The 254,370-nt window shown below is 39.7% G+C and overlaps 3 protein-coding genes and 1 long non-coding RNA gene across 9 annotated transcripts; 2 read left to right on the forward strand and 2 right to left on the reverse strand.

Moving 5' to 3' along the window:
* Nucleotides 1–359: 359 nt before the first annotated feature.
* LARS1 (leucyl-tRNA synthetase 1) lies at nucleotides 360–75,531 on the reverse strand. 3 transcript variants are annotated; one of them, XM_072826353.1, is made up of 33 exons: nucleotides 75,347–75,489; nucleotides 68,784–68,939; nucleotides 66,702–66,820; nucleotides 63,732–63,819; nucleotides 63,261–63,341; nucleotides 60,827–60,964; nucleotides 57,231–57,392; nucleotides 56,564–56,676; nucleotides 55,674–55,737; nucleotides 53,243–53,310; nucleotides 52,916–53,141; nucleotides 49,877–49,964; nucleotides 49,718–49,794; nucleotides 46,932–46,985; nucleotides 45,847–45,987; nucleotides 43,991–44,068; nucleotides 40,986–41,071; nucleotides 40,819–40,884; nucleotides 40,635–40,717; nucleotides 40,084–40,222; nucleotides 39,533–39,745; nucleotides 37,535–37,592; nucleotides 34,605–34,668; nucleotides 24,905–25,088; nucleotides 23,796–23,886; nucleotides 22,685–22,825; nucleotides 21,476–21,616; nucleotides 21,102–21,212; nucleotides 13,357–13,467; nucleotides 10,996–11,100; nucleotides 9,369–9,464; nucleotides 5,291–5,423; nucleotides 360–753 (listed from the first exon to the last, which is right to left on the reverse strand). In XM_072826353.1, exons 2-33 carry the CDS (start codon nucleotides 68,784–68,786, stop codon nucleotides 548–550), a joined length of 3,528 nt encoding a protein of 1,175 aa, XP_072682454.1. In that variant the 5' UTR covers nucleotides 68,787–68,939; nucleotides 75,347–75,489; the 3' UTR covers nucleotides 360–547. The 3 variants fall into 3 exon arrangements, with proteins under 3 accessions (XP_072682454.1, XP_072682453.1, XP_072682455.1); XM_072826352.1 differs by lacking the exon at nucleotides 68,784–68,939 and having other exon boundaries at nucleotides 75,347–75,531; XM_072826354.1 differs by lacking the exons at nucleotides 21,102–21,212; nucleotides 68,784–68,939 and having other exon boundaries at nucleotides 75,347–75,531.
* A 15,044-nt stretch (nucleotides 75,532–90,575) lies between these two features.
* On the forward strand, nucleotides 90,576–164,627 carry RBM27 (RNA binding motif protein 27). 4 transcript variants are annotated; one of them, XM_072826355.1, is made up of 21 exons: nucleotides 90,576–90,852; nucleotides 103,015–103,133; nucleotides 104,719–104,843; nucleotides 112,785–112,876; nucleotides 113,538–113,731; nucleotides 114,453–114,716; nucleotides 116,677–116,970; nucleotides 119,182–119,316; nucleotides 127,389–127,553; nucleotides 129,212–129,361; nucleotides 132,472–132,616; nucleotides 133,436–133,589; nucleotides 136,292–136,588; nucleotides 138,112–138,252; nucleotides 144,224–144,343; nucleotides 145,216–145,290; nucleotides 145,432–145,596; nucleotides 146,830–146,934; nucleotides 147,063–147,254; nucleotides 159,802–159,912; nucleotides 161,324–164,627. In XM_072826355.1, exons 1-21 carry the CDS (start codon nucleotides 90,794–90,796, stop codon nucleotides 161,405–161,407), a joined length of 3,186 nt encoding a protein of 1,061 aa, XP_072682456.1. In that variant the 5' UTR covers nucleotides 90,576–90,793; the 3' UTR covers nucleotides 161,408–164,627. The 4 variants fall into 4 exon arrangements, with proteins under 4 accessions (XP_072682456.1, XP_072682457.1, XP_072682458.1 ...); XM_072826356.1 differs by having other exon boundaries at nucleotides 114,456–114,716; XM_072826357.1 differs by lacking the exon at nucleotides 127,389–127,553.
* On the reverse strand, nucleotides 136,266–141,813 carry LOC140633598 (uncharacterized). Its single transcript, XR_012031178.1, has 3 exons — nucleotides 141,674–141,813; nucleotides 138,218–138,286; nucleotides 136,266–136,405 (listed from the first exon to the last, which is right to left on the reverse strand). It is a non-coding gene; the product is annotated as an uncharacterized lncRNA (long non-coding RNA).
* Nucleotides 164,628–211,334: 46,707 nt separating the features above from the next.
* On the forward strand, nucleotides 211,335–212,668 carry POU4F3 (POU class 4 homeobox 3). Its single transcript, XM_072826360.1, has 2 exons — nucleotides 211,335–211,454; nucleotides 211,772–212,668. The coding sequence occupies exons 1-2, from the start codon at nucleotides 211,335–211,337 to the stop codon at nucleotides 212,666–212,668; spliced, it is 1,017 nt and encodes a 338-aa protein (XP_072682461.1).
* Nucleotides 212,669–254,370: the final 41,702 nt, after the last annotated feature.

Raw genomic sequence — 254,370 nt, forward strand, 5'->3', positions numbered from 1 at the left:
ATACATTAAAGCTAAAAGAATTCTTTAAATATAAGACCTATTTGTTCTTTATACAAAATACTTAAGTCAAAATATTCTCATGTGTTTTTTTAAATCATGAGTTATGTTCTTTAAAAATTAAAACTAGCTGTCTAATTTAGTTTTTATTTTAAAAAAAGAAATACAGCTAACTCCATAATGATATAATATAAAAAATTAGATAATCCTTAGCCTTAGTATAAAGTACACCTCAAAAGAAACATACTGTCATTTTTGTGTTAATCTGAAAGACCAGAAGCTTCTGGGAAATAGCAATAATTTGTAAAAAGACCAAAAAAAAAAAAAAGTATGGTACAAACTACTTCTCTTAGAGAACCCAAGAAGGAAAAAAAAAAAATTTATTAGGTTCAGGAATCCAAGATGACTTGGTGTAAATATGATTACAGGCAGAATTTGATGGTTGGAAATGAAGTCTATTAAGGTCCAGTCTAAGGTTCTCACACCTAATCTGAAGACACAGAATAGTTATGTCCCTAGAAACCAGGATGTATCTCCAATTTGCATGAGTTTAATGAACCAAATAGATAATTGTATCACCAATATCTGCCCCTAGCCCATTTTCAGTGAGATGAATTTTCTTGCTCATGAGGTCCACGTGGAAAACAGCATGCTCAGAAATGGGAGTCTTCCCAGTGTGCTCTTTTCCCAGGACAGGAACTCGCCGAGGTCCCAACAGTGGATCATCAAATCTCATCAGCTTCACTTTAGAAAGGTCTACAGAAAAAAAGATGACCAATATGAGCATTTACCTATAACCACTGACTCAAACCCATGCCTAAGCCTGACAATTCAAGTTTAAAAAACACTGGTTGTTTATCTAAAAGATATTTTCACGAGGTTATTAAATAACACTCAATCTCAGAAAGCAAAGCTAAATCTGACAAATCTTCCTGCTGTCAGCTTCTACACAGATCAAAGATTCAGAGATAGAGATTCTATGTAACACCTGGAATTATAAACCAAGAGGAAGGATTGAGTATATTTTTGAGCATTATCCTAAATGATTTCTCTCTTTTTTTTTTAAAGATTTTATTTATTCATGAGAGACATAGAGAGGGGGGTGGGGGGCAGAGACCCAGGCAGAGGGAGAAGCAGGCTTCATGCAGGGAGCCTGACATGGGACTCGATCCCAGGTCTCCAGGATCAGGCCCTGCGCTGAAGGCGGCGCTAAACCGCTGAGCCACCCGGGCTGCCCTAAATGGTTTCTCAAATCACTTTCTATATGCTTCAATTAACCATCAATAAGTCTAAAACTCTTTCCTCTTTCTTGTCTTGGTTCCTGGGATACATTAAAACTGTGAGAGTTGTAGCTTTTTTTTGAAAGATACTTCTAGAAAAACAATTACTACTCTAAGAAATAGCATTGCCAGTTTCTTGTTTTGCTCAAAGGATGAAAAGTTATTTGTATTACCAAGCTGATGAGATACAAGGAGAGATGAAGAAGGACAGGGGGAAAGGGCACAGCTTTCAGACTTTTGAGCTTCTGGATGAGCTCCAACTCTGCCCTGCTTGAGATTTTCCTGATCTGCTCTTGTGCAAGCTGATAAGATGGCTCCTGGCAAAGAAAGCATTTGCCCCTTGAACAAATTTATGATCAACAATCCTGCCAACAACTGAGCCTGAAAAAAATTTATTTATTTCAGCAATTTTGAGATATCCCGACATCAAGTGCTTTTATTTTATACAGTAGAAAAACATCATAAATGACTACAAATGCTGATTCTGGGCTTATATCTCATTCTAAGTGTAGCATGGCTAGTTATACTTAACCCAATCTACAGAAATAGTAGGTATTTTCTGAATTAGCTCCCACCCCTTCCTAAAGCAGACTGCTAGGTGGTCCGTGAGCTACACTCCCTCATGCTGCCTTGAGTATGAAGCTTAGCATGAGAGGGATAAGACATAAAAGCAGACATTAATGCAGCTGGTGGCTATGCCAGGAGTACAAGTTATCCAGGCATTATATTCTCTTTGGGAAACAAAGACTGAAAGACTTCAAGTTTAATGTAGGGATATTGAAGCTTACAGAATAATTACCTAAGACTACCATGAAGGCAAACCCTGCCAGAGAGTCTTATTTGGGAGCAAGAATACAATTCATTTTAATAGCTATTACAATTCAACATGCACACTGGTGATACTAAATATTTTGCTATGGAAGCAGTGAGAAGTTCAGCCAGCGGATTTTATGCATGAGGCCTTTTACTGCAGATCTGCACCCTTCCCACGCCTCCCTCCGTCTCCCTCTCCTTCTTTATCCTCCTCTCTTTCTCCCTTCTTCTCTGAAACAGACCTCCCTCATCATTCCCAGCAATTCTGAATCAAACTATTTCAAAGAAGCCTTAATACTCAATCAGGCATCTAAGTGACAAAACATATTTGCTTTGATGTTGCACCATGTAGCTCATTACTGCCAATAATTCTTGGAGCTTTCTTAGTGGTTTTATTCTCTTTTCTTATCGCAGACCTCTCTCATCATTGAAAATGTAGAAGTTTAAGTCTGCGACTACACAAGAATTGAGGCACTTAGAGAAAAGATGAGAGTGACTTTAAGTCCCTAGGGATTGATAATGTGCAATGCAGCCTTTCACCTCCATGTTATCAGTTCACATGCGGCATGGGCTGGGAGTGATTTAAAGTCATTATCATCAAATAGTTGCTCAGTGGCCTTTGTGGAGAGAAATGGTTTCACTCCAGTTCCTCCTGGACCTAGATCATAATCACCCTCCATGCAATTGGCACTAATTGGACGACTAACTGGCTTTTGCAGCAAACAGACTAAGAAATATGTTATTGAATTTCACTCCCTTCCCGTCTCATACACTCGATACACTTAGCCCCCTTAGATATCAAAGCATCCTGAGGGCTTCTGGAGAAGTCTCAAGGTTAGAGCTCTTCTGAAGATACTTGAAGGAATATCAATTTCAAACTCCACCCTAACATTTCTATCCACTCTAAAAAATTCATAGCAGCTACGAATGTCAAACTTAAAGCACTTATGATAATATTATTCACAGCTAGTATGACAAAGGATGTAAGAATTATGCCGGAGGCTCAGAGAGAAAAGACGAGATACAGAAAATACATTCCAGTACAATCCTGAAGAACCTTGTCAGTCCTGTATCTGAGAGTATTTAAAAGGGAGGCACTTGTAACATTACAAATTACAGTTTTCGATATAGGAAAACATCCTCTCACATGCTACAACTTCATAATAATCCTACCTAGTGGTTCCACAGAACTATCTATTTTCTTTAAAAGCCACCATATTGTTCTTTAAATATCAGTATTCTTCCTATTACAAAATCTTCTCATGACCAAATATATGCAGTAGAAAACAAGCCAAAAGGAAGGTCACAGAATGGCTTCCTGTATGTTCATATTTCAAAGTTTTCAAGTTCTGCTTTCTGTGGCCTCTAAGTTCTAAGGATGGCACTACATGGTTTACCAAGGAAACGGATAAATGTCTTTAACAACATGGATGAACCTGGACATTTTGCTAAGCAAAATAAGACACTTATTCACCATTTTGTGATTCCACTTACACAAGGTACCCAGAATAGTCAAATATAAAGAGACAGCAAGGAGAATAGTGGTTACCAGGGACTATAGGGATGGAGACTGGGGAGGTACTGTTTAATGGGTACTGGGTCTCAGTGTGGAATGATGAAACAGTTCTGGAGGTGAATAATATTGATGGTTGCACAACAATGCAAATGTACTTGATGCCACTGAACTATACACTTAAAAAGGGCCAAAATGGTTAATTTTATATGTATTTTACCACAATTTTAAAAAATGTTTACAAATGAAAAATCCCTAACCCTAATGTACTGCTGCTAGACAGTGAAACACGAGAGATCCACCCTGCTGACATCCCCTCCTGGGTATAATTTCCAAGGTCCCATCCAAACAGTTATTTTCTCTGTAAATACATCCCTGATCGCCATAGCTGTAAATAATCTCACCTTTTTCTGTGCTATAAACTTTATCTACATCTCCCTTACTGTACACAGCAGTTCCTCCTTAGATTATGATCATGTATTTGAATAGCTTAGTGCCCTGCTCCTTCAAGAGATGTAGCATCTCATAATGAACAGTACTTTGTGGGCCCCCCAAAACCACTCATACATACAGAAGAGTCTCTCCATATACACTACATACACTATACTGAGAGTGTCCGAAGAAATGCCCACACAAGATGCATAAATAGCCTCAAGAGAACAAAAAATACCTGTAGAACGAATTCCAAAAGGCTATTTTAAGTCTTCTATGTTAATGTAATATTGCTGACCTGAATACAGTTCCATAAATTAGGTCTTGGATTTCTAAACCTTTTCAGAAAATTTCTATACTGATAGAATGTGACCCAATCAACTCTTGATTGCCATCAAGAAGAGAAAGAGAGAGAATGCACAACAGGGAATCTCAAGACTAATTTGTCTTTATAATTTGGAAGAAAAATAATACAGAGATACATTAACTCCCTTCACACCCTGCTTAGCCTCAGACCTGGCTGAGTGATTAAAAAAAAAAAAAAAAAAAACTATAAATAATTATATTAAGTCTAATTGTGGAAGATCTAGACTTAATCTTGATAATAAATTAAGATTATTTACATATTTTAGCTGGAAACACATTGTTTAGAAGAAAGAATATGATCTTGGAGTCAAACAGACCTGAGTTTGAATTCCAGCTCTAGCATTTACCACCTGAATGAAATCTGCTAGTCATGTAGCCTTTCTGTGCAACATGTCATCATCTGTAAAAGGGGAATGGTAATACCCTCTCCATTCTCGGGCAATTAAAAGATTAAATGGCAAATACATGGCAGACACTCAACAAGTTTTACCCTGTTTCTCTTCTGTCCCCAGGAACAGACCTAGCAGGCAGGTTAGTTTAACATACTAAGTATACCATGTGCCTTCAATCTCAAAACCTCCAAGAGATAGAAATTGCTTGTTACAATTTTAAAGCTAGATGCAGTCTTAGAAAAATATCTAATCCAGTAGCCTCATTTTACTAAAAGAGAGATCAGTTTAGAGTCTAAGTGACATGGCCAAGTCACTGAGCTACACAGCTACAATGTCCCAAAGAGAGCATAGGCCTTCTGATTCTGAGTCCAATACTGTTTGGACAACATGACACTGCTGTCCCTAAGCAGGCCAGTTACTCTTCCTTCTGCCCTCTGCTTAGAACTCATCATATCCACAAACTACTGTCAAATGTGCATTTCTGGGAAACCATTTACCTTTGATGCCTCGGTCCATTTTCATTAAACGCCTGATTATAGAATCGCGGTTATCCCCTTGCCTGATTTCAATTTTGGTTGTGAAGTGGCCATTTGATGGCTGGGGATTCACTAGGGAGACTGACACACCAGGCTAGGAAAATAAAGAGAAAATGACTGTTACATGAAATCAAATCTGAATACTGCTGAGGGAGAGAAAAATCTCTGCTAAATTTTAATGTCCAACCAAAAATTTAAATCTGGTATTCTAAAATCAAGACCAAGGGATACTGAAATATGAAAGAAAAAATGTACAAAAGCTCATGCTTACAACCAAATGCCTACATAAAAATGACTGAGTAATATATTAATATTGATGATAAAAAATATGATGGATAATAACAATAATTATATTTTCTCTTCTTCAACTCTCATCATTTATTGAATTTCTACTATGTACCAGGCACTGTACTAAGCATTTTGTAGACATTATTCCTATTTCCTGAAAAGTAGCTCTTTAAAACCCCTTTTCACAGATGAGAAGCTGAAAACCAGAAATATTTAAATAGTAGCTCAAGGCCACACAGCCAATAAAAGGCAGGGGCAGGATTAACCTCAGTCATATGCCATACTACATCCTACATTATAAAAGCTATATATAGTCAAAGACGTTGCTCATTATTTTAAGTGGAAAACGTCAACTAAGTCTTATGAAAAACGTAAAGACATAATAGGTTAATAGAATGTCTGAAAGTAGTTCAAGTCAAAAGAGGGCAGCTGGGTGGCTCAGTGGTTGAGCTTCTGCCTTTGGCTTGGTTGTGATCCTGGGGTCCTGGGATCAAGTCCCACATCAGGCTCCCCATGAGGAGCCTGCATCTCCCTCTGTCTATGTCTATGTTTCTATCTTTGTGTCCCTCATGAATAAATAAATAAAATATTTAAAAAGAAAGAAAGGAAGGAAGGAAGGAAGGAAGGAAGGAAGGAACAAACAAACAAACATATTTATGGCGCACCTAGGTGGTTCAGTCAGTTAAGTGCCCAACTCTTGATTTTGGCTCAGGTCCTGATCTCAGGGTTGTGAGATGGAGCTGCAGGATGGGCTCTGCACTCAGTAGGGAGTCTGCTTCTCTCCCTTTGCCCCCCCCCCCCAACTTGCTCTCGCTCTAAAATAAATAAATCTTAAAAAAACAAACAAATATCTATATAGGGAACTCTATTTTATGTACCTATCCATGGGCCCAAGGACCGCACTTTAAAAAGCTACCATATTTTAATGTAATGAGAGTATGCATAACACAATGATAAATTCAGGGAGTATTCATGATTGTGATTACCTTATTCTTTCAAAATAGGCTTTTCCTCTTTGTTACATTTTCAATTAAACATGGTAAAAGTAACGGGATACTTATTAGTCTTCCGCTTCTCAAGAAAAACAGGGCACTTTATAGACTCACAATTGCACTCCACTGGGCAATGGATTCTTTGAGATTAAATAAACAGAATCTCCCAAAACTCCAAAATCTGCTTATCTTCACCAATACTGGCCAAAAAATAAGGGGGAAAAAGCAGTTCTAGTATAAAGTAAGATGATTCATCAATCTGGTTTATGCCAAAAGCCAAAAAGCCTTGAATAACAATATCAAACCAAGACTCATCTGAAGTATGAAAGCTCCTCTTCACTTTAAAAAAAAAATTACATTTCAATTTCCATTCTATTTTTTTTTAAGATTTTATTTATTTATTCATGAGGGACATAAAGAGAGAGACACAGACATAGGCAGAGGGAGAAGCAGGCTCCTCACGGGGAGCATGATGCGGAACTCAATCCCAGGACCCCGGGATCACAACCTACGCCGAAGGCAGATGGCTCAACGACTGAGCCACTCAGGTGTCCCTCCATTCTATTTTTTAATAAAAGTCAGGTTTTGACACAAAAATAAACTCAAAATGGATTAAAGACCTAAATGTGAGACCTGAAACCATAAAAATCCTTGAAGAGGGCAGAGGCAGTAATTTCTCTGACATCAGCTGTAACAATATTTTTCTAGATATGTCTCCTGAGGCAAGGGAAACAAAAGCAAAAATAAACTATTGAGACTACATCAAAATAAAAAGCTTCTGCACAGAGAAGGAAACAATCAGCCAAACTAAAAGGCAGCCTACAAAATGGGAGAAGATATTTGCAAATGACATATCAGCTAAAGGGTTAGTACCTAAAATACATAAAGAACTGATACAACTCAACACCAATAATAACCACAATTAAAAATACAAATAATCCAATTGAAAATAGGCAAAAGACAAAAACATTTTTCCAAAGAAGACATCCAGATGGCAAAGAGGCACATGAAAAGATGGTAGCCTGGGTGGCTAAGCAGTTTAGCACCACCTTCAGCCCAGGGCGTGATCCTGGAGAACCTGGAGAACCAGGATCAAGTCCCATGTCGGGCTCCCCACATGGGGCCTGCTTTTCCCTCTGCCTGTGTCTCTGCCTCTCTGCTCCTCTGCCTCTCTCTGTGTTTCTCATGAATAAATAAATAAAATCTTAAAAAAAAAAGACACATGAAAAGATGCTCAACATCACTCATCAAATCAAAATGACAATGAAAAAAAATGAAAAACAAAAAACAAAAAACGTCAATGAGATACCATCTCACACCTGTCAGAATGGCTAAAATCAACAACACAAGGAACAATAGGTGTTGGTGAGAATGTGGAGAAAAAGGAACCACTGTGCACTGTTGGTGAGAATGCAAACTGTTGCCTCCACTTTAGAAAACAGTATGGAGGGGGATCCCTGGGTGGCTCAACAGTTTAGTGCCTGCCTTTGGCCCAGGGTGTGATCCTGGAGTCCCGGGATCAAGTCCCACATCAGGCTCCCTGCATGGAGCCTGCTTCTCCCTCTGCCTGTGTCTCTGCCTCTCTCTTTCTCTCTCTCTCTCTCAATATGTCTCTCATTAATAAACAAATAAAATCTTAAAAAAGAAAGCAAGCAAGCAAGCAAGCAAGCAGTGTAGAGGTTCCTCAAAAAGTTAGAAGTTGAACTACCATATGATCCAGTAATTCCTCTACTGGGTATTTATGCAAAGAATACAAAAACAGTTATTCAAAAAGATATATGTACCCCTACATTTATTCAGCATTATTTACAATAGCCAAATTATGGAAATAGCCCAAATGTCCATCAACTGATGAATGAATAAAGACAACATGGTGTGGACACACACACACACTTGAATATTACGCAGCCATAAAAAAGAATAAAATCTTCCAATTTGCAACATGGATGGATCTAGAGTACAATGCTAAGTGAAATAAATCAGTCAGAGAAAGATAAATACAATAGGATTTCACTCATGTGTGGAATATTTAAGAAACAAAACAAACAAAGCAGAAAAGAGACAAACCAAAAAACAGACTCTTAGCTATAGAGAACAAACTGATGGTTACCATAGAGGAGGTGGTTGAGGGTTGGAGGAAAGAGGTGACAGTGACTAAGAGTACAATTATCATGATGAGCCCTGACTAATGTATAGCATTGCTGAATCACCATATTATATACCTGAAACTCACACAACACAATTCCGGTATGTTAACTATACTGGAATTAAAATTTTAAAAAAAGAAAAAAATAGGTTAAAAAAAATCAGGTTTTGAAAATTCTATTTTAACATCCGATGTTACCCACAAGAGCAAGGGAAAGTGAACATAGCACCAACCAGGGAATTAGAAGAGTTCAAACCCAGCTTCATTTTTTTTTTTTTTTAAATTTATGATAGTCACACAGAGAGAGAGAGAGAGAGAGAGGCAGAGACACAGGCAGAGGGAGAAGCAGGCTCCATGCACCGGGAGCCCGACATGGGATTCGATCCCGGGTCTCCAGGATCGCGCCCTAGGCCAAAGGCAGGCGCCAAACCGCTGTGCCACCCAGGGATCCCTCAGCTTCATTTCTAACAAACTACGTAGCCTACACCAAAACAATCACTTCACGTCTCTGCACCTCACTTCTTTCCATCTTTAAATGATGGGTGTGGATGTAATATCTAAGGTCTCTTCTAGCTCTAAAATGCAATGATTCCGTGAGATCTTTTCAACTTACTTCTGTCCTGAAAACATTAAGTGGTTTCCCAGGACAGCAGTCTTCCCTGACTTTATCTTCTGCTTCGGAGGCAAACTTGACTTCTATGTGTTCTAGCTAAAGAGAAGGAGGGAAAATGAAAGTCATCAGTATCACTTAATATGATTAAAATTAACCATCACCTCATTTCCTCATTTCCCCAAAGAGCAAAGCTAGGTTCTCCACTTAACACAAAATGGTCTGTGCGTTCCTCAAAAAGCCAGCCAAGCACAGGACAGGACTGAGAGAGCTCTATGAAATTCAGGATCGAATGCTCCCACAGCACAACATTGTTTGAAGAGCAAAAGACTAAATAATTTAAATGTCCATTAAAAAAAATCATTAATTAAAAGTCTTAGGAAAATGGTCTGTGTGATTTTATTATTTTCCACATAAAATTAAATGAAATGTACAATTATTTCACACTCATCTTAAATGTCTCATAGTATTATTATTTACATAGTCACGTTTACCACTTTCTGTAATGAAATCTGGCATCTATCTGCTGTATAAGAGAAACTGAAAAGCAGCATAAAAGACCTCCACTTGAATGAAAAAAGTTCAGAAACTTAGCATTTGAGAATAAGACTTTACTCAATTTTGATTTTTTTATAAAGACTTTCACTTAAATAAATAGAAAAACTCAAAAATGTAGCATATTGTATATGCCTCAATATAAGATGACCCTCAATATAAGGGGTCCCCATTGTCCCAGTGAAAAAATTCAAAAACTTTTTTTGACCTCCATGAGTATATATGAACATTTAGAAATTATACATAAAATAAATACCTACCAATATTTAGTAATTGAATTATTTAACTCATTTATAATTATAGGACATAAAATGTTTATTTAGAAATAACTTCCATTCCTGTATTTCATGGAACAATTTTATTCAAAATCTAAACCTGCATTTTTTTAAGTCAAGTGTCTTCATTATTATGAGAATCACTTTTCTGAGTCATCTAACACAATTTCCTAGAGCAAATTATCTTTCATTCTGCCTAAGTTATCTGAGAGACAGCATTTTTAGGATCTATATATGAAGTGATTGAGGTAGAAAAATAGAATGGGGAAAAACTCCCCAGATAAGTGAAAGCTATTGGTAACGTTTTAGTTCTTGAGTTTAGTAATACATTCACGGGTGTTCATTACATTATTAACTTTGAAACAACACAAAACAGGGTCAGGCAGGGACCTATGATAACACCTCAGGAACAAAGGAATCCAATTAAGTTGATCCTGTACATCTGAGGCTTAAATGGGAAGAAGGAAAAAAAGAAGCAATTCTTCCATAAATGAGAGATTTCTAAAGTATCTGAATATAATATCTCCTCTCATTTTGTTTTTAAAGAGAATTTGCGGGGGGAGGGATCCAGGCACATACAGTTAGTATTTTATGTATAAAATAACTGATACACTGAGTAAGATCACATTATTTTTTTCTTCCTGCAACTTCTGTACCCACCATTCTATTTCCCTCCAAAAATATTTTTGACAGTTATATTTGGTAAAGGTACTAAAGACAGAGATGTTTACAAAAAGGTTTATCATAAAACAAAACAACTGGATTATGTTTACTATAGTTAACTCATTGGCCTGTCTTACCTCAAGGGAATTGGTCAGGTAAACTAAATTCTCCATCAGCACCGCCTGTTCATCAAATTCTAGCTGCAAATCCAGAACACGAGGTCCCATCTTCTCCAGATTTTCCTAAAAGCCAAAAAAGTTTTGAAAAACAAAAATCACATTAAGGATACGTTGAAAAGAATACATTTCCTCCAAAGCAATCACTCTTCCCTCAACTGATAAAATCTTCAAATTTGAACAGCTAAAGGAAAGGCCTTGGACTCATGGTTTCCCTTATCTATGTTTGCTTGTTAATGAAATTATTAGTTCAGAATAATTATCACTTGAAGTATGATAAGATTAAGGCAACACTGAAAAGACTGGAAGGACAGAGTTTTCATTTATAAAAGAAATATGATTTTATCATTGTTTATTTAGAATGAACTAATATGCAAACCCAAAGAATTCACTTTGACAAGGAATCAAACAAATGTGCAGAAATATCCCTGCAGGTAACCCAAAAGAAAAAAAAATTTAATTTTCTAAGATAACACATCTTTAAAGCTAGTTCAGAGAATGGTGAATTAATAATAAACAAACAATTTCTACAAATTAAAAAAAAATTAAGTCATATGGGTACTGAGATAATCCTGTGGCATATAAAAACAATTTCTTAATTTTCTTGAAAATGAAACAAAATATTTGCCACATTAAATGTGATCCTCGAGATCCAAATTCATATAAACAAGTATAGCTAACTGCCTAGAACATGCTATACTTACATGAAAGTGACCTGACATGATTCCTAATATACACTATTCTTATTTTCTGTCCAAGTTGTTTCTTTTCCTATGAAAAAGCGCTAGAAGCTATTTTCTTATTCTCAGATTTACAAAACAACTTTGCGAAGTTTCAAACCACTAATATGCGTGGCACATCCCTAATATTACTGAAGAAAATATATTACTTAAAAAAGCCTAATACTGGTTTTCTAAAAAGCCAACTCTTGAAGCTAGTAAGATTCATCTAACTACAGAAGTTTTCAAATCAGTTTCACTGGATTCTGTAAAGTACATCATCAAACTTTGCAATCAATGATGAAATATTTGGTTGGATCCAGATATTGACAATGGATCTGGCATTCTGACCAATGGCAATAGCCAAAGTAGGGAATCAATGAATTACAAGCATATCAGCAGATATAACTTGATTGGTGAAGGTCAATCCAAGATTCTAAATTATTTCTGAAACGTGAAAGACCGTAAGGCTCTGAGAGTTGATTCTGGTCTAGAACAAAAAGGCTTTTCTAAGAATACCATCTACTCCAATATAGGACAAACTAAAAGTCTTAGTTGCCTTCAGGCAGGCATGTGTAGCCTAGAAGATTCAAGAATTAATCTAAACTCCAAGAATAACCACTACATTCCTAGCAGCCTGAAAGACACTAATTTACATTTTTAAAAAAACATTTACCGAGTCTACTTTTTGACAGAAAGCATTAAAGTGTGTTAAGTATATTATTTCATTTACTCCTCACAACACTCCTAAAATATAGGTTCTATTAACTTCCTCACTTAATAGATGAAAAAACATGTGACCCAGAGAATTTAAGGGACTTGTCTAAGGTCTCAAAACTAAGAACTGGCAGACAAAAAGGATTTGAACCAAGATCTGTCTGACCCCAAAGCCTGAGCTCTAGCAACATACAACCTTCTTTCTGTTTCTCTGTAAGAAATACAAGAAATCTGTTATTTCTATGAAGAAAGCTGAGCCTACTGCAATGTTTCTCAAATGACAGAGGTGGGAGGTAGCAACAGATTATGTCCCCAAGACACATTTAGCAATGACCAGAGAATTTCTGGTTGTCACAACTGGAGGGGGTGAAGAGGATATTCTACAGGCACCTAACTGGTAGAAGACAAAGATACTGCTAAAGATCCTATAATGCATAGGATTGCCTCCCACAAAAGAGAACTATCAGCCCACAATATCAATAGAACCATTGTTGAGAAACTCTAGTCTAACCACTATAAACAATGTTTATCCTGTTAAAGCAAACCTATACAAATATAATATCTTGGTTCCAGTAACAGGATCTAATAAAAACACTATAATGTAAGCCAAAAGAATAGGCCTCCCTGCCAAAAAGAAAAGGTAGAACATGAACAGAATCATTTAGTGAGCAATTCTAAACCAATTTTTCTTCCATAATGCATATTTCCAAATACTCAGCAATTTTACAAATAAATCCCAAAAATGATCACTCATTTCTCACAATCACTGATTGAGAAGAACTATTTTAGCAGATTTCCTGGGAGAGACTATACGCAAAGTTTTCCCCTTCCTTCCACTCATCTAACCATTACTCACAGTCACAGCTGCACGAGGTCCACAGCTTACCTTAATCATGGCAACAAACGGCATCACTTTCTTCATATATTTCTTCAATTCTGGCAGATTGCCCAGTTCACTAGCAATGACTTTGTTATCAGGCAATTTTCCACTGTTGGCCTAAAAAAACATTGAGGAAGAATGTGGAGAAAAATATTTTAAAGATAACGCAAAATAGTAGAGTGCCCATAGGAAGCTGGCCAGACACAGAATAGTGGCCTCTACCAGTCTGCTAGAAAACAGGAGAAAAATGAGCAGCCCCACATGTCCTGGAGATGTGAAAGGTGACTTAGAGGGAGTCTCCTATTCCCTCTAAAGTTAAAAGATAACATGATTTTTAGGGTAAAGGAGAAAAGAGGTTCGTCCTGTCGAATATTTAATTTTTCCTTACACTAAGAACTCTAGGATTGTAACATTAGATCTTACCAGGTGAGAAAACAAAAGAGTCTTATAGAGATCTTGTTTGTCTCCAAACTTGTAAAAACACTTCACTAGTCATTTGAAAACTGCAAAACTATTATACAAGATTTATATAATGTCTGCTTTTGAACACTGTTCCTTATAAACTGTTACCATAAATGTGAAAAAAAAAATAATCTCTAGCCATCCACTTGTTAAAAATAGTATCACTTCTATCTAAACACAAATAAATACCTATATCATGTATCATTAATATGCAGAGTCCCAAATGTGCTGCCTGATTTTAAATTCATTTCTGTAAACACAACTGTCCCCTTCTACAGAGTGAAAAATGAAACAAGTGGCCTTTTCAGAATTTTGGGTGACTTATTTTCTCCTTATTGTAAAAGCATGGTATCAAAGCCAAAGGTTGGGAATGAATCTAAATGAAAAGTAATGTATACTAAGACTTCTGATCATGTGTTTACTTTCAATTCTAACCTTTACTAAAGTACAGGGAAAAAATATTTTCTCCACTTATCAATGTGCTGCTTTGAAATATATATGAAAGAGAAAAAAGAGTAGGAAACACTCCTTTCCATTAGATCACTAAAAAGGTGCCACATACAATGTAAGAATATCTTCCTTGATCATAAACTAACATTCTTTTAGTTCTTTTGGATGAAAACAAAAATTTAAAAGAAAGCTGATCATTCCAAATAGTGCCAAAACACGATATCATTTTGAAACCATTTATCTAGTCAGTAATTACTAAATAAACTATAACTTCTAAAAGAATAGCAATTTTTAATAAAAGTAGCATTTTTAAATATCTAGGACATTACATTTTATATTTGGTTCTTCGACTGCTTCCTTGAAAATGCTGTTATGGGGAGGAGGGGCAAGACAGCGGAAGAGTAGGGTCTCCAAATCACCTGTCCCCACCAAATTACCTAGCTAACCTTCAAATTATCCTGAAAATCCATGAATTCGGCCTGAGATTTAAAGAGAGAACAGCTGGAATGTTACAGTGAGAAGAGTTCGTGCTTCTATCAAGGTAGGAAGAAACAAAAGCCATCCAAGGGGGAGGGGCCCCGCGAGGAGCCGGGCTGAGGCCGGGGCGAGTGTCCCCAGGACAGGAGAGCCCCGTCCCGGAGAATCAGGAGCTGCACCAATCTTCCCGGGCGGAAAGGCACCCACGGGAGTTAGAGCAGGACCCCAGGAGGGCGGGGATGCCCTCAGGATCCCAGGGACACTAACAGACACCTGCGCCCCGGGGAGAGTGCACTGAGCTCCCTGAAGGGCTGCAGCGCACGGTGGGACCCGGGAGCAGCTCGGAGGGGCTTGGGCGGTGGCTCCGCAGGGAGGGGGCTGCGCAGGTGGATGGCAAAGAGGGAAACTGAGGAAAAAAGAGACAAACAATTAAAAGACCATGAAGATAGATTAAGGGAAATAAACAACAGCCTGAGGAAGAAAAACCTACGTTTAATTGGGGTTCCCGAGGGCGCCGAAAGGGACAGAGGTCCAGAATATGTATTTAAACAAATCATAGCTGAAAACTTTCCTAATCTGGGAAGGGAAACAGGCATTCAGATCCAGGAAATAGAGAGATCCCCCCCTAAAATCAATAAAAACTGTTCAACACCTCGACATTTAATAGTTAAGCTTGCAAATTCCAAAGATAAAGAGAAGATCCTTAAAGCAGCAAGAGACAAGAAATCCCTGACTTTTATGGAGAGGAGTATTAGAGTAACAGCAGACCTCTCCACAGAGACCTGGCAGGCCAGAAAGGGCTGGCAGGATATATTCAGGGTCCTAAATGAGAAGAACATGCAACCAAGTATACTTTATCCAGCAAGGCTCTCATTCAAAATGGAAGGAGAGATAAAGAGCTTCCAAGACAGGCAGCAACTGAAAGAATATGTGACCTCCAAACCAGCTCTGCAAGAAATTTTAAAGGGGACTCTTAAAATTCCCCTTTAAGAAGAAGTTCAGTGGAACAATCCACAAAAATAAGGACTGAATAGATATCATGGTGACACTAAACTCATATCTCTCAATAGTAACTCTGAATGTGAACGGGCTTAATGACCCCATCAAAAGGGGCAGGGTGTCAGACAGGATAAAAAAGCAGGACCCATCTATTTGCTGTCTACAAGAGACTCATTTTAGACAGAAGGACACCTACAGCCTGAAAATAAAAAGTTGGAGAACCATATACCATTCAAATGGTCCTCAAAAGAAAGCAGGGGTAGCCATCCTTATATCAGATAAACTAAAATTTACCCCGAAGACTGTAGTGAGAGATGAGAGGGACACTATATCATACTTAAAGGATCTATCCAACAAGAGGACTTAACAATCCTCAATATATATGCCCCGAATGTGGGAGCTGCCAAATATATAAATCAATTAATAACCAAAGTGAAGAAATACTTAGATAATAATACACTATACTTGGTGACTTCAATCTAGTTCTTTCTATACTCGATAGGTCTTCTAAGCACAACATCTCCAAAGAAACGAGAGCTTTCAATGATACACTGGACCAGATGGATTTCACAGATGTCTACAGAACTTTACATCCAAACTCAACTGAATACACATTCTTCTCAAGTGCACATGGAACTTTCTCCAGAATAGACCACATACTGGGTCACAAATAGGGTCTGAACCGATACCAAAAGATTCAGATCGTCCCCTGCATATTCTCAGACCATAATGCCTTGAAATTAGAACTAAATCAGAACAAGAAGTTTGGAAGGACCTCAAACACGTGGAGGTTAAGCACCATCCTGCAAAAAGATGAAAGGGTCAACCAGGAAATTAAGGAAGAATTAAAAAGATTCATGGAAACTAATGAGAATGAAGATACAACCGTTCAAAATCTTTGGGATGCAGCAAAAGCAGTCCTAAGGGGGAAATACATCGCAATACAAGCATCCATTCAAAAACTGGAAAGAACTCAAATACAAAAGCTAACCTTACACATAAAGGAGCTAGAGAAAAAACAGCAAATAGATCCTATACCCAGGAGAAGAAGAGAGTTAATAAAGATTAGAGCAGAACTCAATGAAATCGAGACCAGAAGAACTGTGGAACAGATCAACAGAACCAGGAGTTGGTTCTTTGAAAGAATTAATAAGATAGATAAACCATTAGCCAGCCTTATTAAAAAGAAGAGAGAGAAGACTCAAATTAATAAAATCATGAATGAGAAAGGAGAGATCACTACCAACACCAAGGAGATACAAACGATTTTAAAAACATATTATGAACAGCTATACGCCAATAAATTAGGCAATCTAGAAGAAATGGACGCATTCCTGGAAAGCCACAAACTACCAAAACTGGAACAGGAAGAAATAGAAAACCTGAACAGGCCAATAACCAGGGAGGAAATTGAAGCAGTCATCAAAAACCTCCCAAGACAGAAAAGTCCAGGGCCAGATGGCTTCCCAGGGGAATTCTATCAAATGTTTAAAGAAGAAACCATACCTATTCTACTAAAGCTGTTTGGAAAGATAGGAAGAGATGGAGTACTTCCAAATTCGTTCTATGAGGCCAGCATCACCTTAATTCCAAAACCAGACAAAGACCCCACCAAAAAGGAGAATTACAGACCAATATCCCTGATGAACATGGATGCAAAAATTCTCAACAAGATACTAGCCAATAGGATCCAACAGTACATTAAGAAAATTACTCACCATGACCAAGTAGGATTTATCCCCGGGACACAAGGCTGGTTCAACACCCGTAAAACAATCAATGTGATTCATCATACCAGCAAGAGAAAAACCAAGAACCATATGATCCTCTCATTAGATGCAGAGAAAGCATTTGACAAAATACAGCATCCATTCCTGATCAAAACTCTTCAGAGTGTAGGGATAGAGGGAACTTTCCTTGACATGTTAAAAGCCATCTACGAAAAGCCCACAGCAAATATCATTCTCAATGGGGAAGCACTGGGAGCCTTTCCCCTAAGATCAGGAACAAGACAGGGATGTCTACTCTCACCACTGCTATTCAACATAGTACTGGAAGTCCTAGCCTCAGCAATCAGACAACAAAGAGGCATTCAAATCGGCAAAGAAGAAGTCAAACTCTCCCTCTTCACTGATGACATGATACTCTACATAGAAAACCCAAAAGTCTCCACCCCAAGATTGCTAGAACTCATACAGCAATTCGGTAGCGTGGCAGGATACAAAATCAATGCCCAGAAATCAGTGGCATTTCTATACACTAACAATGAGACTGAAGAAAGAGAAATTAAGGAGTCAATCCCATTTACAATTGCAGCCAAAAGCATAAGATACCTAGGAATAAACCTAACCAAAGAGGTAAAGGATCTATACCCTAAAAACTATAGAATACTTCTGAAAGAAATTGAGGAAGACACAAAGAGATGGAAAAATATTCCATGTTCATGGATTGGCAGAATTAATATTGTGAAAATGTCAATGTTACCCAGGGCAATTTACACGTTTAATGCAATCCCTATCAAAATACCATGGACTTTCTTCAGAGAGTGAGAACAAATTATTTTAAGATTTGTGTGGAATCAGAAAAGACCCCGAATAGCCAGGGGAATTTTAAAAAAGAAAACCATATCTGGGGGCATCACAATGCCAGATTTCAGGTTGTACTACAAAGCTGTGGTCATCAAGACAGTGTGGTACTGGCACAAAAACAGACACATAGATCAATGGAACAGAATAGAGAACCCAGAAGTGGACCCTCAACTTTATGGTCAACTAATATTCGATAAAGGAGGAAAGACTATCCATTGGAAGAAAGACAGTCTCTTCAATAAATGGTGCTGGGAAAATTGGACATCCACATGCAGAAGAATGAAACTAGACCACTCTCTTTCACCATACACAAAGATAAACTCAAAATGGATGAAAGATCTAAATGTGAGACAAGATTCAATGAAAATCCTAGAGGAGAACACAGGCAACACCCTTTTTGAACTCGGCCACAGTAACTTCTTGCAAGATACATCCACGAAGGCAAAAGAATCAAAAGCAAAAATGAACTATAGGGACTTCATCAAGATAAGAAGCTTTTGCACAGCAAAGGATACAGTCAACAAAACTAAAAGACTACCTACAGAATGGGAGAAGATATTTGCAAATGACATATCAGATAAAGGCCTAGTTTCCAAGATCTATAAAGAACTTCTTAAACTCAACACCAAAGAAACAAACAATCCAATCATGAAATGGGCAAAAGACATGAACAGAAATCTCACAGAGGAAGACATAGACATGGCCAACAAGCACATGAGAAAATGCTCTGCATCACTTGCCATCAGGGAAATACAAATCAAAACCACAATGAGATACCACCTCACACCAGTGAGAATGGGGAAAATTAACAAGGCAGGAAACCACAAATGTTGGAGAGGATGCAGAGAAAAGGGAACCCTCTTACCCTGTTGGTGGGAATGTGAACTGGTGCAGCCACTCTGGAAAACTGTGTGGAGGTTCCTCAAAGAGTTAAAAATAGACCTTCCCTACGACCCAGCAATTGCACTGTTGGGGATTTACCCCAAAGATACAGATGCAATGAAACGCCGGGACACCTGCACCCCAATGTTTATAGCAGCAATGGCCACAATAGCCAAACTGTGGAAGGAGCCTCGGTGTCCATCGAAAGATGAGTGGATAAAGAAGATGTGGTCTATGTATACAATGGAATATTACTCAGCCATTAGAAATGACAAATACCCACCATTTGCTTCAACGTGGATGGAACTGGAAGATATTATGCTGAGTGAAGTAAGTCAATCGGAGAAGGACAAACAATATATGCTCTCATTCATTTGGGGAATATAAATAATAGTGAAAGGGAATATAAGGGAAGGGAGAAGAAATGTGTGGGAAATATCAGAAAGGGAGACAGAACATAAAGACTCCTAACTCTGGGAAATGAACTAGGGGTGGTAGAAGGGGAGGAAGGCGGGGGGGTGGGGGGGGTGAATGGGTGACGGGCACTGGGGGGGGGTCACTTGACGGGATGAGCACTGGGTGTTATTCTGTATGTTGGTAAATTGAACACCAATAAAAAATAAATTTATTAAAAATAATAATAATAAAAATTAAAAAAAGAAAAAAAAAGAAAATGCTATTATGAATATGCAACCCACTAAGGCACAATATCATTTTTCTACCTACCAAAGTGGCTTTTACTTTTTTACTTGCCATACATCAAAATCTGCAAGCAATTCTATAGAATATGTTCTATTTCTATTATATACAATCAAATGAGGAAGTGGCTCTCCATAAAGATAGGCTCACAAAAATCACTTGCTCTTCTCTTTCCATCAAATTTCCAAACGTAAATGTTTTTCTGAGTATTTTTTAAGTAACTACAAAAATTTCTGAAATAAAATCTCAGTTAAGTTCTCAAAACTCAAAGCTAAGGATTTTCCCTTCAGTTATCACTTTATGCTTTGCCCATAATCACCGTTTTGTCTCTCTCTCTTCTTTAAGTGCACCTTAACAATTTGTGTCTACCAGTAACTCTTCTTAATAACCTAAGCAAAGGGATCCCTGGGTGGCGCAGCGGTTTAGCGCCTGCCTTTGGCCCAGGGCGCGATCCTGGAGACCTGGGATCGAATCCCACATCGGGCTCCCGGTGCATGGAGCCTGCTTCTCCCTCTGCCTGTGTCTCTGCCTCTCTCTCTCTCACTGTGTGCCTATCATAAAAAAAAAAAAAAAAAAAAAAAAATAACCTAAGCAAAAATTCCACAACATATACTTTGTTTCCATATTTTGAATGTGAAAGAAAAAGGTAGATGGACTTTTTCCTTCAGGAAAACTTAGAACTATGTTGAAGTATTGTTTCCTTCAAACACAATAATCATATTTAACAGCTCTTTACCTGATGTAGCCAAAAACATCCAGCTCTCCATTTCTATGGATAACTATCAAATAGACATTTTGTTTTAAATTACTCAATAGGCAAACTTCAAATTTTTTTTAAACATAATGAGGTTAAGGCTTCATGAACTCCAGCGTTCAAGTCCTAACAAACCCAAAAGGCAAACTCAGTCCTTTTGCTTCATAATTTTAACCACATATGAGAAAATCCCACACCTTTTAATTACATATGACCAGAGCCACTATATTTTTGTATGAAAGCATCAGAAATGATAAAAAAGATGGCAACTTTTCCCTCGGTATCCATTTAAGAGCCAGCACAGCTAACAAAAAACACTCTGTGCCTAGGGGTAATTACACAAAGCTGCCAGTCTCCCTTCTCCCAGACATTGCCAACATCCTAAAAACAGGCACAGGCACACACAACAACACTGGGAGAACGTCTGCTGAGAGCATCACCTCAAAGTGATTACGCAGCACTGACAGGGTGGTATGTTGCCAAGAAGGATAGTTCTTCGCCACATAGATGGTGCAATGTGAAGGTTTCTGAGGTGGTTGCTTGTCAGTCTTCTACAGGGCAAAAGAAAGGGAGAAAACATTTGATCACTCTTGTATACACCAAAAATGAAATATCCCCCTCCTGGTATACACTGCTACTGCCTCTAACAGTAAGAAGCATACGCATACTACAAAATTGAATTAGCAGTAAAAAGAGTCTGACACATTGGAACGATAGTTGTCTTAATTTTCATTACTAGTAAAGGTTACTTGACTAATAACTTTACAAGAACAGCCCTTTTTAAAAAAAATAAAATAAAATAAAAAGCCTTCACCTTCCCCTTAGCTGGCATCATATAGTTCTTGAGTCGCAATCTAAGGTCATGTGCTACTTCCATGAGATACTGTGAGGAACGTATCAAGGCTTCATCCACAGGACCAGCCAGAGGCCATGAAGCATTCATAATGGAGTCAGGCTTTAAGAAAGAAAGAAAAAAAAGTTCAGTGGGATTAAAGCACACAACTATTTTATGGTTCTTGATTACAGTTCCATACAAAGGCTACCATCTAAAAAAAAAAACAAAACAAAACAAAACCCAAAGGCTACCATCTGTAATTGCATGCTCAGAGTTCAAACCTGACTACCCATAACACACTTCCACAGTCCCTGATCTAATGTTCCCTAGAATTCAAGCTGTGAAGTCTGACTCTACATTCTTAATTAGCATCCATTTGTACAAGCGTATTAATACCCACACACATATGCTCACTTTCAAAGAAAATTATGTAATGCTAATTTGCCTAAATTTAATCATTATTACATAAATTATACGCACTCTTGGTTTTTATCCTATTAATACATTTAGTCTTGAAAATATAGCTATTCAGTATATGTATCATGAGTACATTTTTTGCATTGTTCATGCTTTAAAAAATACAAAAGAACCTGGCTAATAAAGATGAAAAGAAATTATTAAACCAGCCAATCTGTTTATCTGCAAGCCTAGGAGAAATAATTGAATCTATCCTCACAGTAAGGATGCTAATATAATAACCCTGAATATTCAGCCCTACATATGCCAGAAATTTTATATAAAACAAAAATATTTATGCAAATATACACTTCTATCTTTGTTTATGAGCTGCTCTAACAGTCGTTTATATCTTTCTCAATATTTTCACCTTTTTTAACAGTTGGAAAAACAGTATTAGTTACACATGAATTCTAATTAAATGTATTTTTAAAATATATTTAAATGTATTTTAACATTTCCTAACAAGAATTAGGTGATAAAAAAAAAGAACTAGGTGATAAAGAAAATGCACAGTCACATGTTTTTAAAATACATTCACTGTGTGTACATAAATAAAGGCACACACACAATGTATTTGTCTAAACAGAAGGTAGCTTCATGAAATGATGAATCCAACATTATTCTTGAAATATTTTTTTCAGTCTTTTCCTCTTAAGTAGCATTATTACTGTATTTATTTAATAAGGCCAAATCAAAACTGCCCACAACATCTGAACCACAGACAGGTACCTTTCCCAGGAGTGTCCAGATGTGTTCACATAGGTGTGGACAGAATGGAGCCAAGAGAAGTGTTTGAACTTCAATAAAGCGGAACACAAGGTCTCTGTGCATACCTTCTATGGCCAATTCACGGTATTTATCTTTCGCAGCCTGTAAGATTTGAAATTATTTACCATTTTTCTCCCCATACTTTTTAAAAATAAAATGAAAAGAAAAAAATTCAGTACCTTAATGTTAATGCATTTTTAAGCTTTTAGTCTTTCAAAATTCCATAAGGAATTTTCATAAAGGTTTTACGTCATTTTATTTTAAGTAATCTCTATACCGGATGTGGAGCTCCAACCCACAATCTGCAGATCAAGAATCTAAAGCTCTACCAACTGAGCCAACCAGGCACCCCCCAGTTTTACTACATTTTTAACAACTTGCAATTAAATGTATACCAATCCTTGTCAAAGGATATCATGGTTTTATAGTACTGATTCTCAAGAAAAATTTTTCAGAAAGACATTTTGTAGCATATAAAAGTTGCACAATTTAAACTCTGTGTTAAGGGCTGATGATACTCTGAACAGCCTATAAGATATTAAGTATCAAAAAAGGCTATAAATAGGACACATTGCTATGTTCAGCACTTATCCTTATTTAACCACATCTATGAAAACCAAGTTACATAAATCCCAATGTGATATTTTACAAAACTGATTGAGGAAACCTACATTTTCACTTTAAGCCCCTGAACTGCCAAATTTGAGGAAACACTGACACCTTGTGGGCAACATCAGAAAATGCTTATTTTCAAACTAAGCAAATTATTTTATCTTTATATTTTATCAATTTAAAAATGTTCTCCTAGAAAATGTGGCTGATTTTTAGATTTAACCTTTACTAACTCATAGCTCAACTAGAGACAGAAATACTTATATCAAACACAAAAGAAAGAGTATCAAAGAAAGTTATTTAAAACTACAATTTACTAAAGAATTTAAAAATTGCCTGGCAACATTTTAGAGGAGTCCCCATCTTAGAGGAGTTATTTTGTCATCGCAGGAAGGGAAAAAGAGCAAAATACATCATATTCACACTAACAAATTTTATAGCTACTAAAAGAATAGCCTACCTGAAACTCAAAAAACCCTGTTTTCAGGGCTTCTTTAAACATCATCTTTTCATAATTTTGATCTGTTTTTATAATTCCTGCATTCATCTCACTATAGAATAGGAGGAAAAAAAGATTACTGAGTTCACATGCAAGTACATGAAGATATATAAAACTGCCGTATATACTAGTAAACAGTAAAATCAGATCAATGCCTGAAACACTGAAGACCACTCAACCACAAAACCAGTTAACCACAACACAGTTAATGATATCCTTGTCTAAAAATTTCTAGATGAAACTTTATTAGGAAGTCTAAGACATGGAAACAGCTTGACAAAGGTGGTCAGATTCACCTGCTGCATTTTAAACAAATGACGTTGGATATTAAAAAAATTTGTTCATGCCACCAAAGGCCCTTCATAATTTGGCCCCAGCGTGTTTGATGTGCTACTCTGCCCTCCAAATACTATACCTCAAATAAATATCACTCTTTCCATGGCTTCCTTATCTCCCTGTAAGAATCGTTTATTTTTCAAGAAACCCAGAACACACATGCCATCTCCCTCTATCCCTATAACTATACTTGTAATGAGTTCAGTAATGAGTGTTTTCTTCTCCTGCTAAACTATAGTGAAGGATCAAGTCCTATCCATCTTTGTAACACCAGTTCTTAAGATGGCTCCTGATACAAAGATGATGATAAATGTTTTTTAAAAGGAAAAAATTGATATTTCTCTTTTTCTTCTAATCTACTTTTCATTTAGCCATTCTGTCCTATTCTAACACAAGCCAGCATGGTAAAATAGTCATGAGAACGGCTTTGAAGAAGCAAATTTGTAAACCCCAAAACAAAGTACTAGCTTTGAGAAATTTAATATTTAATTTTTCTAAGCTTCACTTTCTTTAACTATAAAATGGAGCATTAATATCTTTATCATATAAGCTGTGAAGCTAAAATCAAATAATGGGTGCAAAGTGCTTGGCAGAGTACCCAGAACAAGTAAGCCTGCAACGAACAGTAGCTATTATTGACATCTAATTTATTTTAGGAGGGAAAAAACAAAAACTTAAAAATGCACAAGGACTGAGCAACTGTAAAGTAGCGAGGGCTGGAGTCCACAGATTACCTGGCAAAAACTCTATCATTGAAGGTGCTGGCAGGCCCACTTCTTAGGCTGTCCCAGTTGGCAACCATTTCTTTCACCCACTCCACCCAGGTGTACAGACGGAGAATACCTGCATCTGCCATGGCTTCCACAAAGTTTGCATCTTCAACAGTGTCGCCAGCATCAGCCAGAGCCAAACGCATTCCTGGATGAAGAGGAGGGGGATGAACAAGAAGATCGAGTGATGATTTTAAAATGTAGTTAGTAACTATCAATGATGTGTCCATTTGGGTATTACTGCAAAAGCTACACAGAAATTAAGAAATAGCGGAGGCTTTAAAGGACTGCCATGGACCATCAAACTACCACCAAAAGTGGGATCCACAGTGTTGTTCAAATATTTGAATCACCTATATCGCTTTGCATATGCTTAGCATCAGTGTGTTTCTTTCCAGGCATATTGAGTTAATGAGATAAAGTGGTCTTGAATGAAAGACAGGAAGAAAATGGTAAATTAGAAATACAGATCCTATCAACATTTCGGCCTCACTTAGTGGCAGCATAACTAGATTTTAATGCATGATAGCACACATCAGTGCCTTACACGTACAAAAATATATTTAATTTCTTCTTTCTAAAAGCAGATGCTTCTATGTTTTCTAACAAAATTTTACTTTTCAACCAAAATCTTCCATTCTAGGACACCTGGGTGGCTCAGTCAGTTAGATCTGCCTTCAGCTCGGGTCATGGTCCTGGTGTCCTGGGATTGAGCCCCATGTTGGGCTCCATGCTCAGTGGGGAATCTGCTTCTCCCTCTGCCTTTCCCCCTGCTTGTATTCTAGCTCTCTCTCCCTCTCAAATAAATAAAATCTTTAAAAAAATTAATAAGAGCCTAATTAAATTATAGGACATCCTTGCAATGGAACACTATATTTCTGCAAGAGTGAGGAAAACTTTTTTATGTATCAATATGGAGCAATCTCAAATATGAAGTGTTAAGTGAAAAAGGAAAAGTTCAGAAGAATGTGTATTATTTTTCTACCATCTGTGCCTAAAATGGGTGAGATGAGAACATGTAACATTGTTATGGATCATTAAATATACTTTATAATACATAAGAAGCTCAAAACACTTTTTATCTGAAATAATTTTACACTTAAAGAAAAGGTGCAAAGACAGCAAGAGAATAGACATAAACCATTTAACAGGCTTCTCTAATGTTAACTTACATAACCATAGTTTCAAAACCAGGAAGTTAACATTAGGTATAATACTATTAATTAAACTGTAGACCTTATTCAAATTTCACCAGTTTTTCTTCCAATATCCTATTTCTGTTGCAGGATCCAATCCAAAAAACTACATTGCATTTAATCATTTTATCTCGCTGGTCTCCTCTCATATCTGTGACAGCTCCTCAGTCTTTGTCTTTCATGACCTTGACATTTTTGATGAGTACTAGAGACAGTTATTTAATAGAATTTCCCCAAACTTGGTTTGTCTGATGTTTTCTCACGATTAGACTGAGCTTATGAACCTCTGGCAAGAAAATCACAAAGGTGATGCTTTGGGTCTTCTCAGTGCATCACTATCAGGGAGGCACAGGATATTGATGGCTTATTACTGGTGTTGCAAGCTTTTATCACTTAGGTAGTGTGTCAAGTTTTCTCGACTGTAAACTGTTTTTCCATTTGTGATTAGCAAAGTATCTTGGTAGAAATACTCTGAGAATATACAAATATCTTGTTTCTTCTGAAATGTACACTCATTGGGATCCCTGGGTGGCGCAGCGGTTTGGTGCCTGCCTTTGGCCCAGGGCGCGATCCTGGAGACCCAGGATCGAATCCCACATTGGGCTCCCGGTGCATGGGGCCTGCTTCTCCCTCTGCCTATGTCTCTGCCTCTCTCTCTCTGTGACTATCATAAATTAAAAAAAAAAAAAAAAATTATGAAATGTACACTCATTGATTTTGGCAATCATTGGTAGATCTTGTCTGTAACAATTATTACTGTGATTTTTGCCTAATGGTGATTTTATATTTCATTCAACCTTCATACATTTATTAATATGAATTCTTCTGAAAGGAAAAAGCTGTCCCTACTCACCCACTTATTCTTTTATTTGACTATTACTTTATCAGTATGGACTCACAAATATTCAACTTATTCACTGGGTTATAATCCAACACTATCATTTATTTCTTAAATTGTCCTAGCTTGCATAATTGGGCGCTCCTTCCACTTGGTTCCTGTACCCTTTTCTTTTATATATATGTATAAATATATATATACATAAATTTTAATTTAATCACTTGAACTCATCACAACAAGCAGACTCCTTAATCTGCATCATCTATTTTGGCCATCTCCCACCTCCTCCCTCTGGTAATCATCAGTTTGTTCTCTATCGTAAGAGTCTCTTATGGCTTGTTTCCCTGTCTTTTTCCTGATTCATCTGTTTTGTTTCTTAAATTACACATGAGTGAAATCCTATGGTATTTGTCTTTCTCTGACTTATTTCTATTAGTATTATACTCTCTAGCTCCATCCATGTGGTTCCAAGTGGCAAGATTTCATTCTTTTCATGGCTGAATAATATCCCTGTGTGTGTGTGAGATGTGTGTGTGTGTGTGTGCGCACGTTCTTTATCCATTCATCAATTTATGGACACTTGGGACTGCTTCCATATCTTAGCTATTGTAAGTAATGCTGCTATAAATAGACAGGTGAGCATACCCCTTCAAGTTTAGTGTTTTTATATTTTGGGGGGTAGATACCCAGTAATGTGATCATATGGTAGTTTGATTTTTAACTTTTTGAGGAACCTCCATACTGTTTTTTACAGTGGCTGCTGTGCCAGTTTGCATTCCCACCAACAATGCACAAGGGTTCCTTTTTTTCACATCCTCACCAACACTTGTTGTTGTATTGTTGATTTTAGCCATTCTGATACGTGTGCGGTGATATCTCATTGTGATTTTGAGTTGCATTTCCCTGGTGATGAGTGATGGTATCTTTTCAAGTGTCTGTTGGCCATCTGGATGTCTTCTTTGGAAAAATGTCTGTGTCTTCTGCCCATTTTCTAATTAGATTATTTGTTTCTTGGTGTTGTATAAGTTCTTTGTATATTTTGAATACTAACCCTTTATTAGGTATGTCATTTGCAAATATGCTCTCCCATTCTGTAGGTTGTCTTTTAGTTTTGCCAACTGATCCTTCTCTGTGCAATTTTTATTTTGATGTAGTTCCAATATTTTATTTTTGCTCATTTCCCTTGCATTAGGGGATCTATCTAGAAAAATACTTGCTATGGCCAATGTCAGAGTAATTACTGCCTATACTCTTTCATAAGATTTTTATGGTTCAAGATCTCACACTTAGGTCTTTAATGTATTTTGAATTTATTGTGTATGTTTTAACAAAGTGGTCCAGTTTCATTCTTTTGCATGTTACTGGCCAGTTTTTCCAACATTGTTTGTTGAAGAGACTATCTTTTTCCCATTAGACATTCTTTCCTGCCTTGTGAAAAATTAAATGACCATATAATGTTGAGTTCATTTCTGGATTTTCTATTCTTTTTCATTGATCTATGTACCTATTTTTGTGCCAGTGCCATACTCTTTTAATTACTAGAGCTTTGTAATATAACTTGAAGTCCAGAACTGTGATGTCTCCAGCTTTGCTTTTTTCAAGGTCACTTTGGCTCTTAAGGTTCTTTTGTGGTTCCATACAAATTTTGGGATTGTTTGTTCTAGCTCTGTGAAAACTGCTGTTGGTATTTTTGCTAGGGATTGCATTAAATGTGTAGATTTCTTTGGGTAGCAGAGGTATTTTAACATTTGTTCCTCCAATCCATGAGCATGGAATATCTTTCCATTTCTTTGTGAGAGCTTCAATTTCCTTCATCAGTATTTTAAAGCATTCAGAGTACAGGTCTTCTACCTCTTTGGTTAGGTTTATTACTAGGTATCTTATTATTTTCAGTGCAATTATAAATGGGATTGTTTTCTTAATTTCTTTCTGCTGGTCCATCATTAGTATATACAAACACAACACATTTCTGTAGATTCACTTTGTATCCTGAGACTTCACCAAATTCGTGTATCAATTCTAGCAGTTTTTTGGAGGAGTCTCTCAGGTTGTCTATATACAATATCATGTCATCTGCAAGTTTTTCTTTTTGGTGTCTTATTGCTGTGGCTAGGACTTCCAGTATTAAGTTGAATAAAAGTGGTGCCTTGCCTTGTTTCTGACGTTAGGGGAAAGGCTCTCAGCTTTTCACCATTAAGAATGTTACCTTGGGGTTTTCATTTAAGGTCTTTATTATGTTGAGGTATGTTCCCTCTAACCATACTTTGTTGAGGGTTTTTATCATGAGTGGATGTTGTACTTTGTCAAATGCTTGTTCTCCATCTATTGAAATGATCATATGGCTCTTACCTCTTATTGATATGATGTATCATGTTGATTGACTTGAGAATACTGACCCATCAGGAATAAATCCCACTTGACCGTGGTGAATGATTTATTTTAATGTATTGTTGGGGTTGGTTTGCTAGTATTTTGGTGAGGATTTTTGCATCTACATTCATCAGAGATACTGCCCTGTCGTTCTCTTTTTTTGTAGTGTCTTTACCTGGTTTTGTTATCAGGCTAATTTTGGCCTCATAGAATAAATTTGGAAGTTTTCCTGCCTTTCTATTTTTCAGAATAGTATAAGAAGAATTGGTATTAACTCTTCTTTAAATGTTTCATGGAGGGGCACCTGGCTGGCTCAGTTGGTGGAATATAAGCCTCTTGATCTCAAGGTTCTGAGTTCAAGCCCCACAATGGGTGTGTGTATGTGTGTGTGTGTGTGTGTGTATAATAAAATAAAATAAAAGTCAATCCATATTTGGAAGAATTCACTCATGAAGATATCCAGTCCCAGACTTATGCTTCTTGGGAATTTTTTGATTACTGATTCAATTTCTTTGCTGGTAATCAGTCTATTCAAATTTTCTATTTCTTCCTGTTTTACTTTTGGGAAGTTAAATATTTTTAGGAATTGATCCATGTCTTTTAAGCTGTCCAATTTGTTGGCATATAGTTTTTCAAAATCTAATTGTTTGTTGTGTTTGTTGTTATTTCTCCTCTCTCATTTGTAATTTTATTAATTTAGGTCCTTTCTCACTTTTTTTTTTTTTTTAAGATTTTATTTATTTATTTGAGAAAGAGAGAGCGAGACAGAGCCAGCACAGCAGGGGAAAAGGACTGAGAGGGAGAAGAAGGCTCCCCGCTGAGTAGGAAGCCCAACACAGAGCTCACTCCCAGGACCTTGGGATTTTCTTGATGAATCTGACTAGAGGTTTATCAATTTTATTAATTTTTTTCAAAGAACTAGCTCCTGGGTTTCATTGATCTGTTCTACTGGTTATTTAGGTTCTATATCACTTTTTTCTGCTCTAATCTTTATTATTTCCTTTCTTCTGCTGGTTTTAGGTTTTGTTTGTTATTCTTTTTCTAGCTCCTGTAGGTATTAGGTTGTTTATGTGAGACTTTTATTTCTTCTTGAAGTAGGCCTATATTGCTATAATCTTCCCTCTTAGAACTGCTTTGGCTATGTCCCAAAGATTTTTAAACCATTCTGTTTTCCATGTATTTTTTTATTTATTCTTTTATTTCCTAGTTGACACATTTGTTGTTTAACCTCCATATATGTTATTTAACCTCCATATATCTCTGGTCTTTCCAGATTTTTTCTTGTAGTTGACTTCTAGTTTCATAGATAGCATTGTTGTCAGAAAAGATACATGGTATGATTTTGATCTTTTTAAATTCGTTGAGGCTTGTTTTGTGGCCTAATGTGTGATCCATGTGCACTTGAAAAGAATGTGTATCATGCTGCTTTAGGATGGAATGTTGTGTATGTATCCGTTAAATCCATCCGTTCCAGTGTGTCATTCAGAGCCATTGTTGCCTTGATAATCTGCTGTTTAGATGGTCTGTCCATTGATGTCAGAGGATGTGAAAGTCCCTTACTATTATAGCATTATTATCAATTAGTTCCTTTATGTTTGTTATTAGCTGTTTTATATATTTGGGTGCATAAATATTTAAAATTCTTATATTTTCTTGTTGAACTGTCTCCTTTACTATTATATACTATCTTTCTTTAAATCTTGTTACAGTCTTTATTTTTAAAATCTATTTTATCCGATATAAGAATTGCTACTTTGGCTTTCTTTTTTTTTTTTAATTTTTATTTATTTATGATAGTCACAGAGAGAGAGAGAGAGAGAGGCAGAGACACAGGCAGAGGGAGAAGCAGGCTCCATGCACCGGGAGCCCGACGCGGGACTCGATCCTGAGTCTCCAGGATCGCGCCCTGGGCCAAAGGCAGGCGCTAATCCGCTGCGCCACCCAGGGATCCCCTTTGGCTTTCTTTTGATATCCATTTGCATGATACATGTTCCTCCATCCTCTCACTTTCAATCTGCAGGTGTCTTTAGGTCTAAAATGAGTCTCTTGGGATGTGTGGGTGGCTCAGTGGTTGAGCATCTGCCTTCAGCTCAGGGCCTGACCTTGGGCTGCACTGGGCTCCCTGCGGGGATCCTGCTTCTCCCTTTGCCTGTGTCTTTCATGAATAAATAAATAAAAATCTTAAAATAAAATGAGTCTTTTGAAAATAAATAAAAAAATAAATAAATAAATAAAATGAGTCTTTTGTAGGAATGTGTGGCTGGTTCTATTGGTGGAGCATACAACTTTTGATCTCAGGGTTGTGAGTTCAAGTCCCATGTGGGGCGTTGAGATTATTTAAAAATACGAATGTTAAAAAAAAAAAACGAATGTTATTATGTTTGATGGAGTCCCTGAGTTTCCCTAAGTCTATTCTCATTGTGCATTATTCTTTTTTCTCTCTTTTGTTCAGTTTGATTACTTTCCATTACTCTTTTAGGTCATTAATTTATTCCTCTGCTTCTTCCGGCCTGCTATTCATTCCATCAAGCATGTTTCTCATTTTGTTTATTGAGCTCTTTTTCTCTCTTATGTTTTATTCCGAACCTCTGTGTTAACGGTCTCAAATGTCCTCCACTCTTTTCTCAAGTTCAGTGAGTATCCTTATGATCTCGGCTTTAAATTCTCTATTAGGCATGTTACTTACATCTATTTCACTTGTATCTCCAGCTATGGCTTTGTCCTGTTTTTATTTGGGACAAATTTCTGTCTTCTCATTTTGTCTAAGTCTCTCTGCCTATTTCTGTGTGTATGAAAAGTCAGCTATATCTCCTATTCTTAAGGGTGATGGCCTTCTGAAGAAGTACTGTAGCACCCAGAAGTGTAGTATCCCCTGTTCCTCAGGGCCCAGTGCTCCCAGCCAGGAGTGTCTCCAATGAGTGCTGCATGTGCTGTTGTGTCCTGGTCACTTTATCCTTCAGCCCAGTCATCTGCAGAAACTCTCTTTACTTGTGGGCAGTGTCTGGACCCTGGCCTAAATGTGGTACTTTTAATTAGGTGTGCTCTGGTCTGTTTGTGAAATGAGATCTGTCACTGACAGAAACAAGGCACATAAAACTCTTAGACTGAGAGACACACTGTGGGCAGGGGTTTGAGCTGGTCTTCTGGGGAGGGTGACTCTGCCACACTGAAACTGAGACAAGCATGACTGGAAGGGGTGGTTTTACCAGAGCATGGAGGGGTGGAGCTTGGTAAAAGCAAGTTAGGTGGCAAGTGTCAGCACTGTGCTACTTCCCACAGGTGGCATTATGCATATGCTAAGGGGTGGGGAGGGAAATGGCGCCTGCCAATTCCTTAGTTCCTGGAGGGGTCTCTCTGAATGCTGCCTCTCTGTGACATACTATGAGATGAGCAACTAACCTGCCCGCTGTGTGCCCCAGGGACTCTTCAGATCACTGTTTCCATGCTGTACATCAACACCATGTTTGCCAGCCAGCCTTCTCTCCAAGAGCAGCACCAATGTCCTCTGAGCTCTTCCAGAGCCAAGCACAGTGATCTTTAAAATTCCAGGCTTTAAGCTCCACTGGTCTCAAGAACTCATGAAATTCAGGCTTTCTCACTTTCCAAGCCAATTGCTAAGGGGATTGGTTTTCCTCGTGTACTCCCCTGTGTACTAGTTTGTCTCTTGCCCTTCTCCACAATGGTGGCTACTGGCCATCAGCGGCCATGACCTGTTTCCCAAAATACACCTCTGCATTGGCTACCTTCTCCATTATAGCCTCTACTCTATCTCTAGTTGCAGAGTTTGTTCTGCCAATGGTCAGACAGATTTCTAGGGTATTTAGGATGATTTGATAGTTACCTACTTGTATGGATGAGACAAGGCAAGCCTAGGGTCCTCCCACTCTGCTGCGATCTTCTGTCTTAAATGAATCTGTGTCCTTTCAAATATCCCCATCCTTACTAAAACACTGCCTTCTTTACTGGCACCATAAGATGTTCCATGCTCATCTTGTATTTTCTCTACTCCAGACTGCAAATCAATCACTTCTCTCAAGAACTCTAGTTCCATGTATTGGAGAATGGTATTTAGAAACCAAGATCTAAATGTCAGGTGTATCCCTGCTACCAGTGTGTCACTGCTCATATGCCCTCTCAGCAGACACAGCTAGGGAAATATATACACATATACTAACCTACCACATACATTGACATTTACTTTTATATCAATTTGTCTGTACATAAAATTAAACACTGGAAATTGCCAATTGCAATCCAATACCACAGGGTATATTTTAGCATTCCCCCTTTATTTGTATCTTTTTTTTTTTTTAACAGTGAGTTCTCGTCTATAATAAATTTATTTGTTCAATCCCAGTACACACATAAAATTAGTTTTAGAAATGCTAACCTAGACCTCATGTAAGAAATAGTCTTACTAATTACAGTATTTGTGTGCAGTCCTTTTGGCTTACAGCATCTGGTCAAAACATTGTTTCTCAAAGCCAGTTAGGTTAGTTGTTTTTGTTTTTGTTTTGTAAAGATTTTATTTATTTACTCACGAGAGACACATGGAGAGGAGAGAGGCAGAGACACAGGCAGAGGGAGAAGCAGGCTCCCTACAGGGAGCCTGATGAAGGACTCAATCCCAGGACCCCAGGATCATGACCTGAACCAAAGGCAGACGTTCAACCACTGAGCCACCCAGGCATCCCAATGAGGTTAGCTCTTTCCCAATCCCTTCAGCATCGCCTCAAACTGTACTAGTCATGATCAGTAGAAAGACATGCCATGATGGCCAAAGAAATGAATGGTTCCTGCGGGTTAGACAGCGCATTTCTTCCCTTGACAAAAGAATGATGAAATGGAACAGTACTGAGGCCAAGGAGAAAATAGTTCTCTAAAAAATGAATGCTCCCAGGTTCAAGTCACTTATGTTTATATCAAGTATGAAGGAAATACTTTGGAAAAACTTCAAAGTCATATCTCTATAAACCAACTCTTTAAGAAGTAGTAAGAAATTAAAAATAAGCCAGATAGAAATTACAATGAGTTTCTTTTTAAAAAGACTAATATTAGCTTCAATTTGTTCCTAAGCAGATCACATCTTATGTTTTAAGTATTCTTATGTTTTAAGTATTACACAAAAGAAAATGTGAATATTTTAAAGTACTGATAAAAGTGAAAGAAAAAAGCAGTAAAACAATCAGTTTAACTTGCCTTCCATAATCTGAAGAGAATCAAACCCTATACAACAGCAATAAGAAAAAAGTATACTCACCATCAGCTGAAAATTTGTCGATAGCTTGGGTCAAAGTGAGGAAGTTGCCTGTGGACTTTGACATCTGAAATGGAAAGTCAATGATCAGGCATTATTATGAACATATATAAAAAATAAACCAAATCAAAGTAGGTTAGCCATAATCAGATAAAGACAAAAAAAAAATTAAAGAGGGAAAGGGGTACCTAGGTGGCTCAGTCAGTTAAGTGTTTGCCTTTGGCTCAAAACATGATACCCCCCTCCAAAAAAGAAAGAACATGATCCTGGGGATCCCTGGGTGGCTCAGCGGTTTAGCGCCTGTCTTCGGCCCAGGGTGTGATCCTAGAGTCCCGGGATCGAGTCCCACATAGGGCTCCCTGCAAGGAGCCTGCTGCTCTCTGTGCTCTGTGCCTCTGCCTTTCTCTCTCTCTGTCTCTCATGAATAAGTAAATAAAAATCTTAAAAAAAAAAAAAAAAAAAAAAAAAACATGATCCTAGGGTCCTGGGATCAAGTCTCAAGTCAGGCTCCCTATAGCAGGGAGTCTGCTTCTCCCTCTCCCTTTACCCTTCCCCCGCTTGTGTGCTCACACACACTCTCTCTCACTTGCTCTCTCAAAGAGGTAGAAACTTAAATCCAGTTAATATAGTGACTTGTCTGGGTCACTCTGCTAGGCAATGACAGAGCTAGGACAGGGTCTCTAGTCTGATACTCAGGCACTATTCTTTCCAGTAGGCTATACTGCCCCCTAGGAATCTGTAGACATATATAATGATTCCATTATAACTGGAACATGTCAGCTGGTCATGAAGAAGAGCTTTATAGGAGCACCTGCGTCGCTCAGTTGCTTAAGCATCCGACTCTGGCTCAGGTCATGATCCCAGGGTCCTGGGATCGAGCCCCACATTGGGCTCTCTGCTCAACGGAGAAGCCTGCTTCTCCCTCTCTCTGTCTGCCTGCCACTCTGCCTATTTTGCACGAGTGTGCTCTCTCTGTCAAATAAATAAAATCTAAAAAAAAAAAAGAAGAAGAGCTTTATAGTAATTAGAATCATTCAAAAACAAATGGACGACCATATGTTCTCAGAGTTAGGGTTTTAGGGAACTTCACTGGCATCACAATATTTGGTTGTTCAAGTTGTGCTCTACATGGGGGCACCACATCTAAGGAGGCACTGTGCACAGCCTACCAATTTTTCCAACTTAAGAATTTGTCATCTTGATCATAACTTTGCTGATACCAAAGAGGTGATAATCCAGTTTTCTATCACATGGCAATAAAATACCTAGTTCTAATAAAATCAGTACAGTGTATAGTACAACACTGAAACCAAAGAAAATGTCATAACACAATTTACATACATGTATACACATATATACACTATATATATATAGCAGTATACAGTAATATATAAATATATATAAATATATTTTTTTTACATATATATATAGTGCCACTTTGCCTTACAAAGTAAAAAGTGAGTTCAATAATCAAAAGTCCTTGTTGATCTAACAAAATCTATATATATAGCCTATGCTTCTAATCAAAGAGCTGTTTTTCAGTCTAATATAGAGACTACGGGGATCCCTGGGTGGCTCAGTGGTTTAGCGCCTGCCTTTGGCCCAGGGCGTGATCCTGGAGACCCAGGATCAAGTCCCACATCGGACTCCCTGCATGGGGCCTGCTTCTCCCTCTGCCTGTGTCTCTGCCTCTCTTTCTCTGTGTCTCTCATGAATGAATAAATAAATAAAATCTTTAAAAAATAATAATAATAATAAAAATAATAATAATAATAATAATAATATAGAGATTTTTTTTTTTTAATTTTTATTTATTTTATGATAGTCACAGAGAGAGAGAGAGAGAGGCAGAGACACAGGCAGAGGGAGAAGCAGGCTCCATGCACCGGGAGCCTGATGTGGGATTTGATCCTGGGTCTCCAGGATCGCGCCCTGGGCCAAAGGCAGGCGCCAAACCGCTGCGCCACCCAGGGATCCCTAGAGATTATTTTCAATGAACTTTTTTATTTCCTTTCAATATTAGGGCACCAGTTAAAAGTGATGTTTCATTTTGCAATTCATACCAGCTGCTATTTGTTTAAATATACACCTATTTTCATTATGACAGATATTTATGCAAAGAATACTCTTTTCCAATTAATATTCTATCATTTGTGGCAAAATTCACTGATTGCAACAAAATCAACTTGCTACAAATATTATTACTAAGAAATAAATAACATGGCAACTTAATTTTCCATTTAAGTGAGGAGGGGTACCCTTTTCACAAAAGCGTAACAGGGGCAAAGCAAGGGCTTTGTCATGAGGTTTGCGTAATATCACCTCCCCTCAGTTAACCTATCTTCCTATTGAAGATAGTGACTAATGAGATAAAGTCTTATATAGCTATAAAAAATCATATATATAATATACTACTATATATAAGTGTGTGTGTGTGTGTGTGTATATATATATATATTAGTAATTTTAACAATACTGGAAGCAGGGGTAATATAGAGAAATATATTATACTGCCTGGGAAGAAGCATTAAATAACAGTTATGAATCCTACACATTCCAAAATTCTATCACTTTAATTCAGTGGCTGATCACAGTTTGGAACAAATCCCACCAAATTATTTTCTCAACTTAATGAGAAAGATATTCTAGGATCACAATGCTATGATTCTCATGTTTTTTTATCATGTCTGCCTCTCTCTCCCCCAGTCAATTAGTGTCACCTTCTGTCATTTTAAATACAAATGTTAAAAAATAAGTAGATTTTCTCAGTCCCTCCCCCCAGTTAATACTATGTACTTTATTCACTCCTTAATTTATGCTGGTAGTCTTAACCATTTCTAATGGAAGATTAACACTGATTTTTATACTCTTTATTTAAAAAATACAACTTCCTACATTTGAATAGTTTTCTGCAGAATTTTAAACTTTCTTACCTTCTCAGAGTTGAGGAGGAGATGTCCATTTGCTCTCACAGCAGCAGGCCATTTGTCACTTTATAGGTAAACATTTAAGACAGAAAACAAAATGTAAGTTTCCAGTTTAAGCTTAAAAAGTTGAGGTAAATGCTAACGATTTGTAAAAGTTTACTAAGACAAATGTACAAATGTATTGAGTCCTGTTCATAACAGGAAACAAATGAAAACAAGAATTGCCCATTAGCAAAGGACTGGTTACATAAATTATGGCCCAGGTATACACTAAAATACTATGTAATGGCTATTTTAAAAACACAGGCAGGGCTAGATGTGTGGATATAAACAGATTTTTAAAACTTTACTATTACATGGGGAAGTGCTCGCTTCGGCAGCACATATATTAAAATATTACATGGGGAAGAAAAGTGTCTACAATGTGGCATCTTTGATAAATTAAAAAATAAATAAGTATGGGGCACCTGGCTGGCTCAATCTCAAGAGCAAGCAACTCTTGGTCTTGGGTCCATGAGTTTAAGCACCACGCTGGGTAGAGAGATTACTTAAATAAAGATATCTGATGCTCGTTTATTCATAAACATGTTATCCAAAAGAAATCATAAGAAAGCAGTAGGAGGGATTACCTACGGGAAGTAGAGTGATGTGGTGGCAAGGGTAAAAGTTCGCCTTTTACATTTTTCTTTTATGAACTGTTTGAATTTCTGAACTATGTACATGACCACTTATCATTCTAGCAATGAGATTATGTGAGGACAGTCATTGAGAGCAACTCAGGGTGAATTATCTGAGCTCTCTATGCCTCAGTAAGTTTCGTTGTCTGTAAAACGAGGACATCAGAGACCTTCCTTGAAAAGTTGTAGTGCAAATTAAATGAGTCGCTATAAGTGATTAAAACTGTGCGTGATGTTATTGATAATTATTACTTACAAGTATTTCTTTTTTTTTTTTTACTTACAAGTATTTCATGTTATTAGTTACTTATAAGTAAAACCTAAATGAAAACCTAATACATGTCAAACCTTGATGCAAAAAAAAAAAAAAAAAAACCCTTGATGCAAAGGGATGAAGACTTAACTATATCACCAACAAGTATTTCTGCGATATCCAACTCCTCCGAAATAGATTTTCAACAACAACAAAATAAATGGATAACAAGAACCACATCAGATTCATTTTATTCCTCTACTTCAAAACTTTCCTTTCATTCTTGAGAAAGAAAATGCAATCTCATTCTAAGTATAAGAAGTCACATGAGATTGTTTTGGTGATATGAAATAAAATTTGAACAGACGGAGGGGTCTGTTTTATCAGCTATTTGAGAGGCTGGAAGAAAAGGCACAGAGACATATCTGGATCAAGAGGGAAGATGATAGGAGGATTGTTTTTGAGCACACAGGATTAAAAATGCCTCTTAGATTTAGACTCTAGGCAGAATACCACCACCAGGGGCACCTGGGTGGCTCAATCACTTAAGCATCTGACTCTTGGTTTTGGCTCAGGCCATGATCTCAGAGTCATGGGATGGAGCCCTGTGTCAGGCTCTGTGCTGGGTTTGCAGCTGGCTTAATATTCTCTCACTACTCACTCTGTCCCTGCATCCTATGCTCACTCTCTCAAAAAAAAAGGAATACAGGTACCAAGTAATGCTGTAACCTTGGGGCTCTCAGCTCTAGAAGGATGTTTCCTTCCAATTCTAATGTTCTAGGCTCTGTCTTAAATCACCTTTATTTCTGCACCTAAGAGGTCAAATGAGTCACAAAATAGGTCAAGTAAAGTACTGAAAGGCTGTCAAGGTACCTGAAATGTGCTTCGGCGAGCCTAAGGTAAGTATGAGGATTTCTGGATATAACTGATAGAAGGTGTGCTTTCTGTTTCAATATACATTTAACAGAGGAAAAAGAAGGCAACTGCCAAACCTAACTATACCTTGCACAATAACTTTTTAAATATTTGAAGCCATAAGCCATAAATTTAGTCTATATCTTTTTAGGTACTCACCTTTGTTCTGGCCACATTGCCACATGATTATAAAGGTAATATGAGAGATGATTTGGAACAAGATCCTTTCCAGAGACTCGGAGATCCACAGGATACCAGAACTCAAATTCCTGCTTTAACTGATCTAATTTTTCCTTTGGGATCTGAGTCTTAGGAAATGGAGCCTCCTTGAAGAAAACATAATCCCAAACCTCCCTGGTCATCTGTTGCGGTCTGTGTTAAAAATAAAACAAACAACAAAATATAGAGATAATTTCTTTGAAAGAGAATATTTTCATCTAATCATGAAGTGGGAATCTCTTTCTTAACATAGTTACGGTAACAAATAACAATAGACTCCAAAAAGAATATGGGATGGTAACAATAACAGAGGGGGTATTTATTACTTTTTCTCAGTTCGGCAGCAAAAAAGTAAAACATCCTAACAAAATTCTGCTAAATGAATTCTTACGAAAACTAAACAATTAAAAAAATTTTTTTCAATGTGTAAATCAAAAGAGCACATCTCTTGCTAACCAACTACACTTTTTTTGCCTTATCCATTTACCAACCTGATACCAAGTGGAGACTCTGTCTGTCCACGCAAGTTACCCCCCTGCAGGAGGTGTGCAACTGTGTAAAATGCCATGTAAATAGTGGAATCAGAGAGCGATTCAATCAGCCACTGCTCATCCCACGGCAGACGAGTACCTGCAAGATAAAATGAAGAAATTTAATGCATGAGAAACTTAAGAGACAGTTCATCTAGAGAATCCACATTTTCAAGGTATATAGTATTTACAAAGCTACTTATTTAAGAAAGTCTCAAATTGGCTTGAATAATTAATAAAATAAACCGGTAATAAAAAATCAAATGGCTAAAGTACTAGAAACTTTCTATTAAAAAAAAATCCATAAAAGCTATGGGTTTAATTACTCAAGCACACGTCTATCACCAGGTAGGTAGTAGAGCACCACATGCCAGTTCCCCTCCCCCTCTAACTGAAACCTCTCACTTCCAATTCAGAAAAATACTAGAAAAGAGGGGAAAAAAGGTAAAGGTGTTAATTTGCCCTGTAATTGACAAAGTCATTCAAACTGAAGAATTTGAAGTAGGTGTTACCTAAACCGTAAGTTCTTGAGCAGGCATGCTCTTGTAGCCAACCTAAGGTAGCTTCAAAATTCCTCCTGGTCTCCTCACAGAATCTAGAGAGAGTAAAAGATAAAGAGTCTTTCTTTCTTTGCCTTCACTATCTTCCATGTTTCTCATCTCCTCTCCCTCCCCTCATCCCTTTTTCCCTTCTTACGTTTCCAGGCCTTTCAAGCACTGGGATGTCTGTTTTTTCCAATTTTCTTCTCCATAATCCAAGTACCTTGGGAGTGGACAGATTGATGTAAAAAAATAATAGTGAGTAAAAGTCCAAAGGATAAGTAAAGCGACTGAAAGAAATTTCTTGTTGTAATACAGACTAACCACTGGTCGCACAGCGCCACAACACATTCATCTGAAGATCTGGACATAACTTGTTTCTCTGGTTCCATGTAAGTAAATGCATCTCCCTACATAAAAGCAAACAAATATATATCAGATATTATGTTGAGTCAGTCTCTATTCCTCGGGGATAATAAAAACAACTTTAACTCCACATTTTCTTTTTTTTTTTTAACTTAACATTTTCATTGTTTTCCCTCTTTCCAATAGAAGACATCTATCTGCCTTTCTTTCTACACAACATTTACTTTTGAAAAGGTGAATATCTTTGTCAATGGATCATCTTTCCTAAGTATAGATTATTCCTTTTCAGTGGAATGTGAAAGATGTTCAATAGTTTCTAATTCAATGGTTTGAGGTCAGACTGCTTGTGGAAGCATTTTATCCTTGTTAGAATAAAAATATTTAGGGGATCCCTGGGTGGCGCAGCGGTTTCGCGCCTGCCTTTGGCCCACGGCGCGATCCTGGAGACCCGGGATCGAATCCCACGTCGGGCTCCCGGTGCATGGAGCCTGCTTCTCCCTCTGCCTATGTCTCTGCCCCTCTCTCTCTTTCTGTGTGTGTGACTATTATAAATAAATAAAAATTTTAAAAAATATATTTAAAAAGATGAAATTAGGGGATCCCTGGGTGGCTCAGCGGTTTAGCGCCTGCCTTTGGCCCAGGGCGCGATCCTCGAGTCCCGGGATCGAGTCCCACGTAGGGCTCCCTGCATGGAGCCTGCTTCTCCCTCTGCCTGTGTCTGCCTGTCTCTCTCATGAATAAAAAAAAAAAAAAAAAAAAAAAAAAAAAGATGAAATTAAAACCATGGAACCACTGCTTAAAAAAAAAAAAAAACCAGAAGCACAAAAATTCAACGTAGAAAATGTCACTGCTACAGATTTATAGTGTCATGAAAAGTGCCCACTAGAAAACTAACCATGAATTTAGTCATCTACCAAATATAACTATCTCTTATCGTATTATGGTTCCAAACTTATCAGGCTATTTTTAAAAATAAATCCAACGTTATTATTTATAAAATTATTTCTTTTTCTGTGTTTTTAATGTAATTCTTCATACTGTTAAATAGCCAGGACTTTGGTTTAAAAATGGTAAATTAAAAACAGACATTTAACTCTACTGCCTCTCAAAATTCCAATGAAATGACAACAAAGAGTTTTTCTTTTTTCCAATGGCATGAACTTACGGATACAAAAGAATAGAAGAAGAAATACTATCAATCAAATTTTGGAAACTAAAAAACAGGATAAATAACAAGTGCATTAACAGGTTGAAGAAAACTAGCTGAATCATAAACCAGCAGGAGAGAAAGGTGAAAAGTAATCCAATTTGCATTACAGAACCTCCAAAAAACTCAACAGTTTGTGGTACAAGATGGTTCCGGAAGTGGAAGCAACATGAGGCTGAAGAGAGAAGAACTAACTGAAGTTTTTAAAGAAGAGGTTAGAACCCCAGATAACCTAATCCCACACTACACAGACACGCAACTGCCCCTCCGTATGCCAGCAGAACAATGAAAGTTTATTCTCTGGAAAGGATGACAGAATTACTCAACCAAAACCAAAGTTGAGGGTATGAGTATCACATTGAAAATAGATGAATTAACTGGAAAGTCAGCACACTGGGAATTAGTATTTCCCTTAGCAATCTTTTCAACTCCCAGAATGCTCAGTTAGCTTAGAATTTTTAAGCCAGAAACTAGAAGAATCTTTTGAGAGGAATCTAACAAATCCAAGAAGCTCTTACTAACATCAAGGCTAACATAAAGGCTTTCCCAAGGCCCAAATAGCCCTTCTAATTTTTTTTTCCAAACAGCCCTTTTAGATTTCCCCCAGCGAAGCCCTACTCACATGCAAAAAGATTCTTATCACCTCTTTGTATTCACTCTTAAATATCAGCAACCTCAGAAAAATAAGAGATTAAGATTTCACATCCATGAAACAATGAATAGAATCCTAAAAAAGGATCAATCAGATAGCAAAAATAAGCTCTTAAAACTGGCCCTGAGTTGATAATTTCAAAGGTAGATAATATATACACAGGAATTCATCATATTACTTTCCACTTTTTATAAATCTGCGATTTTCCATAGCAAGAAAAAAAATTTTCCCACATGCTCACAAATAGCAGATATAAAAAACACACAGTTAACAAACAAAAATTTATAGGAAGAAAAAGTTGAGTGAATAATAAAGCAGCAGCCATGGGATCAAGGAAGCAAGAGCTCCAACTCAAGAGAAACAAAGGAAATTCTTAGGAATACTGGAGGAAGATCCAAAGTGGCATTTGTGCACCAGGACAGTAAGCAACTAGTCCAGACTAAAACAGGCCAGAAGGTTCTGAGGGAACTTTCTCCAAGATGGAACCAATAGCATATTGATGTGTGAAAGTATTAAGAGAAGAAGAAATAAACAATTAGGGTAGAGTTTGAGGATGGAATATTAATAATTACATTTTAAAGGAAAGAAATTTTTACTAACGCCAGGGGTAAAAGCTGGGGAAGAAAAATTCTCATTGTACACTTCACTGTAGACAGGTGACGTCTCAGAAATATACACAATGACTACTGCTCTCAGAAAAGTTATCATATACCTTTGCTAGGAAGATGGGAAGTAGAGAAGTATACACAAATGCAGTGAGGTTAGAAAGAAAGACACAAGATAGAAGGAAGGATGAAAGTGAAAAAGCAAAGCACTACACAAAGAGAGCTGTAACTACCAGTATCTCAAATGGCCACTGCCAGGAAACATCATTAAAGTTCTCTGGCTTTGATATGCCAACTTTACAGCACTACGTTCAACATTACAGGTGGGATGTTCAAGTTAAATGAATTGCTAAATAAGTCTAGTTTCTGCCACAAAATTATTTATCTTTAACACAGCTCCAGGTTCTATTACAGAACTCACTACTAATTAACACTGTGAAGTCTATTAAATAAGAGATTTTCTTCTAAACCAGCCATCAGAGGACAACCTATCACTTACAGTGTCAATCATCTTTTTCTGAATAGTCTTCTTTACATCTTGGACCTTCTGTCCTTTAAATCCATCCACCAACATTATCTAAAAAGATGAGAAACAGGGAGAAAAAACACAGACAAAACAATTAAAATTTACTTGATGTTCCCTCCAAACTTTTTCCTAACTAAATTTATTTACATCCACAACTGAGATATTTTTAGTGTAAATTTATCATGTCTATAATCTTAAGTTTTTATTTTGCCATAGCTTAGACAACTAATTTTCATAACACACTTGTTTTTCTTTTGGTGTAACGAGGATAGCTATCATGAACATGATTAGGAAGGAACTCTCACTTCCTTCCCACTTCTCAGATTTCCATGTGGAGAGAATTTCAATATGCTCACTCACCTTTCCTGAAGGCTTTGGGAAAATGAACTGAGTGCATGCAGCTCAGCCTCATTTAGACTCTGCCTGTTGCCAGCGAGCATTTTCCTCTGCTTGGCCATATGATAAACCTGGCCCTTACAGGAAGGCCTGTTTTTCAACTCTGCCTTTTACATAGTGAGGAAATTTAATTCTAGGGCTAAGTATTAGCTTGCTTGTTGTTGTCACAGATCTAAGCCACACAATCCCCTTCTAGCTGACATTCTTATCTCCAGCTATGTGGCTCCTGTTTCTCTCTGGAATAGCTTCTATCTTTTTTGATCTCCCAATCCTTTAACAAGCCAAAATGCTTTATAACCTACTTAATTCACCATTATGAAATTATACTTATTGATCGTTATGGTACAGTTGTTAAGAGCACAAACTCCAGGGGCATCTGGGTGGCTAAGTCAGTTGAGTGTCTGACTCTTGATTTCAGCTCTGGTCATGATCTCAAGGTTGTAAGATCGAGCCCGGCCTCTGGCATGGAGCCTTCTTAAGATTCCCTCTCTCCTTCTTCCTCTGCTCCTCCCTCTAACCCAGTCACACCACACCTATGTGCACACACACACTCTCTCTCTCTCTCAAATAAATAAACAAGCAAACAGGCAGACACAAATCTTAGAACCACACTGCCCAATGTGAGTACCAGTTCTGCTACTGGCTACCTAGTTGGCTAATCTTGAGTAAATTACTTAATACCTTAGTGCCTCAATTTCCTTATCTGTAAAATGGAATAGTGTCTATTCCACAAGGTTATTTTGAGATTTAAAAAAGTTAATGTGCTATTTAAGTGGTGGCTTTTATTATCACCCAAAATGTTTAAGTCACTTCAAAAAAGACATATAACCACTTGTTGATTATCTAGAAAAATGAGAGTAAAGGTAAAAATAACGAATTCTCATTCATAGCCTTAAAAATTTTCATTTCAACCTCAAGTCACAAGCAACTTGGTTGGATTTTTTACTTTCTCTAGCCTGGTCTTCTTTCCATGGAAAAGTAAGCCATATTAACATATGCACAGTTAAGGAGAAAAGAGAGGTTCTAAACATGTTTTTTGTGCTCACCTGGCTTTTAGTAGGCATTAAGGAGTAAATTAATGAACTGAATAAAACTGCTTATTTAAAATATGAACTCCTAGATTAAAAGAGCAAAAGAAGGAACAAGAAATTATACATGCAATAAACCTGTGGAATTTACTGCAAAATAATATGAACTAACTTTCAATAATCTTCTCAGGAAACTCATTTCTTAGATATTCCTAGAGGGCATAAAAATATAATTTCTGTAAATGCTCTTGGACAAAAAATGATTAAAAAAGAAATCTGGAAACAGAAGAACACAGTCTCATATTAATCTCTCTCAAATCAGTATATAGCTGAAACTATATTGGATTTTCATATTTTTTTCTAAATTATTGAAAAAATCATGGAGCAAAACTAAAAAATCCTTACACCATCATAAAACCCTTTTAAATATAACTTCTCCTTTGCTTCTGCAAGTTTTTCTCGGTCATTCTGGCTTTGAACTTTCAAATCATCACAAATGGTTACAGCAGAAAGATTTCCAAAACCTGGGATTTCGATGATTGGCACCTGCAAAGAACAGCAATGTTGGGAACTTATTCACACTGAATGAACATAAAAACAGCCCTATGGGGCATAATCATTTTGCCTCTACTGTCCAGTCAAGTCATTTCAGATTTTATATATCATCACAGAAGCACCACACATCAAGTAATCACAGTGACTAACATCCAGATGTGAATTTGTCTTCCTACTCCCCCCACAGGAACTATCCAAATTCTCTGCACCAACCTCCAAATTGTCCATCCTTCACTACAGAACACACCTTCTCCAACTCACTGCCCTATACTGGCATATAATTAACTAAATAATAAATTTTGAAACTAGGAAAATGATGTAAACAACTAAATTTATGAATGGTCTTATTTCTGGTTTATGATAAGTCTTCTAGATTCTTCATGAAAGTTATTTGTTAGTGATCAAATTTTTTTCTTCTCCAGGTACTAATATGAAAGCATAACCATTCATAACTAATATGGCAAAATTTTGTCTTTAGAAGCTTGGAAACCGGGCACTTGGGTGGTTCAGTGAGTTAAATGTCTACCTTAACTGGGGTCCTGGAATCAAATTCCATGTCAGGCTCCCTGCTCAGCAGGAAGTCTGCCTCTCCCTCAGCCCCTGCTCCTGTGTTCTGTCTCTCAAATAAATAAATTACTAAAAAAAGAAGTTTGGAAATTGGCCATACTAGCAAAATAAGCAACTATAGAATTGCTGATGCTAAGAAAGTTGTTTGTTGCAGAATTACAGGTGCTAGGTGCTAAGAAAAAGCTTATTATTGGTCTTTCTCTCACTTTTAACTGCTATCACAGGTACCAAATTAAAGGAAGCAACTCTTATGGAAACTCTCCCTTATTTTTATATTCCCCAATTGATTTTGTTACAAGGAAAATGTAACTCTTTTTTTCACTGATAAAGAGATGGGTATGAATATTCTGAGTCATCTATGTACTCACCGGCTCAAATGGCAAGACCATGTCATCTCTAATTCCATACTTTGCTCGTAAGGCCTACAAAACAATTTTGCAAATTAACACTAATGATCAGCACTTTACTGGCATAATCATTGAGAGAGCCAACTCCAAAACTTCTTTAAATTATTTATTCTCCCCTCCATACAGAAAATTTTTTTTTCAGAGAATTTTTTTTTAATTTTTATTTATTTATTTATGATAGAGAGAGAGAGAGAGAGAGAGAGAGAGGGGCAGAGACACAGGCAGAGGGAGAAGTAGGCTCCATGCACTGGGAGCCCAACGTGGGATTTGATCCCAAGTCTCCAGGATCGCGCCCTGGGCCAAAGGCAGGCGCTAAACCGCTGCGCCACCCAGGGTTCCCCAGAGAATTTTTTTAAATTTTACTAAATATCTCAAGTATATCTATGACTTTTAAAAACTCAATAGTTGGGACGCCTGGGTGGCTCAGTGGTTGGGCACTTACCATCAACTCAGGTCGTGATCCCGGGATCTGGGATCAAGTCCCACATCTGACTCCCTGTGAGGAGCCTGTTTCTCTCTCTGCCTGTGTCTCTGCCTCTCTCTCTCAGTCTGTGTCTCTCATGCATAAATAAATAAATCTTTAAAAAATAATAAAAATAAAACTCAACAGTTTAAGTTAGAGTAAATGGCTTAAGTGATGAAATAATAAGCCAAAAGCAAAATTTACACACACGCGCGCGCACACACACACACACACATACACACACACAACCCAATGAAAATGAGGTTCATATTCTGGGTTGCAATGAAAATGTGAACATCAGAAAACTTTTTTTTTAAGTTTTATGAAACCCATCAAACAGATTAGAACAGAAAAATCACATGATCCTATCAACAGACACACGAAAAGTATTTGAAAAAACCCAATACCCATTCATGATAAAAACTCCTAATAAACAGGAACAGATGCAGACCTTCTAAACTTGTTAAAGACTATCTACAAAATATCTACAGCTAACATTATACTTAATGATGAGAAACTTGAAGCTTTTCCACTAAGATCAGATATGAGACAAGGATGTCTCCTTTCATCACTTCTTTTCAATACCGTTCTGAATGTCCTTGCTAACTCAATAAGGGAAGAAAATAAAATAAGAGATATACAGATGGGAAGGAAGGCATAAAATTATCTTTGTTCAAAGATGGACTGAACATCTATGTAGAAAATCCAAAGGAATCAAGGGAAAAAAACTCCTGGAACTAAGAGACAATTATAGCGAGATTGCAGGATACACAGTTAATTATACAAAAGTTAGTTGCATTTCTATGTATTAGGAATGAATAAGTGGAATTCAAAATTAAAAGCACAATACCATTTATATTAGCACCCCCCAAAACCAAATACTTAGGTACAAAGGTAATAATACATACAGAAGATCCATATGAGAAAAACCACACAACTCTGTGAACAGAATCAAAGAACTAAATAAATGGACTGAGACATCAGTTCGTGGACTAGAAGACTCAGTATTGTCAAGATATCAATTCTTGACTTACCTACAGATTCAATGTAATCTCAATCAAAGTCCTATCAAACTATTTTATGAATATCAACAAACTGACTGCAGGGCAGCCCGGGTGGCACAACGGTTTAGCGCCTGCCTTCAGCCCAGGGCGTAACCCTGGGAGACCCGGGATCGAGTCCCATGTCAGGCTCCCTGCATGGAGCCTGCTTCTCCCTCTGCCTGTGTCTCTGCCTCTCTCTCTCTCTCTCTCTCTCTCTATCATAAATAAATTTAAAAAAAAAATTTTTTTTAACTGACTGCAAAGTGTATACAGAGAGGCAAAAGACCCAAAATAGTCAACTCAATATTGAAGAGGAAAGCTGGCTTCTGACTTGAAGATTTACTTATACAGTTACATAATCAACACAGTGTAGTACTGGCAAAGGAAGAGACAAATAGTTGAGTGAAACAACACAGACCAGAAATAGACCCCACATACGGATGTATATAGCAGTTTTACTCAAAATTACCAGTGCTTATTAGCAACCCAGAGGTCCTTCAGGAGATGAATGGATAAACTGTAGTATATCCAGATAACAGAATATTATTCAGCGCTAAAAAGAAATGAGCAATCAAGCTATTAAAAAGACACAGAGAAACCTTAAATGAATATGACTAGTTCAAAGAAGCCAATCTGAGAAGGCTACACACTGTATGACTCCAACTACATGACTTTTCAGAAAAGGTAAAACTGTGGAGGCAGTAAAACAATCAATGAGCCAGGGTCACAAGGGAGAGAGATGAACAGAAAGCACTATGGGATATTTAGGGCAATGAAAATACTCTATGATATTACAATGATGAATCTGTGTCATTATACAGTTGTCCAAACCCAAAGAACATTAGACCACCAAGAGTGAACTCTAAGGTAAACTATGGAGTCTGGAGGATTATGACATATCAATGCAGGTTCATCTTGGTAACAAATGTATCCTTCTGCTGGGGATTTTGATAATGGAGGAGGCAGTGCATGTGTGGGGGCAGGGAGTAATCGGGGAATCTCTGTACCTCCCTCTCAATTTTACTGTAAACTTAAAATGCTCTAGAAGTCTTTAAAGAAAAAGGTTCTGTGAAATACTCTACTTAATATTCAAAACAAAGGAAAACATAAACATCAAGAATCAAAGCAGAGATAATAGTTCAAAGATCCATGATAGCTTTTTAGCCTAATTTCATAGTTAGTTCAGCAGTATCTAATTAGATGATGAAGAAGAAATAAGAACATGAAACTCAGATACTCACTTGCTTTTTCTTCAGATCTCTGAGGGCAGCAAAATCATCGGGGGAGTCAGAAGGAACACTTGTGACCACGCCAGTACCTTATAAAAGAAAGTGTGGAATGAATTAATACAACCAGAATGCAATTACCAAAGTATTTCTAGAAAGAAAGAAACTCTTTACCTTTATCCTCCTTAATGGTGAGCATTGGAAGAACATAGACCACCGTATAAGATGTTAAAGGTGCAGAAAGTGATGCACCAAGAATTTCCTGTGCAACAAAAAGATCAGCAAAAAGGTGAAAAAACTTGCTTTAACCATTAAAATCGAAAAGTAATACTTTTAAGCCCCTGAGAAGCTAGTATTCAAAAATACAGGAATCAAAACAAAACTCCTTCCTTTATACATACTAAACTATATAAATAGTCGCAAAAAATTACGATACCCAAATGTGATGTAGTGAGGTTGTGAGGAAATTAGTATACAAATGCATTGCTTGTGACATTGTACAACTTGAGGAAAACAATATAGGAATGATAGCGAAAGATACAAAAATGTTTACATCACTTGGAGCCAGCAATCCAATCCTAGGAATTTACCTCAAAGGAAAAAATAACTTTTTTTCTTTGAGAAGTCTGTCCAAGTGCAGTGTTAACTACAATGGCAAAACCTGATGATAGGTAAATCTTTAAATGATAAAAAAAATCACTTAACAAAATATGAGATATCAACAAAATACTGTATGTTTAAAACAATGATTAGGAAGATGAAATGAATGAAAAGGATATAACCACTTTCTCTTAAAAAAAAATTTTTTTTTCAAAGATTCAACAATACTGAAGCCATACTTTCAGAATGGCAACAAAGAGCTTGCAGTGCTTGTTGGTCCATGGAATGTACTTTTCAATTCCACACAGTTCCCACCCATCTGCTTTATTCATAAAGAAGCTGCTTTTATGGAACTTACAGTCACACAGGTGAAGGCTAATGATCAGAACAATCTTAAGGGCTGCAAGCTATTTTTTAATTTATACCAGCCACTCCAGAATCTGCTTACATTTACATGGAAAAAAAATGCATTAGGAACAGAAAAAGTTTGTGTTATTCACACTATTCCTAAAAACATCTCAGACACAACTCCATCATCAGGAACTAATGGGATGTAGCAGCACTGCTTATCAAAGAAAAAGACAGGAAACTACTCAAATATTCATTATAGAGAATGGTTAAATAAGCTATGGTAGTGCCAAACAACGGAATACTACATGGCTAGAAAACATAAGATACAAGGAAGTTCTGTGCTGATAAGGCAAATACCAAGAATTAACTAAGTAAAAAAGAAAGCAAGATACAGAACAATGTGATAATGTACACGCCATTTGTATGTTAAAAAGAGAGAGGGGCACCTGGGCGGCTCAGTTATGCATCTGACTCTTGATTTTGACTCAGATCATGATGTCGGGGTGGTAGGGCTGAGCCTGAGTCAGCCTCTGTGCTCAGTGGTATGTCTGCTTGAGATTCTCTCTCCCCCTCTGCCTTTACCCTGCTTCCCCTCAAATAAATAAATCTTTTAAAAATAAATAAAAATAAAAAGAGGGAGAAATAATATATACACAGACATTTCCTCATAGGTATGTGAAATATTTCTGGAAGGATATATAAAACAGTAATTTTAGTGAATGCCTATGGAAGGGGAAACTGAGTGACTAGGGATATATTTTATATATTTTTGTCTTTCTAATTTTGAGTCCTACGAATGTGTAACAATCTAGTCCAAAAGTAAGTTTACAAAATAAGCAAGAAATAAAAGTTCAATTCAAAAGAACTGAGATAATATTCTACTCATCTTTTTTTTTTGGAATGTTATTTATTGGGGCACCTGGGTGGCTCAGTCAGTTAAAAGTCTGACTCTTGGGCAGCCCTGGTGGCTCAGCGGTTTAGTGCTGCCTTCAGCCTGGGGTGTGATCCTGGAGACCTGGGATCGAGTCCCATGTCAGGCTCCCTGCATGGAGCCTGCTTCTCCCTCTGCCTGTGTCTCTATCTGTGTGTGTGTGTGTGTGTGTGTGTGTTGTGTGTGTATGTCTCATGAATAAATAAATAAAATCTTAAAGAAGTCTGACTCTTGGGCAGCCCGGGTGGTTCAGCGGTTTAGTGCCGCCTTCAGCCCAGGGTAGGATCCTGGAGACCCAGGATCAAGTCCCACGTCCAGCTCCCTGCATGGAGCCTGCTTCTCCCTCTGCCTGTGTCTCTCCCTCTCTCTCTCCTTGTGTCTCATGAAAAAATAAATAAAAAAACTCTGACTCTTGGTTTTGGGTCAGGTTGTGATCTCAAGGTCCACATCAGGCTCCGCTCAGTAAAGAGCCTACTCAAGACTCTCCCTCTCCCCTTCTCCCTCTGCCTCTCATGCTCATGCTTGCTCTCTGTCTCAAATAAATAAATAAAATATTTTTTAAAAATAAATAAGTATTTTTAAAGATAAATAAATAAAATGTTATTTATTAAGATACCTAAGGTCAGCATTCACTAAAGGGAATAAAATAAACTCTGAATTACTGATAAATAAATAAACTGTAAGGATAAAAGCTGTGTAATTATCCAGATTTAGTTACCATCAACCAAGATTCTTCAGAAAAAAATGGTTGCAATTCTATACCAGGAATGCAGGTAATTATATTCTACTGCAGCTATTAAATCTCTTAGGGAGAACTGTCTATATTTTTCAACCAGAAGTTACTGAACTAAAACATAAGATTCAAAAATGCTATGATATAGTTACACAATGAATACTCCACAGCAAAAAGAAAGAACAAAACCACACAACATGCATGAATCTCAAAGATATAATCTGAGCAAAAGAAGCCAGGCACAAAAGAGTACAGATTATATAATTCTACTACCAAAAGTTCAAGAAAGCAACTCATCTTTAGTGACTAAAATCAGAGCCGGGGTTACTTTTGCAGGAGAGGGGTGAGTACTGACAATAAGATAGAAAAGGAAGCACTTTCTGGACTACTGGAACTGTTCTATATCTTGATTTGGGTGGTGCCTGAATGAGTGTACACATGTATAAAAATGCACCAAAATACAAAACTTAGGATTTACACATTGCATTATATGTATACCTCCATTAAAAAGATTTATTCAATATTCTTTCCTTAAGTCATAGTTGAAATTTTCCTCTAAATTTAAGCACTAAAATAAAAAATGTGCTACTCGACTCACCTCTCCCATTAATTCCTTAACAACAGGCACCACTCCATTGTGTTTGGTAAAGCCCTGGTATGACATATTCCTGGCAGCTCTTTGGGTGCAAATGAATATATCACCATTCACTGTCTCAAACCCAATGTATTTCATATCAGGGCGAACCCAACAGTTGGTCTGTCCAAACATGGTCTCAGGTCTGAGAGTAGCAGCTACCAAGAAGATGTTTTTCCCTTTCAGGCCACTAAGAAGAAAAAAATATATGTTTATGCAAAAAAAAAAAAAGTGGATTCTATCACATCTGTTATTTCAAAAAGATAAAGCATTAACTCTTTGGCAACCTACCTTAATTTGGATGGGTACGGCTCAAGCACTTTCAACTTGATTAAAGTATATTCCTGAGGTCCCACACCCTAAACAAATCAACAAAAAAAATTTTGAGAGGAAAAAAAGACTTGGATTAAACCCACTAATCTATGTGAGAGATCCGATTCAAATTTTTTAGATGGATTCTTGCACTGTTAGAATAATTCTTTCTCCTAATGAGGAGATTGCTGGCAGGGAGCTGACTATATTCACATAAAAGTCGAATATGGAAGCGCGTGGGTGACTCAGATGGTTAAACGTGTGCCTTTGGCTCAGGTCATGATCTCGGAGTCCTGGGATCAAGCCCCAACTCAGGCTCCTGGTCAATGGGGAATCCCTCTCTCTCTCTCTCTAATGAATAAATAAAATATTTTTTAAAAAATAAAAGTCTGGGACCCCTGGGTGGCGCAGCGGTTTGGCGCCTGCCTTTGGCCCAGGGCACGATCCTGGGGACCCGGGATCGAATCCCACGTCGGGCTCCGGGTGCATGGAGCCTGCTTCTCCCTCTGCCTGTGTCTCTGCCTCTCTCTCTCTCACTGTGTGCCTATCATAAATAAATAAAAGTTAAAAAAATAAAATAAAAAAAAAATAAATAAAAGTCTAATGTATAAGAAGTGACTTGAAAGAGGTGCCTAGGTAGCTCAGTCGATTAAGTGGCTACCTTCGGCTCAGGCCATGTCATGATCCCTCTACTTCTCCCTCTCACTCTGCCCCCCTACCCCTGCCCCATGCACTCGTGCTCTCTCAAATTAATTAATTAAAAAAAAAAAAAAGAAGTGACTTGAAAGACCACCCTCACACCTCACATGACATCAGAACTGGTAAAGGAGGCCCAGACACTACTTAAGAAAAAACAGATTGCTAAGAGGACAGGGGGGGAAAAATGACTTAGAGTAATCACCCAAAACAATGTTTACCAAAAATGGGAGTCAGAATATGTAATTGAACAATCCCACAGAACAGGCATCAAAGAAATACAATGGACTAAGGGTCAGATGATGTGCATTCAAAACCTAGCCTAGGAGCGTCTGGATGGCTCAGTCGGTTAAGCCTCTGCCTCTGGCTCAGGTCACGACTTCAGGGTCCTGGGATGGAGCCCTGTGTTGAGCTCCCTACTCAGTGGGGAGTCTGCTTCTCCCCATTTATCTGCTGCTCCCTCTGCTTGTGCTCTCTCTGTCAAATAAATAAATAAAATCTTAAAAAAAATTTTTTAAAACCTACTCTAGGCCATTACTAATGGCTTGACCCGAGGGAATCACAATCTCTCTAAGCCTTCATTTCTTCATCTGTAAAATAATTGTACTGTGACTCACACAGGATATCCCGAGGAGCACATAAGACAATGAACAAGAAAATGCTTTGAAAAACTATGACAGGGCAGCCCCAGTGGCGCAGCGGTTTAGTGCCGCCTGCAGCCCAGGGTGTGATCCTGGAGACCCTGGATCAAATCCCACGTCAGGCTCTCTGCATGGTGCCTGCTTCTCCCTCTGCCTGTGTCTCTGCCTCTCTCTCTCTATCTTTCTCTGTCTCTATGAATAAATAAATAAATAAATCTTAAAAAAAAAAAAAGAAAAACTATGTCATACTATTGTGTCATATTTAGGATACTGCTGTGGTGTTGACTACATTAAAACTTAATAGAGTCAATAAAATGGGTCTTCTGAATTCAAAATTTTGATCAACTCTCACTTCTATTAGGTAAGTTACATCATAATTGAAAGCTGACTTTGAAAAGTAGTCACTAGACTACAAATACATTCAGATATGGTAATAAAGGAAGATGCACTCATAGGGAATTCTAAGGTCAGATTTTGGCACTGTTGCTGATTCACTGTGCCACGGATTTAGGCAAATCACTAAGTATTACAAGGAAAAATGCTACTAATGTGTCTTACAGGAACGAAGAATGAAATGATGTCATGCATGACTAGAAGTACTTTGGAAATAAGCAAGTAGGCACATGATCCAAACAAGTATAAATGGAATTTGTTTGCGTCTATCAGTTAGCCACACATCTCATTATCTTCCCCATGCTCTCATTTTAGAGCAGTATATACTTCAGGCAGTGCTTCTCAAACATTAGCCTGCAAGTGAATCATACTGAGAGCTTATAAGAGATAGATTTGTGACTCTACCCCAGAGATACTGATTTAGCAATCTGGGGGTAAAGCTCAAGAATGTACTTTTCTATCACAAGCATATACAGCTGGTCCTAGCACGGCTCTTGGAGTCTTGTCCTAGACAAGACACAGACACCTAAGGGGACATTTTGCCTCCCTCTTCACAGCCCCTGGAATACACTTCAGCACTAGAATAAAATTATTTTTAGGTTCCTGATCTATTCTATAAACTCTATGGCCATATTAAGAATTATTATAATTCACAGCTGCTCTATGTCACAGATAATTACCTCTCCAGTTTGCCTGTCATGATCCATGCAAGGCTGTCCATCTTTTGGAGAATAAATGGTATACCTAAAAATAAATAGTAAGTGACAAATATTATTTATCCTAACATATTTGCCTTTGTTGCTAATATCTTACAATATTTCTTCTAACTAAAACTTCTAACTGAACAAATGTCTGCATCGATTATATATGCTTTTTGAGTAGTTGCCAGCCTAGATATTTAATGAAAGCTTCCTACCTTCATCAAAGGTCATACCCCTGAAAAATATATACCAATCTTGGTGTTGTGGTATGAAACAAAAAATTATAAAATATAATTTCAATTATGAAATACCAGTCCCTTTTAATTAATCCACAGAATCAAGGAAGAATCTTAATTTATAGGAAAAAAAAGATAAACCAACACATAAATAAAATTATTTTTGTGCTTGACTGGAAATGCTGAACAGAATCTTTAGGAAGATCATAAAACCAACACTCCTGGGCAGGCTGGGAGGCTCAGCGGTTTAGCGCCTGCCTTCAGCCCAGGGTGTGATCCTGGAGACTCATGATCAAATCCCACATTAGGATCCCTGAATGGAGTCTCCTTCTCCCTCTGCCTGTGTCTCTGCCTCTCTCTCTGTGTCTCTCATGAATAAATAAATAAAATCTTAAAAAAAAAAAAAAAAAACACTCCTATTATCCCTGTCTTTATTTGTCATAAATACTAAGCAGCTCAGAAACATTAAAACATTGGTAAGACAAAAGGGAAAACAAAGAAGACAAGAGAACAAAAAGGAAAAATAAAAAGAGAAAGGATAATGGGAAAAAGAAAGCTATCGAACAAGCACTGAATTACAATCCAAGAATTATATGATTTTTGCTGTATTACACCAAAGGACAACAAACGTACCGCTTCCCAAATTTTATTTTGTTTCTTTCTCTTAACGTTAAAAACTGCCACCTGACAAACGAATCATAGTAAGGATTAACATCAGTGGTGATGAAGGAACGACGCCAGTCTACCTATAGGAGAGAAAATAAAAGGTATTTTTGAGAAACGTGTATATCTCTATGAATAAGAATTCCCACTGACCCAATTATTTACTTTTCGACTCTTCTTTTTTCCAGCCTACATTTATATCAGATATTAAAAGGAAAACAATTTTCAGGTTCCACCTATTAAATATAGATTACAACTATATTAACTTGTGTTTAATTTGTCAGTTTTTAAACATACATATTCATATAACAAGTATAGGAATTATAATAAATTAAGAAAGAACACTTAAATAATACCTTTATATAGTCCTAATATACAAGCTAAACTTTGGCTACTTCATATTCTTTGAACAGAATTCCCTTCTACCAATAGCTAATATATTAAAACATATTCCAATGCAACAAATAATAAAGTACTTTACTATTTACATCAGGCCCATAACAAGAACAATACTAATTCATTAGTGCAACAGAGGTGGAACACATTATTCTAAATTAAGAGGTGGTCCAAATCTAATATAATCATAAACACAAATGTGTCTTCATATTTTATTAAACTATGGGGATGATGGACATACCTTCAAACCCATTCTCTTCAAATCCTGAATAGCCAGTGGTGGGAAATAATCAAGCCAATGTTCTGCTTCAGAAAATTTAACTATCTCTTCATCAGACAGACCAAGGGATTTCATAATGCCCCACTGATATTTAGAAGATCCAGCTTTAGCAGCAGCCTTACTCTGAAAATAACCAGTAAAAACAAACTTCCATCAAGGACCAACCAACAACTAGTTAGCAAATTCCAGGACCACAATAATTTTAAGTGAATAATTCCATTTGGTAATTTTTAAATTCTAAAACATGCTGTTGGTATGTCAGAATACTAAAGGATTCAGATGTACTATTTTGTCTGCCAAACCATATAATATGATACTAAGACTCTGACATGAGAAATAACTAAGCCATTGGAACCATAAGGAATTATCATCAAACATAAGATGTCAGCACCAATCTCCATTTTCTTTTTCCTAACACCACTTGTACCTTTTTTTAGTTATGAATAAGCTACTAACAAGAGTATTGTTCTTTTCAACTATTTACCAATATCAAAAAGGCAACCAAATGTAGGGGATGCAGGTAGGTAAAAGAGTTGAACTATAAAACTATAAAAACCATTAAAAAAATATGAAACTACAAAAATGGTTGGCTCAGCTAGTTAAGCGACCAACTCTTGGCTTTGGTTTTGGCTAGGTTCATGATCTTGGGGTTGTGGGATGGAGCCCTGCATTGGGTTCTGAGCTCAGTGTGAAGAGTCTTCCTGTCCCTCTCCCTCTGCTCCTCCCCTTGTTCATGTTCAGTCTCTCTCTCTCTAAAATAAATAGACAAAATCTTTAAAAAAAAAAAAAAAAAAAAAGGAGGGGCACCTGAGTGGCTCAGTTAAGCATCCAACTCTTGATTTCAGCTCAGGTCATGGTCTCAGAGTTGTAGGATCAAGCCCTATACCCAGCTTTGTGTTCAGCAAGGAGTCAGCTTAAGATTTTTTTCTCTCCCTCTGTCCATCCCACCCTTACCCCCCTGCATGCACACTCTCTCTTTCTCTCTCTCTAAAATAAATAAATAAATCTTTAAAAAAAAAACAAAACTATAAAAAAGCAGGGCAAGGAATTTTGGAGGTGATAGAACTGCTGTGTATGGTATTGCGGTGCTACAAACAGGACTGTGTCAAACCAACACAGCTATCTACTATAAAGAGTGAATTTTACTGTATATACACTTGTTTAAAAAAATCAGCCAGGATGTTGGAGGAATCAAAGATAAATTGCAGACTGTGACAAATGTCTAACAGTATTATAAATATATGCTACAACTATACTTTGAAGTGGGTAAAAAAGAAAGGAGCTTGAAAAATAACTATGGGGGGTGTCTGGCTGGGTTAGTTGGTAAAACATGCAACTCTGGATCTCAGGACCATGACTTTGAGCCCCATGCTGGATGGAAAGCTTACTCAAAAAAAAAAAAAAAAAAAAAGAAAGAAAGAAGTAACTTTGGAAAAGAATGTGTTGACTAGATTCTAAGGACAAAAAGTAGACAAAAAGTATATATGAACATTACTTTCATTGGTAAAACTATTTCTCTCAGGAGTATGGGTTAGCAATTCGGAAACTACTAGTAGACTAGGATTGAACAAATTACGTACTATAAATAATGACAGCCAGGTTTCTCACTGTTGGAGAAAGAAGTCACAAATAAGCAAAGGTTGAAAGCTAAAATGAGCCCCATGGTGCTAACATGGAGCCAGCGTTATATCAGTATAAAAAAAAATTTTAAGGTAAACTTTACTCCCACTGAGGGGCTCAAACTCACCACCCCAACATCAAGAATCACATGTTCTACCAAATGAGCCAGCCAGGCACCTTGTAGTATCAACTTTTTAAATGTACATAGAGATAGGTAAAGAAATATAGGCAGGTGCATATATGTGGGTTATCAGGATTATTATATTATTTTATATAGATATAGATATAGATATAGATAGATAGATATTCCCTTGCTCCTTCTATTGAGAGGGACTACAGACAATGAGTGTATTTAGTATTTGGAACTTATTTCTAAGTATCATTTCTCAATAAGAGGAAACCAGATTCCATGGATAAATGGTTGATTCCAGGACTGTCACAGGGAAAACACAAGATAAACATGGAGTATGTTGGGTACAGGAAATTATAAAGTACTTAAAAAAGAAAAGAAAAAAGATGAGAGCATGTCAGATGGACATAAGAACCTACCTAAAAGACTCTCAATGGCCAAAACCAGAGCAAATTGAGCACTAACAATAACAATCCCCGGGATCCCTGGGTGGCGCAGCGGTTTAGCGCCTGTCTTTGGCCCAGGGCGCGATCCTGGAGACCCGGGATCGAATCCCACGTCGGGCTCCCGGTGCATGGAGCCTGCTTCTCCCTCTGCCTATGTCTCTGCCTCTTTCTCTCTCTCTCTCTGTGACTACCATAAATAAATTAAAAAATTTAAAAAAAAAAACAATAACAATCCCCCAAAACACCAGATAATACTAGAGTATATCTCAAAGAATAAAATAAATATGCATGATTCCATGCAGATAGTAAAAAGAAGACTGAATAAATAAGTAAGTTGGGGAAGAAAGGATAACTATTCCTTTCAGAAGAATTCTAGAGAATATAGAAGGAATGAGGGAAATGGAAAATCACCATTAGAGCAATACAGTTATAACTGTTGCAGGCAAGATCCACTGAGGAATGCTAAATTAATGAGAAAATATTTAAAAAGAAGATATTATTTCCAGGGGCACCTGGCTGGCTCAGTCAGTTAAGCATCTGACTCTTGATTTTGGCTCAGTCATGGTCTCAGGGTCATAAGACTGAACCTAGCAGTGGGCTCTGTGCTCAGCAGGGAGTCTGCTTGGGATTCTCTCTCTTCCTCCCTCTGTCCCTCTCCCCTCCCCTACTTTCACTCACTTCCTCTCCAAAATAAATAAAATCTTTAAAAAAAAAAAAAGATATTATTCCCATAGCCTCTAAGTATCTCTCTCAAAATATACATGAATCAAAGGGAAAAATGGAATCCTTAGAACAGAAAAATCTGACAGACAATACCTAAACCCAATGATCAAGTTAACATCACCCATAGTAAGATATCAACACCGTATACTCACTGATATGATACACTGAAGAGGATACATCACCTCTAAATCTACTCATGAGAAAGTATTAGACAAACCCAAATTGAGGGACATTCTATAAATTATCTGACCAGTAGTTTCCAAAAGTGTCAGTCATAGAAGACAGAAATGGAAGAGACTAGGGGATCGCTGGGTGGCTCAACGGTTTAGCACCTGCCTTAGGCCTGGGGCATGGTCCTGGAGTCTTGGGATCGAGTCCCACATCAGGCTCCCTGCATGGAGCCTGCTTTTCCCTCTGCCTGTGTCTCTGCCTCTCTCTCTCTCTCTCTCTCTCTCTCTCTCTGTGTGTCTCTCATGAATAAACAAAATCTTTTTTAAAAAAAATCAAGAGGATAATATTTGGCTTTTTTACTTTTTAAAATTAGAGTACTTTTTACGTGCCAAGTATTGGGAAGACAAATATAAATTAGACATATATATATATAAAATTTTAACCAAAATAAATATTAACCACCAAACCTTTTTCCCTTTAGCTTTATCTTTAATTATTACTTCTTCTGTTTTAACAGGGATTTCTTCCTCTTCCTCTTCTTCATCTGGAAAATCAGGAGGGCAACCATAAAGCTCTATTTCTCTTTTCAACTTATCAGCACATGCCTATAACAAATACAACATTAGCGTGAGATTCAAAATTCAAGGTAGAAACAATATGAATTTTTTTGGCATTTCTAGAGCAAACTAAAACTTTGAAATTTTCTATAATACATCAATACACATGTGGATCATTACAGAAAACTCATATGATACAATTCACGTATATCAAAATTCACTAATTTATCAATTAGTTTTTTACTTCATTTATTCAACAAGTATTTATTCAACATTCAAAGTACTCAATGTAGTATACTATATGTTAGACATTAAAAGTAGCAAGATACATCAGATACAGTGTTATCATTTTGAATACCAACACGAATAATAGCATTTCTCAATTTAAAGATTACTGTCTTACATCTTCTATCATCATCTCAAGCCTGCCAGGCAGAGAAGACACGCATTTAGTTAGAGAACACACATGAGAGATGAAGAGGTTTACCCAGTTATAAAGCTAGTAAGCTGCAGAACTAACACATGAACTTGGGCTTTCCACCCCAACTCTCCTCAATTATATCATAATGAGTCCACTGTCAAAAATAAAGATGATACCAAATAAATAAATAAGATACCAAGTAGTGCTAACGTTATGAGAAAAATACAAATGCAGAATTATTTATGAATTTTAGGGATGCCTGGGTGGTTCAGCTGGTTAAGCGTCCAACTCTTGATTTCAGCTCAGGTAACCATGTCAGGGTCGTGAGACTGAGTCACGTTGGGGCTCCATGCCAGACATGGAACCTGCTTAAAGATTTCTCTCTGCCCCCTATGTTCCACCCCCAGAGCCAAACCACTGAGCCACCCAGGGATCCCCTAGGGGCACTCTTTCATGCAGAAGAATTTCAGTAAATTAATGAGGAAAGAATGACACAACTAGAAAGTCGCCATTTTACAACCACTTATCCAATAACTGAAATAGACAAGGATCTTAAAACCCATGGGTTACTGAGTGACCAAATATTCAGAGGCTCTCAAAGTATCACCCACAGGTTACTTTCACCCTCAGGGGGGATTCCTGGGTGGCTCAGTGGTTTAGTGCCTGACTTCGGCCCAGGGCGTGATCCTGGAGTCCCAGGATCAAGTCCCACATTGGGCTTCCTGCGTGGAGCCTGCTTCTCCCTCTGCCTGTGTCTCTGCCCACCCCCTCTCTCTCTCTCATGAATAAATAAATAAAACCTTAAAAAAAAAAGTCACCCTCAGAACGAAGAAATCTTGAGTTGTTAACTTACTATCACTAAACTGGGACAAACTGACAATATATGCCTTTCCATGATACAACAGCAGGTTTACACCTCACCAATATAATATTCTTGTCAAAATATTTCACCCAAATCTAATCAAAAGGACATTTTGGGACAACTAGAGACATATGACTAGAGATTAGATGACAATAATATATCAACGTTAAATTTCTTGGAAGTGACAATGAGACTGACGATGCAGAATGCCCTTGTTCTCAAAAGATACATGCTAAAGTAGTTAGAGATGGCACAACATGAGGGGTGCAACTTACTTTCAATGAGTTCATAGAAAAAGAGAGAACATATTCCATGTGTGTGAACTAAAGCAATTATGGAAAATGTTAATACTTGGTAACTACGCTGAAAGGCTTATTATGGGTGTTCATTCTACTATCCTTTTTTTTTACCTCTTCGACAGGTTTGACATTTTTCAAGATAAAATGTTGGATAAGCAAAAGAAATGGGAGTTAATTTTCCCAACTCTCTTATATTTAGGGAATCCTTTCAACCCTAATTGTCTGGCCCCTTCTTTTCTGAGAATTATTCCTAATACCTATTTATGACAGATGAAGACTTTTGCAAACATGACCAAAATATTATACAACTTAAAAAAAGCTATTATACATTAAAAAAAAACTGTTTATTTCTTGATGCCGATATCCTATATGTCATGAGTGCAAAAAATTTCATGTTATTTTACTTGTTAATAGTTATTACCAAAAAAAAAAAAAAAAAGTTATTACCTAACTTGAAAGCAGGAATGTCCATATGTATGGTCATCAATAAAGATATCAAAATTACTTAGAGGTCACTGAGACTTTAATGTGTGCCCTTTATGTACTTTTTTCTTTATGCACTTCTTAAAGTGTCTTCTAAAAATTAATTTTCACTATAATAAATTCAACTCATTTCAAAAAACACTGCAATAGAAGTATCTGAAAACCAAAAAAAAAAAAAAAAAAAGAAGTATCTGAAAACCCTATTCCAAATTCCTAAATTGGATATTACATTTGCTTTAAGCTAAAATAAGTAGAAGCCAATCCCAAAAGCAATCCTACCTTGATAGGCATTCCAGTACAGTGTAAACCAAAGGGAAACAGACAAGTTTTTCCTTTCAGTCTCTGGTATCCTACTGCAAACTACAGAAAGCAAACTAAATTTAAATTACAAATTCAAATGTTAGATAAATACAAAATGTTGACTTTTCACAAAGATCGACAGTTTAGTTTTCCTCCACCTCCCTTCCTTTAGAAGTCATTCCAAAATTCTGCCCACTGTTCCTTTTTTCTCTTTTCACCAGCCGAGAAATTACTTATGACTACACATCATACTTAGATTGCTGCACACATATATACACAGCATATGCCAGTTAAATATAAGAAAATTTAAGAGAAGTATTAAAATTATGCTTAAAATTAAGGAATTCTAAGTTCCCTTAACAGGAAATAAATTCTATATATGCCATTTTCTTCAAAATAGTATTTATCAAAGACCCTCCATCCCATTATATTAAGCACAGGAAACTTTACCTCACATTTGGATAAAGAAAATGTGTGTCCCAAATGAAGGCGCCCATTCATATACGGATATGGGAAGGTTACAAAGTACTTGCCCTTGCTGAAAAAAAATCATGTAAAAAAATAAAGTACAGAGAAGAAAATGTTAAGTTTCTTTTAGAGTAGGGAGGTGGAGTGAACGTAATGTGTACTACAAACAACTTGCTTAAATTTTATTACTTAAAAAAATGACATTTAAAATTGAATTTATAGATCTGGAAATTAAAAGCCCTCTGAAATTGAAACTTACTTTTGATTTAGAAAGAATAAGATATTTATAGGTAGATATTAAAGAAATAAATATCCTTGTAGCAAATACTAGAGGTTTAATAAGCTAAAATGCTGAGTAAAGATAATTTACTAAAAATAATTTTAATACTCTTAGGATACTGGATTAATTTAATGTTTTAGTAATTAAATGAGATCTGCCTTCATTAGATACATATAAAGCAATTCAAGTCTGTCAGGTAAAATAAAATATCCTCAGTATTATAAGATACATGGTAAAATAAGTTTAAAAGCACTTTTTTAAAGCTGTTCAATTTATTATATCCTCTTTTCTTGTGAATCAAATGTGTAACATACATACCTGTTATGAAGCACAATAAAATGAACACCTGTAGGCACACTATCCAACTGATGAATCCACTGAAGCTATTCATGTGCTCCTCAACCCTCTCCTACCAGAGATAAGGATCTTAAAATTTACTTTTGTCATATTCTTGATTTTGAATCACTTATACATGTATCTGTGCCCTTAAACAGTGTATCATTTAGTTCTGCTCACTTGTCAGCTTTATTAAAAAATTATATACTGGGGTACCTGGGTGGCGCAGTCAGTGAAACAAGGGACTCTTGATCCTAGGGTTGTAATTTCGAGCCCCACAATAGGTACAGAGATTACTTAGCACTCTATGTTACATTTCTAAGTTTTTTCAGTTCATTTTCTTTCACTGTACAAAGACGCTTTTTCAGTTCATTCTTGATAACTTTAAATTACCTATAATTGGCTAAAATTCTAGAACAAACAAAAGCTTCAAACTACAAAGTATAATATCAGACTTTATATTACAACAACACTTTTACTTTCTTTGAAAAAAGAAAAAGAAAAGAGAAAGAAAAAAAAAACCATTAGAATGTTGCTGAAAAGGAGGACACACTTTTGAAATCAGAAAGTCCTGACAAGTAGTCCAGAGTCTGTTGATTCCTACCTATATAACCCTGCACTGGTTAGTCTCCCTGTACCTCAGTCTCCTCATCTATAGCACAGGGATAAAAATATTGCTAATCTTGGGGTACCTGAGTGGCTCAGTGTTTAAGGATCTGCCTTTGGATCAAATCGGGGTCCTGGGATTGAGTTCTGCATCAGGCTCCCTATAGGGAGCCTGCTTCTCTCTCTGCCAATGTCTCTGACTTTCTCTCTGTGTCTCTCATGAATAAGTAAAATCTTAAAAAAAAAAAATAAAAATTTAAAAATGTTGGTAATCTTAAAGGGTTATTAGGAAGATTAAATGATAATATTCATGCTAAAAATGGCATATTTTCTAATTTCTTTGCATACTGAACAAAAACTTTTCAAGATTAGCTACTACTATAATTGTTGTCAATCTATTTCTTCATTGTAGGAAGACATTTTTCTACATTTCAACATATCTGAAATCGAAACGCATCTTATAATTGACCCATATATTTATTACAGTACTGTTTGGGGGGAGTTATTTTAGTTTTTCCCAGTATCATAATCATTATCTGTAGACTGTCTTATAACTGATGCTTAACATCAAGACAATACAGTACTTATGAAATAAGACCTTCAAATACAGAAACCCTTTAAAATTTATATTTTGTGTCACTATAATATGAATCTCTAATACAATGATTTCATCAGTCAGCAAAGACAAAACTTCAAAACATTCTCCTTTGTCTAAATACAAAAAAAAAAAAAAAAAACTAGTTAAAAAAAAAAAAAACACCTTATGTAGAAAAAGTCCTTTAGGGAACCCTGGGTGGCGCAGCGGTTTAGCGCCTGCCTTTGGCCCAGGGCCCGATCCTGGAGACCCGGGATCGAATCCCACGTCGGGCTCCCGGTGCATGGAGCCTGCTTCTCCCTCTGCCTGTGTCTCTGCCTCTCTCTCTCTCTCTCTGTGTGACTATCATAAATAAATAAAAATTTAAAAAAGAAAAAAAAAAAAAGAAAAAGTCCTTTAAGAATTCTATAGGAGGGAAAAAAAAAAAAAAAGAATTCTCTAGGAGGGGCACCGCTGGCTCAGGCAGTAGAGCTCATCACTCTTGAATCCAGAGTTGTGAGTTCAGGCCCCACAATCAGCAGAGCTCACCTTATTTATTTAAAGATTTTATTTATTGGGGATCCCTGGGTGGCTCAGCAGTTGAGTGCCTCCCTTTGGCCCAGGGCTTGATCCTGGAGTCCTGGGATCAATTCCCACAATGGGCTCCCTGTATGGAGGCTGCTTCTCCCTCTGCCTGTGCCTCTGCCTCTCTCTCTGTGTGTCTCTCATTAATAAATAAATGAAATCTAAGATTTCATTTATTTATTAATTTATTTGAGGGAGAGAGAGAGAAAACACAACACAGAGGGAGGGGTAGGAGGAGAGAGAGAAACAGAACCGTAAGCAAACTCTAAGCTGAGTGTAGAGACCAATTTACAACCCTGAATCATGACCTGAGCCAAAATCAAGAGTTAGACAATCAAGTGAACCACTCAGCCACTCAGGTGCCCCGTGCCTACTAAAAAAAAAAAAAAAAAAAAAAAAGGAATTCCAAAAGGAAACAGGATCCTAATTTCAAAAGCAGAAAGTAGAAGTTACTCCTTCAGCCTGTTTCAGACATTATAAATACAATCTGTCTTATCCTTTCCATAAAGTGGTTTCTGTAGCCAACAGTTTCGGAAACACAAAGTGTTGAACTTCACAAAGTATTACTTACCCAGTCTGGTTCTCTAAATTAGATGCATCAACCTCAAATACTTTCTCAGTAGCCCATTTCTGTTGGATTTCCTTCTCAATCTTCTTCAAAAAGTCTACTTTGGCTGTTCCTTTTCTTTCCTATTAGACACAAAAGAGAATAATCTATACAGGCTTGTTTTATTTTTTTTTTAAGTTTTATTTATTTATGATAGTCACACAGAGAGAGAGAGAGAGAGGCAGAGACACAGGCAGAGGGAGAAGCAGGCTCCATGCACCGGGAGCCCGACATGGGATTCGATCCCCGGTCTCCAGGATCGCACCCTGGGTGAAAGGCAGGCGCCAAACCGCTGCACCACCCAGGGATCCCTACAGGCTTGTTTTAAAAAAATATTTTTTAAACTGGGTTCAAACAAAACCGAGCTGTTTACTGATAGGCAATTTTTCTGTGGTTATCTCAAATTTTAAACAAACATGATTAAAGATCAGGGCTATCATGATCTGTCTACTTTAAACCTAAAAGGATAGTTAATGAATTATTTAAATATATAAATACGTTTTAAAGTCAGACTAAAACAGATACTTCTGTCAAACAGATACTGTTCTCATTTAGTTAAAATGTATTAATTCTTAGAAAAGTACAGGATGGAGCAGTAACCTGCTGGCCAGGCTGCAATTATCCCCACCAAAGATGGATGTTAACACCTAGTTGGAAGATGCTGAAGGAGGATTAGTCGTCTATTTTTTTTTTCAAGGAAACTGATGAACTTCTCTCCAAAATAATTAATAGACTATTAATATGAAATTAAAATGAAACACAGAATAGCAAGCATGTCTCTAGTAATATCCGATCTACATGGCAACATTGCCATCATCCTGTAAGCTACTCATGACTGAAAGTGAAAGCAAAGAATACCCATGATCATTCTATCTTTCTGAATAAAAGAATTAGCACTTCTTTCTCAGTCTGTGGCTCTGTGAAAAAGAAAACAAACAAACAAAAAAATTAGCTTATAAGAGCAAGTGTACCAAAGCTAGAGTGGAATGGAATGCTAATAGAAAAGGCAACTGTGAAAGCTAGATACCAAATAATATACAAATCCAATTCTGTTTTTAAATTTACTTTTAGTTTCTAAAACTTTATTTTCTGGTATAAAGTTATTTGAACTGAAATTAGATTTTCTTCCTCTTCCTACATGCTAACATTTCCAGATTCTGCAGCATTTTCAAATGAGGAAATACCTGGGTTCTACTCATACTTTTTTTTTAAAGATTTTTTTAAAAGAAATCTCTACACCCAACATGGGGCTCAGACTTACAACCCTGAGACTAAGAGTTGCATACTCCACTCACTGGGCTAGCCAGGAGCCCCTGCTAAGTACCCTAACACCTGCAATTCAGTCTCCTTTAATCATGCCTCCTCCTCTTTTCACCCAATAAGTTAAAAAATGCTTTTCAATGGAGTCCCTGGCTGGCTCAATTGGTAGAGCATACACTTTTGATCATGGGGTCGTGAGTTCAAGTCCCACATTGGACAGAGCTTAAATATATATTTACACATATATTTTATATTACTTTTTTAAAAAATTGGGGCATCTGGCTGACTTAGTCAGTAGAACAAACTCACGACCCTGAGACTCTTCATCTCAGGGTCATGAGATCAAGCCCTATAATGGGCATAGGGTTTACAGAAAAATAAAATAAAATAAAAAATTTTTAAAGCTTTCTATTCATATCACAGATACGTTGGATTCTTTGCTATTTTTTAAATGGTTACACAAATTTGAGCACTTTGCAAAGAGGAATTCTGTGCAGTCAAAAATATCCCAACCTTAACTCTATTGCTCCAATAACTATCCTAAATATACTTTATGTATTATGCAATAAAAATAACTATTAGTATTAAGATTAAGATTTAGTGCCTTGTTGGCTCAGTGGTTGAGTTCCTAATCTGTCATTTTTTTTGTGGCCACAATATGCAAAAGTGGGCAATATATTATTCACTTCTCTTTTAAAATCTTTAAATATTCAACAGGCATTTTTTGAGAACCTGCTATAAGCTATATCTTGAGGATATAATGAAAAGCAAGTTACCAGTCCCTACCATGAACAAACTTCAGTAGTCCTGTGAGAAAGACAGGCAGATATTGACACCACTCTGTGTTTAGTGCTGGCATAGAGGTAATATTGGTGGGTAGGAACATATTAAAGATGGCATAGCATAACCTGTTGATGACCAATGCAGGTGATTAGCTGAGACCTGAAAGATGAGAGAGCAAGGCAGAGATTGGGGAGACATGAGGACAGAGAAATTACATTGAACAGAGGCTCAGGTGAGACAGGGAGCTTAGCACATTTGGAAAAATGCAGAACTACATTCATATTTGAATCAAGGTACTAAGCAATTTGGACTCTTTCCCAAGAATTTTCATAAAAGTATGGTTACATAAGGTAGTTCCTCTTCCAGAGAAGAATAAGGGCTTTCATCTATTCACTCCTTTCCATTTTTGCTGCTAACCACCTTCATTCAGTCCCTCAGCTCCTGTGCTCCTTCTTACTACCAAACCCTCCTCTTAACAGGTAACCTTTAAGTTACAAGTCTATTTCTATACACGTGAACCAGTTTTCAATACTAATACACAAACACTACCATCTAAAGACAAGCTATGGCAGAGACAGCGGGTTGCCTACACAATACCTGTTCCTTCTTTTTCTTTCTCAACAACAAAAGCCCAGTCTTATTTAAAGTAGTGCATCGGAGCTGGTTAAATGTACTCTTTCATGCTTCTAGATGAAGTCCCAGTTAGATTGGAGCTGTGTTCTAGCAAAGGAGTTTGGGGCAGAAAATCCTACCCAGCCCTTGAAACAGCCTGCACCACGCCAGGGCGCCTGGCTGGCTCAGCCAGCAGAGCATGCTACTTTTGATCTCAGGGTTGGGAATTAAAGTCCTACATTGGGTAAAGAGATTACTTAAAAATAAAATCTTAAAATTAAAAAATTAAAAAACCCAGCCTGTACAATACCTAACAGATGACTTAATCGGTAAATAGAGTAGGCACGGTGCCTGGACCCACAATACTTATTGGAGCTCACAAAAATAATTTTAATGTATTCTAAAATCAGAAATAAAAAACAAATTTGAAGGCTGAAGAAAAAAGTTTAATATATTGTAAATACATCTAATAAAGTGTTACATTAATTTACTTGTCTTCATACCAATACAGCCTAGCTCATGAAGCCTAGTTGTACTTCCTACCCTTGGGTCATGAGTCATATGAAATCACACTGTATCGTTATTAAATTCCTCATTAATCAACTTGAGCTGGCTTCCATTGCATACAACCAAATGATCCCTAAGACATTTACCCAGTTGAGCTGTGAACTCCTGGCAGACAGCAGATTTTACATCTCTCATAGTCATCTCACCACCAAATACCAATGCCATAGACACAGAAGTTACAGTAAAAATATTTTTGGCTTAAAAATGACCATGTCACCCACTTCAAAGAACATGAAAGCAAAGTCTTCACAAATTACTTAGAACTATATGTTTCTTTTCATTGTTTTTGAGCACACTAAATACACAAAAACTCTTCTTTGATGTTTCTGTTTCTCAAAAAACTCATTCCTCAAAACATCAAAGATCAATTGTTTTTGTTTTTCTTTTTTTAAAAGATTGTATTTATTTATTCATGAGAGACACAGAGAGAGAGGCAAAGACATTGGCAGAGGGAGAAGCAGGCTCTCTGTGGGGAACCCAATGTGGGACTCAATCCCAGGACCCCGGGATCACAACCTGAGCCTAAGGCAGATGCTCAACCACTGAGCCACCCAGGTGCCCCTATCAAAGGTCAATTATAATAAAATCTGAGGGAAGCCCCGGTGGCGCAGCGGTTTGGCACTGCCTGCAGCCCGGGGTGTGATCCTGAAGCCCCAGGATCGAGTCCCACGTCGAGCTCCCTGCATGGAACCTGCTTCTCCCTCTGCCTCTCTCTCTATGAATAAATAAATAAAACCTTAAAAAGAAATGAAATCTGATTTTGGCCCCCGCATCAACTTGTTATATAACAAGTTGGGAAGTAACCTGATCAATGTAAGCCTTAATTTTTGTACTGGGTATTTAACTAGACAATTGGTTATAATAATTAGTTAAAAGGCTATTATTAGCCAAAATCAGAGTTTCTAAACTTTGGCAGTTACTGATGGTTTAGGCTAAATAATTTTTTGTTTCATCTTGTCCATTATAAGAGGCTTAGAAGCATCTCTGACTCCTAGCCACTAGATGCCAGCAGCACATCCTCTAGCTATGACAATCCCAACACTCTCCAAATCAAATGGTCTCAGGGGTACAAAATCATCATGAGTCAAGAACCATTAAACTAGATAACAAACTCTTTCATATACTCGTAGTATCCTGCAGCTAAAAACTTTTACGATCAAGAACTTTTTTGATCTTAACAACAACCCTAAGAAGTGGGCAGACCAACAGCTATCATTTCAAAGATGATAAATCTGAAACTCAGAGATTGTTGTGCCACCAAAGGGTTGAATTGGACAAAACCCTCATCTTCTGACTTCTTTTTCTGCTTTCTCTTGGGATTCTGGCCATCTCCTAGCTCCAGCACTTACTAGCTGTAAAACCCTGGACAAATTCCTTAAACTGTCTAAGCCTCCATTTTTCTACCTATCTGTAAAATGAGGATAAAAATTATGCCTACCTTGTAGTATTCACATGAGGATTAAAAAAGTTAATACACATGAAGGACTTAGCATAGTGCTAGACCCATGGTAAATGCACAATGTCAACCAATACCACAAACAGACATCCTGACATCACGTGATTTTAATTAAGTGTGAAAATGGCATTGGGGCTGTTTTAAGAGAAATTATCATTATACTAAAAAAAAACTTACTAAACTATGTATTGATGTAAAAACTTTATATTAAAATATATCAAACAGGGGGATCCCTGAGTGGCTCAGCGGTTTAGCGCCTGCCTTTGGCCCAGGGCGCGATCCTGGAGACCCGGGATCGAATCCCACGTCGGGCTCCCGGTGCATGGAGTCTGCTTCTCCCTCTGTCTATGTCTCTGCCTCTCTCTCTCTCTCTCTCTCTCTCTGTGACTATCATAAATAAATTAAAAATCAATCAATCAATCAATCAATCAAACAAACATGTACGGTACCTGGAACTTGCCTAAAATGAATCCTGAGGAGCGGAGGGACAAGGTACAAGGGAGGGATACATGAAACAAAACAAGATGGCCCTGAACTATCAATTACTGAAGTTGAGTGATGGAAGTACCTAATACTATTACTATCTCTGTTTTGTTCACTATTTAAATTTTCCAAATGAAAGTTTAAAAACAATAATTTTCTAAGTTGGCTATTATGTTTATTATATCACATCCCCAGATCCCCTCTAAAAGTCTGATATATAACTAGAAGAGATTAAAACTTTCAAAAGCTCTAAAAAATAAATACTACTTTGATATGAAAAAAATTAGTTTGGTGTTTATAAATCTAATTATAAAATAAAACTAATATTATATTCAAGCTATCACATGTTCATTGTCTTACACACTTCAGTATTTTTAAGATTTCCTTTGGAAAGAGAAAAGTTTCCTTATGGGAGGTGTTTGCAAAAGAAATTTCCTAATTAGCTTACACCGGGGGATAGCACGATGATTAAGAGAATGGGCTCCAGAATGGGACCAAATGAATTCTAATTCCTCCTCTGGCTAGATGTGATGCCTTATTTTCCACATCAGTAAAATGGGGATAATAATAGCACCTATTTTTATAGGGTTATTTTGATAAAAATTATATAAAACATTAATGCATGGCACAGATAATCAGTACATTTTATTTGTATTGTTACTTGTTCTTTCTAAAGAGAGTTCTTATTGGATTCTTCCAATAAAACTAACTTTAATGTCAGTCCAGTATCACAACAGTGTAAAACATGAACATTTTCAGAAGCCAAGAAGCGAATAAAGTAAAACAATTGTATCTACCAGAAATGTTGCCACTTTCCTTATATAAAACTTAAAAAGATGGAAAAAATGTATTAAAATCTTCCAAACAGGGCAGCCTGGGTGGCTCAGCGGTTTAGCACTGTCTTCAGCCCAGGGTGTGATCCTGGGGACCTGGGATCAGGATTGAGTCCCACGTTGGTCTCCTTGCATGGAGCCTGCTTCTCCTTGCATGGAGCCTGCTTCTCCCTCTGCCTGTGTCTCTGCCTCTCTTTCTGTGTGTCTCTCATAAATAAATAAATAAAATTAAAAAAAAAAAAAAAAGAGAGAGAGAGAGAGAATTAAAATCTTCCAAACTGAAAAGCCCATTCCCATGAACACCAAAGGGGGGGGGGGGGGTGGGAGGAGGGAGGGAGGGGGAGGGAGGGAGAGAGAGAGAGAGAGATCTGCAAATGCTACATCAGATAAGGATATCACCATGGGAGAGTGGGGTTGATGGGGAGGCACTGAGCAACTGGGAACAGAAGAAAAAGCCCTGGACCAGGACACAGAAGGCAAGTCTTTTCCTGGAAAGTAGGATGGCACAGTGACTGAGAAATGAGTCAATCTCTTTGAGTTCTAATCCACTTTCATCCTGTCCTAGTTATGAGAAGTCGGACCTGTTAGTTAAGCGCTATGCCTAACTCAAATAGATTAGTGTGAAGACTCAATGAGAAAATTCAAATAAAATGCTAAACATAAAGCATGACACACAAGAAATGTTAGTTATTGATATTATTGGTCTTTACTAGAATTCCAGCTCCAGTAATTCTTCAACCCCAGCAGGACCTACTGATCAGGACCTATTCTCACTAATCCTTAGGCCCCTCCTACCCCAAGTCCTTATTTCCATTCCTTAAATCCATCCTCCTTCACTTTTCTCTTCACCATCCCTGCCTGCCAAAACTCCAACCCTCCTATGCACCGGCTCTGTTCCCTCCACCAGGCAGCTGAAAGTGGCGGGAGATAACCATTCACGTTGACTGGCCTCAATTTAAATTCACGTCCACTAAGTTCAAGAGATGCATAGCAATACTAATTTCTGAAATCCACTCAGTTAACTTACTCCTTCTAGACTAGTGCTTCTCAAACTTTAATGTGTATACTGCCCAGTACAGTAGCCACGAGCTAGACACATGTGACTTTTTAAATTTTAAAGTTATTGTAAAATTCAGTCCTTTCATTGCACCAGCCACATTTCAAGTGCCCAATAGCCGCCAAGTGGCGAGTGGCACCAAATTGGTGCAAATACAGAACATCTTCATCACAGGAAGTTCTACTGACAGCAATGTCCTAAACAAGCCTCTCTCCTCAAGCCTCCAACATTTCCTCTCCCGTCCTTATTCTTAGCTGACAATCTTGGCTCTTAATTCAATGAGAAAACAGAAATGAACAGAAAATGTTTACAACCTCCCTCATCATGTCTGCCTACCCACATGCATGTGTACAATAGTCTGTCTTCAGTTTCCTGTTACTTGGACGAGTGTGATTCTGCTTGACCCTCCTCCACTGATGCACCTGATCTTATCTCCTCTACTCTCTTCAGTAACAGGACATCAATTTTTCCTCTCTATGGGGTAATTCCCGTAGACATACAAGCATTGTGTAATTTCGATCTTTCAAAAAAGAAAAAAGTCTCTTTTGACCTTCCCATCACCCCATTCCTTTGCTCTCCTTTATAAAATCCCTCAAGAATTGTCCATCCTGGAGGCTCAGTCTGGTAAGCTCATTGTTGCTTCTGCCTGCAAGTCTTTTGGTCCATTTGGCTGCCTGGCTTGCTTCTCTTTACCACAACACCAACTTCTTAGCAAAGCCTTTCTTTTTCCTTTTTTTTTTTTTTATTTAGAGTCACTTAGCCAACATCATTAGTTTCAGATGCAGAGTTTAAGAATTCATCAGTTGCATATAACACCCAAGGCTCATCCCATCCCGAGGAAAGCCTTTCTTGATCGCCCTTTTATTTATTTATTTATTTATTTATTTTTATTTATGTTAGTCACAGAGAGAGAGAGGCAGAGACACAGGCAGAGGGAGAAGCAGGCTCCATGCACCGGGAGCCCGACGTGGGATTCGATCCCGGGTCTCCAGGATCGCGCCCTGGGCCAAAGGCAGGCGCCAAACCGCTGCGCCACCCAGGGATCCCTTGATCGCCCTTTTAAAACTGCAACCCTATCAGTAGTCTCCCGTTCCTGCTCTATTTTTTTTTTCCATAGCACTCGCTGGCAACTGACATATTTACCAAATATTTTAGTCTGTAACTCTCTCACACACACATGTAAACACCATGAGTGTAGAGATTTGTGAGTGTTTTTACCGGGAAGTGCTCATAATTGTTCAAGAGGAGGAACAAGGTTTACCCACCCCCTTCTCTCCAAATAGGTTTTGGACACTTGCGTGAAACTAAGACACGTTACATTAAGTAGGGTGTAAAGTTAAAGATACCCGTTCCTAGCTCAACAGCTGGCGAGAAAAAGCACATCCTCACAACACCCACACCTTTAGCGTGGGAGTCAAGGCAGTCCCTTCCTTTGAAATAGGGTTTTTCCCTTCAGGACAACGACTACCACATGGAGCCCCTGGATTCTGGCAAAAGCCGACAGTTCAGCCGGGTTCTAGGGCCGGGCTGAGCGGACTCTCCTCCCGCCAGAACTCACCGCCATGGCACCGCGTCTGCAAACCACGACAGTGACCTCGGCTATCCTCTCAAAGTAGTGGTCACCACCTCTCCCTTCCGTCCGGGGGGCAGACAGGCCTCCCACGACACTAGGGCACACACGCGACACCTGATGAGGCAATCGCCCACTCCCTGCTAACTACTGCCTTGTGCATCTCGTAGCCCGCCGGGAATTGTAGTTTCCAGACTGCTAGAGCCCAAGGCCAGCAGGCACCCATTGACTACAATTCCCAGAGAGCAACAGGCCACCGGAAGCTGACCCAATGGGTCACGCTGTGGTGACACACAGGTAGTGATGTCACGGGAAGGTTGAACTACAAAGTCCGTGAGGCTGTTCGGGATATCAGGCTGCCGCGTGCGCGCCCCTGCCGAGGTGGGGTTTCCCGACCTTCAACCTTTTCACCCCGCGGCGCTGGGTTGGGTGTCGGTCGGCGTGCGGGGATGCAAGGTTTATTAGCCTTCGGTGACCGAGGTGCTAATTATGGCTTGCGACTGTGCACAGATTTTTAGTGCTGTCGGTGGCATTCAACAGCCCAGAATCCAGACATTTTATAGCCATTTATTAACAATCTGTTTTTAAGGAAACCTACGGGGTTGCAGTGCCACGCTCACCCTATTTCAACTGTACCAGCACCCTAGGCTGAACTCTCCCATAGGAAGTCACGAATCACGTGTGGCTATTTACGTTTAAATTAAAATTTCAGTAAAATTTAAAATTGAGTTCCTGAATTGCACTAGCCACCTTCCAAGCGCTCGGTGGTCCGTGTGCCTGGTGGTTACGGTATCATCGGACAGTGCACATGTAGGACACTTACGTCATAGGAAGAAAGATGTATTGACAAGCAACGATCCGGGCTTTTACTTTCTGAGGTCGGATTAGGTGCTCTCACCTGCATTTGTTTATTAATTCAGTGGATATTTACAAAGCATCCACAACGCATTTTCCGGGTGGGGTACCCAGCCCAGAAATGTGTCTTCCTAAAGGACTGAGGGGAGAAAAAATAATTTTTAAATAAAAAGTTTAATAAATTTAATGAATTTAAAATCATATATGTATATGTATACATTTTCAACAACTAGTTTTGAGATAAAAATTTAATAATATCCTAATGAGGGGATCCCTGGGTGGCTCCATGATTAGGGCCCTGCCTTGGGCCCAGGGCGTGATCCTGGAGTCCCAGGACTGAGTCCCACGTCGGGCTCCCTGCATGGAGCCTGCTTCTCCCTCTGCCTGTGTCTCTGCCTCTCTCTCTCTCTGTGTCTCTCATGAATAAATGAATAAAATCTTTAAAAATAATAATAACAATAATATCCAAATGATGCCTAGCACATGGTATAGACTCAATAAAATGTATTGCATGAAAGATGTGAACAAGGAAACTTGGGCTATGGAGAACCTACCAGTGACTCTCCTGCCTCTGGGCTCTTTACACATGCAAATACTCTCCATCACTTTCCATGCATTCTTACGTTAGCTACAAACAGTTTAGACATATACTTCCTGACAGCCCACGTCTGGGTTAAATGTCCCCTCCTAAGGTGAAGCACACCCTTACTGCCTTCCCTTGGGAAATTCCTCTCTCTGAATTTTTTTAAAGATTGATTGATTGATTTATCTATCTGAGAGACAGAAAGAGAGCACCTGCACCCATAGGGGGAGAGAAAGAATCTCAAGCACCCTGCTGAGCTTGGGGCTGAGGTGGGGCTTGGTCTCAACACCCTGAATTCTTGACCTGAGGCAAAATCAAGAGTCAGACACTCAGTCCACCAAGCCACCCAGACACCCCTCATTGAATTTTAGTTGCCTATTTATTTATCACTAGACTGGAAGCTACATGATAGCAGAGAGGTTGCCTAGCAGAGTCTGGCACATAAAGGGGCCTTACAAACATTTATTGAATGAATAAAAGAATCCTCATCCTCCACAGCTCCCATAACTATGATTATAGTTTCCTGTTCCAATTCTGCCCTTATCAGTGCTATTTGTCACCTTTGATTCATCAGCTTCCAATTCACATTGGTAATTGAAATTATTCATGCAATAGATATTCCTTGGTTACCTCCTGTGAACTTAACATAGAGCTAGGATATAGTAAGGAACAAGACAGACGTGGTTCCTGCCCTTATGGAGCCTACAAGCTAAAGGGCATGAGACATCAAAGAAAATAAACAAGTTACTACGTGATTACAAATTGTGAAAAACCTATCCCCTATTTAAATGTCCCCATCCCCTATCCCCTACTAACCTATTTCCTATAAGTGAGTGATATTCTTTTTTTTTAATATTTTATTTATTTATTCATGAGAGACACAGAGAGAGAGAGAGGCAGAGACACAGGCAGAGGGAGAAGAAGCAGGCTCCATGCAGGGAGCCCAATGTGGGACTTGATCCCGGGTCTCCAGGATCATGCCCTGGGCCGAAGGCAGCGCTAAACCACTGAGCCACCCAGGCTGCCCGAGTAATATTCCTTTTTTTAAAGGATCCTTTGGATTCCATTCATTCAACAAAAATTAAGTTAGCTTCTACTACATACAAGGCACTATGCTACACGCTGGAGAAGCAACACTATTTTGTTTAAGTAATCTCTATATCCAACATGGGGCTTCAAACCACTACCTTGAGATCAAGAGTCGCTTGCTCCTCCAACTGAGCCAGCCAGGCACTCCTGGAGATACAACATTTGAACAAGACTGGCGCAGTCACCACCTACATAGAGCTTGCAGTCTAGTGGAAGAGGCAAACATTGAAGCAAATGGAGAGACAGAAACCTGTGGAAGTGTTTTAAGCAAGGAAGAGACATGGTCCAATTTGTGTAATAGAAAATTCATCCTGAAGAAGGATTGAAAGAAAGCAAAAGTGGAAGAAGAAGGTTATTGCAATTGTCCAGGTAAGAGGTGAGGACAGTTTAGATTATGGTGATGGCAGTCAATGTAGAGAAAGATAAACAGATTCAAGAGATATTTAGAGGGATCCCCGGGTGGCGCAGCGGTTTGGCGCCTGCCTTTGGCCCAGGGCGCGATCCTGGAGACCCAGGATGGAATCCCACGTCGGGCTCCCGGTGCATGAAGCCTGCTTCTCCCTCTGCCTGTGTCTCTGCCTCTCTCTCTCTCTCTCTGTGACTATCATAAATAAATAAAAATTTTTAAAAAAGAGATATTTAGAAAGTGAAATTTATTGCATCTTAGTAATATGGCTTTGTAATTGAGAATTGTCAATTCTTTGCTATGCCATATGGAATAGCCTTTCTAGATAAATGAAATTAGAAAGGTAGCACAGTGGATGAGAATTCAAGCACTGAATCAGACAGACCGAGTTCATCATTTTACTAGCTGGGTGACCTCAGGCAATTCAATTAACCACTTTGTAAAATAAGGGTCATAAAAGTAAGTACCTCATAGGATCACTATGAGGATTAAAGAAATAATATGTATATTATATATATACATAGAAGAATATGTGTGTAAGTCATGTATACATATATATGTATAAGCCTGGCATAGAGTAAGAACTTTAAGATGTCAGCTATTTTTATTATTATGTTAGGGAAATTAGTCTATAAACATTAGTCTGAATAAAAATAGAAAAGCTGGGGCACCTGGGTGGCTCAGTTGGTTAAGCGTCTGCCTTCAGCTCAGGTCATGATCCTGGAGTCTCAGGATGGAGCCTTGCATTGGGCTCCCTGCTCAGTGAAGAGCCTGCTTCTGCTTCTGCCCCTCCCCGTGCTTATGCTCCCTCTCTCTCCTCTCAAATAAATAAATAAAATATTTTTTAAAAAACTTAAAAAATAAGCAATAATATAAAAGCTTACTTGTGCCTCGTATTAATGCCTTCCCTAACTTGAGCTACTTCTTACCATATAATTGTGATACACCTTCTCAAAGTATCAGGCCATACTGCTCACTCTTCAAAACTCCACAACAGAACTCACTTCCTCTTGTTTTTTTTTCCTCCAAACTCACCCCACCAGTCACTCTACTAAATTCAACTGAATCACCACTTCTCCATTTAGATACATAAAGTTATAATTAGCTTTGGCTTGTCTCTGAGTCCCTTTGTGTTTGTTTTTCATGCATATTTACCTAACTTCCCTATCTTAAGATGACGGAATCAGAGGAAAGAATTGTGGGCACCTCATTTGATACTTCTGTTCCACAGGTGTGCAGCACTCAATGAATATGGTTGTCACTTCCCTACCCTATTAGACACCTTTTGTTTTTTTTGTTTTGGGGTTGGGTTTTTTTTTTTTTTTTCTTTTTTTGAGATTTAAAAAAATTTATTTGACAAAGAGAGGGCACAACCAGGGGGAGCTGCAGAGGGAGAGGGCAAAGCAGGCTCCCTGCCCAGCAGGCACCCTGATCTGGGGCTCAATCCCAAGACCCCGAGATCATGACCTGATTCGAAGGCAGATGCTTAACCAACTGAGCCACCCAGGTGCCCTGACACCTTTTGTTTTTAAATTGTCTGGTGTTGGGCAGCCCTGGTGGCCCAGCGGTTTAGCGCCGCCTACAACCAGGGTGTGATCCTGGAGACCCTGGATGGAGTCCCACGTCAGGCTCTCTGCATGGAGCCTGCTTCTCCCTCTGCCTGTGTCTCTGCATCTGTGTGTGTGTGTGTGTGTGTGTCTATGAATAAATAAATAAAATCTTTAAAAACATAAAAAAATAATAAATTGGTGTTTTTGTTCTTGCTGCATTAGTATTCTATATTTACTTTTATTCTTTCTAAATGGGGAACAGATTTTTTTTTTTTTTTGTAATGATACAAACAATGAGTATAAAGAAAAGAAGGAAGGATCCTTCTAGGACTTCTGAGCTTAGCTGACCCTGAGGTTGCTCTGTGTGCAGCCTTTGACAATGAATGGGCAGCAGAGGAAGAATCTGTGATGGTTGTGCTCAAAGGCTTTGGAGTATGATGCCTGGGTCTAAACTGAGGCTCTGTCCCATACTAGCTCTGTTCCTTCAACCTTGGGCCCCTGGATCCTCGTGTGTAAAATGTGGATAATGACAATACCTACCTCTTCAGCTTTCTGTGAGAATAAAAGGAGCTACACCAAGCAAGGCAATTAGACCAGTCCCTGGTTCATAGTAAGTGAATGTTCAAGAAATATTAAGCTAAAGAGAAAGAAGGAAGGAAGAAAAGTGGGGAATACTAGAAGCCAGTTTGATCAGTATTGGGGTCTGAATGTTTGTGTTCCCCCCTCCACCACCAAATTTATATGTTGAAATCCCAATGGCCAATCTGAAGGTATTAAGAGGTGGAGCCTTTGGGAAGTGCTTAGGTCAGGAGGATGGAGCCCTTCCAAATGGGATTAGTGCTCTTTTAAGAGAGAATCCAGGGGCACCTGGTGGCTCAGTTGGTTGAGCATCTGACTCATGGTTTCTGCTCAGGTCATGGTCTTGGGGTCTTGGGATCAAGCCCTACTTGAGGCTCTAAGCTTGGCAGGCAGTCTGCTTGAGATTCCCTCTTTCTCTGCCCCTCTCCACACTCTCTCTCTAAAATAAATAAATAAAATCTTAAAAAATAAAAGAACCTAAACAAAAAACAACCAAACAAACAAAAAGAGAATTTATAAGCTCAGCACCCCCTTCTACCTTGTGAAACAAAGAGATATGTGGCACCCAGAAGACTGCCCTCACCCAGTATGAGATGGCACCCTGATCTCATACTTCTAGTTTCCAAAACTATGAGAAATAAATTTCTGTTCTTTATAAGCCACCCAGCTGTGGTATTTTGTTAGAGAAGCCCAAAAGGAAATAATAAATGGACATTCTAAATCTGACTGACGTGAACTAGGAACAAGTAACCATATTAATTAGGGACACTTTGATATTAAGACAATTGTAACCAAATTTGAGAAGTTGCACTTCATAGGTACTAAAATTTTAAGAAAACTCTGTTGCCTAGATTTCTCCTACAGCAGTGATACTCATAATTCTCAGGAATAACAATCACTCACTCGTGCTATGTGACTCCAGAGTCAGGAACCACACAAGCTTCAGCCTGCCATCTTGTCAGCATTCCACAGAGCATTGCCAGCCATGTCATGGGCTCATATAGGAAACGTGACTCCTGAGTCATCAAAACACTGCTTGTAGTTCCTAAATAGCCTATCTGTTCCAAATTGTCACCACCATTACCATCAGCATCATGAAGCAGTCCTCGGGCTCCTTAGGGAATGAAAGGAAGGAAGGGGAAAAGAAGAAAGGGAGGAGAAAAAGCAAAGGAACAGCCAAAGACAACCAATTACAAGTTACTAAGATTCCAATTTTGAGGAATTTATTTATTTAAAGAGAGAGAAGGAGCACATGAGTGAGTTGGGGAATGCGAGGAGGGGCCGAGGGAGAGGGAAAGAGAATCTCAAGCAGTCTCCATGCCTAGCACTAACCTAATGCAGGGCTTGATCTCATGACCCCGAGATCATGACCTGAACCAAAATCGAGAGTCAGACAGTTAACCAACTGAGTCGCCCAGGTGTCCCTCAAGAAGTACATTTTTAAAATTTATTTTGTGCATTTACAACATTTAAGATTCCTATTTTTATAGTATCAGTAAAATGAGACTGTTCTAAACTATAAAAATTGGGGGCACAATAGTCCTGCTTTTTTAATTGGCCGGACTCTCAAAATCTTAATAGCCAGAAATCAGTATCTTTTTCTAGATGGTCTTCCATACAGTATCTGAGAATGTGGGTTCTAGCATTAGATTGCCTGGATCTGAATCATGGATACCCTCCACCCTTTCTATTCCAAACTTGTATGACCCTGAGCAAATCATTTAACCCCTTTGTGACAGTAACATGGTGATAAAAGTACTTATTTGGTAATATTGTTGTAATGTTATATTAGTCATTCGTTAATATTTATTGAGCATCTATTACCTACCAGGTTTTGTTTTCAGGGCTAAGGAACAAGGAGGACAAAAATCTTGACCTCATGAAAATTTATATTCTGGTTAGGAAGAGATAGAGAAAACAAATTAAAAAATTCATACCATGAAAAATGCTCTAAGGAAGATAAAACAGAATTATCTAACAGAGGGATGCCTGGGTGACTCAGTGGTTGAGCATCTGCCTTCGGCTCAGGGTGTGATCCTGGAGTCCCAGGATCAAGTCCCACATCGAGCTCCCTGCATGGAGCCTGCTTCTCTCTCTGCCTATGTCTCTGCCGCTCTCTGTGTGTGTCTTTCATGAGTAAATAAATAAAATCTGTAAAAAAGAAGAAATATGTAATAGGAAATAACCAGAGAAGGGAAGTGAGGTGTTAATTTAAATGTGATGGTCCAGGAAGGCCTTCCTAAGGAGGTGGTATTTGAGCTGACAAGAAAAACTCAACCATGAAGATATGTATGGAAAAGAGTTCCAGGGAAAAGTACCAGCAAGGCTCTGAGGTGAGAAGATCCTTGAAATGGTTGAGAAATCAAAGATGCTTTGTCCTCACTTCCCTCTCCCCAAACATCCAGCAGCCCTTCCCCACATTCAACTGATGACTTCTTCTTAATTCACTAAAAATATAGAAGCAATCAGTAAATAACGTCCATGAATTACATTTATTACCTCTATCAACATGTATCATGAACAATCAGAACTCCAATTAAGACCTACATGACATTTGCACACTAAATCCCATCTTTTTTCCCACTAGGAGATTTTATTGTTGCAGTTGCTCACCTTGCCTTTCACATCATCAGATCATCAGATTTTCTTTCTCCATTACATACTCATCTGAATTCATGTATATCATCTCACCTAATGCAAGCAAGCAGACCAAGAAGTAAAAAAGAAAAACAGAACCGAATGCAAGCTAACCCTATCTTCTCTATCCCACAATGCCTTCTAGTATCCTCATTGCTCTACTCCCTTTTGCAGTAAAACTCTTTAAGAGAACTATCCTTCTGTCTCTAATTCCTCTCCTGAACCTGTTCCAATCAGGTGTTTATTCCCTCCACTCCATGGAACTATCCAGGTCATCAATGATTTCCATGTTGCCAAATTCAATGGTCAATTCCTTATCTTCATTTTACTTGATCCGAGAACTATATATAATGACACAGTTGAAAACTCCATCTTTTTTTTTTTTAAGATTTTATTTATTTATTCATGAGAGATACAGAGAGAGAGAGAAGCAGAGACACAGGCAGAGGGAGAAGCAGGCTCCATGCAGGGAGCCTGATGTGGGACTCGATCCCGGGAATCCAGGATCACACCCTGGGCCAAAGGCAGGCGCTAAACGCTAAAGGTGGTTTTGTTTTCAGGGTTTAGTGCCTGCCTTTGGCCCAGGGCGTGATCCTGGAGACCCGGGATTGAATCCCACGTTGGGCTCCCGGTGAGTGGAGCCTGCTTCTCCCTCTGCCTATGTCTCTGCCTCTCTCTCTCTCTCTGTGACTATCATAAATAAAAATAAATAAATAAATAAAAATAAATCTGCTTCTTACTTGTTTTCCCCACCTCAGGCCAGTTACTCAGGCCAAACCCCTTGGTGTCATTCTTGACTCATCTCTGTGTTTCATACCAACAATTAATCTCTCAGTAGAACTCATTGACTCTATCTTCAAAATATATCCAGAATCCAATTTCTTACCATCTCTTTCACTGCTATTCTAGTCAAGCCACCAACATCCCACGTTTGGACCATTACTTCCTCACTGGTTTTCCTACCTCCACTTTTATCCCTTCCAGCCTGATTACCATAAGGCAGCCATAGCAATCCTGTTTTTAAAAATTAAAAGCTAGAGCAGATAATTTTATTCGTCTGCGTAAAGCCTTCAGTGTCTTCCAGTCTCACTCAGAGTAAGAACCTGAAGTCCTGGTACCCCTGGGTGGCTCAGTGGTTGAGCATCTGCATTCGGCCCAGGACATGATCCTGTACTCCCAGTATTGAGTCCTACATCTGGTTCCCTGCATGGAGCCTGCTTCTCCCTCTGTCTCTGCCTCTCCCTGTGTCTCTCATGAATAAATAAATAAAATCTTAAGAAAAAAAAAAAGAACCTGAAGTCCTTACCATGACCAACAAAGTCCTCTGTGACCTGGCCTCTCATGACTTTTATAACCTCTTCTACCATTATTTTTCTCCTGGCTCACTCCACTGCTGCCCCATTGCTTCCTTAAATGTGGAAACTAGTTCCTGCCTCAAGGCCTTTGCATTTCCCTGGAAAGCTCTTCTCCCAGATATCCATGTGACTAACACCCTTCCTGCTTCCTGACCACTGCTCAGAGAGTGCTTTTAAGTTCTCTATCACTCTCTATCCTCACACTTGATCCTTTTTTTTCTTATAGGATGTCTCCCACCTGACATATTATATGGCTGTTGTCATCGTTCTCCTCCCTATAAAATAGATCTCCAAAAGAATACACCTATTTTCTTCACTGCTATATCCCCAGGAACTTTAACAGTGCTTTGCATATTATAGGTTTTTCAATAAGTTTTTTTTTTTTTTTTAAGTAGGATCCATGCCCAAAGGGGCTTGAACTCACCATCCTGAGATCAAGAGTCACACAGTCTATGAAGTGAGCCAGCCGGGTGCCCCCAGTATTGCTTGAAAGAAAGAAAGGCTAGTGGTGCCTGCTTGGCTCAGCTAGAAGAGCATGTGACTCTTGGTTTTGGGGTCATGAGTTTGAGTCCCATGATTGCTGTAGAGATTACTAAAAAATAAATAAACTTAAAAAAAAAAAACTAAACGCAGAATGGAGGGCACCTGGGTGGCTTAGTCAGTTAAGCATCTGTTGATTTTGTCTTAGGTTATGATCTCAACATCAGGAGGTCAAGCACCACATCAGGCTATGCACTAGGCTTGGAGCCTGCTTGAGATTCTCTCTCTCCCTCAGTATCTCCCCACCTCAATCAATCAATCAATCAATCAATCAATCAATGCAGGAACTTAAAGAAGCTAATCCATGGAAAGTTGCTTGGCAGAGTTCCTGGCACAAGAGTATGAGTTATTATTATTTGAGGTGTCCAAATCCCAAGGGGCTTATTCTAGCTAAAGAAAAGAGGGCAGTTCACTTCTAATATAACCGGGATAACCAGAGGGAACCAAAGTCTAGTCAGTTCGTTGTTGCTGTTTCTTGCTTTTTAAAAAAAGTCTCTATGGCAGTAGAGCTTTGAACACCTCCTCTAGATGCCCTTCTAATCTGCAAGGATGTTAGACCTGGGTCCTTAACACAGGTCCAGTGGGAACCCATGAAGCTCTCAGAGAATGGGGTGAAGACTATTTCTGGTATGTGTATACCCAGATATGGTACTTTCAACCTTTTCTCCCTACTGACACTGGCCTCAATGTGGGAAGTAACTTTTTATTTTTAATTGAGGTATTTGTATAGTCATATGCAGCTGTAAGAAATAATGCAGGGGGAACTTTTGCACACTTCCCAATTTGCCCCAATGGTAGTATTTGCAAAACCATAGTATAACATCGGTCAGAATACTGACATCAGTATGAGTTTGGTTTTACGCTTATTCGTTTTATATATATATATACATATAAATTAGATTCTATATGATGTTATCACCTCTGTAATTCTTTTTTTCTTTTTCACCTCTGTAATTCTTATGTCTACCCCCATAGTCAAGATATAGAACATTTCTGGGGCGCCTGGGTGGCATCTGCCCTCAGCTCAAGTCATGATCCCAGTGTCCTGGGATGGAGCCCTGTGTTGGACTCCTTGCCCAGTGAAGAGTCTGCTTCTCACTCTCCCTCTGCTCCTCTCCACCACTTGTGTATATGCTCGCTTGCTCTCTCTCACTCTCTCTCTCTCTCTCTCGTTCTCTCAAATAAATAAAATCTTTTAAAAAAGATACAGAACACTTCCAACATCACAAGGATCCATCATGCTGCCTTTAATAACCACATCAACTTTCCCTCCACATCCCCATCTCTGTCCTCTACTCCTAAAATTGTGTCATTTTCAAAATGTTATGTAAAAGGAGCCATACAACATGTAACCTTTGAGGATTGGCTTCTTTTCTCACTCAATTTAATTCATCCAAATTGGTGCATGTATCAATAGCTCCTTCTTTTCTGTTGCTGAGTAGCATTCCAGGGTATGATGGTATCTAAGTCTTATAGTTTGTTTAACCACTCACGTGTTTAAGGTCATCTGGGATGATTCCAGTTTGGGGCTGTGATAAACAAAACTACTATAAATACTTGTATGCAAGTTTTTGTCCATGAACATGTTTTCATTTCTCTGGGATAAATTCTCAGGAGTGTAATTGTTGGGTCATATGATAGCTGCCCTTGTTTTTATTTTTATTTTTTTTTAATTTATTTTTTATTGGTGTTCAATTTACTAACATACAGAATAACACCCAGTGCCCGTCACCCATTCACTCCCACCCCCCTGCCCTTGTTTTTAGAGAGAAGATACCAAACTGTTCTTTCAGAGTGGCTGTATCATTTTACCATTTATACTAGTCATTCTATTTTTTTTAATACTAGTCATTCTTATAGGTATGTAGTGTGACAGAATTTTGTAAAAAACTCCTCATAACATAGTTCTCCTAAGAAAACAAATCTACATTTCCATAAGGAAGAGAGACAGTTCCAACTGATATCCTATTTATCTGCTAACTCACCTTGCTTTTGCATAGCCAAGATTCAAGTGACTTTTATTTATTTTTATTTTATTTTTTTATTTTTCTAACTCTTAGAATTGTTTTATTATTTCTCTCTATTTTTATTTTTTTTTAACTAGGCTCTATGCCCAATGTGGGACTTGAACTCACGACCCAAAGATCAAGCATCACATGCTCCACTGACTGAGCCAGCCGGGTGCCCCTAAGTGACTTTTCTCTGAGTCAAATGGGTTACTACTGGGATCCCTGGGTGGCGCAGTGGTTTAGCGCCTGCCTTTGGCCCAGGGCGCGATCCTGGAGACCCGGGATTGAATCCCACGTCAGGCTCCCGGTGCATGGAGCCTGCTTCTCCCTCTGCCTGTGTCTCTGCCTCTCTCTCTCTCTGTATGACTATCATAAATAAATAAAAATTAAAAAAAAACATTTAAAAAAAAAAAAAGGGAACCCTAGGTGGTGCAGCGGTTTAGCCTTTGGCCCAGGGCATGATCCTGGAGACCCGGGATCGAGTCCCATATCAGGCTTCCGGTGCATGGAGCCTGGTTTTCCCTCTGCCTATGTCTCTGCCTCTCTCTCTCTCTCTGTGTGACTATCATAAATAAATAAAAATCAAAAATTAAAAAAAAAAAAGATGGGTTACTACTGGTGACCCAGACTCAACAGAGACTATATTTTGATGTATGTGTTGTTTAAATAGATGATCATCTATAAATGCAGAGACGTAAGAGGGTCTGTTGGTAACTATGAAGTTCCTGGTTTGAAATTCTACCAAAGTTTTGTCTAATTGCATTTAATGGAGACATATTGTGATTATAAATTACACAGAAATATAACTCTGAAAAATTACTCTCAACCTTTTTTATCATACATCTGGGATTGCTCTTGGTCACCGGTTAGAGAACAGGACAAAAAAACTGTGGGCAAATACACTGTGAGGATGGAAGGCCTATCCACCTTTGTCAACACTTGTGTGAAATTGCAGAGTTAACAGTTCTTCCTGGTTGAGGCCTAGTTACTTTCAAGCCAAGAAAGGGAATTTGGTTTGAACGAGGATTGTTTAGATGTATATTCTTGTAGTCACTCTCTCTTTTCAGTGCCTTATATTAATAATCTCTCTTGGGCAGCATGGGTGGCTCAGTGGTTTAGTGCCGTCTTCGGCCCAGGGAGTGATCCTGGAGACCCGGGATCGAGTCCCACGTCAGGCTCCCTGCATTGAGCCTGCTTCTCCCTTTGCCTGTGTCTCTGCCTCTCTCTGTATCTCATGAATAAATCAATAAAATTAAAAAAATAATAATCTTTCTTAAGTAGATTGACACCTCTTTCTCCTCTTATGAAGATAAAACTGAGAGAAAAGCCAATCTTTGTTAAGTACCCATTTTAACATCCACCTTAACTAAGGAAAGAACATTTATTTAATACTAGCCTTACTCTCTGCTATCCCAAGAACAGTGTCTAATAGATGGTAATGAGCTCAATACATATTTGTTGGATGAATTTTGAATGAACCACATGGTTAATATTTCAAGGTTTGCTAGCAAGATATTTCAGTGAAGGTTATAGGTGTGGACTTTGTGGTCAAACACACATGGTCAAGGCTGGGTCTTTCCACTGATTAGTTTCATGATCTCTTTGGAATGCAATTTTCTCATCTGTGAATATTGTTTACTGTACAGGGGGACTGCGAAGAGGAGAAGCAACAATACATTGAAATATTTAGCACAGGGCCAGCACAGAGTATGTACTCAACAACCGAGGCTAGGATTATTATTTACAATGCCTGACAGTTAGGCTACTGGAATCTGAGCTCCCAAAAGGCTGGATCGATATAAATGGATATAACTTTTCAAACTTTTGTGATAAAAGCAATTCCTGTTCCATTTCTATCACACTACCATCAAGTTCTTTCCTAGCCTTAGGCCCAATCACATCACTTACATTTCTCTTTTTTTAATTTGTTATTTTTGGGTAACACTTCATCTATATAGTAGGAAGAAGTGGAGGAAATATGGATAAGCATAAAAGGGAGGAGGAGAAAGAGAAGAGGCAACTGTTGGATATGAGAAAGCTCTGGGCTTGCTAAGAACTAGATGTAAATTCTGCTCCATCTTCAGATATGTGTTTCTGGGTAAACCACTCAGTCTCTGGCCTCCTTCTTTCATTTGCAAAGTTGGGGAGAAGGTATCACTGAAGGGGGCTCGTTAGATGATTTCTAAGTGCATTTTGCGTATATTACTCTATCTAAGGGGTCTACATACTGCAGCCAGCAAGCCAAACCCTGTTGGCACCTGCTTCTGTTCATCTTCAAGGTAACAATGGCTTTTACATTTTTAAATGGTTTTTAAAAAATCAAGAAAATATGTTGTGACATTTGAAAATTTTCTAAAATTGGAAATTTTATATGTTTTATGTGGACACAGCCTTAATCATTTGTTTACATATTCCCTATAGCCAGTTTCATGCCAAGAGAGCAGAGTTGAGTGGGTGCCAGAGACCTCACAGTCCACAAAACCAAAGGTATTTACTATTTAGCCCTTTTTAGAAAGTTTGCTTTTTCCTGCTCTATGTATAGATAGCATACCTGATTATTTTAGGATGATCCATCTCTTTTATAGGATGGGTGTGCTTATCAGGTATTTTTCAAAATGTTATTGTAATGCATAATCCCATAAACTGTTCAACTCTCTGGGAGAGACTGTTTTGCTCACCTTTGGAATCCAAGGGTTAGTTCCTCACCTAGTGCTGGCATAGAGCAGGTGCTCAGTATTCGTTGTTGAATAAGCATTGTAAGACCAGTTGCAAGCTAGCAATTTCAAAACTTTAAAAGGAATTTCTCATCCAGTACAAACAAAGTTGCCTATTTTGGTAATTTCGAGTGAAAAAAAATATTTTTAAAAACTTTTTTGCTGACCAAATTCTCCCTGCAAAAAAAAATTAAAAAACAAAAAAACAAACCTTACTGAATTTTAGATATCAGGTGAGAAGGTGAAAACAGAATTTAAAAAAATATTAGAGTCGTTTTTCTTCGTAAGTAAAGCATGTATTAAAAATACTGGTAAAATTGAAATGGCCTCAGCCTTTTACAACTGTGCGCCACGTTTTAAAAATGACGATTATTGGGAGTCGGAGGCATGGTTGTCAGAAACCTTCTGCGTAACTTAAGCACAGCGGCGAAAAATGCAAGCATGTGTGCTGAGCAAAATGATTGTGTAAGGGGGGGGGAAAGTAAAATTTTGCATTCTGTGCAATGTGTCGAACGTGAACGTATTGCACGTTGTGTTGCAGATTTACTACAGCTGAGTCATTTCGGGACACAAGTGTGTTTCCAGGAAAAAAAAAAAAAAACGAGAGGAAGGAAGCAGGCTGAGGGGCTCGCCGGGTTCCCCCAGGCACTCCCAGTCTCAGGCACCGGTGTTCCGCGGCGGGCGGCGGCGTGGTCAAAAAACGTGCTGCGGCCCCTTTAAGAGGCACAGCACCTTCTCCAAGATACCATCTTGCACCAGGAGTTCACGTAAGCTCTCCACCTACCTTGCTGCATCCCTCCTCCCTAACTGGGTACGGCCGGCCGGCGGGGCGAGCGAGCCTTGTCATTGGCTCTGCGCGCACGGCCCTCTTGCTTCTATTGGTTCTTGCGCCCGCCACTCGGCGCTATCTCCCGCCCGCCTGAGCCGTCGGGCTAGGTTGAGTGAGGGCTCTTGGGTTAGTTCCTGTTAGGCCCCGGCCGGGGGAGTAGGTTGAAGTCTCCTAAGATGCCCGGTGGGCTGGGGCACCGGGAGCTGTGAAGAGGGCGTGAGGAGGCGGCGAGGGGGCACCCGCGGCAGGCCCGAGTAAGAGCGGCGGCCGAGCCCGCCTTCCCCGCACCATGCTCATAGAGGATGTGGATGCCCTCAAGTCCTGGCTGGCCAAGTTACTGGAGCCGATGTGAGTGAGCCAGGCTGGGCCGGGGCCGGCGAACGTGGGCGTTGGGGGCCGCGGGGGCGTGGGGGGAGGGGAGGCGGCGTGGGGGAGGGCGGGGCGGAGGGGCCGCGGCCGGGAGGTCCCGGCGACGTCTTCGCGGTAGTACTAGCACCGTCGTGGGGGGGGGGGGGGGCGGCGGGGGGAGGAGAGCCAGGGGCGTAGCGGCGGTGTGGCTTGTGGGACCGGGCGGGGGGGGGGGGCGGCAAGGACGGCGAGGGCTTTTTAAATATAGATTGTGGGGTGCTGGAAGGGGTAGCAGGCGCTCAGAGGGAATTCACAATTTTGCTATTTGAGAACTGCGAGAGATCTCCAGGCTATCGAGGGATTTTTAAATGTGAATATTGGGCTCTCCAAGGGTGTAGCAGGGTGTCGAGGGCTTTATTAAACAATATTCGTACGGGACTAAACGATCCAGGAGCAGAGTACTGAGGGCCTCTTAGAAACGTGAGGGCAGAAAGGAATAGTAGGGACCTTGGGGGCTTTATAGCGATTATTGATGAGCTCTAAGGATTCAGGAATTTTGAAGGATTTGAGAAACATGGGGCTAGTTCAAAGGGCTATGTGGGCATTGAGGTGTTTTGGGGAATTACTGGAAAGCTGTTAGGTATGATAGCAAGGATATTGAGGGGATTTTAAAATACTATCCTAGAGTTGTTAATGCTGGGAGAACTAATAACTTCTAAATACCATTAGGGGTTGGAAAAAAACCGAGGTTTTAAATTTGAAGGGCTGAAAGGGCTACCCTGGAATTTAGTAGTATTGGAGGAGTATTTGAAAGGGGTTTTCCCATAGCATGTAAGCAATTTTAGTTCCAGCTCCTGGAGGAATAAAAGGGGTGGCAGGAAGACTTAAGAGCTCTGTAAATACTGTTGCAGGGTTGTGTGGGCCACTGAGGCTGCTGAGGTGTAGGATTTTTGTTGAGGAACTGAAAAGAGAGAGAAGGGCTGGTTGTTAAAATATATATATATATATATATATATATATATATATATATATATATGTTGGGTAGTAGTTGTAGAAATATTGGGACAGTTTAATGGGATAGCAGAGGTATGAGCTTTTTTCGTTTTATAACCATTTTTGGAGGGTCGGATTGTGGCGTGTTTATTTGGGATACTGGGGTATAGCTGGTTTCTGAAACATCCCATACAGGGAAGAGAGGGAATGCTGAAGGGAGGGTTGGAGAGAGACGATATCTAACTCCCTTGGGAAAGAAGGCATGGAAAGGGAAGGGAAGGGATCATTTCCTGTGCTCTCCTATTTTCTACTCCTTAGTTATCCTATTAGAGATGAGGTACTGGCCCAAGGTAAAGGGGTGATGAGGAAGAGATGGGTAGGCCATGATTCATTAGATAAGATCGTTTTAGTGAAAAAAAAAAAAAAAAAGTTTTTCAGAGGTGGAAATGAGGGCTAGTTTGGGACACATGGAGCTATCGGTAAAGTTGGGGCTCTTGGGAGACAGCTACTTCCCCCCATTATCTATTTCCTGATCCTCTGGAGAAATGTTGTTAACTAACCTGGTTTGTTGTTTTGCTAGTTGATTTCTTGGATGTAAACACCTAGGAAGAGAGTCATCTGTAGTCCGATGTGTCAGCCTTGTGCAGGTAGGATGGTTAAAGGAGGCAGCATTAGGAGAATTTTGATGTCTGAGGTGCTATTTACATTCTTAAGATGAGGAGTATGTGATGAGAGTACAGGTACCAGGTACGAATGAAAGTACACTAAGGACTTTTGGGTTTTATGTTAGTGATGATTTCCTTAAAAGTTTTGTGGAAGAATATGGGCCTCTTGAGTGTGCATCATACTTTTTCTACAGTAAAGTTTTGGAACACAAAGAAGGAGATGGATTGTGACCAAGGTGGGAAATAAATGAAATAGGTTTAGTGAAATTGACCATATATGGAACAGGCTGAAAAAAAGAAAAAAGTCTGTGTTTAAAATATTCTTTACCTTCATGTTCTTTAACATAAACCCTTGTGTGTGTGTGACAGTTTTGCATAAGGGCTCCGAGTTTGTTGGTAAAGATCCTTCTAAAAGGATTAAATGTGTGTGTCTTCGGTAGAAGGTGACAAGTTTTGGTGTTAAAGTTAGTTGCCCTTCTTTATTAAGCTCCCTAAAATGTTTTCTTCTGGGTAGTGGTCTTGGTTTTTTCTTTTTTTTTTCCTTTTTGAAGATTATTTATTTATTTATTTGAGAGAGTGTGCACATGAGTGAGGGGAGGGGCAGAGGGAGAGGTCGTAGAGGTCGTACCCCACGTAGAGGTCGTACCCCACGAGAGCAGAGCCTGGGGCCCAGTCTCAGGAGCCTGGGATCCTGACCTGAGCCAAAGACAGATGTTGACTGCTAACTGAGCCAGACAGGCGCCCCTGTTTTTTTTTTTTTTTTTTTCTAAATATTTAATTTATTTATTCATGAGAAACAGAGAGAGAGAGAGAGAGAGAGAGAGAGGCAGAAACACAGGCAGAGGGAGAATCAGGCTCCATGCAGGAAGTCTGATGTGGGACTCGATTCCGGGTCTCCAGGATCACACCCTGGGCTGAATGAAGGCGGCGCTAAACCGCTGAGCCACCCGGGCTGCCCTGTTTTTTTTTTTTTTTTTATTAATATGAAAATTTAGTTTGGATAGGAACTTAAACCTCTCAATAGTGTTTTCTCTTGGGTTTTGTTTTTACTTTTTATTTATTTATTTTTATTTGGCTATAGAGATAAGTTTATAGATATTCTGTAATTTTCATGGGTAAAATTCTCTTTAAAGTGATTATTTGATTTTGGTTTTCCCATTTGTTTTGAGTTTCGTGTTCAACTGAAAACACATCATGCTTGTTTTCTTTAAAATAAATTCATTTCTTCTTTAGGGTTAAAAAGAGCTAAAATCAGTGCTTAGACTTTGATAATATGGTTGGCTTTCCTAGAAGTACAAAATAAAAGTACTCATTTTTAACTCATAGTAGTAATGGCTTTGGATGGAATTGGTAATAAGAAATAGCAAATGTAAAAAAAAAAGAAATAGCAAATACAGATGTACGTATTTTCATTCTTAGTATGTTGTTGTGGGAGATTATTTTTTGTTTGTTTAGATACCCTAAAATGTAATAAATGACATGCTAAAATGGATTATATTTGTAAATTTACTTTTTGCATATTCCAGACTGAAGAAGATTTTCATGGCAGATTGGCATGTTAAAACATAGCATTTCAGAGCAGTTGTTAGGTTTTCAGATAATGGAGTTGCATGGATATGTTGGATTCATACTATCCCTGTGCATGATCCACTGTTGCATTTTTAACTAAATTTATAAAATATTTTTAAGCATGTTGTGTCTTGTCACTGGTGAAACAAAGGCATGCATTGGGGTATTTCTAAACCAAGCCAGTTTATGTGTAATTATTCCCTATAGACAAAATAAAAATATCATATGCTGTTAGAGCTTATCTGTTACTTCCTGCTCCTATTGTAGATGTGGGACCTACTTACTACTTTTACTAGAGGAAAGACAGAAGGAGGGTACATGGAAGAAATGACTCCTTTAACTGGCTAGAACAAAACCTAGCACCATTCTCGTTGGCAGTGCAGTCAAGGGGAAAAAAAACATCTTACTCAAGAATTTTATATCTCTTTTCTAACTGCTACATTCACAGACTGAACTCAGAAGTCTTGTTTGAGGTCTTTATCTTTCCTCACTTCCAGATATCCTAGATATCTTAGACTACGTAGGGATTATGCACAATTGGGAGATGTCATGGTTTCTTTCCGTTAGAAATAACTTCTCATTTTCAGTATGTGAGCCCTTTAAGAGTAAAGTCTTAAGTAAATCTAGGGAATATATTAATCACTGAAGATTAAAAGTTTAGGAAAAGTACAGGCGAGCATTTTTTCAATAACATGGATTTCTACCCAACTACGTTTTTAAGGAAATGTTTTAGGTTATTTATACTAGATATATTAAGTATATATAAGCATATATATAATTCAAGGCTGCTTGTTTGGCTTATTATAAAAATTTGTCTTGGTATATGTTTTAAAAAGAGTGATAGTATCTGTCTATTGTAGTAAAATATCATTATGTGAATCAGAGCATTTAGTTTCTAGTTCTCTATCTCTGATTCACTGTGTGACTTAGGAGAAATTCTCTGAATTTTCTCTAAACAGTTAATCATATTAGCCTTCTACCTACCTCACAGATATGATATGAATATTAATGTGCAGTCTATAAAAAAGGCCTGTGTATCTTAGAATCATTAAATATAAATGAAATTTTATGGTTTTTGAAATAGGAAAATATATTAAACTGTTTTTGCAAAAATATTTTACTTATTAATGTTAAGCTCTACTGCCACTTACAAAGTACCAGACTAGTGCATGCCAGAGCTAGTCTCACCACGGGCCCTGTAGGTAGGACTGGGAATTGCTAGTGAAAGCTATGGCTTTGATGTGCAGATTCTGTGAGTTCAGTCCTTATCAAGGTCTTTTTAAGTGCACTAGGAGATTGAATGTGTTGTCATCTCTGAGTATGATGGATAAGGCAGCAATAAGTTTCACAGACTGAGATCATTTTATTGGTTCACTGGTCACAGAGGGGTTATACTTCGGACAAACTAGAGTTTACATGCTGCCATAGATTTGCAATCCTTATCACATTAGACTCTAATGTCTGGGGCTGCTCAAATGGGACAAAAAATAGTCACCTAGCGACTCTGAGACCTCACATCTCAGATAACTGCAAAGGTGAAATGAGTATTTTGGAGGTATGTTCTTAAGACTGAGAAGTTCTGATAATGTGCTTTGTGGCTTCAAGAATCAAGGTGCTTCCAAAGTGCTGTGAGACTTGTTTAAGGAGACCATTAACTATTTCACAGTAAAGGACTTATTTTGACCAGAAGACTTCTTGGCATGCTTTAGTATACTAAGTTAAGGACATATTTGCTCTTGTGTCCTTTGGTCTGCCTCCTAAATATGTCTGACTTCATTCTTCCTGGCCCAATTGCTGTAGGCTAAAAGCCAGAAGTTGCTTTTATAGCCCTGTTTCCTATCACTGCCTTGTCTCATCCCCTCACAGGGTTATTACTTACTTTGCTGTTAATATTTTTTAATCATTTGTTATTTTGTACTGTAATTATTTGTTTTTATTTTAATTTCTTGGCCACTATACTGCAGGGCAAGGTCTGTCTTGCTCAGAGTAATTCCATTACCAAGCAATATGCTTGGCATTTAGTGAACATTCAATAAATGTTTAAATGAATCAGTGTCCTTATATGTACATATAGGTTGGTTGACAATTAAAAAGGAAGATTTTTCTTATAGTCTAATTTTCAGGGTGTACTTAGGTGGTAACTACTGCTCTGTGAGCCATAGTGAACATATCAAAGTGGTATTTGCAACTGACAGATGTATGTTTAAATATATTTTTTTACCCAAAATAAATCTAGGGGTATTGTTTTCTGTTCATGAAAGCCTCTAATTAATTAAGGGGAAGATGAAAGCTTTCATTTGAAAAGAAGTAGAAGTGCCATTATTTCCTTCTCTTTAGTGTGTGTTAACAGATTTTTAGAACTTAATAGTTATTCACATGAACAATTTGAAAATGTCACCTCAGATTTTATTTATTTTTCTCCTTTTTTTTCCTGTTTTTTTTTTTTTTTTTTTTTTAAAGATTTTATTTATTCATGAGAGAGAGAGAGAGAGAGAGAGGCAGGCAGAGACACAGGGTGAGGGAGAAACAGGCTCTGTGCAGGGAGCCTAACGTGGGACTCAATCCCGGGTCTCCAGGATCGCACCCTGGGCTGAAGGCTGAAGGTGGTGCTAAACTACTGAGCCACCCGGGCTGCCCTAAAATTTTGTTTTAAGTAACCCCAATACCCAACATGGGCTTTGAACTTACAACCCTGAGATTGAGAATTGCATGCTCTACCAACTGAATCAGCCAGGTGTCCCCTTCTTTACTTGTTTGTCCAGTTTTGTTTTACCAAAGAAATAACAAAAGCAGACTTTTTGGTTTTTTACTTTTTTTCTTATAAAGTAAAAATAAAATTACTGTTTATTATATTACAGAAAATGCAGAAAGAAAAATAATACAATTACTTGCGTGTATTTATTTCTAGTTTCTCTTGTGTATATATAAACTTCCAGGTAGCTGTTATCACAATCAAAGGTAAAATTTTTTATCTGGATTTCTCCATTTGACTTTACATCAGAAACATTTTTCAGGGATCCCTGGGTGGCGCAGTGGTTTGGCACCTGCCTTTGGCCCAGGGCGCAATCCTGGAGACCCGGGATCGAATCCCATATTGGGCTCCCGGTGCATGGAGCCTGCTTCTCCCTCTGCCTGTGTCTCTGCCTCTCTCTCTCTCTGTGACTATCATAAATAAATTAATTAATTAATTAAAAAAAAGGAAACATTTTTCATATTTGTGTGTTATTTTTATAACCTTCACTTTGGATGTCTAATGTTTCATAAACATTTAACAGTGAAATGGTTATGTTGACTTTACTTTTTCTGTTAAAAATAATGCTGTTTTTATACCATATATATTTAATTATATATATTTAGTGTTAATTAGGTATCAGTATTTTCTATATTTGGCTTTATTTCCTGAGGCTGATTTCCCATAACTACAACTACTGATTAGAGAATATGAACCTTTTTTTTTTTTTTATAAGATTTATTTTAGAGAGGGAACGTGTGTAACTGTGCGTGCCTGTGTGAAGGGAGAGAGGGAAGCTCAAGGAGTGGGACCCCTGGGTGGCTCAGCGGTTGAGTGTCTGTGCCTTTGGGTCAGAGCATGATCTGGAGTCCCGGGATCGGGATTGAGTCCCACATCAGGCTCCCTGCATGGAACCTGCTTCTCTCTCTGCCTATGTTTCTGCCTCTCTCTCTCTGTGTCCCATGAATAAATAAAAAAAACTTAAAAAAAAAAAAAAAAAAAACTCAAGGAGCCTCCCCACTGAATTCAGAGCCCTACTTGGGCCTCCATCTCAGGACCCTGAAATCACAAGAGCTGAAACAAAGAATCGGATGCTTGACCAACTGAGCCACGCAGGCACCCCAAGAATATGAACATTTTTAGTGGCTTTTGATGCACATTAAGATCAGGAGGTTTTTTTCCTCTCTGGCTCAGTAGCATATTCATGAATAGTGTCACTTCTGAAACAAGTGTCACACTAAGGTAGAACTTAAAAATGAGCCTGTATTCAGAAACCTGTAGATTTTCCTGAAAGTGGAAAAGGTTTAAGTAGTGTTGGTGTTTTCCTAAAACAAATAGACTCTGATAACTTTTAAGTAGTGTTTCTTGGCTTAGGGCCTAAGGTAAGACCTTTACTCTTTGGTCTTGGGATTGGATATATGTCTAAAATCTGTAAAGCTGATGTTCCGGGATAACAGATGTGTCATATACCTGCAGTGGATATTTCATTAAGGAGGAAAAAGACAAATTTGAGATTTTTATGGATAAGAAATTTTTTAAGGCAATATTTCTATTAACTTGCCCTGATAAAAATTCATTCTAGTTCATTTTTATTTTTTATTTATTTTTTTTTAACTTTTTTTTTTTTTTTTTTTTTTTTATTTACGATAGTCACAGAGAGAGAGAGAGAGGCAGAGACACAGGCAGAGACAGAAGCAGGCTCCATGCACCAGGGAGCCCGATGTGGGATTCGATCCCGGGTCTCCAGGATCACGCCCTGGGCCAAAGGCAGGCGCCAAACCGCTACGCCACCCAGGGATCCCTCATTTTTATTTTTTAAATTAAAAAATTGAAATATTTTCTTAGAATATTATAATGCAAGATGTAGATTATAAGGAGTCCTCATATTTCTAATTTCCATTATTTTATTTTTATTATTATTTTTAAAGATTTTATTTATTCATGAGAGACACAGAAAGAGAGAGAGAGAGAGAGAGAGGCAGAGAGAGAGAGAGAGACAGAGAGACAGAGACACAGGCAGAGGGAGAAGCAGGCTGCATGCAGGGAGCCTGATGTGGGACTCGATCACGCCCTGGGCTGAAGGCGGCGCTAAACCGCTGAGCCACCGGGGTTGCCCTAATTTCCATTAAACTTACAAAAATTTCTTTTGTTCATTCTTTATTTTAATTGGAAGGTAACTACTGGTTGAGCCGTAGAATGTATTCTCATGCAGATTTACAAAACTAGTAAAGTATATGTAGTGTAAAATAGATTTTACTCTGTGGAATTGCAGCTGGGTGTTCCACAGGTGTGCTTTCTTATCTTGAGTGGATCTCTTCATTTGTCTTTACATATTTACAAATTTATATATAAGTTTTATAGATATCTATAAAATAAATAGTTCATTGTACTGTTAAGGCCTTTTAAAGTCTATAGTAGAATAGTAATTTTAGATAGGTATTATTCTGTTTTCTAATCTCATTGTTATAATAGAAGCCTCTTTCTATCTAGAAATGTGTGTAACATAGCCATGGGTCCAAAATTTTAAAACCCTTTTCATTCCCAAATAGACTTGTCCCTGTAGTTAAGCCAGAATGAATTTCCATAAGCTTTGATTACAAATAAATAGCTAAAAGATTTTAAATACTCCGGGGTAAGAGAAGTAAGAAGTGGTCTTGAATTTGTCTTGTAAATTATCAAGGATCTTAGTCATGCTCAGATTTTTGTGACACACTTCTGGAAGTCTAGTTGGGCTACTGTTAGCCTCAGTGCCATAGCTACTGCAGTATTGTAATTGTCAGTTTTTAAAGATTATATAGTTGGGGTGATGAAAGAATAAATAAGAACAATCATAAAGGTACAGAAAATTACAGCATAAAACTCCCTGGTGTATTTAAGTTTCACCATTGAATTGGTGTGACTTATTATTTCAGACCAGCAATTTCCTTCATAGTACACTTTATGGGTACACATTAGGAGCTGTTAAATTTAAATGGTCCCATTCTTTTGGCTATAAACCTGCTTTTGTATTTGGTATGGAATTTTAACTATCTGTTATTATTAACAATACCTTGTTCACTCATATTGCACAGATATTTAAAATCTGTGATCACTCTCTTGGTGTCTAGTTTTTTTCTGCTCTTTTACCTTGTAACTGTTCCTCTTAAGGCTTAACACCATCACATCAAAATGTATTTCATCAGAAGCAACCTCACTCTGCATTTGTTTTTCAGAATCTGAATGCTAGATAAATGTGTAAGATACCTGGGTTTGTTTAACTCCCCTCATTTATCCAATAATCTGAAAATTTTGCCTGCTTCTCACTAGAAACCTCATACCCTTACCCACCTTTCTATCTGTTGGGGTTCCTGAGTCTCCTTAAAAGGTTCTCATAGCAGCAGAAAAAATGACATTGCCTCTTTCTACCATTCTTTTTTTTTTTTTAATTTTTAAAGATTTTAATTATTTATTAGAGCGTGAGAGAAGGAATGAGTGAGCAAGCATGGTGGGGGGGGCAGGGGGTAAGGCAGAGGGAAAGAGAGAAGCAGACTCTCCATGGAGGCTTTATCCCAGGACCTGGGGATCATGACCTGAGCCTAAGGCAGACGCTTAAGCTTAACTGACTGCTCCACCCAGATGCCCCCTGCCATTCTTAACTTTTTTAAAAAACCTTTTCTTTCTGTGTTTAGAATATCTTCTTTATCTAGGATCTGAACTTTCTAAGTAAAGGTAAAAATGTGATAGATTCTTTTTTTTACAGTCTCTTTTCCATTTGAATGTTGATTAGAAATATATTGATCAAATATCTTAACTGTTTTCAGGAGTGAGTTTAAATCTATCTATGTATTTCTGTTTTAAGGTGTTTATAGATAAGCCAAGGTGGGCATGGCCTGTGTAACATTTTTGAAGGTATAAATGCTATATATTCATTTTATTATTTATATTACTAATTTTTAGATTGAGTAATTTACATACAATGTTATCTTTAGTTTCATATATATAACGTGGTGATTTGATTTATACACTGTGGAGTGCTCACCACAATAAGTCAAATTACAGTCTGTCACCATAAAAAGTTATTATTGACTATATTCCCTGTGCTATACATCCCCATGTCTTTCTTTCTTTATAACTGGAAGATTATGTCTCTTAATCCCCCTCACCTGTTTTATCCATCCCACCCAACTCCCTTTCCCTCTGGCAACCATCAGTTTGTTTCCTGTATCTATGAGTGTTTCTGTTTTGTTTTGTTTTTTTAGATTCCACATGTAAGTGAAATCATATGGTATTTGTCTTCCTCTGACTTAGCACACTTAGCATATACCTTCTAGGTTCATCCATGTCGTTGCAGATGGCAAGATTTCATTCTTTTTTTACGGCTGAGTAATATTAATACATTGTATGTATGTATTCCATGTTGTCTTCTTCATTCATCTATCAGTGAACTTTTTGGTTGTTTCCATATCTTGGCTATTGTAAATTATGCTGTGATGAACATGGAGTACATATGTCTATCTGAATTAGTGTTTTCATTTTCCTCAGGTAAATACCTAAAAGTGGAATTATTGCATCATGTGATAGTTCTGTTTTTAATTTTTTGAAGAACCTTCATACGGTTTTCCATAGGAGCTGCACCAGTTTACATTCCTATCAACCAGTGCATGAAGGTTCCCTTTTCCCCACATCCTTACCAACAATTGTTTTTTTTTTTTTTTAGAGATTTTTTTTTTTTTTTAAGTAACCTCTTTACCCAAAATGGGGCTTGAACTCAAAACCCCGAGATCGAGTCACATGCTGTACTGACTGAGCCCACCAGGCACCCCTCTTGTCTTTGTGATAATAGCCATTCTGACAGGTGTGAGTTGATATCTCAGTGTGGTTTTGATTGGCATTTTCCTGATGGCTAGGAATGTTGAACATCTTTTTAAATGCCTCTTGGCCATTTGCATGTCTTTTTTGGAAAAATGTGTATTGAGGTCATCTGCCAGTTTTTTTCTTTTTTTATTTTTTCTTTGTTTAATTAAAGTGCAGTTGACAGGTGTTTTGTTTTTTGGGTTTTTTTGGCCCTCTGCTCATTTTTTAAATCAGATCGTTTGTTTTTCTATTATTGATCTGTATATCCATTTTAGAATTTAGCAGTTGGATTTACCAAGGTAATCTGAAAATGTAATTTACATTTTTTACTTAAGAAATTCTGGTTTTCTTTTAAATTGCATGTTTTTATTGTGTAGCTCCTCATCTTGGACACTTACACTCTTTCCTTTGCACTTTGACTCTTGCTCACAATTCATTTTATTAGGTCTGAGTTTTATAAAATTGAGTCATTGAGATTTGCTCTCCTAGATTTGATTCATAAATGTGCATTGATGTTCAGAGAATTAGCTTTATTAAAAAATATTTTTCCCATATATATATATATATATATATATATATTTACAGCACAAAAACTTTTCATTTTTTTGTAGTATAGATAAAACGTTAGGTCTGAAAATTGCTACAGAGTTTGACAACTCAGGGAACATATGCTACCCTGTCATAGATGATTTTGAATGTCAAAAGACAGTTACTACTGACCAGAGGGAAAAAAAAAAAAAAAGAGAGAGAGACATAGATGGAGGTTGTCCCTGCTGCCCTTCTATTGTTTCTCTTTCTGTTGTAGGTCCCAGATCTTTTCTTTCTGGCTTATAGCTGCTAGGGTGTTTGCCCGTAATGTTTAAGGTGTCAGCCTTCCTATATTATTTTTTAAAGAGATCCTTAAGATACTAAGATTATTAGTGGACTCGATCACTGTTTTAGGTTGCTGGTGTCTGGGGTTATAGGGATTGGGGAAAGATGTCTCATCACTTGGCATGGTTCTTCATCAGTGGTCACATGGAACAACAGGTAGTTCTTGAGGATATCAACAGTGCTTCTACAGCACTACAACTCAGGGGTTGATTGCCACCCTTTCCCTGTTACCATTGAGAAAGCAAATAAATGTAGAATTGGTCCAAAATTCTGGGTCTACTTAAAACATTGAAAATAGGAGACACAATTTTATAAAAATAAGCAGAAAAGGACAATCTTGTTTGCAGTCTGTACATGCTATTTGTTAAAGTTGCCTTTGTTTGCAGTCACTTTAAAGACCTTTAGCTTTCTAAAAGGGGTGACTTCATTTATGACATCGCTATTTGAAAAAAAAAGAAAAAAGGTTTAAAAATTTTTGTTTTCTCTTTTTGTAACTAGATGTGATGCTGACCCTTCAGCCTTAGCCAACTATGTTGTAGCACTGGTCAAGAAGGACAAACCTGAGAAAGAATTGAAAGCCTTTTGTGCTGATCAACTTGACGTCTTTTTACAAAAAGGTAATTATTATGGGCTTTCAGCCACATATTTAAGATTTTAAATTTAAAACTTTATGAAATCTTGGAAATAAAAGCTTGGAAGGAAAGAATTCAGTCAGCATCCTTTAACATTAGACTATATCTATTCCTATTAATTATTTATCATGTATTTTTTTAATAAAGATTTTATTTATTTACTCATGAGAGACAGAGAGAGAGAGAGAGAGAGAGAGAGAGAGAGAGGCAGAGACACAGGCAGAGGGAGAAGCAGGCTCCATGCAGAAGCCCGATGTGGGACTTGATCCCGGGACTCCAGGATCACACCCTAGGCCAAAGGCAGGCACTAAACCCCTGAGCCACCCAGGGATCCCCCTTATCATGTATTTTGGAAGACTTTTTCCCCCCCTTTCCTTTCCTTCTCTGCTGTTTTCCTGTGTTGAAGCAGTTGTAATTCTAATGCTTTTTTGGTGAATGGGCCCTCTATAGCTTGTGGCAGAGTCCAGTTGCTGGTTGGGGGTAACAGTTTGAGGAGAATGTAGCTGCTTAGGCTTACTGTTCATTAGGACAATGAAGCTATCCGCCACCCCCCCATCCCCCGCCCCGCCCCGCCCTGGCTGGAGCTTCTTGCTATACAGGAAGAGATGGGCATAATCCTCTTCTCTTTGGGCCTTCCCATCTTCTTACCAAAGTACTTTCCATGACCTGCAGAGCTTCCTGGAGGCCTCCCCTGCTGAATCTCTGCAGAGGGAAAGAGAGGTGGTCTCTTACCACCCTCCCTCACTTGTTCCATTCTAGCCATTGTGACCCCATTGCCTTTTTTTCAGCATGTTAAACATGTTCCGAACTCAGGGCTTTTGAACTCATTTTACTCTTGCTTGAAATGGTTTCTTCTCTTACAGTTTCTGGTCTTTTCTCAAATGTTACCTTCTCTGAGTAGTTTCCCCCAAGTGCACTATGTACGCTATATTATACCTCATGCCCCCAATCATCCTCTCCTCCTCCCAGTCTTGTTTCGTTTTGGTTTTCATGGCATTTGTCACTTCTTGCCATGTTATATGTTTATCTCTTTATGTGTGTTGCTCTCCCTCCCCCTCCTGTTTGTTTTTCCCTTTGTTGAGAGTGCTGACTTGGAACCTAGAGTGCTTGGCACATAGAAGGTATTCAGTAAATATTGTTGAATATATGAAAGGAATATGGATAATAATGCACACTTACTGATCATGATCCATCTGTTAGTGTGAGAAGATATCCTTTAATTCAAATTCTCCTGAGAAGGGAAAGAAGTGAGATAGTAAATATGACTTATCACTTGAAAAGATAGGATTACATATTTTTTGGTGAATTTCAAGGCTTTTATTTAACACACAAAAAATCTAATACTTTCTTCAGTATTAGATGAATATTTTCTTTCCTAAAAATATTAATTTGTATTACTTGGTTTATAGTAGTTTCAAGACCCAGAAATGAGATTCTCCCTCATAAGGGTTAGGCTCATTTTTAGTTCCACCACTGGTATTTGAGATGTCCTGGTTTTCACCTTTGCTGTAGAATGTATTTTCAAACATCTGTGTTTGTGCAACACTTATATACTATTTCTTTTCCTTAGAAACTTCAGGTTTTGTGGATAAACTGTTTGAAAGTCTCTATACTAAGAACTATCTTCCACCTTTGGAACCAGTGAAGCCTGAGCCAAAACCATCAGTCCAAGAAAAAGAAGAAATTAAAGAAGAGGTAATGCAAAGTTTTCTTTTGCTTGTGGGGGCTTCTTAGATCCTATTACTAGTGTCATTCTTAGTTGGAGATTGACCTCTTTAAAAGTAATTATCCTTTGATTGAAGTTTCTGTGTTTGGCACATGATACTAATTCTTTATCAGGGCTTTTAAGTTCTTTGGACTTGAAATGTTGGAAGAATTTCAGATTGTTTAGTGTTCCAAGAAGTATTTTAGTAATATTGAGGAATTCAGAGAAGTCTTATTCAGTGACTTTAGAAAAAGAAAACTTGGGGATCCCTGGGTGGCGCAGCGGTTTGGCGCCTGCCTTTGGCCCAGGGCGCGATCCTGGAGACCCGGGATCGAATCCCACATCGGGCTCCCGGTGCATGGAGCCTGCTTCTCCCTCTGCCTGTGTCTCTGCCTCTCTCTCTCTCTCTCTATGATGACTATCATAAATAAATAAAATTTAAAAAAAAAAAAAAAAAAAAAAAAAAAAAAAAGAAAAAGAAAACTTAGTTAAATGTAGAGGTTTGAGTAAAAGTAAAATATTGATGAAACTTTAAGAGAAATCATTAATAACATGTTTTCATATAATAGACAAACCATTTTCTCTTTTTTAACCAGAGAGTATTTTTTATAGTTAATGTATGTTAACTATACATTATACTCCATTTCAAGCAAGAGTAAAAGGAGTTCAAAATATCATTGTTAATGAAAGAAAAAGAAAAAAAGTGTTTTTACAATGTTGAAGTATAAAAACCTGATTATATATGGTAATCTAATTGTTTGAACCAAGGAGAAAATTTTTCAGTTTATTTGTAATACTTTTTATGTATAGACAGTAGTGTTGGATGATGAATATGGGTTCTAAAACCAGGCTGCATGGGACGCCTGGGTGGCTCAGAGGTTGAGCATCTGCCTTAGGCTCAGGGTGTGATCCCGGGGTCCTGGGATCGAGTCCCACATCGGGTTCCCTGCGAGGATCCTGCTTCCCCTCTACCTATGTCTCTGCTTCTCTCTGTGTGTCTCTCATGAATAAATAAGTAAAATCTTAAAAAAAAAAAAAATCAGGCTGCATAAGTTAAAATTATAGCTCTAAAATAAGTTACTTGTCTGCTTCATTTTCACATCAGGAAAATGATGATCATAGTAGTACTTATCTCACTGAAGTTTATTTTATTTATTTATTTATTTATTTATTTATTTATTTATTTATTTATTTATTTATTTATTTTTAAAGATTTTATCTATTCATTCATGACAGAGAGAGAGAGAGGCGCAGAGACACAGGCATAGGGAGGAGCAGGCTCCATGCAGGGAGCCCGATGTGGGACTCGATCCTGGGTCTCCAGGATCACACCTTGGGCTGAAGGTGGCGCTGCCCTCATTGAAGTTTATTTTTTATTTTTTTATTTTTTTTAAAATTTGAGTATTTTATTTTTATTTTTATTTATTTTTATTTATTTTTAAAGATTTATTTATTTATTCATTCAGAGAGAGCGAGAGAGAGGTAGAGACACAGGCAGAGGGAGAAGCAGGCTCCACGCAGGAAGCCCGATGCAGGACTCGATCCCGGGTCTTCAGGATCACACCCCGGGCTGCAGGCGGCGCCAAACCGCTGCGCCACTGGGGCTGCCCTTATTTTATTTTAAGATTTTATTTACTTATTCATAAGCACACAGAGAGAGGGGCAGAGACACAGGCAGAGGGAGAAGCAGGCTCCATGCAGGGAGCCCGACGTGGGACTCAATCCCGGGTATCCAGGATCAGGCCCCTGGGCTGAAGGCGGCGCTAAACCGCTGAGCCACCCGGGCTGCCCCTCATTGAAGTTTAAATGGGATTTTATGTACACACACATCCTAATCAATTGCCTGGCATATAAAAATTGGTTATTATTGAGAAATACTTATCAGCTTTTATTTTATTATGATTATTTAAGTAAGCTTTTTATTTGGCAGTAATTTTAAGCTTACATAGAAATGATAAGAATAGTACCTAAAACCAGATCCATGCACTGTCTTTTTTCACCTATTGAAAATCTGCCCCATTTCTTCTCTTTATATATCTATACCCAAGACTATCCTGCTCTGAATCTGGGAGCAAGTTAGATACATTGTGACCTGATGATACTCTGCGTTTCATTAGAATAAGGTGGTTCTCTTGCCTTTTTTTTTTTTTTTTTTAAGTAGGCTCCACTCCCAGTGTGGAGCCCATTGTGGGGCTTGAACTCACATTACTGAAATTAAGAGTCAGATGCTTAACTGACCAAGGCACCCAGGCACCCCAAGGATGTTCTCGTAGATGGCTATATAGCATCATTATTAGTTTCAGTAAATTTAATTTTCATAAAATACTTTACTATCTGTATTTCAGTTTTATCAGTTGACCCAATAGTGCCTTCCCTGCCTCTCCCCCTGCTTACTTCCCCCCCCGCCCCTCCAAAAAGTCCCTTTTTTTTAATAGCTTTTTTTTTTTCTCCTCCAGTACAGATTCAATCCAAGGATCATGTATTGCATTTAGCTGTCATTTCTGCTCCATCTTAAAATGCTAGGCTAATTGAATTGATCAATCATTAAAAGAAAATAAAATATCATTATACTTCAGATCAATCAAAACCACTGTCACATTTTTGTTTTTGGCTCATGCCCTGTGATTCTTTCATTAAATCTTACTAAAATAGAGGCTCTCAGTATGTTACTTCAAGTAATGGAAGTAAGAGGAAACTTTTCTTTCTTTTTATTTTTTTATTTTTTATTTATTTATTTTCTTAAAGATTTTATTTATTTATTCATGAGAGACACAGAGAGAGAGAGAGAGAGAGGGGCAGAGACACAGGCAGAGGAAGAAGCAGGCTCCATATTGGGAGCCTGACATGGGACTCAATCCCAGGTCTCCAAGATCACACCCTAGGCCGAAGGCGGTGCTAAACTGCTGAGCCACCTGGGCTTCCCTTTTTTTTTTTTTTTAAATAAATTTTTGTTTATATATATTTTTTGAAGAGTTTATTTATTTATTCATGAGAGACACAGGGACATAGGCAGAGGGAGAAGCAGGCTCCACGGAGGGATCCCGATGTGGGACTCAATCCTGGGACTCTAGGATCACACCCTGGGCCAAAGGCAGATGCTCAACCACTGAGCCACCCAGGTGTCCCAAGAGGAAACTTTTCTACCATACTTCATAGTGTATAATTTTTGGTCTATGTGTATAGGCCAAATCTTTTATTGTATTTAATTTTTTTGTTTAAGATTTTATTTAGTTATTAATGAGAGACACACAGAGAGAGGCAGAGATATAGGCGGAGAGGCAGAGGGAGAAGCAGGTTCCCTGCGGAATGCCTGATGCGGGACTCAATCCCGGGACCATGACCTGAGCCAAAGGCAGATGCTCAACCACTGAGCCACCCACGCATCCCCTAGGCCAGATCTTTAAAAGTTAAATTTTTTTGTGCCATATGTTCTTTTCTAAAGTCCTTGAAGTTCAGTGGACTAGAAGTACATTTGAAAGATAGCTGATTTGAACATAAGAGAAAAATTGCATTATTTTGAGTTTTGAAAGGACAGTTTAAAAAAACCCGAATTCTTGCATTATGTCATTTTGTATCCTTGTAGTAGTTCCTGATTTTGAAAATTGTGAAAAGTGGGTATCAGCTTCTGTGTGCAAATACTCCAAATGACACTCTCTGGCATTTCTCTTGTTTTCTAATATTTTTATACACAACTTAATTGTCATCACTGACATAAGTAATATCTCACATGATAGTGTATAAACAAAGTATAGTAATTCTTTTAGATAATGTGGAATGAAAGGGGTTTGAGGTAACACATACCTTTGGCTAATTGGCTCTGTTTCTGGTCTGTGCTAAATTGATGTAGTTGCTCAGGACAGTGTACAGAGATGCAAATCCATCTAAGGACTTAGCCATTATAACTTTCTTCCTTGATCCCCAGTTACACTGTACCATCAGTTGTTTAACAGATTACTGGTCACATGGAGAATCAGGTAAGAATTTGAATCATTGGCACAACTCATTCTGATGCAGGAAAAACCCTTGATATATATGTGCCATGATTTATGAAGCACAATGTATTTTACTCGTAGTTGGAAAGTTACTTGTTAATTTGCTGTAGTTACAATTGGCTGTTATAATAAACCTTTATCTTAAGTTCATGAACAAGCAAAAGAATCCTCCATTATGATAATAGATCTTTGATACTGTAACTCCTGATTTACACAATGCCATGATCATCTGAAATGTTAAAGGCAATTTTTCTTACATTTGAATTTATGACTAGACTGTGAGAACATGTAGCAGTTTTTCCTTCCTTTGGTTTGTCTGAAAATATCTTTATTTCATTTTAATTAAAAATACTGAAAAAAATAATGTAGAGAATTTGCAGCATACATCAAAAGGGAATAGTAGTATAATGAATTCTTATGTATTTGTCACTTAGCCCTAGCAAACCATCAGTCCATGGCTAGTCCTTCCCCAACCAAATACCAAATGTTTAGTATATATATATTTTTTACAGTAGGCTTCATGCGCAGCATGGAGCCCAACTTGGGACTTGAACTCAGGACCCTAAGGTCAAGACCTGAGCTGAGATTAAGAGTTAGTGCTCAACTGACTGAACCACCCACATATCCCCTGTTTTTTTGGTATACTTTATCAAAGATGGCACAGTGGAATAGAGGCTCTCAGACTTGTGTAGTTATGATAGACCAAGATAATGAATAATTAAAACTACTTAGATATGTGTGTAATGATCAGATTTCTCATAGAGGATATGAAGTAGAAGCTTTAAGTCAGATGAACAACATAGAGGAAAAACTAAAAATTACCGTGCCTGGTTATAACATGATTCTATAAAGAAGTCTACTTATCATATTCTTAGAATAGTAAGATTGAAATCTTAATGAAGTCTTAAGATTATTTTTTTAGTTATCTCTACACCCAGCATGGGGCTCGAACTAATGACCCTGAGATCAAGAGTCACATATTCTTCCTGACTGAGCCAGCCAGGTGCTCTGAAGTCTTCATATATAATATGAACTCAATATGTAGACCATTAAAATGCCAAGTAACTCATTTTAGATTAGGTTAGAAATAATTATGGAAAAACACATCCTTACCACCAGGGAGTTTTAGGAAATTTAGTTTTTATTCTGGAGTTTGCGTGCGATTCTTTCTATCTCTGCCCTTCACCCCCACACATTCATGGTCTTTCTCTCTTAAATAAATTTCTAATTGTTCATAAATGTCCATTTTCCCCCATTTGTTTTAGCTGAGATCTAAATAACCAGTTTGAAATATCTTTTTTTCCTAAGATCTTTATTTATTTGAGAGAGAGAGTGCATGCGCATACACGCGTGTAAGAGATGTAAGGAGTAGAAGGGGAAGGAGAGGGACAGACAGACTGTGCTGGAGTGTGGAGCCTGCAACAGGCTCCATCTTAGGACACTGTGATCATGACCTGAACTGAAACCTAGAGTCAAATGCTCAACCGACTGAGCTAGCCAGGCGCCCTGAAAAAAAAAATTTTTTTTAATATCCTCTTTCTATTCACTCTCATTTTCCTCTCTCCAGTGTAACCAGTACTCTCTCCTCTAATACCGTGTACTAGTTTCTCCTGTTTTTTCCATTTTATGTAAAAGGAATCCCTTCAGTTTTTGCCTTTTTTCCTTTTTTTAAATATTTTTTTTTAAAGTAATCCCTACACCCAACGTGGGGCTTGAACTCACAACCCCAAGATAAAGAGTTGCATGCTCCACCAACTGAGCTGCTTACATACCCCGTTAACTCTTTATGTGAGTTTTAGCCATGTTGTGTATGCTCTCTGACTTAGTATTCTATATGTAGAAAAATGTGGGGTTTATTTTCTTAAAGATTTAATGTATCTATTCATGAGAGACACAGAGAGAAGAGCAGAGACATAAGCAGATGAAGAAGCAGGCTCCCTGCTGGGAGCCTGATGCAGGATGCCATCCTAGGACCCTGGGGCCACGACCTGAGCCAGACAGATGCTCAATCACTGAGCCACACAGGCATCCCTAGAAAAAATGTGTTTAACTGAATTCTTTATTAATGGTCTTTTCGGGTGTTTCTAATATTTTGTTAAAAATAGTGCTGTTATGAATAACCTAGAAAATAATGTACATTTGAATGTACATTTGAGTATTTTCAATAGCTTTATTGAAATACAATTTCTTTACCACTCCTCTATTTACAGTGTACAAATGTGATTTTTTTTTGTTTTTATTGTATTCAGAGTTGTACAACCATTACTATGATCCATTTGAGATCATTTTCATCATCCAAAATAAAAAAAAAAAAACACTGTACCCATTAACCTATCACCCTCCAACCCTTCTCCTCCAGCCCCTCCCCCCCCCCCCCCCCCCCCCCGCTTTTTTAGGCAACCACTAATCTACTTTATTTCTCTATGGATTTGCCTGTTCTGGATATTTCATATAAATAGAGTTCTACAATTCATAGCCTTTTGTGACTGGCACCTTTCTTTAATTTATCATAATGCTTTTAAGGTTCATTTGGTTGTACCAAGTGTTCGCCTTTTTTTTTTTTTAATATTTTATTTATTTATTTATTTATTTGAGAGAGAGAATGCAGACCTCAATCCCATGACCCTGAGATAGTGACCTGAACGGAAATCAAGAGTGGGATACTCAACTGACTGAACCACCTAGGCACCTTGGATCCTTTAACTTTTTGAAAATATTTTTTTCCATTAGAAGTTAAAAAAAAAATCCTTGCAAAGATTTAGAAAACAGATTTCTAAGCTAATGTCTTTTAAGTTTCTTTTAATTTAAAAAAAAAAGTTTCTTTTAATCTTTAAATCACTCTTTAAATCTACCCATATCTTTCTCTTGGTCTTCTTTTCCTCACCCCTTTATTTTCCTTAAATTTTATTTTATTGAAGGAACTCAGTGTTTTGTCCTATAGAGATTTTTACTGTGTAGATTTGTTGATTGCATCCCAGAGGAGTAATATATGCTCTGCATTTCCTGCAAATAGGTAAAGGGAATGATTTTTAAATATAGTCTTAACAAATGTATAGTGTTTTAGCTAGTGCCATATGCTTGCCATATCGTGGCTACCATTTTACGTTGCCCAAATTTTACTAAATTGTTATCTGTTCTTTGCACTGACTCCTGTTTGTTAAGTGAGCTTCTCCATTAGAGGGATAGTTGTTTAGCTCTTACAAATGACTTTATTTTGCCTTTCTCTAGTAGAGGCTATATATGTTTTGAGATTAACTTTTGTTTAAAAAAATAAGACTGCAGGTTATTTCTGTTCAGTATTAACTGTTATGACATTAATTCCAGTACCATTTTTCTGTAAATCTTGTGAAATCTGAGTTCATGGTGCTTGTTAACTGTACCATTTGTTCTTAAATCTATAGTCTTCAAATTATGTTTTATGATTAGGAAAACATAAATCATCATCTCTAAATCAGAGACTTGTTCTTTCTATGGTTTCATTATAAGGGATGAATTGCTGTTTTCTTCCTGCATTGCTGTTCTTACCTTACATTAACATTTGGGGTGCCTCGGTGGTGCAGTCAGTTGAGTGTCCAACTCTTGTTTTCAGCTCAGCTGTAATCTTAGAGTCGTGAGATAGAGCCCAATGTCAGACTCCATGCTCAGCATGGTTTCTGCTTGAGATTCTCTCCCTCTATCCCTCCTGTTTATGTGTTCTCTCTCTTTCTCAAATAAATAAATCTTAAAGAAAAATTAACATTTAAAAATTAGCATATTACTATTGAAATGATTTCCACATCTTTTTTATTCCTCCCTATGGCTTACCTTTTTTTGGATGTAATTTGACTTCAGTATTTCAGTATATTTGTGCCCTCTCTTGCACTAAAAAGATTATCAGATAGATGTGTCTCATAATTAATAGAAGGGCTGATCTTGTTCCTAATGAATGCTTTCATATAGGTATTTCAGGAGCCAGCGGAAGAAGAACGAGATGGTAGAAAAAAGAAGTATCCTAGTCCCCAGAAGACTCGTTCAGAATCTAGTGAACGAAGGTGTGTGTGTATATTTAATTAGACTCTGATAAGTCACTTTTTAGTTACTTTAAGGGCATTATGGGATTTTTAACATGTACTGATGCCTCTCTCTAAACTGATTAAAGAAAGAGAAGGTTATCTTCCTCCATTCTGTGTTTTTTGTCTTTGTCATACTTTCTCTTCCTTTTATAAACAATCATCATTATGTGCTTTCCCAAGAGCAAAGGGGTGGGAGTAGTCTCCTTAGAGGATATTAATGAAATGTTCCATTTGGTTAGGGGTGCTCACTATTAAAATCATGTATAGTATTTTATACTACAAATAGTTCAGTTTATATATTGATTCATCAGGCTGCCATTAAAAAATTAGTTTTTTGTTTAGGAAACCTTGTTTCTGCCTTTTTTCTTTTCTAGTTTTAAATTTTTGTTTTTGTCCTACCCCTCTTCATACTTTGGATTCACCTTCTTTTTTCATTTCTCCCCACCCAGTGTACTTGAAGGGAATGTTTTTTTCTTTTTATATAATGGATCAGAGAAATTATGTTGTGGTTATATGGCTTTCTGAAAAAGCACAGACATTATGAATTTTGCTGAATCAAGGAGGGTATTTCATACTCCTGATTTATTTGCATACTTTGTTTCTGTAGCATACGTATGGCTTTTATATCTGTGTATTATAGGACACGTGAGAAAAAAAGAGAGGATGGCAAGTGGAGAGACTATGACCGGTACTATGAGCGGAATGAACTGTACCGTGAGAAATATGACTGGAGAAGAGGCAGGAGTAAGAGTCGGAGTAAGAGCCGAGGCCTGAGTCGAAGTCGAAGCCGAAGTAGAGGGCGCAGCAAAGACCGGGATCCAAATAGGAATGTTGGTGAGTAGATGAGGCTTCCTCCTAAAAACTCCATATTGCTTATCTTCCTTTGTCATAAGGGTACCAGAACTTCCCTTAAACACCACGTGTGCCTTTAACATGTCTGAGCAACGTAAAATCTAGAATTGTCTAAAAAACCTAATGCTAATTTGTTACAAAGACAGGGCTCTGTTCTTAGGATGAAGTCAAATGAGTTTGGCGAAAAAGAAGCTGTATGTATTTCATAGTACATGTCTAGATTTAAAGTCATTTTTGTACAATCGAAACTAAGGTCTTTTAATCAAGAAAGCTATCATTGGAGAAGGAGGACTATCTGTTCCCTCCCTCCGTCACACCCTCACTAAAAATAGTGGACTTGCCTTAAGGTTGACTAGAGTTTAGTTAGGTGGATAACTGGGATCCCAACCACTGATGTATCAGGATATCTGTTTGGAAGTCAGTTCTTGGATAGCTTTCTTACCAAGTATCAGTGGAGAAGCTGGGCTCTCTTCATTATATATTGATGTTGATGTTACAGAAATTATTTTCCACAAGTTACTGGTCAAGATATGTCACGTTGATGTTCCTGCTTTTAGGGTATATTAATAATGAGAGCACTTTGAAATATGGACAGCTCAGTGAGTTTACTGCAATAGTCTCTTCCCTTTTCTGTGAGAAGATAAACATAGTTGGAGAACAGAAATGTCTAATCTTGTTTCTTGTTTTTATTTTGCCTCTGAAGCAGAGCACAGGGAAAGATCAAAGTTTAAGAGTGAAAGGAATGACTTGGAGAGTTCTTATGTGCCTGTGTCTGCACCACCTCCGAGCTCTTCTGAGCAGTACTCCTCTGGGGCACAGTCTATTCCCAGCACTGTTACTGTGATTGCACCTGCGCACCACTCAGAAAACACAACAGAGAGTTGGTCTAATTACTATAACAATCATAGCTCTTCCAATTCTTTTGGTCGAAACCCACCACCAAAGAGGCGATGCAGAGATTATGATGGTAAAAATCCTCTTTTATATTGTATTCAAAAGTATTAGTAAGCACATGTTAATATTGCATGCCTTTTCATTATAGTACAGATTTTTTAAAAGGAATGAGTGAGAGGAAAATCTCCTTTGGCTTATGCTTATTTACTTTCTTGATTTAGTAGATTGGCTCTGGTTAAGAGAATGTTCAAATTTGACCCACTCATTTGTTTTTTGTTGTTCTTGTTTCTTTAGACACTATACCACAAAATTTGGTAGACGCTAGGAATTATATTTTTTTTTGTGTAGTGTTTGGTGCAAGGAATTTGTTAAGCATTATAATAACCTATTTAAAATTTTAATATGCTGATATTCCACTTAATCTGTGTGTGTTTTAATTTTTTATTACGGAAATATTTAAATATTAATAAAAGTTGACAAAACAATATAATTAACCCTAGTGTATCCATGGTCTTGCATCAGTAGTTAGGAGCTCATGGTCAGTTTTGTTTTCATCTGTACTTCTCTGCTGCTTCTCCTGGACCTATATTATTTGAAGTAAATTGCAGACATTGTAAAGTTTTCTTTATAAGTGTAGAATATATATTTTTTGCATTTTGTGTATTTTTAAGTAGGAAATACAATCAAATCATAATTCAAGCATTATCTCTTTCTTACCCTGGTCTCCTGGTTACAGAGTTCTCGTTTCCAAGGCCAATTTAATGTTATTAATTTCTTGTGTATCCTTCCAAATGCAGTCTGTGTATATGTTATGGAAACAAATATGTATAGTCTCCCCTATTTTGTATTCTGTGGAAATGCTACTATACTCTTCATACTCCTGGATGTTGTTTTTCACTTAGTAATATTTTCTAGCAGTTATCCTATATTAATACATGAGGGTTTCCTTAATACTTTTTTTTAGGTTTCTTAATATTCTGTATGAAGAAAAATGTGTTTAACTGAACTCTATTGCTCTTTTGGGGTGTTTCTTATATTTTGTTATAAACAGTGATGCCATGAATAACCTAGTAAATAATGTGCACTTGGATATTTTCTTTCTTTTTTTAAAATTTTATTTATAAGTAATCTCTATACACAATGTGGGGCTTGAACTTAAAACCTCGAGATTAAGGGTTGCCTGCTCCACCAACTCAACTAGCCAGGCACCCCTTCCCACTTGAATATTTTATTTATTTTTAAGTGGGGAGGGACAGAGGGAGATGGGTGTGGAACCGAATGTGGGACTTGATCCCACAACCCTGAGATCACGACCCGTGTTGAGATCAAGCTCTGCTTCAGGCTCCATGCTCAGTGCAGAGTTGGCTTGGGATTCTCTCTGTCTCTCTCTCTCTGCCTCTCTGCCTGCCGCTCCCTTGCTCTCAAATAAATAAATCTTAAAAAAAAAAAAAGTCAAAAGCTTAACCCACAGAACCACCCTGCCACCCCCCCACTTGAATATTTTAAACTAGAGTTTCTAATTGCAGATATAGCAAGAATGTGGAATTTAGAACAATACCATGAAAATAGTTAACTGAAATTAGATTGTCTAGTTAAGTCCCTTACTCCCGTACCCTGTCTTTGCTGAATTGAAGCTGAATTTTTTTTTAATTTCCTTAATCTCTGTGACCAATGTAAGACTTGAACTCATGATCCCAAGATCAAGAGTCACATGTTCTACCAACTGAGCCAGCCAGGTCCCCTGAATCTGAATTTTTAATATGAGAATGTATGGCAAATAGGTTAATAGTGGTTAATAGCCTATTTTGGAACTGTTACTTGCTACCTCAACAAAGCATAGTCTCAAAAAGTAAAGAGTATTTCCATCTCTCCTTACCTCAGGGATATGTGACGATTAACAGAATAATACTGAGAAGGCTTTTAAATTCTTTGGAGAAAAATTACTTTATAAATCAGATTGGTAGACTTTTCAGGGTTTTGTTTTATTTGTTTTCTGAACTCTAGATCATAATAAGATTCTTGTATTCTTACAGAAAGAGGATTTTGTGTACTTGGTGACCTTTGTCAGTTTGATCATGGAAATGATCCCCTGGTTGTTGATGAAGTTGCTCTGCCAAGCATGATTCCTTTCCCTCCACCTCCTCCTGGGCTTCCTCCTCCACCACCTCCTGGAATGTTAATGCCTCCAATGCCAGGTCCAGGCCCAGGCCCAGGCCCTGGCCCAGGCCCAGGCCCAGGTCCAGGTCCAGGTCCTGGCCACAGTATGAGACTTCCTGTTCCCCAGGGACATGGCCAGCCTCCGCCTTCTGTTGTGCTTCCCATACCAAGTAAGTATATGTTCATTAAGTATTTCATTCTTTAGCAAAGAATTTTATTTAGAAGAACCTACTTCTTCACTAACTTGATAATAGATTTAAAGTTTTTGAAAGATAAATTAATATAGAATTTAGAATATATTCTTACAATTAAAATGTTGCTCTTTTTATTCTATCCATTGTTGCACTGCATTATTTATAGTACCTTTAAGAAATTTTGGGAGTCATGTCTTGCTAGTTGATGACATCTTAAGAAATCCAGTGTTTTGAAGATGTCAGAAAAAGGAACATGCCAGTAGTTTAATGAAATTTCCTAGTCTTTAAAATCTCTTTGAGGCATCTGGGTGGCTCACTCAGTTAAGCCTTCGACTCTTGATTTCAGCTTAGGTCATGATCTGAGGGTTTTGATATTGAGCCCTACAGCGGGCTCCACACTCAGGGCAGTCTGCTTGAAATTCTCTCTCAGCCCCTCTTGTGCTCTCTCTCAAATAAATAACTCTTTTTAAAAGCTATTCAGGAATATTAAAGTAATTTTTTTAAAGTCTTTTATTATGGAAAATTTCAGATATAGACAGTAGAATAATATGTGTGTACCATATGTACTGTCACTCAACTTCAGTGATTATCAGTATTCTTCTGTTCTTGTCTTACTTATTTCTTCCGACCTTCCCTATCATATCTGCATGTGCACACAGATACCTTGAGTTTGTTTTTGCTGTAGTAAATTCCAGAAGCCGTATCATTTCACCAGCTTAGCAGAAAAAGTAAGACTATATTTTTCTCGTAATTAGAAAAAAATTGGTGAATAGTTCACTTGTGTGCAAAGATAGAAGAAAATATCTACTTGAAAACATTTAACAGGGATGCCTGGGTGGCTCAGCGGTTGAGTGTCTGCCTTTGGCTCAGGGCGTGATCCTAGAGTCCCGGGATTGAGTCCCCCATCGGGCTTCCTGCATGGAGCCTGTTTCTCCCTCTGCCTATGTCACTGCCTCTGTCTCTCTGTGTCTCTCACGAATAAGTAAAGGAAATCTTAAAAAAAAAGAAAACATTTAACATTGTTAAGAGATGGCAACTCATTATTTTTAAAATGATTGCTATTCAATTTACTAAGTGATACTTTTTCAGTTTTTTTATTTTAAACTTTTTGTTTTTGAAATTATTGTAGACTCACAACTTTGCAGAAATATTTTAAGATGAACCCATGTACCTAATCACCTAGCTTTCCTGCATTAATGTTCTTTATAGACAACATTAAAGTTGATAAAAGTTTGGAGACATTGGATACATAGATTTAGTAGTCATGTAGATAGTATAACTGCGAAGCTCAACTTGAGGTTTTATTCCCCAAATAAAGAAGCATCTTCATATATAGAAATTTCCACTATAAAAGATGTGATATGTGGGAACATTTCTGTTTAAAAGTGAAATCCAAGAATGTCATTTTCTCCCAACATTTTGCAATGAAAAATTTCAAGCATACTGAAAAGTTGAAATAATTGTACACCAAACTCCCATATATTCACCATCTAGATTCTATGATTAATATTTTACCATATTTCTATTATCACGTGTCTTTCTCTCTCTAAGACTTTATTTGACAGAACAAGCACACAAGCGGGAGGGGAGGGGCTGAGGAAGAGGGAGAAGCAGACTCCCTGCTCAGCGGGGCTCGATCCTAGGACCCTGGGATCACGACCTGGGCCAAAGGCAGACACTTACCTGACTGAGCCAGCCAGGCACCCCTCATTATTATTTTTGATGCATTTCCTAGCATGTTGCAGACATCACAACATCTAAACATGTTCATAATGCAGAACTTAAGAGTTCTATTATCCCGAGGGCACCCCCCCACCGCTCTTGTTTTTTTTTTTTTCTCTTTCAAATAAATAAATACATGAATCTTTTTTTTTTTTTTTTTAAAGGAGCTTACCTTTATCCCAGAAAGTTTGCTCAAGTTCCTTCTCAGCCATTTTTACTCCCATTCCCCAGAACTAAGCATCCTGCCTTTTTTTCACCCTGGAATTGTTTTTTCTGTTCTAGGACTAAAATGTCATCCTAATTAATTATGCATCTCATAGTGTTGAAACCTGCATATATCAAATTTCTTAATTCTGTTCTATGCCAAAGTAGATACTTTATGACTATCCAAATTAGTTCTAGTATAGTATTTTTATTAGTTAGGAAACATAAACCTTTTTCTTCTTCTTTATTTAAAAATTTTAGGACCACCCATAACACAGTCAAGCTTGATAAACAACCGTGACCAGCCTGGGACAAGTGCAGTGCCCAATCTTGCACCAGTGGGAGCAAGACTACCTCCTCCTTTACCCCAGAACCTCCTTTATGCAGTATCAGAGCGTAAGTAAATATTGCTTGACTTTTAAAATTGCTGGAGTATAGAAAAGCTAAGTTTCAGTGTCATAATTTTAAAAACTATAATTTTTCTTCTTAGGCACTGTGCCGTATAAAAATATGTGTATTCACAAGACAACTTGCTGTGTGATTATGCTAAATGGCTGTAGTTTAAGTTGTGTGCTAGTGAAAGTGAAAGAGAAGGGTAGGGCTTTCTATGCTGAAGGCTCGTCTGCTATAGATGAAGTAGCAGCATTTCGTATCTTCCAAAGGGAATTTATTTTGAAACATTAGTCTCTTTTTAAGGAAATTTTGAAGCTTTTGTCTCTCCAAAGGGAATTTATTTTGAAGCTTCTGTTCAAAATTGTTCTTCTGATTGAATTTCCAAAACATAAGGTTATCTTCTAAGAATATATAAAAGGTTGGATAAAGCAAGCCAAATAATTATTTAGCTTGTATACTGGAGTGATGATAGCATCATTTAAACCATAATATTTAGTGGCTGTGTTATTTACAGCATTTGTGTTTATAATAATTTGTTCTTAAATCCTACTTCTCTCTGATTTCTTAGGTGTGTTTGTTATTTTTGCTTATTTAAGGCTTTTAAAAATATTCCTTTCTCCAAAAACATAAAAATAAGATAATTGGTTGTTAAAAATGTCAAATTATGAGTTTTTTATAGAGCTATGTAGCTTTATAGATAAAATCATCTTTTATGCAGTGTATTTATCATAAACACTTCTTCATCTTTATCATGTCACGATAAGGCAGTTCAGTAATATAATGAAGCCCAGGTTTAAATCCTTATTTCATTACTTATGTCATTGTGATTTTAAACAAGTTACTTAACCTCCTTGTATCTCAGTTTTCTCTTCTATAAAATGGGAATAATAATGTTGCTCACCTCAAAAGCGTATTTGAGGAGTTAATGCATTAATACATCTATCTAAGGCATCTAGAATAGAACCTGGCATGGTAAGCTAAATATAAAGGTTAGTTTTCTATAATACTGTAGTTATTCTTATCTCCTTAAATTTCAGCTTTTCTGAAATCAATTACCTTCTCTTTAAGTATCTACCTCCACTATCCCTGGCTTTATTAAATTGAAATAACCTCCATCTAATCACCTAGAATTGAAACCTTGACATGATTGAATCATTGCTTTGCTTAATTTATATCTAGTTAATCAAAAAATCCTCTCTTTGAAATATCCCTTTCTATTGCTACTGTGGTTTCTGCCCTTTCTGTTGCTACTGTGACACTTCAGTCATTTCACATTTGGGTTATTGCTGTAATCTTCTTGACTCTGTTATGTTTCATTGCACCTAAGTCACACCATATAATGCTGCTGAGCTAATTTTCCTGACAAAACGAATCACAGCAGTACCTCAGAACTTTGCAATGGCCACAATTTCCTCCTAAATTATAAATATATAATTTTTTATGAAGTAGGCTCCACACCCAACATGAAGCCCAACACAGAGGTGAACTCATTAACATGAAATTAAGACCTGAGCTGAGATCAAGAGTCTGAAGCTCAATGATTGAACCACCCAGTTGTCCCTCCTAAACTATCGATGAATCCCTCCCTATAGCTTTTCTTTCTATAATCTACCCTGCCTTTCTTGGTCATCTCTTCACTATACTCCCACATATATCTCCTCTGGTTAGGCCAATTATACCTTGTCGGTTCCCCTGTTGTGACTCAACTTTATTTTCCTGTCTTCCCTTCTAATAGTTTGCTCTCTCTCTTCTCTTCTTTCAAGGTCCAAATCTTCTGAGTACATGGGGAACATTATTGCTCTGTTATAAACTCTTACAGGACCAAAAAGCATTTATTACATAATGACATATAATTGTACATAAGCCTACTGTTAGATTTCTTTTCATGTTTGTTAATTTTGTGTTCTCTGAGCCTCTTCAAAACAGAAACCACATCTTAGTATCTCAGTCTTCTAACTACTATAGTGTCTTTACAGCATGTTTGTTTTACTGCTTCTTTCATTTTTTTTATGAATTAGAGAAATTTTAAACATAAAAATAAAGAATACAGTATAATGCATTCCCATATACCTATTACTCAGGTTCAACATTTATCAATCCTGTGTCACTTATTTCCCCTAGTTCATTTCTTAACATTATTTCTTAATGTCTTTGGACTTTTAAGTACAAAAAATGGATTATTTATCTGAGACTATTGCAGATGGCACATTTTCTTACCGTCAAATTTAGCGTTGTAACTCATGATAAAAATTCTATTTTGTTTTTAATTTTTTAAAAAGTCTGGCAATTACCATTTATTTTAATATTGTTAAATTTAACATCGTGACTCACTCTATAAAAATTACATTTTGATTTTAATTTGTAAAAACCTGGCAGTTGCCATTTATTTTAGTGTCTTAGCTCCATATTCGTTAATGGAGCAAATATTTATTGAATGCCTGATATGTGCCAGGCATTGTGCTACATGCTTGAGAGCCAAGATGAAAAAGGTAATCTTCGTTTTACTTGAAAATCATTTTTCTCTTCTTAAAAGCAAAAATATCTTGTGATATATTAGTAAAGACCTTTTAAAACACCAGTTCCAAATTTCTTTTTCAGAAGGTGGTAACATTTTTAAGAAAATTTGGGGGAACAGTACAGTTAGCAACTTTTTATTTGCCACATTAAGGAATTGTATATGAAAGTATATAGGGTCATTTCAATTTAAAAAATATATTTTTACTTTAAAAAAAGACAGCACTATCCTTTTATATTTAGTTTTATGAAATATTAATTACATTACATTTTTTCCCTCTGTTTGTCTCAGACCAGTGACAGATGATAGATGATAACGTCCTTTTGGCATTTGTGAATTCCTGCTTTAGAGGATAGTTTCAGATGTCGCATCAGTAGTTTAAAGAGATTTATTTGGTTGGCAACTGAATGTTTTAAAGATTACAGAATTATTTGTATCAAACAATTCAAAGTTTTTTATGCAAAGTACTCTCTTCCTTATTTATTTTAAAGATTCATTTTAGAGAGCAAGAGCACACACACAATGGTAGGAGGGGCAGAGGGAGAGAGAATATCAAGCAGACCTCCTGCTGAGCATGGAGCCTCATGTGTGGCTGTGGCTGGATCCCAAACTAGATCCCAACTGCTGAGCCACCCGGGCTGCCCTAAATTGGGAAAGTTTAAATTGTGGATATTTTATTGTCAAATTTTCTTTAAAATTCATAACATAGGGCAGCCCTAGCCCTGGTGGCTCAGCGGTTTAGCGCCGCCTTCAGCCCCAGGTGTGATCCTGGAGACCCGGGATCAAGTCCCATGTCGGGCTCCCTGCATGGAACCTGCTTCTCCCTCTGCCTGTGTCTCTGCGCCCCGCCCCCTGCCTCTCTCTCTCATAAATAAAAGCTTTTAAAAAATAAAATTCATAACATAGAAAATGTTTAAAACGGAGTACAGCATATCAGATGGTATTTAGTTGTGAAAATTATGTCACTAGAGACCTGGAATATACAGAGAAAAACGAAATCTGGAATTTTAGAGGTAAAAACGGGGGTCTGCTCAGTGCTAGATACTAGGAATATACAGAAGAATAAGTGATTCTTCTAAGAAGCTAAAAATCTAATAGTGGAAAAGAAATGTGTTTAAAAAAACAAAAAAACAAATACAGTGTATTTTTTGCTATTATAACTAGATGAATAGAGTGGCTCAGAAATACAGTTGAGAAAGGAACTGATTCTGTTGAAAATAAAACCATCCTCTCGGCTGTGGTTACTTGTTTTGCAATAGGACAATTGAATATTAACAGAAAAAAAGTAATTATCCTCACTGTATAAGTGGGTAGAATATATGTGGCTCCTGGTAATGCTATTTAAAAGGTGATTTCAAATGGATATAGTTTAGAAAAAAAAAGCTAATATTTTGTTGTTTCTCGAATTAAAAATGTCACAGATATTCTGAAAAGGACTTAATAGGTAGAATTGTATGCAAAGAGAGTAATATCGTAACACCTTTTAAAATCAAGTGTTTCCTCTGAAGTACTTAAAATATTTTACCCAAATTTGAGTTAACCAACTCACTGTATAATTTTTTTGTTGCACAGTACCATTTTCAAGTATATCCCTTTCATCCCCTTAAGTTCCCTTAAGTTCCCTTGAAGAAAACATAGTAGAAATATGTTATGATTGCTAAGTCCACTCTAGTTAAGTGTGAAAAAGTGATAGTAGAATATAGCATTCTTTATTCTACAGACTGATTTTTTAGGTTGAAGACAGTTGTTCGTCTTCAAATGTATTTATGTAAATAATCTTTATCTTTCTGAAAATATATTTCCTGTTATCAACTATGAAAAATTATTGAAACACTCTATTCCTACTAAACTTGAGATTCCTCATTTAATTTTGTGGAATATATAACATTTCTTAATGCAGAATCATGGATTTTGATGTCTAGAAAAGTGTATCGATATCCAGTAGAGTCATTGAATATTGTCTGGGTTTCTTCTGCCTTGTGTTTTATTTTGGTTTGTCTTAAATTCATTATCTTATTGCCCATTTCAACATACAAATTTTCCTCCAAAATACTTGTCGTTGGGATATTTTTAATACATAAGCTTTCATCCTTTCTTTAAGTGACTATTTAGGGTACCTACTATGTACCAGGCATCATTTAAGCCCTGGAACTTCAAATTGTATGCCAGGGACCTTGGATTCTAATACAGAAGATACATGATAAATATGGCTAATTATTGGAAGGTGGTGTAGCTTTTTTGTTTTCCACTTGAGCTTTTAGTTTAAAACTTAAGATTTTTTTCCTGGGAATATGCTTTTTTATTTTTTTTAAGAGATTTTATTTATTTATTCATGAGAGACACACACAGAGGCAGAGACACAGGCAGAGAGAGAAGCAGGCTCCATGCAGGGAGCCCGATGTGGGACTTGGTCCAGGGACTCCAGGATCATGCCCTGAGCCGAAAGCAGATGCTTACCTGCTGAGCCACCCAGGCGACCCATCCTGGGAGTATTCTTAATGACAAAATCAGGAAGTTCCAAAGAGTAGCTAAAATGTCAGTTGCATAAAGACTCTTCCCCTGAGTAGAGTTAACATTAAGAATGTGAAAATTTTGCTGTCAGGCATGTAAGATGTATGAGACACATAAGATAGGAGCATGAACTTGGGATGGTTCTAGTTTGGAATTCTCTAGTCACTATGCCAATGAGAACTAAACCGAATGAATATAAATTGTGACCGGCTCACCTTCACCATTATTGTAACCTGTTTGATTTAGGAAAAACTTACGGAAAATTTCAAACATGCACAAAAAGAAAGCAAATTCTTCAGGACTCTTCAGGTACTCACAGGCTTCAGCACACCTCGACATATATATGGTTAACCTTGCTTCAGCTGTAACTCATCCCTGACTTGATTATTTTAGGACAACCTCCATTTATAACATTTCATCAATAACACCTTCACTATGTATCTCTAAAAGATAAGGATTAAATAAACACTTTATCACACTCCTAAAATATTTATATTTACTATTGTCAAATATCCACTTAGTGTTCGTATTTCCAAATTGTATCATAGTTGTCCTTTTACAGCTGGATCATTTACAGCTGCATCCAAACAATAATGTAACATAATATATATGTGTTATATATTACACTTAGGAGATACCTTTCTTAAGTCTTTAAATATGTAATAATTTCCTCTACTTTTTCTTTTTGACATTTATTTAAGAAACATTATTTTCCTAGAGAAGTTTTTCACATTCTGGACTTGGCATATTGCATCTCCTTATGTCATTTAATACATTCTTCAGTCCTCTATTTCCTGTAATTTGGGGGCTAAATTTGGAGACTTTAGATTCACGCTTTTGGTGTGGGCTTTTTTTTTGTCATGAATATTTTATTGATGTACTTACTGTAATATTTCATGATGTACATAATGTCAAGTTTTTTCCTTTGTTATAAATATTGATCAGTGTCTACAGGTGTTTTCATTCTGATTTGTCCATTTGATATTATCAACTTTAAAATGGTTTCAGCAGCCATGTGTGATCACTCCTTAGATTTGCTGTTTCATTACAGGTTATAAAAAGTGTGATATCCTAATTCTGTAATTTCTTCTACATTTCTTGCCTGGCATTCTACAAAGTGAAACTGTAGTGTTAACCATTTGGTTAACTTGAAATGCAATTTTTATGGGAAAGACAGGATATATGCTTGTTTCCTTTTATTTATCAGTTTTCAGAATAATGGCCTTCTTTCCTGGTATCTTCCAGAGGGGATCATTATGAACTCATGGATTTTAAACATGTTTGATATGTTTCACCCCATTACATCCTTTTTGGTGTTCACACTGTTTTGTCTTTGACCGTGGGAGCCTCTTCATGTTGGCTCCTGCAGATTATTTTGTTTTTGACACACCTAGTGTTTTATAGTTTCTGGAAGAACAGGGTTATATATGAAAGTATACCAACCAGATTCATCTTAATTTTCTGCTCAGGCCTAGTATCAGCCTTTTATCTAAAGAAGCTTTTGTTTTTAAATAGTGTTTAGAGATCTCAGTGCATGTTGTTGAACATCCGGCTTCATTTGAATAAACAGCCATCTTTCAGAAATTAAATGCCTGTTCTTTGTCATTCATTTTGAAAGGACATTGTGCAAATAAGCCTTTAGCTTTTCAATTCACTTTGAGACAGTTATTAGTTAAATATACTGGGTACATTGAATGCAGTCTTAAAAACTTAAACCAGTCATATGGACTGAGAATGCACTTCTCCATTTTTCTTTTTAGTATACTCCTTCATTCAAGAAATCCTGCGCAGTAGTTCATTCTTACAACTATTTTTAGGTTGTTGATGATATTTTGATTGTTTTTGTAACATAATAATTAAAAGAGCCTTGTTTTAATGTAAATATTGAAAGAATTGGTGCTAAGTGCAGTTTTGCAGTCTGCTGTACAATATGATTTGTCACTTGCTTCTTTGCTTCATATATAGGAAGAGAAGGATAGTAAAATTTAGTACATCTATTTCTCTTCTACCTTTACTGTGAAATCAGGTGGTTGCTTTGTGGCTTGTTCTGTTAAAGTGTATTTTAAAAAGTCTTTTGGAAATGTATAACTTTTAAGGACATTCATTGAGTGTAAAAAAATTCTAAATTCACTTTATTTTATCTTGTGCCACATAGTGAATGTCTGACTTTAGAAAGTATTGAGTAAATCTTGTAAATAGGTCTCATGGGGTAAAACAGATACTATTAAGTGACCAACAAAAGAAAAAAACCTGTTCCTTGATACTTCTTTTTAAATCCTATTCTACCAAATTTGACTTCATTGTTTCAGACATTTTTGTGTTAATATATGTAAACACTAAATGTTCTTTCTTTCAAAAAGTAGTTCTTTAATATCTGAAGTAATTTCATATGTACCGTGATTGATCTATATATCTGGAGTGTTGTCCTTTTTTTCTTTGTCAGTACTTGTTATCCATCTGCTAAGTAGGTAACAAGTAACAAGTTTTCACTCTCGTTTAGTTTTTTTCTTTTGAACATTTCTTATTCTCTGTGAGGGTATGCTTATGGTGTTTCCCTTTTTTTTTTTTTTTCTTTATTCTTTTTTCTGCTCTCAGGTATGAGCATATGTTTTGTGTGAACCTGAAATTATGTGAGTTTGAAAAGAAGAGTTTTTGTTTTTAATGGGTGTGAGTCTTCAAAACTACATGATTTTTATTGGATACAAGACTACATGGATAATAGCTCAGGGTACCTTTGTCTGATAGTGTGATTATGGTTGACTGTTCACTTTTGGGTACAGTTAGAACATAGTTATTCATTTAAGATTATGAAAGATTGAGATTATACAGTCATACTACCTAATTCTTACTCTTTCTTTATACTTCAGTGCATCCTAACCAGTTGTATGACTGTTTCTTGAGTTAGAAAGAATCTCAGTAATACCTTTCTCGACTGCCATTCCCATTGGTGTACTTTCTCTGTTCTTGGCTCAAGTCTCAGGAAGTACATCATTACCTGAGAAGCTTGTGACTCTCATTCCCAGCTGCCCTCCTATTCTTTCCTCTGTAGGACAGCCCATGTACTCTCGTGAACATGGTGCTGCTGCATCTGAGCGACTTCAGTTGGGGACACCGCCTCCTCTGTTGGCAGCTCGTTTGGTGCCACCTCGAAACCTCATGGGAACCTCCATTGGGTACCATACCTCAGTCTCCAGCCCCACCCCTCTGGTCCCAGGTAAGCTTTGCTACAAATGGCCATCCACCTCTCTGATCTTTTGTACCACAGCTTGCCAGCCTAAGTGGTGACTGGCATCTTGATCTGCTGTCACAAATTCCCATTAGTTCCCTCTTAGTTTTCTTTTCTGTTTCCCTGCTTCTTTGATTTGTCCCTTGTGGTTGCTAGATGATGAGGCCTCCTGTGTGTCTGTCATCTCTGGTGTCCTCTATATTGACTTTGAATTTCTTAGGAACAAAAGTTGCGTTAGTTCTTTGAACTAATTTCTAATCCAGTAAATAGAAGGAGAGTATCTACTTGAATGTTTTCTAATCATTTATACATTTCAAGAAAAACTAGGTTAATTTATTTTTTATATATTTTTTATTTTTTTATTTTTGGTTAATTTTTTTTTAAACAAAACAAAAACATCTGATTTCTTGCTGATAATGGATGAACATGTATGGACTGGCTGTGTATAATGTAGCGATTTCTTGAAAACTCTTCCCTCCTACCTACATGTACATGTTGATGACCTATTTGAAGTGCTTCGTGGGTATCTCAGGAGGTTTTTAACATTTCTTACTTTGCCTTTAGATCTGAGTTCATCATAATTGACTAAAGGACTTTTAAGTTTCTAGGGGTTCTGTGTATTCTCAGGAATTATAGAACAAGGTCATTTGATTATACAACTTCTTTAAAACTTTCTGCAGCTATAGGAGATTTTAATTATAGGAAATCTGTCAAGACTACCAACTGGTAACTGAAAAATTTTTTTAATAATTTGCTGATCTTAATACTTTGAATCATAGAACTGATTGGCCATTAATAAGGATCTGAATGTCCCTAACCTTGTAGCTGAAACTTAATATGAATGCCATAGAAAATTTTTCCCTAAGAAAAAAAAGATACAAGGACTTCTAAATCACAGTGGCGAAAACTGGTGTCTTCATTTAATTTTAACTGTTCTTTCATTTTATATAGGATGAAGAGGATATATACCATTTAGAGATGAACACTCAGAATTTCTTCAACACTAACAAAATAGTTATTTAGCATTAGAGTTTTAAAAAGTATTTAGTTTTAGAGAAAACAAAGGAAACGTGATAAAAGCAGCATTGATGAGGTGGTTGGTAGTAAGATCATGATTATGTTTAGAAATATAAAATTTATCTTATTTAGCCATTTGAAATAAAACATTTGAAATATTTTTTGTATGAAACCAGCTGTTATATCTCGATTTTAAAGTGTAGATAACCAAATTAGTAGATAGATTTTCCCCCTAATTAAAAGAGTACTGGAAATTGATGAGACATGATAACTGAGGAAACTCAATCAGTCCTTTCTGTGTAGTATTAGTGTATGTGCATGTTTCTTTTAAAAATATTTATTGACGTTTGGATTAGGTGATTAATATAGAGGATGAAAATGGCTAGGTAAATGAATCTGGAAATATTTCTGTAATGAAGAATTGATGTGTATATCTGTGTTTTGGGACAGGAGCATTTTCATTTCTTTCACTTCTAACAGGTATATCTATATACTGTAAATTAGATATGTATGTGTAGGTTGATATATTTGTTAAAGAAAAAATTAATTTTTTGCTATTGTTTGTTTCATATATGAGAAATTACTTCTCTCTGACTTGCTATGTGTTTTGTTGTTTTCTTTCCCCCCAGATACATATGAACCAGATGGTTATAATCCAGAAGCTCCTAGTATTACCAGTTCTGGTAGATCTCAGTACAGACAGTTCTTTTCAAGAACACAGACACAGCGCCCTAACCTGATTGGCCTAACATCTGGAGATATGGATGCAAATCCAAGAGGTGAGAATACCTCATACTTTGATGCTGTTGTTATACAGGAGTTCAGTTTAGCAGTTTAGACCTCACTAAGACTAAAATTACTTACACATTATCTTTTTGAAGAATGCCATATAATCATCTCAAATAAATGTGTTTAAATAAACTGTATCTCCAAATTTTATTTTAAAGCTATAATTAGAATATATATATATACATATATATATATTTTAAATTTTTATTTATTTATGATAGTCACAGAGAGAGAGAGAGGCAGAGACACAGGCAGAGGGAGAGCAGGCTCCATGCAGGGAGCCCGATGTGGGACTCGATCCCGGGTCTCCAGGATCACGCCCCGGGCCAAAGGCAGGCGCCAAACTGCTGCGCCACCCAGGGATCCCTATATTTTTTTTTTAAATAAGAAACAATACTTATATTAGTTGCTATTTTTGTAGACCTTTAGACTCTTTTAGCTGTTTACTCGATACTATTTTAGGTATTAGGTAAAGAAAGATGAAATGACATGGTCCCTGGCCCTGAAAGAACTGATCACTTAAGGGCTTACTTTGTATCATAAGTGCTGTGCTTCACACTAACTGAGACTCTGAAAAACTGGAATAAAATTATCATTCGATCTTTTTTAGTATTTATGATTACAGTCATGTTAGGACCTTTACAAAGCATAGTCACAAACCTTTAAAGACTAAAATGCAAGCATTTACCTTTATTTTTGATTTTTTTAAGTATTTTATTCATGAAAGGCAGAGAAAGGGAGGCAGAGACATAGGCAGAGGGAGAAGCGGGGTCTCTATGAGGAGCCTGTAGTGGCACTCCATCCCAGGATCCCGAGATCATGACCTGAGCCAAAAGCAGATGCTCAACCGCTGAGCCACCCAGGCGCCCCAGCATTTACCTTTAATATGGGTTGATGTCCTCCTATACTCCTCCCTTCAAAAGTGGTGGGTTAGAAAGTTTGATGACATTCCAGTTCTTCTTTCTTACTACAGTTTGACTTCTAATATTTTAAAAAAGATTTTATTTATTTGAGAGAAAGCACAAGTGGGGAGGAGAGGGAAGAGCAGGCTCCCACTGAGCAGGGATACTTGGCACTCAGGGTTGATTCCTGGACCCTGGGATCATGACCTGAGCCAAAGGAAGATGCTTAACTGACTAAACCACCCAGGTGCCCGGGATTTGTAATACTTAGTTTTAATTTGGTTGACTGGCCGTGGGTCGTCCTGACAATATTTTTTTGATTTCATTCTGTGGTGACCATTTTCTTGTTCTTACCTTTTTTCCTATCTTGCTTTTATTAACTTTTCTTTACTGCCATTAATATCATTGTTACCATTGATAGTAGTAATAACAAATATTAATCACACATTAACAGTTTTGTGATGAGATGAAACCAAATGCTTTTACATGTATTATTATATCTTGTATTCCTTTCTTACAGCTCCTTAAAAGTGGTACTATTTTTATTCTCTTCTCACAGATAAAGACATTAAGGGTTAGAGAGAAGTTAAAGACCTTGCCCAAGGTCATATAATTATTAATGGCAGAACTGCAATTTGAACCTAGGCATAGATTTAGAATCTGAACAATATGCTATTATCTTCTGTGCTATAATGCATAAATTATTACCAGATTACTTGAAGTTAATGGGAAGATCATATTCTCAGAAATTTATGTTTTCCCTTTGCCACTAGTCTGGACTTTCTGTGTATTCATATACAGTAGTTCATGGATAATCTCATTCAGGTAGAAATCATGTGGTTTTGTACAGTAGGCTTGATTTGTCATGTTGGCAAGTCATTGAAGCTCTAGCTATGTATCTCTCTCCTTTTCTTATAAAGCCCTTCAGTAAAGAAAAGCACTAGGCAATGTTAGGAGGTAAAAATTGTTGTAGGGAAGATGAAATGACATGGCAAATTCTAGAATGCTCTATGCCATCATAATTGCGGTCTCCTCCATTAGCCTTCTGAAAATAAAGGCCATTAACAGGGCAAAGATCATAGTTACTTTATTCACTAATTTACCCTTAAGGTCTAATAGAATTGTTGGAGCTGTAGCAGCTGCTGAAGAAATATATGTTAAATGAGTGAACTTGCTTCACAATTTTCCTGTCATACAGTGACATACCTCCAACCCTCATCCCTACCCTATCATCTAACCCTACATGTTTTCTTTGCTGCTAGTTTTACTTTTGGTGGAATCACTAAAGTTAAGGAGAATATTCAGAGTATATCAAGCATAGATTGGTGTTACTTTTTTATTCAACACACTTCTTCCCACACACAGGCCATTGTAAGGTCAGTTTCTTTAAGTATTTTAGTCTTAACTATTGTGAAAGAAATATACGAATTTATAGTATTTTCTTTGGATTTTCCTCCCAACTTATGAGTTTTAAAAATTTTAAACCTACCAAAAAATCAAAAGAAGTACAGTAAACTGAATACCTTCACTTTGGTTCACCATTTGTTAATGTTTGGTTGCCTTTGGGTGTGAGTGCATATTCTTCTCATCCTTCTTCCCTTCTCATTTTTTTCTTGAACTACTTGCAAGTATTTGTAGAGATTGTGCACCTTAGAGCTTTTATTTAACATCCAAGAATAAGATGGCCTATATAAACACAGTATCTTTGCTACACATAAGAAAATCATAATTCCATGAGAATATCCTGCCTGGGTGGACTTTTTGTTGAATAACATTAGAATCTAAATAATTTCATTTTATTTATGGAGCTAAGTTTGATTGCTTGTCTGAGATGATAATTGTTAGATCTCTTCATTGTAATGTAATCATTTGTGGAGTGTTACTTTGGCACCATGTAAATATCTTGTTCTCTGATAGTCTTTTGTTGGTGTTTTTTTTTTTCCCCATCAATTGATGATCCTTGCATGAATCAGTTATTACATTGCAGTTGCCTATGACTTCTTAAATTTGGGTATTGTATTTTTAAGAAAGAAAAAGGAGGCAGTTGATATTTTTTCTTGCTATTAAGCATTTCAGTAAAGGAAATGGAAGTTGGGTGCTATTTGCTGTGCTTTTTTAGCTTTTAGGTTAAATATTTTAATCATTTGAAATTCCTCAAATACTACATTGTTAGTAATGTTAATTTTTGTTTTCAACAGCTGCTAACATTGTCATCCAGACTGAACCGCCAGTTCCTGTTTCAATTAATAGCAACATAACCAGAGTAGTTCTTGAACCAGATAGCCGGAAAAGAGCTATAAGTGGTTTGGAAGGGCCACTCACAAAGAAACCTTGGCTGGGAAAGTAAGATAATTTGCTACTTAGTAACATCTGATTGGTGTTTCTGTTATTTTTGTGTGCATTAGTAAATTTGTAAAATTAAGAGTTGTCATTAATCAGTGATTTTCAAACTATGTGTCTCAAAGTTAGGGTTCCCAGAAGCATCATTAAAACATCTTAAAAATGGAAGAGTGAACAGTATCAATAGTAGATATTAGTAATTTATATTTATTATACATAGGTCTAGCCCAATATTAAGAATTATCAAGACACTGGAAATGAATAGAAAAGAAGAAAAAATTACGTACTTTTGCATAAGTTGAGGAACACACCATAAAAACAGTGATGTTCTTTCCTTTAAAGTTAGACTCCTTGGTAGTTGTAGTGTATCTTTTTAGCATATGATTTTTTTTTTCAAGGTTCTATTTATTTGAGAGAGAGTGAGAGAGAGAGAGCACAAATGGGGTGAGGGGCAGAAGGAGAAGGAGACTCCTTGCTGACAGGGAGCCTGATGCTGGGTTTGATCACAGAACTCTGGGATCATGACCTGACTGATTGCAGACACCTAACTGACTGAGCCAACTGGGCCCCCCTAACATATGATTTTTAGTCTCATTTGGGCCTCTTTCATTTTGCAGTATTTTGCCATTCAGTCTTCTTTCTTTCTACTTGTTCTGTTCCCATGTAACAAGGATGATGTGAAAATTAAATAGTAATTTCTAAAGAATATAAGAATGTCTTACAGATGACATTTTAATACATGTAAAAAATTATTTGTTGATTTGTCTCACGTCTAGGCATAAGGTGGGAGAATTAATCAATATCTATTAATATTCTTTTCAGGCAAGGAAATAACAGTCAGAGTAAACCAGGATTTTTGAGAAAGAATCAGTATACAAACACCAAATTAGAAGTCAAGAAAATCCCTCAGGAATTGAACAACATTACCAAGCTCAATGAACATTTCAGCAAATTTGGAACTATTGTAAACATCCAGGTAAATGTGGCTAGGTTGGTGACAGAATTAATGTTGTTTTATGCATCTTTGAAAATCAGTTCACTTGGCTTAAATGAGCCAGTAATTAGTCTGATTATCTCTGCTAAGTGTTTTAGGCTCCACTATATAGCTCTATACCTAACTTTATGATGAAATTGTTAGGCTGAATTTGTTTTTTTTAATTGATTTGTTTCTTATCCACAACTTCTTACTGAAAGACACAGAGGCTAGTTAGTATATTTGTGTTTATGATGCTATTTCTGGACAAATGACTCCTTAATCTGCTTTAGTATTCTAACTAGGTAGGTGAGATTTTTGGTAATTTCTAAGATTGTAATTTTGTTTGCTGAATGACTCTTCTATTGTAGTCAAGTAGTAATTGGCTAAGGATGGTTCTAATCTTGAGAATTTTATGCAGTGTAACATATTTTCTAATATTTCATAAATTGTAGCTTTTGTATTCTGCTTGCTAGATATTCCACTTTATGAATTTGTGGTTGGATGTTACGCTGTAATTGACAGTACTTGAGGTTTCATTAATTTTACTTTCAGTCAGTCACCCTGATGGTTAGTGTTGTCATCAAACTAAAATACGATTTATATAACTGAGTTTAAGAAAGTAGTGGTAGGAAATTTGATGTTTCAAAGAACTCAACCAAAATATTCTTTTTGAAAGATATTTTTGGAGAGATTTTTAAGCAGTCTTTTGTCCCTGAATGTAGTACATGTTTAATTTTATAGATAATTTGATATATATTCAACAAAAGTGACAAAACCAAATCACCTAGATCTCACCACTTTGCAGTAACAATTACTGATACTTTAATGAAAAGACCTGTGTTTGTTTATATGGAAGAACACATATGCACATATATCCATGTTCTCTTTTAAAACATCTAAAAAAAAAAAAAATAAACGTAATCTACACACAAAAGACAAAATCATTCCGTATGTCTCTGACTACCTTTCTTCTCTTACATGTTTCCTAGGTCGTTATTGTTTATGGCATTTAGAAAAAAAAGATGGCTTAATGTAGCTTGGTAGATGAGACTCCTCCAGTTTCCATAACACATACCAGGGACTGGGTGGTTTAAACAACAAAAATTTTGGGCAAAGTCCAAAGTCAAGGTGGCCAGTTTGGTTCCTGATGAGGATTTTCCTTCTGCTTTGCAGATGGTCACTTTCTTGCTGTGTCCTCGAATTGTGGAAGGGTAGAGAGATCTTTCTCTTTCTATAAGGCCTTGGGTACCATCTGACTAGGGCCCCACCGATATGACCTCATTTAACCTTAATTACTTCCTAAAAGCTCTGTTTCCAAATGTAGTCACACTACATTTGGTTAGGATTTCAATGTAAAAATTTGGGAAAGGGGTAGCGATAGGCCATAATTTATTTACTGTTTTTTGTTGTTGGGAATTTCTCTTCTTTCTGTTACTTTATATAAAAACAATGCTGTGGTGAACCTCCTTGTTCTGAACGTTTCATTATTTTTTTTATGATGCATTGCTGAATTAAAGGGAATTTTAGAGGACTCTTAATTTGAGCTGCCAAATTGTTCTCCAAAAAGGTTGTGCCAATTAATACTCTGAAATGCACTGTGTGAAGCTCATCAACAGTGTAATATGAATCCATTAACATTTTTTTAGCCAGTTTCATAAGTGAAAAATTTTGCTTGTTTTAATTTATACTTTTTAAAATAGGATTCAAGTGTGTATAGATCTTTTGCAGGGATTTTTTTGGATATGCCTGTTGTCTTTGCCCATTTTTTATGAAGGCATTTACAGTAGTGCTTTTCCAAGCCATTGCTTATCATATATATAAAAAATATTTTTTCCATTCATCATTTAGTTTAGGGCGTATTTGGACTGACAGATTGTAAAATTTTATGTGGTAAAACTTAACTGCTCTTTGTCTCTATGGATCCTACTTTTACAGGTATGCATAAAAAGATTTTCCAAACAGATTATACAGATATCTACCTTTTTTTTTTCCCGTGTTTTTATTGTTTTTTTTTTGTTGTTGTTGTTGTGAAGTAGTTTCTTTGTCTGGAGTTTATTTGAATGTAAGATATCCAAGAGGGATCTAACAACTTTTCCCCAAGTGGTTAGGTAACATTACTAGGATTATTTATTGAATAGTCTAATACTCTTTTAGATATAATTTTAGAAAGTATGCATATTATATTTTAGAGAGATAGAGAATTTTATAAAGCATTCAGAATGGATTTCAGCAGGCTGTTTTCTACTTCTGAATTATTTTTTATTTTTAAAAGATTTTGTTTATTTGACAGAGAGAGCGAACACAAGCAAGGAGAGAGGCAGACAGAGTGAGAGGGAGAAGCGGGCTCCCCACTGATCCGGGAGCCCCATGCAGGGCTTGATCCCAGGACCCTGGGATCATGACCTGAGCTGAAGATAGACACTTAATCAACTGAGCCACTCAGTCACTCCATGATTCTGAATTCTTTACCAATAATTTACTTGCTTTTTTTTTTTTTTTTTTAAATTGTATTTATTCATGAGAGACACAGAGAGGGGGGGAGAGAGAGAGAGAGAGGCAGAGACAGAAGCAGGCTTCCTGCAAGAAGCCTGATGGAGGACTCAATCCCAGATCCTGGGATCACGCCCTGAGCCAAAGGCCGACACTCAACCGCTGAGCCACCCAGGTGTCCCAATTGTTGATGCTTTTGTTTTTTCTTACAGGTTGCTTTTAAGGGAGATCCAGAGGCAGCCCTCATCCAGTATCTTACCAATGAGGAGGCCAGGAAAGCCATTTCCAGCACTGAAGCAGTTCTAAACAACCGATTCATTCGAGTTCTGTGGCATAGAGAAAATAATGAGCAGTCAGCATTACAGTCTCCAACACAGCTACTCCTGCAACAACAGCAAACACTTAGTCACCTTTCACAGCAGCACCATCATCTGCCACAGCACCTTCATCAACAGCAGGTGCTGGTGGCCCAGTCTCCTCCCTCCACAGTACATGGAGGTATCCAGAAGGTAATCCACTGGTTCACAGGCAATGAGAGGTCCTGTAGTCCCATCCTCTATCTAGAATATCATTTCTCAGTTTGCGATCCTTAGGTCTCCTATAGGAAAGCCACTCAGTTTGATCTGCAGACCAGAAGCATCTCATCTCCTGAGAACTTACTAGACATGCAGTTTCATGGACCTCACCCCACCTTAGTCAGAATCACTGTGGTTGGGGCCTAAGCATCGGTTTTTTAATAAGCTCTCCAGGTGATTTTTATGAACTATAAAGTTTGATAAGTGCTGTTCTCCTGGAATTAAGTACCTGAGTACAAATTCCTGGGCCTTATCTCCCCAAACTTAAACAATCAGTCTCTAGATATGAGGCCCATAAATCTACATGTTTAAAAAAATACTCTAGTGATTCTTCTCAACACTAAAATGTAATAACTATCCACTTCCAAACAACTCTGAATCTTAACTTTTCCTTTGTTTTGTGTTAGAATCAGTCATCCTTGTATCCACTCTTTTGTCTTAATTTTTCCATGTAGAAAACTCTTCTAAAAAGCTTTTAAAACTGAAATATAAGCTCCAAGAAAATGGGAATTTTGTTTCTTTTATGCATTCTGTTCTGTGCCTAAAACAATGCCTGGCATATATTGCTCACAATATTCTTGAATGAATAGATGAAGGGAGGAAAGAATAAACAAATTACTATTCACTAGAGCCATTCTAACATTGATGATAATGATAACCTTTTCCTAGGTGTTCTCTTGTTTCAACTAAATGCATTCAGAGTTTTTAATTTATTTTAAAGATTTTTATTTATTTGAGAGATAGGATGTGAGAGAGAGAGCAGCAGGGAGGGGCAGAGAAAAAAGCAGACTCTCTGCCAAGCAGAGAGCTTAACTACACAGAGCTTGATCCTGGGACTCTGGGATTATGACCTGAGCCAAAGGCAGCTGTTTAACAGACTGAGCCACCCAGTTGCCCTGCATTCAGATTTTTAAAAGGGATTTTTTTTACTGTACATAGTCTTAACTCCAGTCATCATCCTTTTTATTTGCATGTAAGCCTGAATTTCTTTTGTCTATGTCCCACTTCATGATAGAGCCCAAAGGCAAATGCTTCTGTAGATGTTGGTCAAATGTTGTATAAAGGTGGTACTGTCACCTTTGTGATCTATTAGACCCTATTCTGTTAATGGAGTCCAGGGTTGCATTGATTTTTGGTGTGTCCATATTGATATAAGCTACTAGCAGTTAAAACCCCCAAATCCCTTAAAGGGAACATTTAAAATATTATCAGAAATTTTATCTGAGTATATGTACATATATCATGTATTATGTTAAGACAGTTTTTAGACATCCATTAAAGTATAGATAATAGCAGTCATTTATATGTCTACAACTTAAAAAAAGAAAACCTTAACAGATAATTGAAGCACCCTCCCTTCTCAATTCTTTATTTTCTTCCCCAGGCTAATCACTACCTGAATTTGTATGGGCATTTTAAAAACTTTTATCACATGCGTGTTTATTTTGTGTGTGCAGATGATGAGTAAACCACAGACATCAGGCGCCTACGTTCTTAACAAAGTTCCTGTTAAACATCGTCTTGGACATACAAGTGGTAACCAGAGTGATACATCACACTTACTGAATCAGTCAGGTGGTGCTGGAGAGGATTGCCAGGTATGCATTTCCGCATCCTCAAATATATCTAAAGCTGTTCAGTGACACAGAGAAATTAAGAAATTGATAGTCATCCAAATTTGTAATGTCTTACTTCTTTTTTTTTTTTTTTTTTTTTATGTCTTACTTCTTTATTAAAGATAAATGTGACTGCTAACCTAAGTGTGGCAGGTATACTTCGCTAATTTCCAGGATTCTGCCCAAAACTGGCTAATTAAATTTTTTCCCTGTTAAAGCTAAGTAGGAATTTGAGAATTTTAACCATTTATTAATAGATAAATGTCAATTTGAGAATTTTAACCATTTATTAATAGATAAATGTCTTTCTTAGTCCGTTTCTTTTCCTAAGTAAGAACATAATGAAGATTCTGTCATAATCAGAAGTCAAACTTTGAAATTTTTTTTTTTTTAAGATTTTATTTATTTATTCATGAGAGACACAGAGAGAAGCAGAGACACAGGCAGAGGGAGAAGCAGGCTCCCTGCAGGGAGCCCGATGCAGAACTCGATCCCTGGATTCCAGGATCATGCCCTGGGCCAAAGGCAGGTGCTCAATTGCTGAGCCACCCAGGCGTCCCTTTTAAGTAGTTTTTTTATGTTGAGGAATTTATCTGCATAGTGACTTTCCACAATGGTGATTATTTCAAAGAGAGCCTGGAAAATTCTGAAAGAGAGTAAGGGAGAAGACTAGCCCTACTAGACATTAAAAAATATTATGAAGTTTGTATAACCAAGTCAGTTGAGACTGGCGCTTGGAGAAACCAGTGGAACAGAAGAAAAGACTCACTTGCAAATAGGAATTTATTAGATGTCAAAACAGTATCTTAGGTCAGTGGGGAAACTACAGACTTTTTGATAAATGGTGTTTAGATAACTGAATAGCCCTATAGAAAAGATAAAATTAGATCCATTTTTAAAGTTACATAATAATTAAGATAATTTCCAAAAAGATCTGAGATTTAGATGCCAATGGAAATGCTAAATTGTACAACCCCAATGAAAGCAAATTTGGCAAAGTCTCACAATTATGTATGCATTTATTCTAAACCAGTAACCCTCCTTTTCAGAATGTATGCTAAAAGTACATTTGTCAAACTATGAAAAAATGTATGTATAAAGCTGGTAATTGTAGACTCTTTTTAATAGCAAAAGACTGGAAACAGCCCAGATGTCTGTCAGTAGGGGACTAGTAAAATGTAGTAGTAATACATCCATAGAACAGTGTATATGCAACTTTAGAATGAAATGAAGAATATTTTCTTATGTACCTTGAGGTGATCATCAGGATATATTAGGTAAAAAAAAGGTAAAATGGAACAAAACATGTATAGTCAGCAACTGTCAGTGTAAGCAAGTAGGGCCAATGATTGCATATAATGTATTTGCTAATTAGAAGAAATGAAAATTCCTAAAATTAATTTTAAAAAATCTTTTAATTCCTAAAACTTAAATCTTGGTGTTTACAGCAGGGACCGAAAAAACTAGACAACTTTGACTATGTCTCGCTTTGTAGATTTGTCTTGGAACCATATAAATGGTGAAATATACTTAAAAGATAAAATGAAAAAAATAATCTCTAAAAATTAAAAAGACAAGTGAAACGAATTCATGTTTGCTTAGAGAGTACTTTAAAAACACAGTTATTTGACTATATTCCTAATGAGATGAAGCCTGAGGCAAAAAGCAATTTTTTAAAAAAGATTCATTTAGGGCAGCCTGGGTGGCTCAGCAGTTTAGCACCGCCTTCAGCCCAGGGCCTGATCCTGGAGTCCTGGGATTGAGTCCCACATCGGGTTCCCTGCATGGAGCCTGCTTCTCCCTTTTGAATGTGCCTGCCACCCCCGCCCCCATGAATAAATAAATAAAATCTTTAAAAAAATATATTTGAGAAAGAGAAAGAAATGTGTGGGGGAGGGGTAGAGAGAGGAAGAGAGAAATCCAAGCACCCTCTACACTGAGCCTAGAGCCTGACTTGGGGCTGAATTCCAATGACCCTGAGATCACAACCTAAGCTGAAACCAAGAGTGAATGCTTGATAAGCTATACCACAAGGCGCCCCACAAAAAGCAATTCTATTTCTCTAAAGATTTTTATTTATTTATTCAGGAGAGACAGAAACATAGGCAGAGGGAGAAGCAGGCTCCCTGCCGGGGAGCCCCAAAAAGCAATTTTAAAAAGTATTTTTTCTTCAAAAAAAAAAAAAAAAGTATTTTTCAGTAATCATGATTCTGGCAGTGTTGGTATTCTGAAACTAGTTTGTGAGCATTGTAGGGTAAATCAAATGAAGAATTAATATTGTCAATGACAACTGATATATTTAGTGCAGTTGAAAAGAGGCATACAATAGATGAGATAAGGTAAAAACACCGTAGTCTGCTTTGAATTCAAAGTATGGTTGATCCTTGAACATTCGTGGTTTGAATTGTGCCAGGTCCACATGAACATGGATCAGTCAATCAATTTATTTATTTATGGTTTTATTTAAATTCAAGTTAGTTAACATAATCTACTATTAATTTCAGGGTAGAATTTTAAAGATTTTATTTATTTGAGAGAGTGCAAAAGAGCATGGGGGAGGGAGCAGTAGAGGGAGTAGAGTAGGACTTTGGGACCATGACTTGAGCCAAAGGTAGACACTTAACTTACTGAGCCATCTACACACCCTCGAGGTAGACTTTAGTGATTTATCAGTTGCATATAACACCTGTTACTTATTATACCAAGTGCCCTCCTTAATGCCAATCACCCAATTACCCCACACTACTCACCTCCCTCCCCTCCAGCAACCCTCAGTTTGTTCTCTGTAGTTAAGACCCTCTTATGATTTGTCTCCCTCTTTGTTTTTAGATTATTTTATTTTCCCTTGCTGTCCCCTCCATTTATCTGTTTGTTTCTTCAATTCCACATGAGTAAAATCATATGGTTGTCTTTCTCTGACTGAATTTGTTTAGCATAATACATTCTAGTTCTAGCCACATCATTGCCAATGGCAAGATTTCATTCTTTTTGATGACTGAGTAATACTCTGCTTTATACATAATACCACATCTTCTTTATCCATCCGTCAGTGGACACCTGCTCCTTTTAAACATAGATTTTTAAGATTAGTACAGTAAATTACTGTAAATGTATTAAAGAAACATTTTCTTTTCTATAGCTTATTATCGTAAGAATACAGTTATATGATATACCAAGTATGTGTTGTTTATTTTATCAGTAAGGCTTCTGGTCAACAGTAGGCTATTGAGTTTTAGAGGAGTCAAAAGTTAAATATGTGTATTTTTGTACTGTGGGGTGGGGGTGGGGTCAATCTTGAGTTATTTAAGGATCAACTGTATTGATAACAATTTCAGATACTGTTTTATCTTAAAAAACAAATAAGCAATAAAAAGCTCTAAGACATTTCTTAAATTCTACTCACTGAAAAGGTCTAGAAGTAATAATCAGTCCAAGGGTAATGACCCCTTGCCCCCTCCCAAGCACTCAGAGGAGCCAAGGGTTCTTGAGGAAAGAACCCCAGATATGGGTCTAACAGTGTTCTAGATGACCCTGGAATATTTTATCCAACCAGAAAATGGAAGTTGTCAAAGATTCTGGAATCCTGTCAGAGAATGAGCTGTAGTCATAAAGGCTCTAGATCTATTCACAAATTTAAAGGAAATTCAAAGGACAGTGGAACATGTTACCAGGGTATTCTAGAATTCTGTGGCAAATATTGCACGATGAGTGATGTGGTTTCTTCAATAAACAATTTGAAAAAAAAAAAAAAAAAAGACGGGGGGAATGAAATGGTATTAAAGGAGACTTAAAAGAAATACAACCAGTGACAGTAGATGGACTGTATAGATCCCAATTCAAGTGATAAGAAATGTTTAGAATGTGAATATCTAATCATATTAAGTAGTTACTATCTTTTAAGTGTGATGATGGTACGGGGTTATATTTACAAAAGGAAGGGGGCGTTATCTTTTAAAGGTACAACTGTAATATTTACAGATAAAACAACGTGGTGTTTGGTATGAGTGTGGAGTTGGGGATTTAAGTAAAACAAGATTATATAGTCTCCCCTTATCTGCGGGGGATATTTTCCGAGATCCACAGCGGATGCTTGACACCATAGATAATACCAAACCCTATGTGTACTATCTTTTTTCCTGTATATACCTGCCCATAATAAAGTTTAACTTATAAATTAGGCACAATGAAAGGAAAAACAACAATAATAAAATGGAACATTTACAACAATATGCTTTAATAAATGAGAGGTCATTCTCAAAACATTGTACGATACTCATCCTTGCTCGTGATGATGTGACATGATAAAATGCCTACATAATGAGGTAAAGTGAAGTGAATGATACAAGCATTATGATGTAGTATTAGGTTACCCATGACCTTCTGATGAGCCAGATGAAGGTTATCTATTTCTAGACCGCACTTGACCTCTGGTAACTGAAACCGTGGAAATCCAAACTGTAGATAAGGGGGAACTACTATATTTTATGTCCTGATAACTGTTGGTGCTTGGTGATGGATACATCAAATTGGTAATATAACTCTTTTGTTTCAAAAATTCCATTATAAAAAGATACCAAAACAAAGACATTATAGATTTGGAAGTCAGACAGACGTGACTGACTTGACCTGCCTCTTACTGGATATATTAGATAACTCAAGAGTATTGATTTCCTTTTCTATAAATTGAGTTGCTGTGGGGATTGAAAAATTTCATATTCATAAAGCATGGAACAAGAGTACTTAATACATACTAAGTGCTCAGTAAATTGTAGGTATTGCCATTTGTATGTTAGTAAATAATATGAATTTCAGCTGTGTAGTGTTCCTACAGTATTTCAGAGATGCTTGTGTAGTTAAAGTAGCTTAATTTTGAGGACAATTAACTATTGTTTGAGAGAAGTTTTGTATTTTATTATGGATATTTAATGATAGAATTCACACAATTGAATTTTCTGTGAATTTCTCAATATTATATATTGTGCCCCTTATATCACATATTTTTTTTATATCACATATTTAAAGTCAGTTAAAAAATAAAAGAGGAGAGTGTGTTAGGAAAGACTTGAACCAGAGAGATAGTACTGTATCATGTAGTTCTGCTGTGCCTTAAGGGAAGACTAACTGGAGAACGGTCTGTTCAGAAGGAGAAAGCAATCTAAATAACAAAACTAGCACAGTAGAGATGGCCAGTACTTTACTCAGATCTGTGAGCTAACTGCTTGTTGTAGGTTTGATTATAAACTCATATAGCACTTGATTAAATATAATAATATTATGATTACAAAGTACCTTAATCCTGAGTTAGTTGATTTGGAGGAGGGTTTAAGGAAACCAGTAATTCTGTGATCAGATGTCTTAATTAGCCTTAACCTAAAAGGACGGAAAACTAGGATGAGGCTAGAGCTATAACTGGTAAAGAAGCTACAGTCATCCCTGTTAGCCGGGTTAGAGAGAGATTTAGTCAGTTTTACTGTTTAGACAGGATTCCTCTTTTTTTGTCTCTTCAGTCATGATTATGGAGTGATCTTGTGGTCTTGTTTATGCCTTGACCCATCCTGGTCTCAAGAGTGGCCTTGTTGGAGATTTTTTTATGAAATTGTTTTTGTTTAACAGGAGGACATATAAGGACTGACTCTGGGTAGTTGGCTGGCTGCTCCTAGATATAAGGGGCCACATTCTTTTTCTCTTAATTAAAAAAATGTAACTAGAAGAGGAATAATGTGATCATATCCTGAAACACAACATTATTGCTAAAATTAATTTGTTTTTGCATTTGAGTGACAATTGGATTTATGTATACATAAAAAGCTAGTTTTATAAATGAAGTTTTTAATGTAAAAAAATGTATAACTCCTAAAAAAATACAAATACTTGCAGCCTTTCTAAAAAATTAAAGCTTTTCTAAAATTTGATTTTATATGTTCTAAAATTTGATTTTATATGTGTTTCCTAGATATTTTCAGCTCCAGGCCATCCAAAAATGATTTACAGCTCCTCAAACTTAAAGACACCTTCGAAACTTTGTTCAGGTTCTAAATCTCATGATGTTCAAGAAGTTCTTAAAAAGAAGCAGGTAACAGCCTTGATTCTAATCTCCTTAAAGAGGAACTGACCCATTGAATTCTTAAGTGATTATGTTAGCACATTTGGATAGTTCATGTTGTTATGGAACCACATTATAATGTTTATTTAGCTGCTTTTTGGTACAGTGTACATTTGAAAAAAAAAGATGAACAGACAAAAATGTATTTAGTGGTTCCCTTTCGGTAGCTATATCAAACACAAGGAAAGAATTTTTCTGATATAAAAATAAATAATACTGAGTTGACCTGTTTTGGTTTTTTTCTCCAAGATCAGGAAGCAGACAGTTTAACTTCATTATTTCCTCTTTTAAATCCTCTCTTGCTTTGTAAGTTAGACAATATTTCACATAAAGTATAACATTTATGTACTTGTTATTCATATGATTCACTTCTGAGTTTTATTATTACTATTATTATTAAAAGTGAAGTTTCATTCACTTTTTAGATTTAAACTCATATAAGAGTTTTTCAAATAAAATGTATGTTTGTATGGTCTCAGTATAATTGGAGATTAACAGAGAGTGGTGAGATACAATATTTTCCTGGTAAAAATCCATAGAATTTGCTATGACTTCTGTCCTCTAGCTTTATTTCACATTTTTAAACTTGAAACATGAAAAATAAGGATTGGCTTATTACATTGGCAAGGAAAAACAGGTATTCTTTATAAATACATTTACGTCATTCAAGTAAATAAATGTATTTAAAGGTTTTTGTCTCTGGTTTCAGCTATTTTTTGATTCGGAGCAGAATTTTTCGTACACAACATAGGAATGACCCTGAAGAAATGAGTTGGTCTTTTAACAAATGTATGCAAATGTTGGCAATATCCATTACTAATTTTTTTAATCTGTTCGTATAGGAAGCAATGAAGCTACAACAAGATATGAGGAAAAAGAGACAAGAAGTGCTAGAAAAACAAATAGAATGCCAGAAGGTAAGATAAGAACTCATTATTTGCTTGCTGGAAGATGGATACAATGGATTTTACAAAGATACCTTCATAGTAAAGTTTATAAAGGTTATTTATATTAAAATTTACTAAGCATGGTTTTACTTTCTTCTGTTTATTTTATAGATGCTAATATCTAAGCTAGAAAAGAACAAAAACATGAAACCAGAAGAGAGAGCAAACATAATGAAGACTCTAAAAGAGCTTGGAGAAAAGATTTCACAATTGAAAGATGAATTAAAAACATCTTCTGCAGTCTCCACACCATCTAAAGTAAAGACAAAAACAGAGGTATCTATTTGCATTTTCCATTCAGCATAGGGTTGTTGAACATCTGTTATGTGCTTGGCTCTTTGAAAGTACATTGGAAAAAAAAAAAAAAAAAAGAAAGTACATTGGAGCCCTTAGGTAGCTAATAGTCTAATGGGGCGACAGAGTAACAATTTTTTTTAAATGTTCCTCTGTATGCTATGTACTCTCTTTGAAAGAGGTGCTAATACTCTCTTTGAACAAAGATTTTTTTTTTTTAACTTCCTGAAGATGAAATTGCTAGAGTGATGGCAAAAAAAAAGTGTATTTTCCTGTTTCATGAATTGTTTTTCTAATATTATGGTATAGTGGAACCATCTCTTTTAATATTCAAAAGATACCATTGGCTTTAATATGGTAAAAATGTGGCATTCTGTTGAAAAAAAGAATCAGAATTTCTAGAACCACTTAAGTCTAATTTCATTAATTGCCATTTGTTTCCTTAGAGAGTACTTGCTCTGGAACCATATGCAGTGGTTCCATTATACTACAGCTCTTTAGGGAATTTTGGATTATTTTCTGGCCTTTTGATAACTTGGAATAATAAATTTATCAGATATATAGAATGCAAATTTTTATGTACATTATATATAATACATTTGAAATTGTGGCTCTCTCACCAGAGGGATGTAAAATATTTCATCAAAATTGCTTTGAAAAAATATTTTTATTGAAATTTTTCCTAATTATAGAAGCAGCATATACACATTTTAAAAGTTAATATTTGAAGGGAAAAAGTCTCTTCACAGTCATGCTATCTGAAGACATATAGGTTATCCCTCACACCCAAAAAAAGTGGCAATAGTTGTAGGGTTCAAATCGGAAAGCAATTATGTGGCTATTATCTATTTGTACCATTAATGAGTATTACCTATGTAATTTATTTTGCCCGATTGTGTTTCATTTATGACTCTTTATTATTAGAAAATTATTCTCCCTCTTCTCAGTTGACTCTCCAAGGTCTGATTTTTAGGTCATCTGAAGCAGTAATACTGCTTATTATTTCTACTAATGTCAGTATACTCTCTTTGTATTTTTGCACAGTTAACCTTCCCTAAAACACTCAGGTTTATTGCATCCTCTTATTGTCATTTTGCCAAAAAAGATGTGTGTCATTACATAAGCATAATATTCTGAATAAGATCTTAGACGTTATCTAACAAATGCATTTTTTTTCTTTTAATGAATACATTTTTACTCTTAATTTTTCCAAAGGCTCAGAAAGAACTATTAGATACTGAGCTGGATCTTCACAAGAGGCTATCCTCAGGAGAAGACACAACAGAGTTACGGAAAAAACTCAGTCAGTTACAGGTTGAGGTGAGAGTTAAGAGGAGTCCCTGACCCCACTACATTTAACATCTCAAATAAATACCTATATTCTTCCTGTCTTTTCTAGGGTTCAGTCTGACAGCATATATTATATTCTACCTTTTGTTGTTGTTCAGGCTGCACGATTAGGTATTTTACCGGTGGGTCGAGGAAAGACCATGTCCTCTCAAGGTCGAGGAAGAGGCAGAGGCCGTGGAGGAAGAGGAAGGGGCTCACTGAATCACATGGTGGTGGACCACCGCCCCAAAGCACTAACAGTTGGGGGATTCATTGAGGAGGAGAAAGATGAATTACTTCAACATTTCTCAGTAAGTTTTTAAAGTAGACAGATGCCAACTATATAAAAGCACTGTAGTCTGCATTTTCTGGCTGCATTCTGTATACATATTAAATGTTTTGTAGATTAGGAAATCAAGTTGTAAAAATTGGGAATTAGCAAATTCTTATTAATACATTTGAAGGTCAAGAAGCAGCGAAGGCTTTGTAATTCCATAACTCCACATAAATGCATTTCTATTGACAAGTTGTTCCAAAGCAAATATTTGAATTTTTTGTTTGTTTGTTTAAGGTTATTTCATGGTTTACCAGGTGTTTATAGTCAGTAAGTAAAAATAATCTGGGATGAAGGCAGAATTCAAAGGAAGAATTTATTAGGATAAGAGACATGTATCGTTTTATTCTGTGTACAGTGGCAACCACTTTTAGATAAACATGCAAATTGAGATTTATTACAGATAACTGTCTTTAATTTGCTCCTTAAACAGAGTATATCCTCTTTCCACTCATTCATTCAGTAAGTACTGTTACTTGTGCTAGAGCATTTTCATACATGATCTCATTTAATCTTAAATAACTATATAAAGTGCATGTGAAATCCCATGTGTACCGATGAGAAAAACTAAAGTTTAAAACTTAGGGATGCGTAGGTGGCTAAGTGGTTGAGTGTCTGCCTTTGGTTCAAGTCGTGATTCCGGGGTCCTGGGATCGAGTCCTGTATCGGGCTCCCCATAGGGAGCTCCCTATGGAGAGCCTGCTTCTCCCTCTGCCTGTATCACTGCCTCTCTGTGTCTCTGAATAAATAAATAAAATCTTTAAATAAATTAAGTAAGTTTAAAACTTAAAAGTGAATCAACCAAGATCATACAGTTAGTAAATGGCAGAACCAAGACAAAAATACTCAGAGTTGACTGTTAACATCTGGGATCCTTACTCTTCAAACAACATTTTTGAGAGAAGATATTTTCAGCCCTATTTATTTTATCTTATTTTATATTTTTTTAGAGAGTGAGCAAATGAGTGTGAGTGGGGGATAGGGCAGAGGGAGAGAGAGAATCTCAAGCAGACTTCCATGTTCAGTGTGCAGTCCGATGCAGGGCTTGATCCCTCAACCCTAAGACCATGACCTGAGCTGAAATCAAGAGTTGGTTGCTCAACTGACTGAGAGGTACCCCCATTTTCAGCCCTATTAACCTGTTAAAGATGGTGAAGGAAATCTTAAAGAGCAAGACTTCCCTCTATGTTTTTTCTTTTCTTTTTTTTTTCTATGTTTTTTTTCTTATTTAGTTTGATGCCCCTTAATCCTTTTTCACTTTGATGTTTAGAGAACTGTGGGTTGTTACAGTATCCAGATATGAGAGCTATGTTGGCTGTACTCTTGGGTGACCACTCAAGCCATTTTCTTTCACCAGTCTGACCACTATTACATATTTTTTTATAAAGTGGGAGATTAGCTTTAAAGTCACTTCCTTGAGGAGTAAAATATGGAGAGGAGCACCACATATGTGTAGGGTATTCTTGAGGCTGGGTGAATGTTGATTTTTGTCTTTTAATGTTGAGCATATAAAATTAATATCTGCTTGCCAAATAAGTTGGGCCTTTACACCTAGCCTCACTTCAGGTGAGGCAGTACTTGAAGCAGAATTGTGGTAAATTTGAATTTGCAGCAAGTTGTAGTTCCAACAACGAGGTCTTCTTTGTTAGGTAGGAGGCTGCATATTATATCCTGAGGGTCACTGAAGACTACATGTAGATGTTTTTAAGTTTTAGCCCACAACTCATGGTCACATGCATGTCTTCCCTTCTCATAAGTAGAATCATTGTGGAGCATCCAATAACCAATTTTCGTGGACATATATTTGATAAGTCTGAAATATGGCATCTGGTTTGTGGAAAGGGGCATGTCCCGACATTTGGGGAAGGAGCAAACAAAGCCAGTGCAGGTGAGGTAACTTCAGGGAAACATTGCCATCAGTTTTGATGGTGTTTTGTTATTTGTTTGTTTTGATAGAGTGCTGTTAGGCTAGAAACACACCTTAGTAACAGATGCTTGAGGCAGTGTAGTATGTTTTCTTTGAAAGAACTACAGAAATCTATGTGCCTAGACAGAATTGTAAATAGATTTAGCAAATGTAAAGGGTAACTCTTCCTTGAGGTGTTTTATATCCCACAAAGGAAGGCAAAGGTAAAATAGTTATTTTCATTATTCTTTTACTGTCCTTAATGATTGTGAATGAACCACGTCTGTATGAAAAGATGGTAAGATGGGTTTTAGTGAAGCTCTTTTGCAGTATGAGGACCTCATTCTGGTGTCCTCCAGTCTATTCTTGTATCCAGTAATCTTCTAAGAATTTATCATAAAGAAATTAATGGTTGTATGCAAATAAGAGCTGTAAGGATGCTAAGTATAGCACCCCGTGTAATAGTAAAAAGGGAACAATCTAAATGCTCGGTGGCATTTTGCTGCTATTGAAAACGTTTTTATTTTTTCATTTTTTATTTTTTTGAAAACGTTTTTAAAGAACAATGAGAAAATTCTCAGGATTGACCTTTAGGTTAAAAAAGATAGGATACAAGATTATACATAAACTTTGAATAAAAGTCCATTAAATTTTTGTTTCTGGGTTGACAGAATTCAAGTTGGATTTTCATGTTTTTCTTTGTGAAGACCTATTTTCTATGCCTTCCAAGTGAACCTATATTACTTTTTAGTCAGACTTTTCTTTTTTTAATGGAAGTTTTCTTTCTTTATTTGAGAGACAGAGAGAAAGCACAAACAAGGTGAGGAGCAGAGAGAGAAGCAGACTGCCCACTGAACAGGGAGGCTGATGTGGGACTTGATCCTGGGACCCTGGGACCATGTTCTAAGCTGGAGGCAGACGTCCAACGGACTGAGCCACCCAGGTGCCCCTAAGTCAGACTTTTTAACATCACATTTACGTTTAGGATGAAATATTAGTGGTTCTTTTTTTTTTTTTTTTAAGATTTTATTTATTAGAGACCACGACAGAGAGTGCATACAAATGGGGGTGGAGGGGCAGAGGGAGAGGAAGAAACAGACTCCTCTGTGAACAGGGAGCCTGATGTTGGACTGGATCCCAGGACCCTGCGATCACGACTTGAGCCAAGGCACGTGCTTAACCTATTGAGCCACCCAGACGCCTCTCTCCTTTACCACGTTTAATAACCTTTTAAAAACATGAAAACCATTCTTAGCTCACAGGCCATCAAAAACAAGGTGCTGGGCCACATTTAGCCTCATGACTGTAGTTTGCAAAGATCCCTGGTATGTGATATCGTATTACTTTATATGTTAAGTAGTTAAGTTAAAAAATATGAAATAGTATTATATAGCATATAAATAGAATTTTAGGGATCCCTGGGTGGCGCAGCGGTTTATCGGCTGCCTTTGGCCCAGGGCGCGATCCTGGAGACCCAGGATCAAGTCCCACGTCGGGCTTCCGGTGCATGGAGCCTGCTTCTCCCTCTGCCTATGTCTCTGCCCCTCTCTCTCTCTCTCTCTGTGTGTATGTGTGTGTGTGACTATCATAAATAAATAAAAATTTAAAAAATTTAAAAAATTAAAAAAAAATAGAATTTTATGTATTTTAAGGGTAAAATCAATGAGTCTGGAAAGAACTTTTTTAAAGAAAGAGTTCTTATATATATCTTTCATTTGACAGAGATCTGAGGATATTAAAGACCTTTATGAAGAATTCCCTCTAAGTATTTAATATTAAACTTTAGGTCAGAAGATGAAAGTTTTAAGTCCTAGAGCCTTGCTTGAGGGCACAGACAGGACAAGAGCTAAGGTACATTCCTTTGCCCCTGATTAAAGAGAGGTTTGTTGAGTTTCAACAGAAGAGTTACTTATACTAAATGTTGGGAATACTTGAACTGCCCTTAGGCATTTTCAAATAGTATGCATTAATCAACTACAAGATTTTTGAACTGTGGTAGTGTGTTTTAGCTACTGGACTCAATGATAGAAGGTGGAACTTTTTTTTCTTCTTCCTGATTAGATTATGAAAGTAATCATGCTTCTCAGGATGTGTTTGGCTGCAAGTAAAACATGAATAACTTGGGAAATGTGAACATTTATTTTCTTTCAAGAAATCTACAAATAGGGAAATTTTACTTTTAATTCAGAAACTCAGACACACAACACCTTTTTATGTTTCTTCTGGTATTTTACTACTAGTACGTTGTTGGCTTTTGTTCTTAGGCCTGTTTCTTCATGGTGTGACACCAGGATGTCTGCATCAACCACAAATGTCGTGGCCTCTAAAAAGAATATCCAAAGGCAAAAAAGAACACTACTTTCTTATGACATTTTAAAAAAAATTATGAGCTAACTTTCCTAGAAAGTATCCCTGCCTCTACCCTACCTCACCCCTGACATGTAGCACTCTCATTCAGCACATGTGCCCTCATGTGTCTTAGTCAGAATTGTCACTTACCCATTTATAAAGTAGTCTCTGTTGAGGAAATTGTTCCCATGATTGAATTAAATCAGTCATGGTTCCATAAGCCAATTGTCCAATCTGAAAACCAAGGTCAGTTAGAATGGAAAGAGATTAAGTAGTTGTTGATTTAGACAACTAAGACAATGTGTTTTTCTTTTATGTTTTTACTTAAATTCCAGTTACTTAACATACAGTGTAATACTAGTTTTAAGTAATTCAACACTTCCATACCACCCAGTGGTAATCACCACAAGTGCCTACCTTTATTCCCATCACTGCTTCACCCATCCCCCACCTACCTCCCTTCTGGTAATTGTCTCTGTAGTTATGAGTCTGTCTCTTGGTTTACCTCACTTTTTTTTTCCTTTGCCCTTTTGTTTTGTTTCCCAAGTTCCACGTATGAGTAAAGTCATATGGTATTTGTCTTCCTCTGACTTATTTTGCTAAGCACAGTACAGTACTCTGTAGTTCTATCCATGTCATTGCAAATGGCAAGATTTCATTCTTTTTTAAAGCTAAATAATATTCCTTTTCTCTCTTTGTGTGTGTGTATACACCACATCTTTATACATTCATCAGTAGATGGACACTTGGGCTGTTTCTATAATTTGGCTATTGTAAATAATGCTGCTATGGATGTCAGAGGCTATGTATCCCTTTGAATTAGTATTTTTGTATTCTTTGGTTAAATACCCAGTAGTGTGCTTGCTAGATCATAGGGTAATTCTCTTTTGTAGGGGCAGAGGTGTAGTTATATTTTTAACTTTGTGGGGGAACCTCCATACTTACTGCCCCAGTGTGCATTTCCTCCAGTAGTGCAAGAGGCTTCCTCTTTTACCACATCCTTGCCAATACCTGTTGTTTCTTGTATTGATTTTAGCCATTTTGACAGGTATAAAGTTACATTTCATTATAGTTTTGATGTGCATTTCCCTGATAAGTAATGGTGAGCATCTTTTTGTGTGTCTGTTGGCCATTTGGATGTCTCTTTGGAGAAAAGTCCGTTTATGTCTTTTGCCCATTTTTAAATTGGATTATTTGTTCTGGGGTGTGTGTGTGTATTAAATTTTATAAGTTCTTTATGTATTTTGGATGCTAACCCTTTATTGAATATGTCATTTGCAAATATCTTCAGGTTGCCTTTTAGCTATGTTGATTGTTTCCTTCGTTGTGCAGAGGCTTTTTATTTTGGTGTAGTCCCTGTAGGTTATATTTTTGCTGTTTTTTTCCTTGCCTTGGGAGACCTATCTAGAAAACATTGCTACAGCTGATATCAGAGAAATTGCTGCGTCTGCTCTCCTCCAGGATTTTTACGTTTTCAGGTCTCACATTTAGGTCTTTAATCCATTTTGAGTTTATTTATGTTTTTGGTGAAAGAGTGGTTTCGTTTCATTCTTTTGCAAAACAGTGTCTTCCGTGATTATTCATTGAAGAAAACTTGGAAAATATTCAGTTACAGAAAAAAGAAAATTTTAAGTACCTACGATTCTTTTGAAAGGAATTAGTTTTTATTTTCTTAAAAGTTACATGTGTACGTCATTTGAAGACTCAAATGAACTTAACATTCACAGAATTGTTAAACATTCTCCTACTCTATTTCTCACCATTTTATATTCTTCAAGGATGTCTACTTTTAAAATCTTTTAGCTGTTTTTTTTTTCTTCTTCTTCTTCTTCTTTTTTTTTTTTAAGATTTTATTTATTTATTCATGAGAGACACTGGCAGAGGGAGAAGCAGGCTCCATGCAGGGAGCCGGACGTGGAACTTGATCCTGGGACTCCAGGATCACGCCCTGGATCGAAGGCAGGCGCTCAACCGCTGAGCCACCCAGGGATCCCCTATTTTTTTCATTTTTAAATAATAAGATTTTACTGTTACTTCTTGATTTTTTTTTTTTTAATTGTAAGCATTGTATATTGACAATCCTTTTGCTTTTTTAGCTCCCCAGTTTTTTGGCTTTGTTGTATTCTCTTTTCTTATGTATTTATGCCTTTACAAAATATCATTGCATACTCTGGATGCAATGTAGTCTGCAGCCAGAGAGCATTTTGAGTCTTAAGTGAGAAGTGTAGAAGTCAGTTTCTGTACCCTCAAAAATATGTATGATATTCATTGAAATTTTTGTGTTCTTACTGGCAAGAACCTCTAATTTGTCGGCTCCTTCATTCCTGGAACTTCATATAAGACAATGGATTACTTCTGCTGTAAATACTAAAGATTTCTCACATTTGGTTAGCTTTTCCTTATAGTTGTCTACATAGGGATTTTACTTTCTCCCATCTTCCACGTGTGTGGAAATGTATTTGAGAGTTTTACTGTATAAGAAAGTGATAACTTAATTGTTTGACAAGTAATGTGCCTTTGTGTTTGCCAGAACAGAAGTTACTCGTTCTCTGGATTTAACATTCAGAGAAAATTTTCTGAATAGCACTTTGTGTTTGCCCTTCTTTAGATTGTTTAAAAATTTTTTTAGTAATGGTAGCTTTTTGTGAACTACTGATATTTACTACGACTTGGCAGCTAGAGTGTTTCCACTCTAATATATATCTTACTGGATTTGGCGATTTTGAGTGGAATAATTTGTTATGCAGGACAGTCCTGTACATGTCAATACCTTTAGCACTCCTGTTAAATGCCAGAAAGTGCTCTTCAATCTTGTGACAACCCAACATGCCCCCAGAGTAATCTTACTGTCATTATATGTTTATATGTTAAATATTTAGGGATCCCTGGGTGGCGCAGCGGTTTAGCGCCTGCCTTTGGCCCAGGGCACGATCCTGGAGACCCAGGATCGAATCCCACGTCGGGCTCCCGGTGCATGGAGCCTGCTTCTCCCTCTGCCTGTGTCTCTGCCTCTCTCTCTCTCTCTGTGTGACTATCATAAATAAAAAATTTAAAAAAAAAAATGTTATATGTTAAGTATTTAACATTGGTTTTATAACCCTTTTTTTTACATTGGTTGTAAGAGTGAGATGATTAGATCAAAGGCATACATATTTAAAATTGGGGGACAGCTTGCCGAATAACCCTCCAGGAATGTTATACTAAACTTGTGACAGTGGATAAGAGCACATTTTTGCCTGTATCTTCAATAGCACTTGAGTTTTGTTTTTTCATATTTGCTAGTCAGGTGACTGATGAATGATGACTGACAGAATTGGCATTAGTTTCTGATCTGGGAAAATGGTTGGGCTAGATAAATTTCTGAGTAACTTGTGCCTTTTAGGTTCCAAGTACTTTTCTGGGTTACTGGATATAACTTCATTGATTTTTCTCATATTCACATATATGTTGGTATATATTATTTTATTTGAATTACCTTATTATATTTTGAGGGGCAGCACACATGTACAAAGTGTAGAAGAAATGAAAGTATATGCAGTGAAAACTAAGGTTTCCTTCTATACCCAGTCACTTCGTTTCACTTGCCATTTATTGTTATCTGTTTCTTATGTATCTTCTCAAAGATAATCTTTCTGTATATATGTGTTATTTTGTCTCTAACACAAATGGTGGTATGATACACAGTACTCTTTTGTATGTGTACTTTTCATTTAATATGTATTAGAATGTTATTAGAGATTATGCTATTTTGGTACACTTGGTGTTGCCCTGTTCTTTTTAATGGCTGCATGGTATTTCATTGCATAGATGTACCACACTGGATTTAAATAGTCCTGTAGTGATGGACATCTAATTATTCCCTAGTATTTCATTATCTCATGCCATATTTTAGACATGTGTGTTAGATAATATATATAGGGGTATAGAAAAATTATGTATTTTAATAGCTGTGTGGTATTTTAGAGGCCAGATTTAAATTTGTTAAAGTACTTTTTAATAAAAAAATGAGGGGATCTCTGGGTGGCGCAGCGGTTTGGCGCCTGCCTTTGGCCCAGGGTGCAATCCTGGAGACCCGGGATCAAATCCCACGTCGGGCTCCCGGTGCATGGAGCCTGCTTCTCCCTCTGCCTGTGTCTTTGCCTCTTTCTCTCTCTCTGTGTGACTATCATAAAAAAATAAAATAAAATAAAATATTAAAAAAAAATGAGTACATGCAAATGGTTAAAAATATGGTTAATAAGAAGTAAGGATCTTCCCTTTTCTTGATCTGTGTCCTCTTAAAAGGTAGTATTCTTAGATATCCTTATAGAAAAAATTATGAATATAAAAATCCATACACAAAGTCTCTAACTTAAAAAAATTTACTAGAGTGGGTTTATAAATACAGAGCTGCATTTCAGGCCTTGCTTCATTAACATAAATAGCTATTTGGTGTTTTCTTAAAATTATAAGGATAATACTCAAAGTATTTACTGGGGGGTCATCCCTGGGTGGCGCAGCGGTTTGGCGCCTGCCTTTGGCCCAGGGCGCGATCCTGGAGACCCGGGATCGAATCCCACGTCGGGCTCCCGGTGCATGGAGCCTGCTTCTCCCTCTGCCTGTGTCTCTGCCTCTCTCTCTCTCTCTCTCTCTGTGACTATCATAAATAAATAAAAATTTAAAAAAAAATAAAAAAAATATTTACTGGGGGATCCCTGGGTGGCTCAGCGGTTTTAACGCCTGCCTTCAGCCCAGGGTGTGATCCTGGGGTCCTGGGATTGAGTCCCACATGGGGCTCCCTGCATGGAGCCTGCTTCTCCCTCTCCCTCTCCCTCTCCCTCTCCCTCTCCCTCTCCCTCTCCCTCTCCCTCTCCCTCTGCCTGTGCCTCTGCCTCTCTCTCTCTCTCTCTCTCATGAATAGATAAATAAATAAAATATTTTTAAAAAATAAAGTATTTACTGAAGCAAATGATATGTAACAAGCATATATAGTTTAATGATTTATTGAAGGTAACCTTCCATATTCCTACCTATTCAAGAAAAAGAATATTCACAGCTGCCCAAAAGTCCATTCTGCCCCTTTCCAGTCACTGTTTTCTCCTTAGAAAAGTGACCATTATCCTTACTTTATGATAATTACCTCCTTGCTTTTGTTACACAGTTGATCCTCCCTATTCATGGGTTTTGTATTTGCACATTAACCTATCTAGTAAAATTATTTGTAAGATCAAAAATTCGACGGTCAAGGTACTTCTGTGGTCATTTTCAGACTTTGGCAGAGCTGTGAAAATGAGTTCCGGATGCACGCGTTCACAGCTGAAATCAAATAAGGTGACACTCTGCCTTGTTTCATCTCTCATACTGTAAAAAGCTGTCCTTTTGCAGTCTATTTGATACCCCATTTTTCCTCATTTTTGTGTTTTTCATTGGTGATTTGACTATTTGAAATGCTTTCCCAAGTATAATTCTCAAGTGCTATGTCAAAAGTTCAAGAAGGCTATGATGTGCCTTATAGTAAAAATAGGTGTGTTATGTAAGCTTTTTCAGGCATGAGTGCTTTTGGCTATGAGTTTAATCTCAGTGAATCAACAGTATATTTTAAAAATAAGGTGTCTTTAAACATAAAAACAAGGTTTTGTATTGATTAGTTGAATGTTTTGACCAGAGGCTCATAGGAACCTGACCCTCTCTTTGCCTTAGGAACAGTGGTTTGGTATTTACTAATTCAGTGCTTGCAATCAGCTTCATGCAACTAGGGCAAATAGAATCAACTCTAGTTTTATCACCTAAATGTGCTTTCCTAAAGATGACAATATTATTATTCTGCCTATTTTAAACATTTATATGAATGGAACTACACAGTCTATATTCTTTTGTGGGTTTTTTTTTTCTTTAAAATTATGTTTCTTTCATATCACCTGTAACAGTTTTCCATTTTTATTCCTCTATAATTTTCAGTTGTGTAAATAAAACACAATTTATTCCTTAGTTCTCTTGTGGTGGATAAGTATTTGGGTATTTTCACTTTATGAACATTATTGATAGGAGTATTCTTTTAGATCTTTCAGTGTATATGTGTACAGAGTTTTGTTGGATATGTGTGGAAGTATTGAGTGAACTACATCAATTTCATTAATGTAGAGCCCTGTCAGTAGTGTGTGAAAATTCTTGTCTTAGTATTATTAAAATATATCTTTATTCTAATCATTCATCTTGTTTATTGTTGTAGATTAGATTGTGGGAGTTATATATTCTTAATTTCTGACTGCATACAAATTAAATTTCTAATTCTTCCTTCAGTAATTTATGTGCAGTACATATTAATGCTCTAAAATTCCTTCTGGAGGACAGAACTGCTACCATCTTTGGAGGGCAACCCAGTAAATATAGGTTAAAAAATCTCCATCACTCTCTGTTTATAAAAACTGACAGATCTTTTTTAAAATTTCAAATAACAAAGTCTAAGGATCTAACATATTACATGGTGACTGTAGTTGAAAACACTGTATTATATAATTGAAGTTTGCTAAGAGAGTAGAACTCAAATACTCTCACCAGAAAAAAGTTAAATAGGTGAGGTGAAGAATGTGTTGTTAATGAACTGGGTAGGGAAAATCTTTCCACTCTGCATCTGTGTATCAGATCATCCTGTTTACACTTATCCTACAGTTATCCTACAGTTACAGATATCCTAGTTTTGTCAGTTTTATCTCAGTAATGCTGGAAAGAATTGAGATAATACTGAAGTGAATGAACAGTGAAAAGGTCTTTGTCTAATTGGGCTATGTACTATGTTAAAAGAATAAGGGCAAAAGATGTGTACTACACAAATTACCAGATTTTTCTCTGGATTTAATGAGATCTAATTGACATACAACATTGTATTAGTTTAAGGTATACAACATAATGCTTTGATATATGTACTTATAGTGAAAGGATTACTAAAATAAGTGCAGTTAACATTTGTCACCTCACATAGAATTCTTTTTTTCCTTGTGATGAGATCTACTCTCTTAGCAACCAACTGATTTTTAAAAGATGGTAAATGTATATTTGAATGGAACCATTTTGATATATCAGTTTAGTGTGTCTCGTAAGTTAAAATACTTGGTATCAGGTTATAAAGATGTAGCCCCCACAGGGATAGTAGAGTTTTTCCTTAGATCACAGACTGATATCTATGCAGATAGTACTTGACTGATGATGGATCTGGCTTAACATACATTCTAAACATGCAGTGATCTGAGTGTTCTTTGGAAACATTTGGCAAATGCTTACTGACACTTAACATTTTCCTAGAAAAACTAGAGTGAATCCCCCCCCCCCCCCCCGTATTTAAAAGAACCTTTTCTATTGTATTTTTCAGGATTGAACCCAGAATTGGGAATATTCTGCAGTCTAGCATCATTGATAGAAAAGCTGTAGGAATGACTGAGCTTTCACTTTAATGAAACTTTGGGTCCCTATTCTTTTGTCTCTTTTGCTTTGTGTTTAAAATATTTACTTTCTCTTAATGAAATTTCTTGGGAAAGAAGAAATTGGATGGTAGTGCCAAGAAATACATTTGAAACTGAGCACTTTTACCTTGAGTTAGGAGAGTAGGTGTTTTAACATTTGTTGAATGCATAGAATGGCTAAATACTTGTCCTTGTTGTATGGCATTTCAGAAGAGGAAATGGGAATAGTTTTTATCAACTATGGGTAAGGCTCTCTGAGATGCTGTGACATCATTAGGCATTTAAAAAACTATACTTTTAGGTTTTCAGTTTATGTAAATTATCAAAGCTAAAGGCCACTAATCATGTTAAGATAATATTTGTTGTTTTCATCATGACTTTTGTAAGTGGAGTGGCAGTATAATTTATCATCTAAACCAAGACAAATTCTAAAGTTAACATGACATAAATACAAGTCATAGACTACCTGGGCAAAATAATACATGTGATTCTTTAATTAAAAGGGACTTCAGAGTTGCTGGGGTGGGGGGCGGGGGGCAGAGGATGGGTTAATAGGCTGATGGGAATTAAGGAGGGCACGTGCTATAATGAGCACTGGGTGTTATATGCAATGGATGAATAACTGAACTATACACCTGAAACTAATGATACACTCTATGTTAACTAATTGAATTTAAGTAAGTTAAAAAGGTGGGGGAGGCTTTAGTTTTTATGGCTGTTACTGGAGATTGTGTATAGATCCACTTTAACATTTTCCTCCCCAAGTCATTACACTTTTTAAGTAGAATACAATTTGAATTCAGACTTCTGTGTTTTTCTAAAATCTATTCCAGACTGCAAACCAAGGGTCAAAATTCAAAGACCGTCGGCTACAAATATCATGGCACAAGGCCAAGGTGCCTTCTGTATCCACTGAGACTGAGGAAGAAGAAGTCAAGGAGGAGGTAAATTTAATGATTGAAAATAAATACTGAATTAGTTTCTCAGCTAGTATTTTTCTTAACATTAAATAAAATTCCTTTTTAACATGCAGTAACTTAAGACTAGTTACAAGCTTACTAAAGAATCAGAATACTTGTAGACATAAAAAGCTCTTTGGGGAGGATATTTTCTGGCATAGGAGAGAATTCTTTTTTCTTTTTTTGCATTTATTTTGGCTTAATTTGAGCTCTAGAAATTTTTATTCTGGTGAGGACATGGATTACATGAATGAATTACATTTTAGCTGGTTGTTTTAGCTTTTGTTTATTCATGTTCCATAAGTAATAGATGTAGAGTTTCTTATTTTAATACCTTCTGTGTGCAGTTAATTAAAATGAGAATAAGGAAGTAGGACATAAAAGGGAAAAAATAGGAAAACCAAGAACTATAATAGAACCACTGAATGATGAAACTCTTAAAATACATGAAAAATAATTTTGCTTCTTTACTCCTTTTTTTTTTTTTAAGATTTTATTTATTCATGAGAGAGACAGAGAGAGAGAGGCAGAGACACAGGCAGAGAGAGAAGCAGGCTCTGTGCAGGGAGCCTGATGTGGGACTCTTCCAGGCTCTCCAGGATCATGCTCTGGGCCAAAGGCGGCACTAAACTGCTGAGCCACCTGGGCTGCCCTTCACTCCTATTTCTAATTTGTTTATTTAAATGGGCACGTAGCGAACATTGTGAGTTTTCTTGATTCATTGTAATTTTGGCTTTAAAAAATGTTAAAAAGGGCAGCCCCGGTGGCTCAGTGGTTTAGCGCCGCCTTCAGCCCAGGGCATGATCCTGGAGACCGGGGATCAAGTCCCATGTCAGGCTCCCTGCATGGAGCTTGCTTCTCCCTCTCTCTCTCTCTGTCTGTCTCTCATGAATAAATAAATAAAATTTTAAAAAATAAATAAAAGATGTTAGTATATAAGGATGGAAATTTTGGCATCATTGGGAAATTGGTATGTTCTCCATCATAGATAATTGGTTATTGAAAGAAAGGTTTAGGAACTTGATCATTTATTTTCCTTCTTTTTAAGTTAATGGAATAAAATGAATTTAAATGTATTTAATTTTATTAATAAACTGATTTTATCAAAAACATTTCATAGATTTTTTTCATTTTTCCTACTAAACATTCATATATTATTTTCTTTATTTTCCTGATGATATTAGAATGGAAATCTATTAAAACTAGTGAAATTAGCAAGAGGAGGAGAATATGTATATTAAAAAACTTTTATGGGTGTTTTTGTCCTGAAGGATACTCTCTGAGTACATCACTTGTAAATTCAGCCTGGGTTTTGTATACTAATCTATTTGTCCTTTTTGCCTAATAACTTACCTTTCTTATACCACTAAGCAGATTTTACTCTCTCTTTCTTTAGGAAACAGAAACCTCAGATTTGTTTTTGCATGATGATGATGATGAAGATGAAGATGAATATGAATCTCGTTCATGGCGAAGATGAAATCTGATGCGAGCTGTATAGTTTTTAGGAATATTGTTTAGAAGAACAACTTTTTAAAATTATTTAAAGAAGTCAATGAGCCAAAAATTTTTTTTATTTTTCTTTTCCACACAGTAGGTTTAAGGACAGCAAGTTTGCTATTTAAACACATCTCATAACTGTTCATGATATTAAAGCACCAAAGGCCTAGTGACTTTTACACAGTTGTGAAGATCCACAGGAATGATACGGATAATCTCTAGAGCCTTACTTTCCACACCACCTGTTTTGTTGCTATTGGTGTTGGATTATGATGTAAATGACAGGGTGTTCAGAAATTTTATTTTGGATTATAATCTGCTGATAAAATTTCATTAAATGTCAAAATCGCCTGGAATCTCTTAACTCTCAGCTATTATGAATGGGTCCGCCAGACAGAAGGAGATGTTTGTAATTAAAATACCCTTTTGCTTTCAAGACTTGTCTTGGAAGAAGAAAAGTAAATTTATTTTAATTTTTTTTACAGTGGAGGAGCCCAGTTTGTATTCAATCTAAATTTTTGATGGGGGGTGGGGTGTTTATGTGCAGTACAAGGACTATTTTAGTGTAAATCATAACAAACTCTGTATTCTTAAATTCTATAAGGCAATGGTAGCTAGCTCCATGGTGTTTCCATTCTGTCATTATATTAACTGTCCTGGACTTAATGCTACTGATCCTTAGTTTGCTTTGAAATTAGTGAGTATTGGTTCAGTTGGTCCTCTTTAAAAATATTTTCAATGTAAAAGGCTTTCACCTCTTGCCCCTTCTTCTTGTCCCCACTTACTCCTGCCTTTTTATTAATAGCCCCAACTTACCCACTGCTGAGATAAAGGATTCTTTTGGCCCTCCAAAAGTCAGTCCCCAATAAAAAGTTTAAACCAGCACCTTGATAAATAAGTGATGTTTTGATGAGAATAATGGAAGGTTTGCGGGGAAGAGAGAGTCACCAGCTTTTCTTTTTTCTTTTTGACGCTTCAGTTTAGTTAATAGTTATATAAAAAGGGTTAAAAAGTGTCTGAAATTCTTTTCCTAAATTTAAACCATGATGGTGAGGTGACTGGGGATAGGGTGGGAGTGGGGTTGGGTGGGGTAGGGGAATGGGGATGGGATGCTAGTAATAAATGGGAGTCATAACTTGACTTTGATCAGATGACTTTATATTTTCATAATTTTGTAGCTTGTTGCTATCCATAAACATATGCATCCTTCAATAGGCAGTTTCCTTCACTGTGTGCATTTTTACTGTACACTGTATAGAGTAGAGTATCTGTTAAGTAAAATATATATGTAAATTTATGTCCTTGTGTTCTGAATGTTAGATGGAAAAGCAGAGGAGCAACACTACACTGTATTGACCCCTGGGAAAATAAAATGATTAATGTACATAGGATGTCACTTTTTCAAGGATATACACATCTATGTTTTTATATATGTGTGGTGTGAAAATTTGAAACTTCCTGTTGGCTTCAGAAGGTTCTTGGTGATCACTATGTCAAGGATTTTGTTTCCTGAGGTAAAGGCTGTTTCTCAAAATAGAAACTGTTCGCTAAGAAACCTAAAACCATCAGGACTCTAGATTTACTTAGCTGTAAGAAGTTAAATCCCACGTTCTGATTATCTTTTTTCTCTTCCACTTATTTTCCTGGAATGATGTATCAAACCAGGATCATTTTTAAGTTCATGTAATTCTCCCTTCACAATAATAAGGACTTCCTTTTTCTAGGTTATTATTATATTTCTGATAACACTGAAGCTAAAATAAGCTCATAAAAGAAGGAAAACCTTACAAGGGGGTACCCAGAATAAGCAATCTTGCTCCTTCCTCCATCATCTCTAATGAAATTTTGATGTCTGTGGCTCAGTCGGTATATATTTTGAAAGATTCATTGTGGTGAATATTTTGAGTCCTGACAGTTTAAACGTGATAGAGGGAACAAAGGATTTATATATTTTTTGTACAAAGTTTTTTCTTAAACTGTATAATTTTGTAAATAATTTGTTTGGTTTTTTTGTGTACTAAAACTACCAGCGTATAGATTTCAATAAGAATTGTTGTATTTTTGTATTTGGAAACTGAAAATTACAGTAAATTAATGGAGCTGTAAGAGAAAATTTTCAGTAGACAGTTCAGAATGAGATTCCTTTTCATATGATTTTTTAACTTCAAAATTGACATCATATTACTCTCCGTATAGAGAGAGAGAGGAAGATTTATTTGACTTTTTAGTTACTGGGGGAGAGAGGATGAAAGAAAAGGGTGTTCAAGGAAAGAATAGACAGACACTGTTTCCAGGAAGATTGAGGCCCTTTCTATAAAATACAGTTTTCAATACACCTTAAAATTGGACTAAAATAATTTTAAAATGTCCTAAGATTTCTATAACATGTTTGATTCTCCAAAGTGAATTCCAAAAAGAGGTTAAATATAATACTAGAAAATTTGGTTAAGGTTAGCATAAAACTGTTGAATGTATATAATTTTTTTCCTTTAGGATTTTTTTACCCCCACCCTCAAATCCCCAAGCTTTAGAATTTCTCTTTAAAGGGGGTAACTACCATGACTTGTTTTCCTGGCATCTTCCCTTAGAGAAATAACATACTCCTTCTGAGGCAAATTTTGTTCTTTTTAATGAGTATGACATCTAAGAAGCTGATGAGCAATAACAGCCACCGGTCCGGTCTGGCTACTAGCTTAGTCTGGTTGGCTAGTGGATTGCTACCCAGGCTTAATAAGGTAACTCTAGGGAATGCAGTTTCCTTCACTTTCTTCATGTTTATCGGGAAGACATTGTTACCAGCTAAGATGGTAAATTGGGAAACAGTCTTGTTAAGGTAGGTCCGTGGTGATGGATCATTATTTCAAAAAGAAGAAAAAAATCATGTGAAAAGGAATAGTGGTTCCTCTTGATGTATAGTATGCCTGTATTATAGTTTTTACAAAATTGTGAACTTGTGTAATAGTATAATAGGAGATATTGTTGAATTTCTAACTGTTTATACATTTAAATTCATATCTGTAATGTTTGTTTTACCGATTACAATCTGAATTTCTAAGAAGCATGTTGACTTTTGCAATAAAGATGCAATATGGAATGGTTCACAATTGGAAAAAAAAAAGAAAAGAAAAAAGATAAAAGTATTACAAATTTAAAATTGGAAAATTTATGAACCATTCCAAAAATTCTAACAATCACCAAAAGAGCTGTAATTCTGGCTTGTTCTGGAAAGAAAGAAAATGTGTGTGTATGCTTGTTTGTATGTGAGAACGAGTGAGCAGTGGATATGATGCCTGTGTGCTCATGTTGGGTTTCACGTACATGAGAGAATGCACTCAATGTGAATTTGGGTACCAAAGTCTTGGCTATTCAAAATTCAATGAATTCAGGAAGATGTAATGAACAAGGCGGTCTTAAAAATGAATGAGAAAGGTATTGAAGCGTTAGCTGTAAGTAACCTTGGATAGCCATATTTTGTACGTGGATGGGTCTTGGTGTCCCAAATACAAAAGCACAAACAATTTTATGAAAACAACTACTTAATGTTACCTCGAGATTATTCAGTATGACTACCAATGAATAGGAGGGATATTTTCCTTAAGTCGAATAGAGAAAAGGGAAAGAACACCTTAAAGAGAAGACCTAAAGATAGGGCAGCCCTAATTGTGATGAGTATTTTTGTAAGGAATAACAGGCGAAGGAAGCGATGTTTAATAACCCTGATGACTGGATGTTGATGAGAAAAGGAGGTCTATCACTTGGACTTATTTTCTCATTTTAAAAATTGCTTTTCTTATCATTATAAAATTCCCTTTCAAATCATTAGGCATTGTCTATGAAGAATTCTTTAAATCTCAGCTTCTCTGGGAAAATACTAAAAAATGGGAAGAATTCCATTTTCATTATTTTCAAATAAATTTTATCTGTATTTTATGAATTAAGTAAATGGCAAGGTCTGCGTGACCATTTGTTTTGAATAACCTACATCATGCTTATAATAAATTAGTTCCTGGATGTTTGGAGGGGGCCAAGCATACTTCTAAACGGAGTTATATCTGTTTAATGGTAACAAGGCAAATATTTTGCTACAGTGGAGCTCTCATTGGCAAATTACTGGTTTTATGTGATTTTATTTTTATTTATTTATTTATTTATTTATTTATTTATTTATTTATTTATTTTACTGATTTTGAAAATGTCAATTTTCTAAAGCCAAGGATAAATTTTGAATCACAAGTTCCAGTGTACTGTCAAGCCTGGATCTAATTATGTTACTGGAAACTCAAGGTGTGATTGTCAACATGTGGGATCATTTTAGATGAGAGTCAGGATTGCTCTAAATACATGAGCCAAACAATGTTGGCAGGGCACTTTTTTTTTTTTTCAGTTTTAGTCTCAAATATCTATGTGAGGGGCTAACAAAGAGCCAAAAAAAAAACCCCGCGGTAGTGCTATTGCTTGTGTTTTGAATCACCATTTGTGCTATATTGATCTTACTGCCAAGTGATCTCCTTTCTACAGGATCATCTACCATTTGGCCTCTTAACCTGATTCTGCATTCAACCTTAGGTTAACTAAACCATCCTAGCATTCTGATACAGGTGACTTGATACAGTTGAAATTAAGGTCAGAATAGTGTTTGATGATTGTTTGCAAAGTATTTGTAGTTTGAGCCTACTCTTGAGCATCTGCAATTTTTTTTTTTGTGATGATGGTGATTAAACATGATAAACTGTGCTGTTATTTTTTTATTTTATCTTTAATGAAAGGAGCAAGGGAAGAAGGCCTTAATTTAATACTCTATTAGCTTGTTTTCAATGAAAATGGGCCTGTGTTTCCAACAGCACTTCAGTTTTCCAACCAATTCATAGAGTTCCACTACCGTGGTATAATGATCCATTAGTTTTTAAAATAATAGAGTCTATTTAATATAGACTTGATATTTTCTTTTTTAAGATTTTATTCATGATAGAGAGAGAGAGAGGCAGAGACACAGGCAGAGGGTGAAGCAGGTTCCATGCAGGGAGCTCGACGTGGGACTCCATCCTGGGTTTCCAGGATCACACCCTGGGCTGAAGGCGGTGCTAAACTGCTGGGCCACCAGGGCTGCCCCTAGACTTGATACTTCAAAATTTTTCTTTACTCAATCCTTTTTTGGGGTGTAGAAGCATGAAAACAAGCCTTTCAGTGACCCTAGCCATGTTTCTGTTGATTTTCTTAACACTGCTTTGTGAAAATTTCATAAAAGTGGATGTCGGTCAATAGTTTTCTGAAGTTCTTGTGCTTCCTTCTCTTGGTTTGCCCTCAGGCAGCTATTACTGCAAAATACGGATATATATTTTCCTGATGTTAAATGAAATTAGATACTAAGGGCTAATACAGACCTTGATAAATTCATCTGGTTTCTTGATTTGGCTTCAGGAATGAGGCTGTGCATACGTTCAGTTTATGTTTTTGGATCATAAAAACTGCCTATTTATGTATGTTAAATACCTGTTCCTCTACGAACTTGAGTCCTAGTTTCTGAACAAAAGGATTATTTATTGTTGGGTTGAGGTTTTTAACATATAGAGCCTGTAGGGGGCTCCAGATGGCAAACTGTGGTTGGCCTTAGAGCAGTGAAAATCCTTCACAGCAACTCCCAGTGAAAAACATTTTGCATTGTGACCTTGTGTGTGTGTGTGTGTGAGTGCGCGCGCGCTCACACACACACACACACACACACACACACACACACGAAAGAAAAATTTACCGAACAATATGTACCCTTACTATCCAGTATGCGCCTGGTATTTTTTTATTCTATTAAAAATTCTTGTCAGCACCCAATTCTTGTCAACAGCCAAAATTTGGCTTTTGGAACTGCAGTTTGGAAAACAGTAGCCTTTTGAATTGCAGGGTGAATTGAAATATTAAACCACTCTCTCCTTTGCTGTCACATTATTACTACTATTAAATATAAAATGATAACATTTTATCCTTTGTGTTTTGCTTGGAAAAGTAGTGTGGAATGTGCTGTTGACCATTGGCCTTTCCAAAGGTGGAAATAATGTATACATTGACATCTTTACTGATTAGTGGATGCTCTTGAACATGAAGGTGTTTTATAGTTTTCAATTTTAAAATAAAGTTATTTTACTTTAGAGAGCACACATGCCCATGAGCAGGGGCAGGAACAAGAAACTCAAGCAGACTCCTTGCTGAGCATGGAGCCTGATGCAGAGCTTGATCTCACAACCCTGAAGTCATGATTTGAACTGAGAGTCAGATGCTTAACTGAACCACCCAGTTTCCCCTATAGTTTTCAATTTTTTAAATAGACAAATGTGAGAAGACTTTTTTAAAAAGTCTACCTACAGTGATATATTTTTATCATTATTTATCCTGGGAAGGGAGTGGAATTCTGTTATATTGGTGCTACTTTTTACAAAATTCAAGTCATTTTGCAGACATTATTTATTTAAAAAAAGGGAGGGGCCTGCCTGTGAAGTCCATACAACTGCAACTACTTAGTAGCTGTGAATCAATAAAAATTACTTGGCTTTGAATTTTATTTGACATGTGGATTTACCTTAGCTCTCAACTATTGAAAGCAAATCAAGTATGCTACCTCTGTGAGAACATTGTGCATATTCCAACATTATGCCATTAAATTTTATCCTTTCAAACGTATTGCCCTGTGGGTTTCTGATAGGTATTGCTAAACCCCTGTATAAAAAAATACCCACTCCATGCCACTTTTCTTAATTTGGGGCAAGTGTATCTTTTGTATCTTTATGTGCCTGAGCTTTTTCAATTTCTCAAATGTAAAGAGAAAGATTGGGAACATGTTGATGAGAATATTACTGTTATCTTCAGAAAGCCACAGAAGAAAAGCCATTAAGCCTGCAAAGTAATGAAATCAGTACTAATCATGCAAGTGTAAGTTATTTGTACATTTTGGTATTTTTATTCTCTTGTGTCTCTGTTCATTCCTTATGGGTTTCCTTAAGCAATAAAGCCAGATTTTTCTGTAATACCAATGGTACCAAGTAAATGTTTTCAAATAAACTGGGTGATATTCTTAAACTCTTCACTTTTAAAAATAATACCTGGCGTGTAGTGAGCAGACTGTGTACCAGGAAATGGCTCAGAAGTTTGCCTACATTTTTGCTTTCAGCTGCCCTTTTGAGGAAAATGCTCCAATCTTTTGTTCAGCTTTGAAAGTTTTGGAGAGATTAAGTGGCTTCCAGCCTTTTGTGGTGGGTTTAGGATTTGAACACCAGTCTGACTCCAGAGCTCATCCTCTTAACCTCTGTGCTCTGCTGCTTCTCATAAAATGGAATATTGCAAGTCTGTAGAATGTCACTGGCTTTTTTTATCAGTGTCTGTCAAACACTGCCATTCTGGCTCCATCTATCTCATCTACTTTGGATTGGAGCCAAGCTCCCTTGGGGAACTGCACTGTGTTTTTAGGTAGCATATTGGAAACCATGGAGAACAGTGTTTATACATGCTAATTTGTGAGGAAACATTTTAAAGTAATTTTCTGTGACCTCCATAATGTACAGCAAGCCAATTTGATACATTTCACACTAATTTGGCTATATCATAACCTATGTTTATTTTATTTTCAATTTTATCTTAAATATTTTCCCCATGGCAAACTGGATTATGATAATCTTGCAGTATTTCTACCTTGATTCTTTGTGTTTTTCAATATTTCTGGTGCCTTCTTCCTTTTAACCTTGGCATTAAAAAAATCATGTTGTACATAAATAAGTTTACATGCTTTAATTTAATGATGTTTTCATATAGTATACTGAATTTTCTAGGCAGAAAGTGCTGAGAATAGCAGTGTTCCTTTATAGTTATGTTTATGCCATAGATTTAAAAAAAATATATTCTCAGTGAATAAAACTGATGCTCATGTCATTGTTCTATTGTTTATAGAGTTATTTGATTTTTTTTTACATGTTTGGATTTCTTATTTTAGTAATGTTATTCTAGATCCTTGGGGAATTTCTAATTTTAGCTATTTTGGCAACTATGAAATGTTTATTGACTACAAATAGTATAGTGGTAATTGTCACCTGGAAAAAAAAAAAAAAGCAGATGTAAGCACCCTTGGGAGAAAGGGGACTTTTTCTTGCCCTTGACAGTCTATGAAGAAACTAGGCATGTTCTATTCATGTTCTACTAGATTCAACAGAAAAAAGATTTTTATTCTTGACATATTTAGTAGCCATTGGGAATATTTCCCAACCATAACAACTATCTCAGGGAAATGGCTGAGACAAGAAAGACAGTGATCATAACACTCTGCTGGTAACAGTACATATTTTTAGGTGTTTACCCCTAAAAAGTGGATTCTGTCATTAACATATACTTCATTGTCATTAAATGCTAAAAAAGGTGTGCTGTTTTTAAAGCATCATCAACATGTTTTGCTTTCAAACATCAAAGATGGGTAAGAATTTTATACAGAGAACTTAAAATCTTAGAATTATAATTTTTTTATTTTTTGAAAATCTTCTACCAATGACTTTAAGGCACTTTTCTCCCTGTGATTTATTTAAATCCTAATAAATTATACATTTCTGCACTTTAGTCGCTCATGTGAACGTTATTTGAAGTTATCTCAATAGAATGTTGCTGTGCAGTCTCCTGAGGCCCCAAGTAATGTCAAGGAAGTTTCGTGCACTCTTAGTTTTGTATTTTTGGTGACTAATACTGGTAAATCAGATTAAGCTAAAGACAAGCCTTTAAAGATTGAAGTAAATGATTAAAATCTGCTTTAAGCGAAGACATATTTATGTAAGGATTTTTTTATAGCAAATTTCTGTGCTGAGTCGTTCGTGGTTTTGGAAATCTATTTGTGACTTGTAGGCACCTATCAGTTTCTCAGAAATGACCATATCTAGGGAAGAAAAAACCCTAACTGGTACATTATGACATGTTCAGAAGACTTCGAACATTGTCTGTAAAGACAGCACATGGCATATTTTGCATCTCCTGTCTTGCAACCCAGGAAGATTGCGTTTTCATTTATTTCGGTGTTTCAGTGACCATCACTGGCAGGGATTTTTTTACTTCATAGACTTTGGGTGACAGAACTGGTGTCAGTAGATGGTTTCATTTGTTTTTCTTTGTTGGTGGCCTACACAAGTTAGACTTCAAAGAGAATTTGCACTCTTAAAATAGAAACGTACAAGTTTTGGTTCTGTTCAACATTTTAATAGGAACTCCTTGAGCATTCTTGCCCAGAAACGTGATGAACTTGTGTGTGTGCATACCATAAATAAGAAAACACGTTAGTTCAGACAGGGTGACATATTCTGCACACAGAAGCTCCGTGATAACCACTGAGTAAATGACTAGAAGAACCAGGGCAGATCATAACAATCTATCACTGCTTTTTATTTAGTTCATTGTTATTTCATTTCACCACAGTCCATTTTAATGGCACTAAGAAATGATGGTAAACTTGGAAAAAGAGTCGTGGAGACTTATTACTTCTGATGTATTTTCTATGAATTATTTTTTAATTATTTAAAATTTTATTTTTTTAAAAAGTTTATTTATTTGACAGAGAGAGGAAGCACATGAGCAGGAGATGGGCAGAGAGAGAAGGAGAAGCAGGCTTCTCACTGAGCAGAGATCCTGACTCGGGGCTCGAGCCCAGGACCCCAGAATCATGACCTGAACTGAAGGCAGACACTCAACCAACTGAGCCACCCAGGTGTCCTTGAACTACTTTTAAAATGTTGATTTTTGGTTTCTTTAAGCATGGTACAATTTTTTTGTGTATTACCTAAAAAAAAAAAAAAAAAAGATTTTATTTTTAAGTAATCTCTATACCCGACATGGGGCTCAAACTTACAGCCCCAGGATCAAGAGTCACATACCCCCCAGCTGAGCCAGCCAGGCACCTCGTGTGTAGTATTTTTACTGTCAGTGTTTCCTGTGTGAAGAGAGATGACAAGCAAGAACCCTGAGGACCCACAGGTCTGAGGCAGGCTCCTCATCTCCCACAACTGGGGCATTCCTCACCCTACAGTGGCCAAGAGAGCCCCAGCCTTAGGGTCATAATGCTGGCCACCATTTCAGTGTTCCTCATGTGACTCGCTGAGCTGCATGTCTTCAAATGTTCTCAGTCCTTTCAACAATGCTAGGAGGTATACTCTAATTTTTCTCTTTTTCTACAAAGGAAAATTGAGCCACAGATAGGCTGTGTCACCCATAGTCTCAAAGCAAAGCCAAGATTTAAAGTCACATTATATCCAACTTCAAAGTGAGGCTTTCAACTGTTGCTTGATACTGTGTTTACATCCCAGTTCCTGCTACCCATGCAAGCTAGGATTAATTAAATGCTCAACTTACTCATATAAAATGGGCATTTTACTCTCAGTACCCATTTAATGTTCACAGGATCGCAATGAACATTAAATGAGATAAAAACCTCTGAAAGTACTTTGTGAAATGTAAACCACTATTAGCACATCTTCGAAGCTTCATCAAATTGTCCAAATGGAGTTATTTTCAACTACCATTGAATGTCCTACTTTGGCTATTAAATCTTATGAGATTGCCTAAACAAATGTGTTTAACAATGTCGAGACAAGAGAATACTTCATACCCGAGTTTGCACTTTTATATTTCCGTAATATGTCACATTAATCAACTAGATAAAGACAACTGGACTCCAGGTAATGACATTTTTCTCATGACTTAGCTGTTGTGAATGCACGTTCCTTGTAGCCATAGCCATGAACTGAGTCAAATAGTCTGTCTCTACAGGCATCCAAGTCACTTGTGCAGAAGACTAAAGGGGCTCGCTTTCCTGGCTAGGATCCCTCTACCAGTCTCCCCTGAAGGGAGAAAATATTTTTTGGTCTAGTGCCAGCGTATCACAGAGAAGCAGAAGTATCACTCCAGAGTCTCAAGCCTGGGGATTTAAAAGACATACTTCAGAATCACCCTCATGGGGTGTTGTGCTGTTTGCCACACAATTTGCTGCAGCCTGATAAATCCTTTGGTATGAATTTCTTAGTTACATAAAATGAGATTTTTTTTCTTGCTCTCACTTTTCTGTACAGTGTATATACCTGCGTGTATAAAGGTAGTCAATGAATTATGCTCTCGGGTAAGCCCGGAGGCTTCCAGTTAGAACAGAAAAGTTGATGAAACTATTTTGCGTGTGGAGTCTAGTTGGGGGACACATGAATTAGCTGTTGAATAGATGCATCATTAGGACAAAGGATGTGAAATCACTGCACAAATTGTTCATGGATTTTATGTTTCTGGGTAAAAAGCAGAAAGCTATTTAAAAGCAAGCTATCATTTTCCTCACCTCTTCATAAAATTATCCTTCAGGTGATATGCTCTGAAAAGAGTCATGTTATTAAGACTATTAAACATTTCTTATTTTAGTAGTTTCTCTTGTAACCATTTAAGCAAATGTATTGATTTATTGAGCATTCTGGAAGATAAACATGTTTTAAACACTCAACTGGAAAATACACAGACACATTTTGTCTGGAAAGGATGGAGTCTTCCCCTTGCTTGCTTCCCCTCCTCACGTCTAACCTACCACACCATTAACCAGGGGGAGACTTTTTCTTCTCTGAGACTGTTTTTATATCTCTATTTTACACTTCCTCAGGACATCATCTCTCTATTCATAAAACGGCAAGATTTTTTTCTTTTTTTAAACCCATTTCCTGTAGTAAAGTATTTCACTTTAGGGAAAAAGGAGGTTGTGGGGCACCAGGGGTAGTGTGCTTAATTCACGGGAGTCCCTCTCTTTTGTTTTCTGTCTTATTCTTTCTTATTGTTGGAATGATTAACTTAATGTGACTACCAGGAGCCAGAGGCGAAGCTGCACTTCAAATTTAAAATCAAAACAGGACAGCAGGTATAAAATATTTGATAGCAGTTCTATCCGGACTAGCTCTGGAACATCAGGTGAGGGAGGCTCTTCCACGGGCCATGAATGTTATCTGTGGATTCCGTCCCAACACTACGCTGTAACCCAAGAGAACAAGCACTTGCAGGGAAAGGAATGAGCCTGTCTTATAACCAACAAGGTGCTTTTTTTTTTTTTTTTAGGCAGCAAACCTAAGGATTATGTAATCGTGCAAACCTTTATGATGTGATGGTACTCTACACCCTGGGATCCCAGATGACGTGAAGGTTTTGAGCTTTCCTGTAAGAAAAGGTCATTTGCTACTGTCACTCTCTGAAAAGCAAGTTGGAGAATTTTTGAAGAACTTATTTATCGCATTACATCGAGAACAACTGAGTGTCATCTGCCCATGTGTTTTAGGAGTATATTAAATTATATGATAAACACAGAGGAAACATCTTTGCCCTTCCCCGCCCCATACAACTGGATTTTTAAAACTTTCTTTTTTTAAAGATTTTATTTATTTATTCATGAGAGACACAGAGAGAGAGGCACAGAGACACAGGCAGAGGGAGAAGCAGGCTCCACGCAGGGAGCCCGATGCAGGACCCGATCCCGGGACCCCAAGATCACGCCCTGAGCCGAAGGCAGAGGCTCAGCCACTGAGCCACCCAGGCATCCTTTTTTTTTTTTTTTTTTTTTTTAAGATTTTATTGGATTAATCGCATTCTGCTCTGTGAGAGTTTATGTACTTTTACAGACCACACAGCGAATAAGCATGTCCTTTGGGTTTAGAAGTGTGTGGAGAGGGAACCAGAAACGTGACCTGCAGGTAGAGAGACCTCAATGCACTGTTGCCATACACCTGAATGGCTCTTTGAAGTCAGCTGGGCTGTGTACAGGGAGCAGTGCCAGTTACACGGCCTGACAGGTTGTGTTGTTTAATAAAACATAGAAGTGACACAGAAAGCTGTGGCTGCCCGTTGGGTTTGATTTTGTTAGAACAGCTAGTGGCATGCACACATGGCCCGGCCCCTGCCCGTTTCCCCCACACTTGGACTAATGAGCTAATGAGCTACTTCCAGAGAGCTCGCTTTTAGGTAATAGGCTCTCCTCTCTTTGTGGCATTTCTATTTTAATTTCACAACCTAATAACTGGCCAGGGGTCATTGATGCTAAGGGAGTATGCACGGGGTGGGGTGGGGGTGTGGAGAGCAGGAGGGGGAATCTGTTGTTTCGTCTGGTGTCATGACTTTTCTAGAGTCTCTTGCAGGTCCTCGGCTGGAGCCATCCCAACTGACTAGACACAGAGTGGAAAATGTTCAAAAACCACTCATAGGCACCAAAAGAGGTCACCGGTGGAAGGACAGTGGACCCATGCGGGTGCCAGGTTCTCGGTGGAGAGGTGAGACAGGCGTTTTGCAGGCCCAGTTGGTGGGTAATGCATAAACCCCGAGCAGTGCACTCTCAGGAGCGCCCTGTGCCTGCTGCTGAAATAGCTCTCCCCCGCCCCACCCCCCCACCCCCCCACCCCCGCTTTTTCCTGGTAAGTAAAGCATTATTTCAACCGCATGAACTAACAATGGCCCATTGGTGGCCTCGCTCACTAGGACTCCAGCAGAGATGAGACTCCTCTCTCCACCCGAGGAAGTGTTAGAGCACGAGGGTGAGGGAGGTGTCCGAGTCTGGGGATTAGCACACAGCCACCCCGATTCATGACAGTGGATCTTTTGTAAATATTGATGCTCTATAAATCACAGCAAACGATGTGAGACACGCAAATGTGCTGTGACACAGCACGTAGAGAATCCCTGCCTTTGAGTAGTAGTAGCTCCAAAATCCGACCATGCACCAGACTTTGGTAAGTAGTGACCTTCAGAAAATACAGGTTATCAGGCCCCAGCACCAACGAGGCTGATCCAGCCATCCTAGAGAAGGGCTGGAGTGGACACGCACTCACCACACACGCATGCATTTACACACATCACACATGCATGTGCCACACACACAACACATGAACACTTGTGCTTACACAGTATGCACTCAATATAACTACATACCTATGTAGATATGCATATATGTTTTTAAAACTTCCCCAGGGGGTTCTGCATGCAGCATGAAGATGCTTCCTAGGATCCCTCCATATGTTGATGACATGTGAGTCAACAGGACAGAGATGACCTTCCCAAAGTGGGGGGGGTCTAAGTATTGCCAGTGCCTTCCAAAGGAGCTAATCCTCCATCTCCAGCTTAGACGGGAAGCTCTTAGTTGGGAAGAGGAGCCCCAGAGAAAGCGCAAGGTTAGCACTCCAGTCTCCTGTGGCCCTCATTTTGTTCCCCAAATTCTGTTCCCAAAGGACCATGAAAAATCGTCATGACAGACGATGTGAGTGAGAAGGCAAGGTGGAACCTTTCACTATCACGAAAGCTGTGGCTGTGCAGAATGCAAATTCTGTGTGAAATACCCACTAGACATACCCATATATTGACACTAAAGCTGTCTTGAAGATAATTACAATAAGTAATAACAATAGATAATAACTCACAAAAACTGAGCATATATTTTGGGTTGTCCGAAGAGCTCATTTTACACCCTTGTGGTAAGTCCTCTTACCATCCCAAGTTGCCAGGCAGGTGCTCAGAGATCACTTGCCCCCAGTACAAAGCTAGTGAGCAGAAGGCCAAGCTTTCAATCCAGATGGGCCAACTCTCAGAAGTGGCCCCACTTGGGGCGCCTGGGTGGCTCAGTCGGTTAGGCATCTGCCTTTGGCTCAGGTCATGATCTTGGGGTCCTGGGATCAAGCCCCAAGTCGGGGAGGGTCTCTGCTCAGTGGGGAGTCTGCTTGTCCCTCTTCATCTGCTCGTCCCCCCACTTATGCTCTCTCTCTCAAATAAATAAATAAAATCTTTTTTAGAATAAAAGAAAAGAAAAAGAAATGACACAACTTTAGCTCCCACCCTGTACTGTAGAGGGCTCCTTTAACACAACTTTTGCAACTCAGAAAAGGAACCGACACATTTCATTCTGTCCAAATCAGTGTGAAAGCAAAAACGAAGGTTTGAATCATCCAGATTTGTACATGACGATTTCAGCATTTGCAGCCTTGCCACAGAAGAAGCTGCTTTGGGAACACTTACTGAAAGGGGGCAGCTTGCTTGCTTGCTTGCTTTTCTCTTTCTTTCTTCTTTAAAGATTTTATTTATTTATTCATGAGACACACACAGAGAGAGGCAAAGACACAGGCAGAGGGAGAAGCAGGCTCCCTGCAGGGAGCCTGATGCGGAACTTGATCCCGGGACCCTGGGATCACACCCTGCGCGGAAGGCAGGTACTCAACCCCTGAGCCACCTAGGCATCCCTCAGGGGCAGCTTTCGAAGCTGTTTCAAAGAGCACTGGTCTCATTCTTTTCGTCCTCCACCCATACTTCCAACTCCTGTTCTCACTGCTTCATAGAATGCTTAAACATCACAAAACGTAAGCAGAACCTGCTATGACGCATTTCCTGTGCCTTGTCACATAAGCAAATACAGTCTCTGGGGCAGTGCCTGCACTTCTGTTGCTTCCTGCCACCCCTGTCCGTGGACATATTTCTCCTATTTGCACCTCTTACTCTATTCTTCAAGGTTGCCTTTATGAAGATACATCTGTTTAGCTTTGGTGATTAGCAGAAACATTAGCAGACCTACTGTTTCAGAGCATAAATAATTAATGGATGTTCCTCATTAATTTCTTCTGAAACTGATTCTTGTTAGACTACCGTTAGATATATTTCTTGAATTAAAAGTAGGTACAAGGAGCGAGGACTCTGCTTATTTTGAAAATAGGCCATTTACTTTGGAGGGGGAAATACAACATCTGAGTCCCTCAGTGGCAAGGAAAGGAAACATCTTTTTTTTTTTTTTTGTATTTTTTTTATTGGAGTTCGATTTGCCAACATATAGTATAACAACCTCTTTTAATGAGATGCAACACATGCCCTTTGTTTGCTAAGCACCTACCATCACCAGGTGCCTGTTCTGCTATCTGGTTCTCTAACTTTCACACAAACCTGACTTTTCCCCCCAGTTTAGAGTGAGTAGTAATCATGGTACTGACATATTTAAAAAGTATGACGGCAAACCTGAAACAGAAGGATTTCCTGGCCCCCCGCACTTGTCTGCCCGCCTCCTAATACAAACAGCCCAGATCCCCCCTCGTGGGGCATTCATCTAAGTTCATACACATACGATACGGTGCAAGGCTTGCCCCAGATCAGCTCCAGTCTCTTCCCTCGCTATTTATTAATACACATGCTCTTTGGGTCATCTGTTTAAATTAATGGGCAGAAAATAAAAATAGAGGTTCCGAGACAAACAGCTCAGTGAAATGCTTTCCTCAGACCATTAGCCTAATTAATAGTTAGGTTTCCTCCTATGACAAAATCCAACGTGCATCAGCGTTTGCCTGCATCTGACACCCAGGGGAGGCAAAGCCTATCCCCCAAATATCAGCCAAACACCTTCCTAGACTTCCCAGGGATCTCAAGCCATTATTCAGCCTCCTCTGAGCTGGCCCACCCTTCACCCCAGCGAAGAGGACCTGTGGTTGATTTTTAAAACAAAACCATAGAACTAGTAAATTTGTAATATGGAAACAAGTGCCTCAAATGTAGTAACAAAGTATCGAATCTCCTATGTGCTGTGCTAAAAAAATTTTTAAAGGTTTTATTTATTTATTCATCACAGAAAGATTGAGAGAGAGACACAGGCAGAGGGAGAAGCAGGCGCCATGCAGGGAGCCCGACGTGGGACTCGATCCCCGGTCTCCAGGATCACATCCTGGGCTGAAGGTGGCACTAAAATTCTGAGTCCCGGGAACCAGCGGGGCAAAGAGAAGCTATATTTCTCAGATGTTTTCTTCACCATGTGGGCTCCTGAAGCTTTATCCCAAGGCAATCATACCGGGCATCCTTGAAACGTTGGTATCAATCTGAAGAATCAGCATGAGTCACTTGATTAAATAAATTATAGTTTGGCCATGCAGCTGATTAGACCCCAGCCACTAGAAGCAATATTGTCAGAATAAAAATAGGTAACTTTCTGAACATGTTAGGCACAATGCGTAGGGCTGAACAGTAGCTTTGAAGGTTGTGTTGGAAAATGTGTCATTTATATTTACAGTACTCCTTAAGGTGCATATGATTATTCTCATTTTACAGATGGAAAAGCACAGAGAGGTTAAGTAACTTGCCCAGGTCACACAGTGAAGAAATGGTGGAAGTGGGCCATGAATCTAGGTAAAATTAAATTGAAACTGTCCAGATGGATTATTAAAAGAAGAATGGACATTATGAGCCTGACTATCCAGTATGCTCCCATTTTAATTTTTAAGAAGACAATTTTCATTTTCTTCTTTTATTAGTAATTATGTGTCACTTTTGCATTTCTGTAATTGGAAAAAATTACTTTTATATTTGGAATAAAATGTGTTGGATTATACTCGACATAAAACACGGTGGTTATTCATAGAATTATGCTACAGTGTTTTTCTGGTGTTTACTTACTGACCTTAAGATGACATTCCTTTTTTGTTTTTTAAGATCTTATTTATTTATTTATTTATTTATTTATTTATTTATTTATTTATTTATTTATTCATGAGAGACACACAGAGAGAGGGGCAGAGACACAGGCAGAGGGAGAAGCAGGCTCCCTGCAGGGAGCCCGATGCGGAACTCGATTCCAGGACCTCGGGATCATGCCCCGAGCAGAAGGCAGACTCTCAACCGCTGAGCCACCCAGGTGTCCCTTAAGATGACATTCCTTTCCTTGAACTTGCTGTCTAAATTCAGAAAAGAGCAAGCAATTTGTAAACAAAACAAAACAAAAACACCTCTAGAGAAAAGTGTAAGGTTCTAGATTGCTGTTAACCTGTTTCCACTATAATTTAGAAAGGGCGCATAAAGCCAAACCCAGGCAGGGCTCTTCCGTGAGTAACCAGCTGCAATGCCCCCCACTGGCTGGGGCTGAGAGCATGCCAGAGAATGAGAGCGAGGTAACACTACACAATAGGAAGAGTGCACGCCACTGCACCAACAACTTGATCTCGATATTGGTTTCTTTAATAGATGGTACCATAAAGTTGTATTGAAGTGAATATACATTATTAGTATCGCTTACCATGTTTATGATCCACTCCACATCAAAGTGACATAAAAAGCAGAGTTAGTACCAATTAATATCCAATTGCTCATCAAACTTTAATTTGTATTTGCTTTCCCCTGATTGATACATCTTTTATAACTGAAAGGCTCCATCTCTTTATAACATGTGCTATCATTCAAGGCCACTTGTTTTAATCACTCTGCAAACCAGCATGAAATTGTCTAATAATTCACCCAGGTTTTGCCACAAGCGCCTGAAGTTACGACAGTCTTTTCCAAGGAGCAGTGGTCCTCCCCAGAACATTTGGAATTATTAAAACAGCAGAGCAGCTTCCTGGCTGGGATTGATGAATAAAATGCTGATTCTTGCAGAGGCATGAAGTTGGTTTCTTTTCTTTCTTTTTTTTTTTTTTTTTTTTTTCACCTACTGGTTTGGGTTCCTGTAGCACAGCCGCAGAAGAGAATTCCCCGCTGTGGGGCTGTTGTATAGGTTTTGGAAGGTTGCAGCTGAGGGCTGCCGCCTATCAGCTTGGTCCTGTGACACCCATCTGAAATTGTTATTCGTCCACAGCCGGTGCAAATTTGGATTGGAAAGCTGGTTAAAACAAGCAAACAAATCCTGATGTCTTTCAAGTTACCTTTTATTAAGCCTTCTATAGGGAGGGAATGCAGACCCATACAAGAGGCTTCATTTTGTCCAGCTGCTGCAACTCGGAGAGTTTTCCAGGGTACCAGAGGGAATCCCCAGCACACAGCCTGGTGACCTACCAGACCCTGACCCTTCCCCTCCTACAGAGCCCAAGAGAGCCTTCTCAGGGGTCCAGCCACTGCCATGTTTTAAAGACTCCCGATGCATTTAAAAAAAAGTAAGAATATGAAATTAGTATATTTAAAATCCTTGCATTAAAAAATGTAAATTATTTTCTTTAAAAAAAAGATTTTGGGGATCCCTGGGTGGCTCAGTGGTTTAGCACCTGCCTTTGACCCACAGTGTGATCCTGGAGTCCGGGAATGGAGTCCCACGTCAGGCTTCTGCATGGAGCCTGCTTCTCCCTCTGCCTGTGTCTCTGCCTCTCTCTCTCTGTGTCTCTCATGAATAAATACATAAAATTTTTTCATAAAAAAAGATTTTATTTGAGAGTGAGTGAGAAAGAGAGAGAGAGAGAGAGAAAGAGAAGAGCAAAAGGAAGGGCAGAGGGAGAGGGAGAAGCAGACTTCCACTGAATCCAATGTAGGGCTCCATCCTGGGACTCCAGGACTCCTGGGACTCCGGCTCGATCCTGGGACTTAACTGACTGAGCCACCCAGGCGACCTAAATGCTTTTCATATTTAAGGAAGAGGAAGATGAAAGAGAAGAGAGGAGAAAAAAATAGAAAAGAAAAATGACAATGACTTTAAGCATAACCTTGTTAGGAGAAAAATCTCAAAGGTCTGAAGGCCCTTCCAAAAAGAGTCTCTTGGCTAACCCTTGTGGTAGGTCTGAGCCTTGGTGTGGGAAGACAGCCACTGGGCAAATGCCCCGGTACAATGGGGTGGAAGTGGTATGGGGTAGTGTCTGGTCCCTTGAACCATCTTAGCATTCAGATCAAACCATCCTAAGGTATATTTTCTTCACTATTACTATAGGATAGTGAAGAAGAGGTTGGGTGGAGGTCACAATCCCAATGTACTTTCATCCTTCCATCTTACCATGGGTGTCTGGGTGAGCATGTTTGGAGGAGGGGTCTGAAAAAACAACAGTCCAGACCAAGCCTAAGGCACTATGGAAAAACATGGGATGGGGATTCACGAGAGCATGAATCTTGCAGTCAGAGAGGCCTGCTTGCAAATGCTGGCTTTATATACCTTCCTCGCCATCTGACGCTGGCCAGGTCACCAAACTTCTGAGCCTCATCACTCTCAGCTCTAAATGCAGGATAATAATGATCCCCCTTCCCTGTAGGATTGTTATGAGGACTAAGTGAGATCACCCTCTCGAGCACTTGGCATGGTGCCTGGCACAGCATCAGCGTGCAGTAAGCACAACTAGTATTATTGTAAACCTATTAGTTGCCGAGCTCAAGCCTACAGAGCCAAGAACGTGGGTGAGTAGAGAGCTGCGCTCTGCAGCCCACCGGGACAGTCAAGCATTGCTGCAAGTAGCATTATATGTCCAGGAGAACCCTCAAGACAGCACTCACTTTATTTTTTAGCTCATGAAATATTTCAGACTTCCTGTAAAGTTTAGAAAGGAATATAACAAACACCAAAGGTACCCACCGCTCAGCTTAAGAAATAAAACATTATGAACAATAAAATGCTCCACAGCTATTAAAATGAACGAGGTAGAGTGAAGTGGATAAATCTCAGGAACATAATTCTGATCAACAAGAGCGAGTAGCAATAGAATGTATACAGTATGATGCCATTTATATTAAGTTTATCAACTTGCACAGCGACGCTGCGTATGATTGTTTAGTGGTGCGGATGTAAGTAGTAAAAGTGTCAAGATATCCTGGGGAATGATAAGTCTTGGGAAAGCTTTGAAGGATGGGAGCTCTTTTAATTCTCAGGTGTCCTGGCTTTGTTCTCAGCAGGGCCTAGGCCAGGAGCTCCCCTCCCTGCTGTTTTACACAGATGTTAGCCCCTGTGGAGACAGAACTCTAGGCAAACTGTGTTAAATACACTGAAAGCAAAATTCTTCCTTTGAATGTACTCGGCTCCCATTAAAGTCCAGGGGCGCTCTCTCTGCAGGCCTCCTGCACATCATGGCATGACATATTCAACCTGAATTCTGAAGGTTGGATGTAACATAAAAGCATCCAACCAACAGCATAAATGTATATGAAATGAAATCAATAAAAAGTGTATTTTTTTCCTCTATTGAAGGTAGTCCTGGGAGGGTACATCACAGGAGCTAGGACAATGCAAGGGAGATGCTCACAGGAAGGATGAAGGGAGGAGGATGTGGGAGCGAGGGAGGGCTGGGGGGAGGAGGGGAGCTTATGTTAATATTCACCTCGCGAAGCGGAAGCTAGATTTACTGAGAAATGCCTTCTCCTTCATCACTTAAAAGAAAAAATCAATGATCAATGTTTATATGATAAAATAGGGATTTGTGTTTTGTTCATCTGACTTTATCCTAAGAGGTCATCATGATAAAGAATTATTTCTGAGCTCAGGTTGATATCACAAAAGGTCAATATCAGATTATAAATTTATTATGGGCTAAAACCCGAAAACCAGGCTAAGAGAGAGAGAAATGCTTGTCATCATCCATCCTTCCCTGCTATAACAGCAATAGGGTTTTTATATCTCATAAAAGTAAAATGCCAAGAATGCAATGAGTTCTTCGCATCGGCTACTTCATGTATCTGTCATAAAAAAACATACGAGGTGGCTCGGAGAGCTTCTGTAGATGGGGAGGGGCCCTGGAGAGCAGGATCGAATGCAGGCGTCCGACTCCAAAACCTACACTCTTACTACCGCCCGGTATACCTACCTCCACTGAAACAAATACTTTGAAGAAATAGTCTTTGTTTCCTAACAAAGTAACCCTCACCCCTGAGAGTTGACCACGGTGCTCCAGTGCTGGCTGGGCTTTGGAAGTTATCTAACATGACTTTCTCTCTCTCTCTCTCTCTCTCTCTCTCAAACTTGTATTCTGAGTGATGATGTGGCCTGCCAGCTGAAACGTTGATCTGGGACTAGGGACCTGTTTTCTCATCCCCTCTCTTGTTCTAAAATTATCCTGCTGTACCAGACACGTCTTTTCCAGCTCCTGTCCCTGGCTTCCAAACTGTCCTCTCCACCACCCAGGGCTGGGCTTCTGCATCCTTTATTATATGACATGAACTTGTCTTTCTGTGACTTCAGGTGCCTGAACCCTAGATGGACACCTGAGCTGGGTGATAGTCGTCACCAGTGGGCAGAATCAGCCAGGATGTCCCCTGGGAATTTGGACAAAGAAAGAGAGGGTTGAAAAATAGTGCTGTCTCCTTCCTAGATCTGAGTGATGTCGTGCAGAAATGCCTGGAGTCATCAGCTTCAGAATTGTATCCTGCAGACCAGCTCTTTTGATTCCCAACTTAGAACAGTTCATGCGTTACATTGTCTCATCCTTTTGCTTCTTTTATCCCACTGTCCCTTCCCAGAACTCTTGACGTGGGGATCATTGAGACTTTTGCTGCTGTGTCATTACTTTGGATTACATTTTCTAGAATTTTGGTTTATTTTGCATTAGTTACAATTCAGAATGTTTTTCTCTTCTAGCAGATAGTGGTGGTGGGGCCTCATTTAATCTAAAAAAATGTGCTACTTTCAGAGCAGTGTACTACTAAATAAATATATTTGTATCTATATTTATATACATTAATATCATTCATCATACAATATATTTATAAATCATATATATGTTGTGTGTATGTACACATGTGTATACATATATGTATTTGTATTCATTTAATTTCCAGGGAATAATAGATATTTTGTGACCTCTTGTCACCAGACTCCAGGCATACATGTGTAATTATCTAGTATCATTTTGTGACTTTGCAGAAACTCAGAGGCTGGTCCATGACAAGGGGTCTTTGTGTCTTTTTGAGTTCCTTGGTTATAAGCAACAGAAAATAAATCTAGCTAATTTTAAAAAGGAATTTAGTGAAAATATAGAGTAGCATACAGAATAAGGAGAAGGCTGAAAATCTCAGGAACAACAGGAGCTAGGCAGTTCTGAGGCAGCAGGAATAAAGGGACCATGCTACTGCCATGAATGAGCTCCTACAGTCATTGTCAGTCCACTCGGGACTCAACGTCCATGTTGAGAACACTTGCCTGGCCAAATCTGAGCCAAACCATCAACTGGAGGAGGGTAGGACTCATGATTGACATTCCCACCGAGACTGTATCCACTCAAGAAAGGCGAGGTCCTCAAAGCAAAACTGGAGTGTCTAGTAGTAGAAGGGGAAAGGAGGATGCTCAGATTAACATCATATTCTTTCAACATTTCCTCTGATCCCTCCCCAAGAGTGGTATGAGCAAGGAGTCTATAAGAAAAGCTGCCACATATAGGCTTGTTATCATCATAGTCATGGGTGAAGCTCTCTGTTACTTAGTACAATAGACATGTACTTGGTATATATGGACACGTGTGATGCGCCACGAGAGCCCTCCAGCCTTACACAGGACTGCACCGTGCTGGGTGTTAGGTTGGCGACTGTTAGGCAATTTGAAGAGAAATCTATTCTGTGGAACTAAAATCTACATCATTTGCAGAGAAGATGAGGAATCTGATCTGTAGCAACATTTAGAAACAGAATTTTTCTAAGTGGAAGTACAAATGTCAATGACTATTCCTGATCAGGTTCCCAAATATGTTTACTTCAAGTCAGAAAATGTCCTCTCCCTTTGATTTACTTACTTCTTTTCGGTGAAAACAAATATTTCATATCACTCAGTTTTGGATCACGTCCATGTATGTACAATAAGAAAGCTTCCCGGTTTATTCTCTATTTAGGTTCACAAAGATCATTGTCCTCTAAAATATTCATCAGTTACTTTAAAGTAATTTTTAGCACTCAAGTAATTTATGTTCATCATAGAAAAATCAGAAAATAGAGACTGGCCAAAGGAAGAAAAATGAAAACCCACAGACAACCACTTCATACTTTTTCATGTGTATAACTCTAGACTTTTTCCTCTGTGATGAACGTATTTACATTTATTTACACTCACAGTTTTTAGAAAAATGGAATTGTATTGATTATATTGCTTTCATTATCTTTTTCTTTCAATAATAAAGCTGTTGTCCTTCCATAATTATAAAACTATTTCCTCGACATTATTTTCATACCTCCAACAAGCTTCATGTTATCATGTTAGCATCATGTTAGCTTGTTAGTTATCATGTTCTCATGTTAGTATCATGTTAACTTACTGGCTCACCGTAGAGAAAAAGATGAGCTAATTTGCTACATTTCTTATTTTTCTGAAGTGCTACCGTCAAATGTCTGACACAACACAGTCAGCGTCTCCCTCTCCCACTGTCTCTCTTTCCACTTGTGTGCTCTTTTGTTCTCTCTCTCTCTCTAAAGTAAATAGATAAAATAAAAAAAAATTGGCCTGGGCAACAAAATTTCCTTTACAGATGCGCAGACGTGTCAAGTCACTAAGGGCTTGGATGTATTCTTTACTTAGGAGAAGCTAGCATAGCTCTCTATCTTACCACTGGAGACAAGGAGACAGATGGTTCTGAGGCCACGGGAGAAGTCGGTGGTGGAGCCCAAAAGAGAAGTTCTAATGGCCCAGTCCTCTTATCAAACCGCAAAACCACACTGCTTCCCCTTCCTCTGCCTCTGGGCTGGGCTGGGAAGGAGGGTGCTGCCTGTCGGTGAGGGTGAATGGTGATTTGCCATTCACAGGCCAGGCCCTCTGTCAAGAGAGGCGCAGACTCCCCAGCTCTCAATTGCGGGTGAAAGCTTGTTATCATGTGCAGGACCCATTGATCTGTTTCAACAGTGACTCCTGAATTATATGGCCCCTAAATGTTTGCTGCCAGAGAGATCTATATTGTGGACGAGATGATGGTACTTACTGGAAACTATCGCCTGATATATGAGTGTTGCCGTTTTGTCTCAATGAAGCATCTCTGCGTACTTGGAGGCCTCTCTGCTCACTACGTATTCCCTCCACTCTGGTATGATGTGTGGGGCTAGAAAATAGCAAAAGGAAACCACTGACAAGTGTGTTAACATTTAAAGTGAAGTTGTATTTGTTGTGTGAGTAGAGAGAGGCACAGGCTGTCCAGGGGATGAATTTTTGAATTTATTAAAAACACACACACAAACACAAAGCTTAACAAATGTGTGTACTCTTTTACCCAGGCAATTGTGTTTTGAACAATTCATCCCAAGTGAATGATGGTGGAAGAGACAGACACTAAATTAGGAGGGTCTTCTCTGTAACATCGTTTACAGTGGTGAAAAAAATTGAAGCCATTTCAAAACTGAACGGTAGGAGATTGGTTCAATGAATTATGATTTGGTTATATAATGTTTCTGTGCTGTCATTAAGAATAAGTTGTCCTAATGCTTAGGATGACAAGGAAAGTTATTTGTGATATAATGTTAACAGAAAACAGGCTCTGAAACAATTTGAGTTTGATACTCATTTTGTAAATATAATACATACACACGTACTCTCACCCTCACTGAAATGCACACACAGCCCTGGTCCTGCCTGCCTCTCTTGCTCCATCTCCAGTTATTCTCTCTTGACCCTTTCAATAACTCCCTCTATAACACACAGGAGAGAAACTTCTCCCTGAAACATCTTCCTCTCCCTCTAGCAACTCATCCTTCAGATCTCAGCTCAAACATCACTGCCGGCAAATAGGGTTAAGATCCCTGTTATACATTCTCCGAGGCACCAGAGACTAGAAAAATATTTTCTGTACTGCAGAGTCATCACTGCTGTTGACCAAATATACAGTATTTAAAGTCTGGAAACAAGAAAACATAACTTTTTCATGGATTATAATAACAAACTATTCAATGTGTGTTCTCCTATGTTTTCAGACTCTGTGGACACCCTGTACTTCTGGTTCCCCTCTGTCTAGGCACTTGACTGGTCATGCTTCCCTGGCCTCCGTGGAGTTAAGTGTTAAGCCATGAGACTAGCTTTGGTACATGAAAGGGTCACAGAATCAACATTTACCAATTACCTATAGAAGCCTGTAAGGAACAGTCCAGTTCATTCTAATCTTTCCTCCCTGTCACGGTCTTACAAGGGGTAGAGATTCTGTTAGCCATCATCACCGAGTAAGGGTGACCTGGGTGGAGACCACTCCCTGTCCCCACTGGTGTATGATGGACAAGTATTGTGAAAAGGAAGCTATACTTTGTTGTTTGAGATGACAGAGATGTAGGGGCTGTTTGTTACTGCAGTATAGCTTAACTTCTATTGACTAGCATTTCCCTCATCAAAGTTGCGGTTATATGTTCACTAGTCTAGTTTTTAGTCTCATGTATGATCCACATCTCTAAGGTGATGGACACTCTACTGGAATGTGGGGCCTCAGAAACAGATAAACCAAGTCCTCTGCTCTCATGGAGTTTCATTCTCATGAGTGAGATAGACCAAAAGAAAAAAGAAAAGGAAAGAAAGAAGAAAGAAAGAAAGAAAGAAAGAAAGAAAGAAAGAAAGAAAGAAAGAAAGAAAGAAAAAGAAAAGCCAAGACCTGCGTGAAAACAAGTCATGCACACAGACTGGTAGCATATGGCTCCCCACAGTGGGGTGAGTAAGTTCAAAGTGGGATCCTGCTATTCTTGAGATGGGGTGTAGGAAGCAGTGTGAGGATGGGACGTGGTAGGGAAGATAAGATCAGAAGAGCAGTGAGAGAGAGTAGATCACACAGGACTTTGTAAGTCCTGGAACTATATTGGGATTTCATTCTGAGTGTGATGGGAAGCTACTGGAAGGTTCTATGCAGGATGATATGATGAAACTCTTGTAAAGAGAATCACTCTGACTGTTGTTTTGAAAATCAGCTAGAGAGAGAGGGAGATAAGAGAAATCAGGTCAAAAGGGAGGAGGGGTGGTGGTCTGGACATGAGGGATGGCCTTGGAAGTAGGTATATTTGGAAGGCAGGAGCAATGAGAAATGTCAGTGGACTCAACGCGGGGTGAGCAAGAGAGGAATCAAACGTCATCCCTAGATACTGCCATGAGCAACCAGGCAAATGGTGGTGCTATTTTGGGGACTGGCAGCATTGAGGGAGGAGAGAACTTAGGGTGAAAGTGGGAGAAATTAGTAGTTGTGTGAATGTATCCCAGTGTCTAGGGGGAAGAAAACCAGTAGGAGGATATATACTAACATGTTAGAGTATTTGTGGTTGTGAATTGCTTTTATTGCCTTCTTTGTGCTTCTTTATATTTTCTAAGGTTGTTACAATAAGCACACCCTAACAATTTTTTTAATGGGGTTGTGTTTTCTGGTCATAACTTGGGGGCTGTGAGAGCGCAGCTAAGTTCTCCAGCAGCCCTCACCAGTCCTATAACCTTTGGCAATGCGTGCTTCCTCTTGCAGCAACACTCACTCTCTGAAGCACCCCTAGGGAGCAATCACTACAGCGTAAGAAGGAAGGAATGCCAGGGAGAATGTATTATGTTATGTAGAGAAATACTATTTTTCAGGGTAAAAGTGAATTTTTAAAAAATATTTATGAGAGAGGGAGAGAGAGAGAGAGAGACGGAGAGAGAGAGAGAGAGAGAGAGAGAGAGAGAAGGGAGAGGGGCAGACGGAGAGGGAGAGAGAAGCTCCAGCAGATTCCCTGCTGAGTGCAGAGCCCAACACAAGGTCCATCTCACAACCTCATTTTAGAACCAGCAATACAACACATTCTATCTGCCCTAATTATATATATATAATTGAGAGAGAGAGAGAGAGAGATCCATTATAATAAGTTTGAAATTATTATATGTAAGGGCGCCTGGGTGGCTCAGTCAGTTAAGCGTCTGCCTTTGGCTGGGGTCGTGAAGTTGGAGTCCTGGGATGGAGTCCTGCATTGGGCTCCCTGCTCAGCGGGGAGTCTGCTTCTTCCCCTCCCTCTGCGCCTCTTCTCTGCTCATGCTATTGCTCTCTCATGCTCTCTTTTAAATAAATAAATAAAATCTTAAAAAAGAAGTTTCTGTGATATTTTAAATGCTTGTGTTTTTATAAGGAACTTCCCCCTTCAGTGCCCCCCCGACTCCCTGCCTAACTCCCAAAATGGAAGTGGCACACAGTTATACTGACTTGCAACCATATATGTGGCCTTTTAGCAGGCCCACTTTCCCTCTCCACTCTAAAAAGACTGTTGAGGACATCATGCTTATATAGGGGTTGGGGCTACAATTCATACTTGAGTTCTTAATAACATTGGTAAATAACCAAACATAGTAATGTCTGCAGTCTGAATATGGCTAAACATTGCAAAGAATAAACAAAGAGATGTGATTTTTCTCAGTTTAGAAAAGTGTCACCTGTGTTAGGTCTCTCTGAGATGCTTAATGAGCAATGATAGGGGGAAATGTTCTTTTTGTTAAAGATCAGCTAGGAGACAGTTTCTAACAGTCCTACAAATGTGTCATCTTTAAGGAAGACTTTCAATATCTGAGGATTAAGTAATCCAAGTAGCAAGAACAAGTGACCCAAAGGGCCAGCCTTTAAAAATTTTGCTTATTACTTATGTGATACGTTTTAACCACTCTAAGAGAAATTCAGAAAATACAGATGAATAAGTGAATAATGAAATGTCCTTGTAATGGAATGATATGCAGTCATGAAAAGGCCAAGGCAGATCTTTATGTTTGGATGTAGCAATGAGAATGTGGCCACACCTGCCACCACCACCGCAATGGCTAGAGTTACCATTAATGAGAGTGTAAACGTTTCAGGCATGAAACATTTTGGGCACTTTATTTTTGCCCCGTAAAACAACTCTATGAATAGGTACCAGATAGTATACTCTGGATGCAGATGAATTATTCTCTGTAAATTTTCTACCTAAGAGTGGGACTTGGTCTGAATTTGGGACTACATAGCTGAGCTCCATCGGGTTAGACTGTCCATCCATAAATTCTTGTAATCACTTTGTGGTCAAAATGGACACAATTTAAGATGTGAAATTTCTTTTTTTCTAAGATTTTATTTATTCATTCATGAGACACACACACACACAGAGGGAGAGAGAGAGAGAGGGAGAGAGAGAGAGGCAGAGACACAGGCAGAGGGAGAAGCAGGCTCCATGAAGGAAGCCTGATGTGAGACTCAATCCCGGGACTGAAGGATCATGCCCTGAGCCAAAGGCAGACACTCAACCACTGAGACACCCAGGGATCCCAAGATGTGAAGTTCCAACAAGACATTTTGAAACCAGAGAATATAAGGGGGGGGGGGGGCTGTTAATTCAACAAACTTTAGCCAGTGTTCTATGGATGAATAGTTCCTTTTGGTGGTCTAGACAGGCCCAAGCACTTGCACTATATATAGACTTCAGCTAGTTCTTAAGAAGCATATGATGGGAACTTCTTAAAATGAATGTTATTTACCTGCTAGGATGTAAATGCTGAAAGGATGTGGTCTACATTATGGACAAGGGCTCTGTAAAATGTGATATTAGAAAATGGAAATTTTACGAGTTCTGGGAATAGACACAGGTGATGTGAGTGAAATGGGAGAAAATTCTAATTTTTGCTGCCTTGCTAGAACTTAATGCATAGTACTTAAAGAAAACAACTGTGAATAGTAAAGCTACAACATCCCTAGGTCAATTGTGCTCACTTTGACTCTGTTGGGCTACCTGTTCCTGAAAGATAACCCTTATACTTGAAACATAGTCCCTTCCACTCTGGAGTCCCAGAACTCCAAGCTGTCGGGGTGCTCGGAATTGACAATCTAACTCCCTTCCTGGGGCATGAAATTATTCTGTTGTGTTGCCAAATCATCTCAGTCAGAGACTTGTGGGATGGGTGGTAGCAGAGCATAGTGGGTGAGACCTCGACAGATTTTGCTTTCATATTTATCTATCTGTGTTTGAGGGACGAGGCAAAATTAGGGTCCCCCTATTCTCCGCCATCTTAACTTCTCCCAGATTTTGCTTTCCATTGATCTTTACTACCTCTGTGACCTTGGTGTTGCTTAGTCTCTTAAGACTTTGGCCTACTCATCTCCAAAATAAGAATACCTCGTGGGATTGCTGGCAGGGTTAAATGAAGGTATCTTAGCAAAGCCTTGGGTGAAGGGCCAGACATAGCATCAGTAACTATCTTTATCCCCATGATTATTGTCACCAACATCGCATAGAAGAGTAAGCATGAGAGAGTTGTGATGTCAGGGATCAGACTCCAGCTGCTGAGATGGTGATAAGGCCATAGGGTGACACTGGATCATAAACCACACTCCTTATCTTGAACTGGGGACCAGTCTTCATGAGTCCCCGCTATCATGGGTTCTGGTGAGACCTCTTGTTTTCTTCATTTTAAAGGAAGTTTTATGAACTCTTCTCTCTTGAGTGTTCTTTAACATCAAAAAGACCTACTTTACCCATTTACAATTGCATCCAAAATCATAAGAAACCTAACAATAAACCCAAACAAAGAGGTAAAGGATCTGTGCTCTAAAAACTACAGAACATTTATGAAAGAAATTGAGGAAGTCACAAAGAAATGGAAAAACATCCCATGCTCATGGATTGGAAGAATAAATATTGTTAAAATGTCTATGCTACCCAGAGCCATTTACACATTCAATGCAATCCCTATCAAAATATCATTGACATTTTTTTTTCACAGAGGTGGAACAAATAATTCTAAAATTTGTATGGAATGAGAAAAGACCCCAAACAGCCAGAGAAATGTTGAAAAAGAATATCAAAGCTGGTGGCATCACAAATTCAAACTTTATTACAAGTTGTGATCATCAAGACAATATGGTGCTGGCAAAAAAACAGACACATAGATCAATGGAATAGAATAGAGAACCCAGAAATGGACCCTCAAGTCTATGGTCAACTTATCTTAGACAGTACAGAAAAGAATATCCAAGGGAAATAGGACAGTGTCTTCAATAAATGGTGCTGGGAAAATTGGACAGCTACATGTAGAAGAATGAAACTGGACCACTTTCTTACCCATACACAAAGATAAACTCAAAATGGATGAAAGACTTAAATGTGAGACAGGAATCCATCCAAATTCTAGAGGAGAACACAGGGAGCAACCTCTTCAACTTTGGCTGCAGCAACTTCTTTTTTTTTTTTTTTTTTTTTTTTAATTTTTATTTACTTATGATAGTCACAGAGAGAGAGAGAGAGGCGCAGAGACACAGGCAGAGGGAGAAGCAGGCTCCATGCACCAGGAGCCCGATGTGGGATTCGATCCCGGGTCTCCAGGATCGTGCCCTGGGCCAAAGGCAGGCGCCAAACCGCTGCGCCACCCAGGGATCCCTGGCTGCAGCAACTTCTTGCTAGCAATTTCCCTTGCCTTCCCCAAAGGCAAGGTAAACAAGAGTAAAAATAACGATTGGGACTTCATCAAAATAGAAAGCTTCTGCACAGCAAAAGAAACAGTCAACAAAACTAAAAGGTAACCTATGGAACAGGAGAAGATATTTGCAAATGACATATCAGATAAAGGTCTAGTATCCAAGATCTATAAAGAACCTATCAAACTCAACACCCAAAATACAACCCAATCAAGAAATGGGCAGAAGACATGAAGAGAAATTTCTCCAAAGAAGATAGACACATGGCAAAGAGACATGAAAAGATGTTCCATGGCACTTGGCATCAGGGAAATACAAATCAAAACCACAATGAGATACCACCTGACACCAGTGAGAATGGCTAAAATTAACAAGACAGGAAACAACAAATGTTGGCAAAGATGTGGAGAAAGGGGAACCCCCTTACAGTGTTTGTGGGAATGCAAGCTAGTACAGTCACTCTGGAGAACAGTATGTAGGTTTCTCAAGAAGCAAAAAGTAGAGCTACCCTAGGACCCAGCAATTGCACTACTAGATATTTACCCCAAAGATACAAATGTAGTGATCCGAAGGGGCACCTGTACCAGTGTTCATAGCAGCAATGTCCACAGTAGCCAAACTATGGAAAGAACCGAGATGCCCAATGACGGATGAATGGATAAAGATGTGGAATATATACACAATGGAATATTACTCCAGCCATCAGAAAGGATGAATACTTACCGTTTACATCAACATGGATGGAACTGGAGGATGTATGCTGAGCGAAATAGTCAATCAGAGATAAGACAATTATATGCTTTCACTCATATGTGGAATGTAAGAAACAGTGCAGAGGATCATAGGGAAAGGGAGGGAAAACTGAACGGAAGTCATCAGAGAGGGAGACAAACCATGAGAGACTCTTAACTCTAGGAAAGAAACTGAAGGTTGCTGGAGGGCAGGTGGGTGAGGGGACAGGGTAACTGAGTGATGGGTATTAAGGAGGGCATGTGATGTGATGAGCACTGGGTGTTAAACGTGACTGATAAATTACTGAACACTACATCTGAAACTAATGATGTACGGTATGTTGGCTAATTGAATTTAATTTTTTTAAAAAAGAAAAATAAAGGCCTACCTTACACAAGTGCTCTCTGTAGTATGACCACATAGAAAAACAAAATCAAATTCATAAAAAAGGGAAACAAACCGGCTGATGCACCTCTCCCCTCACCCAGATTAAAATCTAATTCTTTCACTACGATATTAACCTACAATATAATTATATGTAGAATACTTTCTCAACTTTATTTCATTCAATTATTACTAACAAATTCAGAAGGAAAATAAAGCAAAGGAGATGCCTGGGTGGCTCATGGTTTTGCATCTGCCTTTGGCTCCAGGCGTGATCCTGGAGTCCTGGGATCAAGTCCCCCATTGAGCTCCCCACAGGGAACGTGCTTCTCCCTCTGCCTGTGTCTCTGCCTCTCTCTGTGTCTCTCAGGATTAATAAATAAAATCTTAAAAATAAAAGAAAATAGAGCAAAGAATATGTTATCATCCTTGTCCTACAGACTAGGGAACAGAAAGTAGCTAACTTGCCTAAGCTACACAACTATTGGTAGAAATAAAACCAGAGTCTCTATGTATAGGCTTCTTGCCAGTTGTCTTTCCAATGCCCCAGACAAAGCAAATATGTGCAGCCCCTCCCCCATTCTTTTCTTGTAATACACATCACTAATCCACCTCGGTATTCTTTCCCACCACCTGAACTTATGCTCGAAGTCATTCTTACACAGTAGTCCAGACAGCCATCACCAGTTAAGTGACACAACTCTATGACAAACGTATTGGCCATTCCTGGACAAGACTATCTGGCCGTCACCATTGATCTCATCATCTAATTCACTTGGCATATCACAGCTGGAGGGAGAATTTCTCCCTGAGAAATCTGATGCCAGGTCCTATTTTCAGCAGGTATGCGGTCAACATTGATTGCATGCTCCTCCAGGCCAGAATCCTGGTCATTTTCCTATCCCATAACCTGAAATGGAACCTGACACAGAAAGACATTGAACCCTATTTTGATGGATGGATGGATGGATTTAGCAATTGAACAGGCCCATAGAAACAAGTCAAGGGTGGAAAGGAGCCTCTACTACCAATGGTTTTATAGACTTTCACTTTGGATGATGGCTTGACGCCTTTGTGTCTCCTAGAATTGGGCTGTCAATCTAGAAAGTACTGTCCACCTTCCAAACACTATTTGTCTCCATTTATCAGTGGATATTATCAGACACTGTGCTGCTGAGGTAGCAAATTAGGTAGAGCTTTTAGTTCTGCGTCTGTGATAAGGATTTGGGGAAATGTGTTCTGCCCGGGGAGGGCAGGTACATGGTCTCTCTATTACTCTGGCCTGATGACAGCTGCTAGCACTCTGCTGAATGATCAATAACTGGCTGCCAGTCCAGTTTCTCCTCCCTGGCTATTTTAAGAACTGCCACAGAAACCCACCATGGACTCATGAAAAAATATTCTGAAACAAGGAAGCCCATTTTTCCACTCTACACCAGCTTTGACCTTGGCCGTGGAGTCCAGAGATGCACACAAGTCCAGGGGTCCTTTCAGAGGGGTACCACTGAAAGCCGTTTATAATGGGGCAGATGATCGCCATTCCCATGCACTTAGCCATTGATCAAGGTGCTGTTCCACTGGCGCCTGGACTTTGGCACTGTTGGTGAGAATGTGAGGTTCTAGCTCCTTCTGCCTTCTCTGGATTGCTTTTCATTTTAGTTGCCTCTTTCCCAAATAAAGACCAACTGAATTTGCAAGAAGTCCAGCCAGCCACTAAAGAGTTCTAGCTTATAAGAAGAGCTGCCTTTTACAGGGACAAATTAAAAAACAAGAAGCATTTCTTTTCTTTACTTACTTCTTGTTTAATATACAGAATCTCTGATAAGAAATTACAGGACTGGGGAAAATTTCAACCTAATAAAAAAGTTTGGGGGCTTTGTTTATTTACTCCGCAATGTGTGAATTGGTACCACAAATATACTTATTTCTTGTATTGGCTTAAAGAACAGATGTTATAATCTCTCTCTCTCTCTCGCTCTCTCTGTCTCTCTTTCTCTTTTTAAGAAGGCTCCACGCCCAGCATGGAGGCTTGAAATCATGAAACTGAGATCAAGAACTGAGCTGAGATCAAGAGTTGGACGCTTAGCCAACTGAGCCACTCAGGTACCCCTGTTACAATATCCTTTATGGTAATAAAGACTAATAAAAAAAATACTTAGTATAGACATCAGTTAACTTTATTTTTTTAAAGTGAAATACATGAAAAATATGAAAATCTACAGAAAATAAAATTAACCCATATATCTATGTCCAGCTGAGAAATAAACCATTATAAATGCAGTTCAACCTCTCCAGTGGTATTTTTCACTCCAAACTTTACCCTTGCCCCCGAGGAGGCACTATACTGCTCCTGGTTGCTCTCATTCCCATGCATGTCTTCATGCTATATGTTTGTAGCAACTGACAATACTATTTTGCATGCTTTAAAATATTATATAAATGGCATCAAACCAAATGGGTCTTTCTGAGAATGGACTTACTAAAACCCTCAGTATATAGGTGAGATTTTTTTCCTCATTAGTACATGTAGTTTAGGTTAATTTTTAACATCAAACAATGGATTTTTCCAGTACTAATTTGAGATTCAGAAACGGAAGGCTTCTCTGATCCCTACCCCAGGTCGGATATCCTTATTACAGGTCCTCATCATACCCTCTAATATTTGATCACAGTACTTTTAGCAGTCTTTGTTTACTGATAAAATGATAAAGCACTCTGTGTTTATGTCATGTCTGCCTTCCTGCTGGAAGGTAAGTTCCCTGAGGTCAGGACTCTGTATGCTTCATTCACTGCTGTACCCATTACACTTGGTTCGGTGCCAGCCACTCAGCAGGGAGATAAGTGGAGTTTGCTTGACTGCCTCCACTATAGAACTCAGCTTCCTTAGACTGCCATCCGACACTTTCGGTGACTTCATCTTCTGGGCCTAATTCCTGCTCTCCTGTGACCCACACCCTACCTTTTGCTCCACTAAAACATGTGCAGTCCCTGAAGTCCCTTAGGCCTCTTGCTTTTGCACCTGTTGTCCCCTCAGTCTAGAACATCCACCCACCTTTGTTTGCCTGTCAAACTCCTTTTAATCCCTAAGACTCATCTGAAATGGCACCTCCTCTGGAAAGCCATCAGCAACAATTTCAAGCAGAATGCCACGCTCCTCCTCTGTATTCCCCCAGCACCATCAAATTTCTCTACTCCTTTATTCACTAATTTATTGAAAAATATTTACTGGGCTCCTACTATAATCCAGGACTTTCTCAGTGCTCTAGAGACACAGAATGGACAAAATAGAGGTTCTGTTGTTTCCAAGGAAGTTAACAGGATCTACGACCACACTAAATGAGGTGATGAGACAGTCATTGGCAGTCTTCTTTAGGGAGCGAAAGGAGGAAGGCCTGTCTGAAGAGCTGATATTTGAGCTGAGACCTAAAAAAGATGAAAACAAGTGAATCCCGCAAAGGGCTGTGGCAGTATTTTCCAGGATGGGAACTGCCTATAATTTATCTGCTTCCCCAGGGCCAGTGAATGACCATCAAAGTATTTCATGAATGAATGAATGAGCCAGATTATGTTGGCTCAGACTGAACCTCAGTTATCAAACTTTCAACAGCCTCACCTCACATGAAATATTCACATCAACCCAAATCAGGACCTTCTCAGGTGCTAATAGCTGTGGGAAGGAAGGAATGCCACTGAGCCCGACCAGGTGATACCCAAGTGCAGAGAGTCAGTTGTGGCTTGCCCTGTTCCGGAGTTCGCGTGCTTGAGTCATGTTACCCCATGCAGACACTTACCAGCAGGGCCAGGAGCAGCCTTGCTCCATTGTCACTAACTTGTCATTAGTATTTCCACAGCATTAAAGATAATTATCTCCTATGGAGTGGTTGGCATATGCCAGGCATGGTCTCCCTTCATCCTCATTTTGCTCCTATTATTATCTCTGAGAAAGTGAAGACTCATCAAGGCCTCACAGCTAGTAAGGTGAAGTCAGGGCTCACACTAGAGTCTGTCTCACCTGGAAGCCTGTGCTGTTAACTCGGCAACCCAGGGCCAGTTTCATAAGTGTGTGACCTGGGCAGTGGCACAGGGCTCTGAGCTAAGAAGGACCTTGTGCTTGGTTTAATGCTCTGTTGTTGCCATCTTGAAATTCTTTTTTCAAAAAAATATTTATTTGAGAGAGAGATAGAGAGTGAGTGGGGAGGAGGAGGTACAGGGGAGAGGGAGAGAGAATCTCAAGCAGACTTCTTGTCGAGCTTGGAACTTGATGCAGGGCTCGATCCCACGACCCTGAGATCATGACCTGAGCCGAAATCAAGAGTCGGTCACTCAACTGACTGAGCCACCCAGGCGCCCCTGCCATCTTGAAATTCTTAATAATTTTTTGAACAAGGGGATCTACATTTTCATTTGGCACTGAGCCCTGTGAACTATGTAACTGGTCTTGCTTATATCACACTATGTCCTGTAACAATACATTGGATGTGGTAATGCACCCCAATTTTTAGAAAACCCCTTGTCAACCATTATATGTACTGAAGCCCCAAACAGAAACTCCTTTCCTCAAGATCTGTATGTTCAAATCTGAGAATACATGAGTATTTTTTTTTCTGATTGTAAAAGTAACACAGACAACTACTAGAAGTAGTAGCCAAGGGAACTACAGGTTTATTTGCAATGGAGCAAGTTTTTATGAGGAGAAAGTTAATTATGTTGGATATATAAAGCTCTGCATCCTCTATATAAACTATATAATTCTATTTATAAATTTTTCTATCCTTAGAATGATTTTTAGACTCACTCACAGATGGATGCCTGAAGAGAAATTCTAAGAATTTGTAGCACCCAGGGGAACTGTTGTTATACTTGTAGTCTACGTGTACTCAATTATATGCTAGATGGGCATCCTTGACTTTCAAATAAAATGTTAATTAATATGTGTTGTGAAATATTCTTATTCCTCTTGGTAAATATCCACCTCATTTGGTAAAGGGAACTTAGCTTATACCTTGTACATTGCTCCTGCTGTCTACATCAAACCCATATCCTTGTAGCTCCATTCCCTTTGTGGAAGCTGAAACTAGCCCCACTGGGGCTAACCACTTGATCTCTGGTGCTGGTGATCCTTGGGCCCTCTCTTGCCATGAAAAGACTCATATTGTGGAAGTTGCAGTATTGCGGGCTGGTCAGGTAACTTCTGTTACTTAGCAACTTTCTCCTGCTTTGTTAAGTTGGGCTGTTCAATCTCCTTAATGAATAAGAGCATCAAGCCAGGTAATTGATGCCTGGACGTTTAGCTCATGAATAATTGACTGTCTGGGTAATCCTAGATACATTTCCTCGATCAGATTGTACAATGGAACAGTCATGTCATAGCCAGTGTCAAGTTTTGTGTATGTGCTTTTTTTTTTTTTTTTTTTTTTGGTCTTAATTGGCTTTATGATGTCAGGAATCTGCTTTATTGACCCACAGGCTCAGATGAACAATAGAAGCAGTGATCCTCCCAAAGCTGGGACATGCTTCCTCTTTCCTCTGCAAGAGCTCAGCACTTCCCCTTCAGTTTGGGCTTAGAAAAGTTTCAGCTCTTCTTGTATATCTTTTCAGCTATCTTTTCCCACATACATCGGGAAGGCAATGTGGTCTAAAAGGGAGGAGGGAACTAACTGGGAATTGGGTTTCATGGGCAACGCCAATCTCTCACTTGGCAGCTCCAGGCCAACCTTAGCTTATCTGACTTATTTATTCATTTATGCATCCATTCAACACACGTTTGGAGCACCTCGCTGTGTGCCAGGCACTACAGATTCCATGAAAAACAAGGTTGGCCTTGTCTGCTCTCAGGGAGCTTACATTCTAGTAAAAGCACATGGGTGATAACCACATAAACAAGTAAAGGGACAAGTAATTTTCAGATTGTGCTAAGTGCTAGGTTGAAAAACAAGAATGAAGTAATGGGGGGCACCTGGGTGGCTCAGTGGTTGAGGGTCTCTCTCTCTCAGGGCGTGATCCCAGAATGCTCCCCAGAGGGTGCCTTCTTCTCCCTCTGCCTATGTCTCTGTCTCTGTCTCTCTCTCTCTGTGTCTCTCATGAATAAATAAAATCTTAAAGAAAAAAAAAGAATGAAGTAATGGGGTAGAAAGTGATCAATAGGGCAACGGGGTATATGGAGGTAATTTTGATTGGGTAGTCAGGGAAAACCATGGAAGTCCTCTCTGATGAGGTGACATGTGAACTGAATGACAAGGAGGAGCTGGCCAGGTGAATAAATGAGGGGTTACGATTCCAAGTAGAGGAACATGAAGACAAAGTTTCTGAGATGGGAATGGGTTTAGCATGATGAGCAGAATGATGGGGAGCACAGTCTGAGGTGAGGTTGATGCCCAAGTTGGTCACTCACCTTTCATACCCTCCAAGATGACAAAACACTCTGTGGCCTCCCTTTGGTCATGAGTGCCTGAATGAAGGGACCCAAATATATGCCTCACCAGTAGCATAGGTAGCATCATTCTTTCAAATTAGATGTCAAAATTCAGTTCAGGTTAGTTCATTGATTCCACGCAAATTTACTGAGCTCTAGGCAGTGTTTTGACACTAGGTATATGGAAGTGAGTAAAGCCAAGTCCCTGCCTTCATCAAACTTACATTCTACTAGCAAAATAAACAATAAACTAATTAAAAAGTCAAAGTCAAATATAACTATGAAGTCTGTAAGATAATGAGTACTATGGAGACAAAGCAGAGAAGGGCATAGAGAATGTGGGAGGGGTACTATAGTTGAAATTGTAAGTAGAGTCATCTGGGAGGTCTTTGCTGAGAAGTTGACATTTGAGCTGACACCTGAAGGCTCTGTGAAAGTGGGCCATGTGACTGTCTGCAGGAAGAGCATTCCAGAACAGCAAGAGCACCACTTTTTTTCTGGAAAACCTCCCTGCCACGTGCCTGCCTCTAGCCTGGGTTGTGTTCCCTTTTAGGAGACTTATCAAAATGCTTATCAGTCTCCTGCTTAAAACTTTCCACTGCTCTTGGAACAAAGCACCAGTTTCTTACCATGACTTCTAAGGTCCTTTATAATTCCTTTGCCCCTCCAAACTCATCTCACTTTCCTTTCCCTTGTTCATTGGCCCCAGCACAATGTCTTTCTTCCTGGTTTTTGAACTTGCAAACTCATGCCCAGCCTGGGGTGGTGCACTTACTCTTCCTTTGCCTACAAACTCTTCTCAGAGATTGTCACATAGCAAGTTCCTTCTCCTCAATCAGGTCTTAGCAACTCAGAGGAAGTGTCTCTGACTTCCCCAACCCCCTGACCATTCTCTAACACACAGTCACTTTGCAAACTAACAGCAGTTATCAAACGCTTACCGCTTATTCACAAAGGATGCAGTCATTTCCTACTGCACTGAAACTGGCCCGTTATGTGCAATATGCTCTTTGGAGAAAAAGGAGGTTATAAATGTGAAGTGAAATCTAACAGAGTACCACCTACCATATTGTGATATATACAGCCCTTTGGAACATGACATTCACTTCCACATCCTTCTATTTACCACCAGACCTGATTTTGTTCGACTTCTGAAAGACTCAGTTGCAAATGCAAAATCTTCCTCCTTGTTCAGGAAGTAGAAGGCAAGAGCAGAAAAAAATAGATGCACTACCACTCTCACAGAGAGAAAAATGTCTGGGGAAATCGGAGAGAAGAGCTTCCAAGTTCTCTATATTTCTAATCTACTAGAACTTGGATGCTAAATCCAGGGGTAGAGCCAGACCTTCATTGTCCTTTTTGTTATACCAGAAAAACATTGTTTGAGAAATATAATAAATTGTGAATAAATACACATGGGAAGAAATGCAATGGGGTAGTGTATATTTATAGTATTTTGTTTGTAAAGTGATGAGTTTTAGTAAAGAGAAGCAACCATCTATAACACCTTCTAGATTGATGTATTAGAATGAGTCAATGGCAAGGTCTTCCTATGTCAGAAATAATGTTTCACTCCTGTTCACATACACAGAAGATATGGGTTTTGGAAGACCGAGTCTCCATCACCACTATCATCACTGTAAACAGCACAACACACTCCCTCCAATTCCTATAGGAATCCACTAGGTCGAAATATCTTGATGTCCCAGGATGGTAACTCTTCTGTAGTGCTGTTTAGAGTCACAGGACCAGCAAAAAACAAAGACACACATGTATCCTCCCTCTCAAACTTAATGGTGGAATAAATATGTGATTGTGTAAGTTTCTTTTAAATCCACTTGTGGGGGTGGGTGGCACCTGGGTGGCTCAGCGGTTAAGCGTCTGCCTTGGGCTCAGGGCATGATCCCAGGACTTGGGATCAAGTCCCACATCGGGCTCCCTGCATGGAGCCTGCTTCTCCCTCTGCCTGTGTCTCTGCCTCTTTCTCTCTGTGTCTCTCATGAATAAATAAATAAAATCTTAAGAAAAAAAACAATTTTGGTGGCACTTTATCAGAGCATAGGAAATTAAAGGACTTTTAACAGGAATTGGAAGGGCCCTTGGCTGGCTCAGTTGGAAGAGCCAGTTGGAAGATTTTGATTCTTGTCTCCGGGTCTTGAGTTCAAGTCTCATAAGAGGTGTAGAGATTACTTAAACAAAAATCTTTAAAAAAATTAAAATTAAAAGGGATATGGATAGTTTCTTCTCATAGAGGAATGCCTGCTTTTGGTCCCCCAAGGAAGAGAAAGGAGAGCGTTTAGACAAGGAAGATTCTTCCTGCCTGCATCCTGATAGAAGGCAGCTCCACACAGCCCTGAGAGAAGGAACCCAAGGAAAGAAAAGGGCCAGGGGAGCTACTCTTTCCCCCCAGCCTGTCCACCGGCAAGCTCAGCACGCAGACACACCCTCTCCTCAAGCCCAAATGAGTCATCACTGTTCTTTCCAGTTTGGTGGGTTTTTTTTCTTTTTCAAATTCAGGAGATCCATCAATTATGTAGGGCTCAGTGATGATCTCAGGCAGCGACACCTCCGTAGGTCTGAATGGCGTTTCTGAAGGGAAACCATCTGGCCTACCTTAACTTGTTCATCCCTGGGCTTCTCTCCCAGCCTGTAAGGTGTGGCGGCCACAGAGAGAGCCAAAACCATCAATATTTCACAGCCTTAATTAAAGTAAGCCGAGAGCTGTCAGCCTCTCACAACTGGCTTCCTTTTCCAGAACAAAGCAAGCGCCTCGCATCTTGAGCAGAGGGCGCAGAGAGAGAAATGGGACTTTGGTTAAAGTTGGGGTGGGGGAGTGAGGGAGCCCAGGACTTCACTTACCAAGACCTCCCTGAGTTATAAACAGCCAGAGCGGAGACAAATTCCCTGGCCTTGGCCTAGGGGGGTGGGGGGTGCAGGAGAGAGGGAAGGAGGGCTGCCCTTTGAGCTCTCTGGGGACAAGTCTAGAAGGGGACTAGAGGTTGGGCAGCTGGGAACTGCAGCCGACCTCTGCTGCGGGCTGTATCTACTAGCTCTGCAGCAATCAGCTCTGGGGTTCCAGCAAAGGCTTAGCGGGGCGGGGCGAGCCAGTAGGAGGTGGGGGTGGTGCAGGTCCCCCTGCTGCTGCTTCCCCCCCCCCCCCCTTTCCCGCGCCCGCGGCCGCCATCCCCAAGTGCCCAGGCCCTCGCCGCCGTCCAGCCCAGCCCGGCGGCCAGGGGAGCTTGGAGCCCTGCGATTTATACATCTATTAATTACCTCCAGCATGGTAGAACTGCCTATAAATACAGTGGCACTTTAGATAAAACTTTCATGCAGCTATTTAGATCCTTTAAAATATAAATGATTTCCTCTAAATTTTTTATCATAAATCAGCGCATGGAGCTAGGCGACAAGACGCCGATTTCCCCCCTGATGGGAGCAAGCCTTTGCTTGTTTTCCCTTTTTCTTTTTCTTTTCCACGTCACTTTTTCTTCTTCTTCTTGTTCTTTTTCTCCTCCCTCCTTCTTTCTCCTCTCTCCTCCCCCCTCCTCCTCATCTTCCTCTCCTCCTTCTTTTTAATTTAAAGAGACTGCTCAATGGCTCTGCTTCTCTTTGTTTCATTCAGGGGACTAAAGGGGAAGTGAGTAAGCTTCAGGAAAAGTCACCCCCCTTCCTGGAGGCTGCCCGGTATGCCTGAGGAAGCCTGTGGCTTAGGGCAGCAGACCCCAGTTCAAATCCTAACCCTGCCTCTTATTCCTATGTGGCTTCCAGGAACACAACTTGTCTGAGCCTCAGGAGTCCTCTCTGTGCAACAAGGTAATAATAGTACCTACATCACAGGTAGGGTGGCTGCTAGGATTCACTGACATGATGCACATGGCCAGGCAGACAGAGCAAGAGTTCAGGAAACAAGGAGCTGTGCAGCAGCAGATAAGTTACTTCACCTCTCTGAGACTCAGTTTCCTCACTATAAAGAAAAGGTGGAGGGATAATTCACTTTTGGGGAGTTATTGTGAGCAATGAAGAAGATAATAGCCAGACTGTAAGCATCCTAAAGCAGGGATCATGTAGACCTTGCTTATCATCGCATCCCCGGACTTAGCATGTGCCCAGCACAGAGAATGTGATGAATAAATGAAACAACAGAGCTTGCTGCTTTGTTTGCAGAGCACCCTGCAGAACCATCAGAACTTAATTTCCATTTATGGTGATGGATTTGACCTCTACCATCTTTCCAAGATCCACACTTAGAACTTGAACATATCCACACGGAAAGGGCCTGTGGATTCTATCTCACTAACCCGCCTGCAGTCCTGAGTACCCAGAGGCCCAGAGCCCGTGAGTGACTTGTCCGGGGTCACATAGCAGGTTAGCTACATATCCATCCATGTATGAATACAGAGCTTTTCCTTTGCTGCCTCTTCACAACCCAGCTGACCGGTTAAGAGACGGTTAAGAGACGTAGCCTAATCCTTTGGTCAGGGTAGAGGTGATGACCACCTGGGTGACTTGAGGATTGACTTTATGACTTTGAACTCTAAGATGGCTATGAACTGGAGAAGAGAAAGGCAAAACCAGTCTTCATGGGCCAGGAATAAGACCGTGTGATTATCAAGTCCAGATTCTTGAGGATAAGCACAGGGCTGGCCATACACTGTTGACACTGACATTCTAAAGTCTAGAGCTCAAAGATAATGACACCTTAGGACCTACTTGGGGGTGGAGGGAGTATGAAAAAGTCAAGCCCTGACTGTAAGAAGTTACTAGGAAGAATGAACCCAGCAATGGCGTGTCAGATCCAAACTACTGACTGATCCTCCGTGAAGTGTAGACTAAACCCAGAAAATGTGGGGCCTCTCATTGGATTCGACCCGGGCAACCCTGTTCCCACACAGCTACCGGAAGTAGACCTCCAATTCTATCACTGCCCTGCTTAAAACCCCCCAGTGCCACACTCCCCTTCCCCCAAACACGCTCCTTGGAGCAAAACCCAAGCCCCTGCAGCACCTGGCGCCTGCCTTTTGACTGCGTCCTTCCTCACATTTGCAGCCTCCTTGCTGCCCTGCACAGGCCAAGCTCGCTCCCCCGAAGGTGCTCACGCTTGCTGCCCCCCTTGCCCTCCCCGTGTTCCATTTTATCCTTCAGGCCCTGGCTGGAAGGCCACTTCCGCTCTGCCCAGGCCTTCTCTACTCCATCGCCCGGGTTTATTTCCTCCTTAGCAGTTATCACGACTCCAGGCCATCTTGTTTATTGGTCACCTGCGGAGCGACCGCTGGGGGAGGGGGCGGCAGGGAGGCGGGAGGGAGTGGGGGCTGCCTTGTCTGTAGTTGGATTCTTTTTTTTTTTTCTTTTTAAGATTTTATTTGAGAGACACCGAGAGAGGCAGAGACACAGGCAGCGGGAGAAGAAGGCCCCTGCGGGGAGCCGGATGCGGGACTCGATCCCAGGACCCCGGGATCACGCCCTGAGCCCACGGCGGGCGCTGCCCCGCTGAGCCCCCAGGCGTCCCTGTCGCTGGTTCCTCTCGTTAACCTGTGACCGCCGCTCAGGGGGTGCTCAGCCGCGCCCCCAGCGCGGAGCCTGTGGGAGGCGGGCGCTAGGAGACCCGGGCTTGGCCCCTGGGCGTGGGCCGGCGCGGAAGGCGAGGCCGTGGGCGGGAGCGCGCGCCGACCCCGGGGTGCTGGCCGGGCCCGGGTCCCTGCGGGCGGCTCGGATCCTCGCGGCGGCGCACACAATGCGAGGCGGGCAGCAGCTGCGCAGGCGGCGGGGTCATGTGAGAAGTTGGTGACAGGAGACGGGGACGGGCGGGGACGGCGAGGCGGGCGGCCGCCGACACCCGGCTCGGCAGCCCCGCCAGCTGCCTCCCCGCGACGGCATCTCGAGTTCGCGCCGCCCTATCGGGCCATCTCCCAGCCCGCCGCTCCGCCACCTCCCGGCCGGGATGCAGGTGGGAGCGGGAGCTGCTGGCTCCTGCAGGTGGCCTCCGCCGCCGCCGCCGCCGGAAGCGTGCCTGGAGCAGGGCCAGCCTCTGGCCTCCGGAGTAGAGGCCGCCTCCCTTCTGGGAGAAGGAAAACCGGCCCCTCCTCCCAGGCTCAGCCTCTGGGCTTGGAGGGTGGGCAAACTGGCGCCAGCCCAGGCCCTTAGTGAAAAGCAAGGCCTCAGGGACGCCTGGGTGGCTCAGCGGTTCAGCACCTGCCTTCAGCCCAGGGTGTGATCCTGGAGACCTGGGATCAAGTCCTGGGATCGAGTCCCACAGGATTGAGTACCACATCTGGCTCTCCGCATGGAGCCTGCTTCTCCCTCTGCCTGTGTCTCTGTCTCTCTCTCTCTGCGTATCACATGAATAAATAAATAAAATCTTTTTTAAAAGATAAAAGCATGGGCTCAGAAATTAGAAAAGCCTGGGTTCTAGTGCCCACCCTACCCAACTTAAATGTTTCCAGTGCTTTGGAGAACTCAGTCTCTCTATGCCTCAGCTTTTCTCATCTGCAAAATGGAAAAATAATATCCATCTCAAAGTCTTGATGCGGAGATTCAGTGATAATTCTTTTCTAAAGCACATAGCCCAGAGCCTGGCAGTCCACAACTGGATTTTCTTGCTGTCACCATCATCCTACTGCCAGAATCCTGGGGAGGCTATTACTCATGCGTTCACTCATCCCATGCCCATTATTATAGTAAGCTCCTCTATGGTGCCTGACCTGTAGATGCCCACACTGGAGACACAGGGGCAGATAAGACCCATCTTTCAAGGAGCTGAGAAGATAAAACATCATGTTCTTACCAAGAGATAATAGAGGAAGATGCAAAGACTCCAGGAGAAACAACCTCTTTGAGTCTTAGCAAAACTCACATAATTAGGTCAGGGTTTTTATTTTTTATTTTTTTTTTATTTATTTATGATAGTCACAGAGAGAGAGAGAGAGAGGCAGAGACACAGGCAGAGGGAGAAGCAGGCTCCATGCACTGGGAGCCCGACGTGGGATTCGATCCCGGGTCTCCAGGATCGTGCCCCGGGCCAAAGGCAGGCGCCAAACCGCTGCGCCACCCAGGGATCCCAGGTCAGGGTTTTTAAAAAAAGAAATCAGGTAATAAGTTTCCAGAGCAAGGTTTTCAAGTTGAGGGTCTCAGGTCACATGCATACAAATAACGAATGTCTATTAGGAAGTACCTCAGCCCTTGTGGCCAGAATCTGTGTGTGTGGTCCTAGGATGCCGTATGTTACGAGGCTGCAGATGATTCCTACTCATACTAAAGTTCAAAACCACTGGCCCACAGGAAAATGCCTCTGCCCTTCAACCCCAGCATCCCTACAGGGCTAGTCCTTCTGGGGGGATATAGTGCTTTCCGCTCTGATTAAGGGTTACCTGTGGCAATTTGATGTCCCCACTAGCCTTTGAGCTCTTAAAGCAGTGTGCTCTATGCCTGCAGAACCTGTCACAAGTAGGTATTCTGAAATGAGCGTAGAATGAAGAAAGTGCCCCCTTTAGCATCACTTACATAAATGTGTGGTTCACACTTGGACCCTCAGACTTTGTTATGTGGAATGTGTGGGGGCACATGCACGTGCAGTTTAATTGTAATTTAATGCCACGAGGGTGAGGATGGGGCATTTTCTCTCCAGTTTAGCTCCATCCCAAACTTCCCTTTATATGTCCAACTACTTTCCTTTCCTGGACTTGCTTCTGACAGAATTAAAGTTTGCAAATCCTCTCAAGTATAAAGTGTTCATGGCTCTCCTTCTCATTCTTTCCTGTGTGGTGTTTACCTCATCTCCTCTCTCTCCAGGGCCTTCTCAGAAAGACTGGTCCCTAAGGAGGGGTGTCACCTTACTGCCTGCTGTGAAGAGCTGCCAGTAGACTTCAAGAAGGGAGGGATGAGAAAAACCCAGGGAATGCAGGTTACCTGATGCAGGAGTGGTTTTTGATTCTCAATCCTAACGCCCGGGGATGCTAGAACAGGGGACTGGTGAGCTGAAAGCCAGCACTGGTGGCCTAAGGAGGCCAGTTAGTCTTGCTCTGGCTCTGACCCCTGCCTGACCTCAAGCGTGGCAAGTGTCTCTCAGGCCCCTGAGGGGACAAAGCAGGGAAAGATGGATGTGGATGGGCCTTTCCTTCTGTTTCTGGGGGTTCAGCTTCATAGATACCTAGGGTATGATGAAGTGAGTGTGGGTCTCAGGGCACCATGGGGTCAGGCAAGTTACAAATTTTTCTCCCTGGAGGCTCCAGCATCCTCACCTTTCTTTCCCCCTCTTCTTTTTGCCTTTCTGCCCTGGGCAGAGAACACGAATGAGTGGTCCTAAATGCTGGTGATAAAACAATGCTGCATTCAGCTTCTAGAAACTTAAGCTTCCTTGGAAAGAAGCTCTTGACTTATTCAAAATGTATTTCATTTCTTTTTTTTAAAGATGTATTTATTTGAGAGAGAGAGAGAGAGAGAGAGAGAAAGAACAGGAGCAGAGGAGGGGCAGAGGCAGAGGGAGAGAGAAAATCCACAAGCGGACTTCCCACAGAGCATGGACCCCGGATGCCCCAAGCTACATCCTAGGATTCTGAGATCATAACCTGGGCCAAAACCAAGAGTCAGCCACTTAACCAACTGAGCCACTCAGATGCCCCCATCATTTAAATTAACCAGAATGGTAGTATTTGGCTGGAGCTGGAAGTAGGTATCATCTAGTCCAGCCCTCTTCTTGTGGATAAACTGAAGCCCAGCCAGTGTCCCATAAAGCCCAATATTAGAATGTTATTTAAAACCCAGCCCACCTAAGGCCCTTGGTTCCAGTGCACATTCTGTATTTTTTTTAAAGATTTTTATTTACTCATAGAGACACAGAGAGAGACAGAGGCAGAGACACAGGCAGAGGAAGAAGCAGGCTCCATGCAGGGAGCCCAACGTGGGACTCGATCCCATCCCGATCCCGGGACTCCAGGATCACACCCCAGGCTGCAGGCGGCGCTAAACCACTGTGCCACAGGGGCTGCCCCACATTCTGTATTTTAAGAATCCCACCAGCCTTGCTCTGTGTCTGCATGAATCCACGTGGTCTTCAACACACAGTCAGTTTACAGTCCATTTCCTGCAGTGGATTTCAGATTGGTGAGTCTGGGAGGGCAGGGCTGGAGTCTGATTCATATCTTGTGTCCCAGTCTTCTGCGTGGAATCTGGCACAAATGCAGGTGTTGAATGAAGGATGGACAGCAGGGAACCAGTTAACACCTTCAGATCAACCCTTCTCTAGGGAGATTACTCAGGCCACTCCAGTTCCTAAATGCTTTAAGGTGAGAGAGGAAGAAGGGAGAAAGCAACATTTATTTCCTGATTTCAATGTGCCAAGCACTGTGCCGAATGCTTATCTCAGTGCATTGCTCACAGCAGTCAGTGGAGGAGAAATGATTTCTCCATTTAAGGTATAAGGAGACTATAGTAAAAAACGTTTGAGATGGCTCTTGGGCTCTCCAACAGCTGGAGGCAGAGATGCATGCCCAATGTGAGGGCTAGGCCTGTGCCCCAAAGCATCAGGTTGTGAGGTGTGATGAGCACCAGGTACCATGCTCAATGCTTTCCTTCCTGCTCTAGTTCAAAACACCTTCACCAGAAACCAAGAAGGCAAACAGTGGTGCGTCGCGGTTTACACTCCTGGAAACCGAGGCTCAGAGCGGTTCAGTGAGAGGGCGGCCCCTGGCCTCCGGGGCACCAGGGCTGAGTCCTTTCCCGCCGGAGCGCGGATGGAGGATGGACGCGATCCAGGCAAGGCGGCTGGCTGCGATGCGGCCCAGAGGGACTGGCAAAACCCGCGCGTGGGGAGCCCAGCCCCGGGCAGGATGTCCTCGTAGACCAAGGGCTGGCTCCTCCACAGCCAACCACCGTGTTCACGTCTGTTGCACGCGGGCGCGCAAGGCCTGGCCTGGAACCTGGAAACCCCAAGGCCGTCCGAGGTGGGCTCAGCGGGCTCCGAGGGCGGCGCTGCTGCGGGCCGGGGCTCCCCATCCATTATTCACGATGTTTACAAGCGCGGGGAAAGGAGAGGAGAGAAGAGGGAAGGAGAGGGGATCCGAGCAGAGGGGAGGGGAGGCGGGGGCGGGGCCTTCCTGACGCCCCCTCCCGGCGCTCGGGTCCCAAACTTCGGGAGGAAGACAAAGTACAGAACCACTAAGAGCCTGGAAAGTCAGCCGCGGCCCCGGCACACAGTAGGCCAGCGGCAAATAGTCGTGGAGTGGGTGACGGGACGAGGGAGCGAACGGGTCTGGTGCCAACCAGCTCTGTAGTCCTGGGCGAATCGCTTAGCCCCTCTGACCCTCGTTTTCCTCCAGTTATGAGACACAGTAAGAGTGCCTACTCCGTAGGATACCACGAGCTAAGGCTCTAAACAACCCAGCACGTGTTGGGGGCCCCAAGATGGTAACTCTCGCCCTGGGGGGAGTGGGGCCGGCGGAGCAGAAGCGTGCTGCCCGCCCTGAGGCTCTGAGGCCCGAGCTGCTGCTGGCGCTCCAAGCCGCACTCCGAGAGCTTCCTTAGACCGGCGGGTTGCGGAGGGGGGAGGGGCCCAGTTCTCTTTCTCTAGCGAAGGCAAGAGCCGCGAGCGCGGGGAGGAAGCCACAGGCCTCCTTCCCCCACCTCCACCCCGCCGGGTGATCTGGGCCACCTGGGGCCCATTCCGGCCGCCCCTCACCCTCCCTGGAGCCCGTCTGGGTGCTCGGAGGCGCCTCTTCGCTGAGCCACGGGGCCGGACTCTGGTGGACGGCTCGGGCGTGGGGCCAGAAGCGCCCTGGAAATGGGCAGTTTGGCGGCAGCCTGGCCGACAAGGAGTGTGTGTGTGTGTGTGTGTGTGTGTGTGTGTGGAGTAGGGTCAGCTTCCTGGCCCCGCTCAGCCCGAGGCTGCCCTTCGATCTGCGCAGAGAGAGTTGGGACGGGACGGAGAGGTTTGAGACTTTGGGGGAAACAAACCCACGGAGAGGAAAGACTCGGAAAGGTCTGCGGGGCTGGAGCCAGGCGGGGCGGGGCGGGCCGGGCGAGGCCGGGCCGGGCCGGGCCGGGGTATAAAGGCGGCGGCGGGGGCGGCCGTGGCGGGCGGCGGGCGGCGGGCGCACGGAGGCGCGCCTAGAGCGGCTGCTGGCCTCGCCTCCCGGGCCGCCCCTGCGAGTCCCGGGCGCGTGAGCACGCCTGCGCGCGCCCGGGCCCTTCCTGGCAGGCTGCTTGTAAGATGAGTGAAGGAGCAGGTGGGGGAGAGGGGAGGCAGCGAGCGAGAGGGCGAGGGGAGCGCGGGCGCTGAGCGGCGCTCACTTGGAGCGCGGCGAGCTAGCGAGACGAGCCTGATCCATGTCCCTCGCTGCCTCCCTGCCAGGCGCGCGAAGATGATGGCCATGAACGCCAAGCAGCCTTTCGGCATGCACCCGGTGCTTCAAGAACCCAAATTCTCCAGCCTGCACTCCGGTTCCGAGGCCATGCGCCGAGTCTGTCTCCCAGCCCCGCAGGTACGTAGTGGAGCATAATTACCGCTCTAAGGCACATTTTTTGACAGGCACTAGCTTCATGTTTTTTTCATGTCGCCCAGAACAATCGCCGCTGTCTGAACCCCTCTCCCTGTCTCCCCCGCGCTCTCTCCCGGCGCGCGCTCTCTCTCATTCATGTCTCTCTGATCCACACGTCTGTTCCAGCAGAGCCTCTGTCTCCGTATTAATTTTTATGACCTGAGCTTTGAGGAGAGGCATCTCGGTTGCTTGAAAATGTGTTTTAATCCTGAGTTGACAGTATTCCCCACTGACCGTGCTGTGCGCCTTCTCGCTTGCAGCTGCAGGGTAATATATTTGGAAGCTTTGATGAGAGCCTGCTGGCACGCGCCGAAGCTCTGGCGGCGGTGGATATCGTCTCCCACGGCAAGAACCATCCGTTCAAGCCCGACGCCACCTACCATACCATGAGCAGCGTGCCCTGCACGTCCACTTCGTCCACCGTGCCCATTTCCCACCCGGCCGCGCTCACCTCGCACCCGCACCACGCCGTGCACCAGGGCCTCGAAGGCGACCTGCTGGAGCACATCTCTCCCACGCTGAGCGTGAGCGGTTTGGGCGCCCCGGAGCACTCGGTGATGCCGGCGCAGATCCACCCGCACCACCTGGGCGCCATGGGCCACCTGCACCAGGCCATGGGCATGAGTCACCCACATGCCGTGGCGCCTCACAGCGCCATGCCCGCGTGCCTCAGCGACGTGGAGTCGGACCCGCGAGAGCTCGAGGCCTTCGCCGAGCGCTTCAAGCAGCGGCGCATCAAGCTGGGGGTGACCCAGGCGGACGTGGGCGCGGCTCTAGCCAACCTCAAGATCCCCGGCGTAGGCTCGCTCAGCCAGAGCACCATTTGCAGGTTCGAGTCTCTCACTCTCTCACACAACAACATGATCGCGCTCAAGCCGGTGCTCCAGGCCTGGCTGGAGGAAGCCGAGGCCGCCTACCGAGAGAAGAACAGCAAGCCGGAGCTCTTCAACGGCAGTGAGCGGAAGCGCAAACGCACGTCCATCGCGGCGCCCGAGAAGCGCTCCCTGGAAGCCTACTTCGCCATCCAGCCGCGGCCCTCCTCCGAGAAGATCGCGGCCATCGCTGAGAAACTGGACCTCAAAAAGAACGTAGTGAGGGTCTGGTTTTGCAACCAGAGACAGAAACAGAAACGAATGAAGTACTCGGCTGTCCACTGACTGCGGCGGGGCGCAGCGTCCGGGGCCCGGAGAGCTGAGTGTACACCCCACCCCCGGAGTGGGGGGGAGCGGTTGTGGGGGACTCCAAGACGTTTCCTGGCAGGTCAGGCTCTCTCCCCCCCAAGCCACAGACCTTCCCCTTTCTCCCACCTGGTTGCCTCCCGGCCTTCTCTTTCTCTTCTTTCCTTTCTGTTCCCACCAGAAAAGTCACGGCGCTGAGGAAAAAAAAAAAAAAAAAATCACGAAGGGCAGGCCTGGAGGGACCGGCGCTGTCCGTGGTGCTGAAAATCGCCCTCGCGCGCTGCGCTGCGCGGCGCGACCTCAGGGCAGGAGCCCGAACGCTGGCGAGAGCGAATTGGCCCGACCGCACGACTCCGAGGTGCAGGCGCCACTTCGCTAAGCGCGATTAGACAAAGGGTGAAGGGATGGGAAGGCAGTGATAGATAATAATACGAAGTCTAACTGGGGCACAAACATGTACTGGAGATTTATTTAGAGTATATAAAATACATGTATGTTTCCAAAGGATAGCCTTATACTCCTTTCCCCCTCCAAAATTTTAGCCATCTCATCCTTTGGTTTGCTGTAAATTCTCTAACGTAGCATGGATTAGGTTCAGGGAAAGTGTGCGTGGAGTTTTGAGGTCCTGGCTGTTCTCTGCGGTAAGTCGGGCTTCAGAAAATTGGGCCCTTTCGGCGACCGAAAACGCCGGGATGGCGTAGCTGGTTGCAAGCAGCAGCTGGCAACTGCTCTGGCTCATCCTCCCCGATCTGATGGTGTTTGAGGGGGTAATTACTGCCTGCTGGAGAGCCAGCGGGGATCGGTAGTGCTCTGGACAGACTGAGGACCGTCTGACCCCAGCTCGCTGCTCCAGCCAGATTCCCAGCGCAGCATAGGGATGGCTTTTCAATATAATTGTAACTTCTCTGAATCATATGCAAGTCCTTCCAACACGTCTAACCTCATTGCGATTTTATTCTTGCTGTTAGCACTGTTATTTCCTATTATGCCCTCATATAGGTGTCTCCTGGTGGAGGTTCAATTATGGTTTTGGGCGGAAAGAGGAGCCAGACTGCTGGCCTGGACCCTTCTCACCCATGTCCCGCTGGCCCCATCACATTTCATCTTTCGTTGCTTCATGTAATTTGAGTGTTGCTGTGTGACCTTTGGTTTTGTTCTCCAAATAGATACAAATAAAATATTAAGTTTTCTTCTCTCTTTACCCCTTGAATTAACTTCTAAAATAAATACTTTATTTTTCAACCCGAATCGCAGTGCTTTTCTTTCTCAGAGGTTAAGGAGTGCTAGTCTTGGAAAGGATTTAAACGTGAGAACCCATAAGGGTTGGGTTCTCACTTCTAGCAGGCCATTCTCTGCCCATCTCCTCTCCTCTTCATACTCAGCCTCACCTTCTCACTCTGATCTCGCCTAGGGAGACCTGGAAGACTCCCGACCTCAGGGTTACAAGGCACTTGCTTCCACACTTCCCTGCATTCGAATCTACCAGCCTCTGTTCGCTCAACTTGATTCAGACCTGTGGCAAACTTTGAGGCCTGACTGATGGGAGTAGAAGCCCCCAGTACTTCCACTCAGTGGCTGAATGATCCTGAAGCTAATTTCTTACCTTTTCTAAGCCTCGATTGCTTGTCTGAAGGATGAAGAGGTGAATATCTACCCCACAAGGTTATTCTTAGGATTAAATAAATTTGTTTATTTTAGGCAAATAAATTTGTTTATTTTAGTGCTTGGTGCTTAAGATGACACATTATTTCAGAAGATTCAAATGACTGGCTAGGAAGTGAATGGATAGATGCAGAGAGGGAGGAAAGTGTTCTTCGCTGGGACAGAGTGCTTTGAGACTCCTTGGGGTCACTTCAGAAACTCATTTAAAACTGTCACCCACGAACCTACCACCCTATGATCTGTCTTGTCTTCTCTGTGGAGTTCTAAATGATATATCTGCTGCAAAGATTTCTAGTATAGTGCCTTGCGCATAGTAGGTTCTCAACATATGGCTGTTCCCTTCTCTCTCACTCCCTTTAAAAGGGTGGGGGGAGAAGAAACCTTTTTATTTGCGAGCTGCAGAAACACCTTTATGACTTAAAAATTAATGTTCTAAGTCCAGGAGTCATCAGCACATTTCCCCTCTTTGTCTTCAAAGAGCACTGGGTCATTACCTCCGTCCTGGAATTCGGAGCAGAGTGGGTCTCCCCTGAGCGCGGTGCTCCCCCTCTGCTGCACAAGCAAACCTGGGGATCGCCCCCAGCCCCTGAGCCTCAGCCCCTCGCCCTCCGCCTGGCGTAACAGCCCCAGCGATGCCTCCACCTCCTTCTCCATCGGGTGTCCTTTAATAATAAATGCCCTTATGCCATTACATTATATTGTGGGTTTTGAAAATTTAAAATACGGCTGATGCAATATTAATTGCCTATAGTGGTATAAAACACAGGGCCGGAGCCCAGCCGGGCTGCAGAGGAGGCGGCCGTGAGCGTCCCGCGCCGAAGTGTAGCGCTCCAGACAGACGCGCCTTTGCGGGCTGCGAGGTTTCCTGCAGGTAAGAGCCTTCAGCTTTTCTGGCCCGGGAAAGAACCCGATATCCGCCTCCATCTCCTTTCTGAAAAGTTCCCTGCTGTTATATATATTTAAATTAGTAACCTCAAAAGTTTGGAAGACTTTTTTTTTTTTTTTTTTTTTTGAGAGAGAGAGGGATGAGCCGCCTGAAAGTTAAGATCTGTTCCATAAGTGGCCTGGTCCTCTCCAGGCGCGGGGGCTGCCCTTGCGCACTGATATTTTGACCAATTTCTACCCGCGGCGGGAGCTGCTGCTCCGTCCACGACGCGCCCCACCCTCTCCCACCCACTGAGTGCGCCGGGCCGGCGCCGCTGCCTCTCTCTTTGGGCTCTCTCAGGAAGCAACGGGAGCTGTGGTTTCTCCGGAATTGTGCAGTCGCCTCTGCCATTCCTCTGGCGGAGGCAGAGACCTCTCTGAGAGTGGAGGGTGGGTAGGTACCAGCCGGGTTGGGGTTCACGGAGGCCTCGTTTGCATCCTGGTGGGCCATTTCCTACCTGTATGACCTTGGGCAAGTCGCATCACTTCTGTAAGCCTCTCTTGATGGCTGCAAAACCTCACAAAAACAATTGTGAAAAGTATCTGAAAAACATTCCGGAGCAGATTTTCCTTTCCAAAATACCACTAACTTGCAACATTCACAGTCTGAGCCCCGCTGGGAGTTTCTTTAAACTTTGCCAAGAGAAAGGGGGAACCAGTGTTCAGGGCTGTTTGTATGGAAAGCTGCATTGGGCCTTTCAAGGCGGGATTTTGAGAGTCAACTGTGGACCAGGGCGAGGCTTCTAGGCACTTGGCTGTCTGGAATTGGGGTCTGACCTGGAATGAGCCATGCGTACAGAGGCCAGCATGGCTGAAGCCCTGGCAGGCAGAACTTGGGAGAAGGAGGACTCCTGGGCTCCTGGGTCTGGGCTGTGTGAACTCTGGCCAGGGGCTTCCTCTCTTTCTGTGCCTAAGATAGAATCAGTGTTGTTCACTGTTTTATACCCAGTGCCCTCCTCAGGGTCTGGCCCAGAGTGGCAGACAATAGGTATCTGTGGAATGAATGAATGAATGAATGAATGAAGTTTTTGTTTTATAAAATGAAGGGATCCCTTCCAGCCCAATCCTTTCTGAATTCTGGGTACTGTAGGGAAAGAACAGACATCAGCAAGTAGAGACAAGGGCCCTGGGTCATGGTCAAGGTGATGATCTGCACCTCCAGTTTCCATTCAAAGGAAGCCAGTTTCCTTCCTGTTTAAATTAGAAGAATCCTTGCCTCCCTCTGTGGTTATCATGGGTACAGAGGGGGTGTTCTGTGATGTGGGCCCTCAGAACCTAGAGGAGGGATCAGGGAAGAGGATCAGGGGTGATCTTTGCCCTGCTGAATGAGCCTGACATTCTCTTGGCCCTCAAACCTGGATTATTTTACTTTCCTGTTGAGATGGAAACTCTGGCGCTGGGGTAGACAGACCTGGGGTGGAATACATACTCCATCTCTTAGATGAATAAGTGCCTTTAACTCTCTGAGCCTCAGTGGCCTCATATGTAAAGCAGGAAAAAAGACTATCTTTCAGGATTGCTGTGATGAGTATCACACAGGCCAGGGCCTGACACATAGTAGGCATCAATGGATACATAATCTTTCTAAAACATCACTTTTGCTCAGAAAAAGTGAGAGTTAGTGTTGCAAGGGCAAAATCAGGGCTTGGCCTCAGCTACGATCAACATTTTCCTTCATCTAGAAAGTGAGAGCAGTAGCCGTGACTTCCACTTCTCCCTGTGATTGTCAGGGGTTGTAAACCAGAAATTGTACAAGTAATCCCTTTGTACACCATGTGGCCCAGGTACGGAAGGGAGGAGGTAATTTGCTCTCCCAGGGTCCACCATGGTGCCAGCAGGTTGCCACGGAGAAGCTTGACCCCAACGGTGGCTCCTCGAACTCACGCCTTCCCTCTTTGTAGAATCCTGGCAAGCATCAACCTCTTGATTGCTGGGAGACTCAGCGCAGCTCGGCCTCCTGAGGGGCGGGCTCCAGTGGGCAGAGGAAGCCGGGATGGGATCTCTGACTCGGCCTGGGGTGGGGGGTGGGGGGCGGCGAGGCCCAGCTCCCCCCTTTCGGCTGGGCATCAGAAGGGGGCAGCCTAGGGCGACGCTCGCTGGCGTCAGCCCCTCTTTTACCAAGGGAGAGGCCCAGAGCGGAGCGGAGGGCTTAGGAGGCTCCTTCTACCTTCCATTGCTCCCCACCCCCCCAAGTCATGCTGTCTCAGTGCCCGGTTGTAGTTCTTCCTTAGTCCTTACCATTCATTCCCTGACAGCACCTTCTATTTATTTAGCAGTAAAAGCGCTCGGGGCAAGTGCCACGTCCGTCCAGTTCGGCAGCCCCACCCTGGAACCCAGCGCAGAGTGGGCGCTTCACGAACCTTGGCTGGATAAGCGAATCTTAAAGTCTCACATGTATTAAGGGCTTCTTGTATGTCAGGCACTGTTCCAAGCTCTTTATATGCATCAACTTTTTAGTCCTTAAGCAACACGAGTAGGTCCCATTTTAAACCCCATTTTCCAGACGAGAACTTGGAGGCGCAGTGTTTATCTAACTTGCCCGGGACAAGGTGTGACGCAGCCATTTGGTGGAGAGATCTGGCCAAACACCGGCTTCTCGGCCTCGCTGGGGCCGCCCAAGCGAGACCCAGCTCGGTCCGGGCAGGGGAGGGCGGCCGCCGGGGGGCAGGCGGGGCGCACGCAGGGTGCCCGGCGCCGAGCAGGTGCCGCAAGCTCGCCACGCCCTCTGCGCCCCGCGTTTCGGGCCCTCCTCGCGCTCCAGCTCTGCGCGTCTCTCCCTCGCGGGTTCGCGCCGCCTCCGGGGTCTCCGTCACCACCGCGGTGCGGGTGTTTGCTCGGCTCCCGCGCAACCCGCTCTCGGCTTCCCTCCAGACTCGCAGGCGCGCACCGGACCCCGAAGGGCAGGAGCCCGACGGCCGCGTCCTCTGGGCGCGCAGGGAGCCCCCCTCCCGCCTCCCCCCCACCCCCTGCCGACCTGCGGGAGCCCCCTGCGGTCACCCCGCTCCGGCGGGCGGACGGAGCCGGCGAGCACCCGGGCAGCCGAATCAGCCGCCCCTTCGATCGCTCTTTTCCGATCGGGTCAGGTTCCCTCCGCCCACCTCCCCCCGACGGCGCCTCCGCCCTCGCCCTGCTCCTGGGCTCCCCCGCGGGGTCAGGGTTCACCCGGCTCTTCCCCGCGCCTCGGGAGGGGGCTTCCTCTGCGCGGCGTCCCGGCTCGGGGAGCCCCCGGGGCGGGGGCCGGGCTCCTCCCGGGAGTCCTCCCCACCCGCTGCTTTCCGCCTCCAGCGCTTGGAGGACTCACTTGTCTCTGCAGAGCGTCAGTCCTCTGCCCTGTCTCCAGCCCAGCACTGCCCAGCCTGGCACTGGACGCAAACTGGTACCGAAGCAGCGCGCGCTCTCTCTGAGATTGATTTTGAGTTTTAGGATTTCACAGACAGAAAATCCTAGGGTTCATCGTGGGAAAATGAAAATTTTGTTGGACTTCTTTAAACCTCTTTGGGATTGACATTGATTTTCCTTTGAATTGCATAGGGAGGGAGCATCACCATAAGTTCAAGAGGTCTCTGGACGGCTCCCACCGCCAGCCCATAGCTCCTTTTCCTGCACTCAGCATGCTCGGCACCGACCCCATGCGCGTGCGCGCGAGCGCGTGCTCAGCAGCCCAGCGCCAAAACCCCTGCATCCCCGCCTGTGACAGAGCGTCCCAATGCCTGGGGCCTTGCTAGTCAGCTCACCTCTTGACAGATATAGTTAATGTCCAGCCCTCATAAATCAAGACCATAAAAAGCTTACTTTCATATGCGCTCAATTTCTACCAAACCTAAACTAATTGCATAAATTCCTTTAGGCCACTCAGGGCTGCTCTCTGGGTTGGGATCTGATCAATTAGTCATTAGGCACTCCATTAGCTGGGGTTTAAGCTGCCTCATATAAATGTCTCCTGTCAATTTGCTTGTAATTGAATGAATAAAAAAGGGTACAATTATTAGCACAGAGGAGCAGAAAGAGGAGAGGTCAATTTTATTAAAATCTTCTAAAAATGTCTTAATCTAATAATAATAATAATAACAACAACAACAACAACAACAATAGCACAACGATAATTAGAAGGCATTTAGAAACCAGCCATTCCAAGAATCTCTGTCCTTGTAAAGGAAAGGTCTGGCCTGAGACACAGCAAACTGAATATGTATCGATGCTCTACCACCTTGGGAAACTAGTCTTTTCTTCCCTTAGGGCCTTAGTTTCTTTAGTAGGTTGGAGGTGGTTTTTTTCCTTTAAACTACTTCTAGATTTTGTCAGAGTTAAAAATCTAGTTAAAAATTGAACACAGAAAGACAACTTGACCAATCCCCACCTTCAGCCAGGTTTGGCTATTTCTTTGGAAGTTAACTACATGTCTAAATAATATATTTTTTAATACTATTTTTCTATTCTAAAGTTCAGAGTTTGTAACTTCATGTTTTGGCTAAGTAATACACAATTCAAATTCAAAAGAACTAGAAGTTCTTCCATCCTTGGCCCAAGTTAGCAAGCTCCCTTTGTTGAAGGCAAATAATGTTATCAATTTCTTGTGTCTACTCCAGAGAGATTTTATTGATTGCCTTTTCTTGATCTGTCCTTTTTAGTCATGGTGCACTAAGTTCTTGCTATGGTGTCAGAGAACTAGAAATAATAATAGTCTTGAATAATCTTTCTATACCAAGAAACCTAGGAAGTTTTCTACAAAAATCAATAATTTAAAAATATGAATGGGCGGTTGAAAATTCTGATTTTTTTTTACTAAAAATGAATTTGAAGATGCAGACTCCGTAGTGTGTAAAAACTGCGTACTCACAAACATAAAGAGTGTTTATAGACTGATTTGCATTCTATCCCACCTTCTTCCAAACAGAATTTGAAGCAGCCTATCTGTAAGTACTGTGGAATCGGTGAGCCCACTTTTTGCAGTAGGAAGAGTTTTTCTGTGGCATCTAATGGCAATGATGGGACTGGAGAGGACATCAGTGAAATCATTTTGGAATCCACCTACGGTGGGGGATTGAGCCCGAGACTGCAGAAATTCCAGCCAAGCTCCTGTACGTGAGGGAATTACGGGCCACAGAGATAAATTTTCTCACAGAAGTTCAAAATGGTGATCCAGACTGACTGATGCGGGACGTACAGGGAGCCATTGTTTCTGGGGCCGGATTGATTTATATTGAGCCTTGCATACCCTCTAGATGAAGTCCTCTTGTGGTGAAAAGCATGGACTGGAAGGGTTAACTAGGTGACTCAGAATCATCTCAGGTCAACAGTCCACATGGTGCAGTGGGGAAGAATCTGAAACGTGCACAGAAGGGTCTGAGTTCAGGCACGCTGTCCTGTGTGTTCTTGGCAACTCAATTCCCTACTCAGTGTCTCCCCTTTCCCCAACTCTAAGGTAGGGAGCTGAATTAGATAGCAGTTCAATTTTGGTGGCGATTCATGGACTCCTTTGAGAATCTGAAGAAAATTATTGCCCTAACCCAGAAAAATGTACATCTGTGCTCTCAAAATGTTTGTGAACTCCTTGGAGATTAACCATGTTAATATACATCAACCATGTATAAACTCACTCCCATGAGTTTAAGAGTCCCAGGTTAAGACCCCCTGGTATAGGTCAAATACCCATAAGCACAGAAACCAGTTTAGCAAACTGGGAAGAACTTTATTGAAGATAAAAATAAAGTGTCAATTAGAGTATGAGCCAATTGTCAATAAAGAGTCCAAATGGCTTTGGCAAAATTATTCTTCAGATCGATAGCTTCCCAAGAGGCAGTGCACTACATTAGGGGTCAAAATCTAGTATTTTTGTTTTTGTTTTGACCAGTCTGACAACAACTAGAATTGAGAAGTGGAGCTGGAGGCTTTGCTACTCTGATCCCCTCTTTTCTCCTGGGAAAAATGAGAAGGTCGGGCCAGATGATGTGTGAAGCTGCCAGTTATGACATTACATGAGCTTCTGTGTGTGGGCACGGGCATGTCTTACATTTAGTATTTGTTTCAGTATATTTTATTTTTCTATTTTGTTTTCAAAAGGATGGTACAATCAAAGTAGAGTTGGAAGGAGAGAGACACTACCAAGTGTGGTGTCTGCTGGGTTCCCAGCGCTGAAGCTTCTAAAACCATGAGGCAGAAACATAACCTCAGATCCTAATGAAAAAATAAAAACACCAACAGTTTGTAAGTTTAAAAATTAAAGGCAGTGGGGGCAGTGAGGAGGCAGGATGAAATGAAAACAATTTGTTAGGCTAAACAGTCCTGGCTCAGCCAAGCCAGTTCATGAGCAGGTCTGGGAGCCCTAGTCCACTGAGGACTAGAGAGCCTGGGGGTGGAGTTGTGGGCTGGGCAGGGTAGCCCCGGCACCCAAGCCCATTCCAGCTGCGGCTGGAATCCACAGATACAAGAATGCTAACCAAGGCTCCTCTTCTGGTTCTCAGAACATTTTCATACTCTAAATGATTAGAGCATTGGCCACCTTCAACTATTTTGCCTCCAACTTCCAGAAGTTTCTTCTGTCCTATAGATTTTTCTTCCCAGTTTTCTTGGCAGGTAATTGATAAATAACACTGTGTAAGTTTAAGGTGTACAACATAGTGATTTGTTATATGGAGATACTGAGGGATCCCTGGGTGGCTCAGCGGTTGAGCGTCTGCCTTTGACCCGGGGCATGATCCTGAAGTTGTGGGATCGAGTCCCACATCGGGCTCCCTGCATGGAGCCTGCTTCTCCCTCTACCTATGTTTCTGCCGCTTTCTGTGTCTCATGAGTAAATAAATAAAATCTTTAAAAAAAAGGAGTATATATACTGAAAATGCTCACCACAATAAGATTAGTTCACATCCATCCCTTCACATAGTTAAATTTTTTTCCCTCATGATGAGAACTTTCAAGATCTACTCTCAGAGCAACTCTCAATATTCTCAATATATAATACACTTTTGTTAGCTGTACTCATCATGTTGTACATTATTACTTCCACAAAACTTTTAAATTTGATTTTATTTAAAGATTTTATGTATTTATTTGAAAGGGAGAGTGAGTGAGCACCAGCATGAGGGGCAGAGGGAGAGGGAGGAGCAGGCTTCCTGCCAAGCAGGGAGCTAGATGTGGGGCTCCATCCCAGGACCCCGGGATCACGACCGGAGCTGAAGGCAGATGCTTAACAGACTTAGCCATTAGCCACCCAGGCGCCCCAAAACTTATTATTTTATAACTGTTGGGTTGCGCTTTTTGACGACCTTCACCTAATTCCTGTGTTCTATAGTTTTTAGTTCTTGGATTTTGCTCCCATAGTATTTTAATTTTGCTTATGGCTTTGAGCTGGATGCCCTAGGACTTACAGTGCTATTAGGTTATTGAAGGGAAGATCTGTATCTCTTGATTGTCACAGTAGGGTTTTCCATCACAAGAAGAGTTTTAATACTATTTCCTCAAATGCTTTATATTATCATTGTTAGACATGTGAAATCCTAGAATGTGAAGTGAGAAGAGTTCATGGAGATTCTCTGGCTGACTGGAGAGCATGGTCTTATATTTCCAGAGGCCCAAGAATCTAAATTTTTCACAATCTCTCCAGGTGACTCTGCTTACTTGCCCAGATGTTTCATACACTTTTTTTCCACCACCAAAGTGCCCCACACAGGGTATATAGCTTGAAACACAAAATTGCTTTCAATGCTTTTTTCCTTAAAGGTGGTATAAAATTTGCCTTCATTTCACAACCTATCTGTGGCTGTTTTGCCCTCCCCATCATTACGATGTTAGTTTACTTAAGGAATAAATTGGGGCAGCATCCAGAATCTTTGGTGCAACCACACCCTGCACACTGTTATGTGACTCCTAAGAACAAGTAACTTAGATTGCCAGGAAATTCTAGAGCAAACTCTATTATAGGACAAAAATGAGACATAAAAGCAATTTAGTAGGTATACAGTAAGTAACAGTACAACAAGCAATAGCCCTGATGGTCATTTTAGAATAGCAAGTCTTTTTTTCTTATTTTTTAAAGATTTTATTTATTCATTCATGAGAGACACACAGAGAGAGGCAGAGACCTAGGCAGAGGGAGAAGCAGGCTCCCTGCGGGAACCCTGATGTGGGACTTGATCCCAGGACCCCAGGATCAGGACCTGAGCCAAAGGCAGACGCTCAACCACAGAGCCACCCAGGCACCTTTAGCAAGTCTTTAACAAATTTAAAAATTAAATCTATGAATGAGCTATTCTTGTTTATAATCCTCCCAACCACACCCCTTCCCTCAAAGGTGAAGGGAGGAAAGGAGGAAGGGTGGAAATTTTAGGGTATAGAAAGTCCCTAGCTTTTTTTTTTTTTTTTCTTTTCAGTGTTCCTATCTTAAAAGTACTGCTCCTTCTATGATGTTTTACAAACCTAGGCGAAGCACATAAGTTATAGCCCATATTTTAAAAATGAAGAACTCAGGGTCACTCAGCTGTGTATAGTGTTATCACTGAGGGTCACTAGAGACTTTGAGGGAAATGAGAGCTGTCATTGGCGAGCTGTTATTTAAAAATGGTTTTGTAGAGGGGCACCTGGGTGGCACACTTGGTTAAGTGTCTGCCTCTTGGTTTTGGCTCAGGTTGTGATCTTAGGGTCGTGAGATCAAGCCCCGTGTTGGGCTCCACACTCAGCATGGAGTCTGTTTGAGATTCTCTTTCTCCTTCTCCCTCTGTCCCTCCCCTGTCTTTCTCTCAAATAAAGAAATAAATCTTTAAAAAAAATAAAAATAAAATTGGTTTTGTAGAGTAGGGACTAAATTGGGGAACCTGACCGCTTTTTGCCAATTGGCACGACTTTATCTACTCTCCCATCTTTTCCTTCTGAGAAAAAAGGTTTCTTTTCCTTTATTCCTTCCGTTCTTCCCCTCCTTGTTTCCTTTTCCCCAGTGCTTGGGAGAACTGGTTACTGTTTTCTAGTTTCTTATTTGGACCGTTGAGTGTTACAGAGGCAGCAGGCTACGTAGGCTATCTGTGCTCTAAGCCGGGGCTCACTCCAAAAGGCAGACTAAACATTCAAGGTGAAGACACATCAGAATAAGAAAAGATGTTTTAGGAGACTTCAACGTCGGATATTTTAAAGAAGCATCGTAATGGTCAAGTTCAGAATTATGTTAGACTTCCTGAGATGGTGTTTTTAATTTCATACAGGTAAAGGGTAACAAAACACCAAGTGTTTCAAGCTTCTAAAGATCTTCCTTTGACCCAACATAAATACAATTATGAAAATGATTATGAATACCTTGAACTGTGCATTTTTTTTCATTCAAATGTTTTATGCTATTACTCTGTGAAAGGTCATACTTAAGGTGTTGGGGACTCAGCAGAGAACTTGGGGCTCACTGCCTGTCTTCCTGGAGCTTATACTTCTTTTGGAGACGAATGATGTATCATTCCTCGGACTCGGACCAATTTGTTTGTTAGGTGTTAACCAAATTCATCCGACCTTTGCCTGTCTGTAGTTTTTGGGGTTTTTTGGTGGTAAACTTGTTTGAAGGTCTCAGAGTTTCGACAGGATCAAAACCAAAAGGACCCCTGGGAGCCCTCCCGGAGGGGGCCATGGGCATCAGCGCCCCGGGGCATGTCCTTCAAAGTAGAGGGCACGCCGTTGGGCCCCCTGTCTCTAGTTTTTGGGAGCCAGTCCCAATTTTTCTGAATATCTCTGTTAGCATGGTGTATAATGTATGAAGACTGTTCTCCTCATTCCTCACTCCTCTTCTGAGAGAGAAGTCATGGAAGTTGAAAAGACAAACAAGCCCAAAGCCTTGTGACCTAGCTTAACATCAGTTGGCAACAAGTTATGAAACTCAACCATGATTTTTTTTTCAAAAAAAGACAAGACGAAAATAAGTCAGCTGGAGAGGATGGTATGTGGTCTGGCAGTCACTGTTGGGCACTACACTAAAGGAGCCACTCCCTCTGTCTCCCGGTTGGCCACCGATGGCATAGATCCTGATTTCATATGGCCCTCCTCTTGTGTACAAGATGCCTTGATATGGACACATCTCCTCCAGAACAAACCAACTTTTGACTTGTATGCAACTCAACTCTTCAGAGTCGAAGTCTACTTAAAATGATTTCATAGGGTGGGAGGGAGTATAAGAAGAGTGGCTTCTTTTCTGAAGGATGAGTGGTTTGATGCCAACAAGGCAACACAGGTTATGTCTAGGATACTCAGCAAGAAACCACATTAGTTAGAAATTAGGTGATACTCATGTTACTCCCGGGAGTCAGAGCAGGATTTCTTTTCTTTCAAACTTATTTATTTAAGTTATTATTTTAAAGATTTTAAAGATTTTATTTATTAACTCATGAGAGACACACAGAGAGAGGCAGAGACATAGGCAGAGAGAGAAGCAGGCTCCCTGTAAGGAGCCTCATGCGGAACTCGATTATGGGACTCATCATGACCTGAGCCAAAGGCAGATGCTCAACCACTCAGGTGCTCCTCTTTCAAATTTATTTTTAAAGGAAAATGTGTATGTGTCCATAATTTCAAAGTTCAAATAATTTATCAAGGCTTGGCATGTAAAAAATATCCTGTGGTCCTCTTCCCCTCTTCCTCCGATTCTTGGGGTAATCACTTTCACTCTTTTCAGCTTGTTCTCTTGCTGGTTAACTTCACTGTCTGTAAATATCATGTTTATATTGCTACTTCTTGAGTGTTTAGTTTCCAGGAATGAGATAAAGATTTAGCTCTCTCTTGTCCCCTCACCATTTCAATATAGTTAAAATCTTAATTTTGGTTTGATCAATATTCAGTATTCATACGTTTTACTCTCAAACAACATTTACTGCTGAGCCATGTAAGACAGTATAGTTCCTTTTGTTTTTCCACATCATATTTTATTTTTCTTGGCATTAGTAATTATAGCCTTTTTCTGTTTTCTCTATTATTAATGAACCTCAAACTCTCCCCATTTATGTACTCATCTCATGACTTTTGAACACATGAAGTGTTCTATCAGTTTAATCTCCTTGAAGAAAGACCTCTCTTGGAGCTTTCTGACCTGCTCCAGAATGAAGTAGTGGTTTTCTACACCTGCTGGCAGCTGTCTATGGGTTCTCTTTTGGGTTGAATCCTCTGTTTTCCAGAATGAATATCTTTTCTTTGGGTGCATGACTCATGTAGGTGGAACACATGCTCCCTAAGAAAGAGTGCAGTGGAGGTAAGATTTTGTGAAAACCATCAGGTCTAAGAACGTCTTTAAATTCTATTCTAACACGTCAATGGTTATTTGACAGCTATAGCATTCTGGGTTGGAATTATTTTCCCTAAGCATTTTGAAGAGTTTGCTCCATTACTTTCTAGCATTTGATATTAAAAATGCCAAAAGTTGAAAAGTTCAAGGCCATTCTCATTCTTGATTTGTGTATAAAACTTACATTCTTGCTCTGGAAGCTTGTATGGTATATTTTTAATATTTATTCTGCTGAACAATTTCCATCTTGAAATTCACAAGCTTTCATCCTTGGAAATTTCCCTACATTATTTCTTTTTTTTTTTTTTTTTTTTAATTTTTTTTTTTAATTTTTTATTTATTTATGATAGGCACACAGTGAGAGAGAGAGAGGCAGAGACACAGGCAGAGGGAGAAGCAGGCTCCATGCACCGGGAGCCCGACGTGGGATTCGATCCCGGGTCTCCAGGATCGCGCCCTGGGCCAAAGGCAGGCGCCAAACCGCTGCGCCACACAGGGATCCCCCTACATTATTTCTTGGAAGCTTTCTGGTTTTCTCCTCCATATTTCCATATTTCTGAAATGCCTATTGTTTTGAATTTGAGCCATGTGGATTGACTCTCCGATTTATTTACCATTTCTCTACTATTTTTCTTTTTCTTTTTGTTCTTCAGTGATGTTTCCCTAAATTTTATATTTCAACCCTTTTATTGAAATTTTAAATATTTCTCCTACTGTTTTGCTGTTTGAAAAATTCTAACAGATACTTTGCTCTTTCATTTTTTCTTATTTCACAGATGCTAACTTTTTAGTAATAGTAGCTCTGAGTTATATTCAATTATAGATCTAATATTACTAGTCACCTCTTCTAAACTCCTTCTTTCCTCAGTGTCTGTTTCCTCCAAAATGCTTTTATTTTCAATATGACTGCTTTAGCCTCGGTGCTTGCATGCTGTTTAAATAGGTAAAAAACTGGAAACTCTGCGCACATGAGTTGGCTTTGTTTACTTGGGTTTTCTATTTAGAAAGACCTGGCTGGGCTGCTTCCTTGAAGATTCTCTAATGCTAGTTGGTTGTTGTTGTTGTTTCGGTTTTCTTCTTTGGATTAGTTAGTTCCCAGAGAGGAAGCTCTCAATTTCCCCTCTGAAGCATCTGTATCTGGCTGTTCCACTTGTTCGGGGTGCTGAGTGAGAGAAACGGAACGTAATTTTCAACATTTAGAGTGTTAAATTTTATTTAATTCCGCTGTTTTCAATATAGTTTCCCACCCTTAACTGTGGCTGGTGTCTCAAATACAGTCACTTATTAAAAAAAACCCACACACATTTTTCTAGTGAATAAATTACCAATATATAGGCCAGGTTTTGGTGAGGCCGTTGCCCCCCTGTGCCAAGTGGTTGAGGTAGGTCTAACTGCTCATCTGAAAGCCTAACTGCTTTTTAAACAAGCTCTCTGCCAAGTCACCCATTTGCAGCCTTATCTTAACTCCCACTTCCAGAGATATGAAGTACTGCCACCTTGTAAGTTTTTTGGGGGATTTGCCATGCGTTTTGGGTTGCTTCTTAGCCTTTCCCCCTGATGACTTAGGATTCGGCTTTCTTAACTCTATTACCAATTACCTCTTATCTGCTCTCCAGTTCCCAAATCCCTTGTTTTTTTGTTTTTGTTTTTCAATGGTCTTTTTTCTTGTTCTCTTTGTCCCTGTAGACCTATGCTTTAAATATCCTTTTGTCATCGTTTAAGGTTAGGTTCTGGGAGAGAGGGAGTTGATGTATATGTTCAGTCTCCTATTTTAACTGGAAGTCTCCAGAGCAGGGATCCTGAACAAAGGTCCAAGAACTCCTGGAAGAGTCACAAATGTGCTTTGAAGGGCATCTTTGTATTCCTTGAAACTTTATGCAAAATTCTGTATCTTATGTATATATTCCCACCCTTACTAAGTCTGTAGCTTTTATCAAATTTTCAAAGAGTTCTGTCCTTTACATCTAAGTGCCCTTTCTCCAGAGGTCAAATATGTGTTACATTGAGAAAGCATAAGGTTGAAAGTACTCAAAAATATCAGACCAGCCTCAAACTTTTCAACCCTGCTAACAGTTCAATCACTAGGACTGAACAATCCTTGAAGAACAATTTATTCCTATTCGTTGTGTCACATAGTTCTTGTTTAGGTCCTAAGTACCATGCATTATGCCTCAGGGGAGAGTTTTCACATGTTTGAGATCACAGGTGGAAAGTAACTCAAAGAAACCTTTGAGGTGATTCCTTCAGAGTAACAGCCCCAAATCCCAGAAGGTTAAGTAAATGAGAATAATGAGTCACACACAGGGCAGCAAAGAGCATTGCAGATGGCTGTGAACTGGGGAGCATGTACCTGGCCTAAAAGGGGCAGAAGATACCCAGCATCAGCCCGTGACTACTGTGGGGAAAATAAACCAAAAGTAAGCAAATATTCTGATTTTCCAAGGGAAGCTGAAAATCTAGATTTCTACAATGTCATACTCACTTGTCTCTTCTTCTTTAAAATAAAACTAAAAAAAGTCAGGTAGGCCCAACTAAACACATATGCAGGTCAGATTGAGCTCCCAGACCACCAATTTGTGATATATCCTCTGCTTCAATCTTCTTTTGTGTCCTGGGAACTGAAAATGAGGATGCTTCCAAGTCATTGTTGCCGGAGAGAAGGATCTAGACCAGTTCTTGGATCTCGGAGGGTAGCTGTGGGCCCTTCCTGTATAAAAGGGTGGACACTGGTGGCATTGGTGTGTGTGTGAGAGAGAGAGAGAGAGAGAAAAAGAAAGAGAGAGAGAGAGAGAGAAAGGGAGGCAGAAATAGGGAGAAGGAAGGGAAAGACTGATGAAGAGATAAGATGAAGAGACAATGTTGGCTTTGACCCCATAGCTATACTTCTCAGAGTTTGGAAGAGTTCTACAAAATTGAAGGGTAGGGTGGGTGTAGATTGGGTGGGCAATACTGCTGGATAATTTAATAATATTTTTGAAAAACCTAGTGGTGTCCAAAAAAACTTTCTATAATTATGAAAATGCTTTCTGTATCTGCACTGACTAGTATGGTAGCCAGTAGCCACATGTGGCTACTAAACACTTGAAATGAGACTAATGCAACTGAAGAAGAGAATTTTTAGTTTAATTTAGACTTAAAAGCCACCTGTAGCTACCGGCTACTGAACTAGGCAGCGCAGGATAGACCGATATATACCGACATGCATTAGGTCTTCCTTCAGGGGTGGCATGTGGATGATTATGACAGATAAACATGTCTATTTTTGTAGCTACACCCCCCCCACACACACACACACATACACTGAGCCCATGAGTTCATAGCTACAGTTGCCTGGATGAGACCAAGTTTAAAAAGGAAATAAATTTAAGAAAAATGTTTAGGAAACATTTTTAGAAAACATATTTAATAAATAGTATTTAGGAGGTATGCCTAAAGCAGTTATCATAAAGGTCATACAAATGACTGAAGTTTGGGGATCAATGAGCTTTACTTTAGCATATTTACCTAATTGTGGTCCACATACCACTGGTCACTTACGTTGTTTCACCATAAGAAGAATTCCATTGACAATTTAAATGAGTTTGGGCAGTTTTCAAAGAATTTTGTTGTTGTTGGCTGTTTAACATCAGAACTTTTCAGAGTCTCTTACAAGTTGGAATGAATATGAATCTCCAGGAAAGGAATCCAAAATGTAGCATTTCTCACACATTTTTGAGGAAGGAAGGAACCCAGTCCCGTTGTTTTCCTCCAGGGCTTCCATTGTTTTGAGGGATACTGGGTTCCTTAGAACCTAGTTTGGAAACGATGTGGCCTAGTTTTTCTCTATGGGTCAGAAAGGAAATATTTTAGGCTTTACAGCCTTACAGTCTCTGTTGCAACTACTTAAGACTGCCATCACCGTGCAGAGGCAGCCTTAGAGAATAAACAAAGGGGCATGGCTGCATTCTTAGAACACTCTTTATAAAAACAGGCAGCAGGCCGGATGGAGGAAGCACCACCATAGAAGACAACTTGCCACTGTCTAGTTTTGCCAACCATTAACCTGAACTTGACCTCTTTGCAACTTGAGAGTGGAGAGAGTGGAGAAGGCTCTGGCTTTGGAGTCAGGAAGATGGGCGTGAGCACCAGCTGTGCTCTTGCTAGTTATGTGACCTTGGGCAGGTGCCATGGCTTAGCCCTTCTGGCCCTATCTGGCAAATGAGAATGATGGGAATAGTAACTAACAATGATTGAGTATCCACTGTGTGCCATGCAGACAGTCTCCCAAGCTCTGGGCAGACAGGTGAGATGCTTGCCCTCCTCGAGACAGAAAAATATGATGGACAGGAACTGCCAGGGTTGGAAGAAGTATTATTTTACTTGGGGTAAAATGTGGAAACAACACTTCAGCTGAAAACATTTTTATTTGTTGAGTTCTTATCATGAGCCAGTTACCTACTCTTAAACGTGCGATGTCATTTGAAATAAGCTACTATTATCCTCATTTTATAAATAAGAAAACTGTGCACAGAGAGGTTAAATATCTTACTTAAAAGCACACAGCTAGGAAGGGGCCAGGTAGGGACTTTAGGACTTTCTGACACCAAATCCCCTGCTCCTTCCTTGACACCCTACCGACCTGACCAGGTACCCTGAAGCTCAAATAAGAATATAAGTGAAATGCTCAGTTGACATAGAGCTGGTGCTTAATAAATAGCAGTCCTGCCCTTAATCCCACTCCTCCATGTTGAATCCTTTAGGGTAACTTTCCTGGAATCTTTGGTTTAAGCTGCTAGAGAGTGAGCCTCCATGTCTTTATCCTGGAGCGTCCTGTGGTTTTCTACATTGAAACAAATCTATGTGGGGGCACCTGGGTGGCTCAGTTGGTTAAGTGTCTGCCTTTGGCTCAGGTCATGATTCTCAGGTCCTGGGATTAAGCCCAGCTGGGCTCCCTGTTCAGCAGGGAGTCTGCTTCTCCACCCAACCCATGGTTTCTCTCTCTCTCTCTTTCTCACTTTCTCAAATAAATAAAATCTTTAAGAGAAAAAGAAACAAACCTATGTGAAAAGCAAGAATCTACCCCTTTCTTGACTTTGGCCCAGCAGATGAGCAAGACATAGACCGATAGAGACCAGTTCAGGGCAGGAAGACTTTAATCCCTACCTAGACTCCCAGGTGAGCCCAACAGAGTATGTTGTTCCAGGGACCAAAAGTGACTGATGGACTAGGTTTCTTAAGATGGGTTTCTGAACCCTGCATTGCCCCCCAGCTCCCTTTCCCTTTCTGGTGTGCTCCCTAGTATCCTGCTAGGCATCTCCCGAGAACTGGTGCCTCAGAGATGAAAGCCAAGAAAATGCAACAAGCCATCGGCGGCGCTCACTCAATTGATTTTTACACAAAATTTGCCTTCATGCACGAAGGATGGAAAAATGATCCCATAAATAATGGATAACAAAAACAAATGCAGGGAGGAAATCAATAGTCACACACTTGATACCGCAGGGAGACAAGGGAGGAAAATATGGAGGCTCTTCCAGCTAAACGGCCCCCCGGGGAGCCCCTTCCTAGCACTTCCTGCTGGGGTGGGAGAGGCTCATCTAGCCCTAGCAGGGCCCCAAGAGCCAGTAGGCTGAATCCCTGGGGAGAGCACCAGGGGCGCTGTGCCTTAAGGAGCCTCTAGCTTCCCTGGGTCCTGGTGAGCTCTGGGCTTCTCCCAAAGTTTCAGTCAGTCTCAGAGCATTGGAACCATCTACCCCTCAAGGATCACCCTGATTTCCAGCCCACAAACCAGGGTCCATGTCCTGGTTCTTTTCCTGAGCTGTCCTTGGCCTCAGGAGCTCCAGAGGTCTGTCAGAGATGCCAAAAGGCGGCCATGGTCTGTCTGAGATTCCTCCCTTGTTCTATTCACAGCAAGTTGCCCCCAGGGCTGGTCACTGCTCTGGTGCCACCAAAGTCCCCAGAATGACGTGGGGGTAGGGCTCTGAATCCTGGTTCTACCCTGTGCTCTACCTGTATGATTCTTGGCAAGTCCCTCAACCTCTGTGAGCTTTCATTTCCTCATGTATAAGATGGGGCAGGCAAAATCTCTAAAGCTGGTAGGAAGGAATAAACTAGTTGGTGTGTATAAAGTGCCTGGTGTACAGTAAATGCTTAGAGTAAGGTAGGTAAAATCACCGTCGAATGACAGCTGAAATCTGGGCCACATGCTCACTCCCACCAGCTCCAGGGCTTCACTGTCTCATGACTGGATGGGGGCTAATTAGTCTTCTGCTTCTGGCCTCTTACCTCTTTGGTCATAGTTGTCACCTTTCTGAAAGATGTGTTTGGTTATGTCAGAACCTTTTGTTGCTGTTGTCATCAATTTTCGTTGTATTTAATTTGTTTGATGGGTGTATGTTCACATGGTTCAAAACTGCAGAGGTGAGCATTCCTCCTTTGCTTTCTCTTCCCATCCACCCAGCACTAGTATCACTTTCTTATAGAGCTTTCCAGAGAAGTTTTATTAATAATAAGCATATATTTTTGCTTGTATATATGTGTACATAAGAATATATTTATATGTGCGTATTTTCATATGGTCCTTTTTTCTCAAGATGGTAGCAGACTATGCTTACAGTTCTCTACTTCTCTCTCTCTTTTTAAAAAGATCTTATTTCTTTATTCATGAGACACACAGAGGCAGAGACACAGAGAGAGAAGCAGGCTCCTGCAGGGAGCCTGATGCAGGACTTGATCCCAGGACCCTGGGATCACACCCTGAGCCAAAGGCAGATGCTCAACCACTGAGCCACCCAGGCGCCCCTATACTTCTCTTATTATATTTAATATATATTAGTGCTTATTCTCTGTCACTAGGTAAGGAGTTTGTTCTTTTTATAAACAACTGCCCATTGTATTCCCTTGTAGGGTTGTACCATAATTTATTTAACCAATCCCTGTCAGTGCAATTGGGTTTTTTCTCTCCCAGACTTTCGTTTTTATGAGCAATGTGGTGATGAGTAATGTTGTATGTATGTAATACATACATTTCTAGGATAAATTACTAGATGAGTAATTGCTGGGTCAAAGGGGATGTGCATTTTTACTTTTGGTAGATATTGCTCATTTGCTCTCCTTAGAGGTCCTGCCCTGAATGTACTCAGCGGTAGTTTGAGAAAGTGCCTCTTTGCCCCACTCGGGCCCACACTCCCAGGGCACCTCCACGGATGCTCTGTCCCAAACATTCGGAAGTATCAGTGTTTTCTATCATGTCATCCCATTTCCTGCTGCTATAACGTTCACACGCCGCCCCTCTGCCGGGCCAAATGCCACCATCCTTCAGGTCCTTGCTTCATGCTGCTTCTTCTGTGTTGCTTCCTTGTCCTCCCTAGGCAGACTCAGTCCGTAGGTCCTTCCTCTGCTCTCCCACACCACATACTACTCTTACAGCACTTACCGCACATGGCATATTTGCTTATGTACTTATACTCAGGTCGTACTCATTTCTGTAACCTCAGTGAGAACTAGAGGTTCTGAGTTAATATTTACTGGATGGGGGGCAGCCCTGGTGGCGCAGTGGTTTAGTGCCGCCTGCAGCCCAGGGCATGATCCTGGAGACCCTGGATCGAGTCCCACATCAGGCTCTCTGTATGGTGCCTGCTTCTCCCTCTGCCTGTGTCTCTGCCTCTCTCTCTCTGTCTCTATGAATAAATAAATAAAATCTTTAAAAAAATATTTACTGGATGGATGTGTGAGATATTATACTAAACTCTGTCGGGGAAACAATGAGGAAAAAAGCAGGATCCCTGCTCTCAAGGAGCTTGCAGAATTTGTTAGAACTCTCTGATTCTGGAAAAGTGGGTAGTTGTTCACTTTTTTAAAAATTTAAATTCAATTAGCCAATAGGACTTGTTCATTTTAATAATTTTTTAAAAAATTCATTTTAATAATTTCTATAGCTGCCACAGAATTCAGTGGACTGTGCAATGAACTGCACACAGAGGTGAGGGAATGTGTGTGCCCTAGAGAGAAGAGAGTACATAGACAAGCCCATCCCTATCTTGAATGTTTTCCTCCCTCCCTCCATTTCCCCTCCCTTCTTTCCCCTTCCCTCCCTCTCTCCCTCCCTCCCCCATTTTAGGAACAGATGAGGAAAAAAATGACTTTGCCAAAGTAAATGGGAAGCTTTGAAATATAAGGTGCATGACAAAAACACACTGTCCTGCTTTCTGCTTCTACGAGGACATATTCCACTATAAGACCAAATCAGATAGACGTGAAGAAGTAGTGATAGCAAGTATAGTTTACAGACCAAGCCATCACAATAAGGTAATGGCAAAGTTACAGGAAGGAGAAAAAGTTGACATGAGAATGAAGCAAATACTGAAAAGTTAAGCTTGAGCATGCCAGGACCAAACACTGAACTAGAAGAGAATTTTGAGCTGCTCATTCTCTTGGCTACCCGATTTGAAACCCCAAATCTATCAGAGGAGCTTGGTCCTTAATGTGGATTATTATTTTATAAATTATTAAGAAGAGCAATATCTCTCCATTTACTGAATGTCATAACAAAAGAGATAGGAGGAAAACCAAGACATTGCCTACCCAAAGAGCCTAGCATTTGGACAGTGTAAAGTCACTAAATAATTCAGCAGCTATTTGAAAGTATAGTGTTTTGTAATTTCGACAGAACCATCTTAGTCTGGCTCTCTGTAGCACAGAATTTTAAAAAGATGTTCGCTTTCGTGACGATCTATTTCTAGGAGAAATGGGAGTCGGGTGGAAACGCTGGTCAGGGGAAAGAGGACTGTCTAATTAGAGAGCCTTGTGTTTACTCTGATTTTAAACTTTCATGAGACTGCTGAGGGTGAAGTCTGACCAGCTTGTAGTACGGTCTCTGACTTCTTTCTCTGTGCCCACACACACACTTCTGCTCTACTAGACACATCTGTGCTGTGTATGCCTGTGGAGAGGGCAACCCCTGCCCATGTGGCAACTGAGCCATACCCCCAGAAAGATGAATGGAGGAGCAAACAAATCTAGCTCCCTTAATTCTCGTAGGAAGGCTGACTTGCCTGGTCTGACTTGTTCAGAGCAGCTGGAAACATAAAGCTCTACAACACCTGGAGGAGGCTGCACCTGGGTAGGACAGCGATGGGATGAGGCAAGGCTCCAGAGGGCTGATTGTGAAGGAAGGAATGAATTCATAATTCTGGGGGTGGTTGATGTATAGCTGACCTTAATACAGGGATGCATTCTGGTCCATAAAATGCAAGCTGAGCATGACCAGAAGGCCGAAGAGCGTTATAAGTCAGGGAGCACTTAGGGTGGTGGGTAGGCTTTGCCATGCCCTGGCTGCTGGACCTCGGGTAGATGGTGTCATCTCTGTGTGCCTCAGTTTCCTGCCCTTTAAGACATAGATAATCATCATGCTTACCTCCCAAGGTGGTTGTGAGTATTACGCCGGAAAATAAGGCACTGTAGCAGAACAATGCTGGCTCAGGCTCAGCGCTCAATATGTGGCAACTACTGTTATTCCTCTGCCCTTACTTCCTTTGACCCCCAAGAACTGGGGTAGGCACATAGCTAGTTACGGAGAGCAGAGCTCTGTGTTTAATGTGGCTATTGAGTGAGGGCCTCTGCAAGTGCTTATTGGCAAGACAGACTCCTGTGGATGAGTTATGTAAGTGGCATCCCAGAGGTCCCGGCATGGATGCAAACCAATTAAGTTAAGCACTTACCGCAATCACAAGTGCAACTCATAGGTTTAAAAGTGGGAAGAGAGTATATGTGAACTTGGCTTTGCAGTACTTTGCTTTGTCAGATCTATTAGAAATATAGCCCATGAGTTCTTCACTCTTGTTCTAAATTCTAGAGAACTTTTTTTCTGAACTATAGAATTCTGGATCTATATTTTACTAGCTGTGCAATCTTGTATATCTATTTATATTCTCTTAAGGTTCAATTTTTCTTATTCATTTCATTTCCTTATCTGTTAAGAAAGTTTTAGTACAAACTAAAATCACCCTAGCAATTTTGAAGCACAGAGATTTAATACTGGGAATTAAGTACTTAAAGAATTGTTGTTAGGGCTGTAGTTGAGTGTGTAGGGATGACTCCCAGAATATTATGGGAACTATGGGCTTTGTCACAATCAGGACAGTGAGTAATTGGCAGCTCACCTCTGGAAAAAGTGAGGTCTGGAGTGTACCATCTTGGCTGTTACCCAGAGATCAGGAAAGTCTCCACTGCCAATGCAATGTCCAGTCTGAACACTTGACCACTAAAACCACTACCACAACCGCTGCTTCTGGAAGCTGGAAATGAGACATTAGCATCTCTATACTTTTCCTTTCCCACTTGAAAACAGCAAACAGGAGCACCTGGGTGGCTCAGTCAGTTAAGTGTTTGCCTTCAGCTCAGGTCATGATCCCTGAGTCCTGGGATCAAGCCCTGCATTGGGCTCCCTGCTCAGCGAGGATCCTGCTTCTCCTTCTCCCTCTGCTTCTTCCTCTGCTGTGCTCTCTCTCTCCCTCTCAAATAAATAAATAAAATATTAAAAATATTAAAAAATGAAAACTGTAAACATAGTAGGAAATTACCTTTCTCTTCATTTATGCCTTCCAAATCTTGGCTTGAGTGCATCCACTTCATGAAATCTCTCTCACATATAGAACCCTAGCTGCAAGGGAGTCTGGAAGTGACCTGTTAGCTTTCTAGCCTCTTAATAGCAGAAAGGTACCTCAAAGAAATGGAAATTGATGTTGAGTACTGACTGAGCATATCCAGCCCAGAAAATAATAATAGTAACTATGTTATGGAGTTATTGTGGGGATTAAGTAAGATAATAAGATGATTTGAAGGTTATCTAGCAAAGAGTAGACAATAAATTGATTATTTCTAACACTGTTACTATAATGGGATTCATCACTTCATCTTTTTTTTTAAAGATTTTATTTATTCATGAGAGACACAGAGAGAGACAGAGACATAGAGGGAGAAGCAAGCTCCCTGTGGGGAGCCCAATGTGGGACTCAATCCCAGGACCCTGGGATCATGACCTGAGCTGAAGGTAGACGCTCAACCCCTGAGCCACCGAGGAGCACCTCATTGCTTCATCTTTTAAAAATACTCAAAGGGAATCATTATTTCTTCATATGCCAGGCTGAGTTTCCCTCAAGGATGGGAGAATTCTCTACCTGGCTTAGTGACATCATTGGCTCCCTCCCATTGACCTGAGGTCATAGCATAGGTGTCTGTGGAAGCCCTCCTGGCCCACCTGCCAGTGCTGGAGGGAACCTTTCTGGGCCATTTCTCTTGTCCATTCAAACCCCTCTCTCTCTATTCTGGACTCTGTAGTTCCCATCATGATCCTTCAGACCAAATTTCTATTTCTCTGATTACCCTTCTCACAGTGAGACCTGAATAGAATGAATTGCTTGGCTTGGTCTTATTTTATCTCTGACCAATACTGTTCCCCCTTCATGCTCAGCCCAGGCTTAGAGCCTTGTACTAAGGATAGAGCTTAAGACCCCACTTGTCATCAAAGAAATTATAATAAGGTAGAAGCTGGAAGAAAGTACTGGGAATTCCAAGATAAAGCTCCAACCAAACTGGTTGGTCTAAGGCAAATACATGGAGAAAATTTATCTTCAGTGTCTTCCAACCCCCACTGTATTTCCTGCTTACATACTGAGCTTACCAGTTGCCTTTCTACCTGGTATCATAATAGACATTCTCTACAAACCTTGCTTGTTCTACATCTCATATTTTTCAGTGTCTTGTAAAATGGCTTGTCAGCTCAGGGATTCTCAAGCCTGTTTGGGCCTCAGCTCAGCTCAAATGAATCTGAATCTCAGGGGGGTATGGGTGAGGTCTTGGCAGTAGTAGTTCTTAAAGCTCTCAAAATAATAATCATAATAAGCAGCCAGAGTTGAGAACCACAGGTTATCTAATTTGACAGTCTAACTTGAGTTGATATGTCAGTGGGTGCAAATGTCTTCATATATCACCTCAACTAGGGCAGTTCTATATTTCCTTTACTAGGAAATTGCCTGCATATTGTTTGCAGACAATGCCATAACTCAAAAAGCAAATTCGTAATTGCATCTTCGGGCCCCATGGTAGGTAAAGTGATAGATAGAGTTTTAGGATCAGGACAATAGTTTATTTTTTTAAGATTTTATTTATTCACAAGAGACACAGAAAGAGAGGCAGAGATGCAGGCAGAGGGAGAAATTGGCTCCCCAAAGGGAGCCCGATGTGGACTCAATCCCAGGACCCTGGGATCATGCCCTGAGCCGAAGGCAGACATTCAACCACTGAGCCACTCAGGCATCCCAGGACAATATTTTAATATCTCTCAGGTTATACCATTCAAGCAGGTGACTTTTCCACATATGCATAGGACCAGTTGTAGCAGTTAATATTTCATTCTTGGTAAAATACAACTTTTATTCTATGAAATGAAATTATATTTTATTCTCTATTCTTCTGTGTAATCCTGGGTGAATTACTTAACCCCTCTGAATCCCCATCTCCTCATTTAGTCAATAGGGATAATAGTAGTAACCACCTGAGAGTATTGTACTATGACTATTATATGTGACTAATGATATGTGTAAAGTCTCTGGTACATTAGAAGTGAAAAAAATTCAACTTATTACTATTATTGAATTATAATTTATTCACTGGAGTAGTGTTTAGAAGCTGTTTGAAAACTAGGTGTTGTCTGCAGGTGAATAAATTGGACATGCTCAGGTCTGTGACTGGAGAAAGGAATTAAAACATGTCCTCCCCCTTGGAGTACTTACTTAGCATGGAATAACCTTAATGGAAATTTCCAGGAAGGATGGTTAAGTTTAGTGTTACCTGCCTGGTTTGTTTATCCAAGTTGAACTCCTATTTGTAAGCTGCAGAGCCGATGAAGTAGGTAATATGTTCTGAGTTACTGGCTCGACAGTTTTTCATTTGAACTGGATTGCCAGAGTTTGTTATATGAATAAGGCGAACACAGACGCGGGGAGAGAAGGGGTAATGGAAAATCCAGGATGATCTAAATACCATATGTTCACAATAGCATGCACGACAATCTTGGACATTTGAAAACAGCTCACATGTAGCCATACAAAAATGCCAAAGTAAACTATGGTGAGTCTGCTCAACAGTTTAATGAGCCTTAATGAACATTCAACGTGTGCCAGGCACTGAGCCAATGCTATGGAGAAGAAGGTAGGCAAGACATAGACCCAGCCCTCCAGAGGTCAGAGACTCCTGGGAAGACTGACAGAGAGATAATTATTAAATAGTACTATTGAAGGAAATGGCTTTAGGACTATTTGATAACATTGAAAGAATAAAGAGATATTGAGTTGAAAATGTAAGAGCATTTGCCACAAAGTGCCAAAAAGAGTATAATTCTCTCTCTTTTTTTAAAGATTTTATTTATTTATTCATAAGATACACACAGAGAGAGATAGAGAGAGGCAGAGACACAGGCAGAGGGAGAAGGAGGCTCCATGCAGGGAACCTGACGCGGGACTTGATCCCAGGTCTCCAGGATCATGCTCTGGGCTGAAGGCGGCGCTAAACCACTGAGCCACCCAGGCTGCCCAGTATAATTCTCTTGATATTAAAATATGTCCAGAAAAAAATTGAAAAGAAATGCAATGTAAAAATCACAGCTATAATTTTATTTTTTTTAATTTTTAAAATATTTTGCTTAAATTCAATTTGCCAACATACAGTATAACACCCAGTGCTCATCGTCAGTGCCCGTCATCCAGTACCTCAGGCTCCATCCACTTCCCCTTCTGCAACCTTTTGTTTGTTTCCCAGAGTTAGGAGTCTCTCATGGTTTGTCTCCCTCTCTAATTTTTCCCCCACTCAGTTTCCCTCCTTTCCCCTATGGTCTCTTTCTTATATTCCACATATGAGTGAAACCATATGATGATTGTCTTTCTCCAACTAACATATTTCACTCAGCATAATACCCTCCAGTTCCATCCATGTCGAAGTGAATGGTGGGTATTCGTCTTTTCTGATGGCTGAGTAATATTCCATTGTCTATACAGACCGCATCTTCTTTATCCATTCATCTGTCGAAGGACATCGTGGCTCCTCCCACAGTTTGGCTATTGGAGACATTGCTGCTGTGAACATTGGGGTGCAGGTGTCCTGTCGTTTCACTACATCTGTATCTTTGGGGTAAATACCCAGTCCTGCAATTTCTGGGTCATAGGGTAGACAGCTATAATTTTATTAAAGTGATGGCATTATGGTTAGATTTTTTTCCCCTTCTATTCTCTAGTTCCCATAGTTTCTTTATTTTTAATTTTTAAAAATTTTGAAAAAGATTTATTTGAGGGCTGAAGAGAGAGAGAATCTCAAACAGGTTCACTGATGAGCAAGGGGCCTGATGTGGGGCTTGATCTCATGACCATATGATCATGGGCTGAAATCAAGAATCAGAGGCTTTATTGACTGAGCCACCCAGGCACCCCTCTATTTTTTAATATATTATTTTCTTAATGAAAATTTTAAGCATAAGACATCTTAAAAAATTCCTGAAATACAAGAGACATGATCCTTCTTCTATCTCTTTGCTACCTCCAGCTTCGATCTGTCTCAGTTTAGGTTTCCTGAAAGCAACAACCGAGACTCGAGCTTGGGTGCAGGTATTTTCTTTGGGAGGTGACCCTAGGAAGGCTGGCTGAAAGAATGAGGAAGATGAGACCCAGGGAAGAAAAGCTAATACACATGAGGTCCCTTAGTGAGCTGCTTACCCCTGTAGCGATTAGAGCACAGCCTCTGTGGGGATTCCCTGATTCCCTGAGGAACTACAAGATCTGTGCCTCAGCTGAACTGTCCCCCTGAAATATTGGAGGGAAGTTGGCCGTTTATCCACTGACTCCTATGCCCCAGTAATTGAGGATTGCTCTCCGAAGCTGGAGGCTCCCCAACGTCCCGGCTGTGCTAAGTGGTCGTCCTTAGCCTTGGAGAAGGTGTGGAGGCCAAATAGCAGAGAGACACCAGAGGGGTCGCTAGACACGGACTGTGAGCATTGAGCCATCCAGCACCGCGCTGGTATCGGGTGCAAAGAAGGCAGGGGCTGGGCACGCAAAGCCACTGCAATATCCAGACATGTCTCAGCCTCCAGGCTCTCTCTCTCCACTTGTGATCAGGGTGTATCGACAATGCCGAAACCTGGAAGGAAGGCAGGTTTATCATAATTAGGAACAGCATAGAATTGAATGGAAACAAATCCAATGAGTACCAACTTCTTACAGATCTCAAGAGGTTGGGGTGACAGACAGACCACATTTAAAGATGGAATTTAAATAATGAGAAGTGAAAAGTATATATAGCTCCAAACAAGCAAATGCAAAGGCAAAGGGCTGAAAACTATGGCTTACCCAGAGAGAATTTCACACCATAGAATACATACACTTGGGTTTGAGTTAAGCCTAAACATAAAATATGAACCAACAGAAATGCTATTCCATCTTGCGCTGCGATGTATACACTGAAAAAGCAGGGCAAAGGCCCAGGCACTCTGAACTTGTAGCCAGCAGAGATGCTGGGCTAGGTTGTGGGCACCCCCTTGGCATGAGGCATAGACCTACAGGAGAATCAGCTGTGCCAGCCCCCGGGGTGAGGAAGCAGAAAACCCATACTCTGGGCTGGAGAGACTGAGGATGTTTAGCCAAGAAGGAGGCAGGAGGGAAGGGCAACATGAGTGCTTACTTCAAATGTCTCAAAGAGGGCAGCCTGGGTGGCTCAGTGGTTTAGTGCCGCCTTCAGCCCAGGATGTGATCCTGGAGACCTGGGATCGAGTCCCACGTCGGGTTCCCTGCATGGAGCCTGCTTCTCCCTCTGCCTGTCTCTGCCTGTCTCTCTCTCTGTTTCTCTCATGAATAAACAAAGAAAATATTTTTTTAAAAAGCCAAATGTCTCAAAGGCTCTGGCAGGGAAGCAGTAGGGGGCTGTATGGCATGTGGTGGTGAGAACGTGGTGCAGAGAGCCAGACACACCTGCCTTGGTTGGAATCCTGTTCTGATGTTAACTCAGTGTACAGGCCTGGTCAGGTCATCTGTGAAATGAAAACGCTCATGATACCTACATCACATGGTCGTGTGTATATGAAATGAGATGTGTGTGTAAATTGCTTAACACCGTACCTACCCACATATAAGTGCTCAAATTATGATGATCACTAGAAACTTCCGTAAAACAGGAATTAGACTTGGTCTCTGTGGCTGCAAATGACTGAACTAAGACCACTAGGTCTGTAGTGGTTTGGTCTTAACCTACATCAGGCCTCTGTCACCATCGGAATGGCCTCCAAATTGTGTAGGCTGCCTTTGGAATAGTGAGGTGCCTGGCACTGCGTGTGTGTAGTCAGCGGGATGGTTTCTGACCAAACCCTTGGAGGAGATTCAAGAGCTTCTAAGTCTTCCGCATGTGGGGTCTTCACTGGGCCTTTGCCGGCCCCTGGGCCCGGCCCGGGGTCACCGGTGGTGTGGGTTTCCACGAACCACGAGGGGCTCAGAATTCTGTGTCTGCACGCGGCATCCCGGAGGAAAGACACGAGCACGGAAGCCGTATCCCCGGCGATAGTGTGCGATTTTTAAAACTGTCTAATTAAATATTAACCCCAGAGACAGAGCATTAATGAGTGTCTTATGTAAACTTTGTGCATCTCATACCCAACCGGGAAAGGGGCTTAGGTAGATCCCTCCAAGGAAATGAGCCCTGTACGCCTGTCTCCCTCCTCCCTGCCATCCTGGACAAATGGCACAGAGGGCTGCCCTGGGGCCACCGCCCTCACCCTCACCCTCACCCTCACCCTCACCCTCACCCTCACCCAAGGCCCTTCCTCCCGTCCTCAGGTGCTTGCTGGGGAGGGCGGGGCAGGGCCCAGGGCCCAACCTCATGCACCTTTGCCCCCTTCCTGCCTCCCTTCTTACCTGCTACTATTTCTTCCGTCTCTGGAATTCCCTAGTGTTGGATTCTCAGGAGTGGGTACAGATAAGAGGCAGAAGTAGTGGGGTGCTTAAAGAGCACAGCAGTGGGTGGGAGACAGCAACATGTAGCGAGGCAGCTGAAGCTCAGGAGACATGGGTTTGTTGAGCCTTTACCTTTGTGATCCTGGGCAAATCCGTTGATCTCCCTGGCTCTGGGGAAACAAATGAGGGTTTGTGCTGCAGCTCATGACATCTTAAGCAACCATTTCTGCGCGGCTCCTGTGTGCCTGGGATCCCATGAGGGAAGAGGCCCAGTTTCTGCCTGTGAGGAGTTCCAGGGGAGCTGAGGGAGTCTCCGCCCCGGGTCCGTGTGTCCCTTCAAGGTCAAGAAACGGCCTTCGGAGTACCTGAAAAACCTTTGCCTTGGCACCTTAAATTTGTGAGCATGTGGATTTTTTTTTGAGTGGTGGCAGTCCTCTGCTTCTGTACAGGGATCCACACCCTCCAAACAACGAAGAATCCCTGGCCCTCTTGCCTCTCTTCCCGAACCTCTTTGTGGGCACTCTGTCTCTGCATTTCACCTGGGCATCATTTTTCTCCGAAATAAAATTGGATGTAAGAGTTTATGCACTTTAGCAACAACAGTCTCCATGAAATTTTGAGTGTGGTTTGGGAAGTGAGATTCTATCATCTATCTCCTTATCTCTCTATTTATTTTTTTAAAGATTTTATTTATTTATTCGTAGAGACACACACAGAGAGAGGCAGAGACACAGGCAGAGGGAGAAACAGGCTCCACACAGGGAACCCGACGGTGGGACTCGATCCCAAGTCCTCAGGATCACACCCTGGGCTGCAGGCGGCGCTAAACCGCTGCACTACCGGGGCTGCCCGTTATCTCTCTATTTAAAAGAAAACCCCAAAGCAGTTAAATAAAAAGTCCTCCTTAGCATACCACCCCAGACACTCCCCACGACCGCGCCTCCCGCCTCCCCCCCCCCCCCCCCCGCCGGCGGCTGTGTCCAGGGGCTGCCCCCCAACCGGTCCAGCTGTCGGTTCCTTCGGGGTCTCCGCCCACCTTCCATCACCTGCTCCTCAACCTCCCCTGCGGCCAGTCGGGGGTGGGGGGTGCAGATGGGATCGCCCCTCCTCTGCAGGCCGCCTGCCTCTGCGAACCGGTGTTGCCCGAGGCTGCCGCCCTACAGGGGAGGCGGCCCCAGACCCAGCTGGCGGGGGCGGGAGGGGGGACCCCGAGTGCCCCGTGAGCCGCCCTCTGCCTGGCCGCCCGGCTGACGCAGCGCTGGGTGCCAGCGGCTGGCGGAGGGCTGGGGTGAGCGAGCGGAAGCGCCCCTGACCCCGAGTCGGTGCTAATTGCCCTGCTGTGGGGTCTGGGCGCGGGCCCCTCGCTCGGAGGAAGGATGCTCTGCGGCGGGGAGCGGGCGCTGCGGAGGAAACGGGGGACCAGCAGCACCTAGGCGCATCCATAATTCATGGAGTGCCAGCAGCAACAAAGGCGAAGAGGGACCAGAACCCGGAGAACAGAATAGCATAAAGCTTTTTAATGGTCTTTTTCTATTAATGTCAGATGGGCGACCGGTTTTCAAGTGGGTGGAAGGGTTCCAAGGCCCCCACAGTTCAGTAGCAAAAGCTAAACGCTGCCATCCCCCGCCCCCGACCCCCGCTTGATGGAGGGGCTGAGCTGTCCTAGCAGCCACGCGGAGGGTCTGAGGTTCCAGGGGGCATCTGATGCTTCCAAGACGCCGCCTGCTCTTCTGAAGGAGGCTCCTGCAGAAGAATCCAAACCCGCTCGGTGCTGTTGTCGTCGCTTCTCCACGGCTCGGTGTCAGGGACCCTGGTGGAGGCCCCAGAGCGCAGGGCGCAGGCTACAGGGCGCAGGGTGCAGGGCACAGGGCGCAATCGGGCCTCGCCGCCCGAGATCTTGCACGCCCGCTCACCGCGCGCTCGCTGCCTCAGCTGCTTCACTTACAAAGCGGAGGTGATGTCTGCCTCTTGAGATTATTGGGGTATTTGGGGAACATGTACAGAAGCTCATCAGCTTGTGGAGTATGTGGTTGCTGGTCCGCACAGAGCCTGTAATGCGTCCTGGGAGCTTCTGAATTCTGTCTTCACTGCGTGCTCCCCGCGACCCTCAGAAGGCGCCTCTGTGCGGTGGTATTCTGAGTTTCACGCATGCACATCACAAACACTGTTTTTGTTCTGTACTGGAAGTGCCCGCGAACAATTTCATGTTTTTGAGATTTGTCCATGATGTTCCATGTCGTGTTGGCTCACTTATGCACTGCTTACACAATCCCATAACCGATTTTTCCAAGCTTCTATCGTTATTCAAAATATGCAATAATTAGGCCTTTCTAACTCTACTGCTTTGCTTGACCCTACTCTACCTGAACTTGCCTCCACTCCACCTTTTGTTGTTGTCTTTCGTTAAGTTTTTATCTTAATTCCAGTTAGTTACCTACAGCATAATATCAGTTCCAGGATTACAGTATAGGGATTCAACACTTCCATGCCTCACCTGATGCTCATCACAAGTGCCCTCCTTAATTAATGCCCATATGCCCATCCGCCTTAATTATTTCCCCCATCCCCTTGCCCCCCGCTCTCCTCTGGGAACCATCCATTTGTCCTCCCCTTCACTCTTTCTTTTGTGGATTTTCCAGTCAACTTTCTAGTAAGGAGCCCATACCATGTCCCCAGAAGTATCTTTCCCACTGGATCAACATATCTTAGGCATGGGAAAAAAAAATATCTTCACCAATACTCTCTTCCCACATACCTTCTTTTTTTCAAAATTGGTTCATCTTTTTTTTTTTTTTTAGATTTTTAAAAAAAATTGTTTATTCATGAGAGACACACAGAGAGAGGCAGAGACACAGGCAGAGGGAGAAGCAGGCTCCATGCAGGGAGCCTGACGTGGGACTCGGTCCCAGGTCTCCAGGATCACACCCCAGACTGAAGGTGGCGCTAAACCGCTAAGCCATCTGGGCTGCCCCCCACACGCCTTCTATAGGCAAGTTTTCTCTAAGAGTCTCCCCATGGACCCAGGAGCACCTTGGAATCATGATGTCTCTTAAGCCTGGTGTATCTTCCTTATAAGCAATATAAATCATTGAGGGCCAGAACTGGGAAAACAATCTTACATACTAAGCAGGGAAAAGGGAAATGCTCTCAGTTATATTGAATATTAGTTCATCACAAAGGAGCTGTACCAATGTCTTAAGATCAAAGGAAATTCAAGGACTCTGCGTGGAATTAGGCCTTAAAAATAAAAGCCCAAGTTTGAATTCAAACTTCATGTTTTCAAACCCCGTTTTTTATTAACTGTTACACAGAGTCTTTCTTTCTCTCAGCAAATAGTGCATGACAACACTTGGACTGGCTGCTTCAACAGCCAAGAACACTTAACTGCCGCATTACCATGCTGCTAGAAACTGAAGCTTATGTGGAAATGAAGCCATTCCGAACGCATTTGCCAGTGGGGAAAATGGGTATTAGTTAATTGAACAATAATAAAACAAAACAAATCCCTAAATCATTTACAAGTATCTTTCCAAAAACAAATCTGTTTTGCAAAATAAGACTCCTGTTTGGGAAGAGTTATATTTCCCTATAACCTTTTTGGTCAACAACTACTTCTCCACGACTGTGTTAAAAAGAGAAAGATCTTGGCATTTCTTTTCACACATGGTGAAGTGATGATGGGGATGCATAAAGGGCAATTGTAGCCCGTGATAACAACAAAGTGTGTGAGGCTATTTACTGTAAAGGCATTAGGATTCTCAGCCTACTGCATGCGCCCAGCACAAAGGAAAGTGAGTATTTGATATCTCTCCAGTTCCTCTGTCTGGGGATTCAGCCAAATGGAATCATCCAGACTCAAACCATACTTTGGGGTCTGAATTTTCTATTTGAGCTGTTGCCACTAATCAGATGAGCCAGGTAAGGGAGGTGTAGAGCTCAGATGCCCCATCCATCAATGTCCTTGGTTGAATTTTGGGATTTGAAACTCTAAATCAGAGGAAGGAGGAAGATTGGCCGGAAAGATGGCAACAGCATGTTCTACTATAGTGCATGAAGGCTTGTCTATATGTTTAAGCCTATGAAGGAAACAGAGAAAGAGGAGCCAGATAGAAATCATAGCCAAAGATGGAATGTTGCTGATGGGGAAGCTACACTGTAGGGAATCTCGGGTTGAATATTATTCAGGGCTCAACTGTGAGAGATCTTGCATACAGCTAGGGACTCCAGGGGCTATGGTGAATGTCCAGGCTCTATTTCCTGTTCCAGTGGTTTTCCTTGTGGAGGCATCCATTCTCCCCCTTGATGGGACTGTCAAGGTATCCTTCCTTCTCCTGGCCAAAAGTGGACCACACTGCACACTGAAAGTGCTACCCTTGAAAGAGGGTTCTTATCACTTCCTGTTACATGGACATACCAAGCTGCTTTGATTTCTGTCCTTCCTGGTTCTTTAGTTTTGTGTGTTTGTGTGGGCTCCTCCATAGCCTTCTGATAAATCCTTCCTATTTTTTCTTAAGTTAACCAGTCAATTTCTTTCACCTAGCTGATGACTCCCTACTATATAAACTTTCCATTTCATGATGCTTTAGTAGCTGAAGAGAAACTTGAAGAATTTGAAAAGCAGTCTGAGGTTAGTCATAAGAATGATTAGCAGGTGATAGATTTGTGCGGCCTTTTTTTTTTTTTTTTTAGATTTTATTTATTCATTCAACAGAGAGAGAGAGAGAGAGAGAGAGCACAAGCATGTGGACTGGCAGGCAGAGGGAGAGGGAGAGGGAGAAGCAGACTCCCTGCGGAGCAGGGAGCCAGATGTGGCGCTTGATCCTACTACCCTGGGATCATGACCTGAGCGGAAGGCAGGAGCTTAACTGCCTAAGTCACCCAGGCGCCCCAGCCACCCCTTGTGGGGCCTTTTTAGAGAGTTACAATTCTGTCCTAAGAAAGGAAATTTGAGCTGAGTTAGTTGTCTCTGAGTCTATGCTTGAAAAAAGATGGAGAGTTGAGGACATTCTCTTGGAAGCTCATGTGAAAATATTTCTCCTGAAATATTTTGGCACCTAGGACCAATGTGTCTTTTAAGAGAGAATTCATGTGAAGATTTGCACCTACTTCTCCATTTTTTTTCATGTAGACGTAACAACTTCCTCAAAGAATTGTTTATATTTGTCATCTACAATTCCTCGTCTCCTATTCAATTCATTTTTTCAATCCTCTGGAACCTGGTTGTTGCCCTCATGGCTGACAAAGTCAACTCCAATGAGCCTTTTTCAGATATTGTGTTATCCAGCCTCTTGGCAGTGGTTGACACTATTGACCATTCTTTCCTTCTTGAAGTATTCTCTTGCTGTGGCTTCCATGACTTCCTCTTCTGATGTTTTTCTCTAATTTTCTGGCTGATTATTCACCGCTATGAAGTGTGTGAGTTTAGAGGCCCTTCCTCTGCCCATTCCTTAAACATAGGTATTCTTCGGGGGTTTGATTTAGATGTTCCTTTCTTTATATTCCACAAGGCAATTGGTTATTTTACCTACTCTGTGGTTTCAATTACTCTTATTTGCAGATAATTCTCATATGTGCATCTCTCTCTCTTTCTCTCTTTCTTTCAGAACTCCCTGAGTGCCACATTCCTATATATAACATCCCTCAAGTATATTCTTTTGGATACATCATGGTCACTTCGAACCTTGCATTTCCAAAACTGATTTATTCCCTTGTATGTCATATTTCAGCAAATGGCAACACCAGTCACCCAATTTTCAAAGTCAGAAACTGTAGCATCTTCTTTGATTCTTTCCTTTCATTAATTCTTCGAAGCCAATAAATCACCAGGGCCTTCAGTTCAACCAATTAAAGCATCTCTTACATCTCTCCATTTCTTTCTGGCTCCACTGCCATGTCCCTAGTTCAGTCCATCATCATCTTTCACTACTTGACTACAGTAGCCTTCTAGATAGTCATGCTCTCCTAAATCTCTCTACCCATACCAGGCAGCTACAGCAAAATCTTTAAAGATTTTATTTATTCATTAGAGAGAGAGAGAGAACAAGAACAAGCATGGGGAGGGGCAGAGGCAGAGGGAGAAGCAGACTCCCATACAAGCAGGGATCCCAATGCTGAGCTTAATTCCAGGACCCACAGATCATGACCTGAGCCAAAGGCAGACACTTAACCATCTGAGTCACCCAGGCGCCCCTCGCTTTTCTATTTAAAACCCATCAGTGCTTCCACTGATAAAGCCTTAAGATAAAGCCCAAATCCTTGGTATATCCTTGGTATATCCTTCCTAATAGTTTCTTGCCAGCCTCTCCAGCTTTATATATATATATACACACACATATATACATAAAATATATATACAAATATATACATATATTTTTTATTGAAGTTCGATTTGCCAACATATAGTATAACACCTAGTGCTCATCCGTCCCAGCTTTATTTGTTTCCTCCTGCCTCCCTATGCTCCTGGCACAGGATACTTCCTGTATCCTGTTCCCTCTCTCCAGCCTTTCACACATGTTCACGCTGCCTGGAATGCTTTTTGTCTTTCCCACTTTCACTTAATTCTTACTCAACTTCCACATCTCTTCTTCTTGGAAGCCTTCCAGGAGTCTGCTCTCTCCTCCTTCTCCCCATTGACTTGGGTTAGTGCCTCTAACTCGGTGCTCTGTATTCATGTAAGGTTCTGTTTCTCTCCAATCATATCCCTCATTACAATGTATTGAAATCACCTGTTTTTAGCTCATGACTGTATCATTGGGAGATAGAAGAAAAAACCATGGTTTCCCACCATTCTGCCCACAGTACCTACTTCACAGTACTGACTGAAGTATTGCATTTCTTCAATGAATTAATTAATAACATAAAAGAGAATAAGAAAAATGAGCACACCATTCTTTATTACTACCAAGAATACAAGAAGATAAAATATTTAAATGGGAAAAAGGGGAGTTTGATTAAGCTATTTGGGAAATATTTTTGTAAGCTTGGGTTAGTAAACATTAGTCTTGCTTTCTCTGTGGAAATGGTGGTATGTCCTTGGGAGACACAAAATACAGAAGTCTCTTACCTGCTTAGGAAAGCAGACAGAAGAAGGGACTAGATGACATCTCTAAACGTTTGAATTCATTAAAAAAGCCTTGCCAAATTTGGGATCTCACTGACTCAACAAAGTGTTACAAGATTATAGGTACACTATAAAAACATACATTATTAAAAGGTGAGTAGCTTAAATTCTTAGAGGAATTATTGTAAGTATTCCTTTTCACATACCTTCAACTTCTTTGCTCTTCTTTCTCTTCATCATACTCAGTGAAAACCATAATTTGATTCTTTCTAACACCAACCTACTCTGAGCCCATATCCATGTAGCTGAATGTGCTGGAGAAAATCCCATAACCACATTTTAAAGTCTCAGTTTACAAGGGTGATTTTGAAACTCAAGTGGCCCCCAGGCAACCATAGTGCTTGTCATCGGTTCATTCATCCTTTTATAACCTGGGCAATTAGTTCACACACGTCCTCGCCAAGTCTCCAATATCTCCTCTGCAATCCTCATTTTCAACTAAGTCAGTAAGAAAACTGAGGTTATCTGCAACCAAAACTAAACTTCCCCATACTTTCACCCACCTCATGTGCCTTCCTTCTTGTTACTATAGATGAACTTCCTATGCTTTTTTCTAAAAAGGACTGAAGGACTAAATCCTTTCTCCTCTCACCTACTTCAAGAATATAACTCCAGTGAATTTGTCCTGTCTCCTTACATAGTCAGTATTTTGCTCTCTAGAACAGATTGTTCATGTCTTACCAAATCTCTTGACCCCATTCCACTCACCAGCTACTAAGATCCTCTTTCTTTGCTCCCTTTTTCATCAAAACTTCTCAAGAGTTGTCTGTGCTTTCTGTCTTCAATTTCTCTTCTCTCAAGTTCTCTGGAACCCAGTTCAGTCAAGTTCCACACTAATTGCTCTATCAATTAATGATCAATGACCTCCACTTGGCTAAATCTAATGTTTACTAAGCAGTCCTCAGCATCCTAAACCCATCAGTAGTATTTGACCAGTTGATGGCTCCCTTCTCTCTCTTTTTTTTTTTTGAGTATTTATTTATTTATTATTATTATTATTTTTTAATTTTTATTTATTTATGATAGTCACACACACACACACACACACACACACACACACACACACACAGAGGCAGAGACACAGGCAGAGGGAGAAGCAGGCTCCATGCACCGGGAGCCCAACGAGGGATTCAATCCTGGGTCTCCAGGATCGCGCCCTGGGCCAAAGGCAGGCGCCAAACCGCTGGGCCACCCAGGGATCCCGCTCCCTTCTCTTTGATACACTTTTCCACTTTGCATTCAGGATGACACATTCTCTTGTTTTTCTCCTGTATTTATTGGCTAATCCTTCACAATGCCCTTTGGAGATTTCTCCTTTTCTCTCCAAGCTCTTCGTTGCAGAGCCTTGGACCTTTTCTCCATCAACATGTACTCTGCTGGTCATCTCATCAAATCCCATCTCAGTTCACTTGGAGCACATATGTACATTTCCAGGTTTCACCTCTCTCCTGAGCTTCTGTAAGACTTCTATATCCGACTCCTGATTTGATGTCTCCACTCAGATGTCTGATAGACACCTAAAACTTAATCTGTGCAAGGCTGAACTCCTGATCTTCCTCACTAAAGCTGCTCTAGCCCCAGCTTTCCCCCTCCCAGTATATTGTAATTACATCCTTCCAGTCACTCAGGTCAAAAACCTCAGAGTCATTCTTCAGTTTAATTCATCAGCAAATCCTGTTAGCTCTTCCTTCAAAGTCTGTCTGTTCACTTCTCACTGCCCCCACAGCTACCACCCTAACCCAGGCTGTCATCATGTCTTACTATAGCCTCCTGACAAATGCGATCCCCCTGTTTCCACCTTTGCCCCTCAGTCATCCATTCTCAACAAAACTACTAATACAAGTCAGCTCATGTCACATTTGTGCTGAAAACTGTTCCCTGGAGGTAAATATCAGTCTTCACAATGGCCCACAGGGCTCTGCATGATCTAGATTCCTGCTGCCTCTTTGACCTCATCCTCTACTACTATCCCTGGCTCACTCTTCCATAGTAAGGCAAACATGCCAGACCACTCTGAATTAGGGTCTTTGCTATAACTCTTCCCTCTGCTTGGAATGTTCTCCCCATGATTCTTTGTTTGCCTACCTTCCTCCCCTCCCTGAAATATTTACTCAAATTCCACCCACTCACCTTCTGACCATCCTGTACAATATTACCATACCCAGTTTTCTTGATTCTCCCTACCTTGCTCAACTTTGTCTTTTTTTGGTAATAGTATCAATAGTTTTCTAATTTATTTATTATTTTTGTAGTCTATTTTCTGACTCCCTGTAGAATTTACATTCTAAAGGGCAAGGATCCGTGTCTGTTTTGAGGTTGTAACTTTCTCAAACCTCTGGAGCAGAGTTTATCATCCTCAACACTAAGACCTGTGAACTATAGAGCTTTGCGATGGGGGCTGTTCTGTGCACTATAGGATGCCTAGCAGAATCCATAACCTCCACCCACTAATTGTCACTCATAGCACCTAGTTGTGACAACCAGAAATGTCTCAGTCATTGCCAAATGCCCCTGGGGGGCAAAATAGTCTTCAGCTGAGAACAACGGTTCTAGAAGAGCTCCTGCCACTCTTTTTTTTTTTTTTAAAGATTTTATTTATTTATTCATAAGAGACACACACATAGAGACATAGGCAGAAGGAAAAGCAGGCTCTGTGTGGGGAGTCTGATGCGGGACTCCATCCCAAGACCCTGGGGATCATGACCTGAGCCAAAGCTGATGCTCAACCACTGAGCCACCCAAGTGCCCCTCCCTGCACTCTTAACAATTATTTGTTGAAAGAAAGAAAGAAAAAAAAAAGATGTTGAAAGAAAGAAAGAAAAAAAAAAAGATTTTCATCCTAGGGAAGGAAAAGCTGAATCTTGGGCACTCAAAGGGCTCAATGGCTGGTTCCATTGTGGTTTTTGTGCAAGACAGCCTGTGGGGGAGAAAGGTGTAAGTTGAGGGTAGTAAAATAAAATTATGCATCAGAACAAAGACACGCTGAGAGGCATGGACCTAGGAAAGTACTGCCTACAAGGGTCAAGAGTTGTGTGGACTTACTCGATAGGATTTCTAGATCTTGGGACACTTAGCACTTTCCCACACTGCTTCCATTTCCTTTTTATAGCCATCTTTGTTTCTCAATATAACTATGAATCAGTTTCAACATCTGGTTCTCCCTAAAATATTAGTAATGAAGAAAATATAATAAAAATAGTGTTTGCTGAGCACTTATATGCTAGGCCTAATGTGCTGTCATTTAATTTAAGACAACCTTGTGAGGCAGGTTCTATTATTAGCCCCTATTCTCCGCAGGAGGAAACTGAGGCTCAGAGATGTTAAGTAATTTGTCTAACGTAGCAAAGCTGGGTTTGAGAATGAGTGGAAACAATATAGAAAATACATTAATATAAGTATATTAGAAGCATGTTACACATAACATTACTTATAAATAATAGAGATAGTAAGATAGTATGATCACAGATCCATGCAAAAGTCAGTCTCATTAGTTGACAGCTATAAATATCATCTGAAGCCATTATACTTCTTTTTTCCACAATCAGAAGCCATTATACTTTCTTTTTTTTCTACAGTCAGAAGTATAGAGCACACCAGATCCTAAGGCAATAATAATTAGAGACTTTTTGCTGGTCCTTTGATTTGAATGTTCATTTTTATTTTCAAAGGAAGACTACTCTGTAGGAAACAATGAGACCATCAGTTCTGTTCAGTGAAAAGACTCAGTGGGCTTTAGCATGATTTGAGAGAGAAGCAAAGGCTGCTCTTA

Source organism: Canis lupus, chromosome 5, assembly GCF_048164855.1.
Source record: "Canis lupus baileyi chromosome 5, mCanLup2.hap1, whole genome shotgun sequence".
In the NCBI taxonomy this organism is placed as follows: Eukaryota; Metazoa; Chordata; class Mammalia; order Carnivora; family Canidae; genus Canis; species Canis lupus.

Coding starts and splice junctions, on each gene's coding strand:
- RBM27 (XM_072826355.1), top strand. CDS start 90,794: ATGCTCATAGAGGATGTGGATGCCCTCAAGTCCTGGCTGGCCAAGTTA. Junction 104,844..112,784: donor AAGAAGAAATTAAAGAAGAG/GTAATGCAAAGT, acceptor GCTTTCATATAG/GTATTTCAGGAGCCAGCGGA. Junction 138,253..144,223: donor GTGCTGGAGAGGATTGCCAG/GTATGCATTTCC, acceptor TGTGTTTCCTAG/ATATTTTCAGCTCCAGGCCA.
- POU4F3 (XM_072826360.1), top strand. CDS start 211,335: ATGATGGCCATGAACGCCAAGCAGCCTTTCGGCATGCACCCGGTGCTT. Junction 211,455..211,771: donor TCTGTCTCCCAGCCCCGCAG/GTACGTAGTGGA, acceptor TCTCGCTTGCAG/CTGCAGGGTAATATATTTGG.
- LARS1 (XM_072826352.1), bottom strand. Junction 37,593..39,532: donor GCAATGTGGCCAGAACAAAG/GTGAGTACCTAA, acceptor TTACCTATAAAG/TGACAAATGGCCTGCTGCTG. Junction 9,465..10,995: donor ACCTGACCAATTCCCTTGAG/GTAAGACAGGCC, acceptor CCTTCTCTTTAG/CTAGAACACATAGAAGTCAA.